This window comes from Biomphalaria glabrata, chromosome 4 (genome assembly GCF_947242115.1).
Source record: "Biomphalaria glabrata chromosome 4, xgBioGlab47.1, whole genome shotgun sequence".
NCBI lineage: Eukaryota > Metazoa > Mollusca > Gastropoda > Planorbidae > Biomphalaria > Biomphalaria glabrata.
In genome coordinates, this window is record NC_074714.1 from 2685905 (window position 1) to 2974262 (window position 288358).

General features: G+C 37.6%; 10 protein-coding genes and 1 long non-coding RNA gene across 19 annotated transcripts in view; 9 read left to right on the plus strand and 2 right to left on the minus strand.

The window, feature by feature from the left end:
* The window catches only part of LOC106079005 (fulicin peptides-like), a 2216-nt gene extending 992 nt beyond the window's left edge, over positions 1-1224 (plus strand). Inside the window, exon 2 of the mRNA XM_056026181.1 lies at positions 272-1224. Within this exon, the coding sequence (XP_055882156.1) occupies positions 272-1116 (845 nt within the window). The 3' untranslated portion in view covers positions 1117-1224. The remainder of the gene's footprint in view (positions 1-271) is intronic.
* Positions 1225-6328: 5104 nt separating this feature from the next.
* LOC106079004 (uncharacterized) lies at positions 6329-26073 on the plus strand. Of its 2 annotated transcripts, none has more exons than XM_056027358.1 (9): positions 6329-6401; positions 8153-9035; positions 10284-10383; positions 14131-14240; positions 16638-16878; positions 18602-18841; positions 20012-20164; positions 22743-22909; positions 25666-26073. In XM_056027358.1, exons 2-9 carry the CDS (start codon positions 8637-8639, stop codon positions 25723-25725), a joined length of 1470 nt encoding a protein of 489 aa, XP_055883333.1. In that variant the 5' UTR covers positions 6329-6401; positions 8153-8636; the 3' UTR covers positions 25726-26073. The 2 variants fall into 2 exon arrangements, with proteins under 2 accessions (XP_055883333.1, XP_055883332.1); XM_056027357.1 differs by lacking the exon at positions 25666-26073 and adding an exon at positions 24689-25313.
* A 4431-nt stretch (positions 26074-30504) lies between these two features.
* Positions 30505-43885, minus strand: LOC106058406 (alpha-L-fucosidase-like). The gene is made up of 8 exons (XM_056027192.1): positions 43499-43885; positions 39663-39769; positions 38870-39000; positions 36450-36583; positions 35551-35648; positions 34637-34769; positions 32565-32735; positions 30505-31748 (listed from the first exon to the last, which is right to left on the minus strand). Exons 1-8 carry the CDS (start codon positions 43846-43848, stop codon positions 31493-31495), a joined length of 1380 nt encoding a protein of 459 aa, XP_055883167.1. The 5' UTR covers positions 43849-43885; the 3' UTR covers positions 30505-31492.
* Positions 43886-48770: 4885 nt separating this feature from the next.
* LOC106058408 (PRA1 family protein 2-like) lies at positions 48771-52134 on the plus strand. Its single transcript, XM_013215832.2, has 3 exons — positions 48771-48975; positions 50569-50786; positions 51988-52134. The coding sequence occupies exons 1-3, from the start codon at positions 48797-48799 to the stop codon at positions 52125-52127; spliced, it is 537 nt and encodes a 178-aa protein (XP_013071286.1). The 5' UTR covers positions 48771-48796; the 3' UTR covers positions 52128-52134.
* Positions 52135-60067: 7933 nt separating this feature from the next.
* On the plus strand, positions 60068-72272 carry LOC106058407 (gem-associated protein 2-like). Its single transcript, XM_013215831.2, has 8 exons — positions 60068-60248; positions 61876-61963; positions 63636-63725; positions 64174-64236; positions 64911-65063; positions 66073-66141; positions 69289-69399; positions 71444-72272. Exons 1-8 carry the CDS (start codon positions 60118-60120, stop codon positions 71534-71536), a joined length of 798 nt encoding a protein of 265 aa, XP_013071285.2. The 5' UTR covers positions 60068-60117; the 3' UTR covers positions 71537-72272.
* Positions 72273-73949: 1677 nt separating this feature from the next.
* On the minus strand, positions 73950-141502 carry LOC106061689 (TBC1 domain family member 30-like). Of its 2 annotated transcripts, XM_056026810.1 has the most exons (11): positions 141040-141502; positions 122062-122226; positions 98399-98526; positions 97248-97373; positions 93557-93742; positions 84154-84322; positions 82229-82400; positions 81581-81686; positions 80830-81031; positions 80470-80652; positions 73950-76773 (listed from the first exon to the last, which is right to left on the minus strand). In XM_056026810.1, the coding sequence occupies exons 1-11, from the start codon at positions 141500-141502 to the stop codon at positions 75317-75319; spliced, it is 3357 nt and encodes a 1118-aa protein (XP_055882785.1). In that variant the 3' UTR covers positions 73950-75316. The 2 variants fall into 2 exon arrangements, with proteins under 2 accessions (XP_055882785.1, XP_055882786.1); XM_056026811.1 differs by lacking the exons at positions 122062-122226; positions 141040-141502 and adding an exon at positions 111223-111480.
* A 10477-nt stretch (positions 141503-151979) lies between these two features.
* LOC106058779 (putative inhibitor of apoptosis) lies at positions 151980-177362 on the plus strand. Its single transcript, XM_056026824.1, has 9 exons — positions 151980-152290; positions 153884-154021; positions 154805-155006; positions 156797-156930; positions 162325-162479; positions 162647-162692; positions 168066-168338; positions 168459-168598; positions 174933-177362. The coding sequence occupies exons 3-7, from the start codon at positions 154870-154872 to the stop codon at positions 168293-168295; spliced, it is 702 nt and encodes a 233-aa protein (XP_055882799.1). The 5' UTR covers positions 151980-152290; positions 153884-154021; positions 154805-154869; the 3' UTR covers positions 168296-168338; positions 168459-168598; positions 174933-177362.
* A 15405-nt stretch (positions 177363-192767) lies between these two features.
* On the plus strand, positions 192768-197753 carry LOC129925753 (uncharacterized). The gene is made up of 4 exons (XM_056026188.1): positions 192768-193745; positions 194833-194960; positions 195830-195875; positions 197020-197753. The coding sequence occupies exons 1-4, from the start codon at positions 193181-193183 to the stop codon at positions 197751-197753; spliced, it is 1473 nt and encodes a 490-aa protein (XP_055882163.1). The 5' UTR covers positions 192768-193180.
* An 8894-nt stretch (positions 197754-206647) lies between these two features.
* On the plus strand, positions 206648-210214 carry LOC129925754 (hornerin-like). The gene is made up of 2 exons (XM_056026189.1): positions 206648-206658; positions 207754-210214. The coding sequence occupies exons 1-2, from the start codon at positions 206648-206650 to the stop codon at positions 210212-210214; spliced, it is 2472 nt and encodes an 823-aa protein (XP_055882164.1).
* Positions 210215-213279: 3065 nt separating this feature from the next.
* LOC106058778 (uncharacterized) lies at positions 213280-233950 on the plus strand. 4 transcript variants are annotated; one of them, XR_008777498.1, is made up of 5 exons: positions 213280-213360; positions 213447-216303; positions 226328-226901; positions 228164-228327; positions 230595-233950. It is a non-coding gene; the product is annotated as an uncharacterized LOC106058778 (long non-coding RNA). The 4 variants fall into 4 exon arrangements; XR_001216100.2 differs by lacking the exons at positions 213280-213360; positions 213447-216303 and adding an exon at positions 216310-225250; XR_008777497.1 differs by lacking the exons at positions 213280-213360; positions 213447-216303 and adding an exon at positions 216310-224544.
* Positions 233951-240653: 6703 nt separating this feature from the next.
* On the plus strand, positions 240654-253661 carry LOC106058781 (uncharacterized). 4 transcript variants are annotated; one of them, XM_056027818.1, is made up of 7 exons: positions 240654-240787; positions 244169-244663; positions 245766-246003; positions 247041-247180; positions 248497-248648; positions 249615-249660; positions 250853-253661. In XM_056027818.1, the coding sequence occupies exons 2-7, from the start codon at positions 244174-244176 to the stop codon at positions 251059-251061; spliced, it is 1275 nt and encodes a 424-aa protein (XP_055883793.1). In that variant the 5' UTR covers positions 240654-240787; positions 244169-244173; the 3' UTR covers positions 251062-253661. The 4 variants fall into 4 exon arrangements, with proteins under 4 accessions (XP_055883793.1, XP_055883791.1, XP_055883795.1 ...); XM_056027816.1 differs by having other exon boundaries at positions 240691-240799; XM_056027820.1 differs by having other exon boundaries at positions 240716-240783.
* Positions 253662-288358: the final 34697 nt, after the last annotated feature.

The following is a 288358-nucleotide window of genomic DNA, read 5'->3' on the forward strand; positions in this document are numbered from 1 at the left end:
CAGTATGCGTAGCATTGTGTGTAGCATTGCGTATAGCAGTGTGTGCAGCAATATGTGTAGCAATGTTTATAGCAATGTTTATAGCAATGTGTGCAGCAAAGTGTGTAGCAGTGTTTGTAGCAATGTGTGGGGAAATGTATAAAGCAATGTGTGTAACATTAAGCTTATCAAAGTGTGTAGCAGTATGTGTGGATGTGTGTGTAGCAGTGTGTATTCTTAGATCGAAATAAAGCCTTATACAATTTGTATTTTCTTCTCTTTCCAAATCCAGTCACAGACGCCAGTGTCAAGGCTCAAACGAAAAGAACAGCACGCTCTCCCAACGCGCTCTACGGATCAAACACAGCAGACTCACGGACGGACGAAGACGGTCTGGTTGCGCCCCTTGACACCAAAAACCATTACAGCGAGAGCAGCTTGCCCAGATTCAGCGGCTTTGCAGACAACATGGACTCTGGGGAGTTATTGGATAAGCAGGAGGGAGGGACATTTTTAAATCAAGGCAATGAGGCTTTCAGCTCGGATTCTGCAGAATCCTCCCAAAAGCCCACGGCGGCGAAACGGTTTAACGAATTCGTCGGGAAAAGGAGCAACCCAACGGGCGCGAACGTCGACAGCGATCTCGCCCGTGAGTTATTGCAACGGTACAAATCCTCGCATAAAAATTCGGACGATCAACACGCACTGAAACAATTAACTTTGCTGAGATCCTTAACAGCAGACGACACTTCCAAACGCCAGTACGAATTTGTGGGCAAGCGCAACTACGACTTTCTGGGCAAACGTGCCCCTTACGACTTCATAGGCAAACGTGCCCAGTACGAATTCATAGGCAAAAGGGCGTACGATTTCCTGGGGAAGAGACATTACGACTTCTTGGGCAAACGAAGCGGGTCAAACGAGAAAGGGCGCGAAGACGAAGAACAAGACGGGGGCAAACGTTACTCCGAGTTCTTAGGCAGAAGAAAGAGGACCGAGGAGCAAGGCAGCGCCCTTATGACGGATAGCGCCAGGCTAGCAGCCCTTCTGCAAAACAACAGCTTGCGAAAAAGAATCTCAGAGATGCTAATGAAGCAAAGACTCGCAGAGCAGGTTCCGGAGTTTGTGGGCAAGTGAAGATAACTCTCACCTCATTGTTCTCATGTAACATAGTTCAAATATTACTCAGTATAAATTTACATGTAGAAATATGTTTCAAAATAGTCCAATAAAATTGTTTCGTTTAGTAAAGTCTTGTTTTTTTTACTTTGATTCGCTTTATCTTTGGAGTTAATGTGCATTTTGATTGTTTTTGAAAATTTCCATGGCCATTAAAATCAGACACTCTTTGATTAAATGATTGTGAAATAAAGAATCCTATATGCATAATGTTATTGTTTATACAGTCAAAAAATCACTAAATTTAGAAAGCCTTCAGGACAGGAGACGCAAAAGTAAAGTAGCAATCATACATAAAACACTGAACCATAATCTTCAAATACAAAAACAAAATCTAATAAAATACTCTGAAAGACACAAAGATAAAGACACCTCCCTCATTCCGTAGGCTAGGACAAATTTGTACAAATGCTCCTTCTTCCCTAGTGCTATTAGAGCATGGAATGGGTAGCCTTAAACAGCCAGGGAAACCAGTGACTTGGCAGAATTTAAGTCATTGGTTAGCCTGCATGACTAGATGCATGGCGCGTAGGACGTAATCATCTTTTTTGAAGTAACGTCTGTATTATATAAGAAAAGAGAATGCAAACTGTTAGATAGCTAGTTTAGTTAGTTGGGTTGCGCACTATATTAGCCCGACAGTGAACGTACATTGTATAGTGACGACATAGACTTTGGGTTAGAGATTAGGATAGACTTTTAGAAATCAGTTACTGCTAGACTCTTGAAGGGTAAACGTCGCTGTTAGTGACGGACTAGACTGTGGCCCATTCTGTATTAAAAGTTATTTGAGTCAACTTGGTCATTAAGTCTTTGTTCCAGTTGGTATCAATACATATAAATATATAGTGAAAAGAACGTTGGATTATCGTACTTTACGGGTAACATCTAAACTTACACTTTAAGTTAAAATAATGTTTAATATTGTCAGACAGTGTTTATATAAAAGCGTGATGTGATACCAGGTTTGAAACGCTGTAATGGGATATGTTTCTAGTGAACGCTTGTAATACGATCAACACAGTGGTGTCAGCCTTACAGCGACTTTCACTTTGAATCTCGCACTGAAGTCTAAAAAATGTGAACATTTTTTTTTGGGTCGATATTTAGTTTCGCTTTTGTTACTCTTGGAGTAATAAAGTAAGAGAGAGAGACAGAGTGGATGAAGAGAGAGATAGACTCACAGGCAGACATACACATGACATATAACATACAGAAATATTAGAGCTATTAAAAAATTTAAAAAAGAAATTAATGAACAAGTATTTTTCAGTTTTTCTTTTTAATTATTTCACCATTCACGAAGCTGATGATGGTTTATAATTTCAGATTCTATTTCTATCTTCTATTGTTTTAATAATGCTGGAAGTCATATAAACCAGCTAACACAGTCAAGTTCTTCCAATAATACAGTCCAGCTAAGTAATACATATGTCGGTGCGCAGCCTGTGCGTGAAAGGCTGGTTTATTTAACTCTAAACTGAATACAAAGAAACATTGGAGTCCCGGTCTCCTCGCTGTCCAGCCTTGATCTGCCTCTTTCTTACACACTGTCTCTCGTCCGGGAAGGATTTCGATCACATGACCATAACGCGGGTCATATTTGTGTGTACTAGCAGTACTGTCCCTTGTCCATCGACAGCCGTTGACCTGAGTGATTTGCCTTAGATCACGTGTGTCAGCTGAATCTACAGTTAACCCTATCGCGCCGCCAATAGGGTTATATCAATATATATATATATATATATATATATATATATATATATATATACAACAACATACAAATTTCGTCTTACAGTTATTCTCTATAAGACAAGTCATTGTTGTATAAATTTGCTAGTGCAATTATTCAATAGGTATTTCTTAAGAGACGCGGTGGCTGAGCTGTTTTCGAACCATGGCATCCCGGGTTCGTATCCTGGTGAAGACTTTCAATTTCGATATCTTTAGGGCGCCTCTGAGTCTACCCAGCTCTCATGGGTACCTGACATTGACATTAGTTGTGGAACAGTAAAGACACGACTGGTCGTTACGCTGGCCACATGACACCTTCGTTAACCCCTCCCATAAATCTTAAGGGGAACTTTTACTACTTCTCTCATACTAAGGTCTGAAATGATAAGGTCTATGATAAGATCGAAAGGTCAATTAAATCTCAAGGTCACAAAACTGTTAAAAAAAAATAAAAAAATTCTTGAATATTCTTCACGTGTATTTCAAGTTGAGACAGGCGTGACCTTGAACGATAAGCCAAAGAAAAAACATGATCAAGAGATAGATAAACATAAGGAGTAGGTCAGCTGACCACTTAGACCTGACCCCCAGAGGCGGTCTTAACAGTCCTCCGGGGCCTTGGTCGAGTCGTATCAGGGCCAAGGATATTTGCACGATGGGCTGACGGTGACAAAAGATTCAATTTATCGTGCCCCCTCTCCCAGGATCCTGGTTGCCCCCTAGGGCCGCCTCTGCTGCCCAATAAGATGAAACAAGGTATTCGACAGTTCAAGCGTTAATAAAATCAATGTTAAGGACAACTCGAAGATAGTGAGGGCAATTAGGTCAAACAGGATGATGCACAGGCGTGTGTGTGTGATACATTCTTAGCGTATCCTGCTAGCCACTGTCAAAAAAATGTTAACTCAAACTATATGGCCACATCACAAGGTCCTCATGTCTCGAAAAGACCATCCTTTGGGGAACGGTACCAGGAGAAAGAAGAAGAGGAAGACAGAGAAAGCGATGGGAAGACAACATCAAAGAATGGACAGTCCTGTCAGTGAATAAATTCATGGCGAAGGATAGAGAGGAATGAAGAAAGACGGTTGACAGTTCGTGTGTGGTGCCCCAGCGGTCTAAGAGACTAAAGGTAAAGTTGAAGGTAATTCTGGAATGGAAATTTAAATGATTGTACGTCAACCTTCACCTATCTCTTAGTCTGTTGAATCATTGGAGCGCCACAAATGACTTTCAAATTCCGACAGATGTCTCTCTACTTTAAACGATAAACTAAACAAGGAATAGAACAAAAAAAGAATTTTTTTTTTCAATTTCAGCTCATCGAAGGGAAAGAACCGCTGATTACTGCCATTCACTCCAAAATTAACATTGTTTAGCTCCGTTTCTGCTGAATAAAACGAAATTAATTAATTTGTACTAATTGATTAATTGGTTAATTTTTGGATTGATTCGTGTATTGGTATATGGATAATTATTACAAATTTTAAATTTATCTGAAAATGGGAAGTGTGAGGAAAAACGTGTAAAACGTGAAAATATAGACTGGAAAAAGGAAGTAACTTCCTGTAACTTGAAAACATGTATATCTATTGTAGTCGGATTTCCGAATTATGAAAAGTTACATGATCTTCAGTCTAAGAGATTAAACAAAACTACACTGCTGTATAATAAAGTACATAAAATTGCAAGTCACAAATTTTCGTTTCATAAAACTCTTTTATCGGCCAGTCTATATTTATTTAGGTCTATGGTCAAAACGTAATAAGGGAACTAACTCGGGTGTCCAGCGCACATAAACATTGTGAATTCACACCATCGTCGTTTAGGAGGACATAATACATTCACATACCCCTTAGTCTGTTGCACCGTTGGGCACTACACATGATCTACTGACCATCTCACTCTATTATTCTGTCTGAAAGGGCCGTCCATTCTTTGATGTTGTCTTTCCATCGCTTTCTCTGTCTGCCTCTTCTTCTTTTTCCTGGTACTGTTCCCTGAAGGAAGGTCTTGGCTAGCCCTGATGACCTTGTTCTCTTCCTGCCAACTATTTTCTGGCTCTGTTGGAGATTTGTATACATGGCGGAAAAAAAACTATAACATAAGTTCCAACATCCCACTCTAGTTTCAAACACTTGTAGATCTAATTCTAATTCCATAAACAGTATTTTTTTATATGTTGCATTCTCAATTAGAACATCCTTAAAAAATCGTAATCCTGATACAGAAAGGGAAATAACAGAGTAAATACTAAATGAAAAAGCGGGAGGATTTACCGTCCCTGTCCTATTTTTAACGGTAAGCACAGCAGACGATGAACTCATTCTACAATATGAAGGTCCAAAGGTTTGGAACTCACTACTCATTGATCTCAGACAGACAACATGCTACACTACTTTCAAGAAGAACATTAAGATCTACCTGTTTAAAACTTGTTTAGATTAGTTTGTCATTTTAGCTGTCGTGTTTGTGTTTGTAATGTTATCACAGCGCCTTGAGCCGACATTTTGTTTGTTGACAGCGCTTTATAAATAAAATTATTATTATTATTATTTACCGGTGAACATGAAAGCACCAATGATGAAATGTTAAGTAGTCTTTGATTTTACTTCTAGTCAAGGCCGGCTTTACGCAGAACGTTGGCTGCTCTGGACCTCACCTTTCAGCGGGGAACAACAAACTAAAAGAAAGAGGTCTAAATTAAATGTACAAATTCTCCAACAAGTCATTAAATTTTATATCCTCCATATAGACGTTGTACCGGTAATAATATTTTATTACTATCGTATCTGGGCCCTTCGTGAGTGATCTCCAGCTGTCTCGTTCTGAGGCCGCATGCAACCAGGTGCTCTCTTCTATGTCAGCCTAGGAAAGTTCACTCCTAAGCTGGTCTTTGAAGCTTTTCCGTGGGGCGCCTCTGTTACGTCGACCACCTTTTAGCTCACCAAAAAAAAAAAAAAGACTGCCTTTGGCATACGTTCGTCTCCCATACGGGATACGTACCCTACCCAGCGTAACTGTCGGACCAAAAGAACCATATTATAACTATTGAAAAAAATATAGATTCAGTTTCATTCAAACGTAGCGTGGAATGTTTACGTCAAACAGATCAATTCTATTTAATGATTTGATTGTCAGAAGAACAAATGAGTTTTTGTGTCTGTTTCTGTAAAAGGTGTCTTGTATTTCCTTTGTGATGGTAAAATCTTAAAATCCTTCCCCAGAGGGTGTTTTATTATTTACATTAAAATCTTTCCAGCCTTCATACGAATGTTTCTCCCTGAACTGATGTCCGAATGAAGTTTGATACCAATGAATTTGCTAGCAAAATATTAATAATCTGAATTAATAACTACACATTTCTTCAAATTATACGCATCGACAAAAATAACTTGCGCGAGAATTTATCGGGAAATTCCAATCTCCAGTCTTACAAAGCCGGGACTTCAGTTAGGCGCAACTTTGACATTGATCGGTCACAGTTTTGACATCCTCACAAGAGAAAGGTAGGTCCTTAGCTATCTCATTTATATAATGTAAAAATCGGGTGACCCCCAGGGTTGCAGACATTTGTACCGGAGTAGTTTAAAATCATTGATAGTGAGGGCCGCAGTTTGTGTCAGATTCAAGTGTTACGATGGTCCAGGCGATAGATCTAGTTCTAGATCTATAGTGAATAGTGACACTAGAACTTACTAGAAGACATCTTAGCGGAAGCATAAGATTCATAGTAAATCATACGCCTAGATCTAAATCTATAAAGTTTTCATCTCAGATCAGAATCTCCACTTGCTAAAGTGTACTCTCGTTTGACCTATTGACCATGAAAAGACTGAGCATTGGCCTGTGAGGATGACCAGTTTAAACAGCTTAACTATTATTATGAACAAATGTTTCCATTCTATAAACAATACCACAATAACATATTCATGGCGTCACTTGTTGTCAGAGTGTCAGGCACGTATTACTAACACACAACTATGAATTGGTCTTTGTACGGGTAATTGAATCGGGGTTTTCCGAACACAAATGTTAATAATGTTTCTTCATGTTTATTCGTTTTTTAAAATTTCTATTTCATTCTCTTCATTCTCTTCATTCTATTTCATTCTCTTCATTCTATTTCATTCTCTTCATTCTATTTCATTCTCTTCGTTCTATTTCATTCTCTTCATTCTATTTCATTATCTTCATTCTATTTCATTCTCTTCATTCTATTTCATTATCTTCATTCTATTTCATTATCCTTTTTCAACACGCATTCGCACCATCCAAATTCACGTTGCGTTCTGCACCGACCTTTAATGAGGAGTCAAGCGTAAGTTCTTCCTTTGGTCCTGCGTCACCTTAGATCCTGATTAACCCATTACACCCTAGTCCCCAAAGATTATTAGGAGCAGTTTGATATAAACTGTAATATTGTCTTTCACTTCTAATTAGCGTATGACCAAAAAAATAACAACAATAGTTCAAATATCTTGCTTGAAGCTAGCCGCTCAAGTAGTGTTACACAGACGTTAAAATAAGCAGGAGGTCAAAACAATCAAGTTATTTAGTCGACGCTGATGTTGGTCAACAAATATGTTTAATGATCAAGAAGGGAATCGTCCGATGTATTCCTAATCATGTCATGACACAGCACCTCAAGGAGATTAAATCAAGATCCATTTTCTAGGTGTCTTGACAAAATAAGAAAGGGCTGATCTAAGTCTAGATACATACTTTATGTATCAGGGGCGGACTGGCCATATTGGCATGCCACATTCGGGCTAGTGCACTATGAGCCAATGGCCAGGTGGTGCTGCCGCCGAACGGGTCGCTCTGAATAGCAGTAAGAAATGATTTTATGTGTTAGTATATCTTGATTGATCCTTGCTTCGCCCTGTATCATAGATACTGTTCAGACTTAACAATGCAATACTAGCATGTGAATACAGACAGGCAAGAACACGGTACACTTGTGAAGCGCCTTTTGTTCCACATTGCATTGTAATGGCAGGGCCGATTTTGACAGCCAGCCCGCCCTGCTAGGTGTCATGACAAAATAAATAGTGCAAATTCAGATCTATGCTCTAGGTGTCATGACAAAATAAAATAAGAGTTTAACTAGATTTAGCAGTCGAAGAAATATGTACAAGTATAAAAAATGTCTTGAGCACCGACCTTTCTAAGGGAGATTACTGTTTTTGACAAAATTACAAATAGCAGACGTGTAGAAAAAAAATGTAGAAAAACTTTTTTTCCTCTGTCTTTCCAGTGGTTCTCAAATGACGGATCTCTGATCAACGTTGGACGTTACATCGCTGAAACCATTGAACTCCTACGTGGGTAGAACCTCCAATTTTAGACACCTTTATTTCTGAAGTCAAAGTTTTAATGTCGGATTGGATTAGTTTCTAAATTGATCATAAAATAGTTGCATCGAAGACTTTTAACGACGGAGGTTTAGCCGTAGACAATATTCGTTAGGTGATATAGTTTACGCGAGATAATTCAAACTGGTTAAAGACAGGACACAACCTACAAAGTGTTACACACCCGCAAAGTAGCCTCTAATTGGCAAGGGAAGACAACTTGTGGTGCACATGTCAACGTAGGACGACAGCTCAAATTGTTACATGTAGAACAATTCATATCGACAACAATTGAATCAAAACAAGACGAGTTATTGTGACAATAAGGTTTACTGATATATATAATCTAACTAGAATTTTTACTACTTTAATGTAAGACCTGCAAAGATGACAGAAGACAAAAATGAACCTGGCCCCTGTGGCCAATTAGAGGACAAAAATGAGCCTGGCGCCTGTGGCCAATTAGAGGACAAAAATGAGCCTGGCTCCTGTGGCCAATTAGAGGACAAAAATGAACCTGACACTGGTGACCAATTAGACGACAAAAATGAACCTGACACTGGTGACCAATTAGAGGACAAAAATGATCCATGCAATGGTGACCAATTAGAGGACAAAAATGAACCTGGCACTGATGACCAAATGGAGGACAAAAATGAACCTGGCACTGGTGACCAATTGGAGGACAAAAATGAACCTTGCGATCAAATAGAAGACAAAAATACTCACTGCTCTGATCAGGCTCCGCTCTCTCGCAATCCGTGCTTGGGACCCGACGACCACAAGGTAAGAATTGTACCCGGTCAGCTATTATTTCATCTAGTATATGACTAGTGCTATGTTTTGCATTGAAAGTACTGAGCGGCCTTATAGCGGCCTTAGCAGTTAGAGGGTTCCTTAGACGAATGTTTTATTTGGCTCAGAAACCTAGCTCTAACCCAAGTGACATCAACAATATTGACTAGCAATGGACCTCATTTACCAATCGTAAACAAACAACATTTAGTCACGTGATCTTATTGATAAAACAACGAAAAAACTATCACGTGACAACCATCATGAATTAAACATGAGATCGTAAATTGTATAGAAGATATAGAGCCCCACGTGGCTAAATGTTGATTGTTTACGATTGGTAAATGAGGTCCATTCCTTGTGCGCTAGAAATGTTCCACACTGGATTTATATGTCTTCTCATATTGTTACGGCTCCTTATAATGTGTGTCGGAGAAAGACTACTCTTTATAGAAGGCGTCAAAACTAAGCTGCAACGTCACAACCTGTGGGCAGTTTAGACCCATAGCTCGTTGCCACGTCCTAAAGACGAGTCCTTCCTTTTCAAAAGTAGCTTGGGTTGAAGTACCTGGTCGTCAATTTGCTATTCACGTACCAAATAGCGTTGACTGAGTGGTTAGGTGCTTGGCTTCCGAAGCTGGTGTCCTGGGTTCGAGTCTAGGTGAAGACTGGGATTTTGAATTTCTGGATTTTGAGGGTGCCATTCAACTCTAATGGGTACTTGACTTTAGTTGGAGATAGTGAAGACGGTTTTGTCGTTGTGCTGGCCACATGACACCCTTTTCGTTAACCGTTGGCCAGAGAAACAAACGATTTTAACATCATCTGCCCTATATAACGCAAAATGGTTTCTGTTACCGACGGATTACGAGCGTGTGGCCAGCACAACGACCCATCGCATATTCTTCCCCCAGCTAATGTCAGGTACCCATTAAAGTTGGGTGAACCAAGACCAGTCGTCATAGAAGGCCTGGACACTGACCTGCAACGTCACAACCTGTGAGCAGTTTAGACCAATAGCTCGTCGCCACGTCACTGGTCTGTACGTCATGGCAACGAGCTATTGGTCTAAACGCCCCAACGATACAATATATACAAAAAGAATATATTCGTTGTGAATTGGTTGCAACGTAGGCTTAGCAATTTCTTCAGAATTCTCATTTGGTATAACGCCAATGAACAGATAAAAGAAATCCTAAGCCTTGTTGAATATGGGATCTTTAATGTCTATCTTTGTAGGCTGTAAGCAAAGTGTTAAGTGTTTGCCTAAAAAATGTTTGCCGAAAAGATGTTTGCCTAAAAGATGTTTGCCTAAGAGTTTCAGAAGTTGATATTTCAGGTAAGAGATTGGTGTCATCTCGAAGTTATAAAAATGTTACACGCTTAGAACTCAATTCTAGGTTTTCTAGGTTTTTATAACATTAAAAAAGAAAAGGGATTTGTGGTTCCATTTAAAAAAAAAGTGTTTCAAATAAATATAGTTTCCTTAATAACCAGTAACTATATCATCGCTATAGGGACTTTCAAACTGGGGTCCCGTGTTCAAATCCTAGTGAAGACTAGAATTTATAATTTCGGGATCTTTAGGGCGCATCTGAGTCCACCCAGTTCTAATGCGTACCTGACATTAGTTGAGGAAAAGTAAAGGTGGTTGGTCGTTATGATGGCCACATGACACCCTCGTTAAGCGTGGTCCACAAAAAATATGACTTTTACATCATCTGCTCTATAGATCGTAAGGTCCGAGAAGAAAGTCCACTATTTTTTTCTATATTATCACTTATAGGCCTAAACTGTATCTATATTGTCACTAATGACTTGTCACGGAGGCTTCACTGTCATCTGGTTGTAATGGAGGCTTCATCGTGATTCGGAAGATTCTATTCTGTGAATTGGTTGTAACGGAGGCTTCATCGTGATTCGGAAGATTCTATTCTGTGAATTGGTTGTAACGGAGGATTCTGTTACTAATTGTGAAGCACATCCTGTTAGACTGCCTCAAATGCCAGGCTATTGGAAGAAACTATTTGAATATTAATAGCAGAAGAAAATGTTTTAACAGTGTACATTGTGGACCATGGCAAAGAACCGGTTACATCTGGGGGAATTGGTTTCGACTAAAATCCAAGTAGAGGCTGAGTGCTTAAGCGCTTGGCTTTCGAACCTGGGGTCATGGGTTCGAATCTCAGTGAAGACTGGGATTTTGAATTTCATGATTTTCAGAGCTCCCCTGAGTTCACGCAACTCTAATTGGTACCTGACTTTAGTTGGGGGAAAGTAAAGGCAGTTTGTCATTGTGCTGGCCACATGAAAACCTGCTCGTTGACCGGTGGCCTTAAAAAACAGAAGACATCATCTGCCCTATAGATCGCAATGTCAGAAAGGGAAACTTTTTAAAAATCTAAATGAAATAACATGAGTGAAGGTAAAGGTGAAGGTCATTTGTACAAATACTCCTTCTTCCCTAGCGCTATTAGAGCATGGAAAGGGTTGCCTGAGCCAGCCAGGAAAACCAGCGACTTGGCAGAAAGTCATTGGTTAACATACATGACTAAATGCATGACGCGTAGGACGTAATCATCTCTTCTTTTTTGAAGTAACGTCTGTATTAGATAAGAAAGAGAAGATAAGAAATAAAGACATATATATATATATATATATATATATATATATATATATATATATATATATATATATATATAGGCCTTGGCTCCATCATATCCAACAACACTCTACTGGATAAAGACATAAACAACAGGATAGCCAAGGCAATGGCCACCATGTCACGGTTGCAGAAAAGAGTCTGGGACAACATATTGCTGACTAGCAGTACTAAAGCCCTAGTCTACAGGACCTGTGTGTTGAGCACCTTGCTGTACGGAAGTGAAACATGGTCAACCTACTCATGGCAGGAAAAAAAGCTGAATGTCTTCCACCTCCGATGCCTAAGGCGGATCTTTAAAATAAGGTGGCAAGATAAGATAACCAATGAGGAAGTGCTACATAGAGCAGGATGCCAGGACATCCGCTCTGTTATCAGCAGCAGACGCCTTGGCTGGCTTGGCCACTTTCGTAGAATGCCAGTAGGTCGATCTAATAGAAGGCAGGAGAGCCGCTGGTCGCCCACTTTTACGTTATACGGATGTATGCAAACGCGACATGAAGCTCTTCAAAATCGACACTGGCAACTGGGAAGAGGTGGCACTGGACAGATACACATGGAGAGAGAGCATAAAGGAAGGGTCACGGATTGCAGATGTCATACACAACAGAAGCAGAAAGAAGGGTGAAAATGCAACGGCGCCTGGTGATTACATATGCCCAACCTGCGATCGCAGCTGTGTATCAAGGATTGGCCTCTTTAGTCACACAAGAAGTTGCAAAGGGAAAAGATCGTCTCTCGAGACGTAAAATGCCACAGAGAGTATATATATATTTAGGCCTAGATATATATATATATATATATTTATATATATATATATATATATATATATATATATATATATATATATATATATATATATATATATATATATATATATATATATATATATATATATATATATATATATATATATATTGTTGTTAACCTGGTTGTGACACAGATGGGGGTAGTGATGTGTGTTTTTAGCCTACCCAAATCGCCACAGTCCAGCGCAGGACGAGCGGTCAACCGTGACCAGTGACAGTACTCGCCAGTTCGGCAAGGACCAATGTCGTAAATATTACGCACGCAAGTCACGGCGAAAGTGATCAACTGGAGTGGTCTAGAAGGTTCGAGAAGGCCAGTAGAGACACAATATAAGAGCGAGTGTGTCAGAAAGACTTCACTTCACCTTACCTCGCAATGTGACCAGTACGAGGCGAGAACCAGCACGGTGTGTGAAGTCAGGCGGAGCAAGGCTAGGTTTTTGGACAGTTATTGTGATGTTGTTGCCAACCGTTCAGTGTTGTAATGTATTTGAAATTAAATTGCTACTTATACTTTGCAGCCCTGAGTTGTGAGGTTCTTTAAGTTCGTTGTGTCGTGTGGTGCAGTTTGAAGAGAGCCTGGATAGTAGGAGAGATACGTAACAATGTATTACAGAGACACAATAGATAAGAATTAAATTATAGATATAATAAATATATTTAGTTCCTTTTTTGGAACAATCCACGTCAAGAAATAGACAAGATCTGAAATGTGCCTTAGAAAATATTAAAAACAAAACGATATGCGCAGGAAACTAAAAAGGTCAATTAACTTTGTAGCATAAGTATATGAAATATATACATATATACATAGCATCAATATTATCAATATCACCAATATCACCAATATCATCATTGTCATCAAAATCATCAATAGCATAAATATCATCAATATCATAAATATCATCAATATCATCAATATCATCGATATTATCAAAAGCAAAAATAGCATAAATATCATCAATATTATTAATATCATCAATGTCATCAATGTCATCAATATCATCAATGTCATCAATATCATAAATATTGTCATTTGTCAATATCATCAATAGCATAAATATTATCAATCTCATCAATATCATCTATATTATCAATATCATCAATATCATTAATTTCATTAATATCGTCAATATTCATCAATGTCATCAATATCATTAATTTCATTAATATCGTCAATATTCATCAATATTCATCAATGTCATCAATATCATCAATATTAATCCATATTAGTCAATGTCATCAATATCATCAATATTAATCAATATTAATCAATGTCACCAATATCATCAATATTAATCAATATCATCAATAGTATTAATATCGTTAATATTATCAATATCATCAATATTAATCAATGTCATCAATATCATCAATATTAATCAATGTCGTCAATATCATCAATATTCATTAATATCATCAATATTATTAATATCGTTAATATCATCAATATCATCAATATTCATCATCAATATTCATCAATATCATCAATATTTATCAATGTCATCAATATCATCAATATTTATCAATAGCATAGATATTCATCAATATCATCAATGTCATCAATATCATCACTATCATCAATATTTATCAATGTCATCACTATCGTTAATAGGTATGCGTAGGAAACGCAAGCCTCTGGAAGTCGATGACGTCATTATCCAGAAAATGAGGAAACTGGAATTACAGCAAACATCTGAGAGGAAAGTTCTAAAAAGGAAAAAGGTAACAACTGGTTTGGGGGAGGATGACTTTTTCTACCCCTATCGTGAAAGTATATTGACAACCAATAAAATTAGAATAATAAGGCTTGTCTTCGAGTCCAAAGATTAGTGAGGAATGCAGTATTTCCCGTGGCTGCGCAGCCCCAGCTGTGACCTACATATTTTGCCACGCCCAGAGCAAGCATAACCATTGTCTGCAGATGGTCGATTTAGATTTCCATCTGTCATCGGCAGCGGACTTTCTTTTTGAAATTAGGATATAAATTACGAAATCATAGAATAATAATAATAATAATAATAATAATAATAATAATAATCTTTATTATCCGTAAGGAAATTTGTCTTACAATTTGTGCATTACACCAAACAAAAAACATTATAACTATAAGAAACCAAAGTGTACATTCACACCAGACTCACTCATAATTTACATGTGACAAAGTTTATACCAGATTGTTCTTATTTAATGATTTGATTGCCAGGGGAACAAAAGAGTGTTTGTGTCTGTTTGTCTTTGCTATCGGTGTCTTGTATCTCTTTTGTGATGGTAAAATCACAAAATCCTGACACAAAGGGTGATTCTTTATTTCGAGGATCTTGTTAGCTTTTTTATAGATGTTTGTCTCAAACAACTGACCAAATGGGGTTGGTTTTTTGCCAATAATTTTGCCAGCAGCATTTAGGATTCTATAAAGTTTATTCTTATTTTTAATGCTCAGATTGCCATACCAGGCAGTGATATTGAAACTTAAAATATTGCAGATGTGAGCGTGATAAAACATAGCCAAGGCCTTTTCGCTAACATTAAACGAGGACAGTTTTCTTAGTAGTCGTAATCTTTGCTGCCCTTTTTTGCTGATATAATCAGTATTTGCAGTAAAATTTAGTTTATTGTCTAGGATAGTACCAAGGTATTTAAAGGTTTGCACAATTTCAATAGTCTCTCCAGCTACAGAAACAATATCATTTCCCTTCATGTCCCTACGAAAATCGATTATCATTTCTTTGGTTTTTTTTACATTTAATAATAAAAAATTATCTTTACAGTATTCCCCAATGTGTTCTAGTTCTTTGAAATACTCATTTACGTCTGAGCTCTCTGAGAGCAGGGCAAGAAGAGCCGCATCATCAGCGAATTTTGTGAAGGAGCAACAAGAACTATCGGATTGAAAATCATTGGTGTACAAAATGAACCACAATGGCGATGTTACAGCCCCCTGGGGCGCCCCTGTGTTAACTATGCGTTCATTAGATATAACATTGTTTACCCTAACCCTCTGAGCTCTCTGGGTCAAAAATTCATTAGCCCATAGTATTAAGTATGGACTAATCTGCAACGCGTTGTCGAGTTGTTTACATCCTTAAAATCCATGGGCTTTTGCCGCTTTTCTTTTGCATCTTCTGTGGGTTTTGTTAGCCTCTTTTTGGGGGGCTTACTGCAGATTTATTCGATGAAATGGGTGAGAGGAATTATCTTAGTTGTTTATTTTTGATTTAATTTGAAATGTAATTATGTTATTGTATTCATTTAAACAATAATAATAATAATAATAATTATCTACTTTATAGAGTGCTGTTAACAAACATGTAATGTAGGCTCATGGCGCTGTGATAATCACGAGCACTAAAATGACCAACTAATTTAAACAAGTTTTGGACAGATAGGTCTTAATGTTCTTCTTGAAAGTAGTGTAGCATGCTGTCTGAGATCAATGGGGAGTGAGTTCCAAACCTTTGGTCCGTGCACTGAAAGAAAACCTCAGACCGTAGCTTTTGAGGGAGAAACGTGGAATCACTAGAAGCGTTGTGTCCATGGAGCGCAGTGTTCTCTGAGAGACATATAGAGTGGTCAGCTCACTAGGGTACAAGGGTAACTTGTAGTCAATTCTCGCTTTCAGAGGAAGCCAATGGAGTGTGTGCATAATCTCGTCTTGTTTTCCATAGGAGTATTCTCAAATATGTAGATATTGGCTTTTCTGCATTGCAATAAGTAATAAATACATGTCTTTACTCTTCCATGTCTTTACATTCTAGAGACATGTATTAGTCTAAATCAGTGATGCCCAAAATACGGCCTTCAGGCCAGATTCGGCCCGCAACGTGGTTCCATCCGGCCCGCGGAAATGTCGGCTCAAAGTTTTAAAATCCATCCCCCCCCCCCCCAGGTTAACAAAATGTCTCAATTTTACTACGATTGATTGATACCTTTATGAAATGGACTCTTAATGAAGAATCTACCCAAAAAAGTGAAAGGACATTTAATTCTATGTGGGACATGATAATAAGTCAACTTATTTGATTTGTCAATTAAGTGTGGCTGTTATAAAAAGAAGCACGCATAAACGGTATTATAAAACAAATTTGAAGTCATTCTCTCTCTCTCTCTCTCTCTCTCTAGACGCCTTGCGACTGGGCACAGCTTCCTGATGGAGCATTAGGGCTGATCTACGAGATGGCCTCCCACAGGGACAGACTGAGCATGTCCAATGCCTGCAAGCACTGGCACGAGGCCTTCACCGAGTCAGAAAAATGGACCACCCTTACTTTTAGAATCAATGCCAGCACGCCTATGAGAGCCCTGGACTTTACTAAGCGGAAGATACCCAGTGAAATTAAACACTTAATTATAGATTGCAAAGGTGAGTGTGTCAACACATCTCTGCCGAAACAAAAGAAAACGTAATGAGATGTGAGATTTAAAAATAAGCGAAGATAACTAACAACTAGGGTAACACACTTAGTAATTTCCCCTTTCAGACCTTGCGATCTATATGGCAGGTAAGGTAAGGGTCATCTGTTTCTGTGGCTCACGGTAAATGAGTGTGTCATGTGGCCAGCACAACTTTCTTTCCCCCAACAAATGTCAGGTACCCATTAAAGCTGGGTGTATTTAGAGGCGCCCTTATAAAAATCCCAGTCTTCACGAGGATTTCGCTATTGTCATCACGAATATCTGTAGCTGTGTCAGTTAAGGTGTGTAGAGATAATCTTAACCCTTTGCAACTTGTAATGCAACTGGGGAGGCCAATCCTTGATACACAGCTGCGGTCACAGGTTTGGCATCTGTAATCACCAGGCGCTGTTGCGATTTCCCTTTTTTTTCTACTACTGTTGCAATCCGGGACCCTTCCTTCATGCATGATCTCCTTGTGGATCTATCCAATGCCTATATTTCCCAACTGCTAGCGTTAAGTACAAACTATCAACAGCCACAGTCCTACCGCTCACCATGCAAATAAATAGACTTGTTCCAGCGATGCCAATCGTTTAATAAGGCCTGACCTGCAACGTCACAACCCGTGGGCAGCTTAGACCTGTGACGTAGCAATGAGCTATTTATCTAAGCTGCCCACAGATTGCGACGTTGCCGGTCAGTGTTCAGGCCTTCTATGGTCTCGTTTCAAGGCGAAAGTATTCCTTATGTGATTGCATTGTTTGGCTGGCTAAGATTGTTATAAGTATTGTTTACATTTTTAAGGATCTTAAGAATTTAATGAACTGATTGTCATTAAGAAAGGGTTAAGTAGGAGCCTAGCCGAACTGATGTGATAGAACGATCCTCTAATTAAAGGTTATCTATGGACATGTAAGAATAAGTACAGTTACCCTTCAGACCTTGCTATCTATTGGGAAGAGGATGTAAAGGTCATTTGTGGCCCACGATTAACGAGGATATCACGTGGCCAGCACAACGGCCCAACCGCCATCACTTTTTCCCCAACTAGTTTCATTTACCCCTTTTGAGCTGGGTGGACTCAGAGGCGTCTTAAAGATCCCGAAGTTAAAAACTACAGTCTGCACAAGGATTCCAACCTGGGAACTTCCGGTTTGGAGGCCAAGCACTTTACCACTCAGCCACCGCGTCTCAAAACTATAGTCAGATCTTTCATTCAGAGCTTATGGATCCACTGTCATCTAAGACTCTTAACTCTTTCTCTCCGTAATTATTTACCACATTCTGGTGGAATCAACGTTGGTATCGTCAGTTCGGAGAGAAAGAGTTAAGGGGTCTTGTCAATCACTCTAGAAATAAAGGGCACTAACCGATACTAGTTTATGAAAACGGCCCAACCTAAGGGGTGATAACCCTTGTTTAGAGAATAAGATATTAGAAATGAAAAATAAGCAATGTTTAAAAAAAAAACCAAATTAAAACTAGAATGTTTGTTGTTTTACAAGTTTCGGATGTTCCTTCAGAGTTGAAGATAATTACTTCCTAGTTCAAACCTCCCGCAGGACGACGGTGGGGATGGGAGCGGGCAGGGTTTGAAACCTCGACCGTCGATAAATCCGAACGACAGTCCAGCGCGCAAACCGCACGACCAGGCAGCCATCCTTGATTGATCTGTCAATTCTTGACAGATCCGAAAGCAACTGACAGTTCGGGCGACTCGAAACTTCTGTTATTATTGCGTCACTTGCTGGAGCAAAAGACTAACAAACTCGTGACGCTTCAGTTGTTAAATGTGAGTCGAATGACCAACAATTGGAAGAAAGACAGCAGACATAAAGATGTCGTCATGTGCATACGAGGACTGGCACACTTCCAGTGCGAGTTAAAAGAGTTACATTTGACAAATGCTGGCCTTGACCTCGAGCAAGGTAAGTGTTTAGTTATTCTATTTTAGGTCTCTGAGTTAGAAATATTTTAGGTATGGAAAGGAGTGTCCGTCTACTCATCTATCTATCTATACATCTGTCTTTCTTTTATATCTATCTATCTACATATCCTATATTATATTTAAAGTACAGACGTTCCTTTAAAACAGTCATGAATGTTCATCAATGCTAGTCATGGGCGTAGCCAGGATTTTTTTTTTGGGGGGGGGGGAACTCCACCCCCCCCTGTCTACGCACATGATGCTAGTATTCGAAGATTAATAGATGAATTCCTTTGCTTAGTGAAATTAGGGTCCACTAGTTTTAAGCAATAAAAGTCTGCATCCTAAAACGTCTTCTGCATCTCCATCCACCTACTAGTTTTCTAGCTGCATTATTTATGAATCATGCCATTAGTAAAGTTCCCCTTTTCAGACCTTTCAGGGTTTAGAAATTGGATTCGACTGTTCACGATGGCGCACTAACAGTATTACATGGTGTTTAAAAATATTTCACTTATCAATATTTCCATACCCTGCGCACAGGTTGCACTAAAAATATTACACCAAAAATCTTGATTTGAATCCATGTAAGGGAATCTCAAACAGGTGTGGACTGGGTATCGAAATTTGCCCGGGCATTTCTATACCATCCGGCCGATAAATTGTAGGGCTATATTATATGATGGACATCCAGTTCTAGGGCTACCTGTCCTCAAAATCATTCTGTTAAATTTGATAATGTATCGATAGATGTACACATGCTTAGAGTGAACACTGTGTCCTTATATGGAATAAAGGCTTTATGTTGCTTTTTAATCGCAAAGTGTAAAGGCCCTAAAAGGATGAAGCTCTACGGATATAGGCTATTACATTATGACGGAAAATATTTTAGATTAAATTAGTGGAGTCTTAGTAGAGTCTGTAAAAGATTTTTTTTTAAAATATTTCGCTCAGAGGCCCCTTCCCCTGAAAAAAAGGAATACTATAAAACATTTAACAATTTTATAGTGGCATCCATGCGGCCCTTATCTTATAAAAAGAAGATTGCTTACTGTGGTCCTACCGGCCCATTTTGATACCGGACCACCGGGCATTTGCCCAAATGCCCATTTAGCCAGTCCGCCCCTGATCTCAAATATCATTCTAATAGTATTCAAATTCTGATTTTTAGGTACAGTGGTGTTAAAGAAAGTTGGCAACTCGTGTGGCGCCAAAATAGCAACTTTGTATATTGATGGTTTATTCCATTGCACAGAGGAAACAACTCCGGAAGATATCTCACTGGCATTGCTACAAGGCTTAGGGTCTTTTACCAAGATACAAAGTACGTGCTTTTATGACCATAGATATCTTATCTTCTTATCTTATACTATACAGACGTTACTTCAAAAAAAAGAAGATGATTACGTCCTACGCATCATGCATTTAGTCATGCATATTAACCAATGACTTAAATTCTGCCAAGTCACTGGTTTTCCTGGCTAGCTCAGGCAACCCATTCCATGCTCTAATAGCACTAGGGAAGAAGGAGTATTTGTACAAATTTGTCCTAGCATATGGGACGAGGAATGCGCCTTGATATTTGTGTCTTTCAGAGTATTTTATTAAATTTTGTTTTTGTATTTGAAGATTATGGTTCAGTGTTTTATGTATAATGGCTACTTTACTTTAGAGTCTTCTGTCCTGAAGGTACAACTGAGACAGTCCTATCGAATGCAATAAGATTGTCACTACCGAAAGTACTTAAGGAAATAAACTCTCCATTACTTAAATCAGTGGTTCCCAAACTTTTTTGGATCGTAGACTCCTTGCTATGCTTTCCAAAAGTCTTTCCCTGCTTATCTAATATTGCTAGATTGCTATTTGCTGATTCATCAACTTCATTTTTCTACTGATTTCTAACCATAGCAAGGCGAAGACTGAAAAAAACAATAGCAACTGTATGCAAGTTAACACCTCAATGAATGTTTGAAACAAGTCAATTAAATAGGCAATGTCCGATTTATGTTTGATTAAATGTCTTTTTAAATTTTAATCGCATATTTTTAAGGTGTTTCTTTGGTTAACTGCGTTGATAACAAATGGAAAATATTCATGCCGTGTTCTACCTTTTTTGTAACTACTCAGAGCTTAAGCGGTTCCATATTGTCGATACATACGATTGTATCGCACAATAGACACATAGGCAATATAAGTTCGACGAGTTTGATTAATTTTCGTTTTAAATTTTAATCGCATATTTTTAACGTGTTTCTTTTGGTTAACTGCGTTGATAACAAATTGAAAATATTCATGCCGTCTTCTACCTTTTTTTTTATAACTACTGAGAGTTTAAGTGGCTTCATAGTGTCATTACATACAATTTTGACACACGAAAGGCACATAGGCAATATAAGTTCGACGAGGAAAGAAGAAAAATAAACAAAAAACAATTAACACCACTTTCTGGCTTTATATTTAGAGTCAGTCATGTTAAATATTAGTTACCTGTAGACTTAATTAAGCTAATTAAATGAGGTATTAACATTTAAAAATATGTTTTTCTGGAATAATAGAATTAAAATTTAAAAGCCTACCTATGATAAGGTAGAAGTAATTTATATTTTTAAGAGATAATTGTTAATTTCATTACTGCACAATTAAAATTAAAATCATGACCTTAAAATAATTCCCAAACTGTATCGGCACTTGCTGGAGAGGGAAGAACTGCTGTGCAAATGAGTTCCGATCACAGCTAGTGCCCAGGTATGCATATCATTTCTAGATCTATGAGAAGATCGATATTCGTTGCGCGACTGAAAGAGGACCAAGATGTCGGTCTATTAGAAAGCTTACTTGAATTTGTCCCAATGTATCAAATGTCAATGATAAATAAATTGTGCAATTAGTGAAATAGTAATTGCCGAGCTTTAGCCAAACGAAAAAATCGAGAGACTATTTCATTTAGAGAATTATGCCTCTTTACGAAGAGAAGGCTAACTCTCTTTGTGAAGAGAAGGCTGTCTCATTATGACGAGAAGGTTAACTCGCTTAATGAAGAGATGGCTGTGAATAGACCTTGTTTTTAATGATTTAACTGTATGGAATTTAGCTCTTGTAAAGGGAAGTGATCCTTGAAGGATTACGGGCACGACATGGCCTCAATTGTGCCGATGTCCCTAAGCTCAAAACTCAAACTCAAACACTATTAATGAACAGAAAGCAAAGTCTCTGATGAATAGGTTATTTTATTTATTTAGTTGACGAGAGTTATCTTTCAATATAGGCCTGGTGTCCTTGACATTGTTTATGTTGTCTTTTATATATACATGTAAAATGTAAAATGTTTTACATGTTTCGGATGTTCCTTCAGAGTTGAAGATAGTTTACTTCCTAGTCCAAACCTCCCGCAGGACGACGGGGGATGGGAGCGGGCAGGGTTTGAACCCTCGACCGTCGATAAATCCGAACGACAGTCCAGCGCGCAAACCGCACGACCAGGCAGCCATCCATGAAATCACATAATCTTCCTCCTTTAATTTTTTATATACCTCTTTTATTTTATTTGTTTGTTTAGGTTTCTTTATATCTCACCCACATTTCTTCATATTGCTTTCTGTTTTTGTTTTCGTATTTGGGAAGAGTGGTCGAGAGGCTAAGTGTGCTTGAACTTGGCTTGTCTTGGCTACCTAGAAGGGGGCTCGAGATTCGACACCCGACTCGGGCAGAGTTGCGTTTACTGAGCGTCTAAAGGCAACACGGAAAACTAACTCCTAGATACCCCCTTCCCCCCCACTGGTCCACAGATTGGACCAAAGCGCCCTGAGCATGCTTTAAGCATGAAAGTAGCGCTATATAAAAGCTATAATAATTTATGTCTTTCATTTTCATGACATCTATCACCTCTATTTTTTCTGTGACAGCATTATCGCTCACTGATTTTTACCTAACGGAAAGGATAGTGGAATTTCTGTCTAACCAGACTCACCTCAAGTGTCTATATCTCGAGTCTCTAGATCAAGATCTTAGCTCAGTGACAAACCAGAGTTTGCTGAAACTAAAAGCTTTGTGCCCGAAACTGAAGATCCAGGTGAGCTTCTTTTAAGTGAGTTGTTTTTTTTTTCGGGAGGGGAGGGATCTTAAAGCTACTTTACTCATTTGGCTAGAATTTCTTTACAAGAAAAAAAACGGACAATGTTAAGAGATTTGGTTCGGAAAAATGTAATCTAGATAAGTCTAGTATGGATGGCTGCCTGGTCGTGCGGTTTGCGCGCTGGACTGTCGTTCAGATTTATCGATGGTCCCGGGTTCAAACCCTGCCCGCTCCCATCCCCCGTCGTCCCGCGGGAGGTTTGGACTAAGAAGTAATTATCTTCAACTCTGAAGGAGCATCCGAAACATGTAAAACATTTTAGTAGCTTTTGGACGCCCCCAAACAAGGATTAGGTGTAATAAATCGTTCCGTCTGCCAAGCAATGGCATTCTGTATGAATTTGAGATATTGGTACTAAGGCTTCTTTAACACTTTTTTCTAAAGAGTCTGCGCTCCATCTGGGCATACAATAATAAGGCAATGCAGCGAATGGCGATGTCCAGGCGAATGTCGTTATGGACAGCCAAGAGGGAAAGCTTATTAGCCGACAGCTGAGCTGGGAGGTCACCTATCACGTCTGGATGACGACCATGTTGCGAAGGCGAGCTGAAGGGTGATCGGCGTACCAGAGTTGCCCGACGAAAACGACTTAATGGTGCTCGTGCGCCAAATTGGTTAAACATAGAGGAGAACACCTGGCATAGATAAAACCGTTGTCTGTCGGTGGCCAGTTTGTTCTCTTTTCACCGTCTTTGCCAGTAGCAGTCGTTTTGGTCTCAATTATGTATCCCTTAACATCCGTAAGAAGAATCTCGTTACTTGCCAGAGGGCGGTACTGCAGCAGCCTGCTACATCACCAGAAAATTCCTCAGTGGAGAAGGGGATTAGAAATAATTGTGTTTCCTGTTCACAAATCTCGACTCTGGCCAGTACCAGAGTGTGAAAGTTATTTCATTTTTATGATGATATATCATGATATTATTAATAATCTTTATTACCCGTGAGGATATGTGTCTTACAGTTGTGTGTAGCAAAACAGTAGACGATAGCACACAAAAAATTTGTTTATATAACAGTTTTTTTTTCAACATTATATGTGAACCTTACATCGGGAAGTTGCACTTTCTCCTTTTATTTTATTGCTAAGGGAACAAAAGAGTGTTGTTGTTTTTTTTTTTGATCGGTGTCTTGTATTTCCTTTGAGATGATAAGACCTTAATATCTTGAACCAGAGGGTGTATGTTGTGTGTGTGTGGTGTATAAGGTGTGTGTGGTGCTTATGTTTGTTTTGGTGGTGCTTGTATTTGTATATTTGTGTGGTGTGTGGTGAACGGGGTTTGTGTGAGAGGTGCGTGTGGTGTATGTGGTGAACGGGCTTGCGTATGTGTTGTATGTGTGGTGTGTGTGATGCTTGTGTATGCGGTGTGTGTGGTGTAATTGGTGTGTATGGTGTGAGTGCTGCTTGTGTGTGTGGTGTGTGTGATGCTTGTGTATGCGGTGTGTGTGGTGTAATTGGTGTGTATGGTGTGAGTGCTGCTTGTGTGTGTGGTGTATGTGGTGTTTGTTGTATGTTGTGTGTGTGCTGTGTTTGTGTGTGTGGTTAGTGTGGTGTGTGTGGTGTTTGTGGTGTTCTTATTCTCCCACGTCCTAGTTATGACATTAACTGTAACCCTCAATATGCCGTGGTTTGACTAGCCAGCGGTAAAGAGGAAACGTTCTCTCTTTTTGGCTCCTCCCATCTCTCCTTCAACTAACAAACCATCGTTCTTCATTCAGAGAGAGGAGGAAGAAATCGAGTTCTACCCAGAGGACCAAGAGGCGGAAGTAACTGTCGACACCCCTGCAGAGACACCGGAAATGAAAGAACCTCTGGAAAGCTGTGAGGATCTCCGAACCCCTTCTGTGGAGAACCTGCAGAACCATCACAACCCACAGAACATGCAAAACCATCACGACCCACAGGACATGAAGAATCATCACACCGCACAGGAACTGCAGAATCATCACACCCCACAAGAGCTGCAAAGTCATCACACCCCAGAGGACCTGCAGAACCATCACACCCCACAGGGCACGCACGAACGTACTCAGGACTCTGAGACAGTTGTACAGGGCAGTCAACCTCGCTACAACCTACGCAGGAGAAGTGCCAAATTGAACTACAGAGTCTAGAGATTTATGTTTACTTGTGTTTATAACTTAGTCTTAGATTGGGTGAATGTGGTGATATGGTTTATACTTTTGTGTATGTTTGTATAACGTCATCAGAATATGTGTTCAGAATATTGATAGAATGTGTTGTCTGAATATCTCATTGTCTTTGATAAGATTATCTCTTTAACAGAGTCAAGCCAACAAATTATATATTACACACAAATGTGATCGAAATTATTCCTTTTATTTTCATACTGCTGAGCACTTCATCCGATATAATGTATAGAGTTTGATATAAATTTATATTTATTTTTAAAATTTTATATAACTGTATATTTTATTTTATATAATATTATTACACTGTCATAGTGATAACATAAAGACATATCAGTTCACAGAATCATGTTTACGTAATCTCGTGATCTTACAACGACTGCTCCTCATACCTCTCAGTCTGTCCCATAACTCCGCTCACTTTTGCTAATTAATCAATTTTGGTAATCTCCCTTTGATTGATTACACGCCAGGAATCCAAACATATTCCAGTAAGTAGTAAATTTAAAACATTTTGTTATCGATTTGTTTTGTTTTTTCTTCAGGTAAACACACAGAAACAAAAGTTCCGTAAACCAATTGCCTATACATTATCTCCCCTATAAAAATGTGTTTCGGTTTTAAAATAGTGGTTGGACGTCTTCCAAGTATATATGCTATAACAGTGAAACAACTAGCTACCAGTTGACCTGACCTGGATTATTTATGTGGATTGAAAGTTTTTTTTTTTTTTTTTTCAAATTACTTTTATAAATTCTAGAGTCGGCTTTATATAAACATTTAGAAGAAACATTTGATGTTTTATAATGACTAAATCACTCTTGTTCACTGCCGGACTAGCCCGGAATATATGGCCCATATACAGCCATTGGGCCCTAATTTTTAGGCCTATTTGTATTATTGTTACTTTCGACTTTTACTTATTTAATTTTTAAAGGGGGAAAAAAAAGGGGGGGGGGTAAATGGGGATAGAAAAATAATGGCATGGGAGAGTAAAAGCTACTTTGGCAAGTCCTGGTTTCATAATAGAACAAGTTTAATCAGCTTGTTTCATCAAATATCTTAGACGGAGAAATATTGTAATCTTTCATTTATACTGTTTGCCCCCAAAAATAAAATTATATTTACTCATTTATTTTACAAAAATTGACTTGTTGATTGTATCACAATATGTTGTTTAGTTTAACTACCTTGGACATTGCGATGTTACTTACTGGATCTATACTGATGACGACACCAATACACACACACATTCCATAAAAGAACTTGGCTATAGTTTGCTGCCTATGTCCGCCTAATGGAAGAGGAACCAATCCCTGAAGTAACTCTTTTTTCAGTTAAATACTTTCCACAGAACTGAGTTAATGCCCTTTCCTTGATATAACCCAGTACCAGATCTACCTTAGTAACGGCGCGGTCGTCTGCTAGTTCTCTGGGGAAGTTCTCATGGACGAAGCCACAGTTCGCGAAGGCCGCGCCGCCCAGCTTTGCCCATTAGAGGTGGCTGAGTGGTTAAGCAATTGTCCATTGTTTTCTTTGTTCTCAGCCCTGCACATTATATAATGCCTGTATAAACATACTGTCCTCATCTGTAAATTGCCTGTAGTTCAACTATTTCCTTAGCTATAAACATACTGTCCTCATCTGTTGCCTGTAGTTCAACCATTACCTTAGCTATAAACATACTGTCCTCATCTGTTGCCTGTAGTTCAACCATTACCTTAGCTATAAACATACTGTCCTCATCAGTTGACTGTAGTTCAACCATTACCTTAGCTATAAACATATTGTCCTCATCTGTAAATTGCCTGTAGTTCAACTATTTCCTTAGCTATAAACATACTGTCCTCATCTGTTGCCTGTAGTTCAACCATTACCTTAGCTATAAACATACTGTCCTCATCTGTTGCCTGTAGTTCAACCATTTCCTTAGCTATAAACATACTGTCCTCATCTGTTGACTGTAGTTCAACCATTACCTTAGCTATAAACATATTGTCCTCATCTGTTGCCTATAGTTCAACCATTACCTTAGCTATAAACATACTGTCCTCATCTGTTGCCTATAGTTCAACCATTACCTTAGCTATAAACATACTGTCCTCATCTGTTGCCTATAGTTCAACCATTACCCTAGGTATAAACATGCTGTCCTCATATGTTGCCTGTAGTTCAACCATTACCTTAGCTATAAACATACTGTCCTCATATGTTGCCTATAGTTCAACTATTACCTTAGCTATAAACATATTGTCCTCATCTGTTGCCTGTAGTTCAACCATTACCTTAGCTATAAACATACTGTCCTCATCTGTTGCCTATAGTTCAACCATTACCTTAGCTATAAACATACTGTCCTCATATGTTGCCTGTAGTTCAACTATTACCTTAGCTATAAACATACTGTCCTCATCTGTTGCCTATAGTTCAACCATTACCTTAGCTATAAACAAACTGTCCTCATCTGTTGCCTATAGTTCAACTATTACCTTAGCTATAAACATACTGTCCTCATCTGTTGCCTATAGTTCAACCATTACCTTAGCTATAAACATACTGTCCTCATCTGTTGCCTGTAGTTCAACCATTACCTTAGCTATAAACATACTGTCCTCATATGTTGCCTGTAGTTCAACTATTACCTTAGCTATAAACATACTGTCCTCATCTGTTGCCTATAGTTCAACCATTACCTTAGCTATAAACAAACTGTCCTCATCTGTTGCCTATAGTTCAACCATTACCTTAGCTATAAACATACTGTCTTCATCTGTTTCCTGTAGTTCAACCATTACCTTAGCTATAAACATATTGTCCTCATCTGTTGCCTGTAGTTCAACCATTACCTTAGCTATAAACATACTGTCCTCATCTGTTGCCTATAGTTCAACCATTACCTTAGCTATAAACATACTGTCCTCATATGTTGCCTGTAGTTCAACTATTACCTTAGCTATAAACATACTGTCCTCATCTGTTGCCTATAGTTCAACCATTACCTTAGCTATAAACAAACTGTCCTCATCTGTTGCCTATAGTTCAACCATTACCTTAGCTATAAACATACTGTCTTCATCTGTTTCCTGTAGTTCAACCATTACCTTAGCTATAAACATATTGTCCTCATCTGTTGCCTGTAGTTCAACCATTACCTTAGCTATAAACATATTGTCCTCATCTGTTGCCTGTAGTTCAACTATTTTTCTTTAGCTATAAACATAATGTCCTCATCTGTTGCCTGTAGTTCAACTATTACCTTAGCTATAAACATACTGTCCTCATCTGTTCAACTTTTTCTTCAGCTCAGTATTTCCCAAACATTTTCCTTAACGGAACACTTCGCACATTTTTGAGTATTTAGCGGAACACTTTGCTTATATTTTTAGAGAGCTTAATTGTCGTGGTGGCCTACTAGTTAAATATTTCAGTAGTTTGTGGAACATGAACACTAGGGTACGGCGGAACACAGTTTGGGAAACACTGCCTTAGCCTAATAGTCAGTTCAATTTTCTTTGTCCGACCTTGACATTAAACAGGTATCTTGCATAAATTGGACATATTGAGTACATGTACTCTACATTGCAACCACACAATTCGCCTGATATTTTGTACTTTCAAAAAGTAAAACCACAAGCTTCTGGAAGTAAATATTTTTCAGAGACACTGGAGATGTATCGAGCAGTTTAGACCAATAGCTCATTGCCAAGTGATAGGTCTGTGCGATGTGGCAATGTGCTATAGGTCTAAACTGCCCACAGGTTGTGACGTTGCGGGTCAGTGTTCAGGCCTTTCTATGACGATTGGTCTCGGATGGATAGGCCACATCCTTCTCAAGCCTGCATCCAACGTTACAAGGTATATAAGCTCTTACCTGAAACCCACAAGGAAAGAGGAGGGGGGGGGCAGGCACCGCGAATAGGGAGCAGATAGGATATTTGATATTTTTCTTTTGGTGGAACATAGGCACAATTAAGGCCATGCTGTGCCAGATTTGGAAGCAGCTGTCAAGCAGATGGGCAAGACGTGAAGACAGTTGGAGAGACTTGCCCAGAACCGAGACGCCTAGAAGCTGGTTGGTGCCCTGCGCGAGACCAATCGTCAAGTTAGACCTGAACACAGACCTGTGACGTGGCAATCTGTGGTCAGTGGAGACCAATAGCTTGTTACCACATCACAGGTCTGTGTACAGGCCAAACTATGACGATTGGTCTCGGCCTATGCCCCAGACGAGACCACAAGCCGAGAGAAAAATCACAAAAACAATTCACTTTTTCACTAATAATTTATTTTTTTAGTAAAAAATAAATAAAATAATACTCTAGCAAGGAACCAGTATATGAACAAGTCCAAACGAGTGGTAAACATTTATAGTACACCAATGATGTAAATTGAAAACAAATATAATTAAGTAATACTACAGTTTCACTGAACAATAATAAAATTAGAACTTACAATTGAACAGCCAAAACAAATTTTTTTATAAAAAGCAAATATTTGATATTAGTAAATTCTTTACTTAGCCTGAAAGATAATAACATAAATTGTATATATCATGGCTGTATGGGGTTCGGACTAGGATGTAATATTTTCTAATAAATTAAAGTCATTACTTCCAAAAGAGAAGATCATTACGACCAAGTTGTAGCCTGAGTTAACCAAATTATGCATGTTAGTAAAGGATTTTAACTCTGCTAAGTTCTTAGTTTTCCTGGCTGATTCACACAATTGCTTCCATGCTCTAATGGCACTTGTAATAATTTGTTCCAGCATAAGGAATAAGATATTTGCCTTTATCTTTGTGTCTGAATATTTCTTTTTTAGGTTTTGCTTTTGTATTTGTAAGTTATGGTTTAGGGTTTTATCTTTTATTGCTACTTTTAGGGCCGGTCTTAGGCCACTGCAACCTATGCGGTCGAAGTGGGCCCCGCGCTTTCATAGGCCCCGCGCTAATTCTAGGTGTAATTATTAAATTGCAAAATATATATGAAAAATTCCTAAAAACTCAAAAAAATTTCATGAAAAAATAGACAAAAATTGTGATATGTGGGCGTCATTCATTGCGGAAAACGTCAATCCTATCGCGCGATAAAAGAAGAAAAGGCATTGTCAGCTTTCATGTAATAAAATTTAATTATCGGGCGAATTTTCACCTTAATCAAAAGCTACAATACTTTATTTAGATTTACTTTTATAGTAAATGGCATATAAATATGCCATAGGTTGCAAGGCTCGTAAAGTAAAGTTAATTTGATCGCAGTTTTGTACTAGTAAAGTCGAATTTATTTTTTCTAATCAAAAATCTTAATTTTCACTTATTTCCACCTAGACTAGGCCCCGCGCAATCAGTTTCGCATAGGGCCCTGCAATAGTTAGGACCGGCCCAGGCTACTTTTAAGTGCTCTGTTCATAAGTCTCTCCAAATTTAGTGATAAATGGATTCAGCTGATATGAAGAGAAAGACATTTTAATATTTTCCAGATTCTCTGTTTAGCTAATTAAGTAAGGCACATTGCACTCTACACAATACATAAAATGTGTATAAAAAAAAATCTACATACATAAAACATTGACAGTGTAGAAGCTATTTATGGCATCAAGGTGAAGGTCACAAAGTTGATTGACCAATGAAAAACTATTATCACAATAGTAAAATGTACAATAAAAAATGCAAAGCGATAAGTAAAAATGATTGTTGATAAAACCTTTTGGTGTAAATAAAAGAAGAGTGCCATGGTATAAAAAAAATATGTTTAGCATATTACATCAAGGGAATGTAATCACTAATTAAAAGGATCTAATTGTTTTAAAAAATTTATTGATTTTTAATTTCTTTGTAATACATGAGCATGCTTTTAAACATGTTCAATATTTTTAGGTCATATATATACAATATCTATATATTTAATATTATTTGGGGGACTCTACTGGATCAGTGGTGTAGATAAGGTGGGGGGAGAGGGGTCCCAATTCGAAAATCCCCTTTCCCCCCCGATGTCGAATGTCAAAATGCTGGGGCCTGTAAAGAGGTCAAGCCCCCACGAGCCCTCAAATTCCTAGCTATGCCACTGTACTTGGATACATTGCCTTCTAAGCTTTTTTTGGGCTTGGAGTAGCCTCCTGAATTTTAGAGGCACTTGCTAGTCCCTCAGTGAGATCCCTACTAAAAGGAAGCTACACATTCTTGGTTAAATACACAAACAAAAAGCCATAGAAATAAAGCGATAAAAAAACTGGAATGTTTGAGCAAAAACAGTATAAAATATTTTGAATATCAAGAAACATTGCTGATCTATTTATGGCCATCAGTTTATCATAGCCACCTAAATATTTCTTAAAAGTAAAGACAAAAAAGGATTGGATTGAAAACTCCTGCTAGTTGGCGACTGCAGTGATTTTAAAAACCCAGATCCAATCACAAGGCATTTTATTGATGGGGATGGCAGGGACTATAATGTCCACACCTGAAGGCTGCCTGGTACTATAGCTGAAATAACCCGGGTAACCAAGTAAGGAGATGGTGCTTGCCGCGGTAGTCTTTGGCCCAGCCAAAGAAAGAGTGTTGCTTTCAGGCCAATAAAAGACAAAGGCGTAGACGTCAGTTCTACCCGCATCTGTCTTCTTTGTATACCTGAAAGGAACAAAAATTGCTCATTTTATTTTTACATAAACAAAAAAATCTTGATAAATAATTAGCATAAATAAGCTCTTGTCAATAAAAGGTACAATGCGAAACTCAGCTTGACAGCTATAACACTATTCATCTAGCGAATGAGTTCCATAAACAAGCAAAATAAAAAATTTCTAATTCATCCATCCAGTGGCGCTGCAGTGCATGGAGGCTTCTGACCTGCTTCAAGACATCCCTCCATTCAGATCTCTCCTGAGCCTTTGGTCTCCATGCCTGAATCCCAAGCTGTTGTAGATCTACCTCCACATCATCTTTGCTTGTGGGAAGCATGGTCAAGAGGCCAATGCGCTTGAACTTGGCTTGGTTCAGCTACCTAGAAGGGGGCTCGAGGTTCGACACCCGACGAGGGCAGAGTTGCGTTTACTGAGCGTCTAAAGGCAAAACGGAAAACTAACTCCTAGATACCCCCTCCCCCCCACTGGTCCACAAATGAGATTGGACCAAAAGCGCTCTGAGCATGCTATAAGCATGAAAGTAGCGCTATATAAAAGCTATAATAATTAATCAGTCCATCACATTCAGGGTCTGCCTTTGGGTTGCGTGCCTTTTGGTTTTTGCCTGTATACAATTTTTGCTCCGCTGTTCTCTGACATTCTTTCAAAGTGACCTGCCCAATGTAGTCTGTTCTTTTTTATTTCTGTCACTATTGGTGGGTGTCATTCAATTGACATAGCTAAAACATTTCCAAACTAAAAACAATTTCAAGCGAAGCGTCACTTCACTTTCATCTAAATAAGAGAATTAAAAAAATCTTACCAAACATGTGAAGTAAGAGTATCATTCTGATAAGTCCATGGCCTAGAGCCATATATTCCTTCGCCATTGACCTTCATCCATGAGCCCAACTGTCGCAGTCGCTCTTCATAAATGGGGTCAATATGACCATGCTTGGGTGGCCCAACATTCATTAGCATATTTCCTCCACAGCTGACAAAAAAAAATTTAGATTTTTGTTTTCAAACATTGGCATCCAACAATATAGGAGTGAAATCTAGTTGTTGTTGTTTTTAATTTATAACACCAAACAAGAAAGAAAGAAATACCAAACAAGAAAGAAAGAAATACCAAACAAGAAAGAAAGAAATACCAAACAAGAAAGAAAGAAATACCAAACAAGAAAGAAAGAAATACTAAACAAGAAAGAAATACAAAACAAGAAAGAAAGAAAAACAAGAAAGAAAGAAATACAAAACAGGAAAGAAAAAAATACAAAACAGGAAAGAAAGAAATACAAAACAAGAAAGAAAGAAATACAAAACAAGAAAGAAAGAAATAAGAAAACAGGAAAGAAAGAAATACAAAACAGGAAAGAAAGAAATACAAAACAGGAAAGAAAGACAAAACAAGAAAGAAAGAAATACACAACAAGAAAGAAAGAAATACCAAACAAGAAAGAAATACAAAACAAGAAAGAAAGAAATACAAAACAAGAAAGAAAGAAATACACAACAAGAAAGAAATAAATACAAAACAAGAAAGAACGAAATACAAAACAAGAAAGAAAGAAATACAAAACAAGAAAGAAAGAAATACAAAACAAGAAAGAAAGTAATACAAAACAAGAAAGAAATACAAAACAAGAAAGAAAGAAATACACAACAGGAAAGAAAGAAATACAAAACAAGAAAGAAAGAAATACAAAACAAGAAAGAAAGAAATACAAAACAAGAAAGAAAGTAATACAAAACAAGAAAGAAATACAAAACAAGAAAGAAAGAAATACAAAACAAGAAAGAAAGAAATACAAAACAAGAAAGAAAGAAATACAAAACAAGAAAGAAAGAAATACAAAAAAAGAAAGAAAGAAATACACAACAGGAAAGAAAGAAATACAAAACAAGAAAGAAAGAAATACACAACAGGAAAGAAAGAAATACAAAACAAGAAAGAAAGTAATACAAAACAAGAAAGAAATACAAAACAAGAAAGAAAGAAATACAAAACAAGAAAGAAAGTAATACAAAACAAGAAAGAAATACAAAACAAGAAAGAAAGAAATACAAAACAAGAAAGAAAGTAATACAAAACAAGAAAGAAAGAAATACCAAACAAGAAAGAAAGAAATACAAAAGAAGAAAGAAACAATTACAAAAGAAGAAAGAAACAAATACAAAAGAAGAAAGAAAGAAATACAAAAGAAGAAAGAAAGAAATACAAAACAGTAAAGAAATACAAAACAGGAAAGAAAACCTCAGAAATAACAAAATTAGTTTTTTGTTTGTAGCAATAAGATAGTGAAAATGAATATGTGATTAAATAAAAAATATAATCAATATTCAATGATTTTAAAAAATATAAACAATTTAATGTACTTTAACACATTCCCATAGGTGCAACACATTTCCAAAAGTGTAACACACTACCAAAGGCGTAGCACACTCCCATAGGTGTAGCACACTCCCATAGGTAACAGTGTTTAAACAAATGCATGCAAACATTATAATATATCAAAAAAAGATGACAGGAGAGGCAACAAAGGCAAGGGACTGGAACCTAAACCAATACGCTTTGGTCAGTAAGAACTGGCTACCCACAGAGGAGAAATACATTTATGAATTCTAACCTCTTGGGTATGAACCAAAACATTTTAAATCCTTTAGGAGTCAACCTTGAGAAATAATCAGTGACCCTTGGCACAGTGCTAAACCCTAGCACAACCTGTGACACCATTGATCACAAACTGTATCAGTTACTGCTGTTCCTTAAGACAACAGCTGAGTGGGGACATCATACTAACCATAGCTAATGCCCATACTATCATTTCTACGAGACGAACCATAGTCACTATGTATTTAAAGTAAATAATGTTAGTTTCATTATTACTATACCTGACAGTAATGATGAATGTTTGGAGTAACTCTTCTATGGTGAGGTAGTCCTCTAGACGAGCATTTCGCCGGTAACCCCATGAGTGTTTGTCGATTGTCATTGCATTGACCCACTTATGTTTCTGCAGTACACCTTAGAAACACCGAAATGAAAATCGTTCATCAAGCAGAGAAGAATACATTATGAATGTCTATTACAAAGATGTTTGATGGAAATGTGTTGAAAAATCAGGACCCCAATCAGGGAACCATTTATATTGCAAAAAATTACTTCTTATTTCAATCATGGAAAAAAAAAAGTTAATTTAAAAAATGCTTTAAAGTGCTACCTACTTAAAATAAAAAATTGTATTAACATGGACTTAAATGATTCAACATATGATATGCCCTACGTCTCAAGACCCACTTTAAGCAATCCACTGTCACATATGTCTCTTATCCATGGAAGCGTGGTTGAGAGGCCAAGTGCGCGAGAACTTGGCTTGGCTTGGCTACCTAGAAGGGGGCTCGAGGTTCGACACCCGACTCGGGCAGAGTTGTGTTTACTGAGCGCCTAAAGGCAGCACGGAAAACCAACTCCTAGATACTCCCTCCCCCCCCCCCCCCCACTGGTCCACAAATGAGATTGGATCAAAAGCGCTCTGAGCATGCTATAAGCATGAAAGTAGCGCTATATAAAAAGCTATAATAATAATGGATAGTAAATATATATAATAAAGATACAGGTACATTCAATATACTAACTGTTTAAAAATGTCAATAACAGTTGTGGTCAAAATTAAATCTTACTACACTATTTTTCAGTACCGATACAGTCATATATAAACTCATGTATAATTCTAATCAGAAGAAAAAAAAAAAGAAAAGAAAAATTCAAACTGTCCTATTACTTTAAAAAGGAATTGATAACTTACCTGGGTTAAACCTATCTCCACATGTGTACACATCGCCATGGTGACAAGAAATATTTTTTCCCCACCTATCATTGACTACTACAGTGTCTTTCACTGGGCTGGAAAATATAAAATACTCTTAAAGCAGAACATCCCACAAAACAATTCACTGATAAAATAAATACTTTAAAAAAATTATGTTTCAAAATATTTCATTTTACCTAATAATGCTAGAAAAAACAAAAAATACTATTCTCTTCAAATCGGAAGTTTAAGGATAAGTGCAGTATTTCATACAAACAGGTTTTGACCTGCATATTTTGCAGTAACTGATGCAGACAAAGCCACTGTCAGTCAAGAGTATACTAATTATTTTTTCCCCATCTTTGAATGTCTTTGGCCTGGGCTATTATTTTTAGGTATCAAATGTGTCCTGTTACTTTTGTGACAGTTCTCCAGCTGTCTCTTTCAGAAGCTACTTGCTGCCAACTGTTTTTCACTTCGCCAGTGAAGGCAAACTAATGTCTAAATTGATAATTATAGCTTCAACAGAGGAGGGCACCACTTTTACACACCGTCCTGCTTTCAGCTGGCTACAAAATATTGACTTTGGCTAGCTAAAAAATTTCCTCTCCCATTCAGGCTAGATGCATACCCACGCAGCTGTTAAATAGTCAATAGTCCATTTTCACGGTCCACACCTGCATCCATCAGAACATGGTTATATGTAAGGGTCAGAGTATATCTGACAGTTAGTATGTCACAATCAAACCATAACTCTTAAAGAAAAAATTAGTAACAGCCATACATTCTTTCTTAACTTTTAAACATTTGTAAATTCTTTTTAAAAATAGTTTTATAAACTCCATATTTTCCAACTGAGCAACACTTTCAGAGCTGTAAACACACTGTTCACCAACCTATCTGTGTAAAGCCAAGCCAAGAAATCTGTTGCCTTCCAGTATGTATCTGGTGCCTCCCAATCACCATCAGACCAAACTATGTCCGGCTTGTATGTGCTGACAATTTCATAAAGCTCTGGCAGGGTCTTTTGCTGGAAAGAAAATATACACACAAGGGAATACATGTGTCTTTTTTTCATTCTAAAAGAAGAATGTTATTTCTTCATTTACCTCAGTAGAATTTGAAAAAAACAAAAAAAATAGTGGGATGTATATTGAGTGGTATAAACTTGACTTGGCTATCTAATTGAGGGGTGGGGTTCAAGTTTTAGACCTGGTGAAAACTATGAACGATTAATCAACCTTCATTGTTCCTAGTTTTCACAAAGGTCAAAAAAGCTTGCCGCCCAATGCGCGGACCAGTGAGGGAGGATCTATTAGTCTTAGTACGAAAAAAGGGGAATTTTTAATTAAAAGTTTGTTTCATGCTGAGTTGTGGTTGCTGAGCAGCTAATGGCAAGATAGAATCATTCTCCTAAATAGAGAATATTACTACATAAAAGCAATGATAAAAAGTAGTAATTTAGTGATTCTTAGTCTTTTGTTTCTATAAACCAAATATTTCAAACGTGGCCTTGACAATCCAAGGTTAGACAGACAGACAAATGAATCTAACATAATAGTCCATAAACAGAGATAACTGTTACATCAATTACTAAAACATGGTAAATCAAAGTAATAGTGTTCTCATATCCTCCTTGCTTATCACATTTTAAAATGTAAAAAAAAATAATAATAATACTGAAAATAATTTTTTTTAAATATTTCAAACTAGCCGGACATTACCCGCAGCCCTCTGATAATAGTTTGTGTATTACTAATCTAGTGGATTGGATTTAGATCTATGTCAAACTTAGCTAATGTTCCTTTCAGGTTTTTCTCTTTCGCCACGAAAATAAAAGTAGTTTTGCGAAAATGGGTTTTCCAGATGTTAAGCCCAAAAACTCAAACTCATATCTATTAAAAAACGAAAGTAGCGGGAGATGAATTTAAACGGGTTTACCTGATTTGTTAAATAAATGGGATTATAACGTACATTAGGACTTCAAAATTCGCAGATATATATATTGAAAAAATTTATGTAAAAATGCTTTTGAAACACACATTTGAAGGTTTATTTTATCAATAGACTATATTTTGTATTTTGATGTGTTAAAGTAAAAAACTATCTGTGGAAAGTGTAATTTTTAAAATTAAATCTAGATCTAGATCCTTTTGATCTTCTCTCACGTAAACATGGCCTAGATCAGTGATGCCCAAAATGCGGCCCGCGGGCCAGATCCGGCCCTCGAGGTGGTTCCATCCGGCCCGCCGAAACGTTAGCACAAAGTCTGGAGGACCACCCTCGAAATAAAAAAGGATGAAAAATGTATCTTTATCTACGTTATGGCCCCCTCTCTAATGGCTAGGTAGGCCTACCATGAATTGTAACATTTGTGTGTTTATGAGTTGGGACTCCGAATGAACAATCTACCAGGAAAGGTGAACGGATATTTGCTTGTTTGTGGAACATGATAGTAGGCCAATATATTGGTCTCATTAGGGCAGTGTGGCTGTTTAAAAAAATACAACAACATATAAACGGCATTATGAAACAAATATGGCGATTTGAGCCACGAATGAAGGATTGTTAAACTACGGGTACTAGATCAACGGGCTTCTATTACTAATCAGATATTTTCTGGTTAATTTCATTTCGTATCTTTTCGTGGCCCGGGACACAAGGGTTGGAAATGAAAATGGCCCGCATGACGATTGAGGTTGGGCATCGCTGGCCTAGATCCATGGAATAGTAATACTTTCATAGAGTTAAGCAACTTTTTTTTGAGGGTCTTTAGTTTGTTTTAGGGCTACTATACATACGTCACAGTTCCAGTTAGTACAGAAGAAACATTTATGCCAAGTTTTATCAAGATTGGTCAAACGGTTTGATACGCCTTACTTTCTGCTTTATATTATAGATGTTCTTTCAGATTTGAAGATAATTGCTTCCTAGCCTAAACATTCTGTATGGCAGCCAGCAGGGTTTGAACCAAGGATCGAGGAACGACAGAGTGCATACCACGTATGGCCTGTAGCCATAGTTTAATTTTACTGAGGTTAGTTAAGTTCCCTTTTCAGACCTTGTGGTCTATATGGCAGAGGATGTAAAGGTCATCTGTTTCTGTGGCCCATGATTAATGAGGGTGTCATGTGGCCAGCACAATGACCAACCGCCTTTACTTTCCCCTAACTCATGTCAGGTACCCATTAGAGCTGGGTGAAATCAGAGGTTACTAGGTGAAAATTTTTAGGATCTAGGATTCAGATTGTAAAGCTAAGTATACATATGGTGAATGTTAATACACTAAATGAAGTGAGAAACTTAAAAGACCAACGTTGACAAAGTCCTGTGTTTTGAAACCTGTCGCTTTGTCTGCCAGATACAGGGGATGAAACCACTCAAACAGGGAATGGTAGAGGCCAAAGTGAAGATCTGATGTTTGTCTAGTCGCATTCATCAGTTCACCTAGAGTTAAATAAGTATCATTCATTAGTTTAGTTTATCAATAAAAATATATATATTATTCTAGCCGGATATAACCCAAGGCCTGGGGGCTTTAGTTTGGGTAATAAAAATCTAGTGGCTTGATATTAGATCTATTTTAAGAATGGAGAATGTTCCCTTCACATTTTTTTTATTTTGTCCCAAAATTAAAAATAGTGTGAAAATGGGTTTACCCATCAGAAGATATATTCATATCTAATATAAAATACTAAGAAAACAGGTTTACCCGATTTGTTAAAAGTTCAGCTCTTTAATAGAGATACTATACAATAAGGTATTAGTGTCTATTTTTAGGGCCCTCATGTTGTGGGAGCGACATGAGACATACATTACGGTCTCCGCTATGAGCTAACGAACATTTAAGCCTAGTTTTATCAATATTAAACAAACAATTTTGATTTCTATTCTGGACATATATATGTCTTACTTTCTGTTTTATATTATAGATAATAATATTATTATATAATAATATATTATCTGTAAATCATTTCAATGGGTACAGATAATTTGCTCACAAATTTACTAAAGGATAACAGGATAGAGGATCGATCAAGATTTTAATATGGTGGGTGAGCACAAAAAAGATTTAGCCATATGACCATGGTCTAAAGAAAACACGTTACCAACAATATCTCTATTTGGTCCAACAGCAAGAGAGTTCCAGTTGAATGAATACTTCGATGGCCAGTTGGTGAAACCTTCATGATGCTTGCTCACAAACACCAAATATCTAAAGACAATGACAAAAAAATTTTTGTCAGCTTTAATTAATAAAATAAAATATCAACATAGCTTCTTATTTGTCTTCAGAGACAATTGATACACCCTAATGAATTACTGGTGCAAGTTTCTTCTCCTGAATTATGGAAGAATCTGCTATATTTTGTGCATTCAATTGGGCTTCAAGCTCATAGTTATAGAAGCTTTCTTCTACTTCTTCCCAGGTCTGTGGCTCTCTATAAAGAAAATTCAAGCACACACACTCTAGTCTATGTGCCTCCATGCCATCTGAATTTGTATTTAAGAATAAACCAAGACAAAAAATAAATAAATAAAACGAGTTAACTTTGATAAATCTAGATTGTGTTAGGGAATGTATTTTAATTAAACAAAACATACATTTCACTAGACAGAATTTAGATTATTTCTATATATATTGTTGTTGGTTTTTTTGCAGGGATGGGGTTGTTCCCACTTTTTAAAACTACTGCTAATAGTCTTCATTCCTATTCACCAACCACTAGCCAGATCCACTCCTGTTAAACCTAAATCTACTAAAATTAATACAACAGCCTCACTAAACAAACCTACTAAAGAAGTAACACCAAAATACCTTAAAACCTTAATAATAAATTTGGCTACATCCTGAAATTTATAATGCAGAAATTTTCAATAGTAATTATGAAATTTTTAGAAAAGATAGGGCTGATAATCATGGAGGAGTTCTTTTAGCAATAAAAAACACTCTTATAGCAGAAGAAATTACCTTACCTAACTCAAAAAATATAGAATCAACATTTTGTAAAATTAATACCACCTCAACATCCCTAATAATAAGCATTTACAGACCACCAAATTCTAGTTTAGAATACATGCAGGAACTATGTAATCAGATTACGACACTTAAAGAGACAAATAAAAATGCAGTTTTTTGGATTATGGGTGATTTCAACCTACCTGATATAAATTGGAAAACACTAACCATAGATAAACACCAAAACCTTAAGGACATAAAAGAGCTTTTCATAGAAACTTTACACAACCTAAGTTTAGATCAAATCATTAAAAAGCCAACTAGATTAAACAACACATTAGATCTCTTCTTAACCAACAGACCTGGATTAGTAGTTGATTATGATATTATCCCTGGTCTATCAGACCATGAGATCATAAAAATACACAGTCAGATAAAAGCAGTAGCCAATATAAAACCCAAAAGAAAAATCTTACTCTGGAATAAATGTAACCTAACACAACTACACCAAGCTGCATTAAACTTTCAACAAACATTCTTATTAGAAAAAGACATTAACCATCCAGTTGATGACCTCTGGAATTTCATTAAAAACCATCTTAAAAGCATTATAGAAAATCAAATACCAACTAAATACACATCAAACAAAATAAATAAATGCTGGTTTAATAATAGACTAAAGAAGCTTTGTAAACAGAAGGAAAACCTATATAGAAAATTTAAATAAACTAATGCAGAAAGAGTTTACAAAAAGTATATAAAAATTAAACACTTAACCCAAAAAGTAAGCAGACAGCTGCAGAGTGAATACATAAACAATGTAATATCTAAAGACAACAACAAAAACCTATGGTCATACATTAAGTCTAAGAAAATGGAAACAACAGGCGTAGCGCCATTAAAAGATGAACATAACATAATACATAATGATAATGAAACTAAAGCAAACATTCTAAACAAATACTTTGCATCAGCATTCTCAGCCCCAGGAGACAAAGACATATTACTGAATTTGAACCAAGTAGACAACATAGAAGATATAGTAGTACAAGAAAATGGAATTCAAAAACTATTAGCCAACACCAAACCAAATAAAGCTTCTGGACCTGATGGTATTCCAGCTAGATTACTCAAAGAACTAAGTAATGAGCTAGCCCCAGTGTTCAAAATACTCTTTCAGGCTTCACTTAACCAGGGCAGAGTACCAAAGGACTGGAAAGAAGCTAATGTCACCCCCCTATTTAAAAAAGGAGAAAAATCTGACCCAGGAAACTACAGACCAGTATCACTTACCAGCATCACATGTAAAATCCTAGAACACATAATATGTAGCAACATCATAAACCACTTAGACAAACAGAATGTCCTCACACCATACCAACATGGCTTTAGGAAATATAGATCATGTGAAACACAACTAATAGGACTAATTGATGATTTTTCAAAAGGTTTAGATAATAGTGAACAAATAGATGCTATCTTACTAGATTTTTCTAAGGCTTTTGACAAAGTTCACCACCATAGTTTGCTTAAAAAATTAAAATATTTCGGCATTAATGGTCCACTGCATCAGTGGATTAAAGACTTTCTGATAGGGAGAGAACAAACTGTAATAATAAATGGCTCTAAATCAACACCGATAACAGTAAACTCAGGTGTACCTCAAGGAACAGTCTTGGGTCCACTACTATTTTTAATTTACATAAATGATTTACCAAATTGCATTACTTCAGGAACAAAAGTTAGATTATTTGCAGACGATTGCATAATATATAGAACAATAAAAACAACACAAGACACAGATATTTTACAAAGAGAATAAGATGAATTACAGAAATGGGAATCAAATTGGAGCATGTCTTTCCACCCAGAAAAATGTCAGTTGTTAAGAGTAACAAAAAAACTAAAACAAATTAATTCCACTTATCTTATTCATGGCAAACCAGTAACACAGACTAAAAACGCAAAATACCTAGGTGTTATAATAAATGAAAAACTGTCATGGAATCCACATATTGATGAAACTACAAAAAAATCAAACAAAGCATTAGGATTTATTAAAAGAAATTTCTATAAATCAAATAAGAACATAAAACTAAAATGTTATTTAACCTTGGTTAGGCCAATAATAGAATATGCATCCTCTGTTTGGGACCCCTCAACTCAAGAAAACATTAAGAAACTAGAACAGACACAAAATAGAGCAGTGCGATTCATAACAAACGAATATTCACATTTGACTAGAGTAACACCTTTAGTAAAATCACTAAATTTAGAAAGCCTTCAGGACAGAAGGCTCAAAAGTAAAGTAGCAATCATACATAAAACACTGAACCATAATCTTCAAATACAAAAACAAAATTTAATAAAATACTCTGAAAGACACAAAGATAAAGGCACATTCCTCATCCCATATGCTAGGACAAATTTGTACAAATACTCCTTCTTCCCTAAAGCTATTAGAGCATGGAATGGGTTGCCTGAGCTAGCCAGGAAAACCAGTGACTTGGCAGAATTTAAGTCATTGGTTAATATGCATGACTAAATGCATGACGCGTAGGACGTAATCATCTTCTTTTTTGAAGTAACGTCTGTATTATATAAGAAGAAGATATATACATATATATGTTTATTCATTATATATTGCTATTAGTATTTACAGTCAATATATTATTCAAGTTTGTGAGTCGGCTTTACAGCTACATGCTTAAATTCTCTCTCACGACTCTCTCTCTTCGTATCAGAGTATAAGTAATTAGATGTCGGTATTTAAGAATCAACTAGAGTTATTCCCCCAATAAAAATCCTTTTAGTCTTGATCAAGCACCTAATATCTATGCAACATAAAAATCTAGCCATCGATAAATATGACTCCTAAATCATTACTAGGTCTAGAATAATCTAGATTCTAGATCTAGATCTAAATCATGCGGAAATTAGTCCATAACCATAAATTTTGTAATTAAAATAATTTTTAAAATTTACTTGGCTCCAGAGCTTTCAAACATTTCCACCCATTCTGCTGCATTGAAGAATTCTGCAGTAAAATCTTTTGCGAAGTCCCCATATGTAAAGTCTGGTGGGTAATTTTCTGCCATAAATGCCAACACTGCTGGAGTAGGCAGGCCTTTCCAGTTCCACCAAAACCACTCCGATGAGAAACTAGGAACTGAGAATACGCCCCAGTGAATGAATATACCAAGCTTCGCATCGTCATACCAAGATGGAATAGGCCTAGTGTCTAAGGAATCCCAGTTGGGTTCATAACAGTAAACTCCAGCGAATGAGATTAATATCAAAAGTGAAACGAAACCAAGTGTTACTCTCGCCACCATTTTAGCTTTCTTTTGCTTTGAATGGTGATAGTCATGTGACAATTGTCAATATTTATATCATGGTAAGCGTCATGTGACTTGGTCGATAAAAATAACCCAGATAAACAGTTGACAAATCGAAAGGGTAGCAATCTAAAAAAAAAAATAAAGTATTTCTGCTAACAAGTCAAAAAACGCCAGGATTTCGATTTGTCTGTAAGGAATGCAATTTAAGCCAATGTGGATTAGATTTATAACAAAAGAATATTCCAATTTATTTAGAGTAACATCATTAGTAAAATTACTAAACTCTAGAGACACTTCCGGACAGAAGATTAGCTACAAATTAAAGTAGCTTTAATATTACTTTAATTTAATACATAAAACACTAAGCCATTCATAATTGATAAATAGAAAAACAAAACCAAATGAAATACTCAGAATGACACAAAGATGACATCGAATTTCTTATTCCATACGCTAGAACAAATTCACAACAAGTGCTCGTTCTTCCTTAAGTATCATCTTAGAGAATGGAATGGGTTAATTGTCTGCAGCCAGGAAAAACAACGCCCTGGCTCTATAGTTTAAATTCATTGACTAACATTGCATGAATAAATTGACACATGAAATGCGTAGGACGTAATTATCTTTTTTTTTTTTTAAGTAACGCCTGTATAATAAGGCTTGTCGTCGAGTCAAAAAATGAATGAGAAATGCAGTATTTCCCGTAGCTACATGCAGCCCCAGCCGTGCTCTGCATATTTTGCCACATCAAGGGCAAGCATAGCCATATATAAGATCTCTCAAATAGCTTAGGCCTTATATATAGGGCCTTTTCAAGTCTCAATACTGGAGGTGGGATTGATAGGATAAATCGCTCGACTTCCGAACCAGGGTCCTCGGTTCGAATCCTGGTGAAGGCTGTGATTTTTAAGTTTCGGGATCTTTGGGCGCCTCTAAGTCCACCCAGTTCTAAAGGATAGGCTACCTGACATTTGTTGGAGGAAAGTATAGGTGGTTGGTTGCGTGGGCGCCCGCAGGATTTTTGCAGGTGGGTGGGGTGTATGTTGCCTATGGCTCAAGTTCGCGTAGCTTCAACTTTTTTATTACAGAGAATATTAAAGAAAGAAATGGTGACCCCCCCCCCCCCTTCCTATACGGTATTAAGTTCACTGTAAATACTTGTTTCATGAAATAAAATAAAAAAACATGTGAACAAACTATTTACTGCACACTTTGGTAAGTTTATCCGTGCTGCCCGTGCATCCCGACAGTGGATCAAACGAAAAGAAATGCAAATGCTGCCAAAACTGTAAATATTGTTACGAATTTCACTATCTAGGCTCTGTGCTAACTGCACCATACACCACCAACCTAAAGAACTTGACAACTCAGGGCTCCAAAGTAACGTAATAGTTTAATGTCGATAAATAACAGCCAATACTGTACAATTGGCAACACGTACACTGTACAAATATCTCTCCGATAACACCGTTCCGCCGTATCAACTCTTGCACTGGCCTCTCCGTCTCGTTCCGGGCTTGCACTGGGTTCAACAGTTCAGGACTGACTTCACACACTAGGCTCGTTCTGTCGGACTCGATCACAGACCAAGATCAAGACGCCAGCCGTCTCAACTGTACTTGACAGTACTCCGCACTGAACCGTCGTAATGCTCCGTACAGAACCACACCGCTGAACTGTGCTGTAGTCGACCGGACTGTAGTGAACCGGGCTCTGAACCCCTGCCGTGAACCGTCTAGACTGCGACACCTCCGCTCTTATATAGGGTCCCTACCTCCCTTCTCGAATCGGACAGAACGCCGCTCGACGTTTCTAGGTGGTCAGATGACTACAACTCTCGTGACGCTCCTGAGCTCTGTTCACGACGTCGATCCTTCCCGGACCGCCGTCGATCCTTCCCGAACCGCCGTGTTGACACTCGTCTCGGCTGACCGTGGTAAATCGTCACGGTTGACCGCTCGTCTAGCGCTGGCCTGGGGCGATTTGCGTCGGCTGACTACACTCACACCACTACCCCCATCTGTGCTACCACCAGGTTTATAACAATATCTTTACTATAGGGCCTACTACTGAATTGCTTTTCGTCGCGATGAAAAAGCCGGCGATGAACACTTACCTGGCAGCTCGGGACTTTTGCTATTCTTCTATACGTTGCAGCGAATCAAGATACGGAATGTAAAGCCGTGTTCTGTAGTAATCACATAATCCAATATATTTGATTTTTTGCTCGTGTCTGACGACAGCTAATTCTCGACAGCACCAACTCACTACTAAGTTTGTCTTCCAGCAGTCTCGCCTTCTTCAAGATGCCATCCCTGAAGTATTCCTCAGCATGGTCAAGTTGGTTTTTGATTATTTCATTAATGTGACTGCTGATGTGCTGTTGAGCAGCCACTTATGCTAAGATAGACAGACTGCAACATCACTGGTTCAAAAACAGATGATTAATTGACGACAATCTAAAGACAAATAAGAAACAAAAGAAAAGCAGGCATTAATTACCCATTTGACTGGTTTCACTTCAAGCCGTTATTTTAAAATACGCTAAACAGTCAAAGATCTTCTCAAAGTAGTGACTTAAAGTGCGAATATATTCGTTTTTCTCAGTCATTCGTGTCTCACACAAAAGAGGTAATTTAGCACCAACGCTTTCATTTGGTACTGTTAATTACAAACAGATAATCTTCTTGATGGCACCAACAGCATTACTTCAAGTAATGATAACAAGTTTAGGCCTAAGTCTGTGGGACGCGTAACGGACTAAGGCTGCTTTTGGATATTTTTAATGAATCCTTGCCTGAACACAGTTCTGAATGCTAGCCATCACGGTGTGGCCCTGGCTGAGTAATTTGTCCATGTCTAAAATGCACATAATGATTCGCTGACATTGACGGTTGACACAGGGAGTGCGTCTCTCTTAAAAATAGTGACAAAACCAATGAATTCTTCTTGAGTACAATCGCCATCAACAAATGCAACGTTCAAACACGTCTACTCAGTGCCAGAGAAATCTTCCTTTTCATTAGCAAAATACCAAGAAAATGCAGTTAATTCATGCTGACGCTGCTCGTATATTTTGTTTTCTTGCCGCTAATGCACCGTCGATACAAATCAACGTTTTGACTCAGATGACATGGGAAGAACTTTAAATTCTTATATCTATTCTATTATAAACTGGTGGACGTGTTTAACCTGCTATTTTATCGAGAGTTAGCAATGACCGCAACTACGCAAGGCGTAAATACATTTACCAAGATGATTGCACTCTTCACTCCCGTTTAAAGAAATACACATATCACATATCAAATAGAAAGACAAAACAAAAATAACAAAACTTCTATCATATTCTAGGCCTTTACCAAATATAATGATAATTATAAATATGTGAAAATGAAAACCAAATCGTCACGACTAACGTGCTATAGAATATTGAATTGCAAGCCTATAAATAAATAAAGCGCACATGGTTGGACTACAGATTAGTGTTCTCTAGTTTATTAATATATCTATATTAACTTTATTTCCATATAAATATATAGCCTGGGAACAGATCGACGGGCGTAGCCGGTGGGTAATGCTAGTTTATTTTACTTGTATTTTCTTCATTTAGATTGTACTTTGTGAAAATATTCCACTCACCTAGTCAATATTATGGAAAGACTATGAGTGAGTTGTTAAACTAGTTACATCATAACATCGTATGTATGTGCTAATTTAATTTATTCGTACATGATAACTCAAGACTTAAAGTCAGCTAAGTCATAGGCTTTCCTGGTGGATTCAGACGCTTTGATCTATTTCATGCTCTAATATTGGCATTGCAGGGAAGAAGGAGCACTTTAGCCTACACATTTGTCATAGCATATGGAATAAGAAATGTATCTTTATCTTTGTGTCTTTCTGAGTATTTCATCAGGATGTTGTTTTTTTATTTAAAAGTAACGGTTTATCGTTTTATGTATTATTGCAACTGAGAAATTATCTTACAACTTAGACATGTGGTGCTCTGCAGGGAACTTTGGCGGCCACACAATCATTTGCAATTAAAGATGCACGAGAAAGACGCTCTCTTTTAACTATGACAACAAACAAGGAATCTTGCAAACGCTTCTTAAAATAGCCTCGACGTGGATCCTGAAGGAAACAGTCATTAAAGGAGACGATTTGGCCAATATGGAAGCAAAACAGAACCATTGTGGGTTACATTAGAATCGATTCAAGTTCATTGCTTTGCTAGGCTATATATATATATATGTTGTTTAATTGTTTTCTAATAATTTTCAAGTCATAAAGTGATAGCCTAATACTTAGTCTATACTGAAATTATTTTATGCTAAAAAAAGAAAGCGCTAAGAGAAGTTGACTCAGCAGTGCTAAAAAGTGCATACAAATTATCATATAGGCCTACCCATTGCAGGGCCAGATTTAATAATTGGGAAGACCGGGGCAAGATTTTAAAAGCTGTTAATAAAGATTCACTTATGAATAAAAATACTTATATCTATATCTTACAAAATATACACTGTTTTGAGATACCGTTTGATTAAATCCACATTAAGTCTATATTATGCTATCGGTCAATATCGGAGATGGGGTCGACCATTTTAAATTTTTTTCTTGTGCCTATCGCGAGTTGACTGTAAAGGATGACTTTTAGAATACGTTCATCTCCTTACATTACAAGATAGTAAAAGGTGAATGTGTGCTATGCTGTAATACCCCAAAAAATGGGCCTATATTTATATGATAAAGATTGATACGAATCTATTAAAGTATTATATATGATATACCTTTGATGTGTTGGGCTTTCATTTTAGTGACCGAAAAGTTGTCAATTAAAATGTATGTCAGTGCAAAATAAATCTGGCTCACAGACCTATGTACACTCTAGATATATCGATGTCGTTTTGGGCTAACTATTTCCGCTTTTAAAATATCTAAAATGGCTCAAGTAGAACTTGCCCCACTGCGTACAATGGGAGATTTTCTCTTTGAGACTGCACGATTTCAGATTCCACAAATTAACGATCCAGAGAAATGGTCTAATAGAGTATTAAACAATCTTCTTTATTATCAGACAAATTATTTCCTTACAGCATTGTTAATATTTCTTGTAATTGGGTAAGTGTAAGTTACTAAGTTTTTCGGACTTGTCACTCACTCTGTCTCAGTACTCTCAGACCAGTCAACTCAGTCTCACTACTCTACTCACTCTCAAGTCCCAAGTACTCTCAACAGTCATTTTATTATGATTATCATGAGTATATCTAGATTTAAATGTCTAAATTGTGTAGATGAGAATCATGAGTAGACTAATCTAAAACTAAGACACTTCTAAGAATAAGTCTAAGACTTTTAGACAGTAAGAGAAGAGTATTAACTAAGAGTCTAAAGTCTAAGTCTAAGAGTAGTAAGAAACAGTAGACTGTATAATAATAATTATTAGTGTATAAAGTTGATATGAATATATGACTATAGACTGACTTAGTATAGAGTAGCTCAACAATAGAGTCAATCACTGAATCAGTCAGTCAAAGACTCAAATTGGGAGTCAAATGTTTATTATCATTTATCATTTAGACATATTTAGGATTCTATTTAAAAAAATTAATAAACAAAAAGTAGACAACTTGATTCTCAAACCATAGACCAAGTAGATCTAGGTAGTTTTATATATCTTTTACTTTTATATATCTTGGAAGTGTAGTCAGTGTATCAGGTGGAACAGATGAAGACATTAAGTTAAGATACACATGTATTAATCTAGTGCCTAAGACATTTACACACCTAAAACCAACATATGGAAATCTCCCCACATCTCTAGCAAGACAAAATATAATCTTTAACTATACTGTCAAGGCGGCCCTACTGTATCATTGTAAAACATAGAGAACAACTGAAGCAACAACAAAAAAAAGTAAAGACCTTCATCAACATATGTCATGATATGTCAAGAGATATCTTGAAAATACACTGGTATAACAAAATAGAAATGGGAGATGGGCGGACAGTGAAATATAGAGGTCCAGATCGTAGAGAGAATGTGGAGATGAATTGGTCAAACCCATAGAAAAGATACCAACAACGGAACTAGACAGGCCTTAGAGTGGAGTGGACCCCCCCTCCCCCATGGAACAAAACGCAGAGGAAGACCAAAATGAACGAGGTGATGCAGTGTACTAGATGAGGCCGAGAGAATGGGAAAGAGCTGGGAAACTATTTTAAAAAACTAGCAAGAGACTGTGGAGAGTGGCATGTTTTTACTGAGGCCCTATGTTCCATAAGAAACACAAAGAAATGATGATAATGATGAACACAAGTATTTAGGAGGCCTTTATGGTTTATAGAATAACTTGTTTTTTCGACAAGTACTAAAAATTGAAATGCATCCAAGGCATATCTTTAATCTTAATAATAATAATAATAATCTTTATTATCCGTATAATGAAAATTTGTCTTACAATTTGTGCATTACACCAAACAAAAAACATTATAACTATAAGAAACCAAAGTGTACATTCACACCAGACTCACTCATAATTTACATGTGACAAAGTTTATACTGGATTGTTCTTATTTAATGATTTGATTGCCAGGGGAACAAAAGAGTGTTTGTGTCTCAGGGTTAGAACTATATAGATATTTAGATAGCACTATCTTTTCAGATAAAATTTATTTCAAAGATTCTTTTCTTTTTTTTTTGTTTCTTCCCAGAATCATCCACCCAGTTCAGATCTTGTTAGGATTTACAGCTTTAGCCATTTGTTTTGGCGTATTTGTGTACTTCACCAACAGCCAATACAAAGCCAAACGTTTTAAGCATGATCACCCGGTCTTCTGTGTTGCCGCCATCATTGCCGCAGGATACTTTGTGGTGTACATGTTTGGAGCCGTGCTTGTGTTTATGTTTGGGATTGCCTTCCCAATGCTGTGTATGTATCTTTTCTTGAATATATATATGTTTTTATGTAATATATATTAAATATTTTTTTTATTAAGTACCACTTATTCAATCATCTCTCAAGAGATCTCTGGAACAATGAAATGGATTTGCATGAAGTTTTTTACACAGGTACAACACAAGATATACTGAAATTGCAAAAAAATAAAGAGATTTAGAGAAATTACGGAAACAGGAATTTAATTAGAGCATTTCTATCCACCTAGAAAAATTTCAACTAAAAGCTATCAAAAACAAACAAACAACTTCTTGTCTTATTCATGGTAAACCAATTACACAGACTAATTTAAAAACTAAAAGTAGTGTTATTATGAATGAAATGTTATCATGGAATCCCCATATTGATGAAATTATTATAAAATCATATAAAGCATTATAATTTATTGAAAGAAATTTCTACATTGTATATCAAACAAGAACTAAAATATGATTTAACCTTGTTTAGACCACTATTAGAATATGAATTGTCTGTTAGATACCACTCAAGAAAACAAAGAAACTAGAACAGAAGTAAAATAGAATTGTGGGATTTAATGAGTATTCACATTTGATTGGAGTAATACCAATAGTACAATTTTAGAGATACTGAAGGTAAACAACTAAAAATGTTATACTCTACATGTTTCGGATGCTACTTCAGAGTTGACTTAAAGGGTAAATTAAGCAATAATACATGAAGCACTAAACCATAACAGAAACCATATGCAGAAAATGCACCCTAATAAAATACAAAGACACAAAAAATAAAAGCACTTTTCTAACTCCATATATGCTAGGACAAATTCATACAAGGGCTCCTACTTCCCTAGAGTATGGAATAGGTTGCCTGAGTCAACCAGGAAAACCAAAGACTTAATTCTCTAATCAACTAGCACGACTAAATATGCACATGTATATGCAGGACATAATTATAATCTTATTTGAAGGAACCCTTGTAATTTATAGGATAATATTGTCAGTTTTTTTTTATTTATTTGCGATTTTTGAGGGGAAGGTGGTTGATTTCATCTTTGACCAGTGACAGTAAAACAAACATTTTATTGAAGTTTATCAGGACTTGTACAGAGTACAAAACTATTGAAAGCATAATTCAAATATTTCACTTGGCATACGTAAGAAGAGCAAACATGCAACTTTTTTATTTTTTTGTTTGTTGCTTTTTTTTTTTTCAGTAATATTGATACATGCCTCACTGCGATTAAGAAACTTTAAAAATAAATTTGCCAACAAGATGGAGTATGTTGGATTAAAGAGAACACCAATGGGCATCATTCTGGAAGGCCTGGGTCAGGAACAGGAAGCTGGATCATAAAAAGATGCTGTGGTATTTGATTTTTGTTCTACCTATGTACATGAATTTTTAACTATATGTAAACATTTCATTTTCTTCTTTTTTTTTTTTTTCTGGTGCAAGCTTAACAAAATTGAATTCAAACTAAACACTGCTGTCCTTGGTGAAATTAGACATTTGTTTTCTCTATATTATATTAAATTGGGTTTTTGAAGAATCTGTTTTAAAAGTGAAATTAAGCCTATGAATCTATACTTCAATTAGTCTTCGTGTAATTAGACAAATTTTTAATATCTTTTATTTTGCTGCTGTGTAACTCTTTTTTTTTTTTTTTATGTGACTGAAAAAGTTTTAAAAATTTTTTTGCTGACCAAACTCGATACTTCCATGACCTGCATGTGTGTGTCTGTGCGATGACATGGCTTCATTGCAAAATATATTTCTACGTGTAACTCCTCTTTTAACTGCTATCAACAATTTTGTTGGAAGCAAAAGTTTTCAAAAGTGATTAAAGCATTAGTTGAATGAGCTTTTGTCTTTCTAAATGTTTTGATTTCATGTCACCTAATTTGATCAAGTGTTGCTATTTTATTATTTAAGTCATGTAGTAGACTATCACTAGATTTTTTATTAACTCTGGAGGGCATTTTTATTATTATTAAACCAGTCCACTAGTCTGATGTAAAAATTTGCAATTATTTTTTTTTTTCATTAAATACATAGTTGCCTGGTGATGTATTCTTGACAATATAAATATCTGTCTATATATTTATTAAATATTAAAATACAAGAACTCATTGAAGACGCAGTTTAAATAAGAACATAGTGTATTTATGAAAAATATTTTTTTGGGTTAGTGGAAAATTCTTTGGGTAAATCTTAGTAGTCATTAACTAGTTCCCGTAGCGACAATGTTTTTTAAAAGTGTACACTATTTTATATATTTATATCCTTGTAACCTTTCTTCTTTTTTTCTGTAATCTCTTATTTGTGTGAATCGAGCTATTTGTATTTGTAGAGTGAGATAACTTAAGTTTCTACCTGTGCTGACTATTTCTTTTACTTACGCTGTGCACTGTGCACTGTGCACTGTGCACTGTGTATGTACATGGTCTAAAGTAGTGTCTAAATGTATTGACTACAACATTTGAAAATATGTATTTTAAAAAGGAAACAAAAAAAATACATTGTTAATGCATACCTCTTAAAATTAGCTTGTGGGCATCTTGTGTGTGAATTAGTAGGCTATTTGAATTATATTTAGGTTTCCCACCAAAGTTTTTGAAACTTGCATAACTTTGAAATGTTGTATGTGACTTACTTAGACTTAGGTCCTCCCGCGCCGTTCGGCGCATTGGGCGGCAAGCTGTCTCCATAATGATCTGTCACTGGCAATGTCTGAAGCCTCCTCCCACCTGGTGTCCACTGTTCTGTATATGCTTAAGTACAAATTTAGTAAACATTTATAAACAAATGATATTTGTAGAGGCCAATTTGATATTAATGGAACAACCTTTCTCTTGACATTTTGCTAAGAACAGCTGCTGAATGGAAATAGTGGAAGTATTTGGTTACATGAACTATCACTGACCACTATGCCAAAAGTAACTGGACTTTTGATGATGATGATGATTTAGTACAAGATCAATCATCATTGTAGGCCTGAACACAGAGCATGGTAACCTGTGGTCAGCGTAGACCAAAAGCTCGTTGCCATGTTACAGTTCTGTTTGTCATTCACAAGTTCATTTAAACATCCCAGACGTTACATAATTTGTTGTCAAAATGCCCAATAAGGAATTTATTGATTAGCGTATTAGAAACATTTTTTGTTGTTGTTGTTGTTTTTTTTAAAGAAAGAAAAAATATAATAATATTTATTTGAACATTTTAAGAGGTATGCTTCTTAATTGGGGAAAAAAAAAAATTGGGGGGGGTCTTATTACTATAATAAAAGTTGTTACGTCAATCAGACCACCATCTTAAGTGGATGTTTGCTTTAATTTTGTGATTCATGGCCATTTTGACTCTTTTTGTCATTAGCAAAGATGATCAGTCGATAACCGCGATTGTATTAAAGATGACATCATGACACCCAGCCTCGTTTCTTTGAGATAATTGAGTGGTTTTTTGTCTTTGTCACATTCATCGTCATTCTTGCCAGTCTAACATCATGTTGTTAGAGGCTAAAATATTTAGAAGAAAACCAATTCATTATCTATGCAACAGGTATTATTATTATTTTTTTTTTTTTTGGTTTAAAATTGAATGAGCGTTATCATTGTGTGGTCATTAAGTTTCCAATCACTGTGACTAAACTTATTCTCAGAAAAAGTCTGAGATTAACAATGCAAAAGCTTTAAACTTTTCAATGGAATGTTTTTATTTGTATTTTGTTTGTGTATGTTATATTAATGTGATTGCAAAGAGGAAAGGATGAAAAATTAGCACAAATTTTGGTCATTCCACAGATGCTTATAAAATAGTGACTTGACAGAGGATGGCTACATATTTGTTCTCTATTTGAAGAGATCCGATGGGTCTAAGCTTAGCATTGCTTGAAGAGATCCAATGGGTCTAAGCTAAGTGTTGCTTAAAAGGGGGACATATTTTTCAAATGTCATTATTATAATTACTTATTACCTATCACCCTTTTTATTTTCCTCATGTAAAAAAAATATGATGCTGTAATGTTGCCAGGAGAGCAATTTTGAAATATAAATCTAGTAGCCTCATCACAAGGTGTGGGTGTTTTAAATCCAGTTACTATGCTACTAATATATTACTATTTGATCTGTGTTCATTTCAACATATTTTCATGTTAAAAGAATTCATTTTGGTGCTACGTTGACTCAGCAGTGCTTTGGAAATCTTTATACACTTTTTTCCCTTACATTACATTCAAACATTTTCCTGGTCTGTAATTCAACATAGTGGACTCTGTTAGTATAAAATATTTTTAACTCTTTGATATAGTCCAAAATTTTCTTGGATATATTTTTTTTCTTCTTGCTTAATTAAAATATTATATGATGGCATTTCCTTCAATTCTAAAGGATGAGTGCAGAGTTTCACACGACCTCGCAAACCCAATACATAGATATATTTATAATTCATAATTTTTTTGTGACAACATTTTGTGTGATATGAAAAAAATATTTTTGCTTCAAAATTTGAAGTGTGTAGTTATTTCAAATTTTGGTTTCAGGGGGGGTTAAAAGACAACCAAGTTTTGTTTCTCTTAGTCATTGACACCAGCCACATGGCATGCTGAACTTGACATGAAGCTTGAAGGTGTTGCCTTACGACTTCCACAAGACCGCTCAAGTACATCACACAATTAACAAATAAAATTAGGGGGGGGGGGGCTTGACTCAAGGAAAATTTAGGATCATGGTGCTTGTAATTCTATTATGATGAAACCTGCTTAGCATCATTGGGAGGTTCTGTTTAAAATATTTGGTGGAGGGGGGTGGGGCTATTGTAATAAAGTAATAAATTACATTAATTTACTGTAAATGCATTAACTTACTATAAGTACTTTAAGTACAGTATAACTTATATAAAGCTTATACTTGCTTTTTCAAACTTTCTTCATTTTGTTACCAGTATTTTATTATTCATTTTTAACCATTAGGAAAAAATGTAATGCTATCCTTTTCTGTCATAAAACACAGTCTTAAAGGTAATAATAATAAGGCTTGCCTTCGAGTCCGAAGATAAGTGAGGAATGCAGTATTTCCTGTGGCTGTGTAGCCCCAGCTGTGACCTACATATTTTGCCACATCCAGGGCAAGCATAACCATTGTTTGCAGGTGGTCGATTTAGATGTTCTTTTTGCCGTCTGCGTTTGTTCTCAGCAGCAGATTTTCTTTTAGTCTCAAATGTGTATACTGCTGCCTTCGTGAGTGACCTCCAGCTGTCTCGTTCTGAGTCTCTTCTATGTCAGCTAAGGAAAGTTGACACCTAAGCTGGTCTTTGAAGCATTTCTCTGGGGCGCCTCTGGTAATAGTTACAGCTTTAAACACCAATGCTGGATACTGCTTTTCATGCTTGTTACTTGTAAGATTGTAACATTAACTTTACATTTATTATTATTATTGTCAGTATAAGTTAAAGGTAAAATGATACTTCTGTGATTATCTTTCTTCTATATCTGTAACTTTCTGCAATGTTGCTTTGTTTAGTGATCTATATTTAGCATCACGTTGGTTTGCAATAATGGGATGAAGTGAAATGTATTAGCATTAAGCTCATGTTCCAGTGATTTCATAATTTATTGTTGTCTCAGCTCATCCTATGTTTATGTTTATTTTAAGCTAGAGATCTTGGTTTGTGTCAAGTCATATTTTTTCTTTGTTTTTTTTCTTTGTTGTTTTTTTTTTGTTGTTTTGTTACATTTTCTGTCAATGTCAGAGTTGCTATTTTGTCGTTGTTTATTTTTAAATATTGAACAATTAAAAAAGTTGATGATTATGAACAATTTCAAAAGTTGATTACGAACAATTTCAAAAGTTGATAATTATGAACAATTAATAAGTTGATGCAAGAACTTGAAACCTAATTTATACCTGTATAACTTTTCAGCCTACAGTTTAAGCTAGGTACATTAGCATATTAGTAGGTATAAACGTATATATCCAACATATAAACATGGGTTTAAACCTAGCTATTCATCAGAAAAACTCACCCATTGATGACTATAACAAAAGTTTATTTCAAATACTCTTTTATTATTTATACATAAAATTTGTGTTCAATGTGTACGCTCATTAATGTTATCTTATGGAAAAGAACAATCTATTTGTACACCTTGTCAAGATGGTATCCATTGATCTAAACAATCTATTTGTCTATTTGTACACCTTGTAAAGATGGTGTCCATTGATCTAGATTATGTGTTCATTGTTAATATACCCCTTCTCCCTCAAAGTAGATATGTCAAGATATAAATTGACATTTGTCAAGATTTTTTAATTTTATTTTTTTGGCTCAAAAGTGTGTAATGACTTGGGTCTTGAAACCAGTTGTCTCTCTTCTGATTTATCTCCCTTCTCTCCCTTTTATTTGGACAGACTTTGTTTGAGAAGCCTCATTCAATTGTAATACGTTTTGATTGTCTTGGAGTTTCAGTATTTTACTGGTACTCACTCATTGAACCTTGTGCACTTTTAATTTGGGAAAATCCATGATATGAAAATAAAACTTCATTTTAAAAAAAAAATGTGTTTGAGTTGTTATGATTTGGTACTGTGATGTGATAACTTGCTTGCTTGGAAGTGAAGGGTAAGAATAGGTCTGCTATTGTTTGATCTTTGCCTGAAAATGCCCAAAATCTCCTGAAATTTATGGTGGGGGGGGGGTAGCTTCAGTAATTGATTGACCATTCATAGTGTTCTTAGGTAGCCTACGAATCTGATTCTTATAGCTGTATTTATTCGTAAAACATTGAAGACGATCGTATTTTATTTATAGTGAATATTTTAGGTAAGGACCCATTCTAGCTGAATTGTCCACAACGAAGCTTATATTTTTCCTGCATCTGCTGCTGCTGCTTGGGGATCACTGACCTATGTTAGGGATAAACACAATATTTAAAATTAAGGGCATTTGAGGTTTTTTTTTTTGTTGTTTTCTTGGGTTTTTAGACCAATTGAGGCAACAGCCTCAGCTAAGTCAATGACGGCAAGTTGAAGCTCCTGCTCGATGTGTGCAAAAAGTACGCTAATCATCCACATAAAGAAGCAGGATTTAAGGTCTACTTCTAAACTATGCTGCATCTGTAAGACGTGTGTTTTAACTATTTAGACCAGTACTCGCGAGTTTGACATTCTTAACAGTATTATTGTTATAAATTGCTCAGAACAGGGCCGGCGTTAGCTAGTCGGAGGCGCTAGACGAAGTGAATTAGGTGGCCCCAAGAGAAATAGAAAAATATGCAGCGAAAAAAAAAAACTCAATTTGGTATTTAAAACCTAGTGTACTACAACAATAACATTGGGCATACGTTTAGCTACTTCTTCTCTAAATAACATGTCCCGAGGCCACCGTCGATCGGGTGACCTAGAAGGCTGCCTAGTTTGCTTATGCCTAAGGCCGGCCCTGCTCTCATCATATCTGCCAGTGACACCTATCCATGCATGTGTACGATAGACCTCTATGCCTACCCTAAATTATTAAGGAAACTTATTAACGAGATACAATATTTTGAGTTTCCCCTCAAAAACCAGAAAATAGCTTACCCGAATCATATCTTTGGCATTCTATCAAAAGAGATGTACAATTCAGTTACACAATTTTGAGACCGTGTGGCGCCTCCTTCCATTTCCAGAAACAAATCTTTGCCAAACAGCGTTTCCTAGCCCTACTGCTATTAGAGCATGGAATGGGTTGCCTGAGTCAGCCAGGAAAACCAGTGACTTGGCAGAATTTAAGTCATTGGTTAATATGCATGACGCGTAGGACGTAATCATCTTCTTTTTTGAATTAACGTCTGTATTATATAAGATAAGATAAGTTGACTTGATGCATTTGTTGTACTCTTGCAAATAAGACAGCACCGAAAATTCCCGAGACAAGCAGTAAGCCTACTGACGTTGACTTGTTTACTCATACCATCGCTACCTACAATCTTGTAGAAATGTAGCTAAATTTGATTAGGATGACTGGCCATAAATATGCAGCCTGCAGAATAAATATGATGACTACTTAGGCCTAATAGAAAAGTACCGGTAAATAAATGCAAGTCATAAAAAACAAACTCTTAATCGTTTGTTATTTAAATATAAACAGAAATTTATTTTCATAATCATCATCATCTGTCAATTGACTCGTCGTTATGGTATTTTACATTTCGTGTAGGGCCTAACCAAATCCTTCCACTTTTCCCGGTCAGCATCTTAGCAGTAGGCCTATATATATATCCAGTCAGCTTTTCTCTGGGTGACGCTTTGCGCTTCCTCCACTGTACTTTGAAGGATGGCTTTTGATGAGCCATGTCTTACAACTAGAGTAGCACCTTTAGTAAAATCACTAAATTTAGAAAGCCTTCAGGACAGAAGACTCAAAAGTAAAGTAGCAATTATACATAAAACACTGAACCATAATCTTCAAATACAAAAACAAAATTTATTAAAATTCTCTGAAAGACACAAAGATAAAGGCACATTCCTCGTCCCATATGCTAGGACAAATTTGTACAAATAATCCTTCTTCCCTAGTGCTGTTAGAGCATGGAATCGGTTGCCTAAGCTAGCCAGGTAAATCAGTGACTTGGCAGAATTTAAGTCATTGGTTAATATGCATGACGCGTAGGGCGTAATCATCTTCTTTTTTTGAAGTAACGTCTGTATTATATAAGATAAGATACAATATGACCGAACCAGCTCAGCTTTCTTACAAAAGAAAACAAAAGAAGAACACTTTCGCTATGTTCAGTTTCTAGCAGTGTGGTTGTACCGTGGCCGTGCGTATCAGATATTTATATTGCGATTATGATTTTATGACATAAGATATGTAGTAAAAGAACAGTTACTTAGGCAGGGGCGGAATGGGTGTCAAAATAGGCCCTGACATTAGCATATAGACACGCCTATTTGCGCTACATATTACGGTCATTAGCCAGGCGCCTAGAATCACCTTGTGTCACGGTTGCTACGCCACTGACTGATAAGTCTGTAAACAATCTTTTGTAAAAGGCGAGGGCCAGTTGTGACGCTGTAACTGGGGGAGGGGGGGGGCTTTTATAAGAGAGTATTATAAAATATTTTACGAGCCTTGCCCAAATGCCCATATAAACAATCCGCCACATGTACTTTAAGTAGGCTTATGAACGAAAGTAATTTTACGGATCGGGTTGCCGCTTAGGTTGAGAAAGGGAAATAATTTGATCTATATAGATTTCGAGTTCTATATAGATTAGTGGCATCAAAAAGTAAAAAAACCAAATCAGGACAGCAAAATTAACGGAAGTAGACAAATAAAGTGAACAGAAGACTGTAGACAAGTAAAAATGGACAAATATGATAGTGATAGTGACGCTCCTGCTATTGAACAGGCCTTGTTTGTGGAAGAAAACAGTGATGAAGAAATTAATCTCAATGTTCCACCAACTTCAGGAAATGAATATCTTCGGCGTGTTAGGTATCTAGTCACATTAATCATTTTAATGGTATCTAATAATATTAATAATAATACTTAATTAAGTAATTAAGTGACAACACAAGTCTGAAGTCACTGAAGTCCAGTGAAGTCAGTAAGTTACTCACTTACTGACTTAGATTTATAACTTAAGACTTTACACTAGATTTATAACTTAAGACTTTACACTATAACAGACTTAACTCTGACTCTAACTTGGAGACTTAGACTAGAGTCTAGTAGAAAATCATTTTAATTAATAATTTATTTAATCATTAATGTGATTAATTTTTAACATTTTTTATGTCAATTTTAATTTATCATTATGATTATCTTAATAATATTAATATTAATAATAATTAATACTTAATTAAGTGACCAGTCAGTGAGTTACTCACTTACTAACTTAGATTTATAACTTAACTCTTAAGACTTAACAGACTTTTAAAACTCTGACTTTAACTTAGAGACTTAGACTAGAGTCTAGTAAACTCTAGTCAGTAGAGTCCCTCTAACTCTATCATCTACTAAACTCAATACTCAATCTGAACTTTGAACTTTTGACCTGGGGGTGTCTTGCCTAGCCTACCCCTGCTTATCCAGTGACATCCCCTGCTTATCCAGTGACACCATCTCCTCTCACACAGTTCCATTGGGCTCAGTGTTAATTTTGGTTTGGTAAAACCTGAGTACGCTATTCTGCCTCAACGTGGCACTGGGGTGGAAACGACCATTAGAGGAAGTGGTTAGGCTAAATAAATAGTAAAACAAAACTCGTGTGGGAGTGTCCACGGAGCGGAGTTGAAAGAGAGCTCTCACAGCCCTGTCGATAGTCTTGCGCCGTTCCTCAAGGAACTGTTACATAATGGCGAGTCCTGCGCTGTTAGCTTGGTACAACAGGAAAATGGCAGAGGTTCCTGGTATACTCGGCCTTCGGCCATGCTTTCTAGCTCTTGCACCCGGAGTGCCAGATATATCGGAAATAGCAATGCTTTACATAGGCATTGACTCGGATCTCTTCCAGACAGAACGGTTGTTCAAACAGGTTGTTTTTTTTTCATTGTTCAATCAGGTTGTTTTTTTCAAACCTAGAGCTCGAAGAGCCTTCGGCTCAGCTCTTAGACAATCAAACGGTTAGGTAAAAAAACAGGACACTAAAAATCATAACTTTCTAACTGCTGCACATACATTCATAATTTATATCATTGGAAAGCTCTAATGAAGTACTTTAATGATGTATTAACAAAAATTTTTGTTTTAAAGATTTTTTTTTTCACATCCCTACACTCTACTAGCCACTAGGCCTCTAGTGACTAGTTAGTAGTCTCTAGAAAGAATAGAATCTAGAATTCTAGATCTAGAATCTCTACTTTAGTCTCTAGTTTAATCTTAAGTCCAATTTTTTAAGTCATTGGTTAAAATGCATGACTAGATGCATGACGAGTAGGACATAATATGATAATAATCTTCCATTTTTAATTAACCCTTTAAGGCCTGTATTTCATAAGAATAAGATAAGAATTAGATATAGTCAAGTCTATAATGTAATTTTATTTAATGTTTTTTGAAATATTTAAACTAAATCATTAGCACATTGTCAATAATTTCAAAACATACCATTATGTTTCAGACAGGAAGCCATGGGTTGTCCCCAAGTGGTTGTTGCTGACCTTGACACCAGCGCCTTTAACCACAAACAGACTGTTAAAGTCACTGAGGTAAAACAGCTAGTCTCAACTTATCGTTTAAAGAAATTGTAAACAGTATAAAGCCTTGGTCGCAGTCAAGAAGAGCGCTTGACCCTTAGACCTTTATCTGTGAAAACCCATGGGGAGCTGGAACCTATTGATGACCAAAGCTGAAAAAGCTAAGACAACAGGATGGGCAGGACCCAACTTGGGAATAAAGTCCTTGGCATAGTACTGTTGCAGCCCTGTGTGGGACTCAAAAGGACTAAGTTATTTAAAGCTCATTTCTAGGGTGGCTAAAATGTAAGGGAACAGAAGAGGAGCAAACATTGAAAGAAAAAAAAACTGAAATAAATTCTACTAGAAACACTTTGGTGTTATAAAAGCATCAAAAGAAATGTGATATATATATATATATATATATATATATATATATATATATATATATATATATATATATATATGCATTTTTTGAAAGAATAACATAAAGTGTTTCTTTAAATCCTGTAACTGCAAATATTTCCTATTCCCTCCCCGGGAGTGCTCAGCCTGTCATGAAGAAGCAGAAATTTTGTTTTCTTCCTTTTATCTTTTACCCATTAGTAATAATAATAATTTTATTATTTATAAGGCGCTGTTAACAAACAAAATGTAGGCTCAAGGCGCTGTAATAACATTACAAACACTACAGCTAAAATGACAATTAATCTAAAAACGTTTTAAGCAGGTAGGTCTTAATGTTCTTCTTAAAAGTGGTGTAGCATGTTGTATGTCTGAGATCAATGGGGAGTGAGTTCCAAACCTTTGGTCCGTGCACTGAAAAAGCCAGCAGACCGTAGCTTTTCAGGGAGAAATGTGTCACCACTAGAAGCGTTGAGTCCATTGAGCGCAGGGCTCTCTGGGGGACATATGGAGTAATCAGTTCGCTAAGGTACAAGGGCATCTCATTGTTATATATACACTGATGACAAAGTGTCATTTCCTGTCATTTACCTGGTGAACTGAACAAGAAAAAAATTAAATATATATTTAAAAAAAAAAAAGCAGCTTATATTAAGTTCCATTGTATCAGTATGGATCATGCTTTTAGCTTTCTCAATGTGCTTTAATCCTATCACTGTACGTCTGGACCAGTTGGGGAGGGGAGGGGAAAAGAAGGTGGTATCTGGGGGAATTTTGACCTGGATAACTTTTTAAATGCATTAAAAAACAAAAACTTGTTCGCTCAGGCCTCAAGGGAACTAATTCAACTTATACCACCACATCTCTCAAGTACAATTTCTTTCCATTGCTCAATACCAAACAAAATAATTTATTACTAATTCAACTTATACCACCACATCTCTCAAGTGCAATTTCTTTCCATTGTTCAGTACCAAACAAAATAATTAATTACCCCACCAGTATTTAATTTTCTAATGGTTCTTCTTATGTTAGCTACAGGAAATAATTTTTTCCAAATTTCAACTTCATCCGAAATTGGGTTTGGGAGAAATTATGTGTACAAACTTTTTACTAAACAGACAGAAAGAGTGAGTTGATATATCTTATTACAAATAACTTTAAAGCTTTATCAGGATTTAAACATGGCTCATCAACCAAACCGTTTATCCCTCAGCCACATTATTCATTGCTTAGTTTAAAATAATATATATCCATCAACAAGTTTAAATGTTATTTTATTTATTTCCTTATTGTGCAGCCAGGAGGATTGTTGCCAGTACCACCCAGCTATAGGGCTCCAATGTCATGGCAAAGATTACAAGTGGCAGAGTTTGCAGCCCTACGCCAGGTAGAATAGTTTTAGAATGACCAGTGGCTTATTTTTTTTTTTTAATGAAATTCTCTTAGTGAGGACCTAGGACCTAAGTTTTGATGTTTTAATTCTATGTTGAAAAAGAAAATTTCTGAGCCAATGGGCCAGTCAATGAAATATGTGTTGCCAAAAGTTATGTATCATATGCCATTTTTCATCTTAAATAATCTTGTGACAGATTAGGAAATAAATTTGAGAAATTAACATTTCTTAACATTCATTATCTGATGCACTGAGGAAGGATATTGGAGTATTGGACAGAAATTGTAAGAGAATTCTTGCTTCCTAATACAGTTTAACACTACCATATAAGGATTGGCCCCTTCAGATAGTTATCAAGATAATGAGTTATATTTTCTAGTCATTCAAAACTGATTCTCATCTTAACCTAGTTTTATGTTTTCTTGTTTCTCTCCCACTGCAGAAACTAATTCAGTACAGGGCTTTGATCAAACAGAAGAAAGTCAACATTCCAACGCCAAATCTTGTGAGTCTATACATTCATTTCAGTTTTTCAGTTAATTAATTTTTTTAAAAGTCTTGCACTCCATAGACATTTTATTTGACAGTTGTGCTGATCTTTTGTCTCTCAAAGTATTGTAACATCTGCAGGTTCGGAGCTGCCTATAGAGTTGAAGAAATGCAGCGTTTTAAAAAATGTGTATAAATCCTATAAGTATATAAGTAGCTTGGCTGACTAAAAGTCGTGAATATTGCATCATGCACACTGAACAATGAATAAAAGCTGCTATTCTTATACTACTGATCAAATAAATCTTACATCCTTTTTACAGACCTTTCTGGATGATTCTGTGATTCTTGACGTTTCCTTCTAGTGACCCTCACATTTATTTACGGAAATGTCTTTTGATAGACAGTGAGAGTTTAGAAAGGCTCTGACATAGATTTATTATTTTGTCTTTCAATACTATGCCTGCTACTTTCTTGCCTACATTACATTGAGTCGCATTTTTTTTTTTTTTTTTTTTTTTTTTAGTTTATATAAATAATTTCTAGTGCATGAACTCTTAATTTATGTCACAAAGATCAGTGCAGGTTTTATATTACCATGTATAATCTTTCCAGTTCGATTTCAAGGTTTATAAATTGTTTAAAGATTGGTTACATTGTCAGTGAAAAAAAAATTGTCTCCCTTTCCAGCCCCATGCCAATAATGCTGACAGTTGGTGCAAGTTTTGTTTTGGAAAGATCCAGGGGAAATCTGAGAAGTTGGCTGGTGACAGTGTGGCAGGCTCAGTGGACTCGGACCAAGGGACACCACCTTTGTTACAGATTGTAGCCTTCATGAATCAGGTGAGAACTGTTACCATTGACTCACCAAATGCTGTGAGCCAATCTGTTTGACAAGGCTTAGTAAAAGTAGTCGTTTTTTTTACTTTATCTTATAAAACTAAAAGTAGAATATCAATTCACTGTTTGTCTTTCTGGTAAATTGTTTGAACATGTTTTGTTTTCGTGATTGAAGATAAGCACATTTCTAGTATCCTTTGAACTTGAAGATGACTGTTAAGTCAAATCCTTGCTTTAAAAGCTGTCCGCATACGTGGCATGGATAGGTTTGGTCAGTTGCAGATAGGCCTGCTTCTTCTCTCAGCTTTTTGTTGGTTTGGCGCTCTTTCATGCTGGCCACTCTCCTAGCTTTGTATCTCATGAATCTGACACGCACAGCTTCACACCATGAGGAGCGATGGAGAGCTAGTGCTTTCCAACTTTGAATGTCAATATCGCACTTCTTGTAGGAACTCTTAAGGGTGTCTCTATAGCGTTTGTATTGACCCCCCCTGGGAGCGCGCTGCACACAGCTTCCCTTACAGAAGTGGTTTGGGAAGGCTTGGATGTAAATGTACACTAACATGCATTTAGTGTAACATTTCAGTAACATTATCTATGTAATAGTTCATTGTTTTGCATTAGTGTAACATTTCAGTAACATTATCTATGTAATAGTTCATTAATTTGCATTAGTGTAACATTTCAGTAACATTATGTAATAGTTCATTGATTTGCATTAGTGTAAATTTCAGTAACATTATCTACATAATAGTTCATTGATTTGCATTAGTGTAACATTTAAGTAACATTATGTAATAGTTCATTGATTTGCATTAGTGTGAATTTCAGTAACATTATCTACGTAATAGTTCATTGATTTGCATTAGTGTAACATTTCAGTAACACATTCGCAATTAGGTGATTACTGTGACATCAAATGTTCGTTTTTGAGATTTCAATGACATACATTAGTGCACTATGTCTCTGCCATTTCTGTACCTGAAAATAACTCCTGGCTTTTTCTTTCTAGTTTCAGGTGACCAAAGTTCTGGAATACCACATCAACTGGATGGAAGCAACAGGATTTAGTTCTCAACAGGTAAGAGCTCATGACAACATATTCTTGCAGTAACTTCTTGTAGTGAAAAGTAAAATGAAAACATTGCTAGTGGTAAACATCATTGAAGACCCTAGCCTAACAAATCCTCAGTATGATTAGTACATGAAATACCAAAGTGAGTTCTTATTACGATCAACACGTCAATTGTGATAGTCCAATGCATAATTTTTGACTCAGATCTGGACACTACAGAATGAGACAACATATGTTCCGGAAGCTAAAATTCGTGACTATCGAAACCTGCCCTTGTGGAGCATCACCAGTGAATGCTGACCATGTCCTTCAAAGCTGCATAATATATCAAGAGCAGGGTTCGTAGCGCTCCTAAAAACTCCTAAAATCTCCTAAAAAATGAAAAGTCTCCTAAAATCCTAAAATTCTCCTAAAAATTGCCGAAAGTCTCCTAAAATTTTGTCCACTCTCCTAAAATTTTTTACCCAATATTTAAAAAAAAAAAATCTTGCTTATTCCTTGCTAAAAATGTGAGGGGAAAAACAACAGCGTAACTAGGCATTCTGATCGCATGACCTTACGGGCTGGCTGTGTTAATGAGCTGACCAGTGACGCGTCTACACCGCCTTTCACCCACTTGTGAAGCGCGACCTCGTGATTGAAGATGGCCTTGGATCAAGCAAGCATTTCACCTGGCAGTATTTTTCTGAAGTCATTTATTGTTACCACTAAAGACGCGCTAGATCTAGTCTGTAGTGACTATTGCCTATAATTAGAGCAATTACAAGACTAATTTGTAGGCTACACTCCTCCGGGCCCTCCCTCACCTAAAATCTTCTTGTTGTAAGTGTAAGACTAAGAGTGACTTTGCGTGGAAAGTCCGTAAATCTTCTAGATCTAGCTAGTATCTAGTAACTGTAATAGTATCTAGATTTAGATTTAGATCTAATTTAGATCTAGTGAAGATAATTCGCACCTAACCTGAAAACTCCGTGAATTTTTGTCAATTTAATGATCTCGATACATCTAATGTCTAGATTACTCTAGAAATACGCTAGATTCTAGATTTACGCTAAATCACTTTGAGTCTAGTGAAGATAATTAGCACAAAGAAGTGAAAAGCCCGCAAATTTAGACTCTAGATCTACGGTATATCCAGTGAAGATAATTCGCATACTGCCGCGAAAAGTCCGCAAATTTTAGTGACTTAGATCTAGACTCTAGATCTACGGTATATTCAGTGAAGATAATTCGCACACAGCCGCGAAAAGTCCGCGAATATTAGTGACTTATGTCTAGACTCTAGATTTACTCTAAATCACTAGAATCTAGTGAAGATAATTCTCACACAGCCGTGAAAAGTCCGCAAAATTTAGTGACTTAGAGTTAAAGTCCGCGAATTTTAGCTAATTAGCTTTATAGTCTAGATCTTCTGTAAATTTAGTGAAGATAATATTCACACGGCAGTGAAAAGTCCGCGAATTTTCGTGACTTTGATCTAGACTCTAGATTTACGCTAAATCACTAGAATATATATATAGTGAAGATATTTCTCTCACATCCCTGAAAAGTCCGCGAATTTTAGTGACTTACATCAAGAGTCTAGATCTACTGTAGATTTAACGAAAATATTTCTCATACAGCCGTGAAAAGTCCGTAAAAATTATTTCACCCGTAAAAAGCCAGGGAAACTATATGGTTGAAAATGATTCTGCTAGGGAAAAAAACGCGAATAGGTCTAAACCCCCCCCCCCCCCCCCCCCCCAAATCCAAAAGCCATTTTTTAGTAAGCAAATGTCAACTAAACATTCAAATAGGCCAATATTGCCCTATATATTACTGGCTCTGTTTATGAAAAGGATTTAAGTTAACTAATAGAAGAATAAAACATTACCTCAAATGCACACCATGACTCTAGTATCTATAAGATACACATAGGAACTAAAAATGTACATTTCCATCACAGAGAATATACATCATGAATAAGGCATCTCTAAGAATGTTTCTTATTTAAAAAAAAAAGGAAAAGTAACTATTTGTAATGTTTTTAAATAAATCTTTGAAAAAAAATGGTTGTTTGAGGTTTTGGGATGACAGTCAAGTTGTTAATAGATTAAAAGATAACTTTCATTACATTTTCTGTGGACATACCACAGCTGATAACATTGTTTCTGTGGCATATTGGCAAGATATTTATTATTTTAAAAATCAAATAACAATAATTGATTTGATAAATGCTTAGTTTTGTGTATGTTTTACTATGTATCACACAAACGGATAGGAAACACACACACACATCATACATTTCATCCTTAAAAAACCTCCTAAAATTTTGTCATGGAAAAGTGCTACTAACCCTGCAAGAGGTCTGAACAAGACTCTGGCCCCAAAATCCTCCTATATGAGATATACTATACGCATAACTGCCTGAACTGGAAACCACTGCGTGGTTTATCTCAGATGTAGGCTTCAGAATTTTCTTTCTTTACCTTAGTTTAACAATGCTGCTACTACATAATGACAAGCAAGCAGACTTTATATTATATGCTTATGTGTTTGCCATTTGTCTCTTTAAACTATTAATTTATAAGAAAGAAACTTGTAGAGACCCCCCAACTCAAGAAAACATTAAGAAACTGGAACAGACACAAACTAGAGCAGTGAGATTCATAACAAACGAATATTCACACTTGACTAGAGTAACATCTTTAGTTTAATCACTAAATTTAGAAAGCCTTCAGGATAGAAGACTTAAAAGTAAAGTAGCTATTATACATAAAACGCTGAACCATAATCTTCAAATACAAAAACAAAATTTAATAAAATACTCAGAAAGACACAAAGATAAAGGCACATTCCTCGTCCCATATTCTAGGACGAATTTGTACAAATACTCCTTCTTCCCTAGTGTTATTAAAACATGGAATGGGTTGCCTGAGCTAGCCAGGAAAACCAGTGATTTGGCAGAATTTAAGTCATTGGTTAATATGCATGACTGAATTCATGACGTGTAGGACGTAATCATCTTCTTTTTTGAAGTAACGTCTGTATTATATAAGATAAGAAGAGAATTACAGTGTATCAATCTTTTTATTTAAGAATGCTTAAAGCAGTTAATTTATAACTACTTTTTTTTATTGCAATTTCATAACCATTGTCTTATCCTTGTTTTAGGGTCGTTGGTTCTTTGCCTTGCTGGCCAGTCTCCAGAAACCACTGACCCCTGAAATGTGTTCCTGGATCCGGCGGTTGGCACGGTTGTGTTCCAATATCAGGGCAACACTGGTGAGTAGAGCATCTGACCTCATAATTGTGCTGACACATAGTTATATATAGAACTTTTTGCTTTGACTACATTTATACATACCGGTACCAACCATTTCTGGACATATAAATGCCATTTTCATTGTTCCTCAAAAACATATTTACGTCTTTTATGAACTTTTTTTGGTAATATATTTATAAGGCATTGTCTTTGATTGCTAAGGTTAGGGATGGGTGTGTGCTATTTCATGCAAATATACACAACTAGTTCTTTGAACATTTTTTTTAGAATAATGCAATCTTTGGCACTAAACAACAAACAAAAATTTTGGATTGGTCCTGGATTGCAGATGCCATAAACAACAGTAGTAGAAAGAAGGTTAAAAAATACAATAGTTTCGTGATGCAATACAGTATAGCCAATTAGGTCTCCTTTAAAAGTTAATAAATTTTCTAATTTTTGAACTCTTTTTCTCTGGTATTCTCTGTGGCATTTTACATCTCGAGATCATTTTTTTTCCCTTGCAACTTCTTGTGTGACTTAAGAGGCCAATCTTTGATACACAGCTGCGTAGGCATCTGTAATCACCAGGGGCTATTGCACTTTCACCCTTCTTTCTACTACAGTTGTGTATGGCATCTGCAAAGCCGGGACCCTTCCTTTAATGCTCGCTCTCCATGTGGATCTATCCTGTGTCACTTTTTCCCAGCTGTTAGTGTCATATTATTTTCCATGATTCAACAGAATTATTTACTTAGCTGTTCGTCATTCACTACCATGTTATGGTTAAGCTTCAGTAACTTTTTTAATTCAAATTGCGCTATGTTATATTTATTACAGAACTAAAGGGAAAAGCGCACCCTTTTAAAATAAAAGAAATGAATGCTTATAGGACCAAAATTGATAATAATTTTGTATTTTGATGTAAAAATCACCCCTGTGGACATGTCACCTAGATCTAGTAGGAAGTGATCCAGAGTGAAAAAGAAATATTTTTTACGATATTTATTCCATATGTACATTTAGCGACATGGAAATTATTTTTAGATGTAAGCAGTTAAAAACCATTCAGAAGAAAATGTTTTAAACCGTCGATGATCCAACAAAAGTGACTTTGTAAATTGAAGGGGAGAGTGTCCGAAGAGAGAGTCTAACGAAATCTTCCTGAAGTTGTGGCTTCTTTTTGTTTTTCTCATGTTTTCTATTAGTAGTCTTAGAAATTCTCACTGGAACATCTTGCTACACAACTTTTTATTGACCTTTTGGCTTCGTTGGAAGTGTAAATAATATGATTGATTGGTTAGTGTCACCTAAATGGAAACATCACAAGCTTTTTGAAAATAACTTTTTAATACTATTTTTTAACATGAGTAATATGTATGTAAAATTATGTCTCAATTTGGTTGACAAAAAAAGGGAGTGGGGGAAGTTTGGTTGAGCCTGAAAGATGGCAAATATTATATTAGTAGAAGATCTTCTAATAATATTCTCCAGATTTGTAATAAAATTATAAAATGCTCTTAACTTCATTCTATCCTCGAAATAAAGAATCACCCTTTGTGTCAGGATTTTGTGATTTTACCATCACAAAAGAGATACAAGACACCGATAGCAAAGACAAACAGACACAAACACTCTTTTGTTCCCCTGGCAATCAAATCATTAAATAAGAACAATCTGGTATAAACTTTGTCACATGTAAATTATGAGTGAGTCTGGTGTGAATGTACACTTTGGTTTCTTATAGTTATAATGTTTTTTGTTTGGTGTAATGCACAAATTGTAAGACAAATTTCCTTACGGATAATAAAGATTATTATTATTATTATTATTATTCGTTTTTCTGTCTGTACAATTGATATTTCTTTGTTCAGTTACACTAGCAATAAGGAACCAAACATTTAGTAACCTGTAGATTTGAATGTTTCTGCTATCAGTTACACCCATTTTAGACCATCCCAAGTAGTTTGACTTTTGTTTATGCTATTAAATAATCACCCAAAATCATTTGCATGTTAAATACATGAAATGTTCCCTGTACTTATTAACATTGTCCCATTTCAGGAGTCACCAGAAGATCCGCTGCTGAAAGAGCTCAATCTGATCATATGCCTTGTGTCTCGATACTTTGGACAGAGGGACTTGGCCGATTCATGAGCATTAGATTTATTGACAGTGTCTCGAGTGACCACTTCAGGCCCCCAGTTCATTTGGGATGACGCTGAATATCATAATTTGTTTTGACAGTCAAAATGTTTTTTAAACTAATGCTCATGTTCAGCAGATCAGATCTGATTCATTTTTAAAAGTTGATTTACACATTTTACAAAACCTATTACATAGTATCCCCAAGCCTTGTGTAGGTTGGAAATAGTACAAGATGTTTTCAACTGTGGATGGACCATCCTGTTCACAATCAGATTTTAGGACAGAATGGCCAAGCAGTCATATTGAACCTGCTTAGATGTTCAGTATTTTTTGTGTTCACAAAGGTTAGCAAATTTCTAGTTAATTTCAATAACCAATTTGTGGTTTTTAATAATGAGTGTGGAGGCTTTTGAAGTTAGTTATGGAACTAACACTAAAAAAAGAGAAAATCTTCCCTTATGCCAGGTTGTAATGCTGCTAGCATTAGAAATGACCTGCTGCACAGCATTACATTTTTAGCAGCTAAATATTGATTGTACAAGAATGCAGCATGCAGATTCATTTAGTTTTAAAACACTATATTTAAGTCTATAAACCTTGCCAGATTTGGCAAGGTGCTGATATTCCAGTCACAAATTTTTACTACCTTCATCATCTTGTCATAATTTTGTTAATGTTTTATTTAACTCGCATTTTTTTTTTTCTTGTTCATATGTTACACACAAATGTTATTGGGAAATAAAAAAAAAACTAAAAATAAAAGATTGTTTTCGTTCACACTTTAATTGGTATGTGAGAGCAGTTTTTGGCAAGGAGATGTCTTTCATTTGATCAACATATTGGTTAGACATGACAAAGACTGTAAACAGTAGGAGCAGTCACTTGCATGAAACAAAAATGTTCATATCTGTTATACATGTTTGAGATTATCAGGTTTTAACATATCTACAGTATGAAGAAATCACTACATTAGGCATTGATTAGTACTAAACATTATGGCAAAAATTATTAGGGGGGCTCTGGTACACAGGATGGCTGCCTGATCTTGTGGTATGTGCGCTGGACTGTATTTTGGTCTTGGGTTGATACACTGCCCACTCCCATCCCCTGTCATCCTGTGGGAGGTTTGGACAAAGAAGTAGATTATCTTCAACTCTAAAGGAAAATCCGAAACATTTTACAAACAACAATCAGCTGAAGTAAAGAGACGGGTTACTTTTGCCATCACTGACAAGAAACTTAGTTGTACAACTGCCTAATAGGTGGCCAATAAATACTGGGATTTATAAAAATTAGAGACCAGAGAAATTCTAGCAGATTCCAGCTATTGCTTTATTTTTTTGAAAATATATATATATATATTATGCTGTTAAAATACAAGTATTGTCCATACCCAGAACAAAATAATGACACGTTAAAAAGCTCAATGTATCAGTTTATTATAAGTCCTGACCAAAACTTTTATTAATCAAAGGACTATCTGAATGTATCAGTCTTGGGAATGTTTAAATTAATGTGGGATATTTCTTAAATATTCTTCATGTGTATTACTAAAATTGTTAATGATATAGCGAATAACAAAGTTCATTTTGTTTCCGAAATGATTACAGTAAGAAATAAGTTGCCTAAGTCAAACCCCAAACCTGTAAGTCAGTGACGGGTGCTGGTTTTTAAAAAAAAAAAAAAAAAAAAAAAAAGTCACATTAAGGGAGACAACATTTTTAAAAATAAAATTAAAGCTTAAAAAAAATACATATTATAACATACTCAAAATAAAAACCCAGAAAGTCACCACAAAGAAACCAAGAGTTAAATATCACATCAGATAAAAACATGAGTGTGTGCCTCAGCTAAAATTCATAAAATGAAATGTACAATGGAAATATTTTTTTCAAAAATAAATGTATCATAACAATGAAGGTTAATGATTGTCAAAATAAAAATTGAATCTTCCATAACATTCATTGAAAACTATTGCACAGAAACGTTTAAAAATAATTTGGTTTTAGAAAACAAAATATCAGTCTGAATTATTTTGTTTGGATTAAAGTTGGAATGACAAGATTGATGTAGTGGACAAACAACACAATCATATTGCTTTCAATGATCAAATAACATCATCAGAGGAAGAAATTTGTTTTTTACAAATGTAACACAGAAATATGTACAACAGTCAACAGGCTGCATGTACTACTAAATCACAAACAGAGCATGTAGTACTGAATCACAAACAGACCATGCACTAGGGAAGAAGGAGGACTTGTACAAATTTATTCTTGAGTACAACTGATTCACAGGGGATTCACCAACAGACCATGTACTACTGAATCACAAACAGACCATGTAGTACTGAATCACAAACAGACAATGTTCTACTGAATCACAAACAGAGCATGTAGTACTGAATCACAAACAGACTAGGGAAGAAGGAGGACTTGTACAAATTTATTCTTGAGTACAACTGATTCACAGGGGATTCACAAACAGTCCATGTACTACTGAATCACAAACAGACCATGTACTACTGAATCACAAACAGACCATGTACTACTGAATCACAAACAGACCATGTACTACTGAATCACAAACAGAATACATAACACTGTCACTCACATATACAGCATTCACTCAAAAGACTGCATTTACAAAATAGTCACTCTCATTCAAATAAGACTGATTAGATCATTATGCTTTATTTTCAATGCCTCTATTAAAAAAAAAAAAAGAAATTGACCAAAAATCTGAATGCTTTAGTAAAACATTAGATCTTGAGCTTGAAGTGACATCCTAGTGACAGTTCATTATTTGACAGGAAAATCTTCAGTATTTCAAGATAGAATTTACCTAGAAATATGCAATATCACTGGCATATACGATGTACAAATTGTGCGACTCTTTAGTAATCAAATTATTACAATCTGTTACTAAGACTTACCAGATCAATAAAACATGGAAAATTATTACAATCTGTTACCAAGACACTAAATTATACGGAAGGGGGTTTCAAAGACCAGAAGTTATATCATAGTGTGTCACAAAGACCTGAAATTTTATGGAAGTGTGTTACAAGGACCCAAAACTATTATACGGCAGTAGTTACTAGGGTCTAAATTATAACAAAAAGGTGTAAAAATGACTTTAGTTACATGCTGATGTTTTACATTGAATTTAGTCAAATGAAAGATGTTTTACAAACACACAAAGCTGTGTTACAGATAGGAGAAGTAGAGCTTAACATGGTCAATAAAATAACTGTCCAGCAGTTTCATGTTGTGCAGTGACCAGACAAAAAAAAGTTGGTTGATGAAACTTACAAAGAAAAATGATTCACCTAGCCATTTACCACAACTGTCTTGTCATAGAAACCATTTCAAGAAGTGTCAGTGAATTCTTGGTGACACTTTTTATACGAACATGGAAATTATTTCTACTAGAATGTCATCTCTAAATGTACTGTATCTCACCATTCAAACAGAGTTAATTTTAAATAACACTAAATTCTTAACTGGCATTCAGGTTTCATTGCCATTTTTTCATGTCTCAGAATCTTTGGGTTAATCCAAAACTTATACGGTTTAAGTTATTTTGAATTTAGCTAAGTTTGTTTGGTTTCTTAAGATTTATGGGTTTATCTAAGTTTATAAGGTTTCTTAAGGTCTTTGAGAGTACAGGAATGAAACTAATGGGGTTGTAAAGTCAATAGCTATCAGTTTATTAACCTTTCAATCAAGCTACACAACCAATCAAAAGCATCAATACAGTTCAAAGGTCAAGTGTGCACTGTCAGGGTCAGGATGTTGTGCCTGACTTTCTGACACCAAATTGTTCAAGTGTTGAAGGCTTGTATAAACCCAGCTTCAACCCAGTTTTCACCCTGTTGGCATTTAACTGCTTGACTGGAAATGGGTTAAAGGGGGTGCTATTTTTTCTGATCAGGGAGGAGTGCCCCATCCCGCTGGGGACTGTCTCAGTTCGAGCAGGGGAGGAGAATCTGCGCGACCTATTGTGGTGATGCGACAGAGCAAGGCTAGATTGTGGAATGACTTTGGAGCCATGGGTCACCTTACCAACTTCAGGATGAGAAGAGTTATTGTTCTTGAGTCTGTGATGGTGTGCTGCGTCTCCTGAATCACTGCCGACTGTCAAGGCAACCAGTTTAGGAACAGGTACTGTTTCGATGATTGGCGAAGTCACTAAAGATTCAGCTCCTTCATCTATACTGCTGACTGTATCTCCCTGTAAACTAGAATTTGTTAAATCCTGATTTGCATTCTCTGATTCCTTGTTCTGAATTTCATAAGACGTCGTGTTCCCATCTTCATTTGGTGGAGGGTTAGAATTGTCAATGTTGTCTGCATTATGGGAGTAAATTACCTTTTCCTGAATTATTGCTTCACAGTGCTCAGTTACCTCCCCTGACGGATCTAGTTTGACACAACAACCTTGCTGAGAATTAGACACTTCAGCTTCTGTGACTTCTTCTAACAACAAGGTCACTTCCTTATAAACATTTTTTTCTTCTGAATATAAGTCAACATTATTGTTCTTCTCCTTGGGATCTAGACAGTCAAGTGTTGGCTCTCTGGAATCTTCCTCGATACACTGAGAGTTCCTGTCTTGTAATGCTAGAGTTCTCTCTTTGTGTTCAAGCTTACTCTCCCTTTGTTTTGAACTAGAAATGTCATTATTATCTAATGCTGGTGTTGCAGGTAATGCTTTTGTTAGTGAAATATCATCAGTGGTGAATGTTAGGCTGTTTACATCATCAGAGTTTCCTGGCTGTTTAATGTTTTGGTCAGGGCTGGTTTTGGTTTCTGGTAGAGTCTCGTTGAGAGGCATTGAGACAATATCATTGAGCAAGGGTGGCTCACATTGTTTTGTTGGTGAAGCTTCTGTCAAGTCAGAGTGAGGCTCTGAGGATGTTTTTGATGGTGCTGATGCGTGAGGAATGGCAAGGCCAGATTTAGTGGACAACCCAGTCCTCATACGCTGGCTTTTAGACGCGGCCTGAGCGTTGGCCACAGCCTGCACTTGCTGGGCCAAGACGCCGCTATTCTTTCTCACAGGTTCCGGAGCCGAGATCCTGGGCCCATCTCTGACAAGCCTGTTCCTGCTGGCTCCAACCAGACCTTTCCCAACAAACAGATGGTTCATAGCACTAGGCATCTCGATGTTGGGCACTAAAGCAGAGTCCAAACGTCCTATGCGATAGGCTGATGCAGGCTTGGCTTTCTTTGCTGAAGCAGCTGCAGAGAAAAAAAAAATTTTGTAATGGTGCTAATTGACTTTTGTAAAACAACACCTATCATAAATTTATTCTCTTAAGTTACCCAGAAAACAGTTTTTTTTTTGCATTTTGAAAGTATAAAGATATAAATTTATATTAGCATAAAAAATGAAGCTTGAAGCGAGAGATTACAACCTACCTAAGAAATACACAATGGAAGTTTTACAAAATAACATTATGTAAGACAACTAAAACTAGCTAAAGAAATGCACTTAAATAAGAAAGACAACATCAAAGCATGTTTATGTCCCTAGCGGTTATAAAGTAAGTAGTCAAACTTCAGCTCAAAGTTTATGGAGATGAAAAGTTTCTATTGCTATATTTTATTCATTCTCAACTCTAGGTCTATTTACTTGTGTAACTGAAATACATGCAACCTTTTCAAAACAAAAAGAGTTATAGGGTGTAAATAAATAGAAGTAATTAAGTAGACAGTTTCATCTTTACAATGAAATTCCCTTGATTATACCAAGACCATCAGCCAATAGAATAGGTTTGTAATGTCTCTTCTAACCCACAACCAATGCATAGTAGTTAGTGAAGAAATAGATTTAGAAGTACAAAGTGCATGTGATTGAAAGTTTGAGACTCATCCAACTGATTTTACATTTATGTTATAACTTCATGTCCACAAGGCCGCTGATAGAACCAATATTACAAATGTGATTAAAAAAATATTTCAGTGCTTACACAAACGGAACAAAAAAATATAAATCAATAAATCAAAAATATTTCTCCCTCTGGAATGTAGTAAGATATTAAAAACTAAATTGAATTGAATACAAATTCATCAGTTTATAGTGCATGGCATGACAAATACAAATTGACCAGTTCATGGTACATGGCATGCACAGACATCTCATTAATTTCTTTGCTAAAAACACAATTAAGCACTTCGTTACCTATAAAAAGTAAATTTCCCCTTTCAGACTTTGTGATCTATGGGGAAGATGATGGTATGCTCATCTGTTTCTTTGGCCAACGGTTAACAAGCAGGGTGTCATGTGTCCAGCACAACGACCAACCGCCTTTACTTTCCCCAACTAAAGTCAGGTAGCATTTAGAGCTGGGTGGACTAAGGGGCACCCTAAAAATCAGGAAATTCATAACTTAAGTATTCAGAAGCCAAGCACTTAACCACTCAGCCATCCCATCCCTAATAAAACTTTTCTAAGAGCTTGCGTCTTAAACAGCCTCTGACAACCATTCTAAATCCTGAACTTCATGTGTGGCTCAGATATGGCTCTGGTGGAACTTTTATCACTGACAAGCGAAGCGGCAAAAAAGAAGAAACTAGCACTTAAGACCAGTAGGCTTCTGGCAGAATGTGCTTCTTAAACTTTTGCTGGCTACCCAACTTTAAGAAGGAAAGCTTCTGAATCTAAATCTCTGCTGCCTTGCAGGTATACTTAAAATATGAAATAGACCTTGAAAGTCAACCCTGAAGATAAATCTAAGTTGGTGTCTCTAAATATTTGTTGCCTTTTATTGGACACGTCTGCTGTGCAGAAGGGGGGGAGGACTAGGCAACACCTTTCTGACTAAATCTAATACCCAGACTTTCATCTCATATCTATGAGGCTAACCCTACTCATTCCATGACTAAAGGAGGACAATACAATTAAATTTATTGACCAATGTATATCACCCGAAAGAAAAACAAATTGTATGTAGAAAATTCTTGAAATCTCCCAAATTTATTTCGTTCGTCCACTGTAACACATCATCCTCCAGATAACTGAAGACTTGGCACCGCAGTTTTGTGCCTACTCCTGCTGTAGCTGGGTATTGAATACAACTAGACATAGAAATGTACAACCTGAGTAGCTTCCCAGTGTTCACTCTTATAAGTTAGTCCAACATGTTTATGCTTATTTGTGTAGATCAAATTGAGATAATAGATTCTTTGCCGATTGAGTTTAACAAACTGGTAAGTGACATTTAGGCTGCATGAGGCTTTAAGAATATTTGCTGTTAAATCTATTCAGTAGATCTCTTAGAAAAAATTAAATAACAAAAAAATACACTGATCTATTGATTGCGGTAAAAAAAATTTGGGAATAACATAGTTAAAAAAGTTAAAAAAGAAATATGTGTACATTGGTATGAGACATGCAAGTGTCTACTAGCTTTAGAATTTCCATGGCCCTTTTCCAATAACAAATAAAAAAAAAAAATAATATGTAGGTTGATTGATTTCATGGTTTCCCATCAGCCAATGAAAATACCTTCAGATGAAAACAATAGATATTTCCAGGGTCCTGATTGGCTAAAACATCAGAGGGTTAATGCATGCAGGGAAGGAAGGAAAGGTGGAATCAAAAGAGCAGGGAAACAAAAATAAAACATGAATGGGTTTGCAAGACATTGATTTAACAAAAGTAGAAAAACATTCAATTAGGGGAAATGTACAATCGTCAAATTTTTAGTGATAGACTGCATTACGTCAAAGTGGCTTTCAAGAAATAACATTGGAAAGATGTTCAAATATAAGCGTAATATTTTTCATTCAAATTTTCAAATTAAATCTTAATACGAGTCTATTTAGTCTATTGATATGAAATACATTTCTCTTGTCAATTCTATGAAGTTCATCTATTCAGTCATTTAGTGATTATTTAATTGTTGTTAGAATAAATACAAATAATATCAAAGTAGAAATAAATTTAATGGATGACATTTGTTTGTGTGGATTCTCAAAACTTGTGATAAAGTATTGTTGGTTCAACTTAAAAGTTAGGTTTTTATTTAACAGTTAAAACCCAAAGCATCTAAATTTGTCTTTAATGAAAGACTATACTAAATGATTAAATGAATTATAGCTAAATAGTTTTCATTTTGTTTTTCAAACTTTACAAAATCTAACGTCGATAGATATCAAATACGTTTTTCTTATTGAGGTTTATCAATAAAGTCAAATAGTGATTATTTAATTGTTAGAAATGAACACAAAGTCAAAGTAGAAATAAACCGATGACATTTTTTGTGTGTGGATTCTCAAACTTGTGACAAATAGTTCATCTTATAAGTTAGGTTTTTATTTAACAATCTCCAACATAGAGAGGCCTGTATAAGACATTGGCCCCAAATCACCCCAATAGAAAGGAAACTATATGGAGAGCTCCCTGATTTGGAAACCACTGCGCAGTTCATCTCATGTATTGGTCTAGTCATCTGAACACTCCAACATAACAATGAGAATGAAGAAGAAGAAGAAAATTTAGCAGTGAAAACCCCAAGCATCTGAATTGGTCTTTAATGAAAGACTACATGATTAGCTCTGGTGAGAAACTAAATCGCAAGTTTACACAACACATAGATAAAAACAAATTGCAGTGCTATCCAGAGGCAATCTTTTAGCCACAATATGTAGAGCTACACCACAAAGGAGGTGCAGATGTCACAGGAGATTGTTTGTACAAACACTCCTTCTTCCCTAGTGCTATTAGAGCATGGAATGGGTTGCCTGAGCTAGCCAGGAAAACCAGTGACTTGGCTGAATTTAAGTCATTGATTTATATGCATGACTAAATGCATGACGCTTAGGATGTAATCATCTTCTTTTTTGAAGCAACGTCTGTATTATATAAGATAAGATAAGAGATATTTTTCGATAACGTTTTCTGATTTAAGACATGACAGAGGTGTCAACTACCTGCTATTATGATGTGGGCCTGACGCTGGCGCTGCTTCAGTTTTTCATACTGAAGTTTCAAACTTTGAATATCTGTTGTCATTCTTTCCATCTGGAGACTACCTTTCGGTATGCCATCGTCACCTCCTGGCCCATAAACTCCCGGCCCTAGGACGGATATATCAGACGATGAATTCACTCCTCCTAAACAGAGAAAGAAAAGTGAATTGCTATGGCAAGGTAACTAGTTAGATTAAATATAACAAGGGATTATGTGGGGTGCAACTCCATTGATTTATTGCTGGAGTTACAGGTAATAAGTCTGACTAACTCTACTAGCAAATCAAAATAGCTGCAGGTCAAAGATCGAATGTTGTTTACCTGGCATACACGCCATAGCTGTGATATCATCATCATCCATATCATCTTCATCGCTATTGATGAGGGATTTTATGGCGCTACGTGTCTCATTCTTCTTGCCCGATGCAGCACTGGCCTGACCAAGCGGACGTATGTTGTACGTGTACTTCTCCCGCAGCTCATTCAGATGAGGAAATGGGAATTCTCCTAGTCCATATATTGACTGAAATAAAAACATTTATTTTACGGGATGAAACAAATAAACAGTAGGTGAATTACAAAACTCAATATTAAATCTTATTCTCAGTTTAGGAGGTGCGGTGGCAAAGTGTAAAGCACTTGGCTTACGAACTGGTTTGATTTTAATACTGGTGAAAATTGCAATTTTTATTTTGGGATCTTTGGATGCCTTTGAGTCCACCCAGCTCTAATGGCTACCTGACATTAGATGGGGAAAAATAGAGGTGGTTGGTCGTAGTGCTGGCCACATGACACCCTTGTTAACCGTAGGTCACAGAAACAGACGACCTTTACATCATCTGCCCTATAGACCAAAAGATCTGAAAGGGAATTTTTTTTTCAGTTCAAGAAAAATGTTAATTTTCATTATACTGCCAAACATATAGTAATGATGGACTGAGAAATGTTTAAAAAGTTAACTTTTAAATTGACATCATATACATCTTACTTTTGATAAGCAGTATTTTGAAAACATCTCTAATAGTAGGGCATCAGACATTAGTTAGAAAAAAAAAAGTCACATGGAACAAACCTTGACCATGGTGTCCCCATCAAAGATGTAACCTTGCATCATGCTCGAGGAGAGTTCCCCCATCAGACAGTAGAACTCATCGGCACTGGAGGCGCTCATGATACGTCTGGAAGAAACAAGCTGATTATCTCAACATGACTTATTTCAGGCAATAAAAAAAACAAACAAGCAAAATAATGAAAAAAAAAACTTAAAAAAAAAAAAAAAAAGGGAAAGAACCCCACATTTACAGATTTGTGAACAAAAATAGCTGAAAAGCAGTTAATTAACTTCAACTGAGGTGAACATTTGAGCCCCCTCCACCCACCAAAAATAAAGTTGAATAAATTACAGTTGGAATATTCAGCATTAGGGAGAGATGTCCGTGTATGCTGATAAACCCAGAGAATAAATACTATTTTATAAGCAGTTAGCCTTTTTTCTTGGCCAATGGAGGGTGCAAGGGTAAAGGACATTGATTCTAGGCATACAGACTCCTTTCGCAACTCATAGTGGTTCTTAATTAATTAATCAAAATAATTATTCATTGTAACAGTTAGTATATTTCATAACATAAGTAAAAATACAAATGCAAAGGGAATACTATAATTACGTCGCAAAAAACCAAAACAGAATAAAATTTGTCCACTTCTTTAATTGTACACCTACTTGGCAAGTTTTCCCCAAATGGTCAGAGCGGTCCTCAAGAGTATCTCGGAACCTTCCAGAAGGATGGAGTCCCAGACCCTGAGAACAATGTGAACAGGAAGGCAGGTCGCAAACAGCGTGAGGAACCACTGCATGGTGAAGACATTGGTCAGCGGCGGCTCGTAGCAAGCCCCTGGCAGAGCAAGAGAACAAATTCATGTGTCAAGAAAATGCTTTTAAGTGTCAGTAAAAACAATTACAAATCAAAAGCATTCAACACACTTTATACAATTAAAATCTCCAACTAAAATTTGTGGGGACATAAACCAGAAAACAAGAGCAATAAATATAAAGGGGCTGGATTGGACATCCAATGCAAAGGACAATAGAAAATATGGCAAAACAGATTTAGGACTGTAACCCAAAAATAACAAAGATATACCGCTGCAGGAGTAAACTACTGTATAGAAAATATAATCAACATACATGTAGGTAACGCTGTTGGACCAAGTAAACACAAAGGACGTTTGGGCCATTTGGCCTTCATTAACTTCTAAACAAACAAAAAAGACAAACAATTTACACAAAATAAAATTGCAGTAAACTTAACTGTCCAATAGGAGGTGCGGTGGCTGAGCAGTAAAGCGCTTGGCTTCTGAACCGGGGTTCGAATCCTTGTGAAGACCAGGATTTTTAATTTCGGGGTCTTCGGGCGCCTCTGAGTTCACCCAGCTCTAATGGGTACCTCACATTAGTTAGGGAAAAGTAAAGGCGGTTTGGTCATTGTGCTGGCCACATGACACCCTCGTTAACCGTAGGCCACAGAAACAGATGACCTTTACATCATCTGCCCTATAGACCACAAGGTCTGAAAGGGGATCTTTACTTTTTTAACAGTCCAATTGTCCTCTATCCAGGCAGAAAAGAATGAGCAGCGCTGGTGTAAAAGGAAATCAGAAAGTCCGATGATGTCTTGGCTCCACTCTCAAAAGACCAACAGCCAACACACTTTTATTTCAAATGAGACGGGGACCTACACTCATCCCTGTTCACATTTATCCTTGTCTTTCATCATGACCCCCTCCAATGTCCTGCTCTTTTACACCAATGCTGCTCATTCATGGTTTTGACTTGGTTCGTCAGGGTTACTTATATGTATGTTTATTGTATAGGCTGGAACCCACAAGGGTTCTGCGTGTATTCACTTCATGAGCTACACCGTGTTTTGCGTCTGTTCTCTTTATTATTGTTTTTACTTGAGAGAAAGAGACCATGAGATCACCAAATTCTTGGCAAGGATCAATAAAGCAATTTAGTCTTATTTTTCACTTGTACACATTGTAAAACAAGCAACAAAAAAAAAGAATACTTAAAAAAACAAAAAAAAAACAAAGCTTATTTTAGGGAAAAAAACGCTAATTAATGCCATTTAATAACAGGGTTTAGCTCTGCTTTTGCTATTTAAAACAAAATTAATTAATTATTACTAAATGATTAACTAATGGGTTAATTTTTGGATTGATTCAGGTATTGTCATCGGCTATGAATAATTATGCAAAATTTCAACTTGATCAGAGAAAGGGAAGTGGAATAAAAAAAGTGTCAAAACGTAATAAAGGGATTAAATTCATATATACATCCACAACTCTCATTAAGTGGCATTTATTCCCCTTATTTTGATATCAAACAAAGTAATTAATCACCATTAATTAATTAATTAATTGTAATTTTTTTTTATTGATTCAAGTCTTGTCAGGTGCAATGAATAATTGTGCAAAGTTTTAACTTTATCCGAGAATGGGAAAAGGAAGAAAAAAACATGTTAAAACTTTTTACCAGACAGACAGACTGAGTAATCTGATATAAGCTTTATAATAAGTATTTGAATGCATAAAAATCGTAACTGTAACAATGGCAGAAAATGTCATTCTATTGTACCAGCTGACCTGTCCTGATATCTTGAGCCTGAGTCTGTAGCTTGTCCAGGTGTTTGGACAGCTTTGGATAGGTCAGCTTCAAAAGGTCCCTAAAGACAGCCATGTCCACAGACAGAGCCCGCAGATTGTTGGCAAAATAACTCTCTGGCAAGACACTGTCTATCAAATAAATCATCACCTAGGAAAATAAATAAATATAAATATATAATAATAATAAATATAATAAATATAATATAAAATAAATAAATAAATAAATAATAATAATGAAACATACAAGAAAAAGGTTGTAAGTATAAGGAGCTAATTATACCCAACATTTGACTTGTAAAATAGGTAACAAGTTTTTAAATTTGTATACTAGAATCTGCAGAAGAAAAAGCTTTTGCCCAAAAAATGTTAAAGCTATTTTTAAAGTATTGCTTACCACTCACACATTAATAATAATTATAATAATAATAAGAAGAAAATATACAAGATAAAAAGTTGTAAGTATAAGGAACTAATTATACCCAACATTTGACTTGTAAAATTGGTAGCAAGGTTGTAAATTGGATACTAGAATCTGCAGAAGAAAAGCAAGTTCTGCTTTTGTATTTTGATGGCTTTTGCCCAAAAAAAGTGTTAAAGCTATATTTAAAGTCTTGCTAACCACTCACACATTAATAATAATAATAATAATGATAGTAATAATAATAGTAACAGCAGTACTAAGGCATTTCTTTGAGTCGGAAGATGAAAGAGGAGTGCAGTATTTCACGCTGCCAAAAAGTCCCAAACTGTGACCCCAATATTTTGCCATATCCAGTGCAGACATAACTATTGTCTGGCAGTGGGTGATTTAGGCTCTCCTTTCACCATTTACGTCTGTCACCACACAGATTAAAAAGTCATTCAACTGCTAAAACAAAATGACTCACCCCTCCCCCATCATACTAAAGCACATCAGTACTCCTGTTTTCTGGATTCAATAAAATGAAGACGATTCAGCGAACTATTAACCAAAATATTATTAAATGACTTTTTTTCCCCCCAAATTGCTACCGTATGAGACTGTACATATTTGAAAGTGGTCTAGAACAGGGGTCGGCAACCTTTTGAGTTGAAAGAGGCAAAAATTACAATTTACCAAATTTTAAAGTTTTTAAAGAGCCACAATTTTTGGTTTGCCATTAATAAATATTACTCGCACAATTTATCTTTTAATTACAGAACAAATATAATATAAAAAAACGGATCTATTAATTCATATATACGTGTTTTTCACAACAAATTAGGTTTAGAAAGTTTGGATACATTTGGCTCATAACTTGTTTTTAGTTTCAAACACGGCTCTAAATTTTCGATTGTTAGTTGGATTGTTACTTTAGTTTTAATTATATTCATGCAAGAGAACACTTGGTCGCACGAATATTTCGATCTGAAGATAGTCAGTACTTCAAATGTCAACGTCACCTCACTGTAGCATTCTGATGACCATTCCATGCGTCAAACATAGGCTAAGTGCCTCAGCTCGAGACATTTCTTCTAAAGATGTAACTTTAGTTGCGTAACATACATGCATTTCTGGACCTCCAACTTTGACTGTAAATTTCCCACCCCACAAAGCTTTACTTTTTAAATCGATCAATAGCATTTCCAGGGATCCAGTATCAATTCCTAATTGTTCAATGTGGATTTTGTTAATCTTTGTGTTGAGAGGATTTACCAGGATTGCTAGAATGGTTTTGTTGGTTTGGAACTGCTCAAGTCTGTCAAGAAATTCATCTTTGATTCTTTTATTACTGTGCTGAAGTAATTCGTGTCGAAAGTTGCACTGATTTTATCGCGATACTGCTTTACACATTTTGCTCTGAAGAATCAATGTTGCTCCTTTATTTTTGCCTGTCATACTTCTGGTTCCATCAGTTGCTGTTTAAAGGATTTTATTTAACTCGATCTTATTGTCTTCAAGGCATTTGTGCACCGCATTCGCTCTATCATGAGAGTCATGTCATGAGAGTAGCAATCCTAGTATATCTTCTTTTGGACCTTGGGAAGACATATTCCTGACAAAATGGGCAACTTGTGCCGAGTCTTTTATGTCGCAAGACTAGCAAGTGATAAAGCAGAAGAAAGTTGAATATCTTCCACCTGCAAATATGTTACATTTGAAGATGTTTTAACTATTCTATCTTGTACTGCAGATAGTGGCAAATCTTTGTTTTTTTTTCTTCAAGGTTTCTGGGAGAGGGGTTGAAATCATGAGAAAGCTCTTCAGACGCACTCAGGAAGCAGTCCTTGACATACTCACCATCTGAAAATGGTTTGCCTTTTTGTGCAATTTCTAGTGGTACCGCAAATCTTGCCAGTTTAGCATTACTTGTTGATTGCTTCTAGCTTTGAGAAGATCATTCGCTTCTACCTCATTTACTTGAAACAACAAACTGTACGTCACAGACAAAGCACGAGGTGAAGATGCGTTTCGTCTTGCGTCGAATTAAAACCTAAATAGAAACACCCGACGACAGCGTCATTCGAGAGCTTCCGACGGACTGACGACAGTGACGACGACGCATGTAATGGGGGTGGTGTAAGGCTGCCTAATCCTCGTTAAACAATTTAGAACTTAAAAAAAAAAATTTTCGATAAAATTTGCGTATGGAACTAAAGAGCCGCAGCTTCACATCCAAAGAGCCGCATGTGGCTCGCGAGCCGCAGGTTGCCGACCCCGGGTCTAGGATTGTGCTGTTTACATGATCTCAAAGTAACAAATAATCCCCAGCCAAATACAAAAATGCTTGTGTGTCAATCAAGAATTATGTCTGATAATGTGTATGTTAAAACAACAACAGAGAAATACCCAGGTAAACAATACACAGAGTAGGTGTCCTTGTAACCAACACAGAAAGTAGATGCCCTTGTATCCAACACAGAAAGTAGGTGCCCTTGTAAACAACACAGAAAGTAGGTGCCCTTGTAACCAACACAGAAAGTAGGTGCCCTTGTAACCAACACAGAAAGTAGGTGCCCTTGTAACCAGCACAGAAGGTAGATGCCCTTGTAAACAACACAGAAGGTAGATGCCCTTGTAAACAGCACAGAAGGTAGATGCCCTTGTAAACAGCACAGAAGGTAGATGCCCTTGTAAACAATCATGCAACACAGCTTGAGACAGTCTGCTAAGTGGTTTGTGACATCAAACAGAAAGGGATTAAGTGTCCACATTAAGTCGTCTGCTAAAGTGGGTGGGCCACTCAATCAATCATCCATATTAATTCTTCAGGAGATCAAAAGTCACACTTTAGCCTAAATGTCATGACCATTGAGCCTACATTTGGGTCGATAGTACAGCCAAGGTCATCGGAATTGTTTGTTATCTTGTTGTTTTTCACTTTTCATCCAAAACAGGTAGTAGAGCCAGTCCAGGTAGTAGAGCCAGTCCAGGTAGCAGAGCCAGTGCAGGTAGTAGAGCCAGTCCAGGTAGCAGAGCCAGTCCAGGTAGTAGAGACAGTCCAGGTAGTAGAGCTAGTCCAGGTAGTAGAGCCAGTCCAGGTAGTAGAGCCAGTCCAGGTAGTAGAGCTAGTCCAGGTCTGGCTCCAGGTAGTAGAGCCAGTCCAGGTAGTAGAGCCAGTCCAGGTAGTAGAGCTAGTCCAGGTAGTAGAGCTAGTCCAGGTAGTAGAGCCAGTCCAGGTAGCAGAGCCAGTCCAGGTAGTAGAGCCAGTCCAGGTAGTAGAGCCAGTCCAGGTAGTAGAGCCAGTCCCACTGGTGGATCCAGAGGGGGGGATCGTCTTTAGCGGACGAATTTTAGTAAAGAAATCACACAATTTGTATACGAATTTATTAGTTATGTTAACAATATATACTAATTCTGTTGTGTTGTCTTTATATGAGAAACGAGTCCTTGTAATCACAACAAATTTCCGTAAGGATCAATAAAGCAGTCTTAGTCTTAGTCTTAATTATTTATATTTCAACCTATTTTTATATTATTTCGCTCCCCCTTTCTAGTATGTTGGCCGATTTGGTGGGGTGAAGAGGTGGCGATGGCATCAATCCCGCCCCCCTCCCATTAACTTTCGAGTGGGGTCGGTCCATACATTTGTAGAAATCACAGTTTGTTAAAGGAATCAATTAAATAGCTATATCACTAAAACTTGTTAATGATATTTTAACCAATCTCTATATGATATCGTTCTCATCCTGTTAGCCGATTGGGTGGGGTGGGGGCGAATACATCTACTGCCCTTCCCACCTAAGCCCTTTGAGTGGAGGGGGGGGGGCGGTTCTACTTTTATGGAGAAATCATAGTTTGTGAACAAAATTAGTTGAATTACTATATAATTTTTATATTGTATCGCTACACTTCTGGTATCTTGCCCGATTCGGTGAGGTGGGGGGGGGGGGGAGCGATTGTTTCTACTGTCCACCCCACTCTAGCCCTCTGAATGGGGGGGGGGGGGCGGTCCATTTGTATGGAGAAACCATAGATTGTGAACAAAATTAGTTGATCAGATCCGACCAGGGCCATATTTACCTATAGGCAACACAAGCTTTTCCTTAAACTCCCCCCCTCCCCAACGAAATATTTAGCACTGGCATATAATATCTGTGCTTATAACGGGCCGCACATCTCAAATAGCTCAGGGCCATATCACGTCTCGCTGACCGAGACCATTCGCCGTAGAAGGCCACACCACTGACCTGCAAAGTCGCAACCCGTGGGCAGCAGTTTAAACCGACAGCAAGCCCACGTCGTACGGACCTGTGACGTAGCAACGTGCTATTTGGTCTAAACTGTCCACAGGCTACGACGTTGCAGGCCAGTGTTCAGGCCTTCTGTGAAGACTGGCCTCGAAGTTGACACACATAAATCTCTAGGCTCAATCCTCGTGATTTTTTTCACTTCATTTGATCCCCAGCGCAAGTCGATAAGACTTTATGCACGACATTGCTCTTCCCCTTCCGTCAGTTCTCACTCGTGTGACCAATGTCCAAAGGTCACATTTCTAGCTCGGTGCATTTTGTGTTTTTCCATCCAGTTCTCTGTTCTCCCCCAGCCTGCCAAATAGTTTTCTCACAGCTCTCAGCGATCGATCCGTTGTCGTCATTGGAAAAATTTGAGTGATACTGAGGTTTGACACTGAGCTCCTCCCCCCCATCCTCTTTGGGCCGTCAGGAATCTTTCACCTTCACCTGTCCCTTAGGCTGTTGGGATCGTTGGGGCATCACGCAAGTTTGTCGACCGCCTGTCTCTATTCCTCGCAGTCTTTTGCCTTGGATAGAACCTCTTTCGATGGTAGACGGTGGTCTCTAACAGGTCATAAATATACAAAAAAAAGGTTGGTAAAGCACCCCCTCCTCCCCCCAATTCCTTGTGATCTATAGGGCAGATGATGTAAAGCTCCTCTGTTTCTGTGGCCAACTGTGAACGAGGGTGTCTTGTGGACAGCATAACGACGAACCGGAGCGACTCTTACAGCTCGCCAGCCTTGGAGCAACATAATCGCCCTTACCTTGTAAATTCTAAATAAATGATTTAGTTAATCTTGGACTTTGTCGAAGCCTTTATTTTGTTTTAAAGTTGAATGGTTAGTGATAGACGCTTCATGTCATAGCGCTTCATTTGTTTCTTGTTTGTTTGTTTACTACGCGGGCATAGTTTGATGTTGAAAATGATACATCTGGGTCTTGTGTAAAAAGTAAGGGGGTGTGGTGACTGAGGAGTAAAGCGCGTTGCTTCTGGACCGAAGGGTCCCGAGATTAAATCTTGGTGAAGGCTGTGGTTTCAAATTTTCAAAATTTCAAAGAGGGAAAAGGGGGGGGGGGGGGAGTGAGCGGTTTGATTTGCACAAAACACATCTCTCAATGGGTATATTTCTGCTTTTAAAAAAAACTGCTTTATCTGGTCACTACATTTTACTTGTAACATACTGACCCCGTGGTCAAATATACCTTACTGACCAGTCCATGTGTTTGCAGTACTGGTCAGACAGGGTACTGAAGTCAACACAGAGCTGAACGCAAGACTATAGAGTTCAGCCGTCACGTTCAGGCGGTCAACAAGTACGGATCATTAGTCTCTCCTTTCCTGTTCCTCTCAAATTTTAACAAGCAAAAAATTTCAAAGAGGGAAAAAGGGGGGGGGAGTGAGCGCATGACACGTGATTACATTCTATTTTAAGATGAACCAAGGGAGACAACAACGGTCAACACACACACACACATACACACAAAATTTACATCTGTGATTGAAAGCTTCATGTTTTGATTAGAGATGTTTCACCCACTGATCAAAAGGACATCCAGTCCAGAAAAAAACAAGCAAAATGTAAAAAAAATTCTTTAAAAAAAAAGAAGTTTATCCTAGGGAAAGAACTCCGCACTTACAAATATATCTTTCAATGATATTTTGTAGATAATATTTTGACATTTTAATTGATTTACGAGATAAAGAAACTATAGAAGGATGGGTCAAAATGGCAACAACTTGGTGAGACGTCTGCCAGAGAGAGAGATGCAGACCTACACGGAGCCTGTGAGATAGAAGACTAGCTTTATGTCATGTTAGGCAGCGCACTAATTCATTATTTAAATTATTTTAAAGTTACCTTTTTATAGGGCCCGTCTCTTGTGTCATAGCAAGCTCGGTGTCTTCTGGTCTAATCAATCGTGTGGACATGTGGGCAGAGGCGTAGTGAGCAAAACGTGCGCCCTGGGGAACGTACTTTTTCGGCGCCCCCCCCCACCCCATTTCCCATGAACATCACATAGACATTTAAAAAAAAACTGCGTGTAACGCCCCCCTAAGGGGAGCACTCGGGGCATCGTGCCCCCCCCCCCTTCCACTACGCCTTTGCATGTGGGCTCAGGAAAATATGTTGGAGTTCAGCAGACACTACTCAGCTCAAGTGGGAATTCGAACTCGACCCCCCATTTCACAGGTGGCCAAATGGTTTATACCACTCCTACAATTCCTATCACAGTTACATGAAGTAGAGCCAACCAGGCAAGTAACAAGTTCAATGTTTGTTACTAACACGTTTAATCATTAATTGTGTCAAAGAAGTGATAAAAGGCTACCTAAATAAGTGACAAGAGGCTACCTTAATAAGTGACAAGAGGCTACCTTAATAAGTGACAAAAGGCTACCTTAATAAGTGAGAGGCTACCTTAATAAGTGACAAGAGGCTACCTTAATAAGTGATAAGAGGCTACCTTAATAAGTGACAAGAGGCTACCTTAATACGTGACAAGGGGCTACCTTAATAAGTGATAAGAGGCTACTTTAATAAGTGATAAGAGGCTACCTTAATAAGTGACAAGAGGCTACCTTAAGTGATAAGAGGCTACCTTAATAAGTGATAAGAGGCTACTTTAATAAGTGATAAGAGGCTACTTTAATAAGTGACAAGAGGCTACCTTAATAAGTGACAAGAGGCCACTTTAATAAGTGACAAGAGGCTACCTTAAGTGATAAGAGGCTATCTTAATAAGTGATAAGAGGCTACCTTAAGTGATAAGAGGCTACCTTAATAAGTGATAATAGGCTACCTTAATAAGTGATAAGAGGCTACCTTAAGTGATGAGAGGCTACCTTAAGTGATAAGAGGCTATCTTAATAAGTGATAAGAGGCTACCTTAAGTGATAAGAGGCAACCTTAATAAGTGATAATAGGCTACCTTAATAAGTGACTAGAGGCTACCTTAATAAGTGACAAGAGGCTACCTTAATAAGTGCTAAGAGGCTACCTTATTTTGGCACATATAATCCCCATGCGCGCATTCCCCGCGCACATTACACAAGAAGTAAAAAAAAACAACTAAAAAACCTGCGCCCTTATATACCCCGTGTCGATTTATGACCCAACTGCTACTGCCAACATGCTTCGCTTATCGAAGAAGACAGTGAATATGACACAAGTTTCGATAGCTTCACTAACTATAGTTAGTGCATTGACATTAGTGAGACTGGCGATTGATTGGAGATGTACTGCATGCATTGTGGTCTACACGTTTTGACATTACCGGCAAATTAGTTTAGCTGCTTGTCACAATGGACCCTTATTCACCAATCGCAAACAAACAACCACGTGATAATATTGATAAAATAATGAAGAAAAAAAAAACGTATCACGTGACAGGCTTTATGGATTACGTAATTTGTATAGAAGAGATAGAGAACCACGTGGCTAAATGTTGTTTGTTTACGATTGGTGAATGAGGTCCATTACTGGCATACTCAAGATTCTCTGAAGCATCGGCACTATTTTATTTCTTGAGGTTTATGAGCTGTTTATAAATCAAATAAGAACATCAAACTAAAATGTTATTTAACCTTGGTTAGGCCAATAATAGAATATGCATCCTCCGTTTGGGACCCCACAACTCAAGATAACATTAAGAAACTGGAACAGACACAAAATAGAGCAGTGAGATTCATAACAAACGAATATTCACACTTTACTAGAGAAACACCTTTAGTAAAATCACTAAATTTAGAAAGCCTTCAGAACAGAAGGCTCAAAAGTAAAGTAGCAATTATACATAAAACACTGAACCCTAATCTTCAAATACAAAAACAAAATTTAATAAAATACTCTGAAAGACACAAAGATAAAGGCACATTCCTCGTCCCATATGCTAGGACAAATTTGTACAAATACTCCTTCTTCCCTAGTGCTATTAGAGCATGGAATGGGTTGCCTGAGCTAGCCAGGAAAACCAGTGACTTGGCAGAATTTAAGTCATGACTAAATGCATGACGCGTAGGACGTAATCATCTTCTTTTTTGAAGTAACGTCTGTATTATATAAGATAAGAAGATAAGAAGTTTATAACGCTTTCCATTGTACATTTCACAACAACCACACTGCGAACTAACGGAGGTAGAAAAGACCCGCCGGTGCGTCCATAGTTTACGTTATGCCATGTTTATGAATTAAATAAATGGTGTATACCCCGCACCTTTTGTATACCCCGCGATACTGCCAACCGTTTGTTAAAGCTACTACAGCCCGCGGTTTATATGCGCGCAAAAGCGGGTACCGGTAGGTCAGTGTTTCCAAAACGTTTTCGTTAACGGAACACTTCACACATTCTGAGTATTTAGCGAAACACTGGTTATATTTTTTTTTAGAGATTAATTCACGTGGTGGCCTACTAATTAATAATTCCAGTAGTTCGTGGAACACCTAGTCAGGTCTCGTTGGTTATAAAAATCATTGCTAACATTGGAAAATACAAATAGTCTTTATATTTAAAACAAAAATTAAATTTGAAACTCAGGCATACACCCCCCACATACAGTGATAGAAGTGAAGCTTACACACACATTAAACACCCCCACACACCCCCACACATTCTGTCAACACATTGATGTAGTTAAAATACACACACATTCTACACACAGACACACATGCAATGGTCTCGTTACCTTCAGGGCGTCATCCTCTTTCCGGTCCATAACGTTCAACAGCAGGGCGGCGATGACGTTAAAGCCCTGGCAGTAACCCACCCGCTTGTTCCACCTGGCGTACGCCAGCAGCAGCCGTTTGAGCACCGCCCTGTCTTCGCCATTATCGTCACCGCTAAAGTTGCTGCAGCCGGTCCTGTGGAGGTCCTGACAAGAGTAAAAAAAAAAAAAAAAAAACCTTAACAAACATAAACTCTCGTTTCATTTAAACATGTTTTAAAAATAACAGACTATACTTTCGATATCTTTTACTCCCCTTAGAAAAAAAAAACTGCACCTATATTTTTAGACAATTAGGGCGTCAGGGTGCGGGTTTTCCAGAATTCTGAGCATGCCTATATATCCAGTCCGCCCTTTCTTTTGACTTGATTGACTCTTAAATATGGATTTACAACTTCAATGTTCTGTGGCATTTTACGTCTCGAGAGACGATCTTTTCCTTTCGCAACTTCCTGAGACACTTCCTTTACGCTCGCTCTCCATGTGGATCTATCCAGGGCCACTTTCCCCAGCTGCTTGTGTCGAATTTGAGGAGCTTCATGTCGCGTTTGCATGCATCCGTATACCCGATACCGTAAAAGTGGGCGACCAGCGGCTCTCCTGCCTTCGGTTTGATCGCCATACAGGATGTCTTGTGGAAGTCGACCTACTGGCAACTTCAATGCAAATACAACAAATGTTGTACCATTGAAAAGATTTTTAAAAAATTAGGTCTTCGTGTCTCTCCTTCACCCACCCTGTCTTGTCAACAAAATCACCCCCCCCCCCTTTAGTGGTGGGAGGGAGTAGAGGATGCTCTACACCAGGTGTTCTCAACCTGTGGGTCGCGACCCCCTTAGGGGTCGAATGACGATTTGCCAGGGGTCGCCTAAGACCATCGAAAATATGGACAGTTATTCTCTATTCATCTATTGTTGTAGCCTATGTGTGTGTGTGTGTGTGGGGGGGGTCGCGGCAGAGTTGGGGATTGTAAAAAAAGGGGTCGCCGAGCTTAAAAGGTTGAGAACCGCTGCTCTACACTTTAAGAATCGCCGGACAAGAAGTTTTGTTTCGTGTAAAGGGAGACGGAGCATTACACACGAGAATAAAGACATTCATCAGAATGCATGGAATGAGAAGGAAGACTAGTTGACCTTCACCTTGACCTCAATGTCTTTCTGTTACTGTTACAGACACAAACGGAAGTAATCTAACGTCACAAAAACGATTTCTATTTGATGCGACGGCTGCCTGGTCGTGCGGTTTGCGCGCTGGACTGTCGTTCGGATTTATCGACGGTCGAGGGTTCAAATCCTGCCCACTCCCATCCCCCGTCGTCCTGCGGGAGGTTTGGACTAGGAAGTAAACTATCTTCAACTCTGAAGGAACATCCGAAACATGTAAAACATTTTACAACATTTTACAAACTTAGGAAAGAAGTATCAACTATCTTTAGTTGTTGCATTAAAGATTTGAGATATTAACATTCATCTCCAAACTGTAAAAGTTTCTAAAACTACTGGGATTTTATTAACTAATAGGACAACATAAAAGAATAGACGGGCCTGCCATTGAAAGAGGTTCTAACTAAGGCAAAAGACAGAGAGGAATAATGAAAGACGGTCGACGAGTCTTGCATGGTGCCCCAACGGTCAAACAGACCGAGGGATAGGTTAAAAAAAAGCGTAAAAATAACCCGACCTCAGAAAACAAAAATTGTCTCATTGACGGGCCCCAGAAAACAAAAGTCGTGAAAATAAGCAATTAGAAATGAGTGTCCATTGTGTGTATGTGAAAGTGAGAGAGAGAGAGTTTGTCTTTAATGACCAAGTCAGAACATAAAGTGTCATTAATTCAAACCAGAAAGCAGACGTATAGTGCTAGCATGGCTCATTGGAGATTTCTTACATAATTAATGATCTCATCTCCAGAAGCTAGAGGAGAAAAAAAAACACCACCAGACTTCTTTGTATAAGTGAAATTGTAGCCTACAGTAGATTAGTTTCTACTACAGCAGACTCATGACAGCTAAGTTTTTAAACACAAAACTGTATTTAGCACAATGCGAATGCGTCAAAGTAATTAAGCTATATTTCTGTATTAGGAATTTTCATACTGAAAGTCAATCACAGTGATCTCTTTGTTTAAGCTTTTAACTTTAGGTCTAGTGCCACTGCAGAGAGCCACCGCGGCACTCGGGTGGAAACGATCCCTAGAGGAAGTTGATTAGGCTAAATGAGTAGCATCACAAGACTGCCGTGGAAGTGTCTAAGGCAGGGGTTCTCAACCTGTGGGTCGCGACCCCCTTGGGGGTCGGTTGACGATTTTCCAGGGGTCGCCTAAGACCATCGAAAATTATTAATTGTTAAAAATTGTTATTGTCTATTCTTCTATTGCTGTATGTGTTTGGGTGTGTGTGTGTGGGGGGGGGGCGCTGAAGAGTGGGAGATTGTAAAAAGGGGTCGCCGAGCATAAAAGGTTGAGGACCGCTGGTCTAAGGGGATGCGAGAGCACAGTGTGGAGTTAAAAGAGCTTCCACGATAATCCAGGCGTCGTTCTTCAAGGGATCGTTACATCAATGGCAAGTCCAGCAAGGTTAGCTTGGTAAAACAGATAAATTTGCGGGGTATTCTAGTCCATGCGCCCGGATTGCCAGATACATTGGAAATAGCAGCGTTTTATATAGACATTGACTTGGACCTCTTCCAGACAGAGAAGTTTGTTCAATCAGGCTTGCAAGCCTAGAGTTCGAAGAGCTTTCAGCTTATCTCTTGTGACAATCGAACGATACGTGCCTCATAGCTCCCATACAGGTCTAGTGACTCTGCAGATAGTTCACCCCAAGAGCTGCGGACACACTAGCATCACTCTTTTCTCACCACTGCGTCGGCAACAGACCTCAAAGTTCGTCGAGTGTCAACAACATTCAAGACACAATGACCAGACCAGGCCGTTAGCCGTGTCACGAGCCTGCGGGCATTGCCGAGCATAATACCCATTTCTAGTTTAAAGAAACGAACACATTCAGAACACTATCAGTTGTTGATACAGTGCCTATAAAAATTCACATTTCTCATTGTTAACGGATCAATTCGTTCAATTGAAGGTTACATATTAATAAATAAAGCCAATGAAAAAACGTTTTACGGCATAGCTGATCGTTTATTCATTACTTTCGTCTCCAAGCTGAACAGAAAGTACTCGAGCATTGTGAAATTCAACTGAGCCGGAAACACAGTTTGTCATTGACTGGGATCTAGTGCAATTAAATATGCATACAATCGGAGAGCACTAAGATCATTAGTTCCGGGTCGTGTAGTGGCGTAGTGTTGGCATTCATGATACCAAACAAAGTAATTTATTACAAATAGTTTATTAACTAATTGTTTTTTTTTTTAATTGATTCTTGTGTTGTCAGGTAAAATAAATATTTGTGCAAAATTTTAGCTTGATCCGAGCCTGTGTGTCGGAGAAATAACGTGTACAAACTTTTGGCCAGACAGACTAGAACGATGCACATGTCGGCTTTGTAAAAAAAAAAAAAAGGATGGTATAGATACACATGCAGAAAAAGTTTTATGGTAGAGAAGTACATGCATATGAAATATTAAATGTTGAAGCTTAGAGTAGGTCAAGGTCTATGACACGACATGAAAATGATCACGTGACTTACCTTGACAATCTGCATGCCCAGCTGTTCATCATCTGGGTTACTCCGTTCATTGAAAACAAACCGGACTGTGTTCTCCCAGTTGATCTTGAGCTGGTGGAGGTAGTGGTCAGCAAGACTAAGCCACACCTGTCAGACGCACACAGTCAACTGACCAGTTAGTAAATATATATCACTAAGAATGGGCGACAGTATTGAAGTCGGAATGAAAACAATAACTAACCCTAATACTTTTTTAATATCTCTACTCGTACTGACAAGTTGAATCAATGTCAAAAGTCGGGTCCGCGTTAAGGCAGGGCAGGCTGAACTGCAGCAGAAGGGCTTCCACAAAAAGGGCCCCTCCACAAAAAAGGGCCCTCCACAAAAGAGATTTTTAAAAGTCACCCATGGTCTTACTCTCCACAAACTCAAAAACATATAAATATACATTTTTGAAAAAAAAAAAAGATTAGATAATTAAACATTTTTTTACAGTAGTAAAATTAGATAAAATGGACAATGTTCTATTTCTTTCGTCTAAAATATGGCTTGCTAGTAGATATCAAAATGTAAACAAGTGGATTTTTATCAAAGCATTTGAAAAAGTGTAGGGTCCTCCACAAAAATTCTGCCAAAGGGCCTCTACAGACTTAAATCCGGCTCTGTCAACAGTAGATTTAGTACGGGACTGTTCACTTTCTAAATAATATGATGAACGAACACTGAGTTTGAGTTGCACCCCATTGATATGATGTTTCAATATGACACCATCTTGGTTTGATAACAAAGATGGCGACAAGGGACATCACTCACATTGATAAAATAGCAGAATTCATGTCACACATTCGTCTACAGGATACATTATAGCAATAAGCAGGAAACATTCTTATCTTCTTATCTTATAGATTACAGACGTTACTTCAAAAAAAGAAGATAATTACGTCCTGCGCATTTCATGTGTCAATCTAGTCATGCATGTTAATCAGTGAATTAAACTTTGCTAAGTCGTTGCTTTTCCTAGCTGATTCAGGCAACCTATTCCATTCTTTAAAGGCACTGGGGAAGAAGAAGTACTTGAACGAATTTGTCCTAGCGTATGAAATAAGAAATGTCCCTCTAACAGGACAGGACATTTAATGTCAGGCAAGGTAAACATTGAATTTTAAACTCACCTTCTTTCTAAACTCAGGAGGCACGCCCATGGGAAGCCTGCACACCGCCTTCATAGCGTCACGCCACTGTTCAAAGGCTGTCTGACCTGGCGGAGGTTGAATACTGAACTTCATTCTGGTGTCAATTTCTGTGAATAGAGGAGATCTAGGTCAGTGGCACGCACACAGCTGAAAGATGTTTATTATTAAAAGTAGTACCAGATATGTTCTTGTGTTTAAGCAAGCCAACTAGTTAGTTGGACCTAAAAATACTGGTATACAATTGATTGAATCCTTTAATAATGAGTTCTTCCTATGTGAGGAATTTTTTAATAGGAGCAGACAACGAGTGATAACAGACGATACCGAAATTGTAAGAACTTGGTCTAGGTCACCTAGGGGCTGTGAATTCATTATTCTCAGAAAGGATTTATATATATATATATATATATATATATATATATATATATATATATATATAGTGTGTGTGAAAGTTTTGTGTTATTTGTTTACTATGTTAAAAGATTTTAATACAGATCTAATATTGTGTGTATATAAAAATAAAATTATTCAAGACTTTTGAATTATTGATTCATTCATTGTTCTGGACTCTAGAGAGAGTCGTTTTAAGCATTTCCTTGTTTCACAATAGCCAGACATAAGCAGTGCCCTATTTCACTATAGCTAGACTTAAGCACTGCCCTGTTTCACTAAAGACAGACTTAAGCACTGCCATGTTTCACTAAAGCCAGACTTAAGCACTGCCCTGTTTCACTAAAGCCAGACTTAAGCACTGCCCTGTTTCACTATAGACTAGTACAGACAGACTTAAGCACTGCCCTGTTTCACTATAGACTAGTACAGACAGACTTAAGCACTGCCCTGTTTCACTATAGACTAGTACAGACAGACTTAAGCACTGCCCTGTTTCACTATAGACTAGTACAGACAGACTTAAGCACTGCCCTGTTTCACTATAGACTAGTACAGACAGACTTAAGCACTGCCCTGTTTCACTATAGACTAGTACAGACAGACTTAAGCACTGCCCTGTTTCACTATGGACTAGTACAGACAGACTTAAGCACTGCCCTGTTTCACTATAGACTAGTACAGACAGACTTAAGCACTGCCCTGTTTCACTATAGACTAGTACAGACAGACTTAAGCACTGCCCTGTTTCACTATAGACTAGTACAGACAGACTTAAGCACTGCCCTGTTTCTCTATAGACTAGTACAGACAGACTTAAGCACTGCCCTGTTTCACTATAGACTAGTACAGACAGACTTAAGCACTGCCCTGTTTCACTATAGACTAGTACAGACAGACTTAAGCACTGCCCTGTTTCACTATAGACTAGTACAGACAGACTTAAGCACTGCCCTGTTATGTAAGTCTTCCTTTTTGTGTGTCCCTCTGACTGTCAGTAACCTTGGAAGGGGGGGGGGGAAGATGTCACGTGACACTTATCTTGTCACTCTATCTCAAAACAAACTGTCTGCTACCTATTTCCGTTTTTAAAAAATGGATCGACCTGGCTTGACAGCTTGATGAACTAGTCAATACAAAACATTCAAATGTCAGCTGAAAGATTGCGAAACTCTTTTAAGTTCAATCCGACTGACTCCATCATTCAGGCGAGTCTCAGGATTAGAACGTCATGCTGAAGTTCATAAGGGGAGGACATTGGCCAATGAATAGTTCATGTCCATGTTCAAATCTGTACACAAATTGGGTAGGGGAGGGGGGTTAGGCGGGGGAGGGAGTTTTAGAACGTTTCAGTGTTACACATTTCTGAGCTACATTGTTACTTTGTTACAGAAACATTGTTAATCTCCGTTTGTTTTTTTTTGTTCTCTGTTGCTAGACTTTGTTCTCTATTGCTAGACTTTGTTCTCTGTTGCTAGACTTTGTTCTCTGTTGCTAGACTTTGTTCTCTGTTGCTAGACTTTGTTCTCTGTTGCTAGACTTTATTCTCTATTGCTAGACTTTGTTCTCTGTTGCTAGACTTTGTTCTCTGTTGCTAGACTTTGTTCTCTGTTGCTAGACTTTGTTCGCTGATGGAACTATTCATAAACTTTATAAAGACTTGACCTTTTATTTTCACCGCTTGGATTTATCCCTAAGATTTTATCGTTCCAAAGGTTCCATGATCAACGAAATAATTTTTTTTTCAAACAATTGTTAAATTGAAACCGCTTACTACCCCCCTCCTCTCTCTCTATCTCTTCTCTTTCTTACTTTCTCTCCCTTTTCTATTCTTCCCTCTACCTCTTTCTCCCCCCCCCCCCCCAACATTTCTCTCTTCTCACAGGTTTGAACGCTTGTATCTCGCTTTTTTAAATAAATTTTTATGCCAGATAGTCGTTTTCTTGTTCCATGCCACTGCTGCCAGATCACCTGTCAAGCGAGCTAAAACACTGAACTTCAAGAATAGATCATTTGGTCGACTGCATAGATGTCTCTCGGATATCAGGCTGCACTGAAACTGCAGAATAGATCAATCGCCGGACTGGTCACTAAGTTTTTAGATCTCTCTCGGGCATCAGGCAGCAAAGAAGCTTTCGTTTGAATAGCAGAATTTAATTTTGGGGTTAAACAGTAAGCTAGGACGCGGTGGCTGAGTGATAAAGCAAGGCGCCTCGGGCTCGAAACTAGGATTTTAAATTTCGGCCTTTTCAGGACGCCCCTGAGACCACTCAACGCTAATGGTGACTTGACAATGGGGGAAAGTAAAGGCGGTTGGTCGTTGTGCTGGCCACCTGACACCCCTTGTTAACTGTCGGCCATAGAAACATCCTTACATCGTCTGCCCTATGCATAGCATTATCTGAGAAGGAAACTTTTTTTTTTTAAATTAATTAGCTCAGTGCTAATACACAGCTTACCGTTCATGGACAGATGATGTGAAGCTCATATGCTTCAGTTCACACGTGTTCACGAGGAAGTCATGTGACCAGCACAAATTCAACATTCCCCAGGTGCCTTCTTATCTTATAAAATACAGACGTTACTTTAAAAAAAAAAAGTATGATTACGTCCTACGCGTGTCAATTAGGTCAATGTAGACAGGGATCACGATTTAGGACAACAGTTTGTCCTGTAAAAGTGGCATGTTTTCTTTCAACTAAGGCTCAAACCCGACACATTGGCACCCCCCGAAAACAGTCAATAGTAACAGAATGAGATAACTGTTTATAAACATTTCACATAAGCAACAAATTCACTGCACTAACGATGTGGGCAGCGATTGTATTTCTGTGACTTAGATTGCGTTTGATGAAGGCATGTGGTCCTGATTGAGTTTTTTTTTTTTTTTTTTTTTTGTTGAATGGTCAATTAGTCTTCAACTGGTCTCCGCTGGCGCATTGACCTTTGTCTCTGTTGATGTCTTTGCGGGCTTGTGTTTCGCTGTTGCGCCGATGTCGTCATGGCAACCATAAATTGAGCCCTCCCACGCTGTCTCAGGGTGTACGATTTCCTGTTTGATGTGTGCGTGTTTACGCATCGTTATGTGTGTCCGTGTGTGTAATCTGGAGAGAATGACTGGCGGGAGTTTGTGCGTGTGTGTAAAAGAAAAAAAAAACTACAAATGTATTTCCAATGTTTACGTTCAAATATTGTTATTTTATTGTTATATTATTGTTATATTATTGTTATATCAGATGGAGATCCAATTATTATTGTCTTCGGAGTTTTTGAAACGCATGTAACGTGACACGATTTTTGTTTAGGAGAGCGGAGTTTTAAAGAAAACTGATCAGATTAAAGATTGGGAGAGATTGTGAAACTAGACCAACTGAATAATGTGAGGCAAGCTTTGTTGAAAGCTAGGTTGAAAGTTAGGTTGAAAGCTAGGTTGGAAGCTAGGTTGAAAGTTAGGTTGAAAGCTAGTTTGAAAGCTAGGTTGAAAGCTAGGTTGAAAGATAGGTTGAAAGCTAGGTTGAAAGTTAGGTTGAAAGCTAGGTTGAAAGCTGGTTGAAAGATAGGTTGAAAGATAGGTTGAAAGTTAGGTTGAAAGCTAGTTTGAAAGCTAGGTTGAAAGTTAGGTTGAAAGCTAGGTTGAAAGATAGGTTGAAAGCTAGGTTGAAAGCTAGGTTGAAATCTAGGTTGAAAGATAGGTTGAAAGCTAGTTTAAAAGCTAGTTTAAAAGCTAGGTTGAAAGCTTTGTTGAAAGAAGACTTTTGCCAGCTCAATAATTCATACTACCGGTATGTGCTAGAAACTGAAGAGGTTAAATATTCGGTTTTGCAGTGTTCAAAAGTGTTCAAAAAGTATCAACGTTTTGGGTATTCTATGTACCGGATACACCAAATAGTTATCTATTAATAGATGCGCATTCATATCTGAAAAATCCCTTATAATAATAATAATAAAAAAAAGAATCAGAGGAAAATTATTGAAGTGCTCCGATTGTAAGGTGGGGTCACACACAAAGTGTAGCATACAAGGGGAGAGAGACAGACAAGAGGACACATAAAGTGTAGCATACAAGGGGAGAGAGACAGACAAGAGGACACATAAAGTGTAGCATACAAGGGGAGAGAGGCAGACAAGAGGACACATAAAGTGTAGCATACAAGGGGAAATAGACAAGAGGACACATAAAGTGTAGCATACAAGGGGAGAGAGACAGACAAGAGGACACATAAAGTGTAGCATACAAGGGGAGAGAGACAGACAAGAGGACACATAAAGTGTAGCATACAAGGGGAGAGAGGCAGACAAGAGGACACATAAAGTGTAGCATACAAGGGGAGAGAGGCAGACAAGAGGACACATAAAGTGTAGCATACAAGGGGAGAGAGAGACAGACAAGAGGACACATAAAGTGTAGCATACAAGGGGAGAGAGGCAGACAAGAGGACACACAAAGTGTAGCATACAAGGGGAGAGAGACAGACAAGAGGACACATAAAGTGTAGCATACAAGGGGAGAGAGACAGACAAGAGGACACACAAAGTGTAGCATACAAGGGGAGAGAGACAGACAAGAGGACACATAAAGTGTAGCATACAAGGGGAGAGAGACAGACAAGAGGACACATAAAGTGTAGCATACAAGGAGAGAGATAGACAAGAGGACACATAAAATGTAGCATACAAGGAGAGAGATAGACAAGAGGACACATAAAATGTAGCATACAAGGGGAGAGAGAGACAGACAAGAGGACACATAAAGTGTAGCATACAAGGAGAGAGATAGACAAGAGGACACATAAAATGTAGCATACAAGGAGAGAGAGACAGACAAGAGGACACATAAAATGTAGCATACAAGGGGAGAGAGAGACAGACAAGAGGACACATAAAGTGTAGCATACAAGGGGAGAGAGAGACAGACAAGAGGACACATAAAGTGTAACATACAAGGGGAGAGAGAGACAGACAAGAGGACACATAAAGTGTAGCATATAAGGGGAGAGAGACAGACAAGAGGACACATAAAGTGTAGCATACAAGAGAAGAGAGAGACAGACAAGAGGACACATAAAATGTAGCATACAAGGGGAGAGAGAGACAGACAAGAGGACACATAAAGTGTAGCATACAAGGGGAGAAAGAGACAGACAAGAGGACACATAAAGTGTAGCATACAAGGGGAGAAAGAGACAGACAAGAGGGACTTACACATATTTCTGATTCCTCTAATGGTTTAGGTTCAATTAGTGTTGGATCACGACAAGGGCCAGCGACTCTTGATAACGAACGAGTACCGCTTGGTTGACTTTCAGGACTAGGAAGACGCGCGCCAAATTATCAATGTGCGCCCCAATGGGGAAAAGTTTTGAGCTCAATTGTAATGGTAGTAACCCCCCCCCCCCCCTCCAGACTGGCTTACTGCATCACTAACTAAATAGACACTAAATAGACGCCTCATGGGAAATTCGTGGTTTAGATTCGTTAGTTACAATGTTTTATGCAGTGAGAGACCGTAGGATCGCCTCACGCTATTTGTGAGAAAACGGTGCGCGTGTGTGTGCATGGATAACGCACCTACCGCAGCGTCTATATATTATTTTTAAATTTAAAAATATATCATCACCATCATCATCCTCAACTCTTGATCTTAGCGAGATTGACAGCAACATGTGAGCTCCATTTCAATCTGCCCTGGCTACATCCTCTTCCTGTCCGAAACCCTTGGGTCACTCTTCTTCAATTGTTCGCCTGTCCAAGCCCTTGGGTCACTCTTCTTCAATTGTTCGCCTGCCCAAACCCTTGGGGCACTCTCCTTCAACTGTTCGCCTGTCCAAACCCTTGGGGCACTCTCCTTCAACTGTTCGCCTGTCCAAGCCCTTGGGTCACTCTTCTTCAATTGTTCGCCTGCCCAAACCCTTGGGGCACTCTCCTTCAACTGTTCGCCTGTCCAAACCCTTGGGGCACTCTCCTTCAACTGTTTGCCTGTCCGAAACCATTGGGGCACTCTCCTTCAACTGTTCGCCTGTCCAAACCCTTGTGTTGTGAAAGGATCTTGGTGTGTGTGTGTGTGTGTGTATATGTCGTGGAGCATGAGTGTCACCCTGTTCTGTACCTGTCCAGCGGTTGAATGGGTCAGCCTAGCGGGGTAGCGAGAGGTCAGGAATGCAGAAGCTCAGTGGAGCGGCTAGGCCTGTTAGTGTCGGTTGTGAGGTAGAAACTAGAGAGGAAATAAAGTGCTGTATTCATAGAAAAGAAAGCTAGTCGAGTTTGTTACTTCAATGTTTTGTGGTTCATTAAAATTAGGTTAGTCGTCACATCTTGGGGCACTCTCTCTCTCTCTCTCTCTCTTTCATGTATTCTCTGCCTCCCTCTCACCCTGTGGTGTCCTGCTCACATACGTCTTGGTCAATGCACCTATTTTTCCTAGTGAGTACACGCACTTGCCATCATCATCTTTTGTGTCTGATCCCCGCTGTGCCTGGTAGCAACTCGTAGTTCAGGCCCTTACTTTTAGTTTTATGTTTGGTCACGAGAGTCTCAATATTTTGTCTCAGAAGCTTAAGTTTTAAACGTTTTAAGTCAGGCTATAGTAAAACAGGGCAGTGCTTAGCACTCTTTCCTCCTTAGTGCTATTAGAGCATGGAATGGGTTGCCTGAGCTAGCCAGGAAAACCAGTGACTTGGCAGAATTTAAGACATTGGTTAATATGCATGACTAAATGCATGAAGTAACGTCTGTATTATATAAGATAAGAAGAAGGTATAGTGAAGCATGGCAGTGCATAAGTCAGGCTTTATTCGATAAGATCAGTGCGACTACAAAACACATAAATCAAATGAATTTTTAATGTAATTTATTAAATATTTAGCCTCAAAAAGAAATCTGAAAATATCTATTTGTTATGATATAAAAAACGTTTCTGTTAATCAATCAAAGAAGAAAGTTTTTTTAAAGACTCTCATAAACTAGCCCCTTCAATCAGTCTAATTAAATAACTTTTTTCTTTTAGCCTGAAAGAAGGTTTTTTTCCTCATTAAAATGTCTTACTAAATATATTTAATGATTCCATTCAATCGATAAAGTCTGAAGGGGAAGGGAGGGCAGGAGTGCTAAGCTAGAGTCGGAAGACTTAAAGAGTTGTTACTATGGAAACGATGGTAAACTAAAGCCTCGTCTTCGTTCCTCCCGCTGCCAGCTAAAAATTAAGCATCTCAAACGCGAAAGTCATCAATCAGCTTCCAACAAGCTGATCGATGGAGAAAATCTGGCACACTTTTGAGACTCATTAGATACTGTCTTTATATATTATATATACTGCCCCAGACTTGCTGATCTCCGTCTCGACAGGTCTGGGAAACCCAAATTTCTCGACCTGTATGGCGACATTTATGCACTACGCAAGACAGCAGGGTTTCTGTCCAGGGCTTTTGCAAGAGAGGATTTGAGCCTCTCAAGCCCTCACTCTAATGGAGTTTGATGATGATGATGATGATATACAGAATCTTAAACGTCTGGTACAGTTACTTCCTCACCTCGTCTTCAACGACCTTTTTAAATAGCAAGCAGATGGTGAGGTTTAATTTATAAAGCTACACAAGAAAATTTAGCTGCTAATGATGTTTTCGGAATATCAGACGTTTGCGACACTTACATTGAAGTTTATACTGTAAATTAGTAATTTCCCTTCCCCCCTTTTTTTTCAGACCTTGCGATCTATACGGCAGATGATGTTAAGGTCATTTATTTCTGCGGCCAAAGGTTAACGAGCAGGGTGTCATGTGGCCAGCACACAACGACCAACCGCATTTACTTTCCCCAACTAATGTCAGGCGTCCATTTGAACTGGGTGGAAGCCAATACAGAGCGTAAGGAAATGTGTATCTAAAAATCAAAATCAAGCTACTGAAATAGGACAAAGTCATTTTTAGCTTGCTGATTGGTTACACGAGGACGTTAGCCGTATGTGTTGTGTGTTTACGTAACGGAGAAGATCATATTGTATTTCAGTGACAGATAAGATCAACCTTCATTCAAGTAAAAGAGAAGGTCAACCTGTACTCACGTGACTTATCCACTTTTATTGAAACATTTGAATTTTAACTATGCAGGTGTAATTATTATGTTTAAAAGTATTATTATAAAATAAAGTTTTAAATAAATTTCAGAAATTCATTTTCCTAAAACCTAAAATGCAACAATTCACCAGCTAAGAAGAGCGCAGATCAAACAGACAGTAGGCATAGACAATCGGATCAGTGCATGCAGGTTTGTCATGAGTTTGAACGTCAAGCGCCTCTTCAAAAACATGTATGTTTTCTTCATGCAAGAGACGCCCTTTAAAAAAAAAATGCCTTTGCACCCCCCTGTCTGCACGTCACCCCCCCCCCTCCTTTCAGAGGTCGCACCTCAAAGTATGAGAAACGCTTTGATTTTATGTCACGCTACAAGCCAAAAAAATCTTAATGTTTTAACTCTTTCTCTCCTAACTGACGATACCAGCGTTGATTCCACCAGAATGTGGTAAAATAATTACGAAGAGAAAGAGTTAATACTCTCATTCTTATTGCAGATATTAATTTTTAACTACTTTCCTTTTTTTTTTTTTTGGTTAGGGGGGGGGGCGTTCTAATAATTCCGAATTAAAAAAAAGGGGGGTCGCGGAATACTGAGGACCACTGGTCTAGATGTTTGCGGGCAGGGTAACGAGGGGCGACACGTGTCTCTGAGCCATCAATGGCGGCCGAAATTCCAGGAAATCAATATTAACCCATCAACCATCCATCTTCCCTTCTCTTTAACAGCTAGCGTAGCCAATACCGCCCCCCCCCCCCCCCCCACGGCCGCTCCATACATAGACTAATTGGAAGCCTGTAAAATTCCAGAACATCATATAAACATTGGCTCATTAGAATCAAGTTGGGACATGAGGAGAAAGTAAAAAGCTTGTTTATAAAACTGACAAGACCATTTCTCGTTAGATTTTAATAAACTCATTTCTTTTTCTTTTTGGTAAGACAGAGACAGAGAGAGACAGGGAGAGAGACAGGGACAGGGAGAGAGTGATAGAGAGAGAGAGAGACAGAGAGAGACAAAGAGACAGAAAGAGAGACAGAGAGAGACAGAAAGAGAGATAGAGACAGAGAGAGACAGACAGACAGACAGAGAGGGACAGAGAGAGAAAGAGAGACAGAGAGAGAGACAGAAAGAGAGAGAGAGAGACAGAGTGAGACACAGACAGAGAGGGACAGAGAGAGATAGAGATAGACGGAAAGAGAGATAGAGAGACAGAGAGAGAGAGAGAGAGACAGAGAGAGAGAGGGAGAGAGGTGGGAGGATCTGTGTGTGTGAGACACACAGGCACGTGTGTGAAGGTTGATGAGAGTGAGGTGTGGTCAGTGTTGACCAGCTGATATGCCAGACACATGCCTTCTTTTAAAACCTACAATTAATTTCCTTTGCCCAGCTGAACACAACAGTATTGATTGAGCCAACATTCCCGTAGTTAATACTAGTCGTGCTGTTTAACAAGGACAATACAAATCCACAAAATTGTTCAAACGGAATAGACAGGAGTTGTCTCCTTCTTCTTCGTATTTTGTTAGCGACGATTGAGCAGATTTAAGAGTGCCTCAATTCGTCCCCCCCCAGAGCTGTTAAGACACACGAAATCAAAGGCCTAAATTCTCTAGTGGCCTCCTGGATATTGTCGTGCTGGGATGTCAAAAATATTCTGTTTGTTTGTTTTGGGCTCGTCTTGATGGAGTGCGCAGTAGATCCAGTAACAGTGCAAATTTGATTTGCTTCCAAAAACGAAAATGAGATTGTACTTTTGCAAGCGCTAGTCTGGCATAGTGTGTGCGTGTGTGTCTTTGTGTGTGTGAGTGTGTGTTGCCAACTTAGAATCCCATAGACTTAGCTATCGAACAAGTTTTTGTAATGGAACATGTAAACATATAGCTCAATACTAGAACTAGGATAGCCTATGTGTACCCCCACACGATGGCTCATAGCTCACTAGAAGTATTGAAGCATTACAAGAAAAAAATAGAATAAGAAATTGCAAAACACCATCAGCTTCATAAAGATATATAGATACAAAAAATGAAATGAAGATTGAACACCAATATCCAGTTGTCCTATGCTGTGTACTTTGATTTTTTCAAAACATTTATTTTTAACAAGAAAAACATTAAAAATACTTCTTTTTTTAACAATACCTCTATTCCAGTCACTCCTCCGTGGAACCTGGATTTAGGAACCTGGACAGCTGATCTTATCTTATATAATACAGACGTTACTTCAAAAAAAGAAGATGATTACGTCCTACGCGTCATGGATTTAGTCATGCATATTAACCAATGACTTCAATTCTGCCAAGTCACTGGTTTTCTTGGCTAGCTCAGGCAACCCATTCCATGCTCTAATAGCACTAGGGAAGAAGGAGTATTTGTACAAATTTGTCCTAGCATATGGGACGAGGAATGTGCCTTTATCTTTGTGTCTTTCTGAGTATTTTATTAAATTTTGTTTTTGTATTTGAAGATTATGGTTCAGTGTTTTATGTATAATTGCTACTTGACTTTTGAGTCTTCTGTCCTGAAGGCTTTCTAAAATTTAGTGATTTTACTAAAGGTGTTACTCTAGTCAAATGTGAATATTTGTTTGTTGTAGTATTAAATGTCTGATCACTTCTAAGTACGTCCACCAGCCCTGATATTACTGGAGTTGTGCGTGCTCTTGTATCAATCAAACTTGTATCAGTATCAATCTATTTTGTATCTGTTCCAGTTTCTTAATGTTTTCTTGAGTTGAGGGGGTCCCAAACAGAGGATGCATATTCTAGTATTGGCCTAACCAAGCTGCTCTCAAAAACGCCTCTAACGATTTTTAAGATGTATAATGGAGGAATTGTCTTTTCTTTAAATGTACTTTTAAATGTTTCTCTTGTTAAAAAGATAATACCTTCTTTACAACTTATAGAGCGTTTTTTTCTCTTAATAACTATTGAATGTTAGATTGAAAAAACAATGGAACAATTTTGTAACCATTCCCATTTCTCCCTGCCCCCTTTACCCCCGAGAAAGAATCCTGGCTAAAGATCTACAAGACTTTATACTATTCCAATGATAGTCCTTTAGATTTAGACTTAGAATACGATGTAAACATTTCCCTGAATATTAATTTAATAAAGCATAGAATCAATAATGCCTTACATTTGGAAATTCCAGAATGCGATAGTCCTTTCAAGAGCGCGATAGTCCGTTCATAACCGATGCTCGATCTGGATCTAGGCCTAGTTTTCTAGCCTAATTTAAACCTGTAAATTTCTTTTTTACTTTGAAAAATTATTACGGTCAAAATAGAGTTTTCTCCGTGTGGCCAACAAGCTTGTAATTTTTTTTCTCAGCGATATACATCAATTTTTAAATTACTGAGAAAATCGTTAGAGCGTTCTTGAGGTCAGCGTCCAGGTTCCAACCTCCATCTTCCTTGAAATTCTGACTTAATAGAGGTATTGTAAAAAGAATTCTTTTTTTTTAAGTTTGAGTTAAAATCGATTAAGTGAAGTTGTTACGTAGGTGTGTGTTTGTAACGACTGACCCACAGGGGCCAACTGCAAGTTTATAACACAAACTCCTTTACATATCTTTTTGGTTTTCAAACGAAACAATGACAAATGCATATGTTCGAGCACATATATACTCGAGAACATATATACCCGAGAACATATATACTCGAGAACATATATACCCGAGAACATATATACCCGAGAACATATATACCCGAGAACATATATACTCGAGAACATATATACCCGAGAACATATATACCCGAGAACATATATACCCGAGAACATATATACTCGAGAACATATATACCAGAGAACATATATACCCGAGAACATATATACTCAAAAACATATATACCCGAAAACATATATACTCAAAAACATATATACCCGAGAACATATATACCCGAGAACATAAAAATATGCACGTATCAAATTTCTAATTGTAAAGAGTACTAAAGACTTCATTTGTTGGGCCTCCAGTTAAGCGTATCGACTGTTCGATCTACTGTTTCAGTCTAGAGAGCAGTCAGATCATCCCAGATAGTGGAGGGGATGGAGAAGAAAAAGTGAGGCCGTTAGCGAGCGTCTCGTAGATCTAAAATCTAAACCAACAGGCTAGAACATAGAAAAAGATCGAGATCGTGATAAAGATTTTGTGAATTAAAAGAGAAACAGACCGTACAAGAGTTGTATCAACAATCAGATATAGTGCCTCTTACAAACACATTACGACATAGGCTGCAGTAGATAAGTTGTATCAACAATCAGATATAGTGTTTCTTACAAACACAAAACGACATCGACTCCATACAGATGATTACTGTCGCATATCATTAATAGAACTTACCTGAAAACAGAATTGACAGACTTCTTTCCCCCAGTGTCAGAATTTCACAATGCCCAAAACGATCACCTCACGAGCACACACCGAGGAGGGAGAATGCCAGAGAGACTCACAGAACGAGAGAGAGAGAGAAACAGAGAGAGAGAGAGGGAGAGAAAGAGGAGCGATGTTTTCGAAAGAGGAAATAGAAGTATTGAGTTTTAATCAAAGAATGGAGGCTGAGTCAATGACGTCTCTCGCCTGACAGTCAACGAAGAATATCCCCCCCCAGTCCCTGCTCACCAGCCACCCACGCAATCCATTCCGGGTGTAAGCACGAAGGGGAGACTCCGTGATACGGGGGGGGGGGTAGTGGGGCGATCGAAGAGGGCGTAAGAAATCAAGATGGAGCCCCCTCTCTCAGTGCGCCCTATTTGTGTGTAGAATAATTCCACCCAAACATTTTGGCCAGATATGTTTAGAATCTACTCGCTGTGTCGTGTTCAGTGCAAGCTACAACAAACGCAATGTACACGGGTCTGGGCGGGACCAGCTGACTTACAACAAACTATACGCTAGACTTGACAAGGGAAGAGGGTTGATGGTAGAATGGTGGAAACAGCCTCATTGCAATGCTTGGTGAGTTCAAGACTTCTTTCATTCCATTGTATTACTTTTAGCTTGACAATGATTCTTGTGTGTGTGTGTGTGCGGGGGGGGGGGGAGGTTACGGTGCATTTAAGCCCGTAAAGGAAAAAATATAATCTCTATATGGTCCTGTATTTGCCCATTCGGACACGTATAAGGCCCAGCCTTTCTCCCTTCATCTAGTATGAGCTGCTATTATAATGAAGTCATAACCCAAATTAGGGAATCGAACACCAGTCGGTCGTGTCAGCAGCAGTAGGCATGAAGCATAAAAAGTAATGGTCCCCGAATGTTCAGTTTAGCCCCCCCCCCTTTTCTAAACACTGCTATCTCAGAATAGATTTTAGAATAATCAAGATGCTCGTTACGGAGTAGTTAAATATTGTTCATAGCCTGCGAGAGGTTTTTTTTTTTTTTTTTAGACCATTTTGAGCACTTTCAAAATATGTAGAATCTGGCCCCCTTAGATAACTGTCCACGTTATTTCGTTCACGACCATTCAAGTTGAAACTTTAAACAATTATTTATATTTTTTTTGCCTAACAATACATGATTATTATTATCTTGTGATATCGAATAAGGGAAATAAATTCTACATTCTTGTGGTTCAGAGAATTGGCTTTCTGTTTGTTCTCTAGCACTCTGTTGGGACTTCCTTCATGTCATACACAAACATTACCAAAACTATCAGGCAAACCAATTGATGGATACAAGTTTGATGGATACAAGTTTGATGGATACAAGTTTGATTGATACTGACACATGTTTGATTGATACAAGTTTGATTGATACTGATACATGTTTGATTGATACAAGTTTGATTGATACTGATACGTGTTTGATTGATACAAGTTTGATTGATACAAGTTTGATTGATACTGATACATGTTTGATTGATACAAGTTTGATTGATACTGATAAAGGTTTGATTGATACAAGTTTGATTGATACTGATAAAGGTTTGATTGATACAAGTTTGATTGATACAAGTTTGATTGATACAAGTTTGATTGATACTGATACATGTTTGATTGATACAAGTTTGATTGATACAAGTTTGATTGATACAAGTTTGATTGATACAAGTTTGATTGATACTGATACATGTTTGATTGATACAAGTTTGATTGATACAAGTTTGATTCATACAAGTTTGATTGATACTGATACAAGTTTGATTGATACAAGTTTGATTGATACTGATACATGTTTGATTGATACAAGTTTGATTGATACAAGTTTGATTCATACAAGTTTGATTCATACAAGTTTGATTGATACTGATACAAGTTTGATTGATACAAGCTTGATTGATACAAGCTTGATTGATACAAGTTTGATTGATACAAGTTTGATTGATACAAGTTTGATTGATACAAGTTTGATTGATACAAGTTTGATTGATACAAGTTTGATTGATACTGATACAAGTTTGATTGATACAAGTTTGATTGATACTGATACAAGTTTGATTGATACAAGTTTGATTGATACAAGAGCACGCACAACTCCAGTAACATTAGGGCTGGTGGACGTACTTAGAAGTGATCAGACATTTAATACTACAACAAGTACTTTGACTATAAAAGATAAATAGTCTGGTCATTGTGTTTCTGAAACCATTTCAAGCTCAGATCTCAGCTATACCAAATTGTGCAGGAATTAGTTTTTGTATCCCAACTATATATCCAACTGGTTAACATCCTAATCAAATCAGATCAATCTATCGACTAGAAAGAGGTTAGAAATAATATGTATCCAACCGGTTAACATTCTAATCAAATCAGATCAATCTATCGACTAGAAAGAGGTTAGAAATAATATGTATCCAACCGGTTAACATTCTAATCAAATCAGATCAATCTATCCACTAGAAAGAGGCTAGAAATAATATGTATTCAACCGGTTAACATCCTAATCAAATAAGATCAATCTATCGACTAGAAAGAGGTTAGAAATAATATGTATCCAACCGGTTAACATCCTAATCAAATCAGATCAATCTATCGACTAGAAAGAGTCTAGAAATAATATGTATCCAACTGGTTAACATTCTAATCAAATCAGACCAATCTATCAACTAGAAAGAGTCTAGAAATAATATGTATCCAACCGGTTAACATTCTAATCAAAAACAGACCAATCTATCAACTAGAAAGAGTCTAGAAATAATATGTATCCAACTGGTTAACATCCTAATCAAATCAGATCAATCTATCGACTAGAAAGAGTCTAGAAATAATATGTATCCAACTGGTTAACATTCTAATCAAATCAGACCAATCTATCAACTAGAAAGAGTCTAGAAATAATATGTATCCAACCGGTTAACATTCTAATCAAAAACAGACCAATCTATCAACTAGAAAGAGTCTAGAAATAATATGTATCCAACTGGTTAACATTCTAATCAAATCAGATCAATCTATCGACTAGAAAGAGTCTAGAAATAATATGTATCCAACTGGTTAACATTCTAATCAAATCAGACCAATCTATCAACTAGAAAGAGTCTAGAAATAATATGTATCCAACTGGTTAACATCCTAATCAAATCAGATCAATCTATCGACTAGAAAGAGTCTAGAAATAATATGTATCCAACTGGTTAACATTCTAATCAAATCAGACCAATCTATCAACTAGAAAGAGTCTAGAAATAATATGTATCCAACCGGTTAACATTCTAATCAAAAACAGACCAATCTATCAACTAGAAAGAGTCTAGAAATAATATGTATCCAACTGGTTAACATTCTAATCAAATCAGATCAATCTATCGACTAGAAAGAGTCTAGAAATAATATGTATCCAACTGGTTAACATTCTAATCAAATCAGACCAATCTATCAACTAGAAAGAGTCTAGAAATAATATGTATCCAACCGGTTAACATTCTAATCAAAAACAGACCAATCTATCAACTAGAAAGAGTCTAGAAATAATATGTATCCAACTGGTTAACATTCTAATCAAATCAGATCAATCTATCGAACTGAAAGAGCCATGAAATAATGTTAGTGGGTCAAGGAGGTGACGGAAAATAAAATCCCCTGGCCACGGGACACAAATCGAACGCTGGTCTATTCTTAGACGTTAAAAAATGTTTTAATAAAAAAAAACAACAACTTGCAAGCCTTAGCAACACGTCAGACAGCCATTTTCTTCAATAACCGAACTCAATTATTTTTCAAAGCTTTGACGAAGAAAAGACAAGCGAACGACAGGCTCAATCGAGTGGACATGGCGGATAACGGAGCCATAAATAGCAGGAGAGAATAATGGCGATGCCAGGGACACTGAGACCACGCAGACATACACTATGAGCGCGCGCACACACACACACAGATAGGGATTATTTTCGGAGGCCACTTTATTGATCTCTTTACGTCAATGCATGGGCCGAATACGTCACTGTATTAAAGCAGCTCCAGTTCCATTTCAAGTGTAGAGGGTAACGGGCTGAGCTGGGCGTGCAAAGTAGGGGGGTGGGGGAAGGGGAGAGGGATAAAATCGACCAAGGGAATCAACTACTGGGCGGTCCAGACTCCAGAACTAGGTGCAGCATATAATCACTGCTACTATACACTAAAAGTGAGATTTATATGAACTATTATATAATCTGTTAGGCTGTTAATAAAATTAGCTATGGAGATTCAACAAGTGAATAGCAAGCAATAGGGAAAAAAAAGAGGCCTTTTTTAAAACAAAGCTTATCTAAGTCAAAGAGAACCGCTAATTACTGTCATTTATCTGAAAATCGCAGAGTTTAGCTCCCTTTCTGCCATATAAAAAATAATTAATTAGCACTAATTGATTAACTGATTGGTTAATTTTTCGATTGATTCATGTATTGTCATCGACTATGAATAATTATGCAAAATTTCAACTTGACCCGAGAATGGGAAGTGGGAGGAAAAAAAAAAAAAGACGCGTCCTAACGTAATACGGGATTAAACCCATATTTACATCCACATCTCTCATTAGGTAGCGGTTATTCCCCTTATTTCGATATCAATCAAAATGATTAATCACCAGTAAATAATCGGTTAATAACTTGATCCAATAAACGAAAATGGAAAAAAAACAACATGTTCAAACTTTTTTTTACCAGACAGACAGAGGGAGGCGATATAATAAGTTTTGTGATAATGCGCTACACTAAAGAATAAAGTAAAGTGTCTCCACTAAAACTGTGTCCGTTGATGATGTTGGGTGGACACAGTCCATCCAACTCTGATGTATACCCGACACACCTTGGGGAAGTTAAGGTCTTTGTGCTGGCCAAAGGACATCGACCCTAGAAGCTTGGTCAGCTTTACATCATCTGCCCCAGTGGAGCGCAAGGTCTGATAACGGTATTTTTACCTTACTTTTCGATAACGGCCTAAGCCAGGGATGCTCAACCTAATTCGACCTGCGGGCCATTTTAATTTCCGAGGCCACATGACCGAAAAGGCACAAAAAAACGAAATGAAATTGACCTGAAACTATTTGATTAGAAACCCGTGGATCTAGTACTTACATTAATTAATGGGATATTTGAAGTTTATCTATTTTTTACCAGTCAAAAAAAAGCTTCGTTTCTATACTTGAAATATGAGCAACATTGTAGCTACCTTCATCACCGACTCATTTTCTTGTCTCTTTTTGTTTTTTTGGTAAATATTTCCATCGATCCTCCAATCTATAGTAGTATTTAAACAATTTTTTATCCACAAAAATAATAAAAATCCGTTCACTTTTCCTGGTAGATTATACAGTTCCCTTTAATAAACCCACAAATGTTGAAGGTCATGATGCTAATCCGTCAGAGAACAATTGAGGGCCCTAACGTAGGTAAAGATACATTTTTTTAATTATTTTTTTTTTGGGGTAGGAGATTTTTGCACTTTGTACCGACATTTAGGTGGGCCGGATGGAACCACATCGCGGGCCGTATCTTGGGCATCACTGGTCTAAGCCTTCTGGCCTACAAAAAGAGTGTTTCGTAGAAGAAAGATTAATGAGGAGTGTAGTATCTCACAGTAGTACGCATCCCCAGGTGAAACCTACATATTTTGCCACACCCAGCGAAGACATAACCATTGTCCGATTTAGTCGGTCGATTATCAGATTCTCTTTTTGTCGTCTGCGTCTGTCCTCGGCAGTGGTTTTTTCTTAAGTTCTCAAATGTGTATCCCGCGGCCTTTGTAAATTATCTCCAGCTGTCTCCATATTTATAAGCGAGGATTTTTTATTTTAAAAAAATGTCAAACTAGTATGATATTTAAATAAAAAATAAAAAAAAAAAAAACTATCAGCAAAAACAAACATTAATAAAGGTAATTTAGCTATTAGCTGGAACATTTATGCAAGAGAAGTAGAGCATTCAGAGTTGGCAACATTGATTTTGTTTCGTGCCTAGATCAGCTACAGCTCAGCTAGTCAAGGAAAGAAAATTTTTTTTTAAAGGTCAAAATATGGAAGTTCTTTTTCCTTAAGATCAATAAGAGAAAGCCCCTATAATGCCCCCAGCAGACTTGAAGTTCGTTACGAGAATGGGGCACGACAGACGCTGACACATTTCAGCTTTGTTTACAGGGTCGAAGTGTTTCTCAGACTGTGAGGCGGCGGGCTCCAAGCGTTGGGGTGGTGGGGATGGCGGCCTTTCGCGAGCGGCGTCTGCAGCAAGATCGATTTTGAAGAACATATTTCTGTAAGTTTTCTTCAAGGCCGCGTAGTGGCTGAGTGGTTAATCGCTTGCCTTCCGAACCTGGGGTCCTAGGTTCGAATCTCGGTGAAAACTGGGATTTTGAATTTCGGGATTTTTAGGGCGCCTTTGAGGCCAAAGAAACAAATGACTTTTTTTTTTCTCTGAACTCTCTATTCTGACCTCAACTTTAAAGGTTCGCCGTGTTGTTCACATTTCTATATAAATGCTATTTCTGAACAAGCCTTAACACAAGAGCTTTAGAATATACTCTTTACAATGAGCTAAGCCAAAAAAAAAACAAAAAAAAAAAACTTATGAACTCTACTACCAAAATGATTTATTCATTTCAAAGCTTCATAAAAAGATCAAAAAGTAGATTCTAGTAGAATTACCTCAACATCATCAACGATTGCAGTTAGCAAGCTCTGAACTTTACTTCTCCAATGCCATTCCAACCGTTTTTCTTTTGTTAGAACGGTCAACACGTTTATGCATATGAAATAATTTATTGCTAAAGTCGTTCACAGTCCTTATGATGAAAACAATCCCATGCCTGCTGAAGAAATCGAGTTCCTTAAAACTTACGGATAGTCTGTGCAAGTTTGTGAACCAAAAGAGAGGCGAGCCTTAATTGCGGGTTATATATCCAAACTGAGCAAGTCAATAGCTCAGTGGCAGTTACGCCTTACACAGAACAAGCAACATCTAAACACAATCTTTTTTTTAAGGAAAGCTTTTCCAAGGGGAAGAACTGTAAAAGCCACTGCTGGGAAAAGCTCTTTTTTTCTACATGAAACAAAATTAATTTACACTTATTAATTAACGAACTGGTAATTTTTTTTTATTGAATAAAAGAATAGGAGAATGAGAAGTTGGAGGAAAAAACGTATACAAAACGTAATAAGGGGAATAACTCCAAATATGCATCGACATCTCTCAATAAGTAGCCAATATTTACCTTCTTCGATTCCAAACTAAAAAAGAAAATTCCAATAATTAATTAACTGATTGGTGAATTTGATTTACTGATTCATGTTTTGTTAGGTACAATAAATACTAGTGTAATTTTTCACTTTGATCATAGAGTAAGTGTGGAAGAAATAAAATATATAAAAAAAATAGTATCAGACAGACGGACAGGCAGAGTGAGTGTATATAAGTTTTGTAAACAATTTCTTAAAATATCAAAGTGTGTCAGACCAAGTAGCCACTCTGAGAGTTGTTTTTCTTCTCAAAGCGAACTTGACTTAATCCTGTGCACTCCCAGGGGAGCATAGGGCCGCAACCACACCTCTCTAAAGAACTCGGTTCTGAGCAGCTTTCTTCATCTGCTCACATGTCATTCCAGTATCCTCAGCTTCACTGATGACTGACCTCTTCCAGGTTTGCTTGGGTCTGCCCACTTTCCTCTTTCCTTGTGGGTTCCAGTCAAGTGCCTGCCTTGCAACATTAGTAGCTGGTTTTCGCAGGGGTGTGTCCTATCCAGCTCCAATTTCGTTTTGTGATGTCTTGGGCTATGGGCTTTTGTCTAGTTCTCTCCCACAAATCGATAGTAGTTATCTTTTCTGGCCACCTAATTCCTAATATCCGGCGTAGGCATCATTCAAAGCGAAACTCCGAGATATTCAGGAAATGTAGTAACAAGTAACACAAATAACTTCTGCTATAACTAGTGCATAAATAAGGCTTACTGTAAAGGTAATAAAGGCACCCCTTGCGATATATGGGGGGCAGACGATGTAACGCTTATCTATTTCTATGGCCGACAGTTATCGAGTGTGTCATGTGGACAAGCACTACTAACAACTGCCTTTACTTTCCCACCAGGCTTCATTGGGATTCCATCTCGATACCCTCCGGCTGGTCAGCCAAGCGCTTATCACTCGGCCACCACATCCCCCCCCCCCTAACCAAGGCAGAATGGGGTTCGGCTGACTAAGTGTAGTGACCTAGTTTAGCTTAGAGAGTATGTTAGTTCATAAATAAATCTTCTGCATTATATTTAGTGACAGTAAACAAATAGTGACGTAGCCAGACAGAGGAATGACGTTGCAGAATAGGTGTACACGATACGAGAATATGGCTAGGGCTTGAAGCAAGAAGGACAGTGAAGGAGCTGCTAATTATAGCCGACCGGGTTTTCATTCATGACGATCAAGCCCATTCGTAAATAAACATCGCCTGAATTATTCACAGGCCGTATATCGATTTTGTCTTTGTCAGCAAGTGTATTGTTTCTTAACATTGCGTCCCTTGAATGTCAACGAATTCGTATTTTATAGAGTAATAATGAGGAAGTCATCGAATTCGTGTGATGGGAGGTGGACAGCGGTGAACGAACACATTCAAATACCCAGGACATAAGAATATGCATAAAGACAAAAAGCGTTTAAGGTTGACTTACTCTACATCAGGGGTTCTCAACCTGTGGGTTGCGACCCCTTTGGGGGTCGATTGACGATTTGCCAGGGGTCGCCTAAGACCATCGAAAAAAATGAATTGTTTTTGTCCAGCAGGGGTTCTCAACCTGTGGGTCGCGACCCCTTAGGGGGTCGATTGACGATTTGCCAGGGGGTCGCCTAAGACCATCGAAAAAATGAATTGTTTTAGTCCATTCTTCTATTGCTGTGTGTGTATACGGAAAGGGGGGGGGGGAGTCGCGGAAGAGTGGGGGGTTGTAAAAAGGGGTCGCCGAGCCTAAAAGGTTGAGAACCACTGCTCTACATGACCAGAGTTTAAGTAACGTTAGATTTTTTGTTTGTTTGTTTATTAAATCATTTTCGTTACCGACTTCTGTCAGTAAAGTCAGGTTAGTAAAGGGAAGTAATGCTTGAATTTGTTTTAAATCTAAAAAAATATTCAGATTATGCCCCTTGTGCTTATAAAAATAAAAAAGCTCATACATCTTCTTATATAATACAGACGTTACTTCAAAAAAGAAGATGATTACGTCCTACGCGTCATGCATTTAGTCATGCATATTAACCAATGACTTAAATTCAGCCAAGTCACTGGTTTTCCTGGCTAGCTCAGGCAACCCATTCCATGCTCTAATAGCACTAGGGAAGAAGGAGTGTTTGTACAAATTTGTCCTAGCATATGGGATGAGGAATGTGCCTTTATCTTTGTGTCTCTCAGAGTATTTTATTAAATTTTGTTTTTGTATTTGAAGATTATGGTTCAGTGTTTTATGTATTATTGCTACTTTACTTTTGAGCCTTCTGTCCTGAAGGCTTTCTAAATTTAGTGATTTTACTAAAGGTGTTACTCTAGTCAAATGTGAATATTCGTTTGTTATGAATCTCAATGCTCTATTTTGTGTCTGTTCCAGTTTTTTAATGTTTTCTTGATTTGAGGGGTCCCAAATGGAGGATGCATATTCTATTATTGGCCTAACCAAGGTTAAATAACATTTTAGTTTTATGTTCTTATTTGATTTATAGAAATTTCTTTTAATAAATCCTAATGGTTTGTTTGATTTTTTTGTAGTTTCATCAATATGTGGATTCCATGACAGTTTTTCATTTATTATAACACCTAGGTATTTTGCGTTTTTAGTCTGTGTTACTGGTTTGCCATGAATAAGATAAGTGGAATTAATTTGTTTTAGTTTTTTTGTTACTCTTAACAACTGACATTTTTCTGGGTGGAAAGACATGCTCCAATTTGATTCCCATTTCTGTAATTCATCTAATTCTCTTTGTAAAATATCTGTGTCCTGTGTTGTTTTTATTGTTCTATATATTATGCAATCGTCTGCAAATAATCTGACTTTTGTTCCTGAAGTAATGCAATTTGGTAAATCATTTATGTAAATTAAAAATAGTAGTGGACCCACGACTGTTCCTTGAGGTACACCTGAGTTTACTGTTATCGGTGTTGATTTAGAGCCATTTATTATTACAGTTTGTTCTCTCCCTATCAGAAAGTCTTTAATCCACTGATGCAGTGAACCATTAATGCCGAAATTTTTTAATTTTTTAAGCAAACTATGGGGGTGTACTTTGTCAAAAGCCTTAGAAAAATCTAGTAAGATAGCATCTATTTGTTCACTATTATCTAAACCTTTTGAAAAATCATCAATTAGTCCTATTAGTTGTGTTTCACATGATCTATATTTCCTAAAGCCATGTTGGTATGGTGTGAGGACATTATGTTTGTCTAAGTGGTTTATGATGTTGCTACAAATTATGTGTTCTAGGATTTTACATGTGATGCTGGTAAGTGATACTGGTCTGTAGTTTCCTGGGTCAGATTTTTCTCCTTTTTTAAATAGGGGGGTGCCATTAGCTTCTTTCCAGTCCTTTATAAACATCAGAAGTTTGTGTGTGTGTTTTAACTTTTGAAAGCTTCTAATAATGCCGCACGTTTTTAATACATAATAAAAAAAAAACTACTTCTGATGTGAACATTCTTACAATAAACCTTTTTTGTTACCTCGAGTACGAACATAAGAGAAGATGACAAAACATGATTAACAGATGTAATACTACATATAACATAGAGATATATGTACTTACGTCTCTTGAGTGAGGCCGCCTGCAGGATGGCGGTCACTATGTCCGAGTTCCTCTGTAGCCTGGCCAGGCAGCGGTCCCTCCTCTTCAGCTGCTTCACTAGACGGACATTCATGACGGCGATGCTGTGCTGTAGGTCAGCCAGCAGACGTTCCAGCTGGCATTTGCCTACACAGAACAAACGTATAGTCCAACATTAGAGCAAAGCGCCAATATGAGTGTAAAGAAACATGCGACTAATTTGCATGACAATGCAGCGTAACAAGACTTAAAACAATTCATCACTAAATGACTTAACACAAGCGCAAAACTAACAAATATTAAGTTTTATTAACCCTTTCTCCCCTAACTAACGATACTAACGTGGATTTGACCCCATTGAACTAAATTAATTTTGGATTAATAAACTTTAATTTGTGTTATATAAAAAGAGCACGCGTTCTCCTATAATTCTATACCAAAAGTAACGTTTTCTTATTATAAACTAACATGCTATTGAAGGGTCAATGTATATATGACTCATTGTGTCTCGAAAGACAATGGATGCGCCCAGGTAAATCCATGACTTTGGTTTCGTCTTGAGACGGGGCAGACTCTGGTGTGACTGATCAAACCGATTCTGGAGCGGCAGACCTTGACACAGTTCGTGTATGTGTATGCATCTGACTTAGGGCTAGTTGACAGGGCAGCTTTCTTCTTTTTTCTCTTGACTGATGCAGCTTTCTTTCTTTTGTACTCGCCGAAGTTCGTACCAGCACGTACAGTCTGTCTCCATGCTGTCCGGTCTTGGGCATCTCCTCCAACATATTTTGTTTGATGCCTGTGGTTCTCATGTCTCGCTATCAGACATCTTGGGTCTGACTCCCTCTGCAAGCTCAGTGTGTCTAGGGATTCTTCCATCTGGCATGCGAGTGACATGACCGAGCCAGCGTAGTCTTCTCTGTATAAGAAGAGCATAGATGCTGTTGGCCCGTTTCAGAACGTCCTCGTTGGAGACATGATTTCTCCAGGAGATGCACATTATGCGTCGCAGGCAGCGTAAGTGGAAGCTATTCAATGTGTTCTTGATGCATGTAAGTTGCCCAACTCTCACTGCCATAAAGATATGTGCTCAGAACGCAGGCATTGTAGACTAGGATTTTGATCGCCGTAGTCAATTTGGTATTTCCCCACATGCGCTTGGAGAGTTTTGCCATTGCTGCAGAAGCCTTTCCTATTCTTTTTGTCAGCTCAGTGTCTAATCTAGGTTGAAGCAATTGTTGTTTCCAAGTATGTGAATTCCTGCACCACTGTAAGTGTGTGATTTCCAATATGTATCACAGGTATTTCTGCGACATCTTGTGCCAGGATTTCGGTCTTGGAGAGCCATATTGTAAGGCGAAATTCTTGACAAGCAGCTGCCAGAGCATTCACAAGCATCTGCAATCCTTCTTGTGTGTGAGATTTGAGTGCAGTATCATCGGCGAACAGCAGTTCCCTAATCAAGATACGCCGTCTCTTTGTTTTTGGCTTTAAGGCGTGCCAAGTTAAATGGCTTTCCCCTGTGCTGAGAGACGGTTCTTTTGGGAATAAGACGCTTCTTTCGGGAATGAGACGGTTCTTTCGGGAATGAGACGGTTCTTTCGGGAATGAGACGGTTCTTTAGGGAATGCGACAGCCTCACTTCAAAGCGAAACAGAAACCAACGTAGAGAACTCTACTCTGAACCCTCCTGCTAACCGAACAACCAAGCCATTCTTATCGGGGGAAGTGGACCCGGTTGAAGCCCCGACCATCGAGTCACCAAGTAACGTTGTTAGTACTGGGTACTGATAGTAATGATAATGCCAATCCAAACTGCCGATATAACCTAAGAGAAAGAAAATCAAAACCCAACTACAGGGTTTAACAGACTAATGTGTTTGATAAGCAGTTTGCTATTAACCAGTATTGTTGATGTGCTTAGATGTTTATGTTTTATTGATCTTTGTATTTTGCTTTGACTGCCTGTGGTTGTTATATGTACAAAATTTAAACGTAGGGTGAATGTCGTGAATTTGTTTATTTGGTTGTCGCCCCCTTAGTGTTTGTTTACATTTGTTAGCCTGTGTACTGACCGTATTTCGTGTTGTGCTCTCTACCCTGTGTGTAGTTGCTTGCCCGGGGATGCTACTCTGCCTCATAGTGGCGCCCGGGTGGAAACGATCGTAGGAGGAAACGATTAGGCTAAAGGGTAGCAAAACAAAAGACTCCCGTAGGGGTGCCTAAGGGGGTGCGAGAGCATCCTCATTGCACTGTGCGGAGTTGTAAAAAAAGCTCCCAAAACCTTGTCACAATCCAGGCGTCGTTCCTCAAGGGGCCGTTACTTAAATGGCGTGTCCCCCACGGTTAGCCTGGTATAGAAAAGGAAAATGGCAAGGGTCCCTGTGCACGCGACCTCTGGCCTCGAGTCTGTCACCCCGCCAGACAGAACAGTGTACACTGTTCTCATTCAGGCCGGTGAAAGGGAGCTCTTGTTGCACTTTTGCTGGCCTGGAGTTCCAAGAGCCGAAGGCTCAACTCTACCAGGCAGTTTCAAGAAGAAAAAGTGTAGTTGTTTGTCATTCAGTGAAATAAAGCTTTGAAAGTAACATGGTTTTTGTTATTATTAAGTACAACACGGAACATATGTTGTCTCATTCTGTTGTGCCCGGTTCTGATGCGAAAAATTATACGTTGATCTTGTCGGGATAGCTTATCGAAATCACCTATTACCGATCGAAAGGCGCGAGAGGACCTAAAACAGTACCAATATTTGTCGACAGATTACTGAAAATAAAAATAGAACAAACAAAATAATTCGCTAGGAAGACAAGTGGTCTAGGCAACGTAAAGATATGAACCACTAGGACCCTACAAGGAAATGAGATGATGGCCACTGACTGGGAAAAAAAGTGGTGCACTTTGTTTACGAGCATTGTAAAGTGTGATGGCCTTGTTCAGACTGTCTTGAGGTCAACTATAGATGACAGTTGAATTTCAATCAATTACTCTGCAAGCGTTTGAGTTTTATTGTTCGGGTGTATTCAGTGTAGTTGATCAACAATACAGAATAAACAAGACGATCGATTTAACGAGTAAAGAGATGTGGTCAACACTGATGAACAATTCATAAGATATTCATTCCAAGAAAAGGCCACAGTAAAAGTCTCTGTCAAGTAAACACGTCTTTACCCTAGAGAATTCTATCGCTGATTTTCCAGTCTCTAACCCAAAATATCCCAAACGTCACTAGTCCCGTTCAATATACGTCTTCTATGGTGCGTCGCTAAATAACTAACACTATAAACTAGGTGTCTAACAAAAGGCACGAGCGCCAAGAAAGATAACTTTTAAAAGTTGATGACAGCTTTCTATTTAAAATGCATGGAAATTTAAGGATTTTGCCGTTGTGTGATTTGTAAAAAAAATATTTCTTTCTTTGTACTTTATTACTAGCTTTTCTTTTACAAACACTGCAAGACTTGATGCAAAAACAATTTGAATGACTACCCAGAAGGAGACATAGAGCACTAGAGACAGTTCGATGTTCGTCTTTCTCAACTCGCTTCTCATGTTTATGATTGACAAAGAATGTCCCCCCCCCCCGCAGCACCTCCTCCCGCAGTGAGGTGTAACAGGTGTCCGGGACGTTTGGTGGTGTGTAGCTCACGCCACGGTTCACGAGACTAGCGAAGATCTCCATCTTAAAATATGGTTTCTGCTTGTGAGTTCAGCTACACTAGAGTCCGTGTGGGTGTATGTGTGTGTGTATGTGGTTGTGTTTTGGGCGTGAGCACTCGACACCGTTTAAGTAACCCCCCTCCCCCGACCTCCATTAGGAATACTAAGTTCTCGATTTCTCCCTTAGTTAGGTCTCCCACACACGACGGAAGCGAGGACATCTGATTGTTTGACCGCCGGAATAACAGAACACTTATAACGAACGACACAACTATGGTAGATTATATAACAGACACTGCACCCTGGCTTCCAAACCTAGGGGGTCTCGAGTTTAAATCCCCGTCAAGACATGGACTTTGACCTTCGGGACGTTTAGGACGCCCATTTTCTACGCTATTCCGATGGGGAAAGTAAGGGAGGTTGATCGTTGTGCTGGCCAAATGGCACCCTCGTTAACCGTCGGCCACAGAAACAGATGTACTTTATATTTCATCTGCCCCCATAGATCACTTTACTTTGTAGTGTAACTAAACAGACTAATCATAGTTGGTGGAAGGGGACTATAAGAATCATAGTGGGTTTGAATAATTTAAAGACAACTATGAATCCTCCGAGGGGAGCGGTGGCTAAGTGGTTAAGCGCTTGGCTTTCGAACCTGGAGTCCTGGGTTCGAATCTCGGTGCTGACTGGGATTTTGAATTTCTGGATTTTTAGGTCGCCCCTGAGTCCACCCGACTCTAATGGGTACCTGACTTTAGTTGGGGAAAGTAACGGCGGTTGGTTGTTGTGCTGGCCAAATGACACCCTGCTACATAAAAAGATGACCTTACTTTTTATGAATCCTCCAAGTTATCAACACGTGTGTTGAGTCAGCGTGTCGGAGATTGTATCACTGTGTGAGTAGAGTGTGAGTAAAGGAAAAAAAAACGTGTTTTATTATTGACGCATGTTGACGCTGGTGAGTTGCATGTTTCAGGAGCAGATCAATGTCAACTTTTTTTTCCCCCATCACCCAATCCACATGTATGTAGAGGATCATGATTTCATGTGTGTGGCCCAAGGATTGTTCGTAACACGAAATTGTTCGAATGTTTCACGTCTTGGCGTGGTCAACGCGCTAAAGCGTGGCATCACTTTGCTTTAAATTATCTCTCGGTGTCGCCAAACCTGCGGCCTTCTAGCCATTTCCGGCATGTATCGGAAATGTCTATTACTCTCTGGTCGCAAAGAGTTAAACATCGTTGTTTTACTATCATCAGGTTAAATTAAGAAAGAAATTTTAGCACATAAAAGAGTTATTGTAAAACTTCCAGCATTTGTTATAAGGCAGACAACTCCCAGAGAGCACGCAGAGGTGGACTTAGCAGTACGTGGGACACGGGGGGCGAGTGTCATACGAGGGCCCGTGAACAATAACCGTAGTCTACATATAATGGGCTCGCCCGTTTCTAATGATGTAGGCCAGTGGTGCCCAAAGTACGGCCCGCGGGCCAGATCCGGCCCGCGACGTGGTTCTATCAGGCCCGCTGAAACGTCAGCACAAAATGTAGACAATCCCCCCTTTATAAAAAAAAAAGGTTGAAATATTTTTACAATGTTAGGGCTCTGATAGGTTTGTAACAAGACCTTTATCATTTTTCGTTTACGAAATGGGACTGTAAATGTAGAATTTACCAAGAAAAGTGAACAGATCTTTGCTATTGAAACATAATAATATGCCAACATATTGGATTAGTAAATAAAATGTGGCTGTTTAAAAAAAACAACCACATGTATAACGGTATTATGAACAAATATGACGGCACTCTTGGTATGAGCCGCAAATAAAAGATGATTGATGGGGAAAGTTATGAAAAAGAGAAAAGAAAATGAGTTGGTGGTAAAACTAGCGACAATGTTGCTCCCATTTGAAGTAGAGAAATGAAGCCACTTTCCGAGGCGGTAAAAAAAGAAAAACTTCCAATGTCTAATCATTAATGTAAGTTTCTAATCAAATAGTTTCAAGTCAAATTCATTTCGTTTTTGTACCTTATCGGTCATGTGGCCCGCGACACGAGTGTCGGAAATATAAATGGCCCGCAGGATGAATAAGGTTGGGCATCACTGATGTAGGCCATATGATTGCCAAAAAAAAAAAAAAGAAAGCTACCTTATGTAGTTAGGACTACTGTACCATTAGCCATATGATATTTTCGTACTATATAGGTAAAACTTTGCCCGCTGTCCTGGAACATTAGGTGACCTTTAATCAACATCGACGAACAAGATAAAAATAAATTCTGCTCTCGCGTGGCCCCCTCAGGCGCGGAGACTGTGGCGGTTTCCCTACTCGCCACCTCCTAAGCCGCCTCTGTAGCGGACCATATCCATACGATGCTATGCTGCCCCTGGAAGCATCTGCCCACGGTGCATAGTGAAACTGCGTTGACTTATTTCCCTTGAAATTGACGATCTGTGGCCCGAGACACGGATAGCGGAAATTTCTGAGGCCCCCGTAGCCTGATGGGGGTTTAGCACAACTGGGGTATCTGCTAGACCAGGGGTCGGCAACCTTATGAGTCGGAAGAGCCAAAAAATACAATTTACAAAATTTAAAAGTTTTTAAAGAGCCACAAAAGTTTTTACTCGCCTGCCAACTATAAATAGTACTCACACAATCTATTTATTCTTCAATAACAAACAATCGAGCAAATAAATGCAATGGGAGCGATGGCTTTGCAAAGGTTTTAGAAAGTTTGGATCAATTTAGCTAATAACTTGTTTTTAGTTTGAAACACGACTCTAAATTTTCATTTATTATTTGGCTTCATACTTTTCTTTTAATTATATTCCTGCAAGAGAACGCTTGCTCGCACGAATATGTCGATCCAAAGATAGTCAGCATTCCAAACGCCAACTTCTTCACCACACTTTATAGAAATCTGGAGGATTATTCCATGCACAGAATCAACTCGCGGCATTCCTTTTAAAGCTGTCCACTTTTGTTGCGTTACGTACATACATTTCTGGACCTCCAACACTTCCAACTTGCTTTTTAACTCTGCTTTTTAACTCCGCTTTTTAACTCTGCTTTTTAACTCTGTAAATTTTCTACCCCACAAAGCTTTACTTTTTAAATCGAGCAATTGCATTTAATTCCAGCATCAATTCCATACACCTTTGTGTAGATTTCGTGACTATTTGTGTTGAGATGCTGTACCAGGAATGCTAGAATAGTTTTGTTGGTTTTGAACTGCTCAAGTCTGTCAAGAAATTCATCTTTGATTATTTTACAACTGTGCTAAAGTAATTCGTGTCAATAGTTGCACTGATTTTGATAGCGGTACTGCTTTAGACATTGAACATGAAGTAACTTACCGCTCTGAATATCTTCTGTAAAAAAGAATAAATTTTTCTTCAAAACAAACCAATTCTACTACCAAAACATAGGCTATGTTTTAGATTCAGCTTATTGAACTTCTCTGTTATATCCACCATAAAGTAAACTTTTTGCCACTATTTCCCGTTCTCTAATTCAGGGGGATTTATGCCTTTACCATTTAGTAAGGTATTTATTTCATTCAAGCACAAAGCGAAACGTTTCAACCTTTGGAAAGCCATCGCACTTTATTTTGAAAAAAAAAAGGTCTCCATTTCATTTAAAAAGTCTTTATACTGACGATGGTAGGATGCTTTTGACAAGATGCTGTTAACAATCTTGATTACCAAATTTATGACCTTAACTATTTCGGTTGGAATTGTTTTAGGCACAAAGCGCTACTTGGTGTATTATGTAGTGAAATGTAAGAATTCCATGGTTTAGTTTGCTTCGAAGAATCATTGTTGTCCCTTTTTTTTTCCTGTCCTATTTCTGGCTCCATAAGTTGCTTTTGAAATGATTTTATTTAAATCGATCTTATTGTCTTCAAGGTATTCTTGCACGGCTTTCGCTCTATCTTTCCCTTTAGTTTGTAATGAGAATGGTAGTAATCCTAGAAGTAATTCTTTTGGAGCTTGGGAAGATATAATCCTGACAAAAAGGGCACCTTGCACCTTGTGTATATTCCGCAAGACTCATCCACAACAAGTGATAAGACAGAAGAAAGCTGAATATCTTCCACCTGCAAATATGTTACATTTGAAAACATTTTAGCTTTTCTATCTCTCACTGTTTTAGCGAATAGTGGCAAATCTTTTTTTTAAAAGATTTATGGTTTGTTTTTAAAATCACGAAGCAGTTCTTCAGATGCATGCAGGAAGCAGTCTTGACATACCATCTGTAAATGGGTTGCCTTATTGTGCAATTTCTGGTGGTACCGCAAAGTCTACCAGATTAGCGTTACTCATAGATTGCTTCTAACTTTGAGAAGATAATCGCTTCTAACTCATTTACTTAAAACACCACACTATACGTCACAGCCAAAGCGAGTGGTGAAAATGCCAATTTGTCTTGCGTCGAAAGAGAATTAACACCTACATAAAAACATCCAACGACTGAGTCATTCGAGAGCTTCCAACGGACTGACGACAGTGACGACTCGTGTCACGGGGAAGGGGTGTGGTGAAAAGCGAGTACAAGAGGCTGAGAAATAGAATCGGTGCCTAATACTAGTTAAACATTTCAGAACTATTTTTTAAAATGTTTCGTTAAAATAATTAATATTTGCGTATGGAACTAAAGAGCCGCAGCTTCACAGCCAAAGAGCCGCATGTGGCTCGCGAGCCGCAGGTTGCCGGCCCCGGTGCTAGACCCGTGATGTTTTTTGTTTGCTGTTTACTATTACAAGAGTTTTATAACAGGTAACTTAAGTTTGCATATTTTTGTGAGTTAATTCACTCAGGTTCTACAACTCTTATCGACTTTTGTTAACATTAACATTTTTTAAAAGTGGTAATCACCCTTTACAGTCCGCTCACCTGATGCTCGCAACAGTAACAAAACAAATGTCACGTGAGCACATGGTATAAGCAACACGTGTGACACACACACACACACACACACACAAATGTGACCTGGTGGAATGATCTGCACGTGCTGGGTCGGGCTCATAAATTTATTAAGTTGATCCGACACGATTTAAACCAGAGCGGGAAACCCAAGATCCTGTGTATAACACTTAATGGTCAATAGTCACACGTTGACATAGGCTCGTTTGTTATTGTTGCAGCACAGATGTCTGTACCTTATCGTCTGCTAGCTTCACGATCAGATTTGTGAGCAACGCTGCAACCGATATGGCTCTATTTTTAAATATATATATTTTTTACGCAATGACAGTAAAAGTGACCAATGGCATGATGGGATAGTTTACTACCTATTTTGGATGAATGGCATGATGGGATATTTTACTAGATATTTTGGATGAATGGCATGATGGGATAGTTTACTACATATTTTGGAAGAATGGCATGATGGGATAGTTTACTAGATATTTTGGATGAATGGCATGATGGGATAGTTTACTAGATATTTTGGATGAATGGCATGATGGGATAGTTTACTAGATATTTTGGGTGAATGGCATGATGGGATAGTTTACTAGATATTTTGGATGAATGGCATGATGGGATAGTTTACTAGATATTTTGGATGAATGGCATGATGGGATAGTTTACTACATATTTTGGATGCAAACGACAGTCCAGCGCGCAAACCGCTCGACCAGGCAGTCATTTTTTTGGATTAAGGGCATGATGGGATATTTTACTCGATATTTTGGATGAATGGCATGATGGGATAGTTTACTAGATATTTTGGAAGAATGGCATGATGGGATAGTTTACTAGATATTTTGGATGAATGGCATGATGGGATATTTTACTCGATATTTTGGATGAATGGCATGATGGGATATTTTACTAGATATTTTGGATGAATGGCATGATGGGATAGTTTACTACATATTTTGGATGAATGGCATGATGGGATATTTTACTACATATTTTGGATGCAAACGACAGTCCAGCGCGCAAACCGCTCGACCAGGCAGTCATTTTTTTTGGATTAAGGGCATGATGGGATATTTTACTAGATTTTTTGGGTGAAATGCACGATGGGGTATTTAACAATACATATAACCTCAAAATTAGGGCTAAAAAAAAAGTTATAGACCAACTATTTTGTGGTAGACAGTGGAGATACGATGTTTCATAAAACTGAACGGCCAAACATTAGAAGTTGACTCTTTTAAGTTTAGTGAAGGCCTCGTCCATAGCTGTGTTAGTCACTGGTACCGTTATACATAGATCTCAAAGCATTACGATAACCTAGTCGAGAAAAAAAAAGCATTTTCATCCACGCCCCTCCCTGTCCCAAAAAGTAAATAGATCGTGTCCGATTGATTCTACCAAACTGGTCAGTGTAAGGCTAGCCTAGAGTGGCCCTAGAGCTTTAGTTGGTTACGTGTAGTCGGTCATGACAAGACGACCACGCGACAGCGATTGTTGCACGTTGACTGGTCAGGCGAGAAAATACACACTCACATGGTTAGTCAAGCAAGTAAATCTTCTTGACACTTTATTTTTTTTCTTTGCTTACAAGATCTATTTCTTTAACGAGCATGTACACTTTACTTTAGCTTTTCGTTATATATTAACTCAATAAACTTTTTAAAAAAATATAAACTGTAAAGGTAGACACTTTTCTGAAGATTTTAATCGAAGTGGGGAAAATATACATTACATCTTTTTTTTTTTTAAATTGCGCAGCAATGTTAGTGACAGACATCTTTCATAGATTAAAGTTGCCGAAACATATAGTAGGTACCACCATACCAGTCGGTCCTACTGAGATCTAGGTCTACATCTACAGTCATTTAGATCTCAAAGCATTATGATAATTGACATTAGAGGAAAAAGCATTTTCATCGACACTCCTCTCTGCCTAAGAAGTAAATAGGCTGGGAGTCTGACTAATGTTAACAACCTGGTCACGTGTATGTAGGCTACACATTTGAGCTATGAAGCCACATATAAACCCAGGAAAAAATCTGACCGTTTTGGATGCGCAGAAAAATTACGTCAGAAAAACATCCATTACTAAGTTATTGATTGAAACTAAAATGAAAAGAATAATACATTCCTCATCTGTAACTTAAAACACATATCGTTAGGTCATTGGTTAATATGCATGACTAAATGCATCAAGTAACGTCTGTATCATATAAGATAAGATAAAATATATCAAAACCATCGGAGTTTCCCTTTAAATACCTAGGGTAAAACACACGCGAGCAAGCTACTCCGCCTCATCGTGGCGCTCGTGTGGAAACGAGCATTAGAGGAAGTGGTTACGCTAAATGGGTAGCAACACAAAACTCCCGTGGAGATGCCCACGGATAGACGAGCGTCAACCCATTGCACGGTGCGAAGTTGTTAAAGAGTCCCCACGTACCTGTCACAAATCCATGCCCCGTTCCTCATGGGACCGTTGCATAAATGGCGAGTCACCCACCGGTTAGCTTGGTATAACGAAGGAAAATGGCGGAGGTTCCCGGTGCACTCGGCCTTCGGCCGTGTCTAGCCCATGCGTTGGGGGCCAGATGCATCGGAAATAGCAATGCTTTACATAGGCATTGACTTGGGTCTCTTCCAGACAGAACTGTGTGTTCACACAGGTTTTTTTTTTCTGTTTGACGATCAAACAGTTTTTTTTTCCAAACTTAGAGCTCGAAGAGCCTTCGGCTCAGCTCTTAAGACGATCTAACGGGTAAAACACAAAAAGAGATGGGGGGGGGGGAGGGGAATCACTAAATTCAATAGAAACTCGTCTCGGATATGGAAAATACATCTTGAACTGAGGATTCAGTCTTTCTAGGAAGCTGTAGATATTTTCCGAGCCACCCAAGACAGACAAGAGAGTTGATATACGCTAATATCGGCAGTAAGGTTCGCTTCAGTTGCTATAAAAATTACAGCTTTTATGCAGCGCTACTTTTATGCTTATAGCATACTCAGAGCGCTTTGGTCCAATCTCATTTGTGGACCAGTGGGGGGAGGGGGTATCTGGGAGAAGGCTTTCCATGCTGCCTTTAGGCGCTCAGTAAACACAACTCTGCTCGAGTCGGTATCGAAACTCGAGCCCCCTTCATAGGTAGCCACGCCAAGTTCTCGACCACGCTACCTGGGAACATTGGTAAGATGAATGTACTTCTGTAGATACCTTTCACTTAGCAATACAATTACATACAGTACGGTTTAAATAGTGAAAGAAAATGGTGGGATATATTTTCAAGTTTCGTTTCATTTCTGCTACGCACACGTCTGCTCTTTTTACTTTATTGCGCGCTGAATATTGATGAGGTTGTTGTTGAGACTGAGATTACTAGTGTGAAGCAGATGGCTAGATCAGTGTTGTGACACGGTTACTGTGTCTGGTCAACCGTGACACGCGGTCAAGTGTTGGGTATCGGAGTTAGGGGACTTGGGGGGAAGTGACGAGTGTGCAAACAAGAAGAGAGGAAGTCATCTAGTGGAGTTGGGGGGTCTGTATATAATGTTGCCGTGTATATATGTTATGTTGAAATGTTCCACAATGGACCTCATTCACCAATTGTAAACAAACACCATTTAGCCACGTGGTGCTCTATCTCTTCTATATAATTTACGATCTCATGTTTAATTCATGATGGTTGTCACGTTACAGTTTTTTTCGTTGTTTTATCAATAAGATCACGTGACTAAATGTTGTTTGTTTACAATTGGTGAACGAGGTCCATTAAAAGGCACTTTAAACGTAAAAGGACTTGTTTCTTCACAATCAGTATATGTAGCAGACGAACATTTTGAAGCTGCCTTTTCTATTTCTTACAGTCAATAATACAAAAGTAAACTTCTTTTTTTAATGCGCTTAATAACATAAACCTACACAATCTTCTTTACTAGTCTTGAGAACGGTGCAAACAAGATGTTACACAATGTAAAACAAGACTGAACAGCAAGAATAGCTTTTGATGTCTCCCGTCAGTATCCTATAATCTTTTTTTTTTTTTATTTCTGTCGTCACGTGTTTCCCTCTTAGCTCCGCCCCCTGAGTTACAAACTTGAACATCATTTCCTGAACACATGGAATATTTTTAAGCACATGGTGTCTAGATGTGTCTAGAATCCTTATCTTTTACTGGAGGTCATGATTGAGGATGGCATTCCCAGAGAAAGAGTTACATCGTATGTGTCACAGGATACTGTGTCTAAACATTTTATAACACAACTAGCCGGATTCGACCCGCGGCCTGCGGACCTTAGTTTGGGCTCTACTGATCTAGTGGATTGGATTTAGATTTATATTAAACTTTTTTTTTTCATTTTGCCATGAAAAATGAGTGTAAAAATGAGTTTACCTGTATAGCCGACATATCGATATCAATATGCAATACTGTGTAAACGGGTCTACCCGATTCGTTAAAAAGTTTCATTCTTTAATTGGGATAAATTTTGATTCATTTTTATTTGTAGGGCCTTCCGGTTGCGGGTGGGACATTAAACATATACTACGGTCTCCGTAATGACCTAAGGAACATTTATGACAAAGTTTTATCACGATTTTTCAAACGTTTTTTTTTTATTTCTATGCGGGACATACATACATACGCCTTACATTCTACTTTATATATTAGATATGTTGTAAGCAGTGCATCTAGCCTTGTATAGAAATGATTTCAAACATAGTACGATCGACAGTTTGTTTTTTTTTTACTATAAAAACTTCTTAGGTCTCGAATAGGTAAAAAAAAAAAAAAAAACACATGTCAGATCAAACGAACGCGTTACAAAATAATTTGAACAGGTAAAGCGAGGCAACTCCCAATCATTTGCATTACTTCGCGGAAGACTTTGAGCTGTCAACTAACGTTCAACGAAACAGCACGTGACTTCGCTATTCGATACAACTTTTGCCTGACTTTTGAGTCCTTAGCGCCCTTATGCTCATCTGACATGATACAGTAGTCAATTTTTTAAATGTAGTCCCAGCGTCCCTTTCAAAATTTGAAGCGTAAAATTAAAATGCATTTCCCAAGCGCCCATTAAGACGAACACAATATTTACTTTATCACACAACACACTGGCAACTGTCCTGGTGCAGACATACACACTCAGACATTCCCACTGACACACACACAAGGAACATCGGACTATACACACAATCATCCATGACAAGTCTTCTGTCCTGAAGTGTCCCTAGGTTTAGTGATTTTACTAACAACGCTACTCTAATTAAATGTAAACACGTGTGTGTGTGTGTGTGCCTAATCTAGTTTCTGTATTCTGTGTATGCGCCTGCTATCTTGCATGTTGACAACAGTTCTATCCGCGCTTTGGGATAGGAGGGATGCGCCGTTCAATCGCTCCCATATCTCTCATTATTGCAAGGCGCATCTCCCGTTAATTCAGTACATTTTCCATATAAACTAAAAAATTAATGAATCACGACTAATTGATTAAATAATTAGTTAATTTGATTTGTTTGATTCACGTGCTGTCACCGACAGTGAATAATTGTGCAAAGTTTCAGGTCGATCCGAGAATGGGAGGTAGGAGAAGTGCAGGCTAAAAGATTTGGTCCAGACAGACGAAGTGGGTGTATTCTCGATAAAGACGCTCCAACTCCATACATTAAACGAATATTCCTATTTAAGGTATCCTGAGTGTAACTGATAGATCTAGGTGCTTTCTGGACAATCATACTTTTTCTCTTAAGCTCCTTGTTCCTAACTTTGTACTGCGACTTTTTCCCTAAGTCAACTTTTTGTCATAACAATACAATCGGGCAGCAACTTCCTGCAAACGCAATACTGTAGCTTTGCTTGAAGAAACTGTATTCAAGTACAGTGTGCGAACCCCCAAGACACTGCTTTCTTCCATTAATCTTGCTTTAATTGTCAGTCAGTAGACCAGGCCTATCTCCATAGTGCCGGTGTCTGTAATTATCAAGCCGGTGACTGTATATGACCTTGAACAAGCTATCATCGCACTGAAACATTTGTACTATCACATGCCCGACCAACAGCGCCATCTGCTGCCACTTTCTATAAAACTATAATTCTCATATCTAACAATGACATCTTTAAAAAGTACATCTCTAGAGGTCCTCAAAGCACATCTCTGAAGGCCCTCAATCTACATCTTTAGAGGTCCTCAACCTACATCTTTAGAGGTCCTCAACCTACATCTTTAGAGGTCCTCAACCTACATCTTTAGAGGTCCTCATTCTTCATCTCTTTCCTCAAAGTACATCTTTAGAGGTCCTCAATCTGCATCTTTAGAGGTCCTCAATCTACATCTTTAGGGGTCCTCAATCTACATCTCTAAGTTCCTCAAAGTACATCTTTAGAGGTCTATACATCTCTAGATGTCCTCAGAGCACATCTTTTGAGGTCCTCAAACTATATCTCTAGAAGTCTTCAAAGTACATCTCTAGAGGTCCTCAAACAGCCTAGTTTGAACATGCACTGGCAGAAAAGTAAATAACTGAAAAAAAGGATTTATCTTCGACAAAGTTTGACGAGGACAAGCTTTAATGTAAAACATAGAATAGTGACAAAAATAGACCGAGGGGAAAGTGGGGAAATATGAGATACTTAACTTTAAAGAGTTATAAAACCTAGAATTGATACATTTTTACCAACTGCCAATATAAAATAGATTCTGTATATATGAAATTAACTTTCTACGTAGGATCAGATAGATTGAAGCATTATTTTTTTTTTAGTTAATGGAATAAAATAAAATCGTTTTAACTTCTTTGTGATTAAAACTAAAGGCAACTTTTTACTACAATATAGACAAATTTTAACTTGAGATTAGATGCAATAACTATAATAGACTTGAGCAATAATACAAAATAGTATTCTGAACGAAATCTAACTCACTACAAAAAACACGTCTTTTCACTCAGGCAATCTGGAGTCGTCTCTCCTACCCAAGACCACTGAGGACAATGGCGATTATCTTGCATCATCCACAACCAATCGCTAACCTCTTCCCACCGTCACTATAGAAACACACACACACCCTCCCTCCCCCCCCCCCCCCCCCCTTAAAAAATGAATCAGTCAATCCATTCAACACATAGAATGTAGCTTATTGGTTTGCTCTACGTGTTTAGGAGTTAAGTAGATTATGTCAAAAACCTCGGTACTTTACACATGCAGGGCATACCAACATAACCTGATAGATAGATGTTACAAACATTTTGTGCTATTTGTTTTGAACTGTTAAACTGGGACCATATGTCCTAAATCATAGGCGGCCTTAGTTGTACACGGGGTCCGCGGGCCCGTGAGCCGTAAGAGTAGCTATTTATACCACATCACGCGTTACGGGTTCGTCCGCCTCTGATGCTGCAGGCCTTCTAATTGTTACAATACAGAGAACCACAAGTTAAGCTGGTACTCGATTTGGCCATATAATGCCACACTACATTATGTACTGCACTTGTTCTGCCTGTTAGATTTAGCCTGTTTGTAAAATGTTTTACATGTTTCGGATGTTCCTTCAGAGTTGAAGATAGTTTACTTCCTAGTCCAAACCTCCCGCAGGACGACGGGGGATGGGAGCGGGCAGGGTTTGAACCCTCGACGGTCGATAAATCCGAACGACAGTCCAGCGCACAAACCGCACGACCAGGCAGCCATGTTACCCTTGTCCCCAATCCTATAATATTAATTACGTGACCCTCAATCCACGTAGCTAATGATTCAGAAACATTTTGCACAAAACATCAACAAACTAGAAAATGATAATTTCTTTCGCGCGACCCCTCAAGCGCGGTGTCAGGGGGCGCTTGCCCCACTCGCTACCCACTCCCAAAACAGCCTCTGCTTAAATTGAATATAGACACGCAGTTTTCTACAACCACCGGTACTTGAGAAACAGCCTTGAAGTCAGTGAGTTTATCAACAGAATGGAATACTGTTGCTGTCGAACTAACTTCGTTCCAGTTAGATGTGGCTTCGACAATTGTAGGTCAAGAAACAAACAAATAAACCAGAAACTGTTGAACTCTCTGGTCTACCAGTCCAGTAGTTGTCTTATTTCCAAATGCAGTCTTTAATTATAAGACTAAAATTCCTAATTAGAACATAGATTACTATATGACTAAGACTAAGACTAAGACTGCTTTATTGATCCTTACGGAAATTTGTTGTGATTACAAGGACTCGTTTCTCATATAAAGACAACACAACAGAAAAATACACATAAATACAACAGACAACATAAAGAGTTCATTCAGCGACTACACACAGGTATCTTGGTGCATTTCATGTTCCCTGATCAATGAGTGGCGGTGATAGAGTCTGACCGAGTGAGGTACGAACGAGTTTTTGTACCGCTCCGTTCTTGTTTTGATAGAACAATGAGTGCTGAATGGAATAGATGCCTAAAAAGGAACATGAGAATCCTATAAAGAGCTTAGTAAGTAAAACATATCTATCTCACTCCTTAATTCATTTGGAAAACCAGTGTAAAAATACGGGCTGCTAAATGTTTCACCCTGATAAATGTTTCCATTAGCAAGACTCTATCGACAAACAAATGCAACAAAGTTGTCTTTTTATAAAGCAATCATTTGGGCTTTTTCAGTTCACGGACCAAAGGTTTGGAACTCACTCCCCATTGATCTTAGACAACATGCTACACCACTTTTAAGAAGAACATTAAGACCTATCTGTTTAAAACTTTTTTAGATTGACTGTCATTTTAGCTGTGGTGTCTGTGTTTGTAATGTTATTACAGCGCCTTGAGCCTACATTTTGTTTGTTAACAGTGCTTTATAAATAAAATTATTAATCAAAATTATTAACATTGATTTCATGCACAAATCTGTTTTCCAAAAACTGTTCTGATTAGTTCCTTTTTTTATCATTTATAGCAAATGAGTAGATAAAGTAGAATTTAAAACAAAATGACTTAAACAAATGTGTTCAAATTAAGCTTATTCTGGGTGTAAGAAATCAAACCAATTTTTTAAAAGCCATTCAATCTGTTTTAAAATGTCATATAACTTAGTTAAGAAATGCACAATGTGAGATATTCTGATAGGGAGACAGCAAATGTTGTTGTTGTTAACCAATTGTTAAAGGCAAATATCCTAAATAACTTTCAATCAGGATTGCAATGTGTCTGGCCAGACAATGCCCAGTCAAATTATACATTTTATGAGAAAAGAGTCCAAAATTTCCAAAAGGATCAATAAAGCAGTCTTAAAATTAGTAAGCTTCATTGACTTACTAACAGAACTTACTTTTCCAAAATTAAAATTCCCATTACACTTATAATTTATTCTCATAAAAGGGGCACGACACGGCCTAAATTGTGCCGCTGTGCCAAAAACTCAAAACTCAAACCTCATAAAATATAAATTATTCATCTTCAAAATCATAACCACTTGTTAAGAGACCCTTGAGTACCATATACACCATAAATTTACAATAGTTAATCACTGTTGGCAGCTTTGGCCAATACACCATAAAAAAAAAGAGTATGAAAATCCAATCCGATTCTTATTATAAAACTTAACTACAAGAACTAGTAATTTTTGTTTGTGTACACTTCATAAGAAAACACACATGCTTGAAACAATAAAGAAAAACATTTTATGAGCAGGAACTTTGTGATGGCTAGAAATAAAATGGTAATCAAATCATGTTTGCAAGAATATTAAATTTTAAATACAGGTTATAGAAAGATTGAGGCCTGGTGGCTGAAGGATAAAGTACTTGGTTTGTCACTTTGAGGTCTTGGGTTTGAATCTCGGTTAAGAATAGAATTTATATTTTCAGGATTTTTTAGATGGGAACCTGGAGAAAGTAAAGTCAGTTGGTGGCTGTACAGGCCACATAACACTGTCACTAACTATCATACAAAAAAAAAAAGGCAAAAACAGATGACCTTTACGTCTTTTGCTCTAATGACCGCATGGTCTGAAAGGGGTGCTTTACTTCTATAATAACAGTAACGCTAAATAGCGTACTTGAAAATTGAATAACTCATTTTTTGTTCAATAATAATAATCTTTAATATCCCAAGAATGGACAGGCCCCCCATTGAAAGAGGTTCTATCCAAGGCAATAGACAGAAGGGAAATGGAGAAAAGCGGTCAACAAATGTTATGTGGTCCCTCAACGGTCCAACAGACACAAGGATAGGTGAAGGTGCTGATAATTGTAGTCGAACTGAATTCCCATTTGATTGGATCAATAAAATTATCTTATCTTATCTTATTATCCATAAGGAAATGTATCTTACAATTTGTGCATTACAGCAAACAAAACATAGTTAAATTATAACTGTTGTATAAATAACAATAATCAGATGACTTACTTTGGTTTTGCAGGTAGGACCTGTTCAGCTGACCAGCATGGCGTTTATCTATGCCAGAAAGATATCCACCGTAATCATGTCTTCCATGGAAGAAGAACTCTGACGTGCTGGAGCACTCCGTCAGAGTGTCGCTGTCAATGCTGTCGTGTCGACCATAGTGCCAACGATCATAGATCTCATGCAGAAGTCCATCCACAATGGAGCCCTGCCTCTGCACCCTCCCCCTGGAAAGCTGATCATCATGGACAAGTTGTTCTTTCGGGCTAAGCGACTCCTCGCTGTTAATACTGTCACATTTACCTCGCTGCCCAACGGTGTTTGAAAAGTGCTGGTCATCTGCATTTAACGACGAGACTCTGCTGTTGGGCGAGCCATAGTTGTAAGAGACGTCTTGCAGATGTTGTAGTCCAGTTGAAGTGGGGGAGAAGAAGAACTCATCATCGTCTGAAACTGGTGCGATCATCGTCTTCTGTCACACCGACCTTCTGTAAATCATAGCAAATAATTAGGTTTTATAATTATAGCATTATGTCATTGGCTTAGTATTTCATATTTGTAACATATATTATATTTGACATGATAATAGATAGAAAACTTAAGAGCAACTTTTTGAGCTTTGAATCACAATAGTCATGAGGAGGAGTGAGTCCATTAAAGGTTAAGGTCAAGAAAGAGTTAACGCAGTTGAGCTTTTTATCTAAATTGAGTTGGTCAGTTGAAGACCAGGGCTCTTAAGAAACAGTCAAGCTATGGTCATTAAGAGACCAGTGGTTTATACATTTTCTCTTTACAAATAGTCTGTTGCCTGTAGTATTTTATAGCAAGTGAATTATACTTGGATATCATTATCTATTACAAGTTTTGTTTTACTTCACGTTGGACTTATTATGTCTATATTTTTGTGGTGCCGTTTAATATTTTAAGTTAAGTAAAATTAAATATGTATGTATGCTATTAAGAGTTCACACACTCATTTTAAGTTAAAAAAATTGTAAAGTTCCCCTTTCAGACCTTACAATCTGTAGGATAGATGATGTAAAGGTCATCTGTTTCTAAGGCACACTGTTAACAAGGGTGCCATCTGGTGGCACAACGATCAACCACTTTTTCTTTTCCCTAACTTAAGTCATATCCATAAGAGCTGGGTGGACTCAGAGGGGCCCAAATATCCCAAAATTAAAAATTCCAGGACCCTGGTTTAGAAGCCAAGCGCTTTACAGCTCAGTCACAGTGCCTCCTCTTTAAGTAAGCTGTCTCAATAATGGTTAAGTCATAATAACATCTCCTAACATAAGTATGATTGCCTGCATCTATAATAATGAAAAGTAACCAAAATAACATGGTTACAGTTAGTTACTTTGAATTTCTCGAACAATTTAAATTTATTTCAGTTTCTGTAAAATTATCCTCTCTTTGTTTTGTATACAAATACTCACATAATGATAAAGAAGCTAGGATATTGTGGACAAACGTTTCCATTTTGTAATTTTGTTATCTCCCACAACTATTGTAATGATTTTTGATTCAAGGAAACATACCATACAACTATAGTATACATCCTATTATTCTCTTAACCATAATTGTTTAGATATTCCTACCCCCCCCCCCCAATACTCTGCCATTTGATATTGGCAAACATCACACGTCAAGCTGACTTTGTTAGTTTAAAAGGATTAAATGCTAGTTAAGAAGGATTAATATATATCAGACATATGGTAATCTAAACAAAAATCTGCTACAATTATACAGTAAACTCATGTTGGATTGTGATTTAGAGTTGTAGTGTATAAAGTATCAAATCCCTAAATTAGAATAGTAACTCATCCAAGATGTACCCTAATAGCAAAGAATGTTCATAAATGTAATTTAATTTTTTCCCAATGTAACACAAAAAATATTTAAGGCAGGGCATCATGATTTGACAAAAAAAAAAGTTGTCTTTATCTTATATAATACAGACGTTACTTCAAAAAAGAAGATGATTACGTCCTACGCGTCATGCATATTAACCAATGACTTAAATTCTGCCAAGTCACTGGTTTTCCTGGCTAGCTCAGGCAACCCATTCCATGCTCATGTCTTTTGTTGAACAAGAGTATCTTTTTATCATAAGTTGGTATGTAATACACATACATCCGTTTGCATACATCCGGATGTATGCAAACGCGACATGAAGCTCTTCAAAATCGACACTGGCAACTGGGAAGAGGTGGCACTGGACAGATCCACATGGAGAGAGAGCATAAAGGAAGGGTCACAGATTGCAGATGTCATACACAACAGAAGCAGAAAGAAGGGTGAAAATGCAATGGCGCCTGGTGATTTTATATGCCCAACCTGTGATCGCAGCTGTGTATCAAGGATTGGCCTCTTTAGTCACACAAGAAGTTGCAAAGGGAAAAGATCGTCCCGCGAGACGTAAAATGCCACAGAATACACATACCATGCAACCAAACCAAATGAAGACAGGTAAAGCAGCTGGTGTTGACAACATATCACCTGATATCCTAACAGAGGGAGGGGTTAAAACAGTTGCTGAACCTCACAAACTATTCAACAAAATTTTGTTAATGAAAATTCCTCCAGATGAGTGGAAAAAAGGCCCTTCTGATAAAACTGCCAAAGAGTAGAGATCTGTCATAATGTGAGAAATGGTGTGGCATCACCTTGTTGTCAGTATCAAGCAAGATTTTTAGCAGATTCATGCTTAACAGAATGAAAGCAGCATGTGACAAACACCTAAGGGAAGAACAGGCCGGATTCAGAAAAGGAAGATCATGTACTCACTAAATAGCAACATTCAGAAAAATTATAGAAACAATGTGTCAAACGACAATTTCCTCTCTATGCAGCATTCATTGATTTTGAAAAAGGGCTTTAATAGTATCAAATAATTGGCAGAAAAACTATATGGTCATTATTAAGAAACTATGGAATGCCAAACAAAATAATTAAAAAATCATCAAAAACTTTTATGATGGTTTTACATGCCAAAAAAAAAACACAGAGAGGCAAACTGAGCAATTCCATGTTACTACAGGAGTCAAACAGGTGACAGAAAGTTACCTGCAATAGGTTAAACTTACATATTAGAAGATTAGATTGTGCTCTGAATTAGATGAAAAACAAAGCAGCTCTTTTTTCAAGTAAAAACTGGGTGTGTACAGTTTTCATGTTTTTTTTCTGAAAATTTTTTAAACCAAAGTGCTGATATCACAGTGTACGATCAAAAGGGAAAAATGTATTTTTTAAAGCTTGTTTTTAAAGCTATTAAATGCATGTTTTTGGAAACCACAGGATGCTCTAATTTTTCTAAACCAAAAAGAGTAGGAATAACATTTCTTATCTTATCTTATCTTATATAATACAGACGTTACTTCAAAAAAGAAGATGATTACGTCCTACGCGTCATGCATTTAGTCATGCATATTAACCAATGACTTAAATTCTGCCATGTCACTGGTTTTCCTGGCTAGCTCAGGCAACCCATTCCATGCTCTAATAGCACTAGGGAAGAAGGAGTATTTGTACAAATTTGTCCTAGCATATGGGACGAGGAATGTGCCTTTATCTTTGTGTCTTTCAGAGTATTTTATTAAATTTTGTTTTCGTATTTGAAGATTATGGTTCAGTGTTTTATGTATGATTGCTACTTTACTTTTGAGCCTTCTGTCCTGAAGGCTTTCTAAATTTAGTGATTTTACTAAAGGTGTTACTCTAGTCAAATGTGAATATTCGTTTGTTATGAATCTCACTGCTCTATTTTGTGTCTGTTCCAGTTTCTTAATGTTTTCTTGAGTTGAGGGGTCCCAAACGGAGGATGCATATTCTATTATTGGCCTAACCAAGGTTAAAGGTTAATTTCTTCTGAACGAGAAACAATATTGAGACACTGACAAATTATATCAAGATTTCTCTTCAAATAAATACACACACAAAATAGTGAAAAGAATTCTAGAACTTTTTTTTTTAATGTAAAGGGCAAAGGGGCAAAGTAAAAATGAGCATCTTTTTTTCTTCTGTATGAAAGTTTTCTGTTGGATTATTTTCTAATTCACAAAATCCTTATTCAAATGTAGTAATTAGATTTCACACTATCAGAAGACTAGCTTTACCCAACAACTGCACATGTTTTTGGCCTGTGGTTTCTCTCTTATGTTAAAATATTTATTAAATAGGCTTTATATCCTGAATTTTGCCATAGTCCAATTTTTTTGCATCCCCGCATTGCAATATTCTCTTCTCTCCCCATCAACATAACCAGTGAATTCTAATATTTTAACTTTCTTTAACTCCACCCATAACAAAAATTTTTAAGTTTTATGTCGATCTCTAAATAATTTTTTTTTCTGATTGCCAATCTAAACTGTTTGTTATGAAGACTTATGCATGAGGTACAATGTTGAATGTACCTGTGTACAAAACTTCATGTATGTATTATAGATTTGTTTGACTTCTCAATCTAGCCCTTATATTATATAAATTCCATTTCACAATTATAATTAATAAATTTAATTGCAAACCATTACTCATATTGTACACCCTAAACCTCATGGTAGAGCAAATCCTCCAAGTCCTCGGCTGCCTCAGATACCAGGAATCCAGGATATTAATATTAGAAGAAAATAATATGTGCGATACTACAAGACTACATTTAATAAACTATTTTTTACTAGGACTAGGATAAACTATAACTTATAGTATAAGATAGATCTAATCTAACATCTAAGCCGAACCCAAAGTCACTATAACATAAGTATTATAACTCATACTGATACTGATGATGAGTGATGTGATCATTATAATGATTATTTTATTATTTATATAGATCTACCTCGTCCTCGATAATACTGACTGAAGACGAATTGATTGATCATTGACGACATTGACTCCGATTGAGTTAGTGAGTACTCAGTCAGTCTCACTCAGTACTGTCACTCTAATTTTTATTTTATAATTAAAGTACGTCTACTTCTAGATAAATAATTACCGTAAGAAACCATTTAAATATCTAGATATAAATTAACCGAATAGCATTAAGGTACAGACACACACAAATGTAGCTCTGTTACATAGATCAATTCAAGTTGATAGCCACAAGACGTGAAATGCTAAGAAAGTATGTTGACGTTGCCAACATTATTTTTCGAGTTAAGTCCCCTGATCCAAGAAAAACAATTCGCAATTTATCTTAACAAAAATAATTATAACAGAACTAGGCCAGTCTATATGTAGGCCGACACGAGAAACTGCCATATGGACATGTTGTGTTATGTGACTAATACATGACTAGAAACTTATAATTACCTTATAATAAAAAATATATACTGTATCTGGATCTAGAATCTAGGTCTCAATAATTGATTGCACTAATACAAGTAAACAAACTTTTTCTACGAACTAAAATGTTAAATGGGTCTGAGAATGAAAGCCTATTATCATGTAGACTTTTGTTGGTAGGCTGAGAAATCTATCCCGCCATTCCATCTCTTAAAGGTGACAACGTGACATCCAGTAAAGTGAAAAAAAAAACAATTTAAAAAAAAAAAGCTTATATTAAGCGAAGTTGTATCAGTTAGTTTTGCTCAGGGGCGGCCTTAGCAGTGCGCGGGGCCCTGGGCAAGTGCCATGTGAGGGGCCCTGAGCCATAGGGGTAGACTAGGCCTATATATATATACCGTAACCACATCACGCTAATTGGCTAATCCGTCACTAACGCTGTAGCAATAACAATTCAGTATGTCTGCCTTTATTGTATTGTAATTGTTCTGCGTAAAAAAAAATTCTTACAACTTTAAAAAGTTTTTAAAATACTCCCATGGCCGCACGATGTCTATACACAGTAGCCTATTGGGAAAAAATACGTAGGCGGAAGCAACCAATCCAAATAGTTTATTTCGTATATAAACATCGACGTCCACTCGGATTTAATTAGGAAAATGTGTAGTGACAATAAAATCTCCGATCGCGGGGCCCCCCGGCGCGGAACCTGGGGCAGTTGCCCCTGTTGCCACCCCCTAAGGCCGCTACTGGTTTGGATCAGTCATGTAATTAAATTTGTTATAGATCTAGACTAACAATAATAAATATGTGCGATTACAAATATTTTTACCAATTGTTTTGTTTGGTTTTGTGAAATTTTATTGTGTTCTAGACTTAACTTTAGAGAAAGCAGCAAGCATAATTCGTGCTGACGAGCATACCCAGAACCAAATGATAGATATGAAAGGACTACATGTGGATGCTGCTAATAAATTAAAGAAGACCGAAGATAAACCAGTTGCGTATACGTCAAGGTCATTGACAGAAACAGAGTACAGATATGCACAAATAGAAAAGGAAATGTTAGCTATAGTGTTTGCAGCTGAACATTTTCACCATTATATTTTTGGAACAATTGTGACTGTACAATCAGATCACAAACCTTTGCAAACTATTGTGACTAAGCCTTTACACAAGATTTCACCAAGACTTCAGTTGATGATGTTAAGACTGTTGAGATATCAATTAACAGTAACTTACACTCTAGGTTCAAAAATGCAAATAGCTCATACGTTATCGCGTGCGTACATCAATGGTCAAGAACAATCAAATTCAAATGATGACATGGTTATGAGAATTCATAGCGCAACAGCACAGTTTCCGGGAAGTGATCAGAAGATTATTGAAATTAGAAGGAAAACTGAATCTGATGCTAAATTAAAACGTGTAATTAATTATGTCAGAGAAGGTTGGCCAAAGATAAAAACTCAAGTTCATGAAACAGTGAAAATGCAGAGACATTACTCAACGAACGACAGAGGAAAAGCAAAGTGAGGTACGATGCAAAAGCAAGGTTACCTAAAGACTACTCTGTCGGGGAGAAGGTGAGAGTTCGTCTAGGACAAACATGGCAGAAAGCAGTCGTCATTAAGAAACATCCATCACCCAGATCTTACATCATAAAGACAAATGATGGGAAAACATACAGACGAAATCAACGGTTTTTAAACAAGAGCTACGAAGAAGACATCTCTGGGTACTATGACACCGACGAGGACAATGAACAGCAAACTGTTAGAACAAAAGAAACAGACAATTATAAACCAACATCTAGAGAACTTGCTGTGCCGGTCAAGACAACCAGAAGTGGTCGAGTTGTCAAAATTCCTTGTAAATATAAGTATTAAGAACTTTAATAGGAAGGATGTGATGATAGCTTCAAAAGGAAGGATGTGTTAATATTAGAAGATATTACGTCATTGTTTGTTGTTTATGTTTTATGCGAAAGCAAAGAATCGGACGGAAATAAAAGTTAGTTATATATGTCTACTTTGATCAAGATAGTCTCGTTATTATTATGTTAGAAATGAACGAGTAGTCATTCTCTGGCGCTGCCAGGGTCGAGTTTCGCTAAAGAGAAACAAAATTCATCGTAGTCCCTTTAACAGTTTCCACTGAGGAATTTTCTGGTGATGTGGCAGGTCTGCAGCAGTACCGCCCTCTGACAGGCAACGACCAGGGAGAGTTTTTGCCTATAACCTGGTAGAGGTTTATCATCACGAATGTTTACACGGAAGAACGATTTGATAATGTCTATATTCATTTCTCTCGTCCATTTGATCCTTTTGGCTCCTCTTGTTCTACCACCAACAGCACCTCTCAATTGTGAGGGGTGCGAGTCAGGGAGTAGACCGACCTCTTGTGTTTGGTCATGAGGTTGTGAATTACCCTCAGTAAACACTCGACTCATCGGTGAATAATAGTTACCGCCTAATTTATTTCATATTCATCGCTGTCCTGGAAGAAGCAATGGGTCCGTTCTATTTAAACACGCCATAGCTTCCGGCGGCAATTATTATTATTATTATTACGTCTACAATAATTTATTATTAATCTGTGACAACAGAACATTTATGCTCGGCTTTTAGCTTTCTCAATACGCTATAATGATATTATCACGTGTCTGGACCAGTTGGAAAGGGGTGGATGTAGAAAGAAGGTGATTGTTTTTAAATGCATTTATTAAAAAAAAAAATATTCAAACTCGAGCTCAGTCTCCTCAAGCCAATATACAAATGACTCTGCCAGAGAAGTGTTTGTGAAGGGTTATATGTTTATCTGTCGTTAGTTTCAAACTTTTCTCTCTACTAAGTATAAAGGGGACTAATTCAACTTATACCACCTTAATTATCAGTCAAGAACATTTTTGTTTTCCTTTTTCGAGACATCAAATAAAATAATTAATTACCAATAACTGATTATTTTTTTAAATTGATTCTTCTGTTGTCAAGTAAAAGAAATAATTGTGCGAAATTTCATCTTGATCCAAGACTGGGTGTGGGAGAAATAACGTGTACAAACTTTTTACCAGCCAGACAGAGTGAGTTGATATAAGCTTTTTTTTTTTTAAGTCAGTGACGTGAAGTGGTCAACAACATTCTTCTTTTTCTTCTAGCCAGATTTTTGCTGCTGCGCTGTTAGCTCTTTTGCAGACAGTACCAAGGAAAAATAGTGTGCTGTTCAGCACTGACGTACAGGGTGTTGGTCGAAAACATTAAAGCAGTGGTCATTCAAATTGAGTTGTGGAGCTAAGCTCGTTCCATTTGGGGGACTTCTGTGACCTCCATTTTTCTGGGGGGGGGGGGGGTTGACCGACATAGTCATTACTGTCATACGGTTCAATCTCTCGACTACCTCCCCTGATGGACCAAAGTGTCTGTGACCTGGGGAAAAAAAAAAGGGGTGGGGGGTAGCCTACACGATGTATAGCTCTCATTTTATATGTATTCTCTTCCCTAATGTAGTCTTCTAATCCTAGCAATGATGAAAACACTTAGATGGTTCTCTTTCCGCTCCCACCATGTTGATTAGTATTTGAGTATCAAAATAACAAATGTAGAACAAACAAGTGTAGAAGCTGGGCAGTACACATTTAATTAATACATCATACGACGCCATCTTGGGCAGAGCTGCTTGTTCATGACAAAAGACACATAACTAACAATGACAAAGAAATATAACTCAAATATAACAAGCATTAACAGTGTCTCAAAAGAATATCGTCTTTAGCGGGCTGCTGCTTTGTTCTTTTCCACAGCTTCTCACTCAAGATCTTGTCTGACCTGCGGATCATAGGTAACTGAGGCAGGTATTGATGAATACCTGCAGCCAGTTGATCGAAATTGTATAGATATATATATCCAATTTTTGTTGCGAAGTTTTACTATTTACCTTAACCCTTTAAGTTCTATGTGTTACAGATTCAATGTCTCTAATAGTATGTGTCTAAATCTGAATTGATCTCCAATTATAATTCAATATTTAGGCCTACAGTAAAACATAAATTAGCATTTCATTAAAGCTGATTAAAAGCCCCTAGCATTGTTGCATGTATATGATTTATGCAAGAAGTAAACTTTCTGTCCAGATCTTATATTTCTATGAAGATTTTAACATTTTTCTTCAAAGAATTACATAATAATAGATGACTGCGTTTGGTTTATAGTTTTTTATTCTCCAAGATTCTGCCAACTGAGACAAAATCTTTCCTTTGAGGATTTTAAAATAATTAATTCTAAAAAAAAAAGTCTTTTACCAAATTTTTTAAAACATATATTCATTCTTCCAATTGCAATGTTTAGGCCTTATTGCGCTGTTCAAAAATGTTTATGTTTTACATGTTTTGGATGTTCCTTCAGAGTTGAAGATAATTACTTCCTAGTCCAAGCCTCCTGCAGGACGACAGGGGATGGGAGCGGGCAGGGTTTGAACCCTGGACCATCGATAAATCTGAACGACAGTCCAGCGCGCAAACCGCACGACCAGGCAGCCATTCTTACTTTAAAGGCCTGGGATGGAATCTTTACGTTAATAAGCTGTCGCAATGGCGTAGCTATTAGGGATTAATTTAAGTGGCCTAGGGGACTGGAACTCTTTAGGGGCCCCTGCATTTTCACATTTGACATCATGACATGAGATAATGCAAAAACAAATTTCAGACACTCATTTGGGGGCCCCTCAAGTGGGGGGTCCTGGGGGAATTTTCAAATGTATACCCCTCTAAGCTCCTTCCACCCTAGCTACCTCGCTGGGCTGTCAGCATATATTTATTCCTCATTCTCTATATTGTTGATGGCTTAAATTAAAGGAATCGCAGAGGTCAACAATGTTTGATATATGCACTGCCCCATGATTTGCAAGTGGCAAGAATATAGTGCTGTGTAAGCTAAAAACTGCATAAGATTGTATAGCTCCTATTTTTCCTCTGGTTTCTCATCTTGGTTCATTGGTTCATTTTTTTTTTAAGTTGAAATTGGACACCATTTTAGTACTGGCTTATTTGGATTCATATTTTCGTTCTCTTTTGTGGGTGACCAAGCAACAGATTAACCAGTCATAGGCTCCTACCTGAAGATTCCTGGTTTCAGCCCCAATTACTTCCCTTTACGTCTTCCATTTCCTGCTGTTTGTTCCAACAGTTTCACCAGAATCTTAATAAGAATAATTCGATGCCACATTGTAAAATTACCCAATGATTAATATGACTATTAAATTTAAAAAAAAATGCAGTGTAACATTTTATTTGATTATAAATTTTAAGAAAATGGCATTGGTATAATATGTCTCTAAAACAAGATTCTAGATTCTAAAAATGTAGGCCTAAGTCTGAAAAAAACAACAACATTGTGTTGGTAAGAAGCAAAAAAGGGGAACAATTTTTTTGTGGTCCTATACATTAAGGTACCTAGAATCTAGATCTATTTCATTTGTTCTAAAAAACCGAACAGGGAATTTCCTGACAGTAGTTGTTTTTTTTTTCATTCTGGTAATAAAAGAATTTTCCTATGAATTTTTATGGGGAAATTTTTTGTATGTGTTGCCGTTGCCTCAACTTTTCTTTTGGACCTTTCTTTTATATTAAATTTCATAATTTCAATTATAGAGTAGAGTCTAGATTTAAGATTAGTCTAGATCTAGTAATCATTAATAATTATCATCTAAATCTAGATCTACATCTAGAATCTAGATCTAGTTATCAATTTTCGAACTTAACTTTTTAAAGCATAGCATTTCAGATGATTTCGTTTCAGTTAGATTTAACTAAATGGATAAGGTGGTCAAGGCATTCTAGCCAAACCTCCAGCAGGACGGCAGGGTATGGTGGCAGGCAGGGTTGTATGGACATGTAGGCTTATATGGGAGAGCCTGTAGGTGCTCAGAAAACACAAATAAGATTGAGTCAAGATTTGAACTCAAGTCCCCTTGATAGGTGGCCAAGTGTTGTTGTTTTTTTTGCCAATCAGCCATACATCCAAATATTTCATGCACAATTACATCAGGGATTTACAAGAATTGGACTATGTATCTCATCTCATCTGCTCTTGACTTTCATTGTAGGCGTGCTGTGATAGTTCACGTAACCAAATCCCTCCAGTCTTTCCCGGTCAGCGGCTGTTCTTAACAGTATATCAAGAGAGAGAGGCCAGTCCTTTCTATTATGTTATCCAACCAGCTTTTCTTTGGACGACCCTAACTTCGTGCTCCATCAATTGTACCTTAAAGAATGACTTTTGATAGTGAGTCATGTCTTACAGTATGACCAAACCAGATCAGCTTTCGTCTCTTCACAGTATTGAGGAGCTCTTCCTTCTTGCCAGCCAGAGTGTTGACTTGCTAATGTATAAACTCGTTTGTCTTTTATCTTATCTTATAAATCTTATATAATACAGACGTTACTTCAAAAAAGAAGATGATTACGTCCTACGCGTCATGCATTTAGTCATGCATATTAACCAATGACTTAAATTCTGCCAGGTCACTGGTTTTCCTGGCTAGCTCAGGCAACCCATTCCATGCTCTAATAGCACTAGGGAAGAAGGAGTATTTGTACAAATTTGTCCTAGCATATGGGACGAGGAATGTGCCTTTATCTTTGTGTCTTTCAGAGTATTTTATTAAATTTTGTTTTTGTATTTGAAGATTATGGTTCAGTGTTTTATGTATGATTGCTACTTTACTTTTGAGCCTTCTGTCCTAAAGGCTTTCTAAATTTAGTGATTTTACTAAAGGTGTTACTCTAGTCAAATGTGAATATTCGTTTGTTATTAATCGCACTGCTCTATTTTGTGTCTGTTCTAATTTCTTAATGTTTTCTTGAGTTGAGGGGTCCCAAACAGAGGATGCATATTCTATTATTGGCCTAACCAAGGTTAAATAACATTTTAGTTTTATGTTCTTATTTGATTTATAGAAATTTCTTTTAATAAATCCTAATGCTTTGTTTGATTTTTTTATAGTTTCATCAATATGTGGATTCCATGACAGTTTTTCATTTATTATAACACCTAGGTATTTTGCGTTTTTAGTCTGTGTTACTGGTTTGCCATGAATAAGATAAGTGGAATTAATTTGTTTTAGTTTTTTTTGTTACTCTTAACAACTGACATTTTTCTGGGTGGAAAGACATGCTCCAATTTGATTCCCATTTCTGTAATTCATCTAATTCTCTTTGTAAAATATCTGTGTCTTGTGTTGTTTTTATTGTTCTATATATTATGCAATCGTCTGCAAATAATCTGACTTTTGTTCCTGAAGTAATGCAATTTGGTAAATCATTTATGTAAATTAAAAATAGTAGTGGACCCAAGACTGTTCCTTGAGGTACACCTGAGTTTTTTTCCTCATATCTGATACCCAGCAATTTTCTGTAGCATTTACTCTCAAAGGCTTGAACTCTTTTTTTCAGCCTTAGCATTCAGTGTCGAACTATCACAACCATTTTGGAGTAGCTACTGCTTTTTAAATTATATAAATAATAAAATATGTATCATAATAATACCCAACTTTTTATTTCTTGACACAGGTAACTTTGTGAGATGCTTTCATTGACATGGCAACCTTCCACCGCAGGAAGAAACGTTTTCATGCAACATTTTAAAAAACTTGGAGTAACTCAAAAAAGAAAAATACTGTGGACTAGTCATGTATACTTCATTCATTAGTAAGATTGTTTTGTATTACAGTAATATAGTTACAAGATCATCATTTATAGAGTAGTAAATTAACTGTTATAGAACAATTAGAAACATAGATTTAAAAACTTAGAGTAAAATAAAAACACAGCTGTCTTATTAATAAATAAACACAGAATGCGTGACCTGACCATTAGCTATAATATGTTTACTATAAAAAATGTCTAATATGGTCTTTCTATGCAAAGAAAGTTCCAGGTCATTTGTTAATTCATAATACCAACTTTATTTTATGTGATCTGTCAATATAGTGATTCAAACTTATGTGACTAACGGTATTAGATTTATTAATTAAATTATTTGGAATTCCATTTGCTGGTTTTGTTACTTTAATGGGCTTTATTAATTTCAGTTTTTCTGTATTTAAATAAGGACACTGAATCCCCTTATTTAATCCAGTAAAATCTGCCATTGCAACTAGGGATATACACAGTCTAAGAAAAAAACACAATTTAAACCAGACTAAGTCTAATCAAAGATTTATCTAAAAGCCATATATATATATGTTTCCTATCTTTTATCAAGCACATCTACAAAATAATAATGCAAATTGTTTTGCTTTTTTTTTTTTTTGTTCTTTTTTGACAGGTAGAAAACTAAATAGTTAAATTGATATCTTTGTTCATTCTCAGAGTCATGTAAATAGACAATGTTGAACCAAAAACTTCACTAAATTTTATATTCTGTTTCACATTCATTTTTTTTTTTAATCTTCAATCATTTTCTTAAAAATGTTTCAAATATTTTCACAGGTAGCAAGTGCAATCATTGGCATCAACATAATTTCACATCCTCAATAGCCACATGATTTGTTATCATGGAACCTTCTCCTGTAGCACATGCTTCAACAAGACCCATCTTATCTCAAGATAATACTGACAGAAACCTGACTGATGAAGAAGAAGAGCATGATGAGATTGATAGCCAAAGTACTGTCACCCCAACTGGTGCAAGGTTAGACTAAAATACTATCACATATTAGTAAAGTGCTCATTGTTGTGAGATTCAAGCTACTAGTCCTAGGGTGAGCAATTAAGCTGTGAACGCTTAATTGCTTATACCCACTGAAGCGTCTATATGTAATGTGTTTATGTTGTGTCCACTTGTCATTATGAGAGATATACAATTAGATAGAGCCATCGTTTGTCTAATTCATGCCTAACGGTTGTCTATGTTGGCTCTATTGAAGTTGTTAGTGAATGGATGCTGTGTGGTGGAGGGAGGGAGGCTAGGGCATGTGACCTTTGACCACTGGGGTGGTAATTTGCATACGGCTGAAATGACTCTGAACCAGAAGAATGTTTTTTTTGAAATTCCGATGGTCTAGAGGTTAAGTTCGCTTAGTGCGTTATCGCTAGGTGGTGGTGTCGTTTCCAGAGTCACTGGTTCAAGCCTCGGTCGGCGCAGTCCCTTATTTTCGTTGCATTTTAATTCACAACTTTCTCTCTTAAAAACTTAGTCCCTGGGGCTGCTAGTAATTTATGTTTAATATATGTATGTAGTCCTAGGATGAATATCAGTACTTACAATTCTTGTAAAAATTAAAATATTTTATGCCTCACTTCCCGCACTATCTTGTAACAGTGGGATTACAAGATCTTCGTTTAGAGAGTGTTATCATTATTTTTACAATTAACACACACTTAAATTAAACAATAATACAGAATTACAGTATAGATAAAAACCAGTTGTCTACAAGAAACTAATGCATGCAGCCATGGAGGCTGTCTCTTTCAGAAGTTGACTTCTGCTTGTTCATTACCTATAATTAAAAGCAAGCTTGAATATGAGAGTCTTTAAGCATTTGGGGGGGGGGGGGGGAGGGAGGGGCACCACAACTTCATCATACATCTCATTAAAAAGAAGATTACCTTTGGCATACACAGTCTCCTCCCCCTTCTCCAAAAAGATATTACTGTTTCCAGTGTAGCTGTCAAACAGTAACCATTTGCTATACATCTGCTGGAAACCTGGAATTTACAGACAACATACAAGAAAAAGTGACAGCTTTAAGTGAAGTAGGAAAAAAAAGTAGGCCTCAAAATAAACCACCAAAAAACAAAAAGTACTTAAAGTAAACAACAAACAAATTGGAGACATAGAACTGGATTATCAGATCATAGACCATGTAGATAGTTTTATATACCTTAAGAGTTAAGTCATATGGTATCAGGTGGGACAGATGAAGACATTAAACTTCAAATAAATCTAGCAGGTCAGATATTTGCCCATTTAAACCTATCATGGAGAACAACTGAAGCAGCAAAAAAAAAAAAAAAAATACAGACCTTCATCAATAGATTTTGAGAAATATTTTTTAAATTCAGTGGTATGCCAAAGTAGAAAACACCTAACCCTGGGAGATGAATGGACAAAGAAAAATAGAGATGCGAATCTTAGAAAAAAAAAGATACCAACAACAGAGCTAGACAAGACTTAGAGTGTAGCCCCCCAAGGCATAAGACGCAGAGAAAGACCAAAAGAATGTGGCAACACAGTGAACTAGATGAAGCCGAGAGGACAGGAAAGAGCTTGGAAGCTATTAAAAAACTAGCAAGAGACTGTGGAGAGTGATATGTTTTCACCGAGGCCCTATGTTCCATGAGGAACAGAAAGGACAGATGATGGTGATAAGGATAACACTGTTCATATTGGGATTTGCCTGATCTTCTCAACTTTCCACATCTTTTTAATCAATAGGAGCCAAAATCAACGCCTATTTTAATTTTATTTTTTTTTCACAGAGAACTTGGCCTTCAGCTATGGTGTCAACCATACCAAAATTTATCACTTCATCAGAGATTAGAAACATTTCAAGGTACATCTAGTATTTTCTCCAATCCGAAACACTTGGCTAGAGCAGGATTTTTCTATGATGGTTAGTATATTTTAATATAACAATTAACTAACCTTTCATTCAGTTTGTAAGTTCTGATTTTTTTATGTTTTAATATGACTTTTTTTTTTTTCATTAAAAGTACTTTGTCTAAAAGCAATGTAAGCCTCTCCTTCATGGTTGAAGATGAACATAATCTCATTTTCTATGAATTTAAGGATGGCTATCAAGTTCATTCTTCACTTTAAAAAGCAATTATACACTCAATGTATGAGTAGGTTGGGCCAATTGTTTACATTTTTGTCTTGTTTTTTTCTATGATGTTGGTTTGTTTGTAAAATGTGTTACATGTTTTGGGTGTTCCTTTAGAGCTGAAGATAATTTACTTCCTAGTCCAAACCTCCCGCAGGACGACAGGGGATGGGAGTGGGCAGGGTTTGAACCCAGGACCATCGGTAAATTCAAACAACAGACCAGCGCGCAAAACCGCATGATCAGGCAGCCGGAAACACATACTGTTAATCTCCATATAAATATATTCTTTAATCTAAGTTTTAGTCGAAATTACTGTTTCATTGTAATTAATGTGGTCAACCTAAAAAGACATATATATCTCTTTATACCCCCTTTGTGTTTGACATGAATGTAAAAAGCCCCTTAATATTTCAAAATTAATATATTTACTGGTCATCATCATCTGTCCCTTGATTTTCGTCGTAGGGTTGCTGTGACATTTTGCATTACATAATCCATCCACTTTTCCCGGTCAGCAGCTGTTCTTAGCAGAATATCAAGAGAGAGGCCGATCCATTCTTTTACACTGTCCAGAGCAGCGGTTCTCAACCTTTTAAGCTCGGCGACCCCTTTTTAGAATCCCCCACTCTGCCGCGACCCACCCCCCTCCCCACACACACAGCAAAAGAAGAATAGACAAAAACAATCCATATTTTCGATGGTCTTAGGCGACCCCTGGCAAATAGTCAATCGACCCCCAAGGGGGTCACGACCCACATGTTGAGAACCCCTGGTCCAGAGAGCTTTTTCTTTGGACAACCCCTTTCTTTGTGCTCCCTCCATAGAACCTTGAAGGATGACTTTTGATAGTGAGTCATGTCTTACAATATGACCGAACCAGCTCAGCTTTTGTCTTTTCACAGTATTGAGGTGTTCTTCGTTTTTCCAGCCAGAGTGTTGACTCATTTGTCTTATTTTCCTGATATCTGATACATTTTTCTGTAGCATTTACTCTCAAAGGCTTAGAGTCTTCTTTCAGCCTCAGCGTCCAGTGTCCAACTTTCACAACCATTTAGGAGTACAGGGGACTATTAATCATTAGTGAAGTCTTAATTATTGTATTTTCATAGGATGGTTTTCATCAAAATGTTGCAGTTTGTAAATTGGAAATGCATGTGGTGTACCTGGTGAACTTGGAGATTTAATACCCAGAAACATTACAAATTATCCCAACACTCTGTATTTCAATAAGATTTGTTTTATTTGTGAAGGAACAGATGTTGTTTTTTTTATTATTGAAAGTGCAATGTTTCCTGAATTAACTTGTTACACCTTCAAAGGCTCATTTATCCTGCAACTCCATCGGAGGAGGTCACGGTGACTCATAACTTTTGTCAGTGTGAAGTGTTCTGGACTATAAATTCCTTGAGTCACTCGACCCACTCTTAGTTAATTGTAAAGTAAGTAGTAAAGTTCCTCCTTTCAGACCTTGAGGTCTATAGGACAGATGATGTAAAGGTCATCTTTTTCTGTGGTCTACGGTTAACGAGGGTGTCATGTGGCCAGCACAACGACCAACTGCCTTTACTTTTCCCCAACTAATGTCAGGTTAGAGCTGGGTGGACTCAGAAGCGCTCAAAGATCCCTGAATTAAAAATCCTAGTCTTCACCAGGATTCAAACCCGGGATCCCTGCGTTGGAAACTAAACGTTTTTCCACTCAGCCACCACTTTACCAATAAATGTCATTAAAGCTTGGTAGGCTCAAGCCGAAACAAGCATAATATTAAAATATACTTTAGAAAAAAAAGCTTATGTAAGAGAAAGAACTGCACATTTACAGTATGTATATCAATACTGCAATATTTATTTCTCTTTTTCTATATCAAACAAAATTAATTAACTATCACTCTTCAATACATTAATTTTTTTAAAAAATTAATTCATGTTTTGTTAGAGACAATGAATAATTGTTTGAAGTGTCAACTTGATCTGAGAATGGGAAGTGGGAATAATAAAGTGTACACAATTTATACCAGGCAGACATGCAGGATGAGTTGATATAAGATTAGTAAAAAGATACAAAAATCTCAATCTTTATCTGTCTTTGTATTATTCAGAAACAAATTATTTTAAAACAGCCACCATGTCCCAATATTATTTAAAAAAATTTTTTTACATTTTTTAAATTTACAGATATATTTAAAAGGTGTTTACATCTAAACATGTTAATATTAGTCTAGTCAAGTTGAAATTGTGATATTTCACTTTCATGGCTAGTTCAGGTGACTCATACTATGTTGAGAGTTTGTAGGTGTACAATTTTTTAAAATCTGTTTCTTTTTTGTTTTTCTTGGGTTTATTTCTTGGCAAGTATGAATTTTTTAATTGCTTTTGCTTTAATTGGTTGTTTTTCTGTATAGTAAAGTCATGTACACAAATCAATTTGAAGCTATAATTAGAGGTGATAGAATGAATTCCACCCTGCTTAACTCTGCTTTTAACCTCTAATCAACTTAAATAAATATTTACATTTAACTAGATTAACAGCACTTGTTAGATCATCAACTTAGAGACACTCCAGGACACAAGAATAAAACGTAAAGTAGAAATTTAATAATACATAAATGAATATATGATAACAAAAAAACGCAAACACCACAACCTAATAAAATACTCGAAAAAATAAGTCATATGATGTTTCTCTACTTTCCTAGTGTTCATAGAACATATTACAGATAGCCCTATAACAGCCAAGAAAACCATATTTCTGCCCTAATAATTAACATGTTTGACTAAATTAATACAATTATATGCATAAAACTTAATAATTTTCTATTTTAAAGAAGTCTTTGTAATAATACAAGAATGTATTTGACAGTTTTTTTTTTATTGTGGGTTTCTATACATTATAAATGTTATAAACAAGTATTGTAACTTTCACTATTTTCTTTGCTATTTCTTTGTCGCTAAGAATCAAGCTCATGTGTTATCTCAGTGTTTGCTATCAACACATTTTCTGAATTGAAAATACAATATCAGTGTAATGTTATAATTCTCTGGCAGTTCAATGATCTGTCTTAAGGTAAAAAAAAAAAAAGTCTTCTCTCCTTGAACTACTATTATTCAAATCCTTTGCTTCAATTATTCCTGTATTAAAAAAAATACCTTTAAAAGATTTTGATTGTAATTAACAGCGTAATTATTACCTTCCATTTTTTCACATTTTTTCCTATATAGTCCCCACTTTTTATTTGTCTGTCTTTCAGTATTTTTCTATGCCCATATTCACGCATATTGTTTTCTTTTTTTCCTCTGTTCCATCTTTTTAATTTTTTTCTCTGCCCCCATGTTTTCTTTTTTTTTTTTCCCTCTGCCCTATGTTTACTTTAGTGTTAAAACAGTTTTCAGTCTTTTCCAGCTTGGGTTTGTTTGATGCTTTCACTTACTTCCTACTTTATTATCTTTAGTACTAAAGTCCATATATTCTGTTCAAATAATATCTGTCAAATTATTTTAAAATGTTTTTTATGTGTCTATTAGAAAATATGCTAGGACAAATTTGTACAAAAGCTCCTTCTTCCCTTGCGCTATTAGAGCATGGAATGAGTTGCCTGAGCTAGCCAGGAAAACCAGTGACCTGGCAGAGTTTGTGTCATTGGTTAATATGCATGACTAAATGCATGACGCATAGGACATAATAATCTTCTTTTTTGAAATAACGTCTGTATCATATAAAATAAGATAAGACATATGATTTATTTAATTTTTATAGACATAGTTTGCCTCTTTCCGTAAACTCGTGGTAGATCAAACAAATTTAAACAACTTTATACACTTTGTACACTGGTGAATAAATTTCAGAAAACTCAATTTTCCTTGTTACACTATTTTTTATTGGATTTAGTTTCAAGTTTCAGTGTAATAGCATTTCCTCTAGCCTTAAGTCACCTTTTCTTTTTTTCTGCCTGGAACTGAAGCTATTTTTTGGAAAAGCATGAGTAGATTTGCTTAATTAGTTACATGTCTTCCTGTGCGGTATAGTAGCATAAATCAGAGGATGATTTTTTAAAAAGTTATGGGAGGTCATTATTCAGACATTTGATTCATTTAATTATTACAGACATGAAAACTCATTTTTGATCAAACAAAAAACAACAACATGAAAATCTCAACATACCAGATTCAGTATTCAAGAAGAGAACAATAAGTCAATGCATGATAGCATTGATGGTTTCATTCTGAGCTTCAACATCTTATTTAAGCAACCTATGAAAAATTGTTAATTTCAGTTTCAAAATTAGTAGCTGTATACAATGATCTACCACAAAAAAACTTAAGCAGAAACACTAAGACAGAGAGCCAATGTTAACCTTCAAGATATTAAAAACTGGGCAGCATTTGATTTTCTTTTACAATTTATATGCCGACTCTTTTCAAACCTTTGACGAAGCCTTCAATTGGTTTTTAACAACTGCGTGTCTATGGTGTAAATGTGAAAGAAACTCTTCAAAAATGAAATTCAAAATTTAAATAAAGAAAAAATTGAGATTGACAATGGAATAGACACCAATTTTAGATATGGCAATTCTGTCAAATGAAAACTACATTGTAAAATATATTGATGAAGTTATTGATAAGTTTCAAATTAAAAAAGGAAGCTTTTAACTTATAACAACATTTTTCGCTTTGTTTACTTCTTGTGCACTTTTAAATATTTAGTATTTCATTATTTTTTTAAATGTTTTTTTTTTTAAAAAAAAAAGTATTTTTATGAAATAGAATCAACACATGTATTACATTTGTGTAACTATTCTGGTCAAACAAACACACCAACTATTTCAAGTTTTGCTAAGTATGGCTATTAGCTGTTATATATATATATCTATAAATATCATGTCTCGAGATGTAAAATGCGACAGAAATATATATATATATATAGATAGATAGATAGATACAGACATTGCTTCAGGTCACAGCATTCGAAAATAAGCAACAGCATTGTTTGTTTACTTTTCAAGAGAAAAATATGTTAACATTTATTCTTTAGTTAATTTTTTTTTTTTTGGGTGTGTAAAAATGGAAAGCAGCAAAACAGATTCTTCAGTCAATAAATGAAAATTGCAAGCCTATTTATTTTTCAAGGCCAAATAGTGTATAACTCCTTAATGCTTATAGGATTTTCATTTTGTTTACTTTCCAGGATATGCTGATGCCATCAGATGTTTTTTCTGTGGAGGAGGTCTGCATTCTTTAAAGTTGCCTTCAGATTATTCTATCTACATGCTACATTCTACTCACTATCCAGATTGTATTTACATCCAGTGCTTACTGAGAGTAATGTGTAATTTGCTAGCTGTTAGTATCCATTTAATTAAAAACTTTTTTATTTAGAATTTAAACAGAAATTATTATTATATCTATAAATTTCACATATGTTCCTTTGAAAAGAAGATATCAGATTTCTTATTTCATTCATTAATTTATAGTTATTTAAATACTTTGTTTATATTCTTTACCATCAGGGCTTATATTCATCGGATGAGCTTGAAAGGAATTTTGAAACTGAAGGTAACAGATAAACAAATTCTACAATGTTAAGTCATATAATAATTATTTCACCCATTTGTTTATTGTATAGTGTAGTCATACATTGTAATAATAATAATAATAAGGTTGTCTTCAAGTCCGAAGATTATTGAGGAATGCAGTATTTTCCCGTAGCTACGCAGCCCTGCAACCTATATATTTTGCCACATCCAGCACTGGCATAAATCTTGTTATACAAAACACACAAAAGTCACAAATATATTTCAAATCATAATTTCAAGCGTCGTATTATGAATTATTTGATATCGCTCATTCTATTAGGAAAATAATAATAATATTTATTGCCCCTGAGGACATTTGTTTTACAAACTGGGCATGTCAAATATTTATTTGTAGCTTTTATATAGCGCTACTTTCATGCTTATAGCATGCTCAGAGCACTTTGGTCCAATCTCAGTTGTGAGGGGAGGGCGGTATCTAGGAGTTGGTTTTCCGTGCTGCCTTTAGGCGCTCAGTAACTGCCTGAGTCGGTTGTCGAACCTCGAGCCCCCTTCTAGGTAGCCAAGCCAAGTTCAAGCGCACTTGGCCTCTCGACCACGCTTCCCAAGTTATCAGAGCAAACAATTTGTACAAGAGCACACAAATTATACATTTATATCAGTTTCTCTTAAACATTACATATAAACTTCACAACAGTTATGCTGGTGGGTGACATTGTTCTGTAGTTTCATGGATCAGATTTATCTCCATTCTCAAATAGGGAAGTGACTTTAGCTTCTTTCCAGTTCCTCTGTATCTTACCTTGTAAAAATGTTTTTTTAGAATCGTTTACATGCTTTGGATGTTCCTTTAGAGTTGAAGATAGTTTACTTCCTAGTTCGAACCTCTCTCTCAGGACAACCGGGGAAGGGAGGGGAGACTTTGGGACCATCAAGAGGCTCAACAGACAGTCCAGCATGCTTTTCGTATGACCAGACAGCCATCCAACCTTGATTGAGGAAAACTTGAAAAGTATTTTTGAAAACTCATTCTACATTATTGTTTAGTTCTTTGAGTAGTGTAGTTGAAATGCCACGAGGTCCAGATGCTTTATGCCAGCTAATAGCTTCTTGGATATCTATAGGTCCTATGTTTTCAACTGTTTAGATGAAGTAATATGTCTTTGTTTCCTTGAGCATAGAATACTGACGTTAAATATTTCTTGAAATGTCGACTTAGTTTCACTATCTATCCTTAGGTTATTTTCCTCTTTTAACAGAGATATATCTGTTGTTTCCCCTTTTTTTTTGATTTAATATATGACCATAGATTTGCATTGTTTATGCAGCTGTCTGTTAAGGTAGTTGGGGGGTGTTATATCCTCTATATTTTCCATCTTTCTATTTTAGTTTCTTTACATTTTTAAAATAGGTTTTCTTTTTGGTTTGCAAAGTTTCTTTAACTTGTTAGTGAACCTCTTAAAATAGACTGTGTAATAGAATTCACAAAAAACGTGTTTATGAGGCAAAGAGACATTAGGGACTCTGTTTATTATGTAAACACAAGTTAGACTGACAGGCTAGTGGGCTAAAGTACATAAATATAAATATGTTACACAAGCAGGATTTTAAAATGTAACATCACAAAGGAGATACAAGACACCTATAACAAAAAACAGACACAAAAACTCCTTTGTTCCCCATGGTAATCAAAGAACTAAATACAACTCACCTCTCTAATATAAACATTTTACATGTAGAAGATGTAGTGTTTGAATGATTAAACTGGTGTGAATGTATATTTCATTTTCTACAGTTATAATGTTTGGTTGTGTGTAATGCACAAATTGTTAGACAATATTTCCTCATGGATAATAAAGATTATTATGTTAGAAATGAACGAGTAGTCATTCTCTGGCGCTGCCAGGGTCGAGTTTCGCTAAAGAGAAACAAAATTCATCGTAGTCCCTTTAACAGTTTCCACTGAGGAATTTTCTGGTGATGTGACAGGTCTGCAGCAGTACCGCCCTCTGACAGGCAACGAAGATGTTCCTAAGAATGTTAAGGGCCTTGAAGGTGTCTGTGAGGTCAGTTGTTATTATCCCCTCGGTTGATATAACAATGGGGTATATTGTTGTTTTGGACAATTTCCATAGACGCTTAATCTCCAAGCCCAGGTTCCCATATTTTCTTTGTTTTTCTATCTCAGTTTTTCTTAAATTATGAGACAGTGATACGGCGATATCGATAATGGTAGCGGTTTTTTCTTTTTTATCGATGAACAGCAGATCCGGGCGATTGAGATCTACCGTTTTGTCGGTCAGAATAGGCCTATCCCAGTACAGCAGATGTTCAGTAGACTCGAGAACCTCTTGCGGAGAGTATTTATAATAAGGGGGAGTGTCCTTACCGATCAATGTGTACGTCAAAGCCAGGTGTTGGTGTATTAACTTTGCAACTTGGTTATGACAACCTAGGTAGGCAGATTCTGATAGGGCTGGACATCCTGCCATAATGTGTTCAATCGACTCGCCCACATTTCCACATTTTCGGCATTTGTCGACAACATTGAGTTTCAGGATATGCTTCTCGGAATTTTTTGTCCTGATTACTCTGTCCTGTATTGCTGTAACAAAGCCTTCTGTTTCAGGGTAGAGATGACCTGCTTTGAGCCATGTTAAGGAAGCAGCCTTGTCGATGTTGTCCCCATGTAATGAAACCGGAAATTTTCCGTGGAGTGTTTTTTCTTCCCATTGGTGAATCTCATGCCCTACGTCGTCCAAACCGACATTGACATCAGCATTGTGTAGGTTCAGAGGGGTTGCATCGGAGTCGTATTTCCGTAGGAAGGAATCTAATTTGTTGCTGGAGGCGAGCAGTTTTGATCGTATTTTTAAAACTTGCATCTTACACAATTTGAAGATGTTCTGCAATCCACGACCCCCATCCTTCCTGGGCAGGTATAACCTTATGGTGGAGGACTTGGGGTGTAGGCATCGAAACTTGGTTAGTAATTTTCTAGTGAGTCTGTCAATGTCATGTAGGTCGGTGTCAGTCCATTTGATCACACCGAACGTGTAAAGGAGCACTGGGACGGCCCAGCTGTTTATTGCAGTGATGAGATTACTGCCAGACAGTTTGGTGTTGAAGATTTTATTAACTCTTTGCCTATATTTACCAAGAAAGTCCTCTTTTAATTTCTTATGGTTTATCTTGGCATTCTGGTTTATTCCAAGATATTTATAAAGAGAGGCAGAGTTCAATTCCTCGATGCCTTCAAATTCAATGTTGCCCTTTTTAATGCTTATGATGCCACACTTATCCAGGCCAAAAGACATACAGATATCGTCACTAAAGCATTTTACCGTTTTGATTAAGGTGTGTAATTTTTGCTCGGTTTCTGCATATAGCTTTAAATCATCCATGTATAATAAGTGGGACACACATTTTGTACATTTAGTGTCAACCCTAAAACTGTTTGTAGAGTTTTGGAGTAATGTAGATAGAGGATTGATTAATCGCTAGGCAGAACCAGAGTGGAGATAGTGAGTCACCCTGGTATATACCTCTTCTTATGTGCACAGAACCTAGTTTATCACGATTAAGGTGCAGATTTATCTTCCAATTATTCATACAGACTTTCAATAGTTGTTTTATTCTTGGGTTGATTCTATGAATATCCAGGGTTTTTAATAGCCAATCATGCGGAACTGAATCGAAAGCTTTTTTGTAGTCGATGTAACACATGTGTAAATTCAATTTCTCTTTCTTCTATTAGCTTGATGCAATATAATACCATCTATTACTGTACTTTACAGCCCATCGACTCTTCAATGCAACCTTGTTGTTCCTCTGCTAGTAGCTTATGGGCAGAACAAAATTTATACATTTTACTTTTTAAAAGTGAAGTTAATAGTTTATACACCACTGACAGACAAGTGATAGGGCGATAGTTTGATGGTTGGTTCGGATCTCCTTTTTTGGGGAGGAGAGATGTTCTCCCTTCAGTGAGTTCTAACAGCATTGAAGACGGTTCTGATATTAGCTTGTTAAAACTTGATGTTAGTGGTGCATGTACGGCTGTAAGTTTTTTCAGCCAAAAGTTGTGTATATTATTATTATTATTATTATTACAGACATTCTGTCAAAAAAGAAAATGGTAGTCCTATGCATATTCTAGCTACACATCATCGGAGGCTGACTTATAGCGATGTCACAGTGTAATAAAATCATTAAATTTAGAAAGGCTTCAGTAGAGAAGACACAAAAGTAAAAATACAAAAACAAAATGTAATAAAATACTCAGAAAGACATAAAGATAAAGGCACATTACTTGTTCCATATGCTAGGACAAATTTGTACAAATGCTCCTTCTTCCCTAGTGCTATTAGAGCATGGAATGGGTTACCTGAGCCAGCCAGGTAAAGCAGTGATTTGGCAGAATTTAAGTCATAGGTTAACATGCATGACTAGATGAATGAAGCGTTGGATGTAATCATCTTCTTTTTTGAAGTAACGTCTGTATTATAGAAGATGTCATTTTAGGTCTCGTGTTTGTGTTTGTAATGTTATTACAGCGCCTTGAGCCTACATTTTTTGTTTGTTAACAGCGCTTTATAAATAAAATTATTATTATTATTATAAGATAAGAAAAAATACTTGAGACTGTTGATATCTTAGAAACAAGGCAATTAGCATAGGGCTTCAACAGAGTAAACATCATATTTAGCGACAGAGACTGGACTTATCCTGTTAAAGAGTTAAACTTATTAAAGTTCTTCAACTAGAATTTTATTATTATATATTTTTAATGTCTCCAGTATTGTTAAAAGCTACAAACTCAACGCAGTTCATCAAAGTATGCCCGCACATTGACACGCAAGTATGTTCTGATAATTTATCAGTCAAGATTAGAAACACACTCAACAGTAGCTATACACCATTACAATATCTTGTATTAACAAGAAGCGTGGGAAGCGTGGTCGAGAGGCCAAGTGCGCTTGAACTTGGCTTGGCTACCTAGAAGGGGGCTCGAGGTTCGACACCCGACTCGGGCAGAGTTGTGTTTACCGAGCGCCTAAAGGCAGCATGGAAAACCAACTCCTAGATTACCCCCCCCCCCCCAAACTGGTCCACAAATGATATTGGACCAAAAGCGCTCTGAGCATGCTATAAGCATGAAAGTAGCGCTATATAAAAGCTTTAATAATAACATAGTTATGCATGTTGATTAGAGACTTACTATCTTAGTCATTGGCTTTCCTGACTGATTTAGGCAACCTGAACCATACTCTACTGTCTTTATAGCCATATTTTTAGAAGGAATTTTTTTATAGCTAAAAAGACATTCCAGACGGCTAAGACATAGCGGAAAGCTAAAATAACACATTTTAGACACTTTCATTTTATTTCCCAGGTGACAAAATTATCAACTTACTAGAGGAAGATGTTCTTCTAATTCATCCATCACTACTCTGCAGAAACTGTGGAGTCAATCGAGTCTGTATGATGTTTCTGCCCTGTTGCCATCTCCTGTATTGTCTTGACTGTGGCATCACCTCTGATAGATGTTATTATTGTCTAAACCTGGTTTCTCATTTTATTCTTGCTTTCAAATCTATCAGCCAATATTGTGTTAATGTATGAGATGGGATCACTTACTGCCTACTTTCATTTAGTGAATTCATAGGTGAGTGAATACATATGTATATTCTTTAGATAAACTTAAAAGAAATATATAAATAGAATAAAATTATTATCTTTTTCAATGTTGCTAATTGCTATTTTTGATATCTATTTTTTTTTTCAGATAATTTAAAACTATAATTGTCTATCACCTAAAGAAAACGTTTTCAATGGTAAACTCTATGTATGGAGATCTATCTGATCTGGAAATCACTTCACACCTTTTGTCTTAGATATAGAACTGGATGGCAGCCTTTTTATGTGGTATGTGTTTTGGACTGGATTCTCGAACCAAGGTTTAAATCCCTCCAGCTACCATCTTGTCCTGGAGGAGGTTTTGTGCTACATTGTAATTATCTTCATTTCTGAAGGAATATTAGAAACTTACAGGTCGAAGTCAAATTTCTATAATACCTAGCTATATGGATTTAATAGATAAACATTTTATTTTGTATATCTAAAGGATTTTTGAAACATAATATCTTAAAATAAGTTTTTAGAAATACAAATATAAGATTAGGAAAAGAAAGAAAACAAAGTTTTAATGAGATCTTGTTTGCTTTGCTAAAGTTTGCTGGTCACATTCTATCTATTCTCATTACAGACGTGCATTAGAATTGTTATGTGAAGCAATAATTTCAGATCTACTGATAACTATTTTATTTATAGACATGTATTAGAATTGGTAGGTACAAACAATAATATCAGATCTACTGAGAACACTGCAGTGACTTTATTCTTGGTATGGGTGAGGGCAGTCAGTGAATATTTTTTTTTGTCTTTTTGTACTTTTAAAAGTCATGCTTTAGTGAACAATTATGACAAAGTTTCATGATTAGCACAATTCACTGATATACTAATGAACTTATGTTGAAGTAGATGTTTAGTTTATTGAAAAGTTAATAGAAAAAAATATTTTGGTGTCACTGGTAACATTAAAATATTTCTATTTATAATGTCAGAGATGTTGGTAGGAAATGTTTCCTCCCATTGTGTAGCTTTTTTTTTAACAGCATTTATAGAAAAAATGTTTGTTAGTTTTTGTTTGCTGTCTGTCTATCCGTCTGTCATGTTCAGATCTTCATACAACTAAAAAACAGTATAAAAATGATTTCCACATCACCTATATTTTTTCTCATTTTAAAAAGTTGCGAAGTCTATACTTTTGGTCTTAAAATGAAGTGTATAGTATAAGTTTCTAATAAAACTTTTTTTCATACACATGCACCATTTTATCCCTAAACATACATATGTGTCTTGTATTATCTTAAGTTAAATAGTATAACAGTTGTGAAAAACAAAAGCATTTGAGGTCCACCAGGAACCCCTCTTGCTATGCTATTTTAATATTACGATGTTGGGGGAGAATGGTAGTAGTACCATAAAAGCTTGTTACTTCAAAAGTTTTTCCCATGACGTACCATAGGGGTCTTTGCAGGATCCCATAGGGTTAATTATCCTGTTTTAATTGTAATAGCTTTTTAAATTTTTGTACTGAAATTTACTTTTATAAATCTACAAAAAAAATTATTTTGAGAACTGCACAAACATCACATAGGGAATTAACAAAGAACAATGGAATAGAGAATAACAGCTTGTAAACCATTGACTCAGAAGCTGCATATGTTAATAATAATAATAATAATAATTTTATTTATAAAGCGCTGTTAGCAAACAAAATGTAGGCTCAAGGCGCTGTAATAACATTACAAACACAAACACGACAATTGAAATAAAAAACTAATCTAAAAAAGTTTTAAACAAGTAGGTTTTAATGTTCTTCTTAACCCTTAAAATGCGTGTGGTATATTAGCCTCTAAACATCAAAATGGTAATTCCATTTGGTATGCACTCATTGTAAAACAGCTCAGCACTATAAGGGTTAAAAGTGGTATAGCATGTTGTCTGTCTGAGATCAATGGGGAGTGAGTTCCAAACCTTTGGTCCGTGCACTGAAAAAGCCGGCAGATCGTAGCTTTTGAGGGAAAAACGTGGCACCACTAAGAGCGTTGAGTTCATTGAGCGCAGGGTTCTCTGGGGGACATATGGAGTAATCAGTTCTCTAAGGTACAGGGGCATCTCATTGTTATATATACACTGATGACAAAGCTTAACAGTCTTCAAAGTTTTGATACTTGAATAGAAGGCAATTGAAAAATTTTATTTGATGAATATCTGTTCATATTAACATGATCTTTTTTTTCAAATTCTGCTGGTGAAATCATTGGTGAAAAACACACCCCGTCTGAGCAGCTGTTTGAGACAAACATTCATAAAAAAGCTAAAAAGATTCTAGAAATAAAGAATCACCCTTTGTGTCAGGATTTTGTGAATTTACCATCACAAAAGACAAACAGACACAAACACTCTTTTGTTCCCCTGGCAAATCAAATCATTAAATAGAAACAATCTGATATATATTCATATGCAAATTATGAGTGAGTCTGGTGTGAATGTTTTGGTTTTCTATAATTATAATGTTTTGTTTGGTGTAATGCAAAAATTGTTATACTAATTTCCTTATGAATAATAAAGATTATTATTATTATTACATATATATAATAAAAACTTTTTTAAAGGATTTTATGAGCTGCCTGTATTGGCCCCAAACTTACCATGTAAAATATTTATGCATCCTAAGGTGCCAGTACAGCTGACTGGCCCAATTTCCTTTCTATATCTTTCCTTGTTGTTACCTTTAGTGCAGACAAACATATTCGAATACAAAATTACATTCTGTTCTGTATCTCTAATATATCCTGCAGCTCATACAATTTTCTGGCTTTTCAGGAAATTATTTAAGAATTCTCACAAATTTGGTTGCGGCCCATTGTTTACTGTTTGGCATTTCCATTGGCTAAAGTCAGTTTCGAATGGCATTTCAGCTGTCTTTTTTTTCTTTTGAGGGCACTTGATTTTGAAATCACGAAGTTGGTTGTAGCTTATTGTCTTTTTTTTTTTGTTGTTGTTGTTGTTTTGAAGTTTCCAGTGGCTATAGTCAGTGTAAAATGTCACTCCAGTAAATTAGCTGTTTTTTTTTTGTTAGATGGCATTTAATTTTGAAATAGCTCCTTCCAAAATGTTTTATTATTAGCTAAACTGGGGATCAAAGTGTGTTCTAAACAAAATTGTAGTGACTTTTAAAAGCTTTAAAAAAAATAAGTGACACAGTGCTTTTTGCTTGCAATGGTTGTCTTCTTCTATTTGGCTAATTCTGACTTTAAATAGATTATGTATTAAAAGACATATAGTTAAAAAATGTATTGTTGTAATAGAACACGTCTATTGTATCAATAAATAAGTAAAAATTTTTTTTATCTGGCCCTTAATTTATTGCATAAATTATATTCATTTTACAAAAAGTCAGCTTTAAAAGTGCTTTATAACACATTGTACTATAAGTAATATGTAAATGTAGTTTATTATATAAACACTCCTGCACTTTTCCTTGATCTTCAGATTTGAAGAGAATACCATACAATGAAATGATTTTGCTAATTTTAGGGCTCAATTCAATGGCAGTCAGCCATTCTTTTTTTTTAAGCATTTTACTATTTTTTGTTCCTTTTCTTGGTTAATATTTTTTGGTTGGCTTTTTTAATGCTTGCTTCAATGTTTTTGCTTTTTTTTAAATTCGTTTTTTATAATAACCATTTGTATATTATTGCATCATTATTTATTGTTATTTTAAGAGCATTAGTTTTCCAAGTGAATTGTTTAATATGAATAGTTTTAGTGTTTTTAGTAACATTCTGACATGTCGGGCATCTTGGACTGTTGTGTTGAGGGTCCCAGGCTTAAACCTTTCTCACCACTATCCCCCGCCATCCTGCGGAAGATTTGGGCTAAGATTCATTCCACCAACATGACAACAATCACATCACTTGTCCATTACTACAATTGCTAAAGAAAGATGTATTGTGGCCTGTGGGATACAGAGCAATACAATGTTTTCCAAATAATAAAGAAGATTCTTAGTATTACTGTTCAATGTGACATGTCATCAAAAGTATTTGGAGAATGTTTGATACAAGAAGGCACTCTGATAGGCAATATGTACAAGAAGGCACACTGATAGGCAATATGTACAAGACGGCACACTGATAGGCAATATGTACAAGAAGGCACACTGATAGGCAATATGTACATGAAGGCACACTGATAGGAAATATGTACAAGAAGGAGCTCTGATATGCAATATGTACAAGAAGGCACACTGATAGGCAATATGAACAAGAAGGCACATTGATAGGCAATATATACAAGAAGGCACACTGATAGGCAATATGTACAAGAAGGCACATTGATAGGCAATATGTAAAGATCATTCAATCATTGAGAGATACAGAATGAAGATAGAGAAGGAAATGGCAGCCATTATTCTTTGCAGCTGAACATTTTTACCACTTTTTCAGGTGAATCTTCTTATCTTATATAATACAGACGTTACTTAAAAAAAGAAGATGATTATGTCCTACGCTTCATGGATTTAGTCATGCATATTAACCAATGACTTAAATCTGCCAAGTCTCTGGTTTTCCTGGCTAGCTCAGGCAACCCATTCCATGCTCTAATAGCACTAGGGAAGAAGGAGTATTTGTACAAATTTGTCCTAGCATATGGGACGAGGAATGTGCCTTTATCTTTGTGTCTTTCAGAGTATTTTATTAAATTTTGTATTTGAAGATTATGGTTCAGTGTTTTATGTCTAATTGCTACTTTACTTTTGAGTCTTCTGTCCTGAAGGCTTTCTAAATTTAGTGATTTTACTAAAGGTGTTACTCTGTTTAAATGTAAATATTCGTTTGTTATGAATCTCACTGCTCTATTTTGTGTCTGTTCCAGTTTCTTAATGTTTTCTTGAGTTGAGAGGTCCCAAACGGAGGATGCATATTCTATTATTAGCCTAATCAAGGTTAAATAACATTTTAGTTTTATGTTCTTATTTGATTTATGGAAATTTCTTTTAATAAACCCTAATGCTTTGTTTGATTTCTTTTTTAGTTTCATCAATATGTGAATTCTATGACAGTTTTTCATTTATTATAACACCTAGGTATTTTGCGTTTTTAGTCTGTGTTACTGGTTTGCCATGAATAGGATAAGTCAAATTAATTTGTTTTAGTTTTTTTGTTACTCTTAACAACTGACATTTTTCTAGGTGGAAAGATATGCTCCAGTTAGATTTCCATTTCTGCAATTCATCTAATTCTCTTTGTAAAATATCTGTGTCTTGTGTTGTTTTTATTGTTCTATATATTATGCAATCGTCTGCGAATAATCTGACTTTTGTTCTGAGGTAATGCAATTAGGTAAATCATTTATGTAAATTAAAAATAGTAGTGGACCTAAGACTGTTCCTTGAGGTACACCTGAGTTTACTGTTATTGATGTTGATTTAGAGCCATTTATTATTACAGTTTGTTCTCTCCCTATCAGAAAATCTGTAATCCACTGATGCAATGGACCATCAATGCCAAAATATTTTGACAGTCTGAATCTTGACAGTCCAATCAGATCACAGCCCTTGCAAACTATAGGGATGAAACCTTTGCACAAGATAGAAGCCAAAATTTGAATTGATGTTGCTTTAAGTGTTCAGAGACTAAACAGTAACCTAAAGGCAGGATTTTCAATTAACATAAGATTTCTTACCATATATTATCAGGTGTGTTCATTAACAAGAAAGAACGAACATTGCTGAGGATGCCATGTTAATGAGAATTCATAATGCAACAGCAGTTTCCAGGAAGTGAAAGTTGAAGAAATTGACTGGTATAACTGAATCTAATGTGAAACATAAGCTTTTAGGCAATAAATATATATATATATATATCCATCGTGGTTAGATGATGAAAACTTTTGACATCTAGGGGGCTTAGAGCTATGAGGTGCAGTTTTGTGCCTCTTCTTCTGGCTCGTGAGACCTATATGAGCCTGGAATGTTCGGTTGCACTTTGGCCAGGTTGTTCCAGCTAGTGTCACTGGTCTTGATTTTTTTCTCTTGACACTTTTCTTCTGCCAGCACTGTTGTCTTGTCCTCTGCAGTTTGTGCGCCAGTTTTCACAGCTCTATCATGTGCTTCTGTTTCCCAGGTGGCTAAATCAATGTTGAAGGCTTTCATAAGCCACATTAATGCCCTTAAGAATAAGAATTAGGATTACCTAAGTCTAATCAAGCTGTAAAAATGTACTGACCATTATTGGCAGCATTCTTGAAGAGAATGAAACTGTTTCATGAGATTAAAGTAATGATTCATTCTTATTTGAGAATGGAGATTATTGACAAGATGAGAAATAATATATCTAGACCTGATCATATTGATAACCAAAAGAATACAGAAGGAGTACCAGTATGGTAGGACACGTGATCGAGAGGCTAAGTGCGCTTGAACTTGGCTTGTCTTGGCTACCTAGAAGGGGGCTCGAGGTTTGACACCCGACTCGGGTTGGTCCACAAATGAGATTGGACCAAAGCGCTCTGAGTAGCGCTATAAAAAAGCTATAATAATAATGGTATAACCCAAGAATTTTAGTTGGAATTTTTTTTTTTAAATTGAAAATGTGGATAAATCAAAGCTTTCAAATAATATCATTAGCAGATAGCACGGATTATCACTACGCAGATTGAGGACACTGAACTTTCAACTTTTATAAGTGACAAAAACAAACATGTCAAGTCCAAAAGATTCTTGTTCTGTCGGTCAAGACTACACGAAAGTGGTCAAGGTCCCCAACAGATATTTATTATGATTTATTTATTGTTGCATGAACAGGGGAGGCTGGATTTGATGAAATGAGACTTTAAAAAATACAAAGCCACCTATAATTATTTCTGTGTAATGTTATTGTTATCATAACATTATAGTTAACACTAGAGGCATTATGATCATAAAATCATTGCAAAGTGATACATCATTCTAAAATTTTGTAGAAAAATTCTTGACAAAGACTAAAAGTTTAAATATTTGGACAAATTTACAAAATGTCTGATATAACTTTTTGCTGTGTTAATTTTAGGATTGCTGCCTTTCCTGTATGTTGTGTGATTGAATGATTTTTAGTCTTTCCTGAGTATATTTCTTGATATTTAGGAAATTATACATTTGCCCCTCCTGGTCTAAGAATACACACTTCCAGGTCTGAGAATACACATTTCCATTTTGGCACTTGTACTAAAAGGAAGGCTGCCTAATCATGGGGTATTTCTTCTTCGGGTTCAAATAATGAACTAAACATTTTGTCTTTGAAAATAAAGAGAGAGAAAAAAATGTCCAGTTAGAGGATTGAACCCAGGACATCCATGTTATTGTAGTGGCTGTATTAACTCAGTTGAACTACCACACAAGGACTGACTATGTACAAAATTTGACCTCAAGATCGGATCTGAACTGACCGTGCAAAATGTTTGCTTGAAATAAATTATTGATTGCCTGTCTTTATTTTATATTCACGCCATGCTGCACTCTTTTAATTTTGACCAACTTTTAAGTGTTGCTCAATTGTTGTTTTTTTTTCATTTTTGTATACATCATGTAGGATTGTAAAGAGAAATTTTCACAATGATTGCTGTCGTTACATCAACTTTTCTTTTTCTATTGAGATACCTTGGTTTTTCAGTGCATCTGTGATATGGGGAGGGAAGGGCTGGGATGACTTGTTTAGTTGAGCTCGCCTGTTGAGAGGGTACTATTCAATCCTGTTACCTTAAATGTATTAACACATCATAAGTGTAGGGGCATAAAGGGAAAATAAGCTGAAAATATCAAGCTTGAGATGGGCCATGATGACTGGTACCATTTAAAACTAAATTTCCATTAGTTTGGACCAATAAAATCATCTCATACTGCTTACACTTTCTGGAATGAACATTGGCATCAAGAACCTTTAAAAATGTATATTTCTTTTTTACAGCCAGAAACTAATTTTTTTTTAAATTTTAATCTATTAAATCAGCCCTTAATGAATCAGAAACAATACAAAGGCTAGTTTGAATTATTGATTATAGCCATGTGGAATCATTTTGTTATTTCATCACTTTTGCCACAAAGTCATTAACCAATTTGTAAATTAACAATTTTTGCTATGCTCAATGTTATCAGTGTCTTTCAGAGTTGTATATAATTTAATTAAGTTAAATGTTGTCTTGCAACAAAGTTGATGAGCTGAAGCTCAAGTAAAGCCTGACTTTAAATGGGATCCTACATTCAAGTATTTTATAAGACATTTTAAAACCATTATCCCAAGTTGAACAAATCTGAAACTGCTATCCTAAGTTGATAAAAATTGAAACCACTATCCCAAGTTGATATAAACTGAAACCACTATCCCAAGTATAAAAATATTGAAGCCGCTATCCCAAGTATAAAAATATTGAAGCCGCTATCCCAAGTATAAAAATATTGAAGCCGCTATCCCAAGTTGAAAAATATTGAAGCCTCTATCCCAAGTTGATAAAAACTTTTACACTGTCCAGCCAGCTTTTTTTTTTGTTTGGATGACCATTTCTTCTTGGTCCACCCCCTGCACCTTGAAAGATTACTTTTGACAGTGAGTTTTATGTTTTATACTATGACCATAGCAGCCAATTTTGTCATCTCTTCACAGTATTGAGGAGTTCTTCCATAATGCCCAGCCAGAGTGCTGACTTGTGAAAGTACAAACTCATTTGTCGTCTTTTCTTGCAAGATAAAAAAACTCTGTCAACATTCGTTAATACATAATTTTCCATCCATGTGTACAAATGTTGTAATAATCTCATTGAAGCTTCACAATTTAGTAAGAAAAATTGTATTTGCATGTTGTGCTGTTAGTCTTCATTTTTTTGGGCTCTGTCCATGAGTTGTCCTCCCATGAAAGTTATCACATTCAGCTAATCAAATGAAGCATTGCTAGCTGATGAGTGGCTCTATGTTGTATATGTGTATTAATTCGAATGTCCGAGAGATGTATACATTTCTTTTTCATTTTATCTTTTATTTGTTACTAATAAAAGTTATATTCAAAATAAAAATAAAAAAACAACAGTTTTTGGTATTTTGTTTCTTTAATTATTTTTTTTTTCAATTCTAAGCACAAATAAGTGGCAAAATTGGTTCAAAACATGATTGGTATAAGGTATCTTTGTACCAAAATGAAAGCGTCTAATTAATAGCAATAATTAACTTTTTCTTTTATCCTGAAGGAAATGTGTATCAACTTACATACTTTGATGGGTCACAAGTGACTCCCACGGTGGCCTTGGCTTAAGGTCCGACGGGAAGCGTGGACTTTGCTATAGACTGCCCTATCCACACGTAAGGATAGGTAGACCTTTCTGTAGCCATTCTAGTTTTACTGGAGGGGGAAGAGTGAGTCGTTCCTTTCTTATCCGTTAGGGACAATTTTAAAAAGAAATTTGAAATAACATGCTCAAAATAGATCTAAGATAGATAGACATCTAACTTCTTCTTCTAGCCAGCTTTATTGCTGCTGAGCTGTGAGCTCTTTTGCACTGTGCCAAGGAAAAAAAAGTGTGCTGTTTTCTTCAGTTGTTCAGCACAGCCGTACAGGGTGTTAGTACATCTAACTTAACACAATGATCTTAAGACGTCTAACTTAACACGAAGGTCACAAAACGTCTAACTTAACACAATGATCTTAAGACGTCTTACTTAACACGAAGAGACGTCTAACTTAACACGAAAGTCACAAGACGTCTAACTTAACACGAAGAGACGTCTAACTTAACACGAAAGCCACGAGACGTCTAACTTAACACGAAGGTCACAAGACGTCTAACTTAACACGAAGAGACGTCTAACTTAACACGAAGAGACGTCTAACTTAACACGAAAGTCACGAGACGTCTAACTTAACACGAAAGTCACGAGACGTCTAACTTAACACGAAGAGACGTCTAACTTAACACGAGGAGACGTCTAACTTAACACGAAAGTCACGAGACGTCTAACTTAACACGAGGAGACGTCTAACTTAACACGAAAGTCACGAGACGTCTAACTTAACACGAGGAGACGTCTAACTTAACACGAAAGTCACAAGACGTCTAACTTAACACGAAAGTCACGAGACGTCTAACTTAACACGAAGAGACGTCTAACTTAACACGAGGAGACGTCTAACTTAACACGAAAGTCACGAGACGTCTAACTTAACACGAGGAGACGTCTAACTTAACACGAAAGTCACAAGACGTCTAACTTAACACGAAAGTCACAAGACGTCTAACTTAACACGAGGAGACGTCTAACTTAACACGAGGAGACGTCTAACTTAACACGAAAGTCACAAGACGTCTAACTTAACACGAAAGTCACGAGACGTCTAACTTAACACGAGGAGACGTCTAACTTAACACGAAAGTCACAAGACGTCTAACTTAACACGAAAGTCACGAGACGTCTAACTTAACACGAAAGTCACGAGACGTCTAACTTAACACGAAAGTCACGAGACGTCTAACTTAACACGAAGAGACGTCTAACTTAACACGAGGAGACGTCTAACTTAACACGAAAGTCACGAGACGTCTAACTTAACACGAGGAGACGTCTAACTTAACACGAAAGTCACGAGACGTCTAACTTAACACGAGGAGACGTCTAACTTAACACGAAAGTCACGAGACGTCTAACTTAACACGAGGAGACGTCTAACTTAACACGAAAGTCACAAGACGTCTAACTTAACACGAAAGTCACGAGACGTCTAACTTAACACGAAGAGACGTCTAACTTAACACGAGGAGACGTCTAACTTAACACGAAAGTCACGAGACGTCTAACTTAACACGAGGAGACGTCTAACTTAACACGAAAGTCACAAGACGTCTAACTTAACACGAAAGTCACAAGACGTCTAACTTAACACGAGGAGACGTCTAACTTAACACGAGGAGACGTCTAACTTAACACGAAAGTCACAAGACGTCTAACTTAACACGAAAGTCACGAGACGTCTAACTTAACACGAGGAGACGTCTAACTTAACACGAAAGTCACAAGACGTCTAACTTAACACGAAAGTCACGAGACGTCTAACTTAACACGAAAGTCACGAGACGTCTAACTTAACACGAAAGTCACGAGACGTCTAACTTAACACGAAGAGACGTCTAACTTAACACGAGGAGACGTCTAACTTAACACGAAAGTCACGAGACGTCTAACTTAACACGAGGAGACGTCTAACTTAACACGAAAGTCACGAGACGTCTAACTTAACACGAGGAGACGTCTAACTTAACACGAAAGTCACGAGACGTCTAACTTAACACGAGGAGACGTCTAACTTAACACGAAAGTCACGAGACGTCTAACTTAACACGAGGAGACGTCTAACTTAACACGAAAGTCACGAGACGTCTAACTTAACACGAGGAGACGTCTAACTTAACACGAAGAGACGTCTAACTTAACACGAGGAGACGTCTAACTTAACACGAAAGTCACGAGACGTCTAACTTAACACGAAAGTCACGAGACGTCTAACTTAACACGAAGAGACGTCTAACTTAACACGAAAGTCACGAGACGTCTAACTTAACACGAAGAGACGTCTAACTTAACACGAAGGTCACAAGACGTCTAACTTAACACGAAGGGAAAAAAAGGAAACAACAGTCATAATCAATCATCACACTTTAGAACAATGCAACTTCAAAAATAACCTAACATACACATCTATAACATTAAAGAAGATTACCCATCACAAATGGAAGTTCTCAATCAGACACAGCAGAAATAAATACCTATCACTGTTAATATTAATAGCAGGAGATGTAGAGTCAAATCCAGGGCCTAGATCTAAAGATAGATGCAACATCTGCAAAAAAATATGCACCCTGAAATAGAAAGCCATTCAATGTGACACCTGCGATGAATGGTACCATGCATCATGTCTCCATATGAATACACCTGTGTATTATGCCTTAGGCAACAAAGACGCATCATGGCACTGTGTACCGTGTGGGTTACCTCAGTTACATCAGGACTGTTTGATTCCTTTGATGCGGACACTTCTAACCCATACAACATCCTAAACACCATCCCGAACCAAACTCACCAACCACTAGCCAGATCCACTCCTGTTAAACCTAAATCTACTAAAATTAATACAACAGCCTCACTAAACAAACCTACTAAAGAAGTAATACCAAAATACCTTAAAACCTTAGTTATAAATTTTCAAAGCATTAGGAACAAAACAGCAGACTTAGAAATTTTATTAGAATGTGAGAAACCAGACATAATTGCAGGAACAGAAACTTGGCTGCATCCTGAAATTTATAATGCAGAAATTTTCAATAGTAATTATGAAATTTTTAGAAAAGATAGGGCTGATAATCATGGAGGAGTTCTTTTAGCAATAAAAAACACTCTTATAGCAGAAGAAATTCCCTTACCTAACTCAAAAAAAGTAGAATCAACATTTTGTAAAATTAATACCACCTCAACATCCCTAATAATAGGCAGCATTTACAGACCACCAAATTCTAGTTTAGAATACATGCAGGAACTATGTAATCAGATTACTACACTTAAAGAGACAAATAAAAATGCAGTTTTTTGGATTATGGGTGATTTCAACCTACCTGATATAAATTGGAAAACACTAACCATAGATAAACACCAAAACCTTAAGGACATAAATGAGCTTTTCATAGAAACTTTACACAACCTAAGTTTAGATCAAATCATTAAAAAGCCAACTAGATTAAACAACACATTATATCTCTTCTTAACCAACAGACCTGGATTAGTAGTTGATTATGAAATTATCCCTGGTCTATCAGACCATGAGATCATAAAAATACACAGTCAGATAAAAGCAGTAGCCAATACAAAACCCAAAAGAAAAATCTTACTCTGGAATAAATGTAACCTGACACAACTACACCAAGCTGCACTAAACTTTCAACAAACATTCTTATTAGAAAAAGACATTAACCAACCAGTCGATGACCTCTGGAATTTTATTAAAAACCATCTTAAAAGCATTATAGAAAATCATATATCAACTAAATACACATCAAACAAAATAAATAAATGCTGGTTTAATAATAGACTAAAGAAGCTTTGTAAACAGAAGGAAAACCTCTATAGAAAATTTAAAGAAACTAATGCAGAAAGAGTTTACAAAAAGTATATAAAAATTAAACACTTAACCCAAAAAGTAAGCAGACAGCTGCAGAGTGAATACATAAACAATGTAATATCTAAAGATAACAACAAAAACCTATGGTCATACATTAAGTCTAAGAAAATGGAAACAACAGGCGTAGCGCCATTAAAAGATGAACATAACATAATACATAATGATAATGAAACTAAAGCAAACATTCAAAACAAATACTTTGCATCAGCATTCTCAGCCCCAGGAGACAAAGACATATTACTGAATTTGAACCAAGTAGACAACATAGAAGATATAGTAGTACAAGAAAATGGAATTCAAAAACTATTAGCCAACACCAAACCAAATAAAGCTTCTGGACCTGATGGTATTCCAGCTAGATTACTCAAAGAACTAAGTAATGAGCTAGCCCCAGTGTTCAAAATACTCTTTCAGGCTTCACTTAACCCGGGCAGAGTACCAAAGGACTGGAAAGAAGCTAATGTCACCCCCCTATATTAAAAAAGGAGAAAAATCTGACCCAGGGAACTACAGACCAGTATCACTTACCAGCATCACATGTAAAATCCTAGAACACATAATATGTAGCAACATCATAAACCACTTAGACAAACATAATGTCCTCACACCATACCAACATGGCTTTAGAAAATATAGATCATGTGAAACACAACTAATAGGACTAATTGATGATTTTTCAAAAGGTTTAGATAATAGTGAACAAATAGATGCTATCTTACTAGATTTTTCTAAGGCTTTTGACAAAGTTCACCACCATAGTTTGCTTAAAAAATTAAAATATTTCGGCATTAATGGTCCACTGCATCAGTGGATTAAAGACTTTCTGATAGGGAGAGAACAAACTGTAATAATAAATGGCTCTAAATCAACACCGATAACAGTAAACTCAGGTGTACCTCAAGGTACAGTCTTGGGTCCACTACTATTTTTAATTTACATAAATGATTTACCAAATTGCATTAGTTCAGGAACAAAAGTCAGATTATTTGCAGACGATTGCATAATATATAGAACAATAAAAACAACACAAGACACAGATATTTTACAAAGAGAATTAGATGAATTACAGAAATGGGAATCAAATTGGAGCATATCTTTCCACCCAGAAAAATGTCAGTTGTTAAGAGTAACAAAAAAACTAAAACAAATTAATTCCACTTATCTTATTCATGGCAAACCAGTATCACAGACTAAAAACGCAAAATACCTAGGTGTTATAATAAATGAAAAACTATCATGGAATCCACATATTGATGAAACTACAAAAAAATCAAACAAAGCATTAGGATTTATTAAAAGAAATTTCTATAAATCAAATAAGAACATAAAACTAAAATGTTACTTAACCTTGGTTAGGCCAATAATAGAATATGCATCCTCCGTTTGGGACCCATCAACTCAAGAAAACATTAAGAAACTGGAACAGACACAAAATAGAGCAGTGAGATTCATAACAAACGAATATTCACATTTGACTAGAGTAACACCTTTAGTAAAATCACTAAATTTAGAAAGCCTTCAGGACAGAAGGCTCAAAAGTAAAGTAGCAATCATACATAAAACACTGAACCGTAATCTTCAAATACAAAAACAAAATTTAATAAAATACTCTGAAAGACACAAAGATAAAGGCACATTCCTCGTCCCATATGCTAGGACAAATTTGTACAAATACTCCTTCTTCCCTAGTGCTATTAGAGCATGGAATGGGTTGCCTGAGCTAGCCAGGAAAACCAGTGACTTGGCAGAATTTAAGTCATTGGTTAATATGCATGACTAAATGCATGACGCGTAGGACGTAATCATCTTCTTTTTTGAAGTAACGTCTGTATTATATAAGATAAGATAAGATATGTTTGTAAAATGTTTTACATGTTTCGGATGTTCCTTCAGAGTTGAAGATAGTTTACTTCCTAGTCCAAACCTCCCGCAGGACGACGGGGGATGGGAGCGGGCAGGATTTGAACCCTCGACCATCGATAAATCCGAACGACAGTCCAGCGCGCAAACCTCACGACCAGGCAGCCATCCTAGATAAGAAGAGACGTCTAACTTAACACGAAAGCCACGAGATGTCTAACTTAACACGAAGAGACGTCTAACTTAACACGAAGAGACGTCTAACTTAACACGAGGAGACGTCTAACTTAACACGAAGAGACGTCTAACTTAACACGAAGAGACGTCTAACTTAACACGAAAGTCACGAGACGTCTAACTTAACACGAAGAGACGTCTAACTTAACACGAAAGTCACGAGACGTCTAACTTAACACGAAGAGACGTCTAACTTAACACGAAAGTCACGAGACGTCTAACTTAACACGAAGAGACGTCTAATTTAACACGAAGAGACGTCTAACTTAACACAAAGAGACGTCTAACTTAACACGAAGAGACGTCTAACTTAACACGAAGAGACGTCTAACTTAACACGAAAGTCACGAGACGTCTAACTTAACACGAAGGTCACAAGACGTCTAACTTAACACGAAGAGACGTCTAACTTAACACGAAGAGACGTCTAACTTAACACGAAGAGACGTCTAACTTAACACGAAGAGACGTCTAACTTAACACGAAAGTCACGAGACGTCTAACTTAACACGAAGAGACGTCTAACTTAACACGAAGAGACGTCTAACTTAACACGAAGGTCACAAGACGTCTAACTTAACACGAAGAGACGTCTAACTTAACACGAAGAGACGTCTAACTTAACACGAAGAGACGTCTAACTTAACACGAAAGTCACGAGACGTCTAACTTAACTCGAAGAGACGTCTAACTTAACACGAAGAGACGTCTAACTTAACACGAAAGTCACGAGACGTCTAACTTAACACGAAAGTCACGAGACGTCTAACTTAACACGAAGAGACGTCTAACTTAACACGAAAGTCACGAGACGTCTAACTTAACACGAAGAGACGTCTAACTTAACACGAAGAGACGTCTAACTTAACACGAAGAGACGTCTAACTTAACACGAAGAGACGTCTAACTTAACACGAAGAGACGTCTAACTTAACACGAAAGTCACGAGACGTCTAACTTAACACGAAGGTCACAAGACGTCTAACTTAACACGAAGAGACGTCTAACTTAACACGAAGAGACGTCTAACTTAACACGAAGGTCACAAGACGTCTAACTTAACACGAAGAGACGTCTAACTTAACACGAAGAGACGTCTAACTTAACACGAAGAGACGTCTAACTTAACACGAAGAGACGTCTAACTTAACACGAAGAGACGTCTAACTTAACACGAAGAGACGTCTAACTTAACACGAAGAGACGTCTAACTTAACACGAAGGTATTCTAACGACAATCTTGCTCTACAGCGACATACGCACTCTACCTTGACTCTCCCTCTCAAGTTGTAGTACCGACCAGTTAGCTTATATACATTTCCTTCATCTTTATTCACCCTGATGGTTTCTTTAGGCCTACTATTTTTATTTTTTTTACTATACTGAATAGTGAACGTCGTATGTACTGTACCATGAGCAGGGCCGGCCTTAGGCTAACGGCCTCCCACAGAGAAAAAAAAAACTTAACTTGGATCTTATTTATTGAGATCAAATGTCAAGCATAGCAGAACTGTCTCATCTACAAGCCTAGCTCTAATTTAAGTCTCTACTACAGCGGTTCTCAACCTTTTTTGCTCGGCGACCCCTTATTATAATCCCCCACTCTGCCGCGACCCCTGGCAAATCGTCAATCGACCCCCAAGGGGGTCGCGGTCCACAGGTTGAGAACCCCTGCTCTACTACGATCGGAGACGCCACACGGAACGCTACGGGAATAGCGCTATATGAATTTATTTTATTTGTTGATTTTAGGGTGCAGGGCATTTGTAATTCATTGCGTATTTGTATTTTTCGGTCTTTTTATTTCTATAGTTCACCTGCAGCCACCTACTTCACTTCGTCTGGGGCCTCCAGTTACCTAAGGCCGGCCCTGTCATGAGATTATAATTCTATATCTTTTAGCCCTGAATGCAGGGAGACGCTTTAATTGTCGGCCTGTCCCACGCCTTACTTTAGTTGACCTGCACTTCTCTTACTATTAGGAAAACAAGGTTTGCAAAGATAGTGGTCCACTCAGATTTAAGGATATGTTGCAATAATTTCAGCATGAATTTCAGAAACTAGGAACTACAAACTATCAACAACCACAACCCTAGGAACTACAGCAAACTATCAACAACCACAACCCTAGGAACAACAATAAACTATCAACAACCACAACCCTAGGAACTACAAACTATCAACAACCACAACCCTAGGAACAACAATAAACTATCAACAACCACAACCCTAGGAACTACAAACTATCAACAACCACAACCCTAGAAACTACAACAACTATCAACAACCACTACCCTAGGAACTACAAACTATCAACAACCACAACCCTAGGAACTACAAACTATCAACAACCACAACCTTAGGAACTACAAACTATCAACAACCACAACCCTAGGAACTACAAACTATCAACAACCACAACCTTAGGAACTACAAACTATCAACAACCACAACCCTAGGAACAACAATAAACTATCAACAACCACAACCCTAGGAACAACAATAAATTATCAACAACCACAACCCTAGGAACTACAACAACTATCAACAACCACAACCCTAGGAACTACAGCAAACTATCAGCAACCACAACCTTAGGAACTACAGCAAACTATCAACAACCACAACCTTAGGAACTACAAACTATCAACAACCACAACCTTAGGAACTACAAACTATCAACAACCACAACCTTAGGAACTACAGCAAACTATCAACAACCACAACCTTAGGAACTACAACAACTATCAACAACCACAACAATAGGAACTACAGCAAACTATCAACAACCACAACCTTAGGAACTACAAACTATCAACAACCACAACCTTAGGAACTACAAACTATCAACAACCACAACCTTAGGAACTACAGCAAACTATCAACAACCACAACCTTAGGAACTACAACAACTATCAACAACCACAACCCTAGGAACTACAACAACTATCAACAACCACAACCCTAGGAACTACAACAACTATCAACAACCACAACCCTAGGAACTACAACAACTATCAACAACCACAACCCTAGGAACTACAACAACTATCAACAACCACAACCCTAGGAACTACAACAACTATCAACAACCACAACCCTAGGAACTACAACAACTATCAACAACCACAACCCTAGGAACTACAACAACTATCAACAACCACAACCCTAGGAACTACAAACTATCAACAACCACAAACCTAGGAACTACAAACTATCAACAACCACAACCCTAGGAACTACAAACTATCAACAACCACAACCCTAGGAACTACAAACTATCAACAACCACAACCCTAGGAACTACAACAACTACCAACAACCACAACCCTAGGAACAACAACAACGCAGTCTCCAATACTTCTTCTTCTTCTTCTTCTAGCCAGCTTTATTGCTGCTGAGCTGTGAGCTCTTTTGCAGACTGTGCCAAGGAAAAAATAGTGCGCTGTCTTCTTCAGTTGATCAGCACAGGGTGTTGGTTATGTTGGGCTGGAGTGGTAGTAGGGTCTGCCTGAGGTGGATTTGGCACTTCTTCTTCTTCTAGCCAGCTTTACTGCTGCTGAGCTGTGAGCTCTTTTGCAGATGTGCTAAGGAGAAAAAAAAGTGTGCTGTCTTCTTCAGTTGTTCAGCACTGCCGTACAGGGTGTTTGGTTATGTTGGGCTGTAGTGGAAGTAGGGTCTGCCTGAGGTGGATTAGGAAGGGGCATTCAAAAAGGACATGGTTTACAACAATACAAAAAGTAGAGAGGTGTACGTATCGAGAGTATTGTCAATACTTTTGTATTGTTTGGCCGACTGACCACAGGAGACAAAGATTTAAACAAACGGGAACAATTATTTAAGGGAAGTGAGTCACTAATTCTAAAATGTTCAATGCTGATATTATTATGGTCTTCATAAAGATAACGCTAAGACAGGGGTGGGCAAATTACGGTCCGCGGGCCACATGCGGCCCGCCGGAGTGTTTTATGAGGCCCGCCGACACCTTTAGAAATTAGGTGTGCCCACAGTATATACTTATAAAATGCAAATATATTAAAAATAATATCTATATAAATTAATGAAACTTTCTTATAATAAAAAGTTTCAAGCAAACGAAGAGTATGCTTATTGACTCTACATCAATACAGTCAATTGAAGTCACAATCTCTAATCAGTATTTAGTCAATGCTATGAAGAACTGTGTTGAGTGTTGGGTAGGCGTGGAATAACATGACAGATGAGGCAGCTGACTGAGAAAAATAGTTGTTGTTTTTTTATATATAGAACAATAAACTCTAAACAGAAAAGTTTGCAAAAAGCTGCATTAAATTTTATTTTATTATTATTTCTTATATTTTAGAAAAGAAACCTAAGAGAGTATCGAATGTTGTCTACGAATAAGGAACTAAATAACCCAATGTATTCGCTAATTAGTATGGGCAAGGCAATTGAGAAAATTACACTATCTCAAAGAAGAAAAAAATTATGTTCCTTGAAGGAAATTGATTGTGACTTTGTTACTAATATTTCTAATGAAGAGTGAAAGACAGACTTATGTTCTTCATAAAACTTATTGCAATGGGTTGTTTGCCTATGAAATGTATATGCATGTTAAATCTTTTCAAACAAGGCCTTCCCATTTCTACAACCACGCTGAAGAAAACAGGTTTTGTCATTATCCTTTGCTGAAAGGTGAAACTATTTCTAGTGAAACGATTCAAAGTACAACACTTATTTAGATTCCTTAATTGTGCAATTTATAAAAGCAAATTTTAAGACGTCAAGATCCAGTTTTCAATACCATCAGCTCACCAGTGGCTTCCAGACCAGGCAGTTCTCCATACAGTTTATGTTTTATAGGAGGGCTTTGTGGCCAGAGTCTTGTTCGGGTCTCTTGATTTAGTATGTCCTTCAATATGGTCAGCTATCTCTGGTGATGCTCCACAAGGGCAGGTTTCGCTCGTTCTAATATTTAACTTCCGGAACAAACATTGTCTCATTCAGTGAGCAAGTTTTTTTTTTGTGTGGAAACTAAACAAGTAAAATCACTGGTCGATGTCGACCGACAGTAATTTGACAGCAGTCACAAGGGTAGCAACTAGTAAGCTAGTTCCACAGATCCGGAACATTATGCACGAGTGTAAAAAGTAAAATACTGCACATTAAGTACAACAGCATATTTGTGATAAAAAAGACAACAGCAATTTTAAAAAAATCGTAATTGTTTTCAAAAATTGCTAACTCTTCTTGTAATTCCTCAAGGTGGAGTGTGGAAAAGAAAAAGAAACGTAAAATAATACAGCGTAAATATGAAAAATGTGAATTAAAAGGCATTGTACAGAGTTAGCTAGCGTATCTTTCTAAGTTATATATATATATATATATATATATATATATATATATATATATATATATATATATATATATATATATATATATATATATATATATATATATTGTTACGAATCTCACTATCCAGGCTCTCTGCAAACTGCACCATACACCGCCAACTTAAAGAACTTGACAACTCAGGGCTCCAAAGTAACGTAACACTTTAATAGTTGAATAAATAACAGCCAATACTGTATAATTGGCAACACGTACAATGTACAAATATCTCTCCAATAACACCGTTCCGCCGTATCAACTCTTGCACTGGCCTCTCCGTCTCGTTCCGGGCTTTCACTGGGTTCAACAGTTCAGGACTGACTTCACACACTAGGCTCGTTTTGTCGGACTCGATCACAGACCAAGATCAAGACGCCGTTCGTCTCAACTGTACTTGATAGTACTCCGCACTGAACCGTCGTAATGCTCCGTACAGAACCACACCGCTGAACTGTGCTGTAGTCGACCGGACTGTAGTGAACCGGGCTCTGAACCCCTGCCGTGAACCTTCTGTCGTGAACCTGCTGTCGTGAACCGTCATGACTGCGACACCTCCGCTCTTTATATAGGGTCCCTACTGGCCTTCTCGAACCGGACAGAACGCCGCTCGACGTTTCTAGGTGGTCAGATGACTACAACTCTCGTGACGCTGCGATCCTTCCCGAACCGTCCTGTTGACACGACTCGGCTGACAGTCGTAGCTCGTCACGGTTGACCGCTCGTCTAGCGCTTGCCTGGGGCGATTTGCGTCGGCTGACTACACACACACCACTACCCCTCTCTGTGCCACCACCAGGTTTATAACAATATATATATGCGGCCCGCCATTCCCAATTTTTTTTTTAATGCGGCCCTCGATACATAAAAGTTGCCCTCCCCTGCGCTAAGACATTGAAAATACCATAATGCTCCTTTTGCTTCATCAGGGTCTTCACTAATTATAGCCTACTTTTTTTTTTCATTCCTAACTACGTAAGCTCGCAATTTCAAAAATACAAATCGTCACAGTGAGTCTTATGCACACGGCTCTCAATATGTTTTGTTTCGTTGTTTCATTCAAACAAGATATACAGAACTAACCACTCGGTATTGATGACTAGACAGAAGTTCATACACGTGAAATTCTCAGTATCCGCTTTTCAGATATTACTCTGCTTAATGTGTGCTGTGATTTATTGTTTTATATCAAATCTTTTCTCTTTAGCGCGTTATGATTCACTTTGGGCGTGAACTAAAAAGGCAAGTTTATCGTAAGACAAATTTCCTTATAAGGTAATACAGATTATTATTATTATTATTTATTATTATTATTACATTTAATAACATATCATCTGCAGTATTCAAATACATTTACATTACATTGTTTGTATTTTTTTGCCAGCAAATTTACATCAATGTTTTCAAATAAGATATAATCTATTTTTATTGCAGACTACTTGCAGGTAGAGGGGGTATTCAGCTTTTTAAGAATCATCTTCTATTTTGAAGTAACGTCTGTATTATATAAGATAAGTTAACAATTTTACTGTTTGAAGCGTTAACGTTTTTTTTTGCATTGCTCTTTTCAACTCGTCACTGAAAGCTTTCACTTACTCGCCAAGGGAAACGCCCAGGCGAAGACACGCCCATTAATTTTGTTCCAAGAGGAATCCTTTCGTCATTCTAACAGAACCCGTAATCACACAGGCGCGAAGTCTGGAAGTCAGTGCCAGAGAGAGAGAGAGAGATCAAGTTGCAGAACCTGTTTCTCAAGTTCGCCTGGCCAAACCAAGTGTTCAAATTATATATTCAACCATAATCGATACATCTATAGTCAAGTGAGATCTTTGAGCATATTTTCTATTTCAGAGGTGGCCAAACTAGGAAGCATGCGCCAAAAAAAAAAAAAATACATATTGCGCACTATACCACACAGATAAAGAGAAACATGCCTGCTAGTGGAAAGTGTTTTATATGTGCCGGTTATTTATATAACAATAATACCTCTTCTGGTATTATTAGAATATTCTTTGTATATAAATTACTTCCTTCATATCAAATTTTTTGTGGCGTAGGTTCATATCTAGATCTACTGAGTAATATTACCACAACATGTATAATAACAGATAAGTCCAAACTCAGCAGGCATGATATTTATTAAGTGAAATAACAGTACACAATAATTTGGCAACTTCAGCCGTCAGTAAGATCACATGCAATAATTCACATATTTATATAATATACTCCAAATAGAAATTCATTAAGCACACAGCTGACAATACTTCAATGCATCAATACTTATGTATATATATGACACGTCTGTCTTCTCCAAGTTATACTTGGCGCAGACTCTCTCTAGCCATGTGGTCAAATCTCTAAAGCGAAATTTTATTCTTTCCATGATGCCACTGTGGACTCCCCTTTTATCTTATCTTATATAATACAGACGTTACTTAAAAAAAAGAAGATGATTACGTCCTACGCGTCATGCATTTAGTCATGCATATTAACCAATGACTTAAATTCTGCCAAGTCACTGGTTTTCCTGGCTAGCTCAGGCAACCCATTCCATGCTCTAATAGCACTAGGGAAGAAGGAGTATTTGTACAAATTTGTCCTAGCATATGGGACGAGGAATGTGCCTTTATCTTTGTGTCTTTCAGAGTATTTTATTAAATTTTGTTTTTGTATTTGAAGATTACGGTTCAGTGTTTTATGTATGATTGCTACTTTACTTTTGAGCCTTCTGTCCTGAAGGCTTTCTAAATTTAGTGATTTTACTAAAGGTGTTACTCTAGTCAAATGTGAATATTCGTTTGTTATGAATCTCACTGCTCTATTTTGTGTCTGTTCCAGTTTCTTAATGTTTTCCTGAGTTGAGGGGTCCCAAACGGAGGATGCATATTCTATTATTGGCCTAACCAAGGTTAAATAACATTTTAGTTTTATGTTCTTTTCCACGTGAAAACTCCCAAGCACAGACATAGAGTGTACCTCGTGCTTCGCAGCTATGCCATGTCACAATACAACCAAACAATGATGTGACAGCTAGTAAAAAAAAAAGTATACTTACTCGGAGTGGGGGCGAGGTGGCCGAGTGGTCAAGCGCTTGGCTTCCCAACCTGGGGTCCTGGGTTCGAATCTCAGTGAAGACTGATTATGAATTTCGGGATTTTTAAGGCACACCTGAGTCCACCCAACTCTAATGGGTACCTGACTTTAGTTAAGGAAAGTAGAGACAATTGGTCGTTGTGCTGGCCACATGCCACCCTGCTCGTGAACCGTTAGCCAAAGAAACAGATGACCATAACATCATATTCAAATCCTGGGGTCCCCCCAGCTCCCATGGGTACCTGACATTACTGTTGACACGTTGCTCACTACCTAAGTTTCAATGTTGCCCTGTGAAAAGATTTATCCCATTTTAAAAAGCGTCTAAATTGAAAGGGGGCGAAGGTTCGTAATGGTTTTTTCTCTAAGTAGCAGTAACGGTGTTTGGGGCGGCAAGTAGGGCGGCCGCTCCTTGAGGGACCCTACTTCATCCTCAATAGAAATGGACGAGCTCTCATCCAAATCACAAGAAAGATGACGCTTACTATAAGCTATCCCGACACGACAAACGTCAAATCTTTCGACTCAGGACCGGACACACAACAGAATGCGACAACACATGTACCGGAAGCTCATTGTTTCATAAGTGATCGCAGGCTTTTTTTTTTCTACATATTGGACTCTCGCTAATGGAGAATACGGATTTCTAATGTGACTTCATGTTTAAAGATTTTATAACACAAAAAGCTGCTCGCTTTTGGTCCTATTACTATAAATACAAATTGTTTAATTTGCTATTAAAATTTGTCAGTAGATACGATTTATATTATAGTTTATAATCTATCATTTGTCAATCCATCTGTCTATTTATCTATCCATCCATCTATCCATCTATCTAGGTCTATGCATCTGTTTATTCATTGTTTAAAATATACTTATTTCTGAGCTATGGATATGCCTAAATGTGTACATTAAGAAGGATAATAATTTTAAGATACGCTAAACATTGGCACAATGTAAGATAGTTGTTTTTTTTTTCGGTCATAGATGAATCTAAATTGATGATAACACTGATGGAAATAGAAATATCTATGACTCTATTATAGATCTGGATGCGAGCTCCACTATAAGAATATGAGCATTGTGTAATCAATCGTAAGATTGGTGATTTTTTAAAATTATTTTTTAACAGATGACTAAAGAATGTGTACACGAAATGCCTCTACCTGCAAAGTTAGCATTGTGGTTGACAGTTTATTACATAACAAAGGACCAACAGTACTATAAGATGGGATACATAGAGTGGATCAATCGGCCTACAACGGAGAAACTGTCAAAGGCGTATTTTAGGGCATCAAGTTTAACGCTGTCTCCTCTGACTGTTTTAATCTACGCCATTCCTGCTGGACCTTTAGATATCCGGTTAAGTGCAGCTTATTACCGCAGCCCTGTCCAGCGTTTAGCAAGTTACAGAAACTGGCCTTTGAGCCATCCTCTGTCGGCCATTGTTTTGGCACAGGATGGACTGGTCCACGCTGTCGACACTGAGTGTGACCTAGATTCTGATCTTGTGATTTGTCCCTTCTGCTTCTTTCATTTCCGCATCCAATTGAATGGAAGCTCTGTGTTTGAGGCACACCGCCAGGTGTCGCCTCCGTGCTCATTTCTGGCAAGTATTAGAGAAGAAGGCACGTATAGTGACGTCTTCCAGTCCAACTCTCGTGCCCAGGAAAATCACGCGAGACTTGCCAGATTTGGTAAGAAAAACGACGTTCTTTTTTTTTTTTAATTTGTTTTACTTATTTCTTTTCACTAGTGTAAAAAAAAAAATGTCATTGATTAAAATTAGTGTGGATTTGGTCTGGTTTATAACTAAAAAAAAAATGAATCTTTATATGTTCACAAAAGTTAAATGTTTCTTGAAATGACATCAAAATTCTTCAATCTATCTCTCTCTTACACACACATACGTAAATATAAAAGCATATATACAGGGCCGGATCTAAATCAAGGAAGACCCCCTACATTTTTTTTTTTAATACCTTCATGAAAATCGACTTACTCATGACTCGTAATAATACTTATATAATTATAAGTAATAATAAAGAATGCCATATTTTGCATAAAGGAAATTAAAAAAAAAATGTAATATGCATATTTAAGTAAAAAATAATAATGCATATTTTTGAGTTATTGGATTGTAAGGTCCTGGGTTGACCCACTGATGTCAATTCGAAGCTGCATTTATATATTACGACATTGTTGCCAACCATAAGATTTAAAGTACTGTCAGTAAAAACGTTAAAAAATTAAAATGTTTGAAAACAAATACAAATATATACTCTACACCAGCGGGTCTCAACCTTTTAAGCTCGGCGACCCCTTTTTACAATTTCCCACTCTGCCGCGACCCCCCCCCCCCGCCCCACTAGACACACACAGCAATAGAAGAATAGACAATAACAATCCTTATTTCTTATGGTCTTAGGCGGCCCCTGGCAAATCCCAAGGGGGTCGCGACCCCCAGGTTGAGAACCCCTGCTCTACACTACATATGTTTTTAAATCTCTTCTGTGGGGGGCCTCTTTCTTGTGGTTTCCCCTGAGCAGTAGCTTCGTATGCCCTCCCTAAAAATCCGGCCCTGCGAACATACATTGTATTTATATGCAAAATACAAATCCATGCATAATCGTTCTCTGGAATATACACACAGCTCTAGGCCTACCCTTCTGTTTAGGCCATGACTACCACTCCGCCTGACTTCATATTTTTAAAAAAATCTCTTTTTCTGTTCAATGTAAAATTAGTATCTTTAATGAAGTGATGTCACTTTTTTTTTATCAGAAAGAAGCCAACGTAACAGAACAGTAATAGTGAGATTACAAAACAGTTTATCTCAGATTGATCGTCCTATTAGACAAAGCCAGTTCTCTATTTGGGAGATGCGATCATTGTCAAGAGACGCTCTTCAGGTTAAAAAGTTGAAATATGCCTTCGTTTATTTCAGAAATAAAGGTTATTATGTCTTAACACAAAACCTCCTACAGGACGACTACAGGACGACCTCAGACATGATTTAAACTCGGGGCCATTGTTACAAGACTTCAAAGCTCATACCACATGGCAGCTATTTTGATTAATGCGTGGTCGAGAGGCTAAGTATGCTTGAACTTCTCTCAAAATTGAAATCAAACCACTTAGTCTGATGGACGGTTGGGGAACCATGCGAGATTCGTCGACCGTCTTTCTCCATTCCTGTCTTTTGCCTTAATTAGAACCTCTTTCAATGACAGGCCCGTCCAATCTTTTATGTTGTCTTCCCATCGCTTTCTCTGTCTGCCTCTTCTTCTTTTTCCTGGAACTGTTCCCCGAAGGAAGGTCTTTGCAAGACCCGAAGACCTTGTGATGTGGTCATAGGTTTTTAGCTTGCGTTTCTTAACGATAGTTAGCAAGTCATAATGAACATTACCATTAACAATGGACCTCATTTACCAATCGTAAACAAACAACATTTAGCCACGTGATAATATTGATAAAACAATGAAAAAAACGTATCACGTGACAGCCTTTATGGATTAGGTAATTTGTACAGAAGAGATAGAGAATCACGTGGCTAAATGTTGTTTGTTTACGATTGGTGAATGAGGTCCATTAACTCATGTTTTTTTTTTAAATCGCCTAGAGGTTACATTTTGTTCGCTAACCGCGCTGTATCGTGTATAATAGTAAATATTATTATTTTAATTACGTGTTATAAGTGTAGGCCTATATTTTACAAAGCCAATGAAAATGATAATCAAGCAATATTAAAACACTAAGTCTATTTCTTTCTACATTCCAGGAATATGTTCGACACCTTTTTCAAATGACCTCAATTTATTTTTCAAGTAAGTAAGCCTATGTAGATCAGTGGTTCCCTCCCAGAGTGATCCCTACGAACCCCAGTATCCCCGGTATCACCAAATGCTCCGTGGAAAATTAAAATGATTATGGGGTCGTTAAACAAGGAAACGGGGTCTGCGCAAGGCTGAACATTATCTAGCTTTAAAAAAAAAAAAAAAACAAAGCTTATATGAAGTGTAGCTGTATCACTTCGTTTGGATCAGTCATTTAATTACATTTGTAATAGATCTTGACTCTAAACCAACAACAACAAATCTGTGCGATTAGAAATATTTTACATCAATTATTTTTGTTTAGCGCTATTTACATGCTTTTAGCCTTCTCAATACGCTAGGATCCTATCACTTATCTGGACCAGTTGGGCACATTGGCAGTTGGGAGGGGGGGGGGGATCGATTTTGCCGTAATCATTTTTTTAAAGTATTTATAAAAATAAATACAAAATGTAAATGGGTAACGACCAGAATTCGAACTAAAGGCGACATTCTAACCACTCTGCTAGTGAGGTGTACATGAAAAGAAAAGATTGTATAGTTATCTATTGTTTGTTTCAAATTTACTTTAAAGCGGCGACCTACAAAAGGCACTAATTCAACTTATACCACCACCTAATTCAAGTACAATCTTTCCCTTGATCAAGATACCTAACAAAATAATTAATTACCAATAGTTAATTAACTAATTAGTTGTTTTTTTTTAACTGATTCTTCTTGTGTTGTCAGGTAAAAATAATAATTTGATCCGAGGTTGGGTGTGAGAGAAATAACGTGTACAAAATTTTTACCAGACGGACAGACAGAATGAGTGAGTCGGGATATTTGGGCACCTTAGAGCCTACCCAGCTCTAATGGGTACCTGACATTATTTGGGAAAAGTAAAGGCGGTTAGTCATTGTGCTTGCCACATGACACCCATGTCCACCGTAGGCAACAGAAACAGATGACCTATAGAGTTGATATAAGATAAGTTTTGTAAAAATCCGGTTCTGATGTCTAGGTCACAATATTGAATGTGTCCGCTACTTGGGTGGTTGGATCTATTCCATTCATTTCATAAACAAAAGTTGTTTGAACACCAGAAAGTTATTGTCATGTTATTTAGGGATAGTGCACATTTTTGTTTCTCCAGATTTGGTAACAAGATCGGCACAGCAGACTTCTGTTATGACAAGATCGACACAGCACACTTCTGTTATGACAAGATCGAGACAGCACACTTCTGTTATGACAAGATCGGCACAGCACACTTCTGTTATGACAAGATCGGCACAGCACACTTCTGTTATGACAAGATCGAGACAGCACACTTCTGTTATGACAAGATCGAGAAAGCACACTTCTGTTATGACAAGATCAAGACAGCTCACTTCTGTTATGACAAGATCGAGACAGCACACTTCTGTTATGACAAGATCGAGACAGCACACTTCTGTTATGACAAGATCGGCACAGCACACTTCTGTTATGACAAGATCGGCACAGCACACTTCTGTTATGACAAGATCGGCACAGCACACTTCTGTTATGACAAGATCGAGACAGCACACTTCTGTTATGACAAGATCAAGACAGCTCACTTCTGTTATGACAAGATCGAGACAGCACACTTCTGTTATGACAAGATCGAGACAGCACACTTCTGTTATGACAAGATCGAGACAGCACACTTCTGTTATGACAAGATCGACACAGCACACGTCTGTTATGACAAGATCGACACAGCACACTTCTGTTATGACAAGATCGACACAGCACACGTCTGTTATGACAAGATCGAGACAGCACACTTCTGTTATGACAAGATCGAGACAGCACACTTCTGTTATGACAAGATCGATCGTTTACACACCAGACGAGCCTTAGTTGTTTTTTTTCCGCGGTGTTATTTGGTTTATGATGTATTCATGGCAAAACAGATTGTGACGGTTGAGTGATTATAAGTGGTGGTCATAAGTGTGACAGGTGGGGAAATGTGACGTGTGTCTGGCACGTTTTATGTCTAGGGGATGATTATTTTTAAAGCTATCACACCCCCACTTATCAGCATATGAATCGGGAGCAGACACGCAACGAGACAAAGCAATGAAAGATAGATACAAAAGTTAAAATAAAGGATATTTATTTACATAAATATACATATAATAAAAAAAGGGGGAGGGTTTGCATCTATCTCTAGTACATTCTATGTTTAATCATCACTCTTGCACATAATAAGAGAGTATGTCACTTTGTCCTCTGACTTAGCTGGTTGTCCTGTTGATGTCGCAGCTGGCTGTGTCCTGGCTTGAGGTTCTGCAGCTGTAGGTGGCGCTCTAGCGGATAGAGGGACGCCGGCGATATAGTTCTTGCGGAGTCTCAGTCCCAAGTTCTAGTATCTGTAGTGGGCACAGTATGGCGGGTGGCCGGATACCGTGGGCACAGGGTTACTGCGGGCAGAGCTGATCTGCCGTGGGCAGTGTAGGTAACAGGATATGTCCAGTTAGTTGCAGAGGGTTGGCGTAGCTATGACGTCTCACACAGATCTGAATCTACGGGAAGTCGCGCCTAATAGCTTGACAGGTGGGCTGTCGAATAGGCGGGCAATGCCGATAGCGCCAAGTAGTAGAGTTGAGTAGATCTCAGTAGGCAAATGCAGCGCTGAATAGCACTAAGCGCAACTGCCGGTAAATAGATCGTTGATCCAATAGCTAGGCAATAGGTGATTCTTGATAGCAACTAGGCAAGTGCAGCGCTGATTAGCACTAAGCACAACCGCCGGTAAATAGATCGTTGATCCAATAACTAGGCAATAGGTGATAGGCAAATAGGCAATAGGCAGGTAAGTAATCCGATAAATAGGCAGGTCTCAGTAGGACAGTGCAGTGCTGGATAGTACTCAGCACATAAATAGGCAGACACCTGAGGGAGGCTGCGGATAAACAAAGACAAGTTAGGACATGTCTCTCATGCATCTTATCGATGCCCTCGACTGAGGTGCATTCGTCAGATTGGTAAAATTGCTTTAGAGCATAATTGGGAGAAGATGACAAATGGGGTTTGGAATAATAGATGGCTGATAGTAGCAATATAAAAATGTACATAAAAGGGAAAGTAATAATATAAAATGTACATAGCAGGGGAAACAATAATCTCAAATAAACACCACAGGTGGATGGAGAAAGAAAAGGGGGGGGGTGAGTTGGGCGGTGGTCAGTGACCGAGACGCTTTATTTGCATATGACCGTGGGTCGAGAACAATGGAGCGTGCTTGAATGTCCCTTCAAGCGGCGCAACTCTCCTTAGAGTAAAATGAGTAAAGCGGAGATAATTCATATATCTTCTCTAAACGCAGTATCAGTGCGCTAGTAAAATTATCACGGTTGTCAGCCGAGATAAAGGAATAACATAAGATGTACAAATATATACATGGTTGCATCAACTATCAATTGAGCAACGTAGCATTAATAGATTAATGCAATACATAAATAAATACATAGGACATGTTTATGTTTTCTACTTACGCCAGTGAGAAATACACAATGCACTAATTAAATATAAATGAACTAAGCAAAATACACATGATAATATCCAATGGAAATAGCACAAAAGTAATTGAGATGGAACTTGTGATTAAGTTCGGCTTACCACCAGGTATTCCTCTAGGAGAAAGAATAAGTGATATAGTCCAGACTCGATAGTTCAGCTCGAATGAGAAAGAGAGGGTGATTTGAGTTGGTTTACTATATATATATGCCTGAAAGTGTGGGCGGGCACCGGAAATGTCCTAGGCTAAGAATTATCTTACACGTGGGTGAAGTCCGACAAGAGCCGCACCTTGGAGTATCACGCGGTGTGTAGACCAGGGTAATCTCTTGGATCAAAGAGAGACGTGAGGAAAAGGGGGGGGGGGGAGGATTAGCTTGCATTCAACCAAGGTGGCGTCAACCGCGGCTGTCAGACATCCTGTCGATAAGATCAAGGTCTGAGCGTATCTTTGCCCCGGTCAAGGGAAGATAAATGAAAGGACTGGCCTAATTTTCTCCAAGGTGGTGGACTAAGTCTAGCCTGGTAGAGAGGAAAAGGTGTGGCGGGTGAATAATTTAGGGGTAGGATGGAGAAATAATTAAAATAAAATAAATAAATAATGAAAAATAATAATTAATGCTGTGATAAATTTGAGTGACTCTGACAGCGAGTTTTTGACTTGTCACATACGCCGCCGCCAAGATGGATCTATCGCAGAAGATCCATAAAGTGCGAGCAGACTGATGTCACTCTAACTTTAAGATCAGTTGTTATTACAGCATTAGAAAAAAAAAATTGGAAAAATAAAGGGGTGGCCATGCCAGGAGGAGAGTCTGTCCAAGTCTGTTCGTGGTCTACTTTCCGTCCCTGATTATGTAGTCACCTGGGTGAAACATGTGGGGCTGCTTGGGAGAGTAGATTGGGCGATTGGATGAGTAATGATTCCTTCCTGGGGCGGATTGGGGAGGGTGATTGGGGCTTAGGCGGGGTGCCCAAGGCACGTGTGCCCGTTGGGGCTTACCTCCGAAGCCGCTGTGAGGCGCTTCTTTACGAGAGTAAGTAGTCAGCTTACCTCGGTATCGTCTGACACGATCAATGTCAGGGAAGAGTGGCCTGATAAAGAATGTGGAGTTCTGCCTGAGAACGTCCCCACGAGTGCGATAATTTGGCTTACATCGTGGCTTCCTGACACGGTCAATGCCAGGGGAAGGTTGATATTGAATGGTGGCTGAGGAGCCACGAAGAGAAATGTTTTCACGAGCGCGTGGGTTCGGCTTACCTCGTGACTTCCTGACACTATCAATGCCAGGGGAAGGTTGATTTGGAATGGGGGCTAAAGAGCCATGAAAAGGAGTGAGACCACGAGAGCAAGGGTTCATCTTACCTCGGGGCATCCTGACACTGTCAATGTCAGAGGAATGTTGCTTAATTTTGGCTGAGTAGCCTGGGTCAAGAAGACTCTCACGAGCGCGGGTATACGACTTAACTCGTGACTTCCTAGCAGAGTCAATGCCAGGGTGGAGTGGTTTGAGCTTCGCTGATGAGTCGGGACCGGGCGGGTGAGTGTGGCGACCAGGGCTTCCAACCTGCTGGTTGCTGCCACGTTTCTGCTTCGTCGATCTACCGACGGGCAGAGAGAAGTATGGCTTATTGACTACTCCCAGAGGGACATATTTGGAGCCTAGAATGAAGTCATACACTGGCGTGTCCATGACGGCTGCGTCAATGGTGCCATGTACGTACTTGCATTCTACGTGGACCCTAGCAATAGGAAGAACCTTTGGAGGAATCTCACGATCAAGGGACTGAATCGTCACAGTTCTATCTGTGAGATCAGCCGGATCAACCAGTGCTTTGCAGATAACTGAGCTTACCGCACAGCCTGTGTCAAATAGGGACCGGACGTACCGCCCGTTAACCAGAATGGTCTCTATCCCGGGGGGAGATGAGACAGGGTGAGGAAGTGCCTGTAGGACTTCCGTTTTGGTAGGGCCAAGAGCAGTGTGTTCAGGGGCCACAGTCAGTGTTGACATGACGTATTGGTCGCCCGCTGTTCTATCAGTCTGTGTTTGCTGATTAGTCACAGAGGGTTTGAGGACCGAGGTCATTACTGAAATGGTCTGTGGGGCCTGCTGCTTTTGGCGGTTGCGATTAGATTTGCGGCTACGCATACTGTTGTTGCAGTCATGGTAGGCTTGGTTAGGTTTGTTGCCACGAGTGCTGTTGTTACAGTCACGGTGGGCTTGGTTGTTCTGGTTATGACTAGGCTTAAATGCTGGGCGACTACAGTTTTCGTGCTTGGCTGGTCGTTGGATTGGTGCCTTTTTAGGTTGGGGTTTGCTTGAGGGCATGGGCTGGATTGGGACGTCGCCGTTTACAGAACTATTAGACTGAGCTGGAGGGTTAGGCTGGGTAGACAATGTGGGATTGTTGAGAGGAGGAGTATCAGGCATGAAAGTTTCATCCTTAGAAGCAACTTCTGTCTCTGATGGGGCGGTGTGCTCTGTTTCGACATGAGTCATGATTCCACTCTCCTCTGCTTCCTGGTCTTGTCTTGCGGATGTGCTGTTCAGCTCCAAACTCTGCGGTCTATAGCGCTGTCTAATTTCTAGTATTTCCTGCTTAATCGCATTCATCTTTAACTCATGTTCCCTGTCTAGTCTCCTTTCTTCCTCTTCCTCTTCTATCATTCTTTGCTTAGACTTCGCTTCTCTTTCTTCCCTTTCTTTTTCCTCAGCTTCTCTTCTAAAGGCCTCAAAACGTTCCCTCACATATTTTGTTCGTTCTGCTTTATCATTAAATAGGGTGGCCGCTATTTCTTTGAATTCGGCTATTTTCTGCATTAAGTCAGAGTGCTCTTTGGAGAATGTGCCACTGGCCATAGTGATGAGGGGTGGGTAATGAGGGGGATGAAGCAGAATATAGAGTAAGAGGTGGAGACGAGGAAGGAGCTGCTGAAAGCAATTACTTAGAAGTTATAGGGAAGAGTGCAAAAGGAATGTGGTGTCTGCCTAAGTTAATCACAAAGTTCCTGCAAGAAAATATTACACATGAAATGCAATAATAATAATAAATAAAATATGACAGAAGTGACACTCTTGATAAAGCGAAGTGATGATGCTTATAAATACTTTTAGAAAATATTGATATGGAATTTAGTTATTGCTGCCTGTTCGTGCCTGCTGTACTAATCGGTTAAATCCACGGACGGGCTCGCCAAAATGTGACAGGTGGGGAAATGTGACGTGTGTTTGGCACGTTTTATGTCTAGGGGATGATTATTTTTAATGCTATCACACCCCACTTATCAGCATATGAATCGGGAGCAGACACGCAACGAGACAAAGCAATGAAAGATAGATACAAAAGTTAAAATAAAGAATATTTATTTACATAAATATACATATAAGGATAAAAAGGGGGAGGGTTTGCATCTATCTCTAGTATATTCTATGTTTAATCATCACTCTTGCACCTAATAAGAGAGAATGTCACTTTGTCCTCTGACTTAGCTGGTACTCCTGTTGATGTCGCAGCTGGCTGTGTCCTGGCTTGAGGTTCTGCAGCTGGAGGTGGCGCTCTAGCGGATAGAGGGACGCCGGCGATATAGCTCTTGTGGAGTCTCAGTCCCAAGTTCTAGTATCTGTAGTGGGCACAGTATGGCGGGTGGCCGGATACCGTGGGCACAAGGTTACTGCGGGCAGAGCTGATCTGCCGTGGGCAGTGTGAGTAACAGGATATGTCCAGTGAGTTGCAGAGGGTTGGCGTAGCTATGACGTCTCGCACAGATCTGACTCTATAGGGACGTCGCGCCTAATAGCTTGACAGGTGGGCTGTCGAATAGGCGGGCAATGCCGATAGCGCCAAGTAGTAGAGTTGGGTAGATCTCAGTAGGCAGATGCAGCGCTGAATAGCACTAAGCACAACTGCAGGTAAATGGATCGTTGATCCAATAACTAGGCAATAGGTGATAGGCAAATAGGCAATAGGCAGGTAAGTAATCCGATAAATAGGCAGGTCTCAGTAGGACAGTGCAGTGCTGGATAGCACTCAGCACATAAATAGGCAGACACCTGAGGGAGGCTGCGGATAAACAAAGACAAGTTAGGACATGTCTCTCATGCATCTTATCGATGCCCTCGACTGAGGTGCATTCGTCAGATTGGTAAAATTGCTTTAGAGCATAATTGGGAGAAGATGACAAATGGGGTTTGGAATAATAGATGGCTGATAGTAGCAATATAAAAATGTACATAAAAGGGAAAGTAATAATATAAAATGTACATAGCAGGGGAAACAATAATCTCAAATAAACACCACAGGTGGATGGAGAAAGAAAAGGGGGGGGGGTGAGTTGGGCGGTGGTCAGTGACCGAGACGCTTTATTTGCATATGACCGTGGGTCGAGAACAATGGAGCGTGCTTGAATGTCCCTTCAAGCGGCGCAACTCTCCTTAGAGTAAAATGAGTAAAGCGGAGATAATTCATATATCTTCTCTAAACGCAGTATCAGTGCGCTAGTAAAATTATCACGGTTGTCAGCCGAGATAAAGGAATAACATAAGATGTACAAATATATACATGGTTGCATCAACTATCAATTGAGCAACGTAGCATTAATAGATTAATGCAATACATAAATAAATACATAGGACATGTTTATGTTTTCTACTTACGCCAGTGAGAAATACACAATGCACTAATTAAATATAAATGAACTAAGCAAAATACACATGATAATATCCAATGGAAATAGCACAAAAGTAATTGAGATGGAACTTGTGATTAAGTTCGGCTTACCACCAGGTATTCCTCTAGGAGAAAGAATAAGTGATATAGTCCAGACTCGATAGTTCAGCTCGAATGAGAAAGAGAGGGTGATTTGAGTTGGTTTACTATATATATATGCCTGAAAGTGTGGGCGGGCACCGGAAATGTCCTAGGCTAAGAATTATCTTACACGTGGGTGAAGTCCGACAAGAGCCGCACCTTGGAGTATCACGCGGTGTGTAGACCAGGGTAATCTCTTGGATCAAAGAGAGACGTGAGGAAAAGGGGGGGGGGGAGGATTAGCTTGCATTCAACCAAGGTGGCGTCAACCGCGGCTGTCAGACATCCTGTCGATAAGATCAAGGTCTGAGCGTATCTTTGCCCCGGTCAAGGGAAGATAAATGAAAGGACTGGCCTAATTTTCTCCAAGGTGGTGGACTAAGTCTAGCCTGGTAGAGAGGAAAAGGTGTGGCGGGTGAATAATTTAGGGGTAGGATGGAGAAATAATTAAAATAAAATAAATAAATAATGAAAAATAATAATTAATGCTGTGATAAATTTGAGTGACTCTGACAGCGAGTTTTTGACTTGTCACAATAAGGTCAAATTCTAGTACAAAGAATAGTTCATTTTCTTTTGCAAAACTTTCATTTTCAAGAGAAGCATATTTGTAAACAGTCAGTTTGTGCGAAAGACTAAAAAAAAAAACAGTTTTTTTTTAAATGAGAGTTTTAAGGATCAGAATCGTTTAACTCTTTCTCTCCTAACTAACGATACAAACGTTGATTCCACCAGAATGTGGTAAATAATTACGAAGAGAAAGAGTTAAAATATACCCTAAACAGCCAAAATTGCAATGTTTCCTGAATACCGAAACAAACAAAACGAGACAGAAAAAACAACACAACAGTTCGAGACACACGAGAATCACGCTTGTTTCTTGGTGTCTTAGTTTTCTGTCTCATTTGGACAAGCAGCTACGTTGACTTGAAAAACACAAAAAAAAGAAGACGATCCAATGTTGAGATGAAATGTATGCTGAAATCAAAACAAAGAACAAACAAGCTGTTTCTCACTTTACAAAACTACAAGTAGACAACTTTTTACCTTTACCTTTTACCTATCCCTTAGTCTGTTGGACCGTTGGGGCACCAGGCAAGATTTGTCGACCGTCTTTCTCCATTCCTCCCTTTTTTTTTTGCCTTGTTTAGAACCTCTCTCTATGGCAGGCCCGTCCATTCTTTAATGTTGTCCTCCTATCGCTTTTTCTGTCTGCCTCTTCCTCATTTCCCTGGCACTGTTCCCTGAAGGAAGGTCTTTGCGAGCCCCGTATATCTTGTAATGTGGCCAAAGGTTTTAAGCTTTCGTCTTTTCACAATAGTTAGCAGGTCGTCATGGGGTCCGATCGCTGCAGTAACCCTGTCTCTGATTTCTTGGTTTGTGATGCGGTCTTTGAATGTGATGCCTAGGATCCTTCTGTAGCATCTCAATTCCATTTCTAGGATCCTCCTCTCAAGCTCTGCATTCAACGTCCAACTATCTGATTAAAAACTAGTTCCAGTGTTGCATTGCAATATGAATGTTCACTTCAGGGAATTCCTCTATTTTTTTTTATTCTCTTGGATACGCTGAGACCAAACGGGGGGAAATTTTTTTTTATCCAAAATGTGAAATCAAGAAATGTATTTTTTTTTGGGTTACATTCTTCTCAGTTCTCGATTGATATTTGGACGAGGTTCTTGTAACCGTTAATATATTTGATCTAGCTAACTTTGGTCTAACTATAGTCGGCTAGTTGTGTCACAGCTTCTTCCTCTTCTTCGAGATTACAGTCGTTACTTCATTAGCGAAGTAGGTTTAACGTTTGATAGCCGAGCCGCACCCGTGAAAATACATTTTTTCTCAGCAGCTATTTATCCGAAATTACCAATTTGGATTGACCTACGAAATGTAGAAAGCCCTGAAATAGTTCTTCTATATTGTTAAACATATGGCAATGATGTCTCAAAAAATGTTGGACATGTTTCGGATGTTCCTTCAGAGCTGAAGATAATCTACTACCTAGTCCAAAACTCCCGCAGGACGAGGTGGAATGACAGCGGTCAGGGTATGAACCTGGAACCATCTGGACGACTGAACGACAATCCATCACGACCAGGCCTAGTAGGGCTATAGAAGTGAAGTTTAAGAGTATGCCACTTAGGCTAAATAAATCTCATTTAAAAGATTCTTTCATTTAGAAATTGATAGGCCTATATATATACATCTATCATCATATATTTTGACTATAAGGTACTTTCAATCGATTTCGTAGGTTTTAGTTACTTTAAAGACTTAGCTCTTGTCCAAGTAGTGTCAAGTTTTACAATGTTATGAAACCTTGTTTTAATAATAATTTATATAGGCCTAAATACATTTTGAGATTTTATTTATTGAGAAGAAAAGAATGAAAAGATGAAATAATTGTCTAGATCCAAAACACAATGGATATACTGTAAGACAACAATTATCCATGTCAGGATTACTTTATCTATTACAATATTTAACAATAACATTAGACATGCCAACACGAACAATACTATCTCTCTCTTTCTTTCTGTCTCTTCTATCTCTCTCTCTTTCTATCTCACACACGCAAACAAACATAAAATAAACAAAGAAAAAACCCCACAAAAAACAAACAAAAAAAACAAAAAAAAAAAACAGACCAGCGCTTTATGAATTAGACTTCTACGTACTTCTCGGTAACGGCAAGTGACCTTGAAACACCTTGACTGACATTGGGTTGAAGGGGTTTAAAAACATTTCTGTCTTTGTCTTAATGGAAAGGAGCCGACCACTTCTTTCAGATCTGATATAACTGGGTGTAGATTGTCTTTAAGTTATTACTTCATCTATTAAGGAAATCATAATTTTGAATAAGCCGTCCCACATTGTATTTAGCTATTTAAATGAACTTTCCTAAACATCCATTGATGAGTTCAAATAATCTTTTTTTTTTCCTCACGCATTGTGGGGGGCCGCAAGACACTTTCAGTGAATGAACATCGACTATGTTATTTCATAATTGTTATTATTTTGTTATTTTGCTCATTTTGAATAATGTGAAAATTACACGAATTAATGCGTGTATTGTTAATGTTATCAATTATGATTATGTGTTTAATCACATCGTGATATAAGGTTTTTCTCCCTTTTTTTTAAAGGTTTTTCATCTGTGAGACATTCCACTCTAAGGTATTTAACTCCTTAAGAAATTATTTTAAAACACATTGCTCTAGGACATTCTTCTCTAAGACATTCATCTCTTAAGACATTCATCTCTAAGACATTCATCTCTGAGGTGTTCCACTCCTTAAGAAATTATTGTAAAACACATTGCTCTAAGACGTTCTTCTCTAAGACATTCATCTCTTAAGACATTTATCTCTAAGACATTCATCTCTGAGGTGTTCCACTCCTTAAGAAATTATTTTAAAACACATTGCTCTAAGACATTCTTCTCTAAGACATTCATCTCTTAAGACATTCTTCTCTAAGACATTCCACTCTGAGACATTCCCCTATAAAAAGTTATATAATCTCTAAGATGGTACTCCTATTTAGCACATTCTTCTGGTTCCTATTTAGCACTTTCTTCTGGTTCCTATTTAGCACTTTCTTCTGGTTCCTATTTAGCACATTCTTCTGGTTCCTATTTAGCACATTCTTCTGGTTCCTATTTAGCACATTCTTCTGGTTCCTATTTAGCACTTTCTTCTGGTTCCTATTTAGCACTTTCTTCTGGTTCCTATTTAGCACATTCTTCTGGTTCCTATTTAGCACATTCTTCTGGTACCTATTTAGCACTTTCTTCTGGTTCCTATTTAGCACATTCTTCTGGCTCCTATTTAGCACATTCTTCTGGTTCCTATTTAGCACTTTCTTCTGGCTCCTATTTAGCACTTTCTTCTGGCTCCTATTTAGTACATTCTTATGGCTCCCATTTAGCACATTCTTCTGGCTCCTATTTAGCACATTCTTATGGCTCCCATTTAGCACATTCTTCTGGCTCCTATTTAGCACATTCTTCTGGTTCCTATTTAGCACATTCTTCTGGTTCCTATTTAGCACTTTCTTCTGGCTCCTATTTAGCACATTCTTATGGCTCCCATTTAGCACATTCTTCTGGCTCCTATTTAGCACATTCTTATGGCTCCCATTTAGCACATTCTTCTGGCTCCTATTTAGCACATTCTTATGGCTCCCATTTAGCACATTCTTCTGGTTCCTATTTAGCACATTCTTCTGGTTCCTATTTAGCACTTTCTTCTGGCTCCTATTTAGCACATTCTTATGGCTCCCATTTAGCACATTCTTCTGGCTCCTATTTAGCACATTCTTATGGCTCCCATTTAGCACATTCTTCTGGCTCCTATTTAGCACATTCTTCTGGCTCCTATTTAGCACTTTCTTCTCGCTCCTATTTAGCACATTCTTCTGGCTCCTATTCAGCACATTCTTCTGGCTCCTATTTAGCACTTTCTTCTGGCTCCTATTTAGCACATTCTTCTGGCTCCTATTTAGCACATTCTTCTGGCTCCCATTTAGCACATTCTTCTGGCTCCTATTTAGCACATTCTTCTGGCTCCTATTTAGCACATTCTTCTGGTTCCTATTTAGCACATTCTTCTGGTTCCTATTTAGCACTTTCTTCTGGCTCCTATTTAGCACATTCTTATGGCTCCCATTTAGCACATTCTTCTGGCTCCTATTTAGCACATTCTTATGGCTCCCATTTAGCACATTCTTCTGGCTCCTATTTAGCACATTCTTATGGCTCCCATTTAGCACATTCTTCTGGTTCCTATTTAGCACATTCTTCTGGTTCCTATTTAGCACTTTCTTCTGGCTCCTATTTAGCACATTCTTATGGCTCCCATTTAGCACATTCTTCTGGCTCCTATTTAGCACATTCTTATGGCTCCCATTTAGCACATTCTTCTGGCTCCTATTCAGCACATTCTTCTGGCTCCTATTTAGCACTTTCTTCTGGCTCCTATTTAGCACATTCTTCTGGCTCCTATTTAGCACATTCTTCTGGCTCCCATTTAGCACATTCTTCTGGCTCCTATTTAGCTCATTCTTCTGGCTCCTATTTAGCACTTTCTTCTGGCTCCTATTTAGCACATTCTTCTGGCTCCTATTTAGCACATTCTTATGGCTCCCATTTAGCACATTCTTATGGCTCCTATTTAGCACATTCTTCTGGCTCCTATTTAGCACATTCTTCTGGCTCCTATTTAGCACATTCTTATGGCTCCCATTTAGCACATTCTTATGGCTCCCATTTAGCACATTCTTCTGGCTCCTATTTAGCACATTCTTCTGGCTCCTATTTAGCACATTCTTCTTGCTCCTATTTAGCACTTTCTTCTGGCTCCTATTTAGCACATTCTTCTGGCTCCTATTTAGCACATTCTTATGGCTCCCATTTAGCACATTCTTCTGGCTCCTATTTAGCACATTCTTCTGGCTCCTATTTAGCACATTCTTCTGGCTCCTATTTAGCACTTTCTTCTGGCTCCTATTTAGCACATTCTTCTGGCTCCCATTTAGCACATTCTTCTGGCTCCTATTCAACACATTCTTCTGGCTCCTATTTAGCACATTCTTCTGGCTCCTATTCAACACATTCTTCTGGTTCCTGTTTAGCACATTCTTCTGGCTTCTATTTAGCACATTCTTTTGGCTCCTATTCAACACATTCTTCTGGTTCCCATTTAGCACATTCTTCTGGCTCCTATTCAACACATTCTTCTGGCTCCTATTTAGCACATTCTTCTGGCTCCTATTCAACACATTCTTCTGGCTCCTATTTAACACATTCTTCTGGTTCCCATTTAGCACATTCTTCTGGCTCCTATTCAACACATTCTTCTGGCTCCTATTTAGCACATTCTTCTGGCTCCTGTTTAGCACATTCTTCTGGCTTCTATTTAGCACATTCTTTTGGCTCCTATTTAGCACATTCTTCTGGTTCCCATTTAGCACATCCTTCTGGCTCCTAAAAATAATAATGTTATATACTAAAAAAATATTGGTGTAACCTCAAGAGACAAATCGATTTGGCTTGAAGCGCATGCAACTCAAACCTCAGGTCAGGTAAAGGATAATGGAGAGGCTCGATCGGCATTCAATTATGAATTATTAATTATTTAAAACAAATCAGCTTCATCGAAACTAATAATTTATCTACAACATATGTTAATAAAAATACAACCCAACGAAACAGTGGCGTACCAACGTCACTTGGGAATGGGTTCAAGAATATTAAGGTAAGGTCCTCTCTAAGTTGCAAGCGACATTTACTGCGCGCATAAGGCTATTACAATGACATGGCCAACTGTAGGCCTAATAAATAATTGGATAAGTGAATCAAATATATTGAGCTTCAAATAAAAATTAAAAATAGGTTGCTGCTCCTCCTTTCCAACCCCCACCCTGACTCCAAAATGCCGCCATTCAGTCACTATCTTAATATTTTTTTATTCTATTGCTTTATCTACCATCTAGGATTGGGATGATGAAGTACTCTATATTGATATACACATTGGGTAGCGACTTCTACACTGACCTATATAAATCTATTGATAAATATTGACACCACAAATTATATTTAGATCTATATAAAAGGTAAAGCATATCAAAAGTTCAACATTAAAAGTCTGGCCTTTGGTGTAAGCTCTAGTAAAAGTATTATGATCAGATCTAGATTCTAGATTTTACAAAATAATCTAGTTATTACTTTTGAATGATTAAAAATATGTTCAACCTTGTTAAAGACCTACGTACTTGAATGGACATAGAAATTGGACTACATTCTCTCCTAACTGACGACACCAACGTTGATTCCACCAGAATGTGGTAAATAATAACGGAGAGAAAGAGTTAACTTGATAAACTGAGTTCTAGATATTCTCTACGTAAATAGTTCTTTAATACTCCACGTATATAATTCAAGGAGAGGCCTATTTACTTTGCTCATAGTTATGGCCTTGAAGTACTCCGGGAATTTCCAATGCTTAACAATAAGTTTCATCGGAATTTATGAATGGGTTTTTCTGATACCTAGAAATTTTGTTTGTGAAATTCCCGAAAACAAATGTTGTTGTCTGAGCGAAATGTTTTTAGCTTCATCATTAAAAAAAAAACAAGGATCTTATTTGTCACGGTTAAAAAAAAATTCATCAGAGGTCGATATTTTGAAATATTTGAATTTATCAGTATCTTTTTTCCCCCCTAGAATAGGCTCAATTTGTCCTGAGTTTTTATGAACTGTACTTATTAGCGAAGTGCATTCATTTATTTGTGAAAGGGGAAGGGGGCTGACCAGGGGCGCACTGGCTATATGGGCATTTTGGGCAAATGGCCGGTGGGCCGGTACCCAAATGGGCCAGTAGGACCACCGAAATGGCCTGATCGAAGTCACTATGGCACATATCAAGTTGTTTAAAGTTTTATAATATTCTAAGTATTATTCTTATTATGTTATTATTATTATTTTTATAAAAGGCCCTCTGAGCGTCGTGTTTAAAAAAAATCTTTCACAGACATTGCAGTGTAATACTATTTAATCTAACACATTTTCCGAAAATAAAATGTAGAATGTAGACAGTGCTACTAGTAGGCTTCATCTTTTTAGGGCCTACATAATTGCTGATTAAAAAAGACGCTATATTGCTTATTAAGATATAGAGTTCACTGTATGCATGCATATCGATACATTATCAAACTTAACAATGATTTTTAAGGACCGATACACCTAGAAATGGATGCCCATCACATGATAGAGAATTAGTGGGCCGAATTTTATAGAAATGCCAGGGCCGATTTTGACACCCAGTCCTGGGGCTGACGTAGAGGCACATTTTTTATTCCACAAACTTGGACAAATGTGTACAAACGCTCCTTCTTCTCTAATGCTATTAGAAAATGGAATGGGTTGCCTGAGTCAGTCAGGAAAACCAGTGACTTGGCAGAGTTAAATAGGTATGACTAGATTTTTGACACAGGGGCACGTGAAGGAGGTAATTATCTTCTCTTTTGAAGGAACGTCTGTTAATTAGATAAGAGTTTAATGTTTTTTTTTGTTTTCAGATTTTGTGATTTCCATTGATTGTGTGTTCTATTACAAGATGATTGTGAAAATGTAAACAGGTTTCTAGCCCCTCTACTCACGCTTCAAACAGGCCAAACCAAGATTCGTCCTTTACATATTGATTTACACCCACCAAACTGGCGCGTTTCATCAAATAATCTAACCCTCTTTGCATACACTCATGCATCTAACACGAGCCTTTACACACAGCTACGTAAGCAAGATTTAAACACACACACACACGAAAACAAGCGTCCTTATAAACGGATACACTCCAACACAAATGTACATTACACACACACAACAAAACAACAGCGCTTTACACACACACACACACACACACGAAAACAAGCGTCCTTATAAACTGATACACTCCAACACAAATGTACATTACACACACACAACAAAACAACAGCGCTTTACACACACACACACACACGAAAACACGCGTCCTTATAAACTGATACACTCCAACACAAATGTACATTACACACACACAACAAAACAACAGCGCTTTACACACACACACACACACACACGAAAACAAGCGTCCTTATAAACTGATACACTCCAACACAAATGTACATTACACACACACAACAAAACAACAGCGCTTCACACACACACCAAAAAAGACACATACACACACACACAAACACCCATACTGGCCTAACGTCACATGTTTAGTATTTAATAAAAAAACGTATGAAAATTTTCCTTTAAAATCCTATTTGGTCTTTGGCAAAATGTCAATGAAACCAACAACAGAAAAAAAAAACCTATCAAACTGGGTCAAGGTACATTTGCTTGCGTCTAGTTAGATTGCTAGAACTTTGGAAATTTACCAATTTTATGCAAAACTGGTTTTAACTCGTTTGTTGGCCACGTCATGGTGATAGTGGGTTTGCAAAGCATGTCACGTGTCTCGGAGCTATAAAAGGCAGAGACATGTCCTCACAGACGGTGTTGAGACTTGTGGTATATACAAAAAATACGATTACGTCCCTTTCGAATAAAACAAAAAAAAATGAAATAGTTATCTTCATGAACCTAAATGTAATATTTGTTTCACGTATAAATAGCAATGTTTTTATGTTATATTGTGTTCTTCTTATTTTTTTGTTTTATTTTATATTTGGCAGATTTCGGAAGAAGCCGAGAGAGAAGGATGTCACACTTACTTATTTCATATGTTTAGGAGTAGTTCGGACGAGCTCGTATGAGTACTCTTTCTTCTCAAGTGCCACCAGAATATGGACCGGGTTGCCTGAATCAGCCAGGAAAACCACGGACTCACTACAGTGGTTCTCAACCTGTGGGTCGCGACCCCTTTGGAGGGCGAACGACCCATTGCCAGGGGTCGCCTAAAACCATCGGAAAATTGCGTTTTTTTTTTTCAAACGTGTTATAAAAAAAGCATATTGAACCCTAGTTGACATACATTTTCATTTGTAATAGTAAAAGAAAGGGAAATTATTCAGATAAAATTAGTAACAAACAAATTATGAAACGATCGCTACACCCCGATACGTCCTTTTAACAGATTGGGATCGCTGCCTAGTGGAGATTGTATTAGGGGGGTCGCGGAATTTAAAATGTTGATAACCGCTGACTTAATAGATTTAGCGTTTAAGTCTCAATTCAACATGCACAACTAGATTTACATATACATAGCCTTCGGAGCATTGGGCGGCATAAGAGATCTCTCATTGGCAACGTCTGAAGCCTCATCCCACCTGGTGTCCACTGCTCTGAGGTCCTCCATGAAAGTGTGACGCCAAGTTATAGAAGGACGTCCCTGTTTGCGCTCTCCTCGTGTTGACCTCCATGTCATCGAAACTGTTGGTATGCGTAATTCATTCTGTCGGAAGACATGTCCCGCAAACCTCACGCGACGCACAGTCACAACCTCATAGGCGTTTTACGTAAAAATCTACTTTTATTTTTTAATGGAACATCTGTAATTAATAAGGATACAAAAATAAGCAAACATACAGCCAAGTGTGTAAAGAATTATAACGCAAAGACAAAAAAAAAAAGAAATAATTGAATTAAAAAAACAACAACAGAGGATCTTATAAAAAGGCGAATCTAAATAATGATAGATATACATGTAACTAACTGACACGAATCTAAATAATGATAGATATACATGTAACTAACTGACACGAATCTAAATAATGATAGATATACATGTAACTAACTGACACGAATCTAAATAATGATAGATATACATGTAACTAACTGACACGAATCTAAATAATGATAGATATACATGTAACTAACTGACACGAATCTAAATAATGATAGATATACATGTAACTAACTGACACGAATCTAAATAATGATAGATATACATGTAACTAACTGACACGAATCTAAATAATGATAGATATACATGTAACTAACTGACATGAATCTAAATAATGATAGATATACATGTAACTAACTGACACGGAAGATACTTTCATTGATCACAACTCTGATTGAGAGGTAACTGTACTGGGGCTAAGTTATTATAAAAGTCTGACTAAATATTGTTATACCACGATTAGGAATTAGTTATTTGTTTCGTAAATAGGGGAAGTTTTGACTTAAGAGACAACGACGCGTCAAGTAAAAACTAGACAAGGCTTTGAAAAAGAATAGCGAAATATCAACCGATGTAAACAGACTATTCTTGACGGCTTGAGAGAGAGAGATTTTTTTCTATGGACGAAGAGATTTAGTCTGACGACATTTGACGGTTCCCTTCGTTATTAGTAAACGTCTTGTTCGACATTCGCTGTCAGCGTCGACTAACTTATATTGTAGGACTTTCACCTGTATTCTTGAAGATCGCCTATGTTATTGAGTGTTATATCCGTTTGACTTAGCTGCATAATACAAGGCCTAACGATATACACTGAGCAGCAATACATAGGCATTATATATATATATATATATATATATATATATATATATATATATATATATATATATATATATATAACAACGGTAATTTTAGGTTTACGAAAGAACGTCGATAGGTCTTTAGTATCTTATAAGTTTAAGACGTCCCTTCAGACAATGAAGATAATTACGACCTAGTCCAAACGTCCTACAGGACAGAAAAAAAAAATTGTTGCCAGAGTGACGACAGTCTGAAGTGCAGACCACGTGACCAGTCAGCCATCTTAGCCGAAACGTAGGCCAAAGCTCTTGCAGTAAAGTTTCTCAGGTTAGGATGACAGAAGCCAGGGTTCGAACCCTACTATCGTGAATACAATCTGAAATGAAGACCACACCGACAAAGCCGCTAGATCATTTAAAGTAAAGTTCCCCTTTCAGACCTCGTGGTCGATAGTGCAAATGATGTAAAAAGTCATCTGTTTCTTTGGCCTACGGTTTACGAGGGTGTCATGTGGCCAGCGCAACGACAAACCGCCTTTATTGTTCCCCAACTAATGTCAGGTAGCCACTAGAACTGGGTGGACGCAGAAGCGCCCAAAGATCCTGAAATAAAAAAAATTCCAGTCTTCACCAGGATTCGAACCCAGGATCATTCAAAGCAGCATTTTTTTAATTTTTAAAAATTCTGACCGTGTTATATTCGTGTTTTGTTTTCAACACATGTCGAGTGTATGTGTGTGTGTCTGCATGAGTCAATGGTGTCACGGAACTGATTCGAGTACGCTTGAGTTTTCCTGTCACGCGAGATCTTCGTGGGCACGTCATGCTAATCAACGTCCTTCACCTTGTCCCTATTCTTGTCTTACCCTGTACAATCATGTCTCATAACAACACAGATATTATCTAAGCGCCAGAAATAAGTGATATTTATAACACCACGTAATGTAGAGATTATAATAAAAAGAAAATCCTAAGTTTGGTTTTTTTTGTTAGACGAAAATCGGATATTTAAAAAATTATACACAATAAGCATAATTTTTTTAGTCCATAATAGTTTAATAAGCAATAAGGAAATCATTGATACGTTTGATGTAGCCTATAAGAAATGTGAGTACCTAATAATAATAATAATAACAATAATCTTTATTGTACGTATGGAAATTTGTCTTACAATTTGTGCATTACACCAAACAAAAAACATTATAACTATAAGAAACCAAAGTGTACATTCACACCAAACTCACTCATAATTTACATGTGACAAAGTTTATACCAGATTGTTCTTATTTAATGATTTGATTGCCAGGGGAACAAAAGAGTGTTTGTGTCTGTCTGTCTTTGCTATCGGTGTCTTGTATCTCTTTTGTGATGGTAAAATCACTAAATCCTGACACAAAGGGTGATTCTTTATTTCGAGGATCTTGTTAGCTTAACATTGTATAGTAAATAGAAATATGTAATAAATTAATAAAGGCCTACTATTCTTGAATGTTATCATTTAGTAGTTTTAAGATACTATATTGACTCAATATTTTTAGATTAATTATTATTTTCTTGAATTTTAATATTTGTAATGATGAAAGAAATACCTTAGATTTATTGAAGATGCCCTTAAATGTAATCGGTTGAAATAACTTCTCTTTTTTTTCTCTGCCTTTCATTCTTTCTCTCTATTTCCTTCAAGCTCTCTTTTTTTTTTATTTACAAAGCTTTTATCAACTCACTCTGTCTGTCTGGTAAAAGTTTTTTACACATTATTTCTCCTATACGCAATCTCGGATTAAGCTGAAATTTCGCACACTTATTTATTTTACATGACAACACAAGAATCAATAATAATAATAAAAAAAATGTTGGTATCTCAAACAATGGAAAGAAATAGTACTTGACGTAAGTGGTGGTATCAGCCGAATTAGTTCTTTTTATATTAGGCTGTCGTTTTAGGATTAGTGAACAACAAACATGAACTAGAAATCATAGATAACTATACAATCTTTCAAGTTCATAGACTCTTCGCTAGCAGAGTGGTTACCGCGTTGGGGTAAGAATCCTGAGAAGGCTTTACCCCGCCCCACAAGTTCGAATTCAGGCCGTTCCCTTTTTTATTATTTAAAATACATTTAAAAAGCGACCACCAGATAACCCGTTTTTTCTCCCCCTTTCCAACTGGTCCATACAAGTGAAAGGATGATAGACCTGACCTCTAAAAGCATTAATATAAACTTTTGTGGTTTTTTTTTAAGTTAAAAAAAAATATTTTGCTTTGTTTTTTTGGTGTTTTTTTTTTTAATTAAGTCAAGGAAAATGCGTCTAAAAAGGAGCAATTGAGGTAAGAAAGATAACATCCACCCCCCCCCCCCCTTTTCACTAGCAAAGCATCGTCTCTTCCTTTGCCTCTTTATTTCATGTTTGTTCGTATTGTCTCATAAAACGCATTTCCTCTTGGGCTGAACAATTCGGTCAGTGAGAGGTATTCAGTCAGTATCCTGGTTCACCGAGTGCAAAGTGGAGGAATTCCCGGAGGCTGGAGAAGGGAGGGAATGAATCGCTAGATTTGTGGCTAATGGGTCGTTAGATGAGCGGATAAAGGGACGCTACCTTTGCAGCTGGGGCACTGAGAGCTCGCTTACAGGAGGAGTGGTTGTGTAAGGATTGCTCGATATCCCCAGTATCGAAACTGCTTATTGGGAAGCGCGTTCCTCTACTACCTCACAGGGGACGGGCTAGATAGAGCCTAGCTCGTGGACGCCGACCAGTCCGCCCGACGCAGCCCGCTAAGGCCGCGCCAGTCAGTCCAGTCTTTGCCCAATGGGAGACCCGCGAATCAGCCGAGTCCCAGGAGAACCCGACCAACCCTCGAGTTGGTGTCCAGCGCTATCCGCTTTTCGGAGAACCCGTGGGTCTCTTACTCACCGTTGCCCCGGGGCCCTACAGGAAAGGGGGGGGGGCTGGACATAACCCCTTTGAGTTCCTTTTACACTTGCCGGCTGCTCATTCATCAGCGGCAAGCGACCAGTACCCTTGGCCGCTCCCATAGAGCGGAGTGTTCACCCGGCGACCACGATGAGGTGGTACTGGAACGCCGAGGCAGCTGGGGCGACTAGATTGGAGAGATGCTGAATGGGGGGGGGGGAAGAGGGAAGGTGGAGAAAAAAGTCAAGTGAACAAATAGCAATCGTTATAGAAGGCCTCGACCAGTCTGTACGACGTGGCAAAGAGCTATTGCTCTAAACTGCCCACAGGTTGTGACGTTGCAGGTCAGAGTCGATGGTCTCGGAATGACGCGCCAGACGGAGCTTTTAAGCTACTCATAGAAATGGGGTCAAGAAAGGAGGGAGGTAAATTACAGGAGCTGTGAGGGTGCTATGATATGAGGAGGTATATTTTTAGAGGAGGGAGGCATTTGTGTCCATTGGCTAGATTGTTTTCGATTTTCATTTGACGCCCACCACTTTACGTAATGGAATGTATTTTTTAAAAAACGCATTATAATACATACAATACAATATAATATACAAAGTACCACAATACAGCACTGAAACACGAGACTTCCGTGTGTAGTCACTCAATGAACTCTATGTTTGTGTCTGTTCTATTGATGTGAATATATTCTTTATTGTTTTCATGTTTTTTTCATGATTGGGTATAGCTGCAAGGCAACAGAGGTTTGAGTTCAGAGTTTTCCTTCTCCTAGGTGGGTAGCCAGCCATGGCTAACGAGACCCTCCTGCCCGAAGCTTACTATATACATATATTTGGCTGCCTGGTCGTGCGGTTTGCACGCTGGACTGTCGTTCAGATTTATCGATGGTCTCGGGTTCAAACCCTGCCCGCTCCCATCCCCCGTCGTCCTGCGGGAGGTTTGGACTAGGAAGTAATTATCTTCAACTCTGAAGGAACATCCGAAACATGTAAAACATTTTACAAACATTTACATCAAATATAAAATATTGTGTAAACGGGTTTAACGGTATTGATTTCTATGCGGGACATCCATTCATCCATACATACATACATACGCCTTACTTTCTGCTTTATATATTAGATAAATAAATTATTTTTTTTTCAAACTGCTTTTGAAAAACCAGCACGGAAACCGTCTTGCAGATAATCCCCCCCCCCTTCCCCCATCAACTGGTCCCACTAGCGGATCTAAAACTTTGGAGTGGAGGGACGAATTTTTTCCCCAAACCCTAACGCCCTAGTAAGCCCTAAACCTAAAGCAGTGCTTCTCAACCTTCGGCGAAAAAAAAAACAAACAACAAAAAATAGCCATATTGAGGCCTTTCTGTTGACAGCTAGGGGGTCTGGGGGGAGCGCTGTAAGCTTCCTCAGTGGGCAACGCCAAAAGCGTTTTCGTGCATTCTTCACTGAGGAAAACGCATTCGCATTCTCCTGACGTCAACAGCTCGTTAGTCATCCAATTAAAAAAAAAGTACCATTTAATAATAATAATAATAATAATAATAATAATAATCGATTCAGTTCCGCATGATTGGCTGTTGAAAACCCTGACAATTCATAGAATCAATCCAAGGATAATACAACTATTGAAAGTCTGTATGGATAATTGGAACATTAACTAGGTTCTGTGCACATAAGAAGGGGTATATTCCAGGGTGACTACGATGAATTTTGTTTCCCTTTAACGAAACTCGACCCTGGCTTCGCCAGAGAATAAATACTCGTTCTTTTATAACATAATAATAATAATCTTTATAATAATAATAATAATCTTTATTGTCCGTAAGGAAATTTGTCTTAAAATTTATGCATTACACCAAACAAAACATTGTAATTATAAAAAAACAAAATGTACATTCACACCAGTCTCATAATTTACATGTGAAAATTTTATATCAGATTGTTTCTATTTAATGATTTGATTGCCAGGGGAACAAAAGAGTGTTTGTGTCTGTTTGTCTTTGCTAACGATGTCTTGTATCTCTATTGTGATGGTATAATCACAAAATCCTGACCCAAAGGGTGATTTTTTATTTCTAGAATCTTTTTAGCTTTTTTGTGGACGTTTACTGGCCCTTACTACATTTCAAATACAATCGATTGTTAAGAGTTTTCTTGCATTCTTCACTGCAGAAAACTCCAAAGTTCTGGATCGCCGCCGAAAGAAAAAATTCTTCGAAAAATAATATTTTTAAAAAGCTAATTTGTAAGTGATACATTTTGTTCACTAGGCATGTTTGTAACTTTGTTTTGTTACAGAACTCTAATTCAAAGCTCTAACCAAAAAATTTCGGAATAGGGAGGAGAAATTAAGTGGGGTAATTAGATTCAACTCTAATTTCTTCTTTGCATTTTTAGGATTCAAGTATATATTGAAAGTTATAGTCCCAAATTTATTTATAAAAAAAAGAAAAAAATAGTATGATTAAAGGTTGGAAAAAGGTGACTAGAAAAATAACATTTGGGTTCAGAACTCATCTCATGTGTAATTACATAACTCTGTCGCAGTATTCGACTCTTCTGTTTTAGAACTCATCTCATGTGTAATTACATAACTCTGTCGCAGTATTTGACTCTTCTGTTTTAGAACTCATCTCATGTGTAATTACATAACTCTGTCGCAGTATTTGACTCTTCTGTTTTAGAACTCATCTCATGTGTAATTACATAACTCTGTCGCAGTATTTGACTCTTCTGTTTTAGAACTCATCTCATGTGTAATTACATAACTCTGTCGCAGTATTTGACTCTTCTGTTTTAGAACTCATCTCATGTGTAATTACATAACTCTGTCGCAGTATTTGACTCTTCTGTTTTAGAACTCATCTCATGTGTAATTACATAACTCTGTCGCAGTATTTGACTCTTCTGTTTTAGAACTCATCTCATGTGTAATTACATAACTCTGTCGCAGTATTTGACTCTTCTGTTTTAGAACTCATCTCATGTGTAATTACATAACTCTGTCGCAGTATTTGAACTTTTCTGTTTCAGAACTCATCTCATGTGTAATTACATAACTCTGTCGCAGTATTTGAACTTTTCTGTTTTAGAACTCATCTCATGTGTAATTACATAACTCTGTCGCAGTATTTGAACTTTTCTGTTTCAGAACTCATCTCATGTGTAATTACATAACTCTGTCGCAGTATTTGACTCTTCTGTTTTAGAACTCATCTCATGTGTAATTACATAACTCTGTCGCAGTATTTGAACTTTTCTGTTTTAGAACTCATCTCATGTGTAATTACATAACTCTGCCGCAGTATTTGAACTTTTCTGTTTCAGAACTCATCTCATGTGTAATTACATAACTCTGTCGCAGTATTTGAACTTTTCTGTTTTAGAACTCATCTCATGTGTAATTACATAACTCTGTCGCAGTATTTGACTCTTCTGTTTTAGAACTCATCTCATGTGTAATTACATAACTCTGTCGCAGTATTTGAACTTTTCTGTTTTAGAACTCATCTCATGTGTAATTACATAACTCTGCCGCAGTATTTGAACTTTTCTGTTTCAGAACTCATCTCATGTGTAATTACATAACTCTGTCGCAGTATTTGAACTTTTCTGTTTCAGAACTCATCTCATGTGTAATTACATAACTCTGCCGCAGTATTTGAACTTTTCTGTTTCAGAACTCATCTCATGTGTAATTACATAACTCTGTCGCAGTATTTGAACTTTTCTGTTTTAGAACTCATCTCATGTGTAATTACATAACTCTGTCGCAGTATTTGAACTTTTCTGTTTCAGAACTCATCTCATGTGTAATTACATAACTCTGTCGCAGTATTTGACTCTTCTGTTTTAGAACTCATCTCATGTGTAATTACATAACTCTGTCGCAGTATTTGAACTTTTCTGTTTTAGAACTCATCTCATGTGTAATTACATAACTCTGCCGCAGTATTTGAACTTTTCTGTTTCAGAACTCATCTCATGTGTAATTACATAACTCTGTCGCAGTATTTGAACTTTTCTGTTTTAGAACTCATCTCATGTGTAATTACATAACTCTGTCGCAGTATTTGACTCTTCTGTTTTAGAACTCATCTCATGTGTAATTACATAACTCTGTCGCAGTATTTGAACTTTTCTGTTTTAGAACTCATCTCATGTGTAATTACATAACTCTGCCGCAGTATTTGAACTTTTCTGTTTCAGAACTCATCTCATGTGTAATTACATAACTCTGTCGCAGTATTTGAACTTTTCTGTTTCAGAACTCATCTCATGTGTAATTACATAACTCTGCCGCAGTATTTGAACTTTTCTGTTTCAGAACTCATCTCATGTGTAATTACATAACTCTGTCGCAGTATTTGAACTTTTCTGTTTTAGAACTCATCTCATGTGTAATTACATAACTCTGCCGCAGTATTTGAACTTTTCTGTTTCAGAACTCATCTCATGTGTAATTACATAACTCTGTCGCAGTATTTGAACTTTTCTGTTTCAGAACTCATCTCATGTGTAATTACATAACTCTGTCGCAGTATTTGACTCTTCTGTTTTAGAACTCATCTCATGTGTAATTACATAACTCTGTCGCAGTATTTGAACTTTTCTGTTTTAGAACTCATCTCATGTGTAATTACATAACTCTGCCGCAGTATTTGAACTTTTCTGTTTCAGAACTCATCTCATGTGTAATTACATAACTCTGTCGCAGTATTTGAACTTTTCTGTTTCAGAACTCATCTCATGTGTAATTACATAACTCTGCCGCAGTATTTGAACTTTTCTGTTTCAGAACTCATCTCATGTGTAATTACATAACTCTGTCGCAGTATTTGACTCTTCTGTTTTAGAACTCATCTCATGTGTAATTACATAACTCTGTCGCAGTATTTGAACTTTTCTGTTTTAGAACTCATCTCATGTGTAATTACATAACTCTGCCGCAGTATTTGAACTTTTCTGTTTCAGAACTCATCTCATGTGTAATTACATAACTCTGTCGCAGTATTTGAACTTTTCTGTTTCAGAACTCATCTCATGTGTAATTACATAACTCTGCCGCAGTATTTGAACTTTTCTGTTTCAGAACTCATCTCATGTGTAATTACATAACTCTGTCGCAGTATTTGAACTTTTCTGTTTTAGAACTCATCTCATGTGTAATTACATAACTCTGCCGCAGTATTTGAACTTTTCTGTTTCAGAACTCATCTCATGTGTAATTACATAACTCTGTCGCAGTATTTGAACTCTTCTGTTTTAGAACTCATCTCATGTGTAATTACATAACTCTGTCGCAGTATTTGAACTTTTCTGTTTTAGAACTCATCTCATGTGTAATTACATAACTCTGCCGCAGTATTTGAACTTTTCTGTTTCAGAACTCATCTCATGTGTAATTACATAACTCTGTCGCAGTATTTGAACTTTTCTGTTTCAGAACTCATCTCATGTGTAATTACATAACTCTGTCGCAGTATTTGAACTTTTCTGTTTTAGAACTCATCTCATGTGTAATTACATAACTCTGTCGCAGTATTTGACTCTTCTGTTTTAGAACTCATCTCATGTGTAATTACATAACTCTGTCGCAGTATTTGAACTTTTCTGTTTTAGAACTCATCTCATGTGTAATTACATAACTCTGTTGCAGTATTTGAACTTTTCTGTTTTAGAACTCATCTCATGTGTAATTACATAACTCTGTCGCAGTATTTGAACTTTTCTGTTTTAAAACTCATCTCATGTGTAATTACATAACTCTGTCGCAGTATTTGAACTTTTCTGTTTCAGAACTCATCTCATGTGTAATTACATAACTCTGTTGCAGTATTTGAACTTTTCTGTTTTAAAACGTCATGTTTTTGTCTGGAAAGGGGAGGCGTGGTAGTGGGACCAAGATATGGCTGCCTGGTCGTGAGGTTTGCGCGCTGGACTGTCGTTCGGATTTATCGATGGTCGAGGGTTCAAATCCTGCCCGCTCCCATCCCCCGTCGTCCTGCGGGAGGTTTGGACTAGGAAGTAAACCGTCTTCAACTCTGAAGGAACATTCGAAACATGTAAAACAAACAAACATTTTTTGATAAAAGATTAATCCTCGCTCCTTTTTTATAATATCTGGTAATGATTGCATTCGGCATTAAAGACTAGGGGTGGGGCGACTTGATTAAAGGTTGAGAACCGTACTGTACTAGAGCTAGCAGCTCAATTTTTCGACCAATCAAAGCACTTGAAATACTGAATATAGAGCTGCGGATTTCCGCTTGTTATCACTATGCATTACCAGTGATTCAACGCGTCAGCAAGTGAGAATAAGGGTGTTTTCCATTCTATGCTTTGTTTCTCAAAGCTGTGTTCTCATAGCTGTGTTCTCATAGCTGTGTTCAGTTTAAGGGAGAATAAATACAAGCCTTGTAAAGTAAGAATTTTTATTGTTGATTGTTGACACTATTCAAACATGAACAACTTTGGCGGTAACTAGTATTTTTTGTCTCAGCTGTCTCTTATTAGTTGACCAAGGCGGACGTTGCTTTTTTTTTTTTTAAATTATTTTCTTGTTACGATATCGTCTAAAACACAGACACAGGCGCAGAAGACGGAAAGAAAACTTAAGGGGACCGCTTGGGGACAACGGCTTTGTCAGAGACCAATGACGATTGTTTTCGCGTTGTCTGCACGAGATGTGGAAAAATATGCAGGTCGCAACTGGGTTTGCGAAGACATAGCCATGATTATTATTATCCTCTAAAGTCTAAATTAAAAAGGTCTTAGATCTATAATCCACATGTGCTGGATCAAGCAAGCTCTTGATATGAATTCACATAGTGAGAAATGAAAGAAACAAAAGTCTATAGATAAGAGTTTAATGTTTTGTTTAATGTAATGTAAGACAAATGTCCTTATGGATAATAAATATTATTATTATGTTAGAAATAAACGAGTAGTCATTTCTCTGACTTTGCCAGGGTCAAGTTTCGTTAAAGGGAAACAAAATTCATTGGTAGTCCCTTTATCAGTGTCCGCTGAGGGGAATTTTGTGGTGGTGTGGCAGGTCTGCAGCAGTACCGCCCTCTGACAGGCAACGAGAATCTTCTTAGTAATGTGAATGGGCCTTGAAGGGTTAGGTCAGTTGGCATTATCCCCTCCATTGATATAACAATGGGGTATATTACTATTCTAGATAACTTCCATAAACGCATAATCTCCAAGACTAGGTTCCCTATATATGTTCTTTGTTTTTCCATTTCAGTTTTTTTTCTTAAATTATGAGACAGTGGTACGTGAGACAGTGGTATCAATAAACAGTAGATAAGGGCAATTAAAATCTACCATTTTTGTCAGTCAAAATAAGGAGGGAGGAGTATCCTAATTGATCAAATTATGTGTCAAAGTAAAGTACAGAACCTGAGTTTTATATAGTTGTGTAGGCCTACATGCGGAAAATGGTCATAATCCAACATCTAAACGAGTTGCGTAGCTAGGGTGGGGGAGGAGGGAGGACAATTTGAAAATCCTCCCGGCCCCCACTTGAGTGAGAGCCCCCAAATGATTTTTTTTTACATTAAAAATTAAATATTACGCAAAATGCAGGGGCTCCCAAAGACGTCAAGCCCCCCGGGACCCCCAAACGATGGAAAATTCCTAGCTACGCCCCTGATCTAAACGGAGTACTCGGACATCAAAACACAAGTACACTAACTTACAAAGGCGTTAAATCTGAAATTATGTATTTTATTAGAAGCTAGTGTGAGATACAAACGAGATAGTAGTTGTTGGCTCAACTTATCCTGGTTACTGTGATAACCACAGCACAGTGCGCCGTCTACTTAAACGCTAGTTGTATATGTCTATATTTAGCGCTGAAACGGGGTCACCCTGACGTCCTGCTACTGTTCCGTCAGTAACATTTTTAACCATTTCAGAAATCTAGGAAATAAGCACACGAATTGTTGGCCATTCCAAGAAAAGAAAAATACGTTCATAATTATCAGCGTGTTAATTATTTAAGTCAGATTTGTATAATTTCCTAATTTATAGCCCCACCCCTCCCAAAATATATGTGTAATCTCTAGATCAGTGGGGAAGCATCGACTTTTTATTACTTGTATGACAAGTTTACCGTTATATTTTAGTTCTCATGCGTTATGAATAAAAAGTATATAGATCTAATAAGCATACAAACATTTTCATTTGTATTGCAGATGAACAAAAGTCTTGTAATACCGCTTCTAACTGGATTGTTGGTTGTACATTCAATCGAAGCAACTCAGAAGGGAGGCAATAAAGATGTTCCTCCAACTTGGTATAATTATAACATACAACTACATCGAGTCGCTAGCTTTCGACCTTGGCCTAGCCTTTACCATGTCTCACCAGTACTACTAGCAAACCTTGGTTACTTTTACATTGACGATGGTTCTGGAGTTATAGATGACGAGTCAGTAATGTGTCATGCTTGCTACACGACCCTCCCAGGGCTATCAACTGTTGATGATATATCCCAAGTCCAGTGGTCACATTCAAGCGATTGTCCATATAGTCATGACTTAAGATTGGCGATGGACTCAAGACCGATTCAGCAAAGAGAGGCAAGGGCTACCGTTATCAGACAAGAAACGGACTCAGTTCAAAACATGACAATTCAAAATGCACCTCTCATATTATCAAACATTCCAGTTAACACATTGCCAACTTCATTTTTAAATAGACAAGATGATGATTTAATTCCCCAAGCTTCAGGCCATCGTGACACTACGCCAACTTTCGACAATCAAGGTATTTTATTGCTAGTTTCCATCACTTTTTGACAACTTAAAACGTAGTTGTTTTTTTGTTTTATTTTAACTTCTATTATGAAAGTCACGTGTTATAAAGCTGCCTGGTCGTGCGGTTTGCGCACTGGACTGTCGTTCAGATTTATCGATGGTCCCGGGTTCAAACCCTGCCCTCTCCCATCTCCCGTCGTCCTGCTGCGGGAGAGGTTTGGACTAGGAAGTAAATTATTCTTAACTCTGAAGGAACATCCGAAACATGTCAAAGAAAACATTTTTTAAACAAGAACAGAGTTCCATTTTAGTGCAACCCTATACTTCTCTTTCTTGCTGTCTCACTTCTGAAACTCGGAACAAAAAAAAAAATGGCCAGAAACGAGACCTATGAATATCTTTCATCACAATGCTTCTTGACTTTGCGTCTACTAACAGTCCTAGCAGTCTACGGTTTCAGTGTTTGCTTTAATATACACATCTCTAGAACACAAAATACCTAGAGCGGGGTTAAGTCTGCATCTGGCTCTAGAGACCGTTAGAACTTAAACAAACAAAATACTAAAAATAGTCACCTTGTCTTTTGAGATAATGCTTAGCAATCATTAGAAGTGTATATAAGAGGAAGAAGTCCACATGTACAACCATTTCACTCAATACTGTAAAATTTATTTCGGCGTTTTGGTGTTAAACAATATTAATTAATAACCACAACTTAATTAACTAATATGATAATCTTATGATTGTCCTTTACGATGCCTACAAAATAAGAAAGGGGGCCCAAGCAATAGCTAAAATAAATCCATAATTTAACGGGTCAGCAACTTTACGAATTTTTTAAAAATACATTTTTTTAAATCTTTAAATCTTACAGTTGGCATCAATGTCGTGGTAAGACGTGTCCACTTGTAGCGTGCTTGTAATGCAACAAAAGAAGATCCGGATTTACGCCAGTTCGTAACCCCCCTCCCCCTCCATAGAAAAACTATACATTCATTTAAACCAAAATATGCATATTAAAATTTTTTTTAAAAGAAGAAAAATAATATATACTCTATTTATTTCTTCTAAAATCTGACATGCTTTTAAATATTACTGTTATTAAGTGCTTTTTTTATTAAAACTTTCGAAAAAGCGTAGGCGCCTGTGCCTCCACAAAAATCCTGTCCCGTAGCCTCCGTTTACTTAAATCCGACCCGGAGAAAGACAGACAGACAGACAGACAGAGTAAGTTTGATACAAGTTTTGAAAAAAAAATTTTTTTTTCTTCAGCGCAAGCCAGCTCTCCACAGCGGCAGCATTTACACCTAGATCTACAAGGCAGGGGATATGTAGATAGGATTTTTAGAATTCATATTAGACTGAATGATCGGGTTCACCAAGAGGAAGGTCCGTGTGGCCCAGATCGGCTGTACATTACCAATACGAACTAAGAGGTACGTTTAGCTCGTGTAGTGATAATTGTCGTGCGCATCTTGCTTGCTAATCTCTTTTGAGCACCAATAAGGTTTCGTGAGTTTCTGTTCCTAAGGGTGCGCCTTGTTGTCATTACGTTTTGCGTTCTTTGGTGTTTTCTTGCCCAGTATTGGGAAAGCTACTTTATTTCACTGCTTTCTGAATGTCGTAGCTTGAAATTCGTTGGTCCTATGAATCTTGGGAATGGTGATCTCAAGGAATGTTTATTTTTATTATGTGGGGACGCAGGCTTGGGACTCTGTCGTACTCATTCCTGATTCACAGTGGTGTTTAGTATGACCCGTGCACCTATGGCATTGGGTGTAGGCTGTGTCGTGATTGAATTATGGGCACAGAGTTAAAGGTGTGATATATTTCGTTGCCTAATATGTATACCTTGTGTTTCTTTTGTAAATACTATTGACCTTTATTCATCACTCATGTCACCATATTTAATACATTCATTAAATTGTTAAACGTACAACCTTGTTGTTAACTAACAAGCACAAACATACATCGTCAGTAATAGTGTTCACGTTGAACAACTGTTGGTATTCACTACATGTTACATTGAAAAACCCTGTATTCAGTGTTGGCCAGTCACGGCTTCGATGCGGATATTATTTGCTTGGGTTTAAACTGTCGAGGTGGGGAACCTGGGAGTTCGAGGAACATGTCTACCCCCAGGGCTGGTCCTAGCATTTGCGGGGCCCTATGCGAAACGGATTGCGCGGGGCCTAGTCTGGATAGGGATAAGCATGTCAAAATTAAGATTATTTTAGTTAGAAAATACTTTCGTCTTTGCAATAAATTTTTTATTAAATGAAAGCTTACAATGCTGTTTTTATTTATTGGCACCCCAAAAAATTACTATATTGTCCATTTTTCATGAGATTTTAATAATTTCAGGAGATTTTAGGACTTTTTCGTAAATTTTGCCTTTTTAGGATATTTCCTTAAAATCAGGAGGCCGTGGAAACCCTGTTATTATATATAAGTTATAATGGTTTAATTTAATAATTTACACTTACAATTAACGCGGGGCCTATGAAGGCGCGGGGCCCACTGCGACCGCATAGGTTGCAGTGGCTTAAGACCGGCTCTGTCTACCCCGCAGTCAACGAGCTGCAATCTGAAATCCCACCCTGACAATAATATCATGGGCAGAGGCTTTAATGAGGCACATAGTCTAAGAGTAGGATAGCTGGCGAGTCGTTTCGATATCCTAATGACCTAGTCCAGTCACTTCCGATAGGAAGATCTATAGGCTGGGCTGAAATGTAAAAACTACTTTTAATTAACATAATTGTAACATTGATTCATGCTCTGCACATTTTTTTAACATATTAAATGGTTAACAATTTAGCTAATACCATAGACATAAATAAATATAGACTGGCCGAAGGAAGTACCTTCATGTAACGTGAAAACATGTATATCTTTTGTATTCGGATTTCCGAATTATGAAAAATTGCATGATCTTCATTCTTAGAGATTAAACAAAACTACACTGCCTCCTTATTTACAATATATATAGGTGTGTATCATTGTGTATATTTAAAAAGAAAGTTTATAAAGCACTTAACTTTTATACTGCTCATAAATGCTGTATAATAAAGTACACAAAATTGCAAGTCACATATTTTCGTTTCATAAAACTCTTTAATCGGACAGTCTATATTTATAAATGTCTATGGCTAATACATTTATTTAATTTAATTCATAGAATTAGAAGAAATATAGAAGAATAGAAGAAATATTTAAAAAATCAAATTGCTTATAATGGCAGAATGCGTTGCCTGTCATGTGACATTTCTCATTGTCAAAGATATTGAAAGTATATAGATAATGCTCCTTTAGAATCGACCTCATTCACCAGTCGCAAAACAAACTCCCCTTCAGTCACGCGCTTCCACATCTTTTCTATACAACTTACTAGCAGCTTCGAACCAAACAAGGATATCACGTGACCGTACGTTTGGGTGTTTTATTATCCATGGACATCACGTGATCATTCGCTTTGGTGAATGAAGTCCTTTGAAAACTATCACATTCTAGCCCAGCTAGCCAGCAGAACGGTTAAAGGATGATGGCAGGGTTTGAACCCGGAGCCATCGATACGTCTAATCGGAATGCTTACCACTGGACCAAGCAGCCTGTCGGTAATGTAAACTTAGTAAACCTTTTTAAAATTGTTTGATTTTTTTTTTATTTGTACTTCATTTCCCTTCCTTTTTTTTTCGTTCAGCTCTTACAGTTACAGCCCAATAAAAGTCGACGAAATCTGAAAGCAAACCTTTAAGCAGATTGTTTCAAACACCGTTTGAAGTTAATGAAAGCAAAGACAAAAGGGAAAAATGATGAATTGGTAAAATGAAATCAAACATTCAAAACATTAGCCTCTTCCTGAAAGAGGGACATTGACCAAGAAAGATTAACAGAATTATCTGGCTAACAGCATTCTGACAGAGTTCCTCTGGGTCAAGACATACTATGACAAACAGCTAATAAAAAGGTATAGGTGCTTTGACCTGATGCGAAATAACAAAAAAATACTGACTCGGGCTAAACATGCTCATACCCAGAGTGCAATCAAGTTGGCAAGGTAAAGAGAAGTCAATAGCACTATTCGTGTGCATAGATTAGATTGTGCATACCTCTAGATCTCCGGATCAACTACGCAAAACTGTTTATGAAGAGGCTAATTGAGCTTTTTCAAGAATCTGTACATCGTATGGCTTAAATAGTGAGCCTGGCGGTATAGCTCTTATTAACAGGTGAAAGGACGAAGGCGGATACCGGGCGACTCAAAACCGGGAGTTTCGGGTAGATGGAGCTCGTCAGCCTGGTAAGGCCATTCATCTAGGACAGAGAGACAGACAGACCTCAAACCCTGGCTGCCTTGTGTACCATGGCTTTAGGAGATAATCTCGAGGGAAAACAGGATTGAGGCCCTCAGGCGCTAGTTGTATCAACTATGAACCCCCCCCCCCCACTGGCAGCTTCAGCTACTGAGTTGGTGCCAAATGTAAAGCCAAGTGTTCCTTTTGGATCTCATCAGCAAGGTCACAGCCCAGGAAGCCTCCCGGGTTACACGTATGGGTACCTCTGCAGCGTCTGCAACTTTTATTAACTATTTTGTTACATTTTCATTAATTTTTTCAGGTGAACAATAATTTGCATAAAAACTTTGGATCACACCAGCAAACTCGAGAGAGACGATTTGGCCACCTATGTCCCTTAATACAAAGTCCATGAACGCTTTTCGGGAAACAATCTATAGTTATAATTCTCTTCTTCGCTCAAGAGGTTGGACGAGAAGAAGACGTAAAGGAACGATCACTCTTTTATTTCTGCGGATAGAGTTATCCCACGAACTTTACGAGCCTTGCGTGTAGCAAAGTCATACAGTGTATCATGAAAATTTTATTTCCTACATAGATCACGCTCAATAGCAACAATTAACAAATATTTCAATTTATCTACGAGAATTGTTGCACTAAAATAATTCTTCATTAGTTTGAGGCGCGAGAAGCTTCTTTCACCAGATTACACAATTACGGCTAATGCATAATGCCGTTTTTATTAATCGCCCGTAGGATTGGCTTTAGCCGCTTTTTCCATATTGAATGACACCCCAAAATGACAATTTTTGTCTACATATTTCATGAGATTTGTATGAGTTCTCAAAAGATTTTTAAACGCGGCGCATGCTACGCCGCCGGTCGACTAGCATTATATATTGCATGAAATCGGCCGCTGCATTTCTAGATTATTTTTGTTACATTTTCATTACATTTTTGAAGTGTGCCATAGTTCGCTCAAAGACTTAAGGTCATGATATATGTAAATATTGAATAATACTGTACTATACTGAAGTTTTATATAATTTTATATTACATTGTTTCATATTGTTATAATCTCTAAGTGACCAGCATTGTTATCCTATAAACTAGCTATATATATTATGAATATTATGAATTATGGCGCTGATGGAATGATATTTTCTTCTCATCCCGTTGAAATGTGTAGTATTATTTAATATATAGCTGTTCTAATAAAAAAATGTGTTATTCTATCTTGAAGTGAATGAGTTTTAAAGCTGTTTACAGGGCGACAACTTAGAAAATTATTAATGTTAAGCCAAAAGCGAGTTATCTTCCATAAATACATTTTTTGTGACTCTTCTCTACCACCAATATGTTAGGTGCGCCCCAGCGCGAGCACGCTACTCTGCCTCATTGTGGCGCTCGTGTGGAAACGACCATTAGAGAAAGTGGTTAGGCTAAATGGGTAGCAACACAAGACTCCCGTGGGGATGCCCACGGGTAGACGAGAGTCAGCCTCTTGCACGGGTGGGGTTGTAAAAAAGTCCCCACAAACCTGTCACACATCCATGCGCTGTTCCTCAAAGGGACCGTTACATAAATTGCGGGTCCCGCACAGTTAGCTTGGTACAATGAAGAAAAATGGCAGAAGATCCCGGTGTATTCTCGGCCTTCGGCCGTGTCTAGCCCACGCGTTGGGGGCCAAATGCATCGGTCAACAGCAATGCTTTACATGGGCATTGTCTAGGGTCTCTCCCAAACAGATTGTGTTCACACAGGTTTTTTTTTTTTTTTACTGTTTGGCGTCCAAACAGGTTGTTTTTTTTCAAACTTAGGTCTCGAAGAGCCTTCGGCTCAGCCCTTAGACATCAACAAGGTGCGCCCCAGCATACTGTTAGGAACCGAACCCATGCACACTTGTTTTGATAGCGTGATAGCAGCTTCCAACTTTGGTTTTCTGTCGAAACGGAGATCCGCAAGTCTGAGGCAGTCAAACAGAATATGAGGCACGGTTTCCTCCTCTTCCCAGCAGCGGGGGCACCGTGAATCGAAATTTGGCCATAGCTGTGAGAAATATGAGCCAACAGGACAGTGGCCTGTCCTGCACTGTGCTATAATAGCTTGCTCAGGCCTGGACAGCCTCCACCACGGGGAAATGCGGTCAGGGCGCCTCATGCGCTCCCAGACTCCACGGGCTTTTTGGGACTTGTCCCTACACTCAAACCCCTTTTCCATGTCTGTTTTTTTTTAAATTTTAGCCAGAGCATGATGAAGACTCGCAACCTTTGCTATGGGTGGTATTTGTCCTCCCTTGGTGGGCCAAGGAGTCTGCAATAGTGTTGCCAGTCACACCAATGTGACTCGGTACACACAGCATTATTACAGGGGCGTTGCTACATGTTGTAAGAGGCCTAGATGACAGTGTTAGGATTGATACTTGAACATAAACAAACGTGAAATGACATATAGGACAACACTTTCAGAATGTAACGAACAGCTTATAATCAGCCATCTTGGCTACCAGAGTAGTGTCCCCTATACATGGGCAAAAGTCATCCCACCATATAGAGTTCCATCAACAGACAATGTGTGTCGATATTGGGGGAGGGGGTCGGGGGTCCATCATCCTCTTTGATCCTCTTTCGCTGAAATGCATACCATACATTTAGACCTGCATCCATATTCTGTTAGCATTATTTCGAAGCTAGTTTATTATTGTATACGTTTTTCTATTTAAAGAGTTAAGACTTTTGTGCCAGTGGAATTGTTAAGGCCATTCATTTACAGTATGTAATTTATGCTAATCAAGTCAATGCATTCGTATCTCTATAAATGTAACCTTAGTAAACTTTCATGTATGCTCATTAGCTTTTTGTCGGTATAGCGATTGTGGAGGGTTGATTATTTTGGTATTTCTAATTATTTACCTAAATTTTATGTTTTTCAATTGGTGAATCAAATCTCAATTATCGTATTTTTAATAGTACATTGTATTATATTTCCACACACTATTCTAAATGACATCTCTATTCTGTGAATACCCATTCCTTTATGATAATACTTAATGTCTCACTTAATGTTTAGTAAAGAAAAACAACTTTTGACAATACGTTTAATTTGATTTATGGTTGAATTGAAAAAAAAAATTGTCATAAAACTCCAGTTGTAAAGCGTTTCGATATCTAAAACACATTATAGTGTTTCACAGCTTAAAATACTGAAATACATAGAGAGGATAACACTGTCATAGTAAGATACAATCTGAATTGCGTCCCTTTGTACGACTGCCGACTTTTGATAGTTGGATATTGAAAGAAAAAAAAGAGCTAGCTGGATATTTTCAGCAATGATGGAAGTTAAAAACTACTTCAGAAGCAAATGAGTAACAAGCCATCTCTTTAAGACTAGTGTTTCAACTCTCCATCTACCTGACTCTAGCGCCTCTACTTATCTCTCCAGCTACCTGTCTCAAGCGCCTCTACTTATCTCTCCAGCTACCTGCCTCAAGCGCTCTCTATTTATCGCTCCAGCTACCTGTCTTAAGCGCTCTCTATTTATCGCTCCAGCTACCTGTCTTAAGAACTTTCTACTTATCGCTTCAGCTATCTGTCTTAAGTGCTCTCTATTTATCGCTCCAGCTACCTGTCTCAAGCACTTTCTACTTATCGCTTCAGCTATCTGTCTTAAGCGCCATCTACTTATCGCTCCAGCTACCTGTCTTAAGAGCTATCTACTTATCGCTTCAGCTATCTGTCTTAAGCGTTCTCTACTAATCGCTCCAGCTACCTGTCTCAAGCGCTCTCTACTAATCGATCCAGCTACCTGTCTCAAGCACTTTCTACTTATCGCTCCAGTTACCTGTCTCAAGCACTTTCTACTTATCACTCCAGCTACCTGTCTCAAGCACTTTCTACTTATCACTCCAGCTACCTGTCTCAAGCACTTTCTACTTATCGCTCCAGCTACCTGTCTCAAGCACTTTCTACTTATCACTCCAGCTACCTGTCTCAAGCACTTTCTACTTATCACTCCAGCTACCTGTCTCAAGCGCTCTCTACTAATCGCTCCAGCTACCTGTCTCAAGCACCTTCTACTTATCACTCCATCTACCTGTCTTAAGCACTTTCTACTTATCGCTCCAGCTACCTGTCTCAAGCACTTTCTACTTATCACTCCAGCTACCTGTCTCAAGCGCTCTCTACTAATCGCTCCAGCTACCTGTCTCAAGCGCTCTCTACTAATCGCTCCAGCTACCTGTCTCAAGCACTTTCTACTTATCACTCCAGCTACCTGTCTCAAGCGCTCTCTACTAATCGCTCCAGCTACCTGTCTCAAGCGCTCTCTACTAATCGCTCCAGCTAACTGTCTCAAGCACTTTCTACTTATCGCTCCAGCTACCTGTCTCAAGCACTTTCTACTTATCACTCCAGCTACCTGTCTCAAGCACTTTCTACTTATCACTCCAGCTACCTGTCTCAAGCGCTCTCTACTAATCGCTCCAGCTACCTGTCTCAAGCACCTTCTACTTATCACTCCATCTACCTGTCTTAAGCACTTTCTACTTATCGCTCCAGCTACCTGTCTCAAGCACTTTCTACTTATCACTCCAGCTACCTGTCTCAAGCGCTCTCTACTAATCGCTCCAGCTACCTGTCTCAAGCGCTCTCTACTAATCGCTCCAGCTAACTGTCTCAAGCGCTCTCTACTAATCACTCCAGCTACCTGTCTCAAGCGCTCTCTACTAATCGCTCCAGCTACCTGTCTCAAGCGCTCTCTACTAATCGCTCCAGCTACCTGTCTCAAGCGCTCTCTACTAATCGCTCCAGCTAACTGTCTCAAGCGCTCTCTATTAATTGCTCCAGCTACCTGTCTCAAGTACTTTTTACTTATCGCTTCAGCTATCTGTCTCAAGCGCTCTCTATCTATCGCTCCAGCTGCCTGTCTCAAGCACTTTCTCCCTCTACCTATCTTACAAGTGATCGTCACAATTTATATTTGACACTTCAATTGCATTGTTTCTATCTGACGTAGTATCTCACCGATTAGGTAAACGAGATCTCATTTACTAGTGTACTTAATAATATATTGTATCTAGGAAAGATGTTTTGAATATATTTCAATACATTTTTATTAAAGATAATTATACCTAATATGATTGAAACATAATTTGTTAATAAATACTCTGGTTAAAATAAATAAAATTGTGGTTTGTTATTATATGCATAATAATATTAACTCCTTATGCGAGCTGTTGTAATAGTCTTATCCCTCCAGCTGTAAGATTGTCATAGTCTTATCCCTACAGCTGTAAGATTGTAATAGTCTTATCCCTCCAGCTGTAAGATTGTCATAGTCTTATCCCTACAGCTGTAAGATTTTAATATTCGTATCCCTCCAGCTGTAAGATTGTAATAGTCTTATCCCTACAGCTGTAAGATTGTAATAGTCGTATCCCTCCAGCTGTAAGATTGTAATAGTCATATACCTCAAGCTCTAAGATTGTAATAGTCATATCCCTCCAGCTGCAAGATTGTAATAGTCATATACCTCAAGCTCTAAGATTGTAATAGTCATATCCCTCAAGCTCTAAGATTGTAATAGTCATATCCCTCGAGCTCTAAGATTGTAATAGTCATATACCTCCAGCTCTAAGATTGTAATAGTCATATACCTCAAGCTCTAAGATTGTAATAGTCATATACCTCCAGCACTAAGATTGTAATAGTCATATACCTCAAGCTCTAAGATTGTAATAGTCTTATCCCTCCAGCTGTAAGATTGTAATAGTCATATCCCTCAAGCTCTAAGATTGTAATAGTCATATCACTCAAGCTTTAAGATTGTAATAGTCATATCCCTCCAGCTGTAAGATTGTAATAGTCATATACCTCAAGCTCTAAGATTGTAATAGTCATATCCCTCAAGCTCTAAGATTGTAATAGTCATATCCCTCCAGCTCTAAGATTGTAATAGTCATATACCTCAAGCTCTAAGATTGTAATAGTCTTATCCCTCCAGCTGTAAGATTGTAATAGTCATATACCTCAAGCTGTAAGATTGTAATAGTCTTATCCCTCCAGCTGTAAGATTGTAATAGTCATATACCTCAAGCTCTAAGATTGTAATAGTCTTATCCCTCCAGCTGTAAAATTGTAATAGTCTTATCCCTCCAGCTGTAAGATTGTAATAGTCATATCCCTCAAGCTCTAAGATTGTAATAGTCATATCCCTCAAGCTCTAAGATTGTAATAGTCATATCCCTCAAGCTCTAAGATTGTAATAGTCATATCCCTCAAGCTCTAAGATTGTAATAGTCATATCCCTCCAGCTCTAAGATTGTAATAGTCTTATCCCTCCAGCTGTAAGATTGTAATAGTCATATACCTCAAGCTCTAAGATTGTAATAGTCTTATCCCTCCAGCTGTAAGATTGTAATAGTCTTATCCCTCCAGCTGTAAGATTGTAATAGTCATATACCTCAAGCTCTAAGATTGTAATAGTCTTATCCCTCCAGCTGTAAGATTGTAATAGTCTTATTTCTCAAGCTGTAAGATTGTAATAGTCATATCCCTCGAGCTCTAAGATTGTAATAGTCATATACCTCAAGCTCTAAGATTGTAATAGTCATATACCTCAAGCTCTAAGATTGTAATAGTCATATACCTCAAGCTCTAAGATTGTAATAGTCATATATCTCAAGCTCTAAGATTGTAATAGTCATATACCTCAAGCTCTAAGATTGTAATAGTCATATATCTCAAGCTCTAAGATTGTAATAGTCATATATCTCAAGCTCTAAGATTGTAATAGTCATATACCTCCAGCACTAAGATTGTAATAGTCATATATCTCAAGCTCTAAGATTGTAATAGTCATATCCCTCCAGCTCTAAGATTGTAATAGTCATATCCCTCCAGCACTAAGATTGTAATAGTCATATACCTCAAGCTCTAAGATTGTAATAGTCATATACCTCAAGCTCTAAGATTGTAATAGTCATATACCTCAAGCTCTAAGATTGTAATAGTCATATACCTCAAGCTCTAAGATTGTAATAGTCATATATCTCAAGCTCTAAGATTGTAATAGTCATATATCTCAAGCTCTAAGATTGTAATAGTCATATATCTCAAGCTCTAAGATTGTAATAGTCATATATCTCAAGCTCTAAGATTGTAATAGTCTTATCTTTTTGCTACAAAATTTATATTTCTTTTTTTTTAGAGGGCTAAGTTGTTGTTGTTGTTGTTGTTGTTGTTGTTGTTGTGTGTGTGTGTGTGTGTGTGTGTGTATGTGTGTGTGTGTGTGTGTGTGTGTGTGTGTGTGTGTGGCGAGTGGATCAGTTCAACTGCTACTAAAATTAACGGACCCAAAATATGAGAACGGTTTGTGTCGGGTGGGGCTCATTACGAAGCGGGGTCTTTCCAAATCAAGTCTATGTGGGAGATATTACGATACGCAGGTTAAAACAACTAAAACAAAATTAGGTCCTGAGAGAGAGAAGGAGACATAGAGGAGGCCGTAAACTTTAATTGTAACAGATGCGCTAATTTACGGGCTAATAATGTTTGCTAGGATGACAAAGAATAGAGAAGGGGAAGTTCTGGCCAAAACATCTTATTTTATACATTATAGACGTTACTTCAAAAAAGAAGATAATAGATATTAAAAAGAACAAGTACAAATCAAAGGGCTTTTTTTTTTGTATTATTATTCAACTTAGGCTTGTAGTTAACAAAGAATGAATGTCAACTTAGGCTTGTAGTTAACAAAGAATGAATGACACTTTATGACGCACTGTAAGCCAGTCTCAATTATTTTATTCCACAATAAATAATATCCCTTAAATGAGTTCAACAATTAATTGCTACACCACAGGATCTATAAAAAAACACGATTATAATCACATTTAAAATCACATGCAAAATGGATGATTATTAGGTCAAACAATAAATGATCTTTTATTTGTTATAATGTTCCTCCGTTTGATGTAAGAAGTTTAAATATATTCCCAAATACAAGTTACAAGTTAGAAGTAGTGGCATAATATTTTAGATTCATCCTGGCAATCTAATATAGTTAATTATACAGAATAGAAACAAAGTATTACAATAAACCTTTGAAGATGAATGACTCAATCTAACTATCTTTTAGGAATTATTTCAATCCCAACTAAGTAGTAAATGGCTTCACACTACTACACATGTGTGTCTCAGTCTTTAAAAGACCAGAAGACACATATTTTTTTTTTATGAAAGGCACGCTTCTTTCGACAATCAGGGGAAGTACATGTGTTTAAGTTGATGCCTAACTTATTGTGAATGTCTGCTTAAGACGCATGGAATTTTACTGTACTACGGAGGTGTCAACACGCACTTTGTCATCCCAGGATGGCTGCCTGCTCGTGCGGTTTGCACGCTGGACTGTCGTTCAGATTTATCGATGGTCCCGGGTTCAAACCCTGCCCGCTCCCATCCCCCGTCGTCCTGCGGGAGGTTTGGACTAGGAAGTAATTATCTTCAACTCTGAAGGAACATCCGAAACATGTTTAAACATTTTTTTTTACAAAACTTCCTGCAGACATTTGGAAATATCGTCTGCAAATAAAAAACAAAAATAAACAGGAAACAGAACAACAACAAAAAGTATTTGCTCTATAGATTGGAGGCGCCTTGGCTGAGTGGTTTCCGAACGGAACGGTCCCGGGTTCGAATCCTGGTGAAGATTGTGGTTTTTAATTTCCGGATCTTTAGGGCACTACTGAGTCCACCCAGACAATAGTTGGGGAAAAGGAAAGGTGGTTGGTTGTTGTGCTGGCCTCATGACTGAGCCTTGGCTGAGTGGTTTCCGAACGGAAGGGTCCCGGGTTCGAATCCTGGTGAAGATTGTGGTTTTTAATTTCAGTATCTATAGGGCACTTCTGAGTCCACCCAGACAATAGTTGGAGAAAAGGAAAGGTGGTTGGTTGTTGTGCTGGCCTCACGACACCCTTGTTAACCGTGGGCACACAGAAACAGATGACGTTTACATTACCTACCCCAGTGTTTCCCAAACTGTGTTACGCGGAGACCTAGTGCCCCACGAAACCTGAAAAGGTGTTCCACAAACTACTGGAATATTTACGAAGTAGGCAACCACATGAAGTAATCTCTCTAAAAAAATTAAGCAAAGTGTTTGCTAAATACTTGGAATATGCAAGGTGTTCCGTTAAACAAAAAGTTTGAGAAACACTGACGTACCCCACGGTCTGAAAGAGGAGTTTTTTTTCCCTTTTAGTCCATAGTTTAGATTTACATTTATGATATATGATTGTGTTCTTCTTTTTTGAAGTAACGTCTGTATTACATAAGATAAGATAAGAATGCTACTTATTATTTAACATTATTGATACCCGGTTTAAAAAAAAAATCAAAATAAGATATCCTACCAGACACAAATGTTCTCGCTACCCAACTGAATTTCTAAGAAAACGTTTAGAAATTTCCCTTTATGACAATGAATTACAAGTTTAGAAACTTACACATAGAGATATACCTGTGGCCCTGTTTAGGACCAAATCCTATTGAGACTGCACGCGAGGACATTGTTGTGTAATTGGTAGCTGTGTCGGTAGGTAAGATAACTTGTGAGTGTGTTTTATTTCTTTTTAGTTTTACACTTGTAATAATCATATTTTTTTAAAATTCCTTTCTGTCAACTCTCTGTTAAAACTATAATCGTTGTTACATGTAATCTCTTAACTCGGCGTGTTAAAAAAAATAAGCAAGCTAGCTCGTTCAGACGCATAGCACACACGTATCTAGGCAGAATACGGCACAAGTCACTAGAGGAATAGGTTGACACTTTAAATTTAGATCCTCTTACAAATAGGTTCGAGTAGGTTGTAGTTTCTATAAAACATACCTTGGATTGTTCTATTTATGGTAAGTAGGCTATGTTTGTGTTTATACAAATGAACATCGAATAGAAGATAGAAAGCTTTCCTATGGTAAGGTGAGAATTTTGTGTGTGCATTTTTCTTTACAACGCTTATATCAACTCTGTCTGTCTGTCTGTCTGTCTTGTGCACATTTTTTTACGTGTTATCTGTCCTTTACCCTTTAAGTTCAAGATGTAAACATTTATTTCTAGTACTTGACGAAACACGAATCAATAAAAAGAATTAAACAGAGAGTCAATTAATTACTGGTAATCAATTATTTTCTTTGATACCAAGAGGGGAAATATTAATCCTTCAGCAATAAGAGGTATGGTCAAATAGGTGGGGGATTTTTCACCTTAGATAATTGTCTACATTATTTCTCCCACCCCTTTTCTAGGCTGAAATTGAAACTTGACACAATTATTTATGGTACCTAATAAAACACGAATCAGTTTAAAAATTAGTCGTTTCAATTGGTAATTAATTAGTTTGCTCTATATAGAAAAAAATGGAAACAAAACGTACATTTTTAAATATATAGATGTAATTGTGTAGTTCTTCCCCAAGATAAAATCATGAGTTCATGTAACGTATGATATTTTTGCTCCTCCTAGGCTCCGGCGCCCTGGAGCTGCTACACCACCCTGGGTGGGACATACTTACTGTGCATCTAAATGTAGAAGCAGAACTCGTTTAGTTTTGCTGGGTAAACTTTAACAGCACACCGCTAGATGCTTCCCCATTGTTTCAAAGCTTATATCAACTCTGGCAGTCTGTCTGTCTGTCTGTCTGGTAAAAAGTTTGAACATGTTTTTTCTCCCACTTCCCATTCTCGGATCAAGTTGAAATTTAGCCTAATTATTCATCGTCAATGACAATACACGAATCAATTAAAAAATTAACCTATTAGCTAATCAATTAGAACAAATTAATTAATTTTATGTTGTATAGCAGAAAGGGAGCTAAACCTTGCCATTTTTTTTCAGATAATATGGCAGTAAATAGCGGTTCTTTCTTTTTAAAAAAAGCTTTGTTTTTAAAAAGTATTCTTTTTTCTTTTGATTGTTTATATCTTTAAATGATCGGCTAATTGCTTTGCTTGTTATAGATACGCCCTTCGATATACCTCTAGACAGGCAGGTGGTGCGGATCAGTATGTTGAACGCATTGATGTGTGACATTGAGTGTCGCGTGAACATGAATAGTTTTTGTTGTATTTATAAAGCAGGACTTTCGAGCCTTTTATTTCCATTACGTCATCAATGGTGAAAGTTGGTGAATGTCTCGAAGTGTTCTGAATGACTGGAAGAGTTTTTTTTTTAAACTCTCCTCTCCAGCAAAAAAAAAAAAAAAAAAAAATTGCCCCTCTCCCATTTTAACCAACTAGCGTATTTTAGTAAGAAACCTCAACACTGCGTTCTTCTGACGTCTAGCCTCTAGACCAGTGGTTCCCAAACTTTTTCCTTAACGGAACACTTCTCACATTCTGAGTATTTATCGGGACAATATGCTCTTTTTATTTTTAGAGAGGTTAATTCATGTGGTGGCCTACTAGTTCATTATTTCAGTAGTTCGTATAAAACCTACTCAGGCCTCCTGGTACTCTAGCGGAACACAGTTTGGGAAACACTACTCTAGAGCGTTCTATTAGTCAGGGTTGTTTTTAATACAGTAACTTAAAAGCTCGGGACAGCCAATCACTGACTTCAGAAATCCGTACTTCATAAATGTGTATCTAGTATTTGCGCTGCTTGAGTTTCACTTTACTGATCACTTACTTCAGTGGCCCTAGTAAACCAGCTAAAAACAAACTTTACCCTAGTCATCCTAATAATAATAATAAAAAAAGAAAGAAAGAGACAGCGCTAGGCCACTATAGAAGGCGTGAGCTATTTGGGCTACACACATAGCACGGCCGTCTGTAATGAGAATGATTTATCGAGAAATGTTAGCGTCTTGACATGACGTAGTGGAGATAACTCGTGATATCAGAGACGTATTAATATGTTACTTAAAAAAAAAACAAAAAAAAACCAACTTCTGTTGTTAGAGACGCCACCCGCAAAAAACGTTATAGACTCTAAAAGGTCCCACTTTTAAAGTGTAGCGGCCCTTAAACTATTTCCATCATTTAAAAATTGGTAAAAACGCCCTCTTTACTTGGTCTTTCCTAAATTCAAACTATATTTAAGATTTACAATAAATGCATAAAAGATATTTTGTAGGCCTTTTGTTTTTAAAAAAAAAAGTCAATAAGCTTCTTCGCACCTTGTTGTCATCACTTCTTGTTCCAGAGAAAACCTGGGTCAGGGTTCATTGGTTTTACCTGTCTCTGATTGCCCGAGCTTGACTAGTGCTTAATACCCTGAATAAACTAGTGCTAATTGTTTTAACCGAACGATTGCTAATTTTGTCACAGCTAAACAACTGCTAATTAAGTCAGCGAAATAAGTGCTAATCGCCCCACATAGACAGCTAAACACCTGCTATTTAAGTCAGTGAAATAAGTGCTAATTGCCACACATAGACAGCTAAACAAGTGCTAATAAGTCAGTGAAATAAGTGCTAATTGTCCAACATAGACAGCTAAACAACTGCTATTTAAGTCAGCGAAATAAGTGCTAATTGCCCCACATAGACAGCTAAACAAGTGCTAATAAGTCAGTGAAACAAGTGCTAATTGTCCAACATAGACAACTAAACAACTGCTATTTAAGTCAGTGAAATAAGTGCTAATCGCCCCACATAGACAGCTAAACAAGTGCTAATAAGTCAGCGAAATAAGTGCTAATTGTCCGACATAGAAATGTGCTGATTGATCCAGCTACACAGCCAAAAAATGTGCTGAATGACCCAGCTAAATAAATGCTGAATGACACATCAAGACAGCCAAAAAGTACTGAATAACCGTGAAAAACAGCTGAATAAGTGCAACCCAGCTAGACAGCCGAAACAAAAGTTGTCTGAATGACCCAGCTAGACACACGCATTTCTTTTTTAAAAATGTAATGTACATAAAAACTTGTGTTAATTTCACTTGATTTATTTTCTTGTTTTCCCTTTTCTTTTCAGGTAAAATGGAGAAAAAACAAAAGGACAGGAAGAAAAAATTGATTCAGTCATTTATTAAATTGGTCTCAAACCCAAATTGTTTACGAGCCATGTTCTTTGTCTATCGGGCTGCCACATCATGGCGCAAACTTCCCGGGTCTTATCAAATGCGCAAAACGTTTAAGTCCTCATCCAGCAGAACTTCAGAGGACTCGGAGAAGACAACAAATCAACAACGCAACAATCTACTTCAAGAAAACTTAAAGTTTTCGACCAGGTCAGAATTCTTGCGCACCAGTCAACTGCTCTTTGGCTTTTTGCGTGTCCAGGAACCTGCAAACAAAAAGCGAATGGTTTGTTACCAAGACAAGAGTTTTGTACAACCAGAGGGTTATGGTTTGAGTCTTGAAGATTTAAACACATTACCTTCTCAGCATTTGTCTGGCGTACCTGTTGACTTACTTACAGTTGTAAGATATCAACAGGCTATAGATGGCAGCAGTGTTGACCCTCAAGGTTAGTTTTATCTGCATATATTTTTCGTTGTTTTTTTGTCTTTATGATATGTAGCAAAATTTCTTTTTTATTAAAGAGTTTTCTTTTTTACTTTTAAGCCTACATTTTAAGTTAAGATTTTGTTCCATTTTCGGCTGCAACATTTTAAAATGTAAAACATTATTTTAATACCCCCTCCCCCTTTTTTTTTCCCTCAAACTTTTTTTTTCTTTTTTTTTTAATTGTCTTTTTTACAGTACACATAGATTTTCTGTTTTTTTTATATTTGTTTATATGTCCAATCAAAAGTTGGCAAGTGTGAGTTCAAGTTAGATTTAGAGTCATTGAGTCGTATGTAATACAATGATATTGAGATAGGTCGAATGATGAGAAAATTAGAGAGACAGGCACATCTATATAATAAGCGTCTAAACAGTTAGGGCGGGTTCTGACTAGAACAAAAATATTTTTCTCTTGCAACTGTCCGTTGTTGATTTCGTCCATTATTATTATTATAGCTTTCATGCTTATAGCATGCTCAGAGCGCTTTGGTCCAATCTCATTTGTGGGCCAGTGGGGGGGGGGGGGGGAGGGGGTATCTAGGAGTTGGTTTTCCGTGCTGCCTTTAGGAAGTTGTAAACACAACTCTGCACACCTCTGCCCGAGTCGGGTGTCGAACCTCGATCCCCCTTCTAGGTAGCCAAGACAAGCCAAGTTCAAGCGCACTTAGACTCTCGGCCACGCTTCCCACCAGAATCGCAATCATCTTCTACCCAGAAGAAATGATGAAAATAAATAGAGTGTAGACTGTATAGGAATTGGACCAGCTCAGATCCCAATTACAAGAAAAAGGACGCCTATTATAAAAATAACGATAATAATAAAGGGTGTAATAGCAGACAAAGTTTCCATAAACGAAAGGGCCTTATAAACATTTATACGCGGGCAGAGAAATGCTGTGTTTAACCCACACCGTCAAGATAAAAATGTCTCTTATGACTTATTGGCAGACGAGCCTTTATTCTCATCTTAGAGTTTCTCAAGACATTAAAAAATCTAAATTTAAGACTCCCGTTTTAATCTAATAATAGTTTTTTTTTTTTGTTTGTTTTTTTTGAACTAGTTTACTCTGAGACAGTTCAACCAGAACTCCACAGCAGTCATTCAGGAACACATACTGTGGTGGACAATTTGCCAGAAGTTGAAACTTCACAATTATCGTCTGCTAACTTAACTAATCAGTCTGTTGGCGGTTCGTCTTTAGGCATCGGACACAGACGTGTTGTACTTCAACCTGAGACTGACACATACGCCATGGGGAATGAAAATAATATTACGCCACCTTCTGCCGATATCAACAGGTATTAAATATTGATATATTTAAATGACTGCATTTTATTTCGATTAATTCATTGCAAATATTTTTCGTCTTTTTTCTTATGCCATTATAAAAGTCTATTTTAAGTTTATCAGGGCCGGCCTTAGGTAATGGGAAGCCCTGGCCCAAGTGAATTTGGTGGTCCCTAATGAAATAGAAAAGTAAATTTTAACAGCGAAAAAATAAATTTACGCAATTTATATAAAACCTAGTTTGGCTGGTGTAAAAAAGTAAAGTTCCCGTTTCAGACTTTGTGATCTTTAAGGCAGATGATGTAAAGGTCGTCTGTTTCTGATGACCTAAGGTTAACGAGGGTGTCATGTGGCAAGCACAACGACCAACCGCCTTTACTTTCCCCCATTGTCAGGTCACTCTCTCTCTCTCTCTCTCTCTCTCTCTCTCTCTCTCTCTCTCTTTCCCTGACTAATATCAGGTACCCATTAGAGCCGGGTGAACTCAGAGGCGCCCAAAGATCTCGAAGTTAAAAATTCCAGCCTTCACCAAGATTTGAACCCGGGAACCCCGGTTCAGAAGCTAAACACTTTATCGCTCAGCCACCGTGCCTCCCAGTGTACTCTAACAATGACATTGGGCACACGTTACGCTATTTCTTCTCTAGAAAAATTGTTTAAGAGTCCTGTGCGCGAGGCTCTCACCAATCGAAGGCCCTAGGCGGCCGCCTAGTTTGCCTATGCCTAATGCCGGCCCTGAGTCTACCAGTGACCATGACTTACATGGTTTTAGTTTTATAAATCAAAGGCGTATTCCTCGTCCCATATGCTAGGACAAATTTGTACAAATACTCCTTCTTCCCTAGTGCTATTAGAGCATGGAATGGGTTGCCTGAGCTAGCCAGGAAAACCAGTGACTTGGCAGAATTTAAGTCATTGGTTAATATGCATGACTAAATGCATGACGCGTAGGACTAATCATCTTCTTTTTTGAAGTAACGTCTGTATTATATAAGATAAGAAGAAATCTGTATTCTATTTGAATGACAATGCTTTATTTCATTCACAGGTCATTGGGAGCCATACAGTGTCGGGTGCTGTGTAGTTTTAAATATTCACTTTACCAACGAAGACTAAACACCTTCAGAGGTATGGAGGAAACATTTCCAGCTGCTGATTACTTGGCAAGAGCAGGGTTTTATTACGCTGGTAAGGTTTATCTTTTTGTTAGACACCTAGTTTATAGTATTAGTTATTTAGCGACGCACCATAGAAGTATATTGAACGGGACTAGTGACGCTTGGGATATTTTGGGTAAGAGACTGGAAATAAGTTAGCGATAGGATTCTCTAGGGTAAAGACGTGTTTATTTTGACAGAGACTTTTACTGTGGCCTTTTCTTGGAATAAATATATTATGAATAGCTCACCAGTGTTGACCACATCTCTTTACTCGTTAAATTGATGGTCTTGTTTATTCTGTATTGTTGATCAACTACATTGAATACACCCGAACAATAAAACTCAAACGCTTGCAGAGTAATTGATTGAAATTCAAACAGTCATCTATAGTTGACCTCAAGACAGCCGGAACAAGCACATCACACTTTATAATTGGGCATTCTTTTGACACATAAGTAAAGATATAGATGTATTTTTATTTTTAGCACTCTCGGAAATATGGTTACTGTAGTTAGAAAAAGAAAAACATCATAAGATTTACGGCATAAGAATCAGCCAAGAAAACCAACGACTTTGCAAAGTTAATTCATCAACAAGCACGTACAAGATTGACATAGGGATATAATCTTCAAATACAAAAACCAAATTTAATAAAATAATCAGAAAGACAGAAAGATAAAGGCACATTCCTCGTTCCATATGCTAGGACAAATGTGTACAAATACTCCTTCTTCCCTAGTGCTATTAGAGCATGGAATGGGTTGCCTGAGCCAGCCAGGAAAACCAGTGACTTGGCAGAATTTAAGTCATTGGTTAATATGCATGACTAAATGCATGACGCGTAGGAGGTAATCATCTTTTTTTGAAGTAACGTCTGTATCATATTAGATAAGATAAGATAAGAGACACACATAGGACGTAATAATCCTTTTTTTTTTAGTAACGTCTGTATTTTATAAGATAAGAAGATAATAACATTCTGTATTTATTTTGAGATAAATTCGTTAAAATTTTTTTTTTAACTTTTAAAAAACTCTACATAACTTCATGTAAGTTTGATTTTCTGTTGTCTGTTATCGGTTAAGATCTAACCTGAGCGCCTAAAGGCAGCACGGAAACCTTTTCCCCAGATACCCCCTCCTCCCTCTGATACACAAACAAGATTGGGCCATAGCGCTCTGACCGTACTCCAACCCCAGTTTGAGAAACACTGGCCTAGGCAGTAACACAAGGACCAAAGTGCTTGTTTAATTGTCAAATTTAGTGCTAGCTTTAGTTTGAAATTTCGTGTCAAGTTTAAGTGCTAGTGAAATGATGTCAACTAAAATGTTATTCACATTTTAGGCATTGGTGACGCTGTTATTTGCTTCTGTTGTGGCGGAGGATTACGTTCTATAGCACGAGATTCTGATTTCTGCTACCTGCATGCTAAATACTATCCAGGCTGCGCTTACATCAATTTACTTTTAGGAGCTTCCTTAATGGAATTCATACAAGTGAGTTTATTCCTTCCTTTTTTCATTGGACTTTGAAAGTGATTTTCAACTTACAGAAAATAAAGCACAACTTTAAATAGAACCACAATACTTTGAACCAATATTAAGGTAGTTCTCGAGGATGGAATTGTCCCGGGTATGTTTCTATCTGAAGAAATTCTTTCCGGCTGAAAATACGTTACATGAACTTTATAGAGCTTTAATTCGGTAGTCAAAGAGTTACACTTTAAGTTGTGCATAATTAAGTTTTCATTTTAAAGTTTTCTAGTGGGAAGCGTGGTCGGTATTAAGTGCGCTTGAACTTGGCTTGGCTACCTATGGAGGGGGCTCGAGGTTCGACACCCGACTTGGGCAGAGTTGTGTTTACTGAGCGCCTAAAGGCAGCACAGAAAACCTCCCAGATACCTCCCCCCCCCCCCCCCTACTGGTCCACAAATGAGATTGGACCATAGAGCTCTGAGCATACATTAGGCATGAAAGTAGCGCTATATAAAAGCAACAATTATTTTTTCAGTGACAATTGTTTTTGTTGGGTCGTGTCAAAGGAAGTGGGTGGGGCGGGGGCGGGAGGGGGGTGCTTGGGATTGACGAGACTAAGAGATAATTAATCAAGGGTTTTATTTAAATGTGCTCTCTGACCTTGCGAAGAGCGGCCTTAAGCACAGGCAAACTAGGCAGCCTGCAGGGCTTCCAATTTGTTAGGGTCTCGCACAAGATTGTAAACAATTTTTCGGAGAAGAAATCGCGAGACTGTCCTTAATGTTATTTCTGGAGCAGACTACTTTTTAAAATATAATACGAAATGCATAATTCGTTGGTTTTTTAATTAAGTTTTCTATTTCATTTGGAGGCCAACAAATTTGCTTCTCCTAGGGCATCTAGGTCCGGCCCTGTCTAGACCTATTGTTCATACTATATTGATAAAGATTTGAAGCAATCACTAAGTTTTTTTTTTTTTTTTAACAGAGAAATCAAGCAATGGACGAATCTAGCTTCAATCCGAGCTCAATTGGTAAGTGTAAGAATTAATTGTAATTAGCTCTAGGTCATGCCATCTTTATATCTTTTAAATTAAAGACTTTTAAAGATTTGTACCTCCTTCACGAATTTGAGATATAATTGCTAATTATGTACTTAAAGTTAAACAGCCATTGCTTATTCGGTCTGATTCAGGCAGCCCCTTTTGATAATTAGTAGTAGTGGTGTTACCTTTATTTGTTTGTACTATTACACAAAAAATGTTTCTGCACATTTAAATAAAACAATTTATGACATAATTTTGGTGAAGATGATAAAGAATGGAATAACAGCTTTAACGTTTGAGCCCCTTCAATGGCACACACAAGAACTTAGACGCTTTTGTCTTAGAATACGTGACATGTAAAGAACCATAACCATGTAGTCTCTTTTTATATTTTGATAAACAATATTATCTAGATTGATGGGACTTGAATTAAACATAATATTTATTGTCTATTATTAGACAAGGGACTAGCGGTGGCTGAGTGGTAAATCGCTTGACTTTCGAAACGAGGCGTCCTTGGGTTTGAATCCTGGTGAAGACTGGGATATTTAATTTCGAGATTTTTAGGGCGCCTCTGAGCCCACCAAGCGCGAACGGGTACCTGACATAAGTTTGGGAAAGGTAAAGGCGCTTGGTCGTTGTGCTGGCCACATGACACCATAGCTAACTTTGAGCCACAGAAAGAAATGATGCTACAGATCGCAAGTTCTGAGAATGGAAATTTTAACTTTAAAAAAAAAAAAAATCAGACCAGATACTTCTGATTTATTTTTTTAATCCTTACTATGGCTTGTAAAAACAATATATATAGCTCCTCTTTCGTGATCCAAGATGAGCACATTTCTCTTTGCCTATGTACTCAAAGATGACTAAAGTCCAATCCTCGCTTTAAAAAGCAGGCCGCATACGTGGAGTGGGTAGGTTAGGTCAGTTGCAGATAGGCCTGCTTCTTCTCTCAGCTTTAAGTTGGTTCGGCGCAATTTTCACCCTGGCCACTCTTATTGGTTCAAATCTCGAGGCACCGAGACTCACAGCTTCACCCCATGAGAAGCGATCAAAAACTAGTACTTCCTAGCTCTCTTATATCTTGTAATACACAACAGCCAGCCATTGTGTAGGTACCAATCGAAGGGAAACAATCTACTATGCATTTAACAATGACATATTTATTTATTTTCAGGTGCACCTATTTACAACCATGTAGAGGAAGATGTCAACCTCATTGCACTTAGACTCAGGTGCAGAAATTGTCAGACCAGGCGCACTTCCCTGCTGTTTCTTCCATGCGGTCATTTACGTTTCTGCCTGCAGTGCGGGATCAGGGTGCTAATATGTTATGTATGTAAAAGTCGAGTCTCACACTTTGTAAGTGTGTTGAGCAGTAGGTGACCTGCTGAGTTAGGTTTCGGACATTGGTCAGTGTCATATTTGGACATTGGTCAGTGTCATATTTGGACATTGGTCAGTGTCATATTTGGACATTGGTCAGTGTCATATTTGGAAATTGGTCAGTGTCATATTTGGACATTGGTCAGTGTCAAATTTGGACATTGGTCAGTGTCATATTTGGACATTGGTCAGTGTCAAATTTGGACATTGGTCAGTGTCATATTTGGACATTGGTCAGTGTCATATTTGGACATTGGTTAGTGTCATATTTGGACATTGGTAAGTGTCATATTTGGACATTGGTCAGTGTTATGTATGTTATTAATTCCCACTCCACCAGTAAACGGACGTCAAAGTATTCACACATGTGACTTTTTGCAAGAAAATTTAACCCATTGTTTTCTAATTTCCTATTGTGTGAAACATTTTTAGATATTATCAAATTTTGCATTTACTTAAATTATCTTATCAGAGAGTTCACAGATACAGAAGCGTGCAATATTTTACAGATTTTTAACAAATTAATTGTTCTTTTTTCTTACAAATTCTGCATTTTAAAATAAGGATGCAGTTAATTCATTGATACTCCCATAAGAGACTAAAATGATACCATTTAGAAAAAAAATATTTCAGAACAGAAAAATAGGTTGTTATGTACAAACAGCTTCTCAATGTGTACAAACAACTTCTCATTTTGTTCAAACAAATTGAGAATGTGTACCAACAACCGTGAGACATAGCTTCGTGTTTGATGATTACGTTTTACGCGTATCCCAAGTGCTTTCGGATTGCCTGAATCAGCCAGGAAAACATATCACTTATTAGACGAATTAGTGCCTATGGTACCAAACACAAATCAACACTATAACATGTATTTAATGTGCTATGTACATCTTGTCGAAACTCAACGTATTTTAAACATAGACATTTCAAAGTACTTCTGCAGCATGTGCGAATAGTCATGTATACTTATAAGTAAACCGTAAGGAGTTTACTTAATAAAATTGTATACCAGTTCTCTATTTTTTTCCTGGTAAGGGCAGCGATATAGCTGGGGTGTGGGGAGGAAAGGGGGGGGGAGAATTTGAAAATCCCCCAAGGCTGGGAGCCCAGATGAGTGCCCTTTACATTAAAAATTTAAATATTACGCGAAATGCAGTAGCCCCTAAATAGGTCAAACTCCCTGGGCCCCCAAACGATTTGCCTGCATCCTGATACCCACCAGAAGTGCTACATTTTCTTTGAGGCTTCACACTAGCTCAATGTCAATCATAGACATCACAATCAAATCTTTTTAATCATATTCATAATAGTCAATTTTTTTTTCGAATATTTAAAAAGTCTAAGATCTCTTGTCATGTGACCCCCTTCTATGGTACCTAAAACAAATTATGTTTTTTCTCACTCCACTGTGATTATCCCCCTTTCCCTCATTATCACTGGTCCAGTATAGTGCCCTATAGACCGCAAGGTCTGAAAGGGGAACTTTAACTTTTGACTCGTCCAGTTACCTATCTCTCTCCTTGCGTGAATTATCTTTTTCCACGTCTACTGCTTAAGAGTAAATCCTGAGTCAGCCCTGGTATGGCTACACCCCTACCCGGTGTAAAACGGTGTGTCTAAGAAGACCCGACCCACGCCTGATAGCGTTTAATACTGCCATCTATCAATCTCACAACTTTCGGGTGACTTAAGTCACATTCCAGTTGGACTAAGTCACTTCAGATCCATACAGCACTGATTCCTGAATCTTACGAATCATTTTGGGTTTGTCTTTAATAAAGACTGTATGTACAATGACCAACCGCCCCTATTTTTCCCCAACTAATTTCAGATACCTATTTGAGTTGGGTGGACAGATGACCTTTACATCATCTGTCGTATAGATCTCATGGTCTTGAAGGGTTACTTTAATTTTTTTTTTACTATTGAACAACATTAAATCAACAATTCTACACTCACGGGAATTGCATATGGAACCTCCATCTTTCTCACCTTTGCCGTTTTTATTTAAATGTAAATTACACGATTTAAATGAGATTCTTGACAAAATGTTTTAATAATAATAATAATCTTTATTATTCGTGAGGGAATTTGTTTTACAATTGTGCATTACAAAAAACATGATTAGGGCAAACATTTGTACAATAATACACAAGATATACCTTCATACCAAGTTTAAAGGGAGACTATCTTATCCCTAAATTTAAGGGCGACAACTCGTGAATTTTTTTTTTGTTTTAAGAATGGAAGGATTTATTTTGGTCTATACTTTTGTGCGTTATTTATTTACATGTAACATTTGTTTTAAATTGTATATTTATTGTACTAATCAGATAGTATGTTATTTATACATGTCTCTCATTATTTGTTACTATTTTGATATTTCAATGACTCTAGGCCCACATTGTAAGGCGCCATGAGTTCGTGTCTAAATTTGTTTTGAGAGTGCATTGCATTAAATTGGTCACAAACACATTCAGTACATACTGTTTAAAATAAGTCTTCACGTATTAGGAACACCAAATTACACAAGACTTCATCGATAGCGTCGCTAATGTTGGTTTCACCCGATGCGGATAATATGCCCCCCCCCCCCCCCCCCAAAAAAAAAAAAAACTATCCTTGAGAAAAATAATATTTTCGTTTAACAGCAGACGAAATTTTATAAACAGAAACTGCTTCCCCAATCCAAAAAAATCTAGGCTTTTGTAAATTCAACTTTTGTAAAAACAGATTTTCTAAAACAGTTTATGTAAAACGTTGGCGTCGTTCCATGGTGTATTCCGCAACCATAACAACCGGTACACGTCCTAGCGACGCCTCTGCTGTTCTTTATTGCAAATATGATGAAGTGAAGCTTGACGACGACAATGTCAAGTGCTATGTACTTCAAAGAACCATTTCGTTCCTAGATACAACTCAATCACCTCAATGGCCCAGCATTGGGTTCCGTCCCGTTGACGAGGCTAATATTTCTGTTTCGTTGTTAGCCAGTTAAACACGGGGGTTCAGGAACCGAGGTCATGTTACATCTTCATGTCACTGTAACCTACTAAGTCATGATGTCACTGTCACCCGACTGTCTTTGGTGTCAAAATGGCTGAACGAGTCTTTGTGTCACTGACCGTCACTGACCAGCAGTGTTGATGTCATGCGACCAGTTAAGATTTGATATTAAATTTCTGTGAAATAGTTTTCTAAAAAGACACATTTTTTGTGTGTGTTCTACTTAAGTAAGACCACATTATTTCCCGTTGCCACACTGACCAAGCTGTGTCTTTATCAAACTTGTATACGTATTTTTTACTCTACGAAAATGTATTTGAAATTTAACAATTTAGTAGGTGAGGAAACAACAGAAGTTCATATTTGTTTCCTCATGTTTATGCATGACATACCGTTCCTTTTTTCTTTTCAATTTTGTAATTGTATGCAATAAATGTATATTGCCGTAATTTTGTGTCTTCCTGTATGTATAAATAGGGCTCCCTATTTTTTAATATATATATATATATGGGTGTGTAGATGAATGCATAAATAGATAGATAGACAGACAGACAGGTAGACAGACAGATAGATAGATAGATAGATAGATAGACAGACAGACAGACAGACAGATAGATAGATAGATAGATAGATAGATAGATAGATAGATAGATAGATAGATAGATAGATAGTAGCTAGCTAGACAGACAGACAGACAGACAGACAGACAGACAGACAGACAGATAGATAGATAGATAGATAGATAGATAGATAGATAGATAGATAGATAGATAGATAGATAGATAGAAAGTTATAGTAGATAGACAGATAGATAGATATTAGCTAGCTAGATAGACAGACAGACAGACAGACAGACAGACAGACAGACAGACAGATAGATAGATAGATAGATAGATAGATAGATAGATAGATAGATAGATACATTAGATAGAACTATATGTGTATGTGTATGTGTGTTAAAAATAAAACTTTATGCATAAATGGCAGTTCACTTTGATCGAATCTCTATACAATGTGACACTGCTACATGTATAGTTATTATTTTGTTAAGGAGAATATATATGTATCATTATTAAAATCAGCTTAGGCATTTTTATTATGTAATCTTTTTTTTTCCCGATTAAACAGTAAACAAATTTTCTTGGCTTTTTGTGTTTTTGTATCAAAAGCTCAATGCTTTCAAGTGTGAAAGTTTACGTTTTATGTGACATGTATATCAGCGTCAGTGCAATGGGGGTGGAGGAGGGTGTCTGTTTTGTTTAACTATCGGCCCTAATCGTCTCCCCTTATGTTTCCATCCGTGCACCACTTTCAGATTGATAATAATATATACTTCTAATACAGATAACTCTGTCTCGGTTTCGGATTCCAGAATAACTACGGTTATATCCCTTGGTAATAATTTTAGTTAATGATATATTTGTTTGCTACAAGCCTAAACTCCCAAGAAGCGACACAGATCGTTAAGTAGGTCTTAACACTGACCTGCCACGTCGCAACCAGCGCATTTTAGACCTGCAGATAACAGATACTTGGTTTTTCTTACTTTCGGAAAGCAAAATCATATAGAGAAGTATTGTTTTTTTTTTTTTTTTTGCTTTTTTTTTTAGAGCTTTGCACTGGGAGTTTGTGCCTCTTCATGTGGCTGGTATTGGGGGGGGGGGGGGGGGGGGAGGGAGGGGCGACTAAATGACTTGCACTGAAAAGTTTGATTAAGTGAGGAGGATTCGCGCAACACGTCGACCTTACTCTCTCGCCTTAAAGCCCGTCCTTTTACAGAGGCAAGATTTGGTCAAGACGTCCGGGTACGAATTTGGGGAACAGTGGATGACCACAGACTTTCTGTGTGTCTTGACCTGCTCTAGAATGCTCCACAGCACTGAGTAGTTGTTGGCTTTTCGGCCCGATAGGTCTAGTTGTGGTGACGTTTCGCACTGGCCGCCAGGTCCAGACTTCACATGCTAGGTTTGACAGAACCTCAGTGTACAGAGTGCCATGGAGACGTCAGATACCTGGTTTAGCCAGCCAGTCAAAGCCCTTTCCGGGCTGTGGCCGCTGCCCTTGCTACAGCTTCTGAGAGCCACAGGTGAGAGTTGGGTATCGAGTGGAGACCAAGAGTGAGCCAAGCTACCATAAGAACGAGGGTACAGCTGCCTGTCCTCTTAGATACAGGTAACAATAAATTCTTTGTTTGACCAGGTCGGCATGTTTTTTTTATACATTACTCTACGCTACACTTGTCATCCATGAGCTTAATGATGGTCTATCCGTCTATCTCAAGAAAATGGAGGTCATGCTTCATAATCCCCTAACGGAACTAAGCCAGCTCCACATATCAGTATGAATGGCTGTCGCAGTCTCGGTTGACATTGCCTGTTCTATGTTCACCCCGGGTCATGAGGTTGAAAGATTTAAAAAGAGGCAGTAAGAATAACTAAATGGACTCTTGGTCAGAAGTAACCCTAAGAGTCGAGAGAGTGGCACTTACAGAGTCGGTAGTATCTTCTAGTAACTTTCTAACTAGTCGACCGGCGGCGTAGCCTACGCCGCTATTTTGCAGGGCCGGCCTTAGGCCACTGATACGCAGTGGGGCCCGCACTTTCATAGGACCCGCACTTTCATAGGACCCGCTCTAATTCAAGGTGTATACATTATTAAATTAAACAATTTTATAACTTAAAACAGATTTCCCGCGCCCTCCTGTCAATTTACCAGGAACTCCTGGAAATCTCCCAAAATTGCAAAATATACGAAAAAGTCCTTAAAATTTACGGAAATACATAGAAAAAAATTGTCTTTTTGGGGTGTTATTCAATATGGAAAACGTCAATCCTACGCGTTATTAATAAAAACTTCATTATGCATTAGCCGTAATTGTGTAATCAGGTGAAAGAAGCTTCTCGCACCTCAAACTAATGAAGAACTACTTGATGTCAACAATTCTCAAAGATAGATTGAAACATTTGGTAATTCTTGCTATTGAGTAGGATCTATGTGGGAAATAGAATTATTATGATATACTGTATGACTTTGCTACACGCAAGGCTCGTAAAGTAATTCTGTACGTAGTAAAGAATGAATAAAATGCATATACGAATTTATTTTCTAATACAAACTCCTAAATTTGACTTATTGTCCGCTTCCCTACCCAAACTTGGCCCCGCGAAATCCGTTTCGAATAGGGCCCCACAATGCTTAAGTCGGGCCCTGCTATTTAGTGCTCGTAAAATGTTTTACATGTTTCGGATGTTCCTTCAGAGTTGACGATAGTTTACTTCCTAGTCCAAACCTCCCGCATGGGATGGGAGCGGGCAGGGTTTGACAGTCCAGCGCGCAGCCATCCGTAGCGAGCTGTGAAAACGTGTCCTCCCCCCCCCCACCCCACCCCCTCTTGTTTTTTTTTTTTCGTGGGGTGACTATCCGCAGAAATAAGACAGTGATCAGGGAAGAAGAGAATTATACATAAAGATAGTTATTTTTCTGTACTTGGAGCTGGACACATATTATTGTAGTTTATTGTTACCCGCTGTGATTATATTTCAAATTGGATATTTTGATGTAACGACTAGAGCTGACGTACAATATTATTATTATTGAATAAATTCCATATTCGTCTCCTGAAGATCGACGTAAGTCTTTGTTTACTATTCAATTATGTTACGTGTTAAGGGCACACACGAACCCCGCATTCTTCTATATTACACACATTACAATAAACCTTTACAATGACCCAAGTGGGTCCTAATAGATCATGTGTCCCTATGCCCCATGGCATGTAACCTAACCATATATATAGAAGGCTAGTCTTCGAGTCCGAAGACCAGTGAGGTATGCAGTATTTCCCGTGGCTGCCCAGTCCCAGCTGTGACCCACATATTTTGGCTCATACACGGCAAGCATAACCATGGTCACTTAAATTATCGTTGAAGCCAGGGGCGGACTGGCTATATTGGCATTCGGGCAAATGCCCGGTGGGCCGGTCTAAATGGGCCGGTAGAACCACAGTAATCATCTTTTTTTTTTTTAATCATGTCTGTTTTATAAGATAATGGCCGCATGGATGTCACTAAGGCACGTATTAAATTGTGGAAGGTTTTCTAGTATTCTCTTACAAAAGGGGTCTTCTGAGTGATGTATTTATATTCACTGTATGCATGTGTACAGCTATCGATACATTATCAATGTTGACAGAATGATTTTGAGGACATTTTGACCTAGAATTGGATGTCCATCATATAATATACCATTTATGGGCCGGACGAAATAGCGATGCCCGGGCCGATTTTGACACCCAGGCCGACCCTGGTTGAAGCTGACCTAAAAAAGAACTTGAGTCGTTGTGACCTCGACATTAAAATACTAAAATCTTGCCCTTACTTTCTACTGATCTGTGACGCAACAAAAACTATTCCTAATAAATATTCGGCCCAAATAGCTATCAAAGATTATTTCCTTCGAGGTTAGTTTATTTTTAGCTCTGACGGATGCCATTTCTAAACGTATCGATCTACTTTTTAAAAACAATCTCAATAGTAACGACGTGTGATTTTGCGCGTGTGTGTGTATAATACATTCTTTCATCGCCTCTTTTTCGCTCCGTGACGTCTTACCTCCCCCCCCCCCCGGTCCGTCTTTGTCATACTAACTGGAACAAATTGGAAAAATAAAATGTTCTGCGGTTTTTAGTACCTAGGGTTAGGCTAAGAGAGGTCAGCACTAAGCTGTTCTCAAACTGCGGTCCGCACTTCCCCTAGAGCAGGGGTGGGCAAATTGCGGCCCGCGGGCCACATGCGGCCCGCCGGAGTGTTTTATGCGGCCCGCCGACACCTACAGAAATCAGGTGTGCCCACAGTACATACATATTAAAATGCAACTATATTAAAAATAATATCTATATTTAAATTTTTGAAACTGTTTCATTATAAAACGTGTTAAGTAAACTAAGATTAAACTAATTGACTGCACAATACACTCAGTCAAAGACACAATCTCATACCAGTATTTATTCAATGCTATGAAGAACTGTGTTGAGTGTTGGGTATGCTTGAAACAACATGGCAAGTGTAACAACTGATGGAGTTCGTGCTTTGAATGAGAAAAATAGTTGTTTTATTATTATTATTTTGTATATATCCCAACCATAAAATCTAAACAGCAAAGTTTGCACAAAGCTGCATAAAATTGCAACAAAACTATTACCAATAATTTACATAGTAATAGTACTTATTAGGGCGAGGGGTTGTTAACCACAGGTAATTAAGATTTAGAAACAAAAAAATCCAATTTATCTGATAGGCAAGCATGGGCAAGGCAGATGAGAAAATTATGTAATGTTACTTGGAGGACATTAACTGTGACCTTGTTACCAATAGTTGTAATGAAGAGTGGAAGACAGATTTCATGTGCTTCATAATCTCTATTGCAATGGGTTGCTTGCATATGAAATGTAAATGCAAGTTAAATCTTTTCAAACAAGGCCTTCCCATTTCTACAAGCAAGCTAAAGAAAAGTTTTGTCATTTTCCTTTCCTGAAAGGTGAAACTATTTCTAGAGAAATGGTTAAAAGTACAACACTTATTTAGATTCCTTAATTGTGCAATTTATAAAAGCAAATTTTAAGGCGTCAAGAACCAGTTTTCAATACCATCAGCTCACCATTTATCGCAGAAGCTGATTCAGCTCCAGAGGACATGACTCCAGGCAAAGAGAAGCTCCAGTCAGTACTTGCACGAGAGTCTTATGGGTGCCAGAAGCTGTATTTCCACACTTTAAAAAAAAACTTTGCTGCTGTTCACACTATTTGGGTACACATACATCTGTTCTTCTTCGTTCTCATTTTACATGTTGGAGGGTTTAGATCAGTAATATGAGATGAACTGCCATGTTTTCCATATCTGGCAGTTCTCCAAATAGTTTTTGTTCTATAGAAGGGCTTTGGGGTCAGAGTGTTGTTCGGGTCCCTTGATTTAGTATGCACAATTTAACTTTCGGAACATATATTTTCTCATTCAGTGAATAAGCATTTTTTAAAAACCTAAACAGGTATAATCACTGGTCGAAGTTGACTGACTGTTATTTGACAGCAGTCACAATGGAGACAACTAGTAAGCTATTTTCACAGTTCCGGAACATTATGCGCGAGCGTAAAAAGTAAAATACTGTACAATATGTACAACTGTATATTTGTGGGGATATTGTTTACATAAAAAGACAACTTCAATTTAAAAAAAAAATCGTATATGCGGCCCGCCATTCCCAATTTTTTTTTTATGCGACCCTCGATACAAAAAGTTTGCCCACCCCTGCCCTAGAGGGTTTTATGCCCTGACTAGGGGTGGGGCCGAGCTTGTTAGCTTAGTTTTTCTAAGGGAAAAAGAAAGTTGCTTTTTTTTAGCGTAGCTTTAGATCCATTGATTTAAGACGTACTCATTCGTTTGGTAGTGTCCAAGGGCCAGTTTGCTCGAGAGTAGTCTTCATGTAAGGCCTGAACTCTGATCTGCGACGTCGCGACCTGTGGGCGGTGGAGACCGACGTGTCAAGGAGCTATTGGTCTCCACTGCCGAAAGATGGCGACCTCGCATGTCAGAGTTGAGACTCACTATAACGAAGGGTATGGGTTTGATTCCGTCGTACTGCTTAACAGAGATTCACCCGTAAGCGGTATAAAATAAAATGCGCAGCCATTTTGCCCACACTCACATGTGTGTAAAATGTTTGACATGTTTCGGATGTTCCTTCAGAGTTGAAGATAGTTTACTTCCTAGTCCAAACCTCCCGCAGGACGACGGGGGGATGGGAGCGGGCAGGGTTTGAACCCTGGACCATCGATAAATCTGAACGGCAGTCCAGCGCGCAAACCGCACGACCAGGCAGCCATCCATTGAGCATTCTAGCTGGCAGGAGGTGACATCTGAAGAGAGAACAACAATTAGTTCCTAGTCCAAACCTTCCGCGGGACGACGGGGGATGGGAGGGGCAGGGTTTGGAACCCTGGACCATCGATAAATCTGAACGACAGTCCAGCACGCAAACCGCACCACCAGGCAGCCATCCATTGAGCATTGTAGCTGGCAGGAGGTGACTTCTGAAGAAAGAACACTCACGAAAGCCGCGGCACACACATTTGACCTAAAGAGATGTAGAAGACAGGCGTAAAGAAAACTTAGACAACTGTTGCAGACAAATGTGTTGCGGCTTCAGACACCTGTTTTGCGCAGTCAAGTAAAACATTACAGTCATCGTTAATCTATCATTGTCCTGTTGCTAAGGTAAATAAAAGCTTTGGAAGTATAACGTATTATCGATAGTCGACACTCTAACGTACGTAATCTATCATTGTTCTGTTGCTAAGGTAAATAAAAGCTTTGGAAGTATAACGTATTATCGACAGTCGACACTCTAACGTACGTAATCTATCATTGTCCTGTTGCTAAGGTAAATAAAAGCTTTGGAAGTATAACGTATTATCGACAGTCGACACTTTAACTCACGTTAACCTAAGGTTGTTACCCCCATTCATTAAGCCTGCGTTCTACGATACGCCCAGAGGAGTCTTTGGGGGGAATGGGGGGGGGGTGACTTTCTTCTTCTCCTTCTTCTTAAACTGTCAGGTAGAGTTGGGCCTTCGGCTCTTGTAACTCTAGGCCAGCAAAAGTGAACAAGAGCTCTATCTCACCGGCCGGTACGAAAAGAGTGTACACTGTTTTGTCTGGCGGGTGGGTCAGACTTGCGGCAAGAGGCCGCGTATAGATCTACTAACACCCCCGCCAATTTTTCTTTTCTATACCAGGCTAACCGTGCGGAACACGGAAAGGACGTCAAAACAGCTGCACTTAGTAGCGTAGTAAATATTATCACGTGATAGGTGAAGGTCACATCATGCGTAGGAGTTTGTTAACATGACCTTGATATATTTTTTTTTTAAAGGAGCACTAAGCGTCTCTGCCGATTACGTCACGTTATTTTTTTCCCTCTGACTTTTATTTATAAATAGCCAGCGCCATTGTGCACTAGAGTTTAAAATTGAAAAACCTTAATTAACTGAAGACCAGTTTCGTAGTGTGGAGGGGGTGTGTGTGTGCAAGGGGGCCATATTACCACGGGCACAAATCAGGAGGGTTACCACCACGCAGAGGGGCGCCACATGAAAGGGACGCCAAAATATCGAAAGGCCGATACAATTCTGGCCATTTTCTTTTTACAATATGTTTGAACTAACAACCCTGTTTCGGTTCTGGACTTGTGAAATCTAGAGACTTAGTGATGTTTTCACCACGCTGACTTCAAAGGGCTGTCTCAATAGGCCTATAAATATATGATCGGGTTTTAAATGTATAAATCTTTTAGTAATAACACATGTGCTAATAGATTACAAACTCAGTGAACGGTATATGAGTAAATTTGTTATAACACTTCAATAGAATAATTAGCTAGACAAGAAAAAGACGACTCTTTTATCTCTTTCTCTCCTAACTGACGATACCTGCGTTGATTCCACCGGAATGTGGTAAATAATTACGGAGAGAAAGAGTTAATGCTAGATCTTGACCTACAATCTTTTTTTTTTTTAGTTTTTTTTTTTTTAGTTTTTCTTTTGTGTGTGTTGTTTCAACTTTAAGGCCGGCGTTCCCGAGGGTGCTGACAAAAGGGGGGCCACGAAAATTCTTTTTGTTTCAAGAACCAAAAAAAAAAAGAAACGCTATAGTTATAATACATATTTGTGTATTAGTCAAGTAGTTATAATACATATTTGTGTATTAGTCAAGTAGTTATAATACATATTTGTGTATTAGTCAAGTAGTTATAATACATATTTGTGTATTAGTCAAGTAGTTATAATACATATTTGTGTATTAGTCAAGTAGTTATAATACATATTTGTGTATTAGTCAAGTAGTTATAATACATATTTGTGTATTAGTCAAGTAGTTATAATACATATTTGTGTATTAGTCAAGTAGTTATAATACATATTTGTGTATTAGTCAAGTAGTTATAATACATATTTGTGTATTAGTCAAGTAGTTATAATACATATTTGTGTATTAGTCAAGTAGTTATAATACATATTTGTGTATTAGTCAAGTAAAAATTCACCAAAACCATTCCTTGATTTCAAAAAAAAAATTCTCTTGGTAAAAGCAATATCTACAAGCCGAAAGAATTTCAATTGCCATTGATGAGAGATAGCAAATTCGAATCAAATAAATATTACAAAGTTTATTTCTTTAATGCTACTAATTAGTTGATTATCAAATGTGAATCCCAGAAGATGAATTTGAAATTGTGGTGATAGGTATGACTAGTCCTTGGCGATTCCAGGACATAAAAAAAACAACAACATACATATACATACATAGTGGATTAAACTAAACGACAAGTCAAACAATGGTAATCTTTTTTCAACATTTGTAATTCTGCCATCTTAAGGTTACATGTTTATAACATCCATGCAGTAAAAGATTTTTTATATAATCTCATATGTTTTAATCAGTTTAATTAGTTCCAATTGATTTGCCTACCGATTCTTGAGTGACTTTAAAAAAAAATCGATTTTGAAAAACAAAAATATTAAATGTAAATTTGGCTGCCTGGTCGTGCGGTTTGCGCGCTGGACTGTCGTTTGGATTTATCGATGGTCCCGGGTTCAATACCAGCCCGCTCCCATCCCCCGTCGTCCTGCGGGAGGTTTGGACTAGGAAGAAAACTATCTTCAACTCTGAAGGAACATCCGAAACATGTAAAACATTTTACAAACAAAAATGAGGGTTTGGCTATTTTTAGCACGTCAAACAGTATTACATCTTGCAGAGGTAAAATTATTGTAGATATTGTAGCTAGGTAATACATTCTTATTGTAGTTGTATTACATTTAAAAAAAAATACATTCTATATATTGCTTTATTAATGACTATCTACTTTGATCTTTTAATTAACCGTAATTCTGTACATTTATGAATTTTTAGTTTTATTTACTTTTATTAACTAGGTTAGTTGTTGTGTATATGTTATAGAATATCTTTTATTGGGGCCGGATTTAAGTATGTGGAAGCCCCAGGGCAAGGTATTCGTGGAGACCCCTACAATTTTTTGAAAGCTATAATAAAGATAAAGATAAATGACCTACTAACAGAAATAAAGGAAAGAATAGCAGCAGGCAACAGGGCATTTTATAGCACCCACCATTTACTTAAGAGCAAAACGATTTCAAAGAAAACCAAGAAAATAATATACAAAACGATAATAAGACCAGCAGCAATGTATGGAAGTGAGACCTGGACACTGACAAAGACATCTGAAAATTTACTTAACACTTGGGAAAGAAAAATTCTTAGGAAAATCTATGGTGCCATACAGGATGAAACAGGGTGGAGGACACGCACTAACCATGAGTTATATCAATTATATGAAGACCCACCAATAGTGAACGAAATAAAAAAGAACAGACTACGTTGGGCAGGTCACCTTGAAAGAATGTCAGACAACAGAGGGGCGAAAATCGTATACAGGCAAAAACCAAAAGGCAGGCAGACCCCGAATGCGATGGATAGATGACGTGGAAGCAGATCTGAAGCAGCTTGGGGTTAGGGCGTGGAGACGAAAGGCCCAGGAGAGATCTGAATGGAAGGATGTGTTAAAGCAGGCCAGAGCCCTCCATGAGCTGTAGCGCCACTGGGATGGATGGATGGATATAATAAAGATCCACTTAGGAATAAAAATACTTATATCTAAAAACATGCTATATTTTAGAAGAAAGAAATAGACAATAGAGTTCTTCTAAATTTAATTTCATTTACCTTTTTAAAAAAAAATTTAATATGCACATTTTAGTTTAGTTTCAAAATTGTATGTTTTTGAGTTAGTGGAGAGTAAGACATTTGGTAAACGCAGTGCCGTAAATCCGGAGCTGTTATTGACTTATTCCCAGCATGCTACAAGCCTACACTTCTTAATCTCAACCCAAGAAAACATTAAAAAACTGGAACAGACACAAAATAGAGCAGTGAGATTCATAACAAACGAATATTCACAGTTGACTAGAGTAACACCTTTAGTAAAATCACTAAATTTAGAAAGCCTTCAGGACAGAAGGCTCAAAAGTAAAGTAGCAATAATACATAAAACACTGAACCATAATCTTCAAATACAAAAACAAAATGAAATAAAATACTCTGAAAGACACAAAGATAAAGGCACATTCCTCGTCCCATATGCTAGGACAAATTTGTACAAACACTCCTTCTTCCCTAGTGCTATAAGAGCATGGAATGGGTTGCCTGAGCTAGCCAGGAAAACCAGTGACTTGGCTGAATTTAAGTCATTGGTTAATATGCATGACTAAATGCATGACGCGTAGGACGTAATCATCTTCTTTTTTGAAGTAACGTCTGTATTATATAAGATAAGATAAGAAGATCACGGCATTTTTGCCAGCCATTTTGAGTTAGTGGAGAGTGAGACACTTGGTAGACGCAGTGCCGTAAATCCGGAGCTGTTATTGACTTATTCCCAGCATGCTACAAGCCTACACTTCCTAATCACGCCATTTTTGCCAGCCATAAAAATGCGAAGAAAAAAAAAGTTCACCTGTCGAGAGTCTGCTCTATTTTTATCTCTTATGTGGAGGCCCATTTTTTTTGCGAAGGGGTTGTAGACCTGCTTTCCCTCCCTTAAATCTATCCACTTGACATGTGCTAGTCTGACATTGATAGTTCTTTTTTGAAATCCTGTCTATTGACTTGTTTTTGTATAGGGTAACTCTCGCCATTGCGCTCTCGTTATGTTTCGACAACTTGTACGGGACACCTTTTTTTTTTGTATTGCTACCGCTGCTTTTCAACAAGATTCCTGCTGCTCGCCAGTTCTCAATATTGATTTAGTCTGTTGTTTGGTTAAGACCCGTAATCTCCAAACAAAACAGTCAATGTATACCTAGTTAAAACAACTTCTGCCAAAGACAGTCTATTTTTTTTTTGGTGAGCTGATGGGTGGTTGACATAATAGAGGGTGCTTCACGGAAAGGCTTTAAAGACAAGCTTAAGCGCCTAAACTGCCGTTGAAGAGAGCACCTGCTTGCATGTGGCCTCAGAGCGAGACAGCTGGAGGTCATTCACAAAGGCCGCGGGATACACATTTGAGACCAAAAGAAAATCCGCTCCCAAGAACAGACGCAGACAGCGAAAAGAAAATCTTTATCGAACAACCGGTGGACAATGGTTATGGCAGGGCAAAATATGTAGGTCACAGCTGGGGCTGCGTAGCCACTAGAAATACTGCATTCCTCATTAATCGTAGACAAGCCTTATTATCTGTGCGAAAAAGGACACATAGGATTCCAATTCATCAACGTCAGTTTTTTTTTTTTTTTTTTTTTACAGGGGCGTAGCTGGCCATGGTAGCCCCAGACAATATCCATTTGGCATTACTTTTATTAAAAATTCCAAAAATATCGGTTCATAGTAGTAGTTTACATACCTGGTCTGCTGCATGTGTACTTTGACCAAATCTACTACCTGGCCTAATCCTTTGAATTTCAAGTAGATCATATGGCAACAACAGCAAATTGTGTCAGGACACGATGAGTTATTTGTTTCGTAAATAGTGATAGATAATAGTGAACAAATCTTACTAGATTTTTCCAAGGCTTTTGACAAAGTTCACCACCATAGCTTGCTTAAAAAATTAAAATATTTCGGCATTAGTGGTCCATTGCATCAGTGGATTAGAGATTTTCAGATAGGGAGAGAACAAACTGTAATAATAAATGGCTCTAAAACAACACCGATAACAGTAAACTCAGGTGTACCTCAAGGAACTGTCTTAGGTCCACTACTATTTTTAATTTACATAAATGATTTACCAAATTGCATTACTTCAGTAACAAAAGTCAGATTATTTGCAGACGATTGTATAATATATAGAACAATAAAAACAACTTAAGACTCAGATATTTTACAAAGAGAATTAGATGAATTACAGAAATGGGAATCAAATTGGAGCATGTCTTTCCACCCAGAAATCACATTTGACTAGAGTAACACCCTTAGTAAAATCACTAAATTTAGAAAACCTTCAGGACAGAAGACTCAAAAGTAAATAAGCAATTATAAATAAAACACTGAACCATAATCTTCAAATACAAAAACAGAATTTAATAAAATACTCTGAAAGACACAAAGATAAAGGCACATTCCTCGTCCCATATGCTAGGACAAATTTGTACAAATACTCCATCTTCCCTAGTGCTATTAGAGCATGGAATGGGTTGCCTGAGCTAGCCAGGAAAACCAGTGACTTGACAGAATTTAAGCCATTGGTTAATATGCTTGACTAAACGCATGACGCGTTGGACGTAATCATCTTCTATTTTGAAGTAACGTCTGTCTGATATAAGAAGAAGAAGCAAATAGGGGGAAGTTTTGAAAATGACGCGAAAAAGTAAAAACTAAACCACGATCTGAGGAAGAATAGCGAAATGTATACAGACTTCCACGGTTCCCTTTGTTGTCATTCAACTTCTTGGTCGATATTCAGTCTCTAACTTCTACTGTTGGCCATTCGCCAGTGTTATTTGATTTCATTATTTGAGAGTTTCCTCTGCATGACCAATCTGCATAAGACACAGCACAAAAGCGCCTAACAACTGGCATCGGAATCCTTTCAGAGCAGTTCCTTGCAGCTAGGTCTATGTTCATGCGGCCGTCTTGGCCTCTAGGTCCAACTAGCTTCTCCATGTTTGCGGTGGTCTTCCAGCCTTTCCCTTACCCTGTGGGTGCAAGTCTAAGGCTTGTTTTAAAATGCCTTCTGTTTTTCGCAATGTCCAACCCAAACCTTTTTGCGCTTTCTGATTTCTTGCACTATCAGTATTTACTGTTTTTTTTTTCCCTCAAACTATTGTTTGAAATCTTGTTCAGCCATCTGGCATCAACAATGTGACGCAAAGATTTGTTAGTAAATGCTTGGAGCTTGTCCATGTTGCTGTTTGTTACTCTCCAAGTCTCTGCACCATATAAAAACAAATTTGCTTTCAAATCTATAAATATCATTTGTTGTGTTCAAGACGTTGCAATTCTAAGAATTCATTTGTCTTATAGAAATCTAAATAATGCTTTAACAACCCTTACAATTGGTCGATATTAGAGATTGCTTGCCAGAGAAAGTCACCAGCTAAATGAATTTCTAAGAGTCTGTACTTTTGAGTTGAGAGTGTAAATTTCTTGATTTAAAATGTGTGACATGTGGTTAGTTCAACGCACAACCGCCTTTACTTTCCCCAACTAATGCCAGGTTACCCATTAGAGCTGGGTGGACTCAGAGGCGCCCAAAGATCCCGAAATTAAAAATCCCAGTCTCCACCAGGACTCGAACACGGGACCTCCGGTTCGGAAGTCAAGTGCTTTACCGGTAACCCGAACAGTAGTTGACACAAATGTAAAGATTTAAGCAGCAAATGTGAACACCTTCATCCGTAATCCTTAGATCACGGGTGAATTTAAATTTGGCATTGAATCCAACTAAGCCGGTAAATATGACATGATCAGCCGGGCTAGGTCACTTTGGTAAGAGGAAAGGGACGGTAAGAAGATTTGACAACTAATCTCATGATATTCCCCCCCACCCTTTTTATATTTGACTTAATAAAAGGCATGAACCTGTTGGGCCGTGACCTCTGTAACCTGTACGTCGAAAGCGTCGGCTGAGTCATATAAAGCAAATACTCAGAGACCCACGGAGAGTAATTTCTGTAACTTAAACGATTAATTTTTACAAAGCTTGTATCAACTCACCCTGTCTATCTGTCTGGTAAATTAGTGTGTACATGTTATTTTTCCCACACCAATACTCGGAGCAATAGGAAAATTCGCGCAATTATTCATTGATATAGACAATACATGAATCAATTTAAAAAGTAACCAATTAGACAATTATTAACTGGTAATTCATTATTTAGATTAGTAGCAACGAGGGAAACTAAGACTTCAGTATTCACAGGTATGGCTTAATTTGTTGGGTTTAGTCCCCTTACATAATTAACGCTATTTTTTTCCTCACACATTCTCCGATCAAGTTGACAATTTAAACAATTTTCTAGTGTACCTAGCAGCCTATAAATCAATAAACAAAAATACTCAATTAGTCAATTAATTATGGGTAAATAGTTACTTTGTTTGATATCCAATAAGGGAAATAACTTGTACATTATTGGGAGGTACATTTAAAGGACGGAGCTCTTTAACTTAAGATGAGCTTTGTTTTGTTTTGTTTTTTAAATATTTTGCTTGTTTTTTCTATTAAGTTAAATTTTTTAAACAAGTAGTTCTCTGGATGTTCATTTTGAATAGCGAATGATTCGAATTGCTCGTTTTAGGTCAAACCAGGTCCATTGTCTTGTGCATTTTACATAGTCAATTTTGAATATGATTACATCACAGCCCAAGCTTCCCGCAGGCCCGCGCAGGGTGGCAGTGGATGGTGGCGGATTGCGGTGGATGGTGGTGGATTGCGGTGGATGGTGGAGGAAAGTCCAGTACATCCACAGGAGCAGGCAGCTATCCATTTCTTGGGATATACTATTATTTCTTGGGATATACTATTATTTCTTGGGATATACTATTATTCCTTGGGATATACTATTATTCCTTGGGATATACTATTATTTCTTGGGATATACTAATTTTCTTGGGATATACTATTATTCCTTGGGATATACTATTATTCCTTGGGATATACTAATTTTCTTGGGATATACTATTATTTCTTGGGATATACTAATTTTCTTGGGATATACTATTATTTCTTGGGATATACTATTATTTCTTGGGATATACTAATTTTCTTGGGATATACTATTATTTCTTGGGATATACTATTATTTCATGGGATATACTAATTTTCTTGGGATATACTATTATTTCTTGGGATATACTATTATTCCTTGGGATATACTATTATTCCTTGGGATATACTATTATTTCTTGGGATATACTATTATTTCTTGGGATATACTATTATTTCTTGGGATATACTAATTTTCTTGGGATATACTATTATTTCTTGGGATATACTATTATTCCTTGGGATATACTATTATTCCTTGGGATATACTATTATTTCTTGGGATATACTATTATTTCTTGGGATATACTAATATTTCTTGGGATATACTATTATTTCTTGGGATATACTATTATTTCTTGGGATATACTATTATTCCTTGGGATATACTATTATTTCTTGGGATATACTATTATTTCTTGGGATATACTATTATTTCTTGGGATATACTATTATTTCTTGGGATATACTATTATTTCTTGGGATATACTATTATTTCTTGGGATATACTATTATTCCTTGGGATATACTATTATTTCTTGGGATATACTATTATTTCTTGGGATATACTATTATTCCTTGGGATATACTATTATTTCTTGGGATATACTATTATTTCTTGGGATATACTATTATTTCTTGGGATATACTATTATTTCTTGGGATATACTATTATTTCTTGGGATATACTATTATTTCTTGGGATATACTATTATTTCTTGGGATATACTATTATTTCTTGGGATATACTATTATTCCTTGGGATATACTAATATTTCTTGGGATATAGGCCTACTAATATTTCTTGGGATGTACTAATATTTCTTGGGATATACTAATATTTCTTGTTTATCTCTTCATGATTTGGAAGTTGCTTTCGAGTGCTTGCTTCTGCTCTCATAGTTCAAGAATAGCAATTCGTGTCAACACTGCTGTGTTTGTCTGGGTCAAGACCTACATTTGACTTTCCAGTGTAAACATTCGATATGGGCAATAAAACGTACATGATAACTAACGATCACATGCTGACATGTAAGTTCACTTTGCTGACACTTTGAAAAAAAAATGTGTAACCTATAGTTCGTTTACTAGTAGTCTTATCGGTAAATCGAAGCGTTGGTTGTGGCAAAAGATATATATGTCACACCTTGGTCTGCTAATCCGCGTTAAAATATTACACTCTTTTTTTTTTTTTAAATCTTTAATCTGCCAAATAATCGTCGGAAGAAGGGAAGATCCTAAATTTGTCAGGAACACGCTCTCTCGTCTCAGTCTCGCACTGAGGCGTGTTCTGTCACTCGAGCTGGCGGACAGGCAGAGAGAAGTGCTGAGTTGTTCCCCTTGACTTCACCTGATGCTAAGAGTTGATCTGTTATCGATATCGATAAACACATTGCTACAGGAGTTATCTTTGTTTGGACAGTTTAATCAATCAACTAACAATAACCTGATCTGTAGATTTGTTATTAGTTGTTTTTTCTATTTCACTTCGTACGACTTACAAGTATAATATGAAGGTGAGTAGCCGTTTTTATAATCAAATATACATATAGCCTCCTTTAGTCGAGAAACGACTATGTACCTTCTCATGGAAATGAGACGATGTCTGGGCATTAGCTGTGGTCTGAACGACATCACCCACTTAACAGTTTCGCCTCTCCACACAACTAATGTATCCTAACGAATGGCAAGTGCCGATTCAGTTTGGGGGGGTCAGCGCCGTCTCAGTTTCTGCCTGGGCGTAGCACGTAGTCGCTGGCGCCTAATTAGTTTTCCTTCTAATTGGGTAGCCAGCCATGCATAACGGGCCACTCCTGCCCGAAACTTATTGGTTAAGGTGCAAGTTACTCGCCTTCACAATTCCGCCGAACTCAATACATGAGCCACACGTGAAGGCCAGGACTGGTTGTCAGAGGCTGTTTGAGACGCATTAGGAAACATTGTATAGGTTATGAAGTGCTTATATCCATTACCGTTTCCGGGAATGACAACCTTGAGGAAACTTATAATAAAATTTATCTATATATTACTACATGATTATTACATGATTATTACATGATTATTACATGATTATTGGACTTTATTCGTCGCTATACGATTTCGATGCATCTGCTAGCTAGTACAAAAAGATATACAACTTAGGGATCAGGCTTTCCTATATTTATAGGTCGATATACCCCCTAGGCCAGCGGTTCTCAACCTTTTAAGCTCGGCGACCCCTTTTTACAATCCCCCATTCTGCCGCGACCCCTCCCCCCCCCCCACACACACACAGCAATAGAAGAATAGACAATAACAATCCATATTTTCGATGGTCTTAGGCGACCCCTGGAAAATCGTCAATCGACACCAAAGGGGGTCACGACCCACAGGCTGAGAACCCCTGCTCTAGGCCTACTTGTAGTAGATCTGCTTTGGGTAATAGGGTTAGAATTTAATGAAGTACTCTCTATACAACAAGCAAGATCGAAATGAAGTGACTATAACACATATGTTATAATGGATAAGTCAAACTGTGAGGTCGTCTTAATCCCTCCCTTTAGTTCAGCAAATTAATATTTAATTTAATCTTTTTTTTTTAATTCAATGTTCCTTGTAAAAATCTCACGCTTTCGTCATACCTCAAAACTTCGTTGGTTTTCTTTTTATCTGTACGGGTATGTGCCAGTATTCAATAGAGCAGAACTCCAAGCCACACACGTTTTACAAACAATCAAAGGTCCTACACCAGAAAAACGCGTCGTCTCATATTTCACAAATTCATTTCCATGTGTATCGTAAGCACTGCCATCTTTTGTTGGCGCAGGGAGTGTTGCGCCCCGTTCAATGTCATCGGGCAAAGGTTTCACGGAAAGAAATTTGTTAACGTCAAGAAATGATAGACTGGCACGACTAAGCAAACACAACGGAAAAAGGAAAACATTGTATCTACAATAGGATAAGCAAAACATATGAAAACAAAAAGCATATCTAAGAAGGAGAACTCCACATTTAAAACTATATATATATATATATATATATATATCATCACTGTAGAGTTTATTTCCCTTTTTCGATATAACATTTTTTTTTAACAATAATTAATTGACTAAGGCTGATGACCACGATGACGTGCTAACCACTGTCAAAAAAAAAACAACGTAAACTTAAGACTCTATGGCCACATCACAAGGTCTTCAGGGAGCGCAAAAACTTTCCTTCAGGGAACAGTATCAGGAAGAAGATGAAGAGGAAGACAGAGGAAACGATGGGTAGACAACATTAAAGAATTAACAGGCTTGTCATTGAATGAAATTCTATCTAAGGCATAAAAACAGATTGGAATAGAGAAAGACGGTTGACAGGTCTTGGGTCATAGTGCTAGAATATAATGAAGTATTCTCTGTACAAGCAGCAAGATACGCTAGAACTAATTCGTACAAGTGCTCCTTTAATTCAACGGACTATGGGATAGGTCAGGGGTTCTCAACCTATGGGTCGCGACACCCTTGGGGGTCGATTGACGATTTGCCAGGGGTCGCCTAAGACTATTGAAAATATGGATTGTTATTGTCTACTCTTCTATTGCAGTATGCGTGTGTGTGTGTGTGGGGGGGGGTCGCGGCGGAGTGGGGGATTGTAAAAAGGGGTCGCCGAGCTTAAAAGGTTGAGAACCGCTGGGATAGGTGAAGGTGAAGATAATTGACTAATTGATTAATTTAAAAAAATGGATTCATGTTTTGTTAGATACAATAAATAATTGTGGAAAGTTTTTCAGGTTGATCAAAGAAATGGTGTGGGACGAATAACGTGTTCAAAAGTTGTACGAGACAGACAGACAAACTGACAAAGTGACTTAATAGGAGCTTTGTGAAAAGAGTATCCCTTTTAGACCTTGCGATCTATGACTGTTCATCTTTTCCCCTGGCCAGACTTAACGAGGGTACCGTCTGGCCAGCACGTGATCAGTCTCATTTATTTCTCCAAATTACGTCAAGCAACAATCAAGAGTTTGTTGAATCCAGGGGCTTCCTAAAAATCCATCATCAATGTCTTCATCTGGATTCAAAACCACGCGACAACAACCCCCAGGCCTTTCCGGTTCGGACGTCAAGTGGTATACCACTCAGCCACCGCGCTCCATTAACAGCAGAGACTGAAGCATTAACGATAAGACGATTAACACTTTGAACGGAGCTCAGTTTTCTAATGCCATCAGCACCAAGTAATGCTTTCGGGCGCCGCCTCTGCCTCACTAGTACAAATATCTCACAAGACTGTGTAATGGTGCTAACAGCACAACGCTGTAACCAGCTAGACTTTATCCTCGTTTAATGTTAGCGAAAAGGCCTTGGCTATGTTTTATCACGCTCATATCTGCAATATTTTAAGTTTCAATTTCACTGCCTGGTATGGCAATCTGAGCATTAAAAATAAAAATAAACTTTATAGAATCCTAAATGCTGCTGGTAAAATCATTGGCAAAAAAAAAAAAAAAAAAAAAAAACCATTTGGGCAGTAGTTTGAGACAAACATCTATAAAAAAGCTAACTAGATCCTCGAAATAAAGGATTTTGTGTCAGGATTTTACCATCACAAAAGAGATACAAGACACCGATAGCAAAGACAAACAGACACAAACACTCTTTTGTTCCCCTGGCAATCACATCATTAAATAAGAACAATCTGGTATAAACTTTGTCACATGTAAATTATGAGTGAGTCTGGTGTGAATGTACACTTTGGTTTCTTATAGTTATAATGTTTTTTGTTTGGTGTAATGCACAAATTGTAAGAGAAATGTCCATACGGACAATAAAGATTATTATTATTATTATTATTATTATTATTTTGTTTGCTAACAGCGCTATGTACCAAATTGTAATCGTTGGTTATTATCCTATTAAACATACGAGTTTAGTGTGTGCGTATGTCCGTGTTTTAAGGGTCTGTCGAGTCATAGAACTTTGTTGGAGTGCCACTTTACAGTGGATATCCTGTATCTACAGCTTATATCCAGGCGGTTTTGTAACTGGATATCACTGTATGCTATTTAAAGTAACCCAAGACAGATGCTGGCTGATGTTATACAAAAACCTAAGAATGTATGTGTTTTTTTTTAAGTCAGATTTGTTGATATGGCTGCGAGCAGGACTCGAACCCCAGACCACTTAGGCGATAGAACGACAGTTCAGTGCACATACTACATGACCAGGCAGCCATCAAGTGTTCCAAAAATCGTGTTAGTTTTTAAGTTCCTGTGGTCGGGAGTAGCCTATTTCTGAGATTGGTTTGTAATTACAAGTTCCGGACATTCCAGATCTTTACGTCCTGGCCTAAATCTCATGACAGACGACAGCGGACAGAGTTTCAATTCGAGACCATTCGAAGCGCATACAACTCAGCAGCCATCGTTTATGACCTGGAGTACATATATGGAATGTTATTGACGGTCGTTGACTTGTAGCACCAAACTGCTTGCAGACAACTTAAACCGGACCGCTGTAGGTTTAATATGAATAACAAAACTTATACTAACTTGAATAACTTCTTTGTGGACAAAACTAGACATCACTTTTATTACAACATAGACCAAATCAACTTGAGGTGAAATACACTGATATTTAAACAAATCTAACTCACAATCAAAACACGTCTGTACACTCCGTTATCATGGGCTTGTCTCCCGTGTCCAAGAGTGCCGCTGATCTTGCGTCATCCTCACTGCATAGCCACCAACCAATCGCTAGCTTCTTCTTACCGTCGCCATAGAAACACATACACATTCCAAACAATGGTCTCTGCTGCCTCTAAAAACGTACATATTCACTTTCCCTCCATTTTTATCTCCAAAGAGCGAGACTTCGTTTGCAGCGTAGGAGTTATTATGTGGGAAGCGTGGTCGAGAGGCCAAGTGCGCTTGAACTTGGCTTGGCTTGGCTACCTAGAAGGGGGCTCGAGGTTCGACACCCGACTCGGGCAGAGTTGTGTTTACTGAGCGCCTAAAGGCAGCACGGAAACTCCTAGATACCCCCTCCTCCCCCCCCCCCCCCGTACTGGTCCACAAATAAGATTGGACCAAAGCGCTCTGAGCATGCTATAAGCATGAAAGTAGCGCTATTTTTGAGAAAAATCATTTCTATAATAGTAGACAATGTACTGAAAAAAAAGAAAAAAGAAACGGTATTTGACATACGACGCGAGCAGTGTGCTGGCGCCTGCATCTTCTGGTCTTTGTCTCGGTTGATTCTGGAGGCCCGACTGTTGACGCTGCAGGTTTTGTTTAGACCTACAGTAATTTAGCGCTGTTGCTTTTTAGTGCTCTATTTGGGGGAATTGGTTGTATTTTTGTATATCTCTATTGATCTGGAGGTCACTTACAAAGGCCGCGAGATACACGTTTGACACCAAAAGAAACTCCGCTGATGAGGACAGACGTAGACGGCGAAAAGAAAAACTTAATCGACCACCGGCGGACAATGGCTATACTTGCCCTGGATGTGGCAAAATATGTAGGTCACAGCTGGGGCTGCGTTGTCGCGGTAATACTGTATTCCTCATTATTCGTGGGGCTCGAAGACAAGCCTTATTATTATTATTAATCTCGTAAACTTATCGCAAGACATCAGAATGATATTTAAAACACATTACATAGAACTTTAATCAAACTTATGAATCACCCACTATAACCTGCTTACTATTGTAAACAAAACAAACAATAAAACTCTATGGCTATATTACAAGGTCTTCGGGCTCACAAATACCTTCCTGCAGGGAACAGTACCAGGAGAAAGAAGAAGAGAAAGACAAGGAAAGCACGGGGAAGACACCACAGTAGAAGCAGCGAACACAGTCCCCGTATCTTTCTAGTAAAACTGTTATAGGCCTAATAGGCAGATTTTTGGTATTTATCAGACTAAACGACTCGTCTTTAGATTAGATCTGGCGACCTTACCTTATTGAGGACCTTGTTGAGGACCTTATTGAGGACCTTATTGAGGACCCTGTTGAGGACCCTGTTGAGGACCTTATTGAGGACCCTGTTGAGGACCTTATTAAAGACCTTGTTAAGGACCTTATTGAGGACCTTGTTGAGGACCTTGTTGAGGACCTTATTGAGGACCTTTTTGAGGACCTTATTGAGGACCTTGTTGAGCACCTTGTTGAGGACCTTGTTGAGGGCCTTGTTGAGGACCTTGTTGAGGACCTTATTGAGGACAGTCTAGCGCAGGGGTTCTCAACTTGTGAATCGCGAACCCTTTGAGGGTTGAATGACCATATGCCAGAGTCGCATAAGACCATTTGAAAACTGTTTTCCACTATTTTTCAACAGAAGTTTTTTTTTTCATATCCGACGTGCACTATACATGAATCAAAAAAAAAAAAAAAAAAAAAAGAATAAATCAGTTAATAAATTAGTGGTAATAAATTAATTACATTTTAAGTTAATTTTAACCAGAAAGGCATTAAGTTAAACCATACAGTATCCACAAACACTTGTCCCATTTGCTGACGGATGTAAGCACATTTAGGAAACCACCTGGCATGTTCTACCAAGACGTCGTCTTCATCTTCCCAGTTCCGTAGACCTCCACCACAGTAGAAGCATCGAGCGCAGTCTGAATAGCCTTCTGATAGAACTGTTATAATGATCACAACTTTATATTTATCAGACTAAACGACGCTTTGCGCAAACATATTAGCGAAACATTTTTTTAACGTTACGACATAGTGATTCTACAGTGTCATTGATTTGTCCTGTTATTCCGTATATTAGATATGTTCATTTAAAATCTACTGTATTGTTACAAATAGGTTTATCTCAATAGAGTCGAGAAGGTAGATGTTTGTTATATGTAATATTCTATTGTGTCAAGACCAGATGCTGACGAATTGATTTAATTATCTTCTTCTTTTATTGTTATTATTCTTTTACTTCCCTAGCCGACCTTAACAATTGCGAGGCCCTATGTGAAACGGATTGCGAGGGGCCTTGTCTGGGTATGGATAAGGATAATAAGTGAAAATTAAGATTTTGTATAAAAAAAAATAAATGCATCTTTGCATTTTAATCATTCTAAGTACAAAATCACGATCAAATTTACTTTAAGATCCTTTGGTGTTTCTTACATAGATCACGCTCAATAGCAAGAATTGCCCATTTGATCGTGAAATGTTGATCTCAAGTAATTGAATGACACCCCAGTAGGACAATTTTTTTGTTTCCTATTTTTCAAGAGATTTATGCGTTTTCTTGAGAATTTAATAACTTCGGGAAATTTCCATTAGCTCCTGGAAAATCAGGAGGCCGCTGGAACTCTGTTTCAAGTTATAATGGTTTAATTTAATAAAAAATTTTACACCTAGAATTCGCGAGGGGGGGCCCATAAAAGTGCGGGGCACACTGCGGCATAAGGCTGGCTTGCCTCCAGTCAAAGAAGATGACCTAGCGAATGAGAATCAAAACAAAAGCACGTTGTATGTTATTTTCCTCAAGGAAGCATTTTATCATTTCCTTGTTAGTATAACCACACTTTCCGTTCAAACCACATCTTAGACTCTAGAGAGAGAGAGAGAGAGAGAGAGAGAGAGAGAGAGAGAGAGAGAGAGAAAGAGAGAGAGAGGGAATGAAGGCCAAGTTCTGTCTTGAGTTAGAATCTAGATAGTACTGAAGTGGGGTGGGGGGGGGGGGGGGAGGCCAGTCGAAGTCTATCCCGAATCTTCAACCCGTTTCGCTCTTGTTCACATCGCGTCACTTCCACTGTGACCCGAATAGTTTAAAAATAAATATAACATTACGGGGGACCCTAGGAGTAGGGGTGAGGGTGGTGTACATAATTTTAAAACGTAACAAGAAAAGCTTATACGAAGTGCACTTGTATCAATTAGTTTAGATGTGACTAATTGGATCTCTCTCATTCTCTCTCTCTTTCTCTTTCTCTCTCCTTTCACTCTCTCTCTTTCTCTCTCTTTCTCTCTCACTTTCTCTCTCTTTCTCTCTTCTTCTCCTTTCACTCTCTCTCTTTCTCTTTCTCTCTCTTTCTTTCTCTCTCACTTTCTCTCTCTTTCTCTCTTCTCTCTCTCTTTCTCTCACACACTTTCTCTCTCTCTCTTTCTCTCACACACTTTCTCTCTCTCTCTTTCTCTCTCTTTTTTTTTCTCTCTCTCTCTTTCTCTCTTTCTTTTCTCTCTCTCTTTCTCTCTTTCTTGTCTCTCTCTCACTTTCTCTTTCTCTCTCTCTCTCTTTCTCTTTCTCACTTTCTCTCTCTTTCTCTTTCTCTCTGTCTTTCTCTTTCTCTCTCTCTTTCTCTTTCTCTCTCTTTCTCTTTCTCTCTGTCTTTCTCTTTCTCTCTCTCTTTCTCTTTCTCTCTGTCTTTCTCTTTCTCTCTCTCTTTCTCTCTTTCTCTCTGTCTTTCTCTTTCTCTCTCTCTTTCTCTTTCTCTCTGTCTTTCTCTTTCTCTCTCTCTTTCTCTTTCTCTCTGTCTTTCTCTTTCTCTCTCTCTTTCTCTTTCTCTCTGTCTTTCTCTTTCTCTCTCTCTTTCTCTCTGTCTTTCTCTCTCTCTCTCTCTTTCTCTTTCTCTCTGTCTTTCTCTTTCTCTCTGTCTTTCTCTTTCTCTCTGTCTTTCTCTTTCTCTCTGTCTTTCTCTTTCTCTCTCTCTTTCTCTTTCTCTCTGTCTTTCTCTTTCTCTCTGTCTTTCTCCTTTAATGCACCATTCCCTCCTCACCCCGCACACGCATTGCTCTCGAAGTCACGTGGGCCACGGTTGTACATTGCACCGGGCAGCTCCCGCTTCCTTCGACTCGCTTTTCGCAGTTGATACACAACACAATTGACACACAATGCCTCTATAACTACATTCATCTCCTAGCCACGATCTCAAAACGGCCCCCCCTCGAGAAACAGTGTGTGAGGCTTTCTTCCATCCCCGCTAGTGCAATGGACTTGGTCCTTCGGAACCCCAACGGCGGTCTGCTTTGCTTCCTTATTGGCATACAACATTGCCTGAGTGGAGGGGTTAAGGGCAGGGGGAATATCTGAATTCTTTCCTTTGTATTCCTCCCCCCCCCCCGGCTACGCCCCTGCTCTATATTACAGCAACAAAGGAGTCGTAGAAGGAACACAAGAAAAGTTAAGAACTAATTGAGAACCGTCTAGAGTGCAGAGAAAAAAAAAGTCTACTTATGTTCTTTGAATTCATGTGCAGGTAAAGGAAGAAGAATAAAAAAAAAAGGGGGCGGGGAGATTTATTAATAGCACTTGTAGTCATGCTTGTTTTTTTATGTGCTGTGGGACTGAAATTTATGCAAATTAAGGAGCTCCTTTAGTGAAAAAGATGGTGTCATGCTGAAATGGGTAGGCAGGATACAAGGTCAAGGCTGGCTACGAGAATGTGACCTCTTGGCATTAGATGATCATAAGAGCAAAGTCCATGTTCGTGACGTGAGGTCAGAAAAAAAAGGCGGGAAAAGGAAGGTGAAGGTAACAGACAGACAGAACAACGAAACAAAGCTTTTTTTTTTTCAAACTTCAGTTTCCTGCTTCCAATGGACCTCATTCACCAATCGTAAACAAACAACATTTAGTCACGTGATCTTATTGATAAAACAATGGAAAAAAACTGTCACGTGACAACCATCATGAATTAAACATGAGATCGTAAATTATATAGTGGTCAAGATGACCTGTTAACCAGTCCAAAAAAAAACAACAAAAAACGCAAACTTAAACTTTATGGCCTCATCACAAGGCCCTCAGTGCTTGCAAAGAACTTCCTTCGAAGAACAGTACCAGGAAGAAGAAGATGCAGACAGAGAAAGCGATGGGAAGACACCATAAAAGAAAGGACAGACCTGCCATTGAATGAAACTCTATCTATACAGAGAGGAATGGAGAAAGACGGTGGACAGATCTTGTGCTCTAAGAGAGAGGCGAAGGTGAAACACAAAACTGACATTCCACAACATGGCCTACAAGTAATCTAACTAACTTATCCAGGAGCGGACTGGATATATGAGCATTCGGGCCAAGGCCCAGTGGACTGGTAACCAGATAAGCCGGTAAGGCCATATAAAGGGACGCATGGGCGCCACTATGACACCTATTTAATGGTTTTATGATATTCTCTTATATAAGGTAGCGTCGTGTTAAAAAAACAAATCTTTTAACAGACTCTACGGTGTAATACTAATTTAATCTAACACCTTATCCAATATAATATAGCAGCTTACACCCGTAGAAAGTGCTACTAGTCATCTTCATCCTTTTAAGGCCAACACACTTAGCAATTAAAAAGCAACATATATAGAAGCGTGGTCGAGAGGCTAAGTGCGCTTGAACTTGGCTTGGCTTGGCTACCTATGAAGGGGGCTCGAGGTTCGACACCCGACTCGGGCAGAGTTGTGTTTACCTTCTCCTAGATAGCCCCCCCCCCCCCCCCCGACTGGTCCACAAATGAGATTGGACCAAAGCGCTATGAGCATGCTATAAGCATGAAAGTAGCGCTATATAAAAGCCATAATTTATTTATTTATATTTCCTGTAAAGGTATAAAGTTTACTGCATACATGTTTAAAGTTATCAATACATTATCAAACTTATAAATAATGATTTTGCGGAGAGGCAGGCCTAAAATTAGATGCCCGTTATATGATATACAATTTATGAGCGTATCCATTCACTCAAAACATCAAAAGGGTGTCATGTGTCTGTTACAAACTTGATATACTTGATCTAACATACTCCAGATATATTTTCTCTCTCTCTCTCTCTCTCTCTCTCACACACACACCAGTTTTCTTCGAACCCACGTTTTGTGTTACGTGATAACCCCAGCATTCTACTTGATCATAACGCTTAGACCACGCCTCATGTAGTCTTTTTTGTTTTTTTCTTCCTCATCTATTTCACATATACGGTCGCAATATGTTTAGTAACGAATTGATGGATATTGTATTGGTCAGTTGACACTGACGTTTTTTTTTTCGCGCGTAGGATTTGGCATTTTTTTTATATTGAATGACACCTCAAAATGACAATTTTGTCTATTTTTAAAGGAGTTTTTAAATGAGTTTTCAGGAGATTTTGGTAATTTCCAGTACTTTTTCGTATATTTTGCAATTTCAGGAGATTTCCATTGTATTTTATGTAAATAAAAAACAATACAATAGAATGCAATAATTAATGGAATACCTGTCCCTTAGTTACCAAAATTCGTATTGCCAATATGTTAATTAAAAGTTACTACGATTACTCATTATTTTCATTGTCCTGATGCTTGACATCTTTTCTGGGATAGAAGTTTATAAATGTCAGGTTAAATTTTGTTTGCCATTGACGCTCTCATGGCTGATGACAAATTTTGATCAGATAATCTCCAACGGTGTAGCTTTATTAATAGAAAGTAACGGCGCATTGAGATAAGTTGCAAACGTAGTGTTACGATCTTCTCTGCAAGGCCTTCTGTAAACACTGCTCAACACACATCACGTCTACCACAAGTACTGGACAACAAGAGTTTCAAGTAACAATCTGGCGGTTTAATGACAAATACTTCATCAACAGCCAACTTCACTAACACTTCACTAACACTTCACTAACGCTTCACTAACTTCAAATGCTTATTTGCACTTAACAGAACTATCTACTAAACACTACAATTCTCTGTTTCCTCCTGGACTCGTACAATTATATTTTCGATGACTCATTTTGTACCGAATCAGAAACCCCATTAGTAACGAACCATGCTGAGATTACTTCCTTAGAGCACGGAAGATGAAGCGGGCAGTGAGTTTTAAGGTCGCCTTATCCCCGTACAAGGACAGATCTTTTGCCACACATGGACCAGTACTCTCTTTTTCAATTCCTTGTCCCGATCGTCCCCCATGCAGAGCTCGGCATTCATAAGGAATGTGCTCTATTGTCTCGTCGTCCTCGACGCAGTGGCGGCACCGTGTGTCGTAGTTCTCCTTCCACCGTCCAAAGTACACGCCTATTGGACAGTGTCCGACTCGGAACTGGGCTAGGACTACCTGCTCCGCACGGCAGAGCTCCCACCACGCATCCTTTCGGCCTGGTCTACTCATCTGCCTGTGTAGCTCTCGGCCCTGGTCGGAAGCGTCCCAAGTGTCGTACCAATGTGCCAACAAACGTACCACAAAGTCCTTACTGTCCTGCTGTCCTGGACTCAACTGTCCTTTCTTACACATTGTGTCTCGTCCGTGTAGGCTTTCGATCATATGACCATAACACGGGTTATATTTCAGGATATTAGCAGTACTGTCCCATGTCCCTTGTCCATCGACAGCTATGTTGTAAAATGTTTTACATGTTTCGGATGTTCCTTCAGAGTTGAAGATAGTTTACTTCCTAGTCCAAACCTCCCGCAGGACGACGGGGGATGGGAGCGGACAGGGTTTGAACCCTGGACCGTCAATAAATCTGAACGACAGTCCAGCGCGCAAACCGCACGACCAGGCAGCCATCCAGCTATTGACTTGTGTGATTCGCCTCTATCAATCAGTCCGCTTCTGGATTTATAACAATAGTAAGAATTCTGGCTGCACATTTTCACAATTCAACGTACCGTTCAGGTAAATAACTGTAAAACAGCCACTTCTATATAATTCGATTTCAACAAAGAATCTGACTGCTATTCTGTCAGCTCTAGTTGCATATTAACGCCATTTTCAGGAGCAAATGAAAATGGAGACACAAATAACAAAAATTCTTGACGATTCCAGGTGTAGGACGTATATACCAAATGTTGCAGCCGTTTTAATCTTTTTAGTTCCTGGCGTGTTGAGAAGTAAACAAGATTTTCTCTTGATATTTGGTTTGCTTGAATGCACTTCACATCATCACACGCAGTTGTGACAATTTTGTCATTAACTTGAAGTTTGAAATTCAAGTCTTGCAGGTGACAAATGAGATCAACTGCAAACGCCAAATCCTGAACCCATTCGTCAGTTTGGAAATGCTCAACAGGTTCACCTTTCATGCTCAGAACCAATACAATTTTTTCACGCAATGCCCAAAATATCTACAATACTTTACGACAGCAGAGCTAGCGGCTTATTTATGATGTGATTATTAACAATTAATAATAATTATAAAGTTAACAAATCAACACTAAACTTGAAAGATAACTTGAAAGATAATTAGAAGTTAATAAATAAACGAAATTACCAAATCTAATTCAATTTAAAATACATTTTGTAAAAAATATTTTATTTTAAACAGTCTGATCATTAAAGAAAACTTAACAGGTTCCACTAAGTTGGTTGTTTCGTTTTAGTTTGTTCGTTGTTGTTGTTGTTGTTTTTCTTCAGTAAATATTTTCCCTAAAAATTAGTGGTGACTGTTAAACGCTTAATAATTTAACATTATTTTAATAATTCTTGAGGTGGCTAAGCGTGGCGCAAGCAAAGTGACGGCTGGCCGCATGTGGCCCACGAACGCAATGTTTGACATGCCTGCATTAGACTTTCATTCATTGACAATTTATAAAAACAAAAAAACAAAAAAACAAAAAAAAAAAACTAGCGATAGAAAAGAAAAACCCGATATGACGATCAATAGCCCCGCTTTGTAAAAATTATATTGATGTGTATTTAGATGAACTTTAAAATGGTCGTCCTTGAAATTGAATAGTTGACCTTGAAATTCACCAATAAAAGGTAAATAAAATCTTTTAAATGCCTCGCTGTTATTAAAAGTGGCACAATCCTCAACTGATTCCACCATGCCCAGTAGATGCCTGCCCACCGGGCATTCATCCAAATGTTTGTATAGCCAGCACGCCCCCACCCCTTTAGTGTACATTTTTTTCTTTGTGTTTCATTCTATGTGTTCGTGAGTGTGTGAAGGGAGAGAGGGAGAGTACTAAAGAGATGGGTTGGTGGCTGGGAATATTGTAGCACGGAACGGGAAATCTGGAAGGTTCTCAAACGCACAAACAGGAAGGAGGAATGGTGGCTAATAGACAGAAAGGATAAGGCAATTTTAGCACAGTTTCCGCACGGGACACTGTCCGATTGGAGACCTCTTCTAGGAGACTTCTTCGCTAGGATCCGAGAGAACCACGATCCCAGATGTCGACACTGTCCGATTGGAGACCTCTTCTAGGAGACTTCTTCGCTAGGATCCGAGAGAACCACGATCCCAGGTGTCGACACTGTCCGATTGGAGACCTCTTCTAGGAGACTTCTTCGCTAGGATCCGAGAGAACCACGATCCGAGGTGTCGACACTGTCCGATTGGAGACCTCTTCTAGGAGACTTCTTCGCTAGGATCCGAGAGAACCACGATCCCAGATGTCGACACTGTCCGATTGGAGACCTCTTCTAGGAGACTTCTTCGCTAGGATCCGAGAGAACTACGATGCCAGATGTCGACACTGTCCGATTGGAGACCTCTTCTAGGAAACTTCTTCGCTAGGATCCGAGAGAACTACGATGCCAGTTTGCATGGTAAGTTTAAACGCTGTCATTCAGACAAAAAGAAATCCGAAATACAGATACATAAAACCAAATAAAAGGTAAAGATGTATAAATATTATCAGCTAAATCCAAATATATATAAAAAAAATAGACCCCCACTTTGTTTGCTTTCATTGATGCTAAATATCACATAGGTCCCAGCATGGTCTGTGCAGTCGAGTGAAAGTATAATTGTATTTTAATCTTATATTCACCTGAACAGGGGTAGTGACATATTAAAGGGATTGATCACAATGCGCCCTCTCGCACTGCGATGTATATGGCGAAGCGTCACGCGAGCTGCCACTTAGACATGACGAAGTTTAACCGAGTTGCCTGCTCTTGATTTCATTCTTGAGACTAGCATTTCATTCTGGACGAGTCGCCCGCCCGAGACGGTTGTTGACAGTTGATATGTTATCTCATCTATTGACATGGTGATATAAGAGGGATATTACTTTGGATAATTGTATCTTTCAATGAAGAGACCGATCTGTACATTTGTAATAAGTTTTATTCTCATTTCACTTTGCATCACTTATAAGTTTATTACGAGGGTAAGTTACCGTTTTCATTGCATATGATATATATATATGAATTTTGACCTTTTCTAGAATGGAAATACAATGCGTAAAGTTATTGGAATATACTCTGATGCTGCTTCTATCATCCAGGGTTCCCCACTTCCATGTTTGTTTATAGGGAATGTGTTGCAGCAGATCTGCTGTGAGGTGTTAGAATTTATATATATATTGGTGTAATGCACAAATTGTAAGACAAATTTCCTTACGGATAATAAAGATTATTATTATTATTATTATTATATATATAATAATAAATAAATATATATTCTATACAAGTAGCCAGATAGCAAATGGGTGTAACCAAAGGAGAATGTACAATGGAGTCGGACTGTATCCTCGCCTCGCGTGTTAATTATCTCCCTTTAGTGTCCCTCATTCAATCTTTTTCCAACGCCATGCTCCGTCTGTCGACTGTATCGGTTTAACGCTTTGCCCCCCCCCCCCTTTTTTTTCCAGTTATTTCTCGTTTCTTTTTATCAGTAAGAGTATTGGCCCCTTTTTTTTTTGTGTTTAAATTACCGCCCTTGTGTCACGTTAAAATAGACCCGAAGTGAGAGAGTCTCTATCATCCAAGTTAGGCTTTATGCGTATTTTAGGTGCTGTGGTGTTATTTCCTCAAGAGCCAGCTGGCCCCAGGTAGTATTGCCGAGACCATAGAGAGACACGTGCAGCAAGGACAAACATAACGTGTGCAGTAAATAATGTGTTCACTTGCTCTTATCTTATCTTATATAATACAGACGTTATTTAAAAAAAAAAAAGAATATGATTACGTCCTACGCGTCATGCATTTAGTCATGCATGTTAACTTGTCTTTTTTTTTTTTTCGTGAAACAAACATTTTGCAATTAATATCAGGCACAGATCGCTTGGAATTTTTAAAAAAATTGGGAGGGGGGGAGGCACCAATTATTTTCCTGAATATTCTCCGTGACTATGAGCAACTCACCCCACCCGCCGCCCCTTTTTTGCAAAATAGCCTAAATGTGTCCATGGGTACAGTCCAGAAGACTATAATGTGGCGAAATTTCTGTTCTAGGTATTTCTCTTTTAGAAACTTATGTATGCGACTTTTTTTTTTCTCTGCCTCTTTCTCTGATTGGTTAATTTTAATCAACACGTGTTTGCTCGTTGAACTTACTTTGACCTAAATATTTCTAGAAGGAAGTTAGATGACGTCACATAGGGCCCCGCAATTGCTAGGACCGGCCCTGCTTGCAGTGTGCATAACTTCCACTAATGTCATCCCCATTCACCCTGTGCAATGTACATTGGCCCAGCTCATTGTCTAACGGGGCATATTTAACGATGGAAGCGTGGTCGAGAGGCTTGACTACCTAGAAGGGGGCTCGAGGTTCGACACCCGACTCGGGCAGAGATGTGTTTACTGAGCGCCTAAAGGCAGCACGGATAACCAACTCCAAGATACCCTCTCCCCCCACCCCCACTGGTCCACAAATGAGATTGGATCAAAGCGCACTGAGCATGCTATAAGCATGAAAGTAGCGCTATATAAAAGCTATAAATATATAATATATAAGATCCATTTTTTTTTTAAATGGACAGTTCATCGATCCTATTGCAACGATTACTTGTGGATCTGCGCGATTGCGATTACGTATTGATTTGTTGTTATATTTATCTCTGGTCTGTTGCTTCTCAGCAAGGCAAAACCAAGGATGTTTGTATTACGAGGTATGCTTTTTTTTTTCATTATCTCTTTCTTTAAATTTTCTAGTAAGATTATAAATAAGTTTGATTAGAACAGGGGTTCTCAACCTGTGGGTCGCGACCCCCTTGGAGGTCGATTGACCATTTGCCAGGGGTCGCCTAAGACCATCGAAAATATGGATTGGTATTGTCTACTCTTCTATTGCTGTATGTGTGTGTGTGTGTGGGGGGGGGTCGCTGCAGAGTGGGGGATTGTAAAAAGGGGTCGCCGAGCTTAAAAGGTTGAGAACCGCTGGATTAGAATGTACGATCTATTGATTCTAAACAGAACAAAGTCAAGTGATAAAGAAAAAAAAAACAACTAAAAAATAAAAAAACAAGGTTTTATAACATTTTTCCTTTATAAAGCTGATAACTTTTTGTAAGGGGCGATGACTCTATTCTCAATAACTAACGAAAGATAGATTGAAAAAAAAAAGTTTTTTTTTATCTTTCCCAATCCCCCCCCCCTTTTTTTTTTTCACCACCGAAAACAAATTCCTGGTCAAGCTCACGAATCAATCTACTCAGAGTATATAAAATTCTACTTTGATGGATACAGATTCAGCCATGGCAACATTAAAACACGGTGCTTAATTTAGATCAGGGGTTCTCAACCTGTGGGTCGCGACCCCCTTGGGGGGTCGATTGACGATTTGCCAGGGGTCACCTAAGACCATCGAAAATATGGATTGTTATTGCCA

What these genes read in the sequence shown, in the direction of transcription:
- LOC106079004 (XM_056027357.1), top strand. Translation starts at nt 8,637, where the DNA reads ATGACAGAAGACAAAAATGAACCTGGCCCCTGTGGCCAATTAGAGGAC. An exon ending in CTTAATTATAGATTGCAAAG is followed by an intron (nt 16,879 to 18,601) that starts GTGAGTGTGTCA and finishes AATTCTTGACAG; the next exon opens with ATCCGAAAGCAACTGACAGT. An exon ending in TGGCCTTGACCTCGAGCAAG is followed by an intron (nt 18,842 to 20,011) that starts GTAAGTGTTTAG and finishes TCTGATTTTTAG; the next exon opens with GTACAGTGGTGTTAAAGAAA.
- LOC106058406 (XM_056027192.1), bottom strand. Translation starts at nt 43,848, where the DNA reads ATGGTGGCGAGAGTAACACTTGGTTTCGTTTCACTTTTGATATTAATC. An exon ending in ACCAAATAGAGATATTGTTG is followed by an intron (nt 39,001 to 39,662) that starts GTAACGTGTTTT and finishes ATTTAACTCTAG; the next exon opens with GTGAACTGATGAATGCGACT. An exon ending in ACATTCATCATTACTGTCAG is followed by an intron (nt 32,736 to 34,636) that starts GTATAGTAATAA and finishes TTTTTTTGTCAG; the next exon opens with CTGTGGAGGAAATATGCTAA.
- LOC106058408 (XM_013215832.2), top strand. Translation starts at nt 48,797, where the DNA reads ATGGCTCAAGTAGAACTTGCCCCACTGCGTACAATGGGAGATTTTCTC. An exon ending in TTAATATTTCTTGTAATTGG is followed by an intron (nt 48,976 to 50,568) that starts GTAAGTGTAAGT and finishes GTTTCTTCCCAG; the next exon opens with AATCATCCACCCAGTTCAGA. An exon ending in GATTGCCTTCCCAATGCTGT is followed by an intron (nt 50,787 to 51,987) that starts GTATGTATCTTT and finishes TTTTTTTTTCAG; the next exon opens with TAATATTGATACATGCCTCA.
- LOC106058407 (XM_013215831.2), top strand. Translation starts at nt 60,118, where the DNA reads ATGGACAAATATGATAGTGATAGTGACGCTCCTGCTATTGAACAGGCC. An exon ending in ACATTCCAACGCCAAATCTT is followed by an intron (nt 64,237 to 64,910) that starts GTGAGTCTATAC and finishes CTCCCTTTCCAG; the next exon opens with CCCCATGCCAATAATGCTGA. An exon ending in CAGGATTTAGTTCTCAACAG is followed by an intron (nt 66,142 to 69,288) that starts GTAAGAGCTCAT and finishes TCCTTGTTTTAG; the next exon opens with GGTCGTTGGTTCTTTGCCTT.
- LOC106061689 (XM_056026810.1), bottom strand. Translation starts at nt 141,502, where the DNA reads ATGATCGCACCAGTTTCAGACGATGATGAGTTCTTCTTCTCCCCCACT. An exon ending in ATGGGGACACCATGGTCAAG is followed by an intron (nt 81,032 to 81,580) that starts GTTTGTTCCATG and finishes TTTTTATTTCAG; the next exon opens with TCAATATATGGACTAGGAGA. An exon ending in GGCCCACATCATAATAGCAG is followed by an intron (nt 76,774 to 80,469) that starts GTAGTTGACACC and finishes TTTTCTCTGCAG; the next exon opens with CTGCTTCAGCAAAGAAAGCC.
- LOC106058779 (XM_056026824.1), top strand. Translation starts at nt 154,870, where the DNA reads ATGGAACCTTCTCCTGTAGCACATGCTTCAACAAGACCCATCTTATCT. An exon ending in GTCACCCCAACTGGTGCAAG is followed by an intron (nt 155,007 to 156,796) that starts GTTAGACTAAAA and finishes TTTTTTTCACAG; the next exon opens with AGAACTTGGCCTTCAGCTAT. An exon ending in AGCAGGATTTTTCTATGATG is followed by an intron (nt 156,931 to 162,324) that starts GTTAGTATATTT and finishes TTTACTTTCCAG; the next exon opens with GATATGCTGATGCCATCAGA.
- LOC129925753 (XM_056026188.1), top strand. Translation starts at nt 193,181, where the DNA reads ATGACTAAAGAATGTGTACACGAAATGCCTCTACCTGCAAAGTTAGCA. An exon ending in CGCGAGACTTGCCAGATTTG is followed by an intron (nt 193,746 to 194,832) that starts GTAAGAAAAACG and finishes TTTTTTTATCAG; the next exon opens with AAAGAAGCCAACGTAACAGA. An exon ending in GACCTCAATTTATTTTTCAA is followed by an intron (nt 195,876 to 197,019) that starts GTAAGTAAGCCT and finishes TTGTTTCTCCAG; the next exon opens with ATTTGGTAACAAGATCGGCA.
- LOC106058781 (XM_056027818.1), top strand. Translation starts at nt 244,174, where the DNA reads ATGGAGAAAAAACAAAAGGACAGGAAGAAAAAATTGATTCAGTCATTT. An exon ending in CCTTCTGCCGATATCAACAG is followed by an intron (nt 246,004 to 247,040) that starts GTATTAAATATT and finishes TTTCATTCACAG; the next exon opens with GTCATTGGGAGCCATACAGT. An exon ending in CTTCAATCCGAGCTCAATTG is followed by an intron (nt 249,661 to 250,852) that starts GTAAGTGTAAGA and finishes ATTTATTTTCAG; the next exon opens with GTGCACCTATTTACAACCAT.